This window comes from Acinonyx jubatus, chromosome B2, assembly GCF_027475565.1.
Source record: "Acinonyx jubatus isolate Ajub_Pintada_27869175 chromosome B2, VMU_Ajub_asm_v1.0, whole genome shotgun sequence".
NCBI lineage: Eukaryota > Metazoa > Chordata > Mammalia > Carnivora > Felidae > Acinonyx > Acinonyx jubatus.
The window spans coordinates 61,554,448-61,784,862 of record NC_069385.1 but is presented as its reverse complement, the minus strand read 5'-3'; the positions used below and the strand labels follow the sequence as shown (position 1 = coordinate 61,784,862).

General features: G+C 37.7%; 5 protein-coding genes across 29 annotated transcripts; 1 reads left to right on the top strand and 4 right to left on the bottom strand.

The window, feature by feature from the left end:
* Window positions 1–20,077: 20,077 nt before the first annotated feature.
* On the bottom strand, window positions 20,078–44,736 carry COQ3 (coenzyme Q3, methyltransferase). Of its 2 annotated transcripts, none has more exons than XM_027057218.2 (7): window positions 44,388–44,736; window positions 38,279–38,405; window positions 35,871–36,023; window positions 33,074–33,173; window positions 31,865–32,107; window positions 22,063–22,222; window positions 20,078–20,865 (listed from the first exon to the last, which is right to left on the bottom strand). In XM_027057218.2, exons 1-7 carry the CDS (start codon window positions 44,494–44,496, stop codon window positions 20,645–20,647), a joined length of 1,113 nt encoding a protein of 370 aa, XP_026913019.1. In that variant the 5' UTR covers window positions 44,497–44,736; the 3' UTR covers window positions 20,078–20,644. The 2 variants fall into 2 exon arrangements, with proteins under 2 accessions (XP_026913019.1, XP_026913021.1); XM_027057220.2 differs by lacking the exon at window positions 44,388–44,736 and adding an exon at window positions 44,187–44,339.
* Window positions 44,737–45,115: 379 nt separating this feature from the next.
* Window positions 45,116–72,997, bottom strand: PNISR (PNN interacting serine and arginine rich protein). Of its 12 annotated transcripts, XR_008298446.1 has the most exons (15): window positions 72,841–72,996; window positions 66,020–66,099; window positions 63,816–63,935; window positions 62,146–62,334; window positions 60,541–60,764; window positions 58,912–59,083; window positions 57,176–57,366; window positions 54,859–54,996; window positions 53,577–53,676; window positions 52,773–52,826; window positions 51,555–51,725; window positions 49,241–50,327; window positions 48,882–48,999; window positions 46,589–46,641; window positions 45,116–45,428 (listed from the first exon to the last, which is right to left on the bottom strand). XR_008298446.1 is itself a non-coding variant. In XM_015077780.3 (13 exons), the coding sequence occupies exons 3-13, from the start codon at window positions 63,901–63,903 to the stop codon at window positions 48,969–48,971; spliced, it is 2,445 nt and encodes an 814-aa protein (XP_014933266.1). In that variant the 5' UTR covers window positions 63,904–63,935; window positions 66,020–66,099; window positions 72,841–72,996; the 3' UTR covers window positions 48,651–48,968. The 12 variants fall into 12 exon arrangements, 9 of the variants coding, with proteins under 9 accessions (XP_014933266.1, XP_014933267.1, XP_053078412.1 ...); XR_003419460.2 differs by lacking the exon at window positions 46,589–46,641; XR_008298445.1 differs by lacking the exon at window positions 45,116–45,428 and having other exon boundaries at window positions 45,504–46,641.
* Window positions 72,998–79,139: 6,142 nt separating this feature from the next.
* On the bottom strand, window positions 79,140–152,975 carry USP45 (ubiquitin specific peptidase 45). Of its 11 annotated transcripts, XM_053222430.1 has the most exons (20): window positions 152,846–152,896; window positions 152,126–152,327; window positions 148,310–148,419; window positions 143,912–143,993; window positions 143,379–143,551; window positions 141,192–141,295; window positions 137,363–137,463; window positions 122,278–122,420; window positions 121,803–121,898; window positions 117,611–117,741; window positions 109,130–109,217; window positions 94,537–94,618; window positions 92,057–92,148; window positions 90,761–90,817; window positions 90,161–90,304; window positions 87,491–88,151; window positions 85,764–85,861; window positions 84,034–84,120; window positions 81,862–82,015; window positions 79,140–81,270 (listed from the first exon to the last, which is right to left on the bottom strand). In XM_053222430.1, the coding sequence occupies exons 3-20, from the start codon at window positions 148,334–148,336 to the stop codon at window positions 81,140–81,142; spliced, it is 2,451 nt and encodes an 816-aa protein (XP_053078405.1). In that variant the 5' UTR covers window positions 148,337–148,419; window positions 152,126–152,327; window positions 152,846–152,896; the 3' UTR covers window positions 79,140–81,139. The 11 variants fall into 11 exon arrangements, with proteins under 11 accessions (XP_053078405.1, XP_053078406.1, XP_053078404.1 ...); XM_053222431.1 differs by lacking the exon at window positions 152,126–152,327 and having other exon boundaries at window positions 152,846–152,975; XM_053222429.1 differs by lacking the exon at window positions 152,846–152,896 and having other exon boundaries at window positions 152,126–152,839.
* Window positions 152,976–153,444: 469 nt separating this feature from the next.
* TSTD3 (thiosulfate sulfurtransferase like domain containing 3) lies at window positions 153,445–169,345 on the top strand. Its single transcript, XM_027056369.2, has 5 exons — window positions 153,445–153,448; window positions 156,878–157,093; window positions 164,647–164,820; window positions 164,930–165,089; window positions 165,374–169,345. The coding sequence occupies exons 1-5, from the start codon at window positions 153,445–153,447 to the stop codon at window positions 165,444–165,446; spliced, it is 627 nt and encodes a 208-aa protein (XP_026912170.1). The 3' UTR covers window positions 165,447–169,345.
* Window positions 169,346–171,043: 1,698 nt separating this feature from the next.
* On the bottom strand, window positions 171,044–200,082 carry CCNC (cyclin C). Of its 3 annotated transcripts, none has more exons than XM_027057203.2 (12): window positions 199,766–200,077; window positions 192,612–192,718; window positions 191,395–191,479; window positions 190,943–191,012; window positions 187,079–187,130; window positions 180,699–180,754; window positions 179,784–179,819; window positions 179,018–179,109; window positions 178,354–178,421; window positions 174,705–174,784; window positions 173,693–173,811; window positions 171,044–172,277 (listed from the first exon to the last, which is right to left on the bottom strand). In XM_027057203.2, the coding sequence occupies exons 1-12, from the start codon at window positions 199,795–199,797 to the stop codon at window positions 172,223–172,225; spliced, it is 852 nt and encodes a 283-aa protein (XP_026913004.1). In that variant the 5' UTR covers window positions 199,798–200,077; the 3' UTR covers window positions 171,044–172,222. The 3 variants fall into 3 exon arrangements, with proteins under 3 accessions (XP_026913004.1, XP_053078411.1, XP_026913006.1); XM_027057205.2 differs by lacking the exon at window positions 171,044–172,277 and adding an exon at window positions 172,449–172,914 and having other exon boundaries at window positions 199,766–200,082; XM_053222436.1 differs by lacking the exons at window positions 192,612–192,718; window positions 199,766–200,077 and adding an exon at window positions 192,263–192,566.
* Between the last annotated feature and the right edge of the window lie 30,333 nt (window positions 200,083–230,415).

The following is a 230,415-nucleotide window of genomic DNA, read 5'->3' as shown; positions in this document are numbered from 1 at the left end:
TGTGTGTGTGTGTGTGTGTGTGTGTGTGTGTGTGTGTGTGTGTGTGTTTTCAATTTTCTTCCATTAACTTCATGGTTAATTTCATTTTTAAAAGTTCGTAAGTCTAGGGGCACCTGGGTGGCTCAGTCAATGCAGCATGGGACTCTTGGGCTCAGGTCAAGATCTCACAGTTTGCGGGTTTGAGCCCTGCATCAGGCTCTGAGTTGACAGCGTGGAGCCTGCTTGGGATTCTCTCTCTCCCTGTCTCTGTGCGCTTCCTCTCTCTCTCTCTCTTTTTCAAAATAAATAAACTTAAAAAGATCATAAGTCCAAACAATAGGGTCCTGTTTCATGGTTTTATGATATACACATGAATTTTAGCAAGAGCATGGATAGCTTAAAATTGTTTGGAGGAACTGAAAAAGAAATTCAAGTCGGGGATTTATCTATCACTCCCAAGGTGAAAGGATGGATGTGGGAACCCTCCAAGCTTTTTCCTGAGAGGGCGGACACTGGAGTGAAGGAAAGCTCCCCCTTCCCTTCTACTTCCGCTGCCACATTGGCCCTTTAGAAGAGCAGGGAATGCTGTCATATTCCTAAAACATGGACTTTTTGCCAGCCTGAAGGAGATATGGGAGGTACTAACCAGGATTGGGGAGGGGTCCCATACAGCAGTGTGTAGGTACCCCTGACCTCTCTGGAAGAAGGAGTGTGTGTACTCAGAAGTGGAACTCCTTTGAGCAGGTTGTGGGAGTGAAACCCAAGGGCCTGCTGGAGTGACACAGGTGGTCACCAGATTCCTCCAGGGAGAAGGACCAGAAGGCTTCAGGGCTTCGTTCACAAGAAGCAGAGTGGGCAGGTTCGGGATCAGAGCAGAAATGCTCTGTGCCCAGAAGAGACAAGGAGCTGACACCAGCCATTCTTCATTCTTCTTCTGTGACCTTCCACAGGGCACTCAGCCTTTGCTCCCATTAAATGTGGAGCCAATATTTAAAAAGTAACCGTTTGTTTTTCGGTACTGAGCTCTATGACTGAGTGTCTAGGTTCAGTCACGGGGATGAGCATAAGTTACCTTCAGTGAAGCCTTCATGGAAGGCAAAAGAGAGAATCAATACTGGCAAAATCTGTGTCTGGGAAACAAGTTAGAAACCAGACGAAGTTGAATGGTCTGATCCCAAGAGCCACTTACTGCATTTTACTGTCACAGCTCTTCTGGTAGGCCAACCTACCCCACTCACTCTTAGGGGCCTGTGGACATTCCTGGACTTGTCAGATCCTCTTTGAACATTATGTGGCCTTTGGTTCAAGTGTGGTTTACATTTTCAGAGACACCATGAGGTGAACTATTTTTAGATGCATGTGTAAATAAATTCTGTGAGAAAAACTAGAATATAATCTTAATCTGATGCAGATTAAAAGTTAGCTTTTAGACCTGTGACAGAGAAGAAAGATTATTAAAACTCAGCTTGTATAAAAGTGAAAGGAGGCAGGGGCGCCTGGGTGGCACAAAGTGGTGGGCTCTTGATCTTGGCTCAGGTCGTGATATCACAGTTCTTGAGTTCGAGCCCTGAATCAGGCTCTCCCACGATGGCGACTCAGAGCTTGCCTTGGATTCTGTCTCTCCTTCTCTCTGCCCCTGCCCCACATGTGTGTGTCTGTTTGTGTGTGGGGGTGTGTGCTTGCACACACGCATACACACGCACATGCTCTCTCTTTCTGTCTCAAAATAAATAAACTTTAAAAAAATTTTAAGGGGCGCCTGGGTGGCTCCGTCGGTTAAGCGTCCGACTTCAGCTCAGGTCATGATCTCAAGGCTTGTGGGTTTAAGCCCTGCATCGGGCTCTGTGCTGACAACTCGGAGCCTGGAGCCTGCTTCGGATTCTGTGTCTCCACTGTCTCTGCCCCTCCCCCATTCATGCTCTGTCCCTCTTTGTCTCTCGAAAATGAATAAACGTTAAAAAAATTTTTTTAATGTTTATTTATATTTGAGAGATAGAGCATAAGCAGGGGAAGAGGCAGAGACAGAGGGAGACACAATCCGAAGCAGGCTCCAGGCTCCGAGCTGTCAGCACGGAGCCCAACTCCGAGCTCGACGCGGGGCTCGAACTTGTGAACTGTGAGATATGACCTGAGCCGAAGTTGGACACTAAAACGACTGAGCCAGCCAGGCGCCCCTAAAAAAAATTTTTTTTTAATTCTCTAAGGTGAAAGGAGGCAGGAATCTCTGAGGAGTCAATAGATACAAGAGGTGGACAAAAGTTTGGTATGAGAACGTGAGAACAAGGCTCTGAGGAAAAGGAAAGCATCTATAGCTGTGAAGGCACAGCAGCCATGCAAGCCTTAGCCAAACTTTGTGCAAGATCAGACTGAGTCCTACATGGAAAAGCTGCTCCACAAAGGGGTGCAATCCAGCCACAAAGAGAAGGAAGGGAGGCAGGGACTCAGCCCCAGAGCAGTGGTGGTGGTGTAACTAACAGCCAGAGGGGAACTGAACAGAATTGGGTTAACAGAGGAGCTGAGGAGATGGACTCTTCAAAGAATGGCCGCTCAGAAGCCCCTTTGTAGAGCCAGATCCCAGGCTGAATCCCCAGGGGCTGTGTAGGAACTGTGCCCTACAGGGTGAAGGTATAGGGAACTAAGTATGTCTGCCTTCCAGCTCCCCTCCTAGGACTCCTTCAGCTACAGAAATGGTATGAAGACCGTGGGAGCCAGATGGACATCTTCACTCCACCCCTTCCGCAACCGCCATCAATTCTGACTGCCTTGGTGTCATGACCATGGATATAAGCTCCACGCTAGAGGGATCTTACTATTTTTCTTTCTCAAGGACTTTGTTTCACTAACTCTAATTGAGGTTTTACAAGACAGGAAAAGGGAAGGGACTAATATTTATTGAACACCCGTCTGTCGATATTTTTTTCAGTAACTTTTCAAAACAACCTGTATTAGATAAGTATTGCCATCTCCATTTACAAATGAGAAAAGTGGGGCAAAGAGACATAAATTAACAAGTTCAATTCCCACAGCTAGGTAATGATTCACAGCCAAGATTCAAACCCAGTGTCTCACACCAGGAGCTCTTTGAGCTTCCTACCACTTGGGGTATTTCTCAAGTGCCAGGGCTGGTGCCCTGTCCATGGCAATCCTTCTTTACACCATTCTGTTCTGAACTATGTCTAAATCCGATGGTTCTAAAGCCTCAATGCCTACCAGTTATACTGTCACCTTTTGAGAAAGGTGGATTCAGACAGTTCCTTATGCCAATATTGCTATGCCTATGTTATGCTTCGCCATGACAATATGACAAGGGACAAGTAAATCAGTGCTTCCCGAACTTGTATATGTATCAGCTGGAGCTCTGCCATTATGATCAAATAAGAAACAATTGATCGGTTCTTCTCCAACATTAGTGTGCAAACATTAGCTTGCATATGAAATACATGGCATCTTTTTAACATACAAATTATTTTTTTTAATGTTTATTTTATTTATTTTGAGAGAGAGAGAGGGAAAGAGAGGAAGCAGGGGAGGGGCAGATAAAGAGAGAGACTCCCAAGCAGGCTCCACACTTCATCAAAGAGCCCAACAGGGTCTCAATCTTATGAACCATGAAATCATGACCTGAGCTGAAATCAAGCCTCTGCCACTTAACCAACAAAGCCACCCAGGCGTCCCTTAACATACAAATTCTAACTCAGTAGTTCTGGTGTGAGGTCTGAAATTCTGTATTTTTAACAATCTTCCTGGTAAGACTAAACCATACTTTGATTAACAGTGGCCTAGACCAGGGGCGCCTGGGTGGCTCAGTGGGTTAAGCATCAGACTTCAGCGTCAGACTTCAGCTCAGGTCATGATCTTGGGCTCTGTGAGTTCAAGTCCCGTGTCTGGCTTGGTGCTGACAGCTCAGAGCCTGGGGCCTGCTTCGGATTCTGTGTCTCCCTCTCTCTCTCTCTGCCCCTCCCCCACTCATGCTTTGTCTCTCTCACTCTCAAAAATGAATAAATGTTAAAAAAAAAACAACAGTGGTCTAGACCACTGGCTTATGAGGAGGATCCAAGAGTCTGCCCAAAAGGGACCACCCCAACCCATGTTCTTTTTTTTTTTCAATTGGCAAGTGTTTATTTTTGGCTTTAATATTAGTTTAATAGGACTTCCAAAGCAGTTTAATAGGACTTCCAAAGCAAAAATATTGAATTTTATATCATTCCTTTGGATTTCATATCTTTTACGTGTTCTTTTTTTTTTTTTTCTGTGATTGGCTTTATTTCACTTTGCATAATGTCCTCAAGGTTCATCCATGTTGTAGCATGTGACAGGGTTTCTTTCTTTTTTTTTTTTAATATGTAATTTATTGTCAAATTGGTTAAAAACCAAGAACAAACTGAGGATTGATGGAGGGTGGTGGGAGGGAGTGGAGGGTGGGTGATGGGTATTGAGGAGGGCACCTGCTGGGATGACGCATGTTCTTAACCAACTCAATCAAGTCACAGTTCATGATGAGTTTGGACACCAGACATACATATAAAAGGGTGTATGCAGCAGAATCAGACATGGAGAGAAAATGAATCAAGACTCAAGAAGAGCAATTAGAAGAGAAAGTAATACATATCCCTTGTGAGAGGTCCTAGCCTAAGTGCTATGAGGTGACAGAAGAAGTCACGGGGCAGGAGAGTTGGGGGTGGGGGGGGTGGTAGGGGAGAAAAGGGGGAGAAGACAGGATCCTAGGAGATTAGCGTTAGCAGAGCACCTTTTTCAGGTGCCAACACAAAGAGCACAAACAAATGAATACAATGTTTTTATAAATTTCATTGACACTTGAAAAAATTTTCATTTAAGTATGATACTTTATGTTTCAAAATATAGTTTAAAAGATTTAAGGCCTTGCTGCTGGGGTAATAAGTGGATGTGATGTTGGTACTATTGCTGGTCTTACATAATAAAGTTTAAGATGCCACTTTATTAAAAGATCTCTAAAATATTAAAAATTAAAATGTTATTCAAAAAATAAACAATTGAATTGATAATGTTACCCTAGATTTTATTGTAAAGCTTCTGTTTTCTCGGCTTGACTTGTGGAGAAGAGATCTAATACCACCCTACCTAGATACTCTGAATCTTCACCGACATTAAAGCTGAAAGCCAGTATAACACCATAAGGTGACTTTGCCTGTCTACTTTCTGATTGGCTGGATGTGAGCATCTTCTAAATCTTTATGTAACTATTAGAAAACATTTTCTGCAAAATGGAGTTGATGCTGAGAAAAGATATGCAAATAATAACTAGGCTCAGATGAGTGATGGGCAATTGAGAAGGTGGGTCACAAGAAGGGTTTGGAGGGCCCCTGGGTGGCTCAGTTGGTTAAGCATCTGACTTTGGCTCAGGTCATGATCTCACAGTTCATTAGTTCAAGTCCCCCATCAGCTGAGCTCGAGCCCTGTTTCAGGCAAACACAAGCCCCACTTCAGATGAGCCCCACTTCTCTCTCTCTCTCCCTCTCTCTGCCTCTTGTGGGATTCTATCTCTCTCTCCCTCTCTCTCTCTGTTACTCACTTCCAGCACTTTCTCTCTCTCTCTCAAAAAAGATGAAAGAAAGAAGAAAAAAAGAAAGAAAAGAAAAAAGAAACAAAGGAGGAAACAAGGAAAGAAAGAAGGAAAGAGTTTAGAGATTTTGAGCTGGGGCAGTGCATTAGTTTGCTAGGTCTGTCATTACAAAGTACCATACCCTGGGTGGCTTAAACAACAGAAATTTATTTCCTCATAGTTCTAAAGGCTAGAAGTCCATGATCATGGTGTTGGTGGGGTTGATTTCTTCTGATGGCCATATTCTCCCTGTGTCTTTATATGGTCTTTCCTCTGTATGTCTGTATCCTAATTTCCTCTTCTTATAAAAACACTAGGCATATTGGATTAGGTCTACCCTAACAAACTCACGTTACTTTAATTACCTCTTTGAAGATCTGTCTCCAAATACAGCCACATTTTGAGGTACTTCAACATATGGATTTTATGGGAACACAATTCAGCCCATAACAACCCATAGAATGCTCAAATGGAGAGGTCTCCAACTGTGAGGTTTAGAAAAGAGATTTGGGCCCAAGATCGAAATGTCTGGGGGTCATTAAAGGCAAAAAGAGTAGATATGAGAATGTGAAGTTCAATGCTGTGTGAGAGGAGAGAGGGCCAAGGATAGAACCCTGAAAACAACACATCTAGTGATGGCCTAAGGAAGAGAGACCCATCCAGGACACTGAGAAGGAGAAAGGGCCAGGAAGGAAGCCAGATGGGTGTTGGGGCTGCAAAATCCAAGGTGTCTCAAGAAAGTATGAAGTGGGATCAATAGTGTTACATGTTCCCAAAAAATAGAGTAAAATAAATTTAGCCAGCAGCACAGACATTACTGACCTTGGTGGCCAAGCACATTCAAGTGTCAAGGGAATAGAAGCTAGGTTTGAAAAATGAAGGAATGATGGGGCGCCTGGGTGGCTCAGTCAGTTAAGCGTCCAACTTTGGTTCAGGTCATGATCTCACGGTTCATGGGTTTGAGCCCTGCACTGGGCTTGGTGCTGACAGCTCAGAGCCTGGAGCCTGCTTCAGATGCTGTGTCTCCCTCTCTCTCTGTGCCCCTCCCCCACCCACACTTGGTTCTCCCTCTGTCTCCCAAAAATGAATAAATGTTAAAAAAAATTAAAAAGAAAAAAGAAAAAGAAAAATGAAGGGACGCAGGTAAGTGTAGATAACACCCGTCATGAATTTGGCCGTGAAAGTGGAAAGCAAAGGTGAGGGGGAAATAAATATTTCTCCATTCTTTAAGAGATTATGTAATTTATTTTTAATATAAATACACAAACAGTGCAAAATTCAACAGCTACAAAGAAGAATGCAATGAAAGGTAGATCTCTCTGCCAGGACTCTCCCCTTGCCTCCAGATGTGCTCTCTTCTCCACCCTGCTCCTCGCCCCAGAGGCTGGACTTCATGAAGGACATCAATGATTTCCTTGCACTGTGGCTTTTGGTTGTATGCACAGAAACGTCCCTCATACGGTTTGCTCCATGACAGAGGTTGGAAGGCAGGAGGAGAGTAGGGAAGCTGTGAGTAAGCCATAGTGTCTTCTCCTGTAGTCACCATAGGGCCATGGCTCCTATCACGCAGGTCCCTCTACACTGCCACCTTCTGTGGGTTTCAGGAAACTCCACACACCTTCAGCAGGAGCCATGGTAATGACTTCTGCTGCTGCCTTCCCTGGGGTGCAGTTTTGTAAATAGTCTTTTTTTTGCCCCTCTTCAAAATACCCACTTTAAGTGTGCTTTCAGTTGTTTGCTAGGATTCTTTTCTTTTTTTTAATATTTATTTTTGAGAGAGAGAGAGAGAGAGAGTGTGAGGCAGAGCAAGGGCAGAGAGGGAGACAGAGGATCCCGAAGTGTGCTGGGGCTTGAACTGAGAGATGATGGAACTGAGAGATCATGAGCCGAAGTCAGACGCTTAATCAGCTGAGCCACTCAGGGGCCCCTCTTGCTGGGATTCTAAGACACACAGTCGCCCTCCTAACTTTGTTCTTGTTACCCAGTTCCCCTCCCCAGACACAAATACAGCCATCACCTTCTGTGTTTATTCCTAGAGATATTCCATGCATTACAAAAGCATTTTCTATACATACATGTACCTATATATATGCATATATTGTTTTAAATTATTTTTACACAAATTTGTATCATTAACTGCCTCTCCTCCACATTACTTTCTTTCCTTTTTATCTTAAATATGGAACTTCTAAGCTTCCTGATTCTTTTTTTTCTATAGTTGCACAGAATATAGTGGTTATACATGCACATACACACACACTTCTGCATACGTTTATATTTCTAGAAGTGGAATTTCTGGGTCAAAGGAGCCATGCATTGTAATTATGATATATATTGCCATATTGCCCTGCATAGAGGGCAATTTAAACTCTCAATAGTTTTGAAACTGTTTCCTCATATGTCCCCTTACCACACATTTTCTTAAATCCTTTGATCATTCCTAATTTGGTAGGTGAGAAAAGTGTCTCATTTGGTTTAAAAAAATTATTTTAATGTTTATTTATTTTTGAGAGAGACAGAGTGTGAGCAGGGGAGGGAGAGAGACAGAGGGAGACACAGAATCCAAAGCAGCTCCAGGCTCTGAGCTGTCAGCGCAGAGCCCAACGCAGGGCTTGAACTCACGGACCATGAGATCATGATCTGAGCTGAAGTCAGACACCTAACCGAGCCACCCAGGTGCCCCTCATTTTGGCTTTAAATTTACGTTTCTCTTGTTATGTGTGAGGTTGGGTGCATTTCTTTAAAATACATTTGTACTGACTTTTCAGTGAACTCTTCATTTTTTACTGGGTTGTAAGAACTTTTTAATTGATTTATATGAGCTTCTAATTGAAAAAAAAAAAACTCTGTGAATTGATTTGCAAATATTTTCCCAGCTTGTTATTTTTCCTTTTTTTTTTTTTTTTTCTTCTATGGCTTCTTGGTTTTCTATCATAGTTTTAGACAGGCTTCCTCCTCAGACTGGGATGTTTCAGTCCACAATTTCAGATACTATTAGGTGACTTCAAGTGCTGGGGGTGTCCATGAAGGTAGAAGCCTCTAGAGACAAGGTTCTGTTGCTGCTGAGGTAGGACACAAACCATCCACATAGACATTGAAGTTTCTCAGGAAAATGGAAGAACATGGGAAGGGGAAGGAAAAAAAAAAAAAAAAAGATGCTGTGATTGAAGGGAGTGACCAGAAGTGGGGAATGGCAGCAGAGTAGTGAGGACAGGACAGCTAGACTTGAGGCTTGGAGACACAAGAGCTTTGTGACACAGAGTAATGGCCATGAGTAAAGAGGACACAAACTCCCATCTCTCAACTCTGAGAATGGGAAACTTCCTCTCAAAATGGCTCCAGATGAAATCAAGTCCTCAGAGGTCAGTTAAAGTAGGAGGTAAAGAAAACTTCGATGAAGGCTTGAGAAGTAGGGTAATTGGTAAATCATGAAAGGTGGCTTAGAGGTTGCAGCAGGAAGTGTAGAAGAGGGGAGGTTAAGTCAGACAAGAAGAACTCAAGAAACAGTCTTGAGTAGAGATTATAGAAAAGATTCGGTATGGGGTGTCTAAATCCTGGGCAGTGACTGTGGTTAGCAGGGACCCTTACTGGGCTACAAGAATGAATGTTAAAAATGTCTGTCCCCAGCAGGTCCCTGGAGCAGTAACACCTGGGCTGGAACGGGTCAGTTTGTCATCTCGGGAGCAGAGAGATTTGCCTCTAGAAGGGTTAAGTTTCAGCCTCCTTTGGTTGGTTCTCAGGGAAAGTTCTGGATCCTAAACTGATGGGTCTGTGGGTGCTCAAGTAAATAAACAGTGGCCTGCAAGGGCAAAGGCCTGTCACTAGGAGGTGGGTCTGCGTGCCTCCTTGTGGTATGTGTGAGGGTGGGGTGGCTGAGGGCAGAGAGGTGAGCTGCTTAGGGGTCACACTGCATCAAAGCTCTTCCCTTAAGCTCTTTGATAATGTAGTTGAGTGTTTCTCATCCATTCATCCATCCACCTAGCCATCTACCTATTAATCTATTTATCTCTATTTAAAATCAGCAACCTTTTTTATGAGTCGGAATTCTTTAAATATTGCAGAAATCTGATTGTTCATTAATTCAGACTGGCCCTCCACCATGCCATCCAGACAAACTAAGTCTAAAAAACAGAATCCCAGAACATCTCTTTGATTCAATATCAAAGAATGACCAAAAATGGGGCACCTGGCTGGCTCAGTCAGTAGAGCACACGACTCTTGATCTAGGAGTTGTGAGTTCCAGACCCACATTGGGCATACAGCCTACTAAAAAAGCAAACAAACAAAAAGAGGCAATTTAAGTATCCCAGTTTTTGCCTTTCACAACTTTTGACAGGCTTCATGTTCACTTTTACAGGTACAGGCAAAAGATGGAGTGACCATATTTTTCTTTTCCTGACATACTCTGCCAAGTAAAGACTATGTTTCCCACTGCAGTATTTTACTACAGTAAATTTTAACCTTTTTGTGTGGCCATAAATTCTTTTGAGACTCTGATGAGGGCTATAGAAACATCCTCGGCAGAAAAATACATGCACACAAACACAAATGTTTGTCTGTTTTTTAAGTAGGCTCCATGCCCAACTGGGGTCGAACTCGTGACCCAAAGATCTAAACTTGTATGATCTACCAACTGAGCCAACCAGGTGCCACCCCCCTGCCCTCGTCACACACACAATTTTGTGCCCTGTTTCAGGTAGTTCCTGGAACCTCAGAAGCCTGTCTGTAGGCCTCAGACACCACAGAGACTGTCTTAGAGTTAGGAAAATAAATGGAGATCTCACATGATATCAGTGAGCTCTATGTCCATTAGGTTCTGTCAACAAGAAACGAAAACTCAAATCTAACAAAATGGAAACATCTGGTATCCATATTTACCTTGAAACTCTTCACCCGCACCACGCCCCCACCCCCTCAGCTCTGCCACATCATCTTGAGAACATATTTTCTTTCTTTGGGTCCAACTGGTACCTTTTAGCTCCTAAACAGTGGCTCATTTATAAGTGCTCATCCTTTTCTTGCTGGGACACAAAGGCTTTATTGATCTCACAATAAATTCTTTTGCTTGATTTTCATGCAAATCTTCAGTGTCAGGATTTTTTTTTTTTTTTTTTTTTGATACAGAGAAGGCTTGCATGGCATTTCCATCTCATTAATTATAATCAACTAAGAATCTTTCTAATAAAGTCACATTGTTAAGTTAATAAAAGCAATTACATGTTGGTTGTACTTCCTTCCATTTGGTCTTATTTCCATCTTTATTTCTACATCCATATTTTCTTAGGATTCTTAGATTTTGGACTTATTTCTGTAAGCCTATAATGATACAAATATGTTTTATGGAATTGCAGGGACCGCACCAGTCCAAGTTTGAAAAGTATTTCCAGTAAGCATAACTTGCCCCTGTGCCTGGTTACCAGCAGTCTCCCTAAATCTCTACCTGATGCCTCTCAATGTTGTTCCAGGTCAACAGTAGCATGGAAACCCTCTCGAGTGTCCCTAGTATACATCATAAAGACATTCCAAACAGTGTCCAACACTGTGACTTTTTGCTTGACTAAGATATTTTTGATATGTAGTATTTTAATACTTTTCTTCAATTTATCATTAATACAGTAGCAAAACCTGTAGCTATAATATAGAAAGTAAGGATATAATTTTATTCTGGGTCTTTAAAGCATTTTATCAAGTTGCAATTAGTAGCATGTTGTAGTTATAGTCACAGAAATGTAACAAAGCTCTAAGAGAACTAAGGCAAATAGCCCAGACTACAGACCTTGTGAAGCTCTGTTTTGACTGAAATGCTTGAAGATGTTACCTTGCCTACAGACAATTCAGATATGTGATAATAAGCCAGTTGTGTGTGGTCATACTACTACTATGACCATAGAATGTCACAGATATCAGGGACAAGTATAAAAGTAGTGAAGGTCACAGGCTCAGGAATCAGACTGCCTGGGTTCAGATCCTAGTTGCATCTTGATAGTTGTGTAATGCTGAACACAGTTTAATAGCCCTGTGAAACTGGAGTGGACAGCAGTCCCTACCTCACGGGACTGCTGTGAAGTTTAAATGAGATAATACACACAGAGGCCTTCACACAAGGTCTGGTGTTCCATAAAAGCAAAAGATTACAATAAATGGCCAATATTACTTATGGATCCTTTTTAAAAAACAGTATGAGACAGGATTCACATTAGTTGATGAAGAATTTCTTTGCTAGGCCAATTCAGTATCACAATATTCATTAACATTTTCTCTATTTTGAAACTTCCAAAATGACAGAAAAATTGATGGACTAGTACAATGACTATATGTACACCCTTCATCAAAATTCACCATTTGGTAATGTTACTACATATACTTTCTCTGTGTTTATACACAAGCACACACACTCCCAGAAACCTAAATAAATATAGCTTTTCCCAAACTCCTGAAAAGTATTTAACCTGTCTTTATCCACTGTTCTCATTTTCTCCTTATCCTTTTCTAACAATACGGCCTGTTTTCATTTTTAAACCCTTTGGGTTTTTTAAAATTTTTTTAATGTTTATTTATTTTTGAGAGAGAGAGAGAGAGAGAGAGAGAGAGGGAGAGATTGTGAGTGGGGGAGGGGCAGAGACAGAGGGAGACACAGAATCTGAAGAGGCTCCAGGCTCTGAGCTGTCAGCGTAGAGCCCAACATGGGGCTCAAACTCATGGGTTGTGAGATCACGACCTGAGCCGAAGTCAGACACTTAACTGACTGAGCCACCCAAGCACCCCTTCATTTTTAAATCCTTTGGATGAGAGTTGCAGATATCTTGTTTTTCAGAACCTACATATCCAACTACTATACGCAGTTCCTAAGAATAAGGACGTTGTCTTTCAAAAACACAATGTTATCACACATAAGAAAGTTCATAATGGGGGCACCTGGGTGGTTCAGTCGGTGTCCGACTGTTGATTTTGGCTCAGGTCATGATCCTAGGGTCCAGGGTCACAGGATCAAGCCCTGCATCAGACTCCACACTGAGCATGGAGCCTGCCTAAGATTCTCTCTCTGTCTCTCTCTCTCTCTCTCTCTCTCTCACTCTCTCTCTCTCCCCCTCTGCCCCTTCTCCTGTCCACACATGCTCTCTCTCTAAAAAAAAAAAAAAAAAGAAAAAAAAACAGTTCATAGCAATTCCATAAAGTTATCTCAGATCTAGTCTATGTTCAAATTTATGAAATTGTCTCAAAAATATTTTATAGGTGTTTTGTGATTGCTGTTCTATTCAAAATCCAATCAAAGTTCTTGCATTGCACTGATCACTTTCAATCTACACCCCAGTACAGGTCAGGTAACTTGTAGAATGTCTCACATTTTGGATTTGACTTTTCCCTTATGGACAGTTTCTTTTAGCTTGTTCCCAGTGCCCCTGTAGTCCTGATTCCCTGTGCCTAAAGTCAGCCACTCTTGTAAGGATCCCTAAATCACTGCTTTCCTTTGCATGGGATCTTCCCTTCAATAAATATCTGTTTAGGTTATTTACCCCCACCCACTAAATGGTAATATTGACTCTAGGTTCGGATGTTATGGTAAGGCAAACTATAATAAACTAAGATTTGATTTAGCTGTGATAGAAAACACAAGCAGTGGTAGTTTATTTTTTTTTTTTTAACGTTTATTTATTTTTGAGACAGAGACAGAGCATGAACAGGGGAGGGTCAGAGAGAGAGAGGGAGACACAGAATCTGAAACAGGCTCCAGGTTCTGAGCTGTCAGCACAGAGCCCGACACGGGGCTTGAACTCACGAACCGCGAGATCATGACCTGAGCCATCGGACGCTTAACCGACTGAGCCACCCAGGCGCCCCTTGCAGGGGTAGTTTAAACAAGCTGATATTCATTCATTCTCTCTCTCCCCTTTCCTCTCTTGTTCCCTTCCTCCCTACCTCCACTCTCTCTTTTCATCAAAGTCTGGAGGAGGACAGCCTCAGGCTGATACAGTAATGCACTTATCAGGCTCCTCTGACTTGGTGCTCCAGCTCTGGGTCTGAGCTGATTGTTCCAACTCAAGCCACCATGTCCCCTTTCAGCCAGCTGGAGGGAGGAAAGGCAAGAAAAAGTGCACTCTCCCTACTGACACTTCGTGGAAGTTACACATACCATTTCCACTCACATCTCATTGGCCATAATTAAGTTATATGGCCACATCTAGCTTCAGGGAAGGTCAAGAAATGTAGCTAAAATAAGGGGTCCTGTTGCTACAGAGGGAAGAAGAGATTTAGGGGACACTCACTAGCCTTGGCCAACTCTATTAACAGAGGCAGGTGGTCAAGAGGGTCACTGAGAGGGTGCCTGGTGGCTCAGTCGGTTAAGCATCCAACTTCAGATCAGGTCGTGATCTCACAGTTCATGGGTTCAAGCCCCATATCGGGCTCTGTGCTGACAGCTCAGATCCCGGATCCTGCTTCAGATTCTGTGTCTCCCTCTCTCTCTGCTCCTCTCCTGTTCGTGCTCTGTCTCTCTCTCTCTCTCAAAAATAAATAAACATCAAAAAAATTAAAATAAAAAAGAGGGTCACTGAGAAATCATCACAGGGAAGAAAAAAAGGGAGACTCTTCAGGCATTGGAAATGAAAACAGACCATATTCTTAGGAAAAGATAAGGGAAATTGAGACTAAAAAGAGAGGCAGATTAAATACAGAACCTCAAGAAAAACTGTATTTATTTATTTGGGTTTTTGTGAAGGTAGTAGCAGCCCCAAGGTAAAGTAAATGTGCACAGCTTATCATTTAAAAATAACCAGTAATAACCTGTTGGATTATCCAAATTATTTGACTTCATTGAAATTTCACTGAAATATATTACCAGCATTTCATTCACTCATTTTCCCATTCAACAAACAAATATCAAGGTCCAGGCACTGAGCTAGGTCAGGGCATATAACAGTGAAACAGGACAATGGTCCAGCCCACATAGTGTGTATATGAAACAGAATTTAATCAACTATTTACACAAATAAATCTAAGTCTATAATTATGTTAAGTGCTACAAAAAAAAAGGAAAATGGTATAATGTTAAAAGGGGTATCTGCCCTAGTCAGGAATGTTCCCAGAGGAGGTGATGCTTCCGAGAGGAGGTGATGCTTGGGCTGAGGCCTGAAGGAGAAGTACAATGAACTAAGTGGGGGAGGCAGGACGCTGGTTAGGGAGTTTGAATGTGCTTGAGCGGAGGGAGAACTGAGAGGAATGTAACCACACCGAGACTTGAGACAAAGAGTGAAACGCTACTCTGGCTGGCTACCTTTCTTATAAGCAAGACAGGAAGTAAGAAAATATGCATGTATCTGTTTATTTGTGTAAAACATGTATGTACACGCATATGTGACAGACCAAAAAAATAATGCACTTGGGTACCTGCCGTGAGTAAGTGGGACTGAAGTGGAAAGAATGAGATGTATGAGGTATGGGAGTAGAAAGGACAGGGGGGAGTAACAGTTCTCGGAGTAGAACTGCTTGTATAGTTCTGACTTTTAGAGACACGTTAATGGCACATACCCTAAAAGTAAATAATTTAAGTCAGCCAGGATGTTGGGGAGGGAGAACCCAAAAACTAATACAAATAGCAACACATGAACCTAACTGAATACATATGATTAGAAACTAATTACAATGAACAACATAACCAGACTGAGGTGGATGGGGAAGAAAAGAACTAACTCAATGTAACTTTAGAAAATAGTATTTTAACTATATATACTAAGGTTAAATTAAATTTGTTTCTTGGGGTGCCTGGGTGGCTCAGTTGGTTGAGCAGCCAACTCTTGATTTTGGCTCAGGTCATGATTCCAGGGTCATGGGATCAAGCCCTGTGTCAGACTCTGTGCTGAGATTCTCTCTCTCTCCCTCTACTTGAGATTCTTTCTGTCTTCCTCTACCTCTCTCCCCCACTTACAAGTACTCTCACTCTCTAAAATTAAAATAATAATAAATTGTTTCTCATAGGAGTATGAGTTAGCAATTGTGAAATGATGAGTATTCTAGGATTGAGAAAATAAGTAAAATAAAGAAAGAAGAAATTCTAGAATAAATCCTGTGATGTTGGACTGCCATCAGAGGTATCAGAATGTATTCACAGTCATACACACACGGGGGGCTCCTGGGAGTGGGGAGAGAAACAAGTATAGATGTGTGCAGGAATATATATTCATATACCTAGCTCTGTCTGCAGAGGGGATCTAGAAGCAATGACACCCAGTAATATAAGGACACTTAGTGCTCAGATCTTGGTTTCTAAATACTATTCTCCAGGAAAAGGAATTGGGACTCCTTGAATGCCAGGGCTAGATCAGGACAAATACAAGTTGAGCCTGGAGTACCTGTGACACCAGACGTGAGAAAGTACTTGAAAAATTGCAGGGACATGAAAGGACATGAGAAGGGTTTCCAATGGCCAAATCGGGGACAATTTAAGTAATGACAATGATAGCAATAGGTTATAACCCATATAAGACAATGTCCATGAGTCCATACTAATAAAAATAAATAATTAAATCAATGAGGAAATGGGGGAGAAGGGACAGTTCTTTCTTTCAGAATTCCATTAATAAGTGTAGATGATGAAAATTACCACTAAACAAACACCACAGTCATAAGTGTTTCAAGAATCATCAATGGACCATAAAACTAGCGGGCAGAAGCATGAAAAACAGAGTATGTACATATTCTCAAAGTATCTCACAATAAGGTGAGATACATCATACAGGGAAAAAATATAACTTATGGTGAAGAAATCTGCTAGACACCACCTTAGCTGAATGATCAAGCTTAACATCACCAGTAACAAGACATATTGACATCATGTGTCTCCTGACAGGACGCCCTGAGAAAGGCACATCATTTCGGTGATGTTCTTGCCAAAAACACATTACCTGAATTTAACTGTGAAGAAAAATCAGAAAAACAAACAAGTTGAGGTACATTTTAAACAAATGTCCAGTGCTATGTCAGTCTCAAAGTCATGAATGACAAAGACAGAAAGAGGAACTGTCCCAAATTAAAGAAGACTCAGACATGACAATTTAATGCAATGTGGGATCTTGTTTCCCCCTAAAAAAGACACTAATGGGACAATTAATAAAACTTCAATAAGATTTGTAGATTAGGTTGTAATCTACAAATTAGAAATGTGTCAAAGTTAATTTTCTGGGTTTATTGTATTGTGGTCAAAGATAACATTTGGGAAGCTGAATGAAGGGTATATCGGAACACTTTGAATTATTTTTGGAACTTTTTTTGTAAGTCTCAAATTATTTTATAATTATTTTTAAACTTTTTAAAAAAGTTTTATTTATTAAGAAAGAGAGAGAAAGAGAAAGCAGGGGAGGGACAGGGAGAGAGAGAGAGAATCCCAAGCAGGCTCTGCACTGTCAGCACAGAGCCTGATGCAGGGCTCAAACTCATGAACCGTGAGATCATGACCTGAGCTGAAGATGCCTAACCGACTCAACCACCCAGGCGCCCCTTTAATTATTTTTAAATGCAAAGTTTAAGATAATGCGAAAGAACTATAACGGACTCTTCTGTTACTGAAATCCAGCATATACTTGTCAAAAAATAAACAATGAAGCTTGAGAGGCAGGCAGGGCCAGATCATGTCTGGACTTGGTAGCCATGTTGAGGGATTTAGGTCTTTTACCTTAGGAGCAATGAAAAACCACTGAAGGGTTTTAAGAAGAGGCTGGCATTGAGTTCGTTCATCAGTGAGGCCAAACAGGAAACAGATGGCACATCTGAAATAAGATAATTTGAGGAAGATTTATTTACAGAAGACTATAAAAGTGTGGGTATAGGGAGCCATCCAACTAAAGCCAACAGGTGGGTAGAGCAAAAAAAGGGAACTCAAGCTGATAAGGAGCAGTTAGTCAAAGAAGGTGAAGTCCTGAAAATAAAGGAGAAAGGTAAAAGAAGGGAGGTAATCAACAAAGTCAATAAGTAAAAGCTGAAATGTGGTCTCTAGGTATAGTCACCTGGTCAATTTGTGACTGTGGTGAGAACAGTTTCAATAAAACAATAATGGAGGAAGGCAGACCAGAGTAAGCTGAGAAGTTACAGAATGAGGAAATGGAGACAACTCTTTTGATATGTGTGGCTGTGTTGGGGAGGGGAAGGAAACATAGGACAGACATCATTCCATAAGCTTTCCAATTATCCATTGTGAAATCAACTGGAACAGTGGGAACACCTTGAACAAATTTTCTAAAGCAAGATACCTACAAAGAATGGCTCTCTGTGGAGTCTGAAGCTTATCTACAAAATGACTCTGTTAACAAATCATAATCAAACAAAATGTTCAACCTTAGTACCCAAATGGCACCCCTCCCGTTTTCCAAATCCAAACACGTTCATCAAAAAATAGAAAGTCTCTTAAGATCACAGGTTGCAACGATATTGACGTTTTCATTTGAGAGCACTCAGGCATGATTTAGGGGACAAAGTGATAGCATTTCTAGCGCCTCAAGCAAACGTCCAGACATAAATTAAAAGATTTAAAGAAGATTCTTTTGTTATGTTTTGTCCTCAGGAAAAATATAGACCACACAAATACACCAGTGTTTTACATCCCTGCATAGCACCTATTTTCCCCAGAACATAGTAACTTTGGGAAAAATCAAAGCTTTAGTAACAACTGCCATTGCTTTTTATTCTAGTCTCTTAACTACGTTAGTTTCTAGAATCCTGACTCTAGAAGGCTCTTTCAGGTTCCAAAGGGGTTTAGCATGTATGTGCTGGGTGCTGGATCCCACTGCTCCTTGTGCAAGTTTTGGGAAAAGCGACACTACTTGACCTCTCTTTTGTCACCACCTGTCTTGCCATGTTCCTGCCATCATTCATAGCTACTTCTAAGTGCTGAAAGTTTCGTTCTCCTAGTGCTTGTAGCATTTTGAGCCAACCTTAAATGGTCTAATAGTTTTGATAATTGTAGTCTCACTGAGCAATCTGACTCCCTCCAGGACCACAGGTGGTCCATGGTCCAGGTGACTTCCTAGCTTCCCACAGTTGTTCCCTTCACCCCAAACTAAGACTGCCTGCCAATTCACCTTCTTACTCTCTCAGCCTTGTTCTTTTTCATTCTAAGACAGGTTTACAGTCTCTTTTGCTGGACTCTGAGTCGTAAAGTCTCCATCATTTTTTCTTGCAGGACATTCTCATGAAGCCAGAGTTCCTCAGGGAAGGTTTGCAGATTAAACTCCCCAGCATAGCCTAATTGCTAGATTACTGCTTTTCAAAAGGTGGTAGTTCTCAAAATTAAAAATTTGCAGCTGGGCAATCCTCACTCTACAAATATACATTTAAAAAAACTGTAGTATCTTTTTGAGCCCATTTCTCCTGAAATTTGGTTGAAATTGGCCTGAAAGATCAAATTAGGTTATACACGGAGGGCATGAAATTTTCATCGCTTCATTCCACTGGAAGTCAAGTGAAACACCGAAGTAGCTGATACTGAATCATCCTGAATTTCCAGCACTTAACAATGTATTTTTAATAACTGAAAGTTAGTGTTTTCTTTCCTCTAAAATAAATATATTTGTTTGGGGGACTGCTTTTTAATCAATTTCAGTGCATGGTTCTTAGATTAATCTTTTATACCAACACTTTTTTTTTTCTAAGAGAAAGAACAAGGAAGCTTTGTTTTTGTAATAAAACTACTAGAATTCAGACTAAGAATCTAACTTTAAATGGAGGTCAATGGAAGCTCCTACTTTTTAGCACCCTAGTTACACAATAGCATTTGTGTGGGGCACCTGGGTGGCTTAGTCGGTTAAGCATCTGACTTCGGCTCAGGTCACGATCTCGAGGTTTGTGAGTTCGAGCCCCATGTCAGACTCTGTGCTGACAGCTCAGAGCCTGAAGCCTGCTTCGGACTCTGTGTGTGTGTCTCTCTCTGCCGCTCCCCTACTCAATCTCTCCCCCTCTCTCTCAAAAATAAATATTAAATTTTTTTTAATTAAAAAAATCTTATGGTAAGTAAATAAATACCTGATTTCATTAAAAAAATTTCACAGTAGCAAGTGAAATTAAATTTCCTCTTTTAATTCTTTAAATTTCAGTTTTCTCCCCTAAAATACTTTTGAGAATAAGCAAATGATACGCCAAGATGGCTGCGAAGTGTTTGCCTGGAGAGCTCAATCTAACAGTGACAAAGGAAGATAGAAAACATGAGCTTAAAGGTAAAAATGCTAGGAAGTTAAAAGCTTACCTTCTACCTGGGTCACATGAATTCAGTCCATGTTTGTCACACTGGGTCAACAGCCTCTATGAATGTCCTTATATAGCATCAGGACTTTCAGAAAAAGCCAGAGACTCTCAAATTTCAAGAGGCATAAAAATATATTTCAAGTGTCCCTTTAATTATAAAAATGTTAGCCAAAGAAGAAAATATCCATGACTGAATTTTTAATTGAGTCTTAAAAAGTCCTTTCTACTTAAAAAAAAAAAGTCACAATAAAACATTTATGAAACTGTATAGAAGAAGTATGTCCAACATAATCCAAATTTCTTGATTTTAATGTTTGAATTCAAACCCAGCATACATTTAACTATCCATTTGCTTTCCAACAAACTAAAATTTAAAGGAAAAAATACATTTTCTCTTCCCAAATATAAGTGGCATAAAACTATATTTGGTTTCTTAAGTCAGAAGCATAAATGCCTTTAGCTAAAACCCAATAAAGAACACAGATAATGCAGACTCCTTTAAATTAAAACACATTACAGCATGTTTATATATATATATGTGCATATATGCTGGATGAGTATATATAATTTGTAAAATGAAGTAAAATATGCACATTCTATTTATATAACCAAGGCTGAGGAATTTAAACGCCTAGATTATACAATACCTTGACAAAACTTTTTTTTTTTTACCATATATCATAAAATAATCCCTTGAAAGTAGCTACTAGATGAAACAACAAAAACTTTTATCCAAGGTTTAGCCCTTTTTATGGACTTTCTTTTCTTCATGATCCTCTCACAAAAGGGAAATTATATATTTTTTCCAAATGTGAACACCAGACTTTCAAGCCATAGCATGCAGAACTTAGAAACCATTCATTTCTTCAACTCCTCCTGAGCACCTGCGTTGGTGGAGTCTTGGCCTCTAAGCTCTTCTGTTTCCCCCTTGAAAACAAACTCATCAGGCACTGGGTGATCCTGTACCCCGGATTTCACAGCATGAGCTGCATAGTTAAGACTGGTGTTTTCACTCCAATGCCAGTAACCTGAGAATGGGTTGTAGAGCATTCCTGCCACACTTTGAACTGACAGACCATCTGAAAATAAATAAATAAATAAATAAATAAATAAATAAATAAATAAATAAAATCAGAAAGAATAGATTTAATAAGTATTTATCTTCCAAATGCCAAGACTCTAATGCAACTCTGTATTTAAAAAGGATTCCTGACTCAACGGGAAAAAATACACACAGATCAGTCCTTACTGTAACACAGAACATAACTCTAAAGCAGACTGCTTGGGTTCAAATCCCAGCCTGGCACCTATTAGATGGTGATGCTGAGCAAGTCACTTAACCTTTCTGAATCTCGGTCTTCTCACATGGACAGAACATATATTCATAGAGCTGTTGGAATTAGATGAGGTATGTGTATAAAGTAGCACAGTGCTCGGAATTTGGTAAGTACTTAATAAACATAAGCTGTTATTAGAAAACATCTGCCAAAAGTGATTGTTCCTATAAAGCATCTTAAAATACTTTTTCCTCCTCTGTTTTCAACAATACACTTACAGAAATCTTTAGAACTTCCTACATCACAGTGGACTGATAATAATCCAAGTAAAATCGATTTTGATATACTGTTATGTGAAAACAAAACCCGAGACATACATGAGTTTAAGTACTCAAATGGGATACCAAATGCCAACTAAATATTCTTACTTGACAGGAATTCCACATGTAAATCACAAGCTCACAATATGCAAAGTAGAGCTAAGCACTGCAAGGCGTACAAAAAGGACAGTCTTGCCTTCATAGGCCACACAGGGGCTTAAAAATACCCAAAGAACCGTAATATAAGGCATGCTGTAAGTATCAAAAAATACTCAAAATGTGACCAAGAAGTTCAAAGTATATCTGGGTATGGAAGAACCAGAAAAAATAACATGTAAGATAAGCTGATACACAAGGGCCTCAACAAGACAAACTAAGGATGTGTAAGTAATAGACATTTGTACCTGATCCTTCAACAACTGAGGACTAAGCAAGCCAAAAAGTATTCATTGATCATCCGTGATTTGCTTGGCCCTCGGTTAGGTGTGCCCAGTAAGACAGAAGTGGTATCTAATACTTAATCCTAACTTCAAGGACTTTATGATCTGGTTAAGAGATGAAACCACCATCCAAGGAATAGTGGCCCATTTAATTAAGGGCTAGGTTGTGTGATTAATAATTATAGGGACATGAAAAGTTCAGTTAGGCCTTGAAAACTGGAAAAATTCTCAATACTTACTTGATTCCAGAATGCTCTCTAGCTTTTCAGGTGATACAAACTTCTCCCATGTATGAGTACCTTTTGGTACAATACCTGCAATTTGCTCTGCAAAAACAATTCCCAAGGCATAGGACAGCTGTGTTTTGTTGATTGTGGTAATGAATAAAGAACCACCAGGCTAAAAAAAAAAAGTATGGACAGAAGTAACATTTTAGATGTCAGGAGTATCATTTAGGTAAAGGCTTGGCTTCCTCCACCTCCTCCTTCCTTCCAAATAATTTAAGTGCAGTTAAGATACATAAGTATAAAGTGTAAGTTACCAAAATACTTTTCTTTTTTCTTTTGGGAAACTCATTATTAAAGGCCGTCTACTACAGATGTACTCACTGGGTTTATGCAACAGTGCTTACAACTTCTTAAAATCACACTCCTGTGACATGTTTATAGTATATACTTTCTTTTATACGTCTCAAATATATTTATAATAAAAATATAGAAATGAGATCAGGCTACTCTTCCTTGTTACATGTCCACATTTACGGACTAACATATGTCAACACTGTTTTCTCTTTGGGTCCTGAGTCCATCTGACTTGTTTGGTGCAGCATACAGCCCCGCTCTCGTGCAGGTAACGCCAAGGCCTCTGACAAAAATGTTAGCGATTAAGGTTTGAGAGTTTTTTGTTTTGTTTTGATTTTATTAGTGTAAAGAATACAAAGAGATCAATATAAGCACTTAGATGAATACAAACCATTTATGAGACTATTTAGTCTGCCATTTTTTAGCGGCTGTATATGGTGTTTCCTATATTTATTCCCACAAATGGCAAACAGTAATGTCTCCTTCCTATTTTACATATTCTCATTAGTCCGATGGGGATAAAGTCACAAAGGTTCCTTGCAAAATAATTATCTATACATATGTGTGCATACAGATATATAAGGAGAGAGAAAATATCTCAAATACCACCCCAAAACCAAAAAAAAGATGAGACCCTGAAATATTGCAATGTGCCTTTATATTAAAAACTGAAATGTAAGATATTATATAAGATACTATTGTAACTTTTCTATCTAAAACTCTAATATTCTAAAATATCTTATTAAGAATCACTCATATATGGGGCTCCTGGGTGGCTCAGTTGGTTGAGCGTCTGACTTTGGCTCAGGTCATGCTCTCATGGCTCATGAGTTTGAGCCCTGCATCTGGCTCTGTGCTGACAGCTTGGAGCCTGCTTCAGATTCTGTCTGTCTCTCTCTCTCCCTCTGCCCCTCCCCTGCTCGTGTTCTGTATCTCTCTCTCTCTCAAAATAAATAAACATTAAAAAAAACTTAAAAAAAAAAAAAGAATCACTTATATGTTAGGATGCCTGGGTGGCTCAGTTGGTTAAGCGTCCGACTCTTGATTTCACTTCAGATCATGATCTCGTGGTTCGTGGGATTGAGCCCCACATCTGTGCTTACAGCACAGAGCCTGCTTGAGATTCTCTTTCTCCCTCTCTCTCTGCCCCTCCCCCGTTTGCCCTCTCTCTCCAAAAATAAATAAATTTTAAACAACAACAACAAAGAATCACTTACATGTCAATTGTATCTCAGTAGAGCCATGGAAAAAAATCACTTATGAATATCTAGTCTGTGTCCTACAAAATCTTATTCTAAGGAAAAAAGGGTAAGCAATGGTCATTTTTTAAATAGGCTTTTTATTAATGCAAAAATTAGTTTTAAATTCCACAATGCCAGCATTCCTATTACGTGTCAAAGAATCTCCATTCACATATACTGACTGGTATATAACACAAAAAATAAGGAGTTTTGCTTGGAAGATAGAAGATAAGCCTAATAAAACTCATTCAAGAGGAAACACCAAGAAACTGTAACAGATTGAAGGAGACTATGGAGACGCAGCAACTAAATGCAATGCAGAATCCTGGATTGGATCCTGAAGAGAAAAATGGCATTACCAGAAACACTAATGAAATTTAACAAGGTATGGGGGTGCATGGGTGGCTTAGTGTGTTGAGTGTCAGACTTCGACTCAGGTCATGATATCACAGTTCAAGCGTTCGAGCCCCGTGTCAGGCTCTGTGCTGACAGCTCAGAACCTGGAGCCTGCTTCTGATCTGTGGCTCCCTCTCTCTGCCCCACCCTCGCTCGCGCTCTGTCTCTCGAAAATGAATAAACATTAAAAAAAAAATTTTTAACAAGGTCTGCAGTGCAGTTAATAGTATAATGTGAATGTTAATTCCTCAGCTTTGAGAAATAGGGCTAGGACTATGGTGAGTCAGGTGATGTGCCTAAGGAACAAAATCGAAGGAAGCACTCACTTTCTGGAGTGGGCAAGTGCAGGGCTGGCATATAGGCATGGATGTCTCCTTCAGCTTTGTGCCCCTAGTTCCTGTCCTTACTATGAAATGTTAACAGGAGAAACTGAGGGACAGATATATGGGAACATTCCGTACAATCTTTGTAATCTTCTCTAAAACCAAACTTATTTAAAAAGGAGTATTTCTAAAAAGCTCTAATTATGTAAGAGCTAAGCATTTCGTTCTTTTAGATCTTGACCTTTAGGGTGTTACCTCTACATTAACAACAGAGTTAGAATAACAACAACAGCGGCAATACTTTAGGAGATTTATTTTTAAAAAATTTGGAACCACCTCGAGAGGACTATGTCTGTGGCAAATTATGTAAATGTAACAATGTAATGAGAAGAACCAGACTTGGAATCAAAAAATTAAGTGACATTAAGCCCCACTTAAGTGCCTAGTGAACTTTGACATAAAGCCCAAGTGACCTCTGGATTCTTGAGGTAAGATGGTAGACTTGGAGGATCCTGAGCTCATCTCTTCCCACGAACACACCAAGGCAACAACTACATTAATGCACTTCATTCTGAAGCCTGGCAAAACAGCTCTTCCACAGCTAAAGCTATAGAGAAAAAGCCATATTGAGAAGGGTAGGAGGGGCAGAGATGTGGTAGGGAACGAAACCCTTGGCACGGTAACCTATAAATTGGAAGGGATATCACAGGCTCAGAGGTCTACCTTGAGAAGCAAGGGGATCAAGTCCCACCTTGGACACTCCTAGCCCCAGGGACCCACACTGACAAGATGAACCCCCATAATGTCTAGCTTTGAAATTCAGAGGGGTTTAACTCTGGGAGAGGCAAAAGTCTATAGGAAACCAAGACTCTATTCTTAAAGGGCTAGCACAATACCTCAGCCAGGCCAACATCCAGCACATAGACAGCAGTTTGAGAAGTACCAATGTTATACATGAAGGAGATTTATTGACTAATTTTAGGGTATGTGCTGGAAAGGCAGGAATCTGCAGGAGCTTTCTTCAGCAATGGAAGTACTGGTGGGTGCCATTTTTCTTACCTTCCTTCAGCCTAGCTGGCCTGCTACTTGTGGGAACCAGTTCTGACACTCTCCATCTATCTTGCTAACACCACTCACCCTGCCCTGGCATTCCCCTGTGGACCTATCTGCCCTGGAAGGTGACCCTCCAAAGTGACTCCCACCCTGCCACACCCAAAGCTACTGCCCCACCACACCTAGTGGCACCACTCCTACCCTGGGGAGTGGATGGGCAGCCCCACATACCAGCATGTGGGCAGAAACTGCAGCTGAGCCACTCAGCCAGCGTGGCTGAGAAACTGCCCTGTATGCCAGTGTGCCTACGGAAGCCACAGCTGATCACTGCAGACAGCTAGGCTGAGGATCAACCCTGCCTACCAGAACTTGCAGAGTTATAGCCTGGTAACAACACGAGGGCGCACAAAGCCCATACAGGGGACACCCAGACAGTCCCAAACAAGATAAACCCAAGGATATCCACACCAAGATACATAATAAATAAAATGTCAAAAAATGAAGACATACCAGAAGGGACTGGCATGATATATTCAAAGAAATGAAAAGAAAAAACCTACAATTAAGAATACTCTACCTGGCAAGGTTAATATTCAGAATTGAAAGACAGATAAATAGTTTCCCAAACAAAAGTTAAAAGAAGTTCATCATCCCTAAACTGGCCTTCTAAGACATGTTAAAGGGATATCTTTATGCAGAAAAGAAAAGGCCATAACTAGAAGTAAGAAAATTTTAAAAGGTAAAAAATTTCACTAGTAAAAGCAAATATATAGTAAAGGTAGTAGATTAAGCATTATAAAAGTTAGTATAAAGGTTAAAAGACAAAAGTAGTGGGGCGCCTGGGTGGCTTGGTCGGTTAAGCGTCGGACTTCGGCTCAGGTCATGATCTCACGGGCCGTGAGTTCGAGCCCCACGTTGGGCTCTGTGCTGACAGCTCAGAGCCTGGAGCCTGTTTCAGATTCTGTGTCTCCCTCTCTCTCTGCCCCTCCCCTGTTCATGCTCTGTCTCTTTCTGTCTCAAAAATAAATAAACGTTTAAAAAAAAAAAAGACAAAAGCAGTAAAATCAATTATATCTACAAAACTTAGTTAAGAAATACACAATATAAAAATATGTAAAATAAGGTGGCATAAAATGTAGAGGGGGTAGTAAAAATGTAGTGCTTTTAGAATGTGTTCAAACTTAAGTTACCATCAACTTAAAATAGACTTCTATATATGTAGAATGTTATATATGAACCTCCTAGTAATCAAAAACCAAAAACCTGTAAGAGACACATGAAAAATAAAGAGAAAGGAATCCAAGCATAGCACTAAAGACAGTCATCAACCACAAGGACAGAAAGCAAGAGAAGAACAGAGAACTAAAAAAAAAAAACCTCAGAATACAATTAACATAATGTCATACCTATCAGTAATTTAAATGTAAATGAACTAAATGTTCCAGTCAAAAGACACACAGTGATGAATGGATAAAAACACAAAACTTATCTATTTGCTGCTTCTAAGAGACTGGCTTCAGACCTAAAGAGCATAAAGGCCGAAAGTGAAGGGGTAGAAAAAGATAATCCATGCAAATGGAAGCAAAGAAAAAGAAAGCTGTAGCAATATATACATCAGACAATAGACTTTAGAACAAAGACTACAACAAGAGACAAAGGGCACTAATAATGATAAAGGAATCAATCTAACAAGAAAATATAACAATTGTAAATATATACCCAACCAACAAGAGAGGACCTAAACACATAAAGCAAATATTAACAGACATAAATGGAGAAATTGCCAGTAATAAAATAGTAAGAGACTTTAATACCCATCCCACATACATCAATAGATAAGAGCATCCAGACAGAAAATCAATAAAGAAACAGCTCTTTTGATTTATACATTAGACCAGATAGACTTAATAGGGAGATACAGAACATTCATGTAAAAATAGCAGAATAGGGGCACCTGGGGTGGCTCAGGCAGTTGAGCGTCGGACTTTGGTCCAGGTCACGATCTTGTGGTTCATGAGTTCGAGCCCCGCATCAAGCTCTGTGCTGACAGCTCAGAGCCTGGAGCCTGCTTTGGATTCTGTGTCTCCTTCTCTCTCCGCCCCTCCCCTGCCCGTGCTCGCTCTCTCTCTCTCTCTCTCTTTCTCTCTCTCAAAAATAAATTTAAAAAAACATTAAAAAAAATTTTAATAGGAGAATATACGTTCTTTTCAAGTGCACATGGAACATCCTCCAGGATAGATCTCCTCAGGCCACAAAACAAAAATCAATCAATTTAAGAAGACTGAAATCATATCATCTTTTTTGACCACAACAGAAATAAACTAAAAACACTGGAAAAAACACAAACACATAGAGGCTAAACAATATGCAACAAAACAACCCATGGGTCAATAAAAAAATCAGGGAGTAAACTTAAAAAAATACCTGGAGAGATATGAAAATGGAAACAAAATGGTTCAAAATCTTTGGGACACAGCAAAAGCTGTTCTAAGAGGGAAGTTTATGGCAATGACTGACTCTAAAGAAACAAGAAAAATCTTAAATAAAACAATCTAACCTTACACCTAAAGGAACCAGGAAAAGAATAAACAAAGCCCCAAGTTAATAGAAGGAAGAAAATAATAAAGATCAAAGCATAAAAACATGAAATAGAGACTAAAAAAAAAAAAAAGAAAAAGAAAATATCAATGAAACTTAAAGCTGGTTCTTTGAAAACACAAACAAAATTGATACACTTTTAGCCAGACTCATCAAGAAAAAAAGAGAGGATTCAAATAAATAAAATCAGAATGAAAGAAGAAAAGTTATAACTGGCACTACAGAAATGCAAAGGATTATACGAACAACTATGAAAAATTCAGTGCCAACTAACTGGACAACCTAGTAGAAATGGGTAAATACCTAGAAGCACACAATCTTCCCAGCCTGAATCAGGAAGAAATAGAAAATCTGAACTGATCAATTACCAGTAACAAAATTGAATCAGTAATTTAAAAACTCCCAAGATCAGATAGCTTCATAAGTGAATTTTACCAAATATTTAAAGAGTTAAAAGCCTATCCTTTTTAAAACTATTCCAAAAAATAGAAGAGGAATAAATGCTTCCAAATTTCTTGTATAAGGGCAACATGACCCTGATACCAAAATCAGACAAAAACACTGCAAGAAAATTACAGACCAACATCCTAATAACCAAATTCAATAATACTTTAAAAGGATCACTCACCATGATCAAGTGGCATTTATTTCAGAGATGCAAGAATGGTTCACTATGTGCAAATGAACAAACATGATACAAGACATTAACAAAATAAAGAATGAAAATCATACAACCATCTCAATAGATGCAGAAAAAGCATTTGACAAAACTTAACTTGTTTATGATAAAAATGTTCAACAAAGTGGGTATAGAGAAAACATATCTCAACAGAATAAATCCATATGTGAAAAACCCACAGCTAACATCACATTCAATGATGAAAAGCTGAAAGCTTTTCCTCTAACATAAGGAACAAGGCAAGGATGTCCACTCTTGTCACTTTTATCCAACGTAGTACTGGAAATCCTAGCTGTAGCAATCAGCCAAGGTAAAGAAATAAAAGGCATTCCAATTGGTAAGGAAGAAGTAAAACTGTTACTATTTGCAGATGACATGTTATATATAGAAAACCCTAGACTCCACCAAAAACTATTAGAGCTAACAAATGAATTCAGTAAAGTTACAGGATATAAAATTAATTTAGAGAAATTGGTTGCATTTCTATACACTAATAATGAACTAGCAGAAAGAGAAATCAACCTCATTTACAACGGGTTCAAAAAAGAATAAAATACCTAGGAATTAATTTAACCAAGGAAACGAAAGACCTAAACTCTGAAAATTATAAGACAATGATGAAAGAAACTGAAGACAACACAAATAAATGGAAAGATACACCATGCTTACGGATGGGAAGAATTAATATTGTTAAAATGTCTACATTACACAAAGCAATCTATAGATTCAATGCAATCTCTACCAAATTCCAAAAGTATTGGTTAAAGAACTAGAAGAAATAATCCTAAAATTTGTATGAAACCTCAAAAGACCCCAAATCTTGAGAAATAATGAAGCTGGAGGTACACAACCCAAGATGTCAAACTATACCACAAACTACAGTAATTAAAATAATATGGTACTGGCACAAAAATATATCAACAGAACAGAATGGAGAACTCAAAAATAAATCCAAGCTTATATGGTCAATTAACCTACAACAAAGGAGGCAAGAACATACAATGGGAAATGGTGCTAGGAAAACTTGACAGCTATATGCAAAAGAGTGAAACTAGACCACGTTCTTACACCATACATAAAAATAAACTCAAAATGGATTAAAGGCCTAAATCTAAGACCTGAAGCCATAAAACTCCTAAAAGAAAACATACGCAGCATGTTAAATAAAGCATCAGCTTTAGCAATATTTCTCTGGATTTGTTTTCTCAGGCAAGGGAAAGGAAAGCAAAAATAAACAATTGTGATTACATTAAACTAAAAAAAAAGAAAACCATCAACAAAATAAAAAGGCAACATACTAAATGGGAGATGTTTGCAAATGATATAATTGATAAGGAGTTAATATCCAAAATATATAAAGAACTGCTACAACTCAACACCAAAAAAATCAATCCGACTGAAAAACAGTAGAAGATGTGGATAGGCATTTTTCCAAAGAAATATAGATGACCAACATGAAAAAGTGCTCAACATCACTAATCATCAGGGAAACACAAATCAAAACTCTAATTAGATATCATCTCACACCTGTAGGAATGACTAGTACCAAAAAGACAAGAAATAACAAGTGTTGATGAGAATATGGAGAGAAAAGAAACACTGTGCACTGGTGGTGGGAATGTTAATTAGTACAGCCACTATGAAAAACAATATGGAGGTTCTTTCAAAAAATTAAAATAGAAATGCCATAGAATCTAGCAATTCCACTTCTGGATATTTACCTGAAGAAAACAAACACGAATTTGAAACACATATGCACCCCTATATTTACTGCAGCATTATTTACAATAGCCAAGATATGGAAGCAACATAGTGTCCATCAATACATGAATGGATAAAGAATACATTGTATACCATCAAGTATTACTCACGATAAAAAAAAAATAAGATCTTGCTATTTGCAACAACACGGATAGACATAGAGGGAATTATGCTAAGTAAAATAAGTCAGACAGATAAAGACAAACACCATATGATTTAACTTACCTGTGAAATCTAAAAAACAAAACAAATGAACAAACAAAAACTAGAAACATACGCATAAATACAGATAACTGGGGATTGCCAGAAGAGAGACGGGTGGGAGACAGGCAAAATAGGTGAAGGGGATTCAGAGATATAAATTTCCAGTCATAGAACAAGTAAGTCATGAAGATGAAAAGTACAGCATAGAGAAAACAGTAATACTATAATAACTTTTTATGGTGACAGATGGGAAGTACACTTATTGTGGTGAGCATTTCATAATGTATATAATTGCAAATCAATATGTTATATGCCTGAAACTAATACAATATTGTATGTCAACTATACCTAAATTAAAAAACCCAAAAGACCAAGTAAACTCTGATAGCTCTCAAATATTGATCTCCTTTGGTCCAAGTTGGTCACACCAGTACCAATACCAGTACCTGCTTAATGGTCACACCAGTACCAGTACCTGCTTACCTTCCTCACCTGGTTGTAGGGAAAATCAATGAAATCATATATATGAAGTATTCTTTTATAAGCTAAAAACTGTTATATATATCACATACAGAGATACTTAAGAAATGCTAAGTCAACTTACACTACTAATGGTTTTTATTGATTTTTAAGTATTAATCCAAATCAATTTCTTAATAATTGTCATTCAATATCTTATTTTTTTATTTTATTTTTTTTTTAAGTTTATTTATTTTTCACAGAGAGAGAGAGTGCAAGCATGAGCTAGGGAGGGGCAGAGAGAGAGGGAGACACAGAATCGGAAGCAGGCTCCAGGCTCTGAGCTGTCAGCACAGAGCCTGACGCGGGGCTCAAACTCACGAACCGTGAGATGATGACCTGAGCTGAAGTCGGACGCTTAACTGACTGAGCCACCCAGTCGCCCCTCATTCAATATCTATCAGGTATTTAATCCGGATTATACCAATGGAAAACTACCACTTTAAATCTATTGTTTATAATTATAATGTTCAGCACCAACACTTCCCAAGATTCTTGGATATCAAGATACTGTATCTGGAAAACCCTGGTATTGAGTGCAAGCTGAGAAGCAGAAGTAACTGCAGCAGAGATGCTATCCCCTAATCTTAGCTTCCTGGTTTCACGTATTATGAAATATTTACTGCTATGAATACATACACACACTCAAAAAAAACAAACAAACAAGTAAACCTAGTAAGTCTTACTTTTAACACTTGACAGCAGCACTGTATAAATGTTTCTAGATCAATCACATGCTCTACAACTTCAGAAGCTACAACAGCATCAAATGCTTCTGTTGTCTCTTCCACAATCTCTTCCAGGGAACATGCTCTGTACTCTATTCTCTTATCTAGGATTGGATCAAATGATTTATGGTGCTGTGCTGTCTTAATGTTCTCATCCACAGGATCGATTCCAGTAACTGAAGCTCCAAGCCGCCCTAGAGGCTAATTGGATAAAAAACTGTTATCCTCACGAAGAAAACAGAACACATGTTGGCAATAAAAAGCTTATCAAAAAGGAAACAAGATTAATCATGAGGGAATAATTATTGGAGACTGTTTATGGGTACATGGAAGTTCATTAGACCATTTTCTCTAGTTTGTATACATTTGACAATTACCATAATAAGAAGCTTAAAAGTGAAAAATAATCACAACAAAAAAACCTATGAAGAATTATTTGAGAATAGCGGGGAGCCGGGGAAAAGTTCTATTTTAACTCATTTTATTTTAGTAGGCTCCACACCCAATGTGGGGCTTGAACTCACAGCCCTGAGATTAAGAGTTGTATGCTCTATCGATTAAGCCAGCCAGGCACCCCTCTATAGATACAATTACAAGCACATAATACAGTATTAACATATTTAAAGTGCACAAAAAGTTATTGTGTTGATAGCAGACAACAAAATAGAGCTGCCTGGCATAAATATAAGTTAAAGCAAATATTTTTTAAAGGGAGTGAATGAGTATTCTTCCAAGTACTCTAAAGCACTTGAGAAGAGGAGAGAACCCCACAAGCAGGCAATACTCTTAGGTTTTGATACTGAAATAAATGCAAAGGAATAGCTTATCATTGCATTTAAACCAGTGGAAACTGCCTAATCTCTTAGAAGAGACAAAAAAATTATCAAAGCTATTTGAATGACCAGTGTCCAATTTTGTGCAAAAACAAACAACAAAAAAACAACCAAAAAAATCCTCACTATGATTTTCTGAAATTTTTATATATATTTGTTAAGAAAGTAAAAAGCATGTATTAATGTTACAATGGTAAAAATATTAAGAACATTATGCATTTTGTTTTTTTTTAACAAACAATACTATTTATTAAACAAATAAATGAGTCAGAAGCCTATTTTTTCTCAAAATCTTTCCCAGTTAAAAATGGCAGGAAAGTTGTAAATTACTTACTTCAGTTAATAATCCACCACCACAGCCAACATCAAGAATCTTCATCCCAGACAAAGGTTTGCCTGGCTGGTGATCAGCAACTGTTTTTAAAAGATTGTCTCTTTTTTTAAAATCCAAAACATATAAAAGAAAGTTATTAATTTTGTCAATAAAATCTTAAAAAAAATTTTTAATGTTTATTTATTTTTGAGAGAGGGACGCAGACAGAGTGCGAGCCGGGGAAGGGCAGAGAGCGGGAGACACAGAATTGGAAGCAGGCAGCACAGAGCCTGATACAGGGCTCAATTCATGAACTGTGAGATCATGACGCCCGCTGAAGTCTGACGCTTAACCCACTGAGCCACCTACGCAGCCCTGTCAATAAAATCCTAAAAGTGTACAATTTTCAAGGAAACATTAAACTCTTATTTTAAATGGATTATTGATTTTGGGGGGGTAAAAAGACCTTTTATTTTCAGCATTAAATTACTTTTTTAATTATCAAAAGCAGTAATAATTATGAGTTGTTACTTTAGTAGTAATCTAAAGGAAAACTAAAAACAATTTAGTTTTTATCTGCTTGAAATAGGTCAACTGGGGCATCGAGGACCTACACTGTCAGTACTAACTAGACCCATTTCATGTCAGCAACAAATAGGCTATTTTATAGGGCTTAGACGTAACATACTGGTGATCTATATTTTCAGATTTTACCTATAGTCCCTTCTAAATTGATTCTCTTTTGATCTTCTAAGTTAGTAATGTTTTCATGATCATGTAAATAGGCATCCAAATCAAGTTAACTTAATTCTAAGATAATCATAGTAATACTTTACCACATTCAAAAACAGAAGCACACACACATACACCCACAAATATATACCTAACATACTGTAAACTAGACTTTTAAGTTGGACTATATATGAATTTTATTTATACTTTAATGAGGATACCTTAGAATATCTTTTTTGTCTTTTTTTTTTTTTTTTTTTTTTTTTTAAGAAGGCTCAACATAGGGCTTAAATTTACAACTCTGATATTAAGAGTTGCATGCTCTACTGAGCCAGCCAGGTGCCCCAGGATCTTTTATTGCTATTAACATTGACTGACTTATAAGAATAACCTACATAGTGGTTAAGTAGATAATATCAGAATGTTATACAGAGAGGATCAATTTCAAATGAAGTCCAACCCATTCTTCACAGATGGGCTAAAATGACTCCTTTATATTATAATTTAGATCATATCACTCCCCTTCAATGGCTTCCAATTATGCTCAGAATAAAATCTACATTTCTAACCATAACTTATACTTCCTTGGATAATCTGTTTTAGTGTGATGTCTAAATACAGACAGAGAATAGAGTTATTCTCAAACGGAATGTGCATCAGAATCACCTGAAAGGGTTGCTAAAACACAGACTGCTAACCCCCCAGGGCAGGAGGGCCAGGGCAAGACCTGAGGATTTTGTATTCCTCACAAGTTCCCAGGTTATACTTATGTTGCTAGTCCAGGGCCCACACCTTTAGAACCGTGGATCTAGCCTAACAAAATGATATTTCTACCTTTTTCTTAGTGTTTCAGTGATGCACTAATTCAGGGGTAATAGAAAGGTGATAATATATCCCTTTTGCTTCACTGAGTCTGGATGAACCAGCAAAAAACAATGAAGAAGTTCCTTAACGGCAATCTGAGTCAGACATTCTGTGTCTATAACAGTGCCTTGCTCATACTGGGTGCTCAAAAAATTTCTTTAAAAATTTTTAAGTTTATTTATTTATTTTGAGAGAGAAAGAGAGGGTGGGAGGAGCAGGACAGAGAGAGAGGGAGAGAGATTGAGAATCCCAAGCAGGCTCTGCACTGTCGGCACAGAGCCCAATGCGGGGCTGGAGCCTGCAAATAGTGAGATCATGGCCTGAGCCAAAACCAAGAGTCTGACGATTAACTGACGGAGCCACCCAGGTGCCCCTAATAAATAAATAAATGGACAAAAAACCGAATTAACAATTCCTTGATAAATGGAGTCTGATTAACCCTTGTCTTTATCTCCCACAGAAAACTGTAAGTTTCTGAAGAACATGGATTATGTTTCAAATGATGAGTATCTTAGTAGAGTCCCCCAAGCTTTGTACAAGATAAGTTGTCAATAAATATTTGTTGAATTGAATTGTCACAGTAGTATATTCCCTTTATCAAGACTGCCTAGGGGCGCCTGGGTGGCTCATTCAGTTAAAAGTCTGACTTTGGCTCAGGTCATGATCTCGCCATCTGTGAGTTTGAGCCTGGCTTCAGGCTCTGTGCTGACAGCTCAGAGCCTTGAGACTGCTGCGGATTCTGTGTCTCCCCCACCCCCCCGGCCCCCGCCTTTGCCCCTCCACCAGTCATGCTCTGTTTCGCTCTGTCTCTCAAAAATAAATAAATGTTAAAAAAAAATTTTTTTTAAAAGACTGTCTAAACATCAAAGTCAGTATAAAATGACCTTGATACCACTGGATCCTAGTTCCTTTTCATAAGGATTTAATTCTAATTAACCTGAAATTGTCCAAAATGCTTCAAGTTAACTAATAAAAGCAGCCTAGATTTTAGGTAATGTTATTAGAAAATTAATGACTTCAAACAATGGACAATGAAAAGAATGTCTCCCTCCAATTTCCAAAGCAAACTTAAAATGGAGCATTTTGAACCTAAGTATAAACCAAGAGAAAAATAAACTAAGATACATATTTTAAAAATATGTATTTTATTTTAAAAATAAAATAAGATACATTATTGAAAAGAATTATATTTTAAAAGACTGAAGAGTTTCTGGAACATTACCTAATAAATGGCACCCTCAGGTCATTCATAGAATGAAGAGGTGCATATATTCCTTGTTCATCCCACCACCTGTGAGCCAGGGCCAGGAATGTTTTTACCTCACTGCTGTCTACAGTGGTCCGAGAAGTACTGTACAGTCTTGTCCAAGGGTACCTAAGAGGTCAAAATAAAGAGCCAGGCAAAAATAGACATTTAAAACAATGTAACAGGGGATATATTATGTAGGCAGATGTTCTAATTTATAATTTATTAGATTTTAAATACACGTATTGCTCATTTTTGATGCTTTAAAACCAAGTTTTCTTATAATCACACTACAAAAAATATATACATATTTATAAACACACACATATATACACATATATATTTATACACATATATATTCACAGATGAAACAAAGTTAATTTGCTTTCAAAGTAAATTACAACAAAAATGGAATGCTACAAAACTTGGCCTTCTAGGTCACATCTAACAGCAATGATGATAATAATAATATAAATAGGAATAGTAGTAATAGAAGTAGAAATAGTAATAACAGTCATTTATTGTGCACTTACTAAATGCCAGGTACTATTTAAGAACTCCACATATGTCATATGTCATCTTATTTAACTGTCCTGGTAACTCTGTAAGGTAGATACTATTATTACCCCTATTACACAGAAAAGAAAAGGGAGGCTCAGAGAGATTAAGTCAGAGTAGAGCCAGGATCTGAACCCAAGCGCCCCCATCTTTCTTCATTTCTAGTGCTATCACCCTAGTCCAAGCTACTATCGTCTCTTGCTTGAACTATTTATTGTCCTAGCTGTCTGCTAGGAAGCTGCCTGCTTCCTACCTCACCCCCCCCCCCACCCCCACCAATCTGTTCTCTACAATGCATCCAGAGTGTACTGAAATATAAATACAATCATGCTATTTTTCCACTTAAAATGCTTCCATGGTTTCCCAGTGACATGAGGAAAAAAACTCAAAATCCTTAGCACAGTCCACAATGCTCTCAATTATTTGGTCCCCAATTTCTTCCCTCCCCAAACCCACTTTCCACTACTCTACTCATCCTCCCCATTCCAGCTGCATGGGCCTTCTCTCATTTCCTTGCAGGGACCCTACTTGCTCCATCCTCAGATACTTTGTATATGTTGTTCTCTCTGCCTGGACCATTCTTCTCACATTCCCTTCCCTCCTCTGCATACCTAATTAATTCCTTTTCATCCTTCAGATCTTAGTTTAGATGTAATGCTATCTAAGAAGTCTTCCCTGACTCTCAAAACTGGGTCATATTTTAACCTCCATATAACTTTGTATTTCTTCATGGAGCTATGTGACAATTTGATTATGTCTCCTCACTAAGCACTACGAGGGCAAGACATGGACTGTCTCACTTACGATTTTATTCCTAGAGATTAGCACAGTTCCTAGAACACAGCTCGTACTCAGGAAACATCTGTCAAATGAATAATCTAATAAAAAAGGCCCAGGAAAGTATAGAATTCACCTAATTTTTTTTTAATAAAATGGGGTCACACAGGGACTAAATAGGGATCAGATACTCTACCATATTCCATGTCAAAGTATATAATAGGAAAACACTCCAGAAGTTCTTGGGTAAGAAAGAATAAGGTTGTTACATTAGAATAAGTAATGCCTTCCTTTCAAATTTTTACCATGTTTTTCTTCGCTACATAGAGAACATTCTATACTGATTACTTATGATCCTTTTAAGAGTTAAATATCATGCTTCTTTAATACTGTCTTATGAATATTACCCTCTTTTTTCCATGCTTCATGAAATAATCAATGTCTAATTTATAATAGGTAACAGCATGTGGTTGGTCAGTTGACTACCAATGATTTCACATACACCCAATTTCAAAGGAGCTAGCTTATTTACAAGTAGACCATGCACTTGGGAAACACAGTTCATATCTTAACTCTATGCAGTATTTTTCACAAGGTTAGAAATTGCTTTATAAAATACAAATACAGAAAGACATTCTTTGATTCAGTCTTACCACCTAGAAACTGTATAATTACCCACCTGATCATATTTATGTTGTACCCAAATCCTTCATGATTTGAAGCACTACATTATTTCTATCTTGTCACAAATGAGGAAGTAAAAAGTATGTCTCTAGGTAATACAGTCTTACATTAAAAATAAAAGCCATATTTAAATATGGATGAAAGGTATGCACTAGATGCATACTGTATTACAACTTTTCTATAGATTTGAAATTTTCCAAATTTAAAAGTTGTTGGAAAAATGAGAATATTTAAATAAATAAAAGATACCTTAATCGAACCATATACACTATTTCATACTAACAGTGTTTATTAAACACAATCAATACTAAACTATTATCGTACATAATTATGTAAATTTTTGCCACAGGAATGAATAAACTTACCTGTAAATTTTTATTCTATTCAAGCAGGCAAAAGTCATTCTATAGGATTTGAACCACATGATTCTGTATTCACTGAAAACCCATGGTTTAGTCTGTGGAGTCCAACTGAACTGATTCTCTGAATAAACTGAAAATAAAAATTATTAAATAAGCTCTATGCCCAACGGGGGCTCAAGCTCACAATCTCAAGATCAAGAGTCACAAGCTTTACCAACTCAGCCAGCCAGGCACCCCTGAAGATAAAAATTAAGTGTCTAGAGAAAGCATTTCACAGTATAAATCCCTGATGGGCAGGGATTACACAATTGATAAACACAACTGATTACAATTGATAAACAAAAGGGTTTTCCCCTTAATTTGGGGTTTTATTCTAAAACATAAAATAAAGTCTTGCATTCTGCCATCTAACTCTAATCAGAAATTTCTGAAATGTAAATTATCAAAAAAAAGTAATGCATATGTAAAAGTTTTTCATGCCATTCGTTTCTGCACCAGCATTATGCTGCACAATTATAAAAACTCATATTCAAAACAAAACTGTGACCTTTTAAAACAAGGATAATATGAATTCAGAGATTTGTCAAAACTAGCTCAAATTCTGTCATGTTAGCTACATGAAATGGATTCATACATAGGCTGAATACCCTTTACAAAGGAAACACTGTGTGTGTGTGTGTGTGTGTGTGTGTGTGTGTACACATATCATCCTAAAATAATCACTCATACAGTCTATATGTTCAAACTTACATAGAGACCTGCTTTATGAACTAGTTACTCTGCTGCGAACATAACAGTTGTTCAATAAACATTTAGACAAAATAGACCTTAGAGCAAATTACTAGGGACATTATAAAGTTCACTCAAACGATATTTTGACAATGGTGCAAAAGCAGTTCAATGGAGAAAATAGTCTTTTCAATAAATGGGATTGAAACAATTGGATATCATAGACCAAAAAAGAAAATTTAAACCTAAATCTCACTTCTTATACAAAAATGAACTTAAAATGGATCATTGATCTAAATGTAAAACCATAATACTTTTAAAAGAAACTATTGAAGATCTTCATGATTTAGGATTAGGCAGAGAGTTCTTACATCTGACACCAAAAGCCCAATCCATAATAGAAAATACTGATTATACTGGACTTAAAATTTAAAACTTTTGCCTTGCAAAAGACTCTGTTAAGAAAAACAAAAGACAAATCACAGACGGGGAGAAAATATTTGCAAAACACATACCCCACAAAGAACTTGTATCTGGAATATGTAAGGATATTCTCTAAACTCAACAGTAAAACCCAACTCTCATAAAACAAACAAGAACAACAACAAACGAAGGAATCCAATTATATAATGGGTGTGGGTATACAAAGTGGGTATAGAAAGACACGAAGAGACATTTCATCAAAGAGAAGATACAGATGCAAATAAGCACATGAAGAGACATGAAGTATCAATCGCCATTAGAGGAATACAAATGAAGGCTACTACATGCCTATCATGTTGGCTAAAACTTAATCACCCTCGTATAACCAAGGCTGCACTGGGATATGAAGCAACTAGATCTCTTACATATTGCTAGTGGGAATGTAAAATGATACAGATACTGTGGAAAGCAGTTTAGCACTTTAACCTATTCAAGTTAAACATACACTTGTCATACAAACCAACAATTCCATTCTTGGACATTTATCCTACAAACCAACAATTCCATTCTTGGACATTTATCCTGGAGAAGCGAAAACTTACGTCCACACAAAAACCTGTATGTAAATGTTCACGGCAGCTTTATTCATAATAGCTAAAAACTGGAAACACCAAAATATCCTATGATAGGTGAATTGCTAAACAAACCGTGTTATACCCAGATCATGAAATACAAATCAGAAATCAAATCTGATACAAGAACTTGGGATAGATTTCAAGGGTATTTATTCAATGGGTGGGTGGCAGGGCAATTTCAGAAGGTACATACTGTATGATTCTATTTATACAACACTCTTGAAATGGTAAAATTATAGTAATGGAGAACAGATTAATGATTGCCAAGGGTTAAGGTCAGGGTAGGGTCTGACTACAAAGGAGTAGTATTAGATTTCTTTGTGATTATGAACAGTTCCATATTCTGATTGTAGTGATTACACAAATCTATATATGTGGTAACACACACACACACACACACAAGTGCATGTAAATGTGGTAAAATCCAAATCAGGTCTATGGTTTAATAATAGTATCATACTAATGTCAATTTTATGGCTTTTACAATGTATTGTGGTTAGGTAAGATATTATGACTGAAGAATTGAATGAAGGGCATATTGAAATTCTCTGTACTATTTTTGCAACTTCTTGTCTTAGAATATTTCACAATAAAAAATAATTTTAGGGGCGCCTGGGTGGCACAGTCGGTTAAGCGTCCGACTTCAGCCAGGTCACGATCTCACGGTCTGTGGGTTCGAGCCCCGCGTCGGGCTCTGGGCTGATGGCTCGGAGCCTGGAGCCTGTTTCCGATTCTGTGTCTCCCTCTCTCTCTGCCCCTCACCCGTTCATGCTCTGTCTCTCTCTGTCCCAAAAAATAAATAAATGTTGAAAAAAAAATTTTTTTTTTAATTTTTTTTTAATTAAAAAGCACAAAAGGGTATACTACAAAGTATCTCGCCTACCTTGCTTTTTCCACCTATCATGGTATCTTGGAGATTTCATAACAGAGCATAAAGAACTTCCTTTCTTCTTTTTTTTTTTAAACATTTATTTTTGAGAGGGAGAGAGTGTGCATTAGTGGAGGAGGGGCAGAGAGATGGGAGGACAGAGGATGTGAAGTAAAGCAGGCTCTGTGCTGAAACAGAGAGCCTGATGTGGGGCTCAAACTCATGAACTGTAAGATCATGACCTGAGCCAAAGTCAGAGGCTTAACCAAGTGAGCCCCCCAGGCACCCCTCTCTTTCTTTTAGAGCTGCATAGTAATCCATTATATGGTTACCTCATAGTTTATTTAAGTAGTTCCCTATTAATGCATATTTATTCAGATTATTTACAAGTTTTTGCTATTTCCAAAACAGAAGACTGAATTCCACAGATGGGGCGCCTGGGTGGCTCAGTCGGTTGAGCATCCAACTTCGGCTCAGGTCATGATCTTGCGGTTTGTGGGTTCGAGCCCCGCGTTGGGCTCTGTGCTGACAGCTCAGAGCCTGGAGCCTGCTTCCGATTCTGTGTCTCCCTCTCTCTCTGCCCCCCCACCCCCGCCCCCACTCACACTCTGTCTCTCTCTCCTTCAAAAATAAACATTAAAAAAATTTTTTTAAAAAAAGATTAAATTCCACAGGTAATTTCATATATTTTAGAGAGTACGTGTAGGTAAAATCCCAAGAATCACTGTGTTAAATGGCATGTGCATTTATAAATTTGTAATTGCCACTCATAGATGTTGAACCAGTTTGCAACCCCATGGGTAATATCAGTTTCTAGCGCTGGCTTCCTTCCCCACACCAACAGCCCATGCAATGTATTATCAAATGTTTTCCTTTGTTAATCCAATAGGCGAAAAATGTATCCCAGTGTTATTCGAATTTATCATGAATGAGGTTTAATGTCCCTTCTTAATTTAACGGTGCTATATCTGAATGTTTGTGTTCTCCCCAAATTCATTTGTTGAAATCCTAACCGCTAAAGTGATATTAGGAGATGGGGCCTTTGGGAGGTGATGAGGGCTCATAATGGAGTCTTCATACAAGACCCCAGAAAGCAAGCTTGCCCCTCCTACCATGTGAGGACACAGGAAGAAGGCTCCATCTAAGCACCAGGAAATGAGCTTTTACCAGACACCAAATCTTGGAATTCCCAGTCTCCAGAACTGTGAGAAATAAATTTCTGTTGTTTATAAATCATCCAGTCTGTGGTATTTTGCTATAGTAATCAAATGGACGAAGACAAATGGTCATTTATATTTCACAGTTTGTCTTATCATAGTCTCTGAATATTTTTCTCCTGAGCTTTTATGTTTTTTTTAATTTTGTTTTTTAATAGGATCTTCACAGTCTGGAACAAGGTCATTTCACCATTGTCAAAAAAAAAAGTTTGTGCTTCTAGGCCTTTCCTCATGTTATTCTCTCCCACCATTTCTATCCGTACTACCTTTTAAGACCCAGTTCAAATACCACCTCCTTTATGACTTTGGGTAGATAAATGAAATACTGTATTAGAGAATTATGTAAACTGTGATATGCATATAAGAATATATAAGGTATGACTACGCAACTGAGCATCAGAGATTTTAACACAGTACCTGCTCTGTACTCAGTGATGACCCCTACCTCCCCTTCACCTCCCCTATTTCTGTAAAACTAGCCCCTTGGTCATCAGTATTGCCAGAATTCTCAAGAGCTATAAAAACCACCACATCACACCTGAAAGAAACTGAGTTTGTATTAATAATTAGAATCCTACCAATTCATTCTCTACTTTGAATCTGTGATCCTTCTGGTACTTGAGATTTTAAAGAAATGGAGGAAAACTTCATTTAATTCATTCAAAACATCATTTACCCAGAGCCTATAACATACTACACCGACAGAGTAAGACCTCTACTCTGCCAATATCTTAGTTCCAGTAATCATCACTTATTATCTGGATTACTCTTAAGGTCTCCTTGAGCATAGTCTTGTCTGCCACCATCTCACTTTCTACCCATCTGCCAAGTGTTCTTTCTTAAACACAAGTCTGATTATATTGCTCTTTCAGTAATTTCCCACTGTCCTCAAGATAAAGTCAATCTCAGGAGGTTTACATGGCCTTTCATTGACTTGTCATGGCCTGAAAAGTCTGTCTCATCCCTTGCCACTCTCCACCCTCACCTCCAGCCCTCCTTTTCAAGGAACACTGCAGTTTCCCAGAAATCTCAAGATACTCAAGATGGTCCTCTGCCACTCCAACGACTTCTAAAATTGCCCAATTCCCTCAAGATAGCTTCCTAAATACCTTATTTAAAAAGTTTCCCTGATCCCAAATATGTATTAGATGCTCCTTTTATGTTCAGTCCCCAAATCTCTGAAATTCTGATTATAAGATGTTTACTGAAAAAATATATTCTGACAACATATAATGATAAAATGATAGATTACCACTTCCACCACAGATCAATAATTTTGATGTAGCTCTATTCTCTCTCTATATAGTTCCATTTATATATCTCTAAGTTTATAATACATACTGATTTGTAACTTAACTTTCTTAACGCTATATCCTAATCATTTTTCCAAGTGGACACATATTGATTTACATCAATTTTATTGGCTGCACCATTTTTCATTGTATTGGAGCACCAACTTATCAGGTCTATTGGTGGGCCTGGAAGTTTCCCGTTTTGCCCATTATATCCTAATCTTAGTTTTATTCTAACATTACTTAAAGAGATATCAGAGGTATCATTCATTAAAAAAAAAAAATTCCTAGGGCATGGCACACAGTATGTGTTAAATGAGTTTCAGGTAAAGGGTAATAAACTTAACTCTCTGGTTAACACTGGAAGTTAAATAATCAAACGGTCTTCTACAATCATCAGTTTCAGTACGTTATTTTCTTGATCTTACTTGCCAATAGGTTTGCTGAATTAACCAAAAAAAGTAATATGGCTGCCTTAAATTCTTTCTAAAAAAAAGGCAAGATACGTGCAAACAAAACAAAATACAACGCTATCAAGAATATTGAGACACCAGAGCTGGTGTCTTCCCGCTGCGGCAAAGGAAGAAAACAAACGACCTTCAGACTCCAGCCAGCACGGAATGGTCGCCGGCTCTGGAGGCAAGGGCTCAACCAAAATGAAAACAAAGGTCACTGCCCACATGGCAGCGGCCCGGGGGCTGCGCCCTCTTCGGCCGGAACCACTAGTCCTCAGATAGTTTTCCCAACCTGTAGGAAGGGCAGGGCGAGAGCCCAGGCCGGACGTTCAACGGAGAGCGCAGGACCGCAAGTACCTTAGCGGTGTGACCCTGCACGGGGCTCAGCGACAACCCGCCGCCCTCTCCCGCGCCTGCGCAGAAGAGCCTGCCCCGCCGGTGGGTTATGTGTGAGGGACCTCCACCCGGCCGACGGGGTTAAAGTGACACTCACCTGCTGACGTGATTAAGCGAGTACTCTCAGTCTGTGTGCCCCGGTACCTGGATATAACCACTCCTAAAAAACGATTCCCCGAGCAGCTTAGCTTGCGGCCTCCCCACATCGTGCGTGAAAGGATCCACCTCTTTTCCGGTCCCTCCCGCAAAAGATCCCCAACAGAAAGGTTCCGACCCACTCTCGCACTGTCTGGTGCCACTCTAAAACCATGGTTGCATTAATGAGTGTTACATATACGTAGGACGATAGTTCCTCTTCACGCTCAACATCCAAATTGTGCACGCAATATAGTAAAACATTATGTAGTAATTACATAATAAAATAGTAAATGTTTCTATTATAAAAGAACTTCGTCTCTATTATGCCTATTTCTATATGACCACCTCAAACCTCATGGCCAAAGTAGTCATAGATGACACTACTTCGTACTATGTAAACTAGCTTTTATTCCCGTACAGCTTTATTTCATATTTAACAGAGGTCTCCCAAAGACATTTAGACGATTGTGTGCCACTGACCCTTAGAATCACAAAAGCATGGAAGCATTTCTTTCCTAACGGTGTAGAATTGCTTCCCCTTTCAAGGCCCTCAAATGTCACAGAGGGCTATAAGTCTAAATTGAAAATAGTTTCAAGTGACCTGACAATATTCTGGACAGGGCATACATTATATAGTAGGGCTATTAATCAGCCGAGCTAGGCAAACTTCATTGAAAGCTAAAACGGTGAGCAGTAACACTTTACTTCCAAATGTACAAAAGCTCTTCCTTGAGTAAGAGCAATGACACATTTCCAAGGCAAAAAAAAAAAAAAAAAAAAAATCATCGTACATTTTCAACAGGCAGGGTCAATTTGGTAAAGGATTCCTTGAATTAGTGAAATTTACTCAGAAATTTGCTCAGTAATAGTCTTTCACTTAAGGCTTCTTAATAAAATATTGACCTCCTCCTAAGAGTGGCTGCAGATTTCTCAGTTATGTCCTCTTCAGAGTTCCTCTCTCAGGACACATGACCATCTCTCCAAATGACAGCACAAAGCTCTGGCACAAAAGAACATTTAGCATGTGTTATACTTGTTGGAATGACAGATACAAGGAAAAAGCAAAGTGCAAGTATGATTTTAAAAGTTTTAAAAGCTTTATTTAAATATGCTTTATTTGAATGTACCACTTCCTTGGGCTTCAGGCCCTTCCCCACTACCTTTTCAATTCAACAACAAAGGCAATCAGTGATTTGCCTTTAATACTGACAGGAAACAAAAACCTCTTGAATACCCACCAGTTTGGTCCAGGTAAGCAAAACTAGCTCATAGTACTTTTCTCTGCAAATACCGAAAAGCCTTTTCCAATGACACTTCAACCAGAGTTGTGCTGGAAAGACTAGCAATTGTAATGTGGTGTGTGGCCATTGCTGGAGGTATTTCCCAGACCACTGATATGGTGTCTCACCCATGTGTTGTAAACCAGCATCTACAATTTATTTTACCATAAAAACTGAAAATTTACTTAATATTTTGAAATTCCATTTTATAAAAACTTCTCTCTTCCAAATTAAGTGTGAAGTACTACTCCTTTACATCTAATAACTTTATCCCTTTGAAATAATATGCATCAGCTCAAGAGTTTAACTGGTAAATATTCATATTTACACATAAATTGGTAACTCAGGATAATTTCCTCTTTACTTACATTACCATAATCAGAGTGTGGCAGATTTAATCTTTGTATATTTACAGGAAAACTCTAGAGCACATCTGGCAAATCTTCATGGTATAAAATGTAACTCCTCACACATGGGTTATAAGGGTTAATAAAAAGCCTATTTTCTCATTCAGGATTAGACATTACAGCCAAATTCCACTTAAAACTGAAAAACTTTTAAGAGCTAGAAGTATTCAAGACCTTAAAAATAATCTAATCCCCCCCTTCTACAGTTGAAGAAATTGAAGCCCATTGTGTTTAAATGATTTGTCCAAAATAAATTAAGCAGCAGAGTCAGAACAATTCAACGGATCTAATAATATTTCCATCAAACCATGATTAGTACATTTTAGAAACTTCAACAAATGAAAATAGACTTTAATGTATATAAGAGAAGAAAAATCCGTTAAAATGTAAACGTTTCCAAGACAATATTACAGGAACTTTGGACCTCATACAATTCCTTTTTAAAAATTCCCACATAAAAGAAGAAATCTCACCTACTGATTAATTATACTTCATTTGTTTCTTTGAAGAAACAATGACTTAGACACTAAACAAAAAAAAAAAAGAGACTATGTTTGGGAAGTTCACCTATTGTGTATCATACCATTAGAAACAGATGCTAAAACAAGACATTTTACAATGGCAGAAAACATATACACTGTGATTCCACACCAGTCTTTATTTATATTTTGGGGCCTTCATGAAACAAATCTTGTAATTACCTCTTCCAAGTTACATTTTATTCACTTGATGGTGTGGTTTACCCCGTTCCACAAAAACAAGTATGATTAATACACTAGAAATACTTTAAGAGAACCTCAAGACAGTTTTATTAACCAATTCAGACCAATGATTGTCTCAAAAATTGAAACTGATTTTGTGGTGGTGTCATTTTAGATTTCATAACCAAATTATGTATCTAGTTAACTTATGTGTGTTAGCATTCATATCCCAAATCACGGAAGCCCTATTTTATAAAATCTCACCACTAAGGTAAACATACTTCATTATGTGTCAGTGAAGTGATGAATTCCCTAAATTATCCATAAAAATCTGAAAAACCTAAGTATCTAATTATAACACTGATGTATCTACTAATAATCACATATATCATTAGTGTGTTTTAAAAAATATCTACAGATTTAAATAAGAAGCTTGCATATTATGGCAGAGTAATAAAACTGTCAAATACTATTTTTGGCTCTAATCATTTATCTTGCCCAAAAATGTGCATATCATAGCCAACAGAACTTTTCTGTAGAATTTTATTTTGAAAATATTATTTCACCTGAAGATTGATCTAAAAAACATTTTAAGATATGAAAATGTTATACAACTTATCTATTACAAATTAATCTGATAATTAATTCTGCAATTAGGTACACTGTGTTAGCTCACCTACATAAAAAATATTGCACATTTTCATTTTGTCTCCACATGTGACTGATGTCTAAACTATATAGAATTCCAAACTATTTAAAAGTTATTCTGTGAAATATCAACTTTATAAATGTCAGAACTAAATGCACTGTAAAACAACCATTTTGGTAAACATGCATTTATTCACAGTTGATTTATTTCCTCTAGATAAATGCATAACTGCTCAAAATTATTTAAGAACCTATGTAGAGGTACAAGAGCACACTTACAGATCTATTTCTACCTTCATTTTGAAGAAACACTGATCATGGCAAAACTCTGGCTTATTTTAAAATGAACTATTGCTGGTAAGAAGGCATACTTTAAAACTTTCCTGTGACCTGCACCTACTCTTTTCTTTTTAAATTAAAATTTAAAAGCATTTGTTTTCAGAGAAGTATCTGCCTATTGTTGCAAAACTGAATAATCACATAAAACAGACCCTGAAAGCAGTTGAGCATTTAAATGCCTGCAGAGCCTCATTTTACTTGTAAGTTATGACTGTCTTAAATAGCTAGACCACTCACTGATCATAATTGTTAAGAAATTGACAAAACCAGACCATTTTAATGTTATGAAATTGACACAAACCTGCATAATACAGCATTCCTCCACTGAGTTGAGGTCATATTTTAAAAATATAAATAAATATATTGGATTGTGAGTCTTATTTCTGTAGTAACCCAGTGTTTAAAATATGCTTCTAAAACAGAAGTGGATAACTGCAGAATAGAGTTCCAGACTTGACTATGAGGGTCAAACACAACTGTTTCTTATGTGCACTGGCTTGATTGATTCCAGCAATTTCACTGTACAGAAGTAAACCATACTTTATACACAGAGAATATATTACTCAAAAATCCTCAAAATAGGAAGAAAAGTTTAGAAACCTGTCAAATGTTTCCAAATGAAAAGTAAAGATCTATTTTTGGCCCTCTTCCACACCCTTAAAAGTTGGAATTTGACAAAAAAATCCATGGGTACAGTTTACAAACTTTGACAAACTATTAAGTTAAAACCATTTTCTTTGGGGGAGATGAGAGGAAGTACCTTTAAAACCTGTTATACAAAATTCCAGCTGCCTTTTTATAAAAGTACGTTCCTTAGATTAAAATCATAAAATTAAGGTGCAAGAGGTTAACAAAAATGAACTGAAGAGCTTTATTGACATCACAGTACATTCAAGAATAATTTTAAGAACATTACAGCTGAAAGAGAATGGCATGTTTATAGTCTTATTAAGCACTATTTTTTGAAAAAAATGTAATACAAAGAAATCCTATTAAGTAACTTGGAGCAGCATTTGGAAAAAGTACACCTATTTACAGATTAAAAAAAAAAAAAAAAAAAGATTCTGGTTTCACCTACACAGCCACAATGTGCCTCTATAATGAGACAAGCCCTTAAAACTCATGGAATTTTTTAAACATCATGGCATCCTTGCCACATCATTCCTCAGCGTTTACGACGGGGAGGGGTTGTTGATCTGGAAAAAAAAAAGGGAAAAGACAAATTTAAAAATAAAAATGTATTTTAAACTAAAGAATCTGCAATTTTTAAATAAATATTATTATATAGGATTTCTAAAGTTACTTAAGACTATGATCATTTATCAAGTACCAAACTGAGTTTATTAAAGAGAGAGAGAGAAAGAACACTTTCAACTTTGAATAAATTCAGTCAAATTTTTTTAAAAATCAGACAAAATACTTTAAAAAGTATACTACCTTGATCGGGACTTAGACTTGTGTTTGCGGCTTGCCTTCTTACCAGACCTTTGAGATTTCTCCATGGATCGCGATCGACTATGTTTAGGCTTCTTAGCCTTCTTTTCTTTGCTACTTCCTGGAGATTCAGAACTGCTCCTTCCACTAGAATCAGAGCCTGAATGTTTTTTACTATCTTTGGTAGTACTTTTCTTACTATCCTGTCTAGAATCATGTCGGATGATTTTAACAGATATAGAACCACTCCTAGAGAATGTTCTTTCGCTTTCTCGTTTCCTTTTTAACCTATCATCCTGACTACTGAACTTAAAATCTTTTTCTTCCCTTTTTTGTTTCTCTTTTCTCTTATCCTGTTCACGTTCCCTTTCTTTGTCTTTCTTTTTCCTATCTTTATCTATACTTCGGCTCCTCTCCTTTTTTCTCTCCTGTTCTTTAGCCTCACCTTTATGCTTATGACTGCTCCCACTAAGATTTCCACGTTGATCGTCAATTTTACGCCTATCTCGACTCCTACTGCGACTGGACCGATTAGTTCGCCTATCCCTTGAGCGACTTCTACTTCTACGTCTCTCTCGAGAAGGACTCCGATTTCTTCGTCTTTCTCTCTCAATGCTATTTCTATTAGATCTTCTCCTATCTCTAATCTTGACTCTAGCCCTATTGCTCTCTATTTTAATTCTGCGAGAGTAACTTCTACTTCTACTCCGTCTAGCTTTAATTGTTGGAGATCTACTCCTGCTATGTCTCTTTTTCCTTTTAGGAGAAGAAGACCGAGAAGAAGTGCGACTACTACCTGAGCTAGAACTGTATGAAGAGCTAGAGACAGTACTACTAGTACTACTAGTTCTGCTATTGCTACTGGAACTACCACTACTAGAACTTCCTGATCTACTCCTTCCTTGTTTCTCTTTTTCTTTATGCTCTTTTTTTGGTTCTAAAACTGACGTAGTTTCATTTGGAGTTCTTTTCTTTTCATTAACCACATCACCGTCTGCTTCTCTTGCTTCTAGTAGTGATAAACTATTTTGCTCTTTATGGATAAATTCATTCATCTCTTTTGTAACCCTTTCTGTTTGTTGCTTTTCTTCTGAAAGAGAAAAAGAAAAAATACTATGAAAAGTCAAATGTATGACCAAAAAATCCCTAAACTATCAAATTTCAAGCTATCAAATGGTAACAGTAGAACAGGATTGTTTAACAGAAACAGAATACAAGCCACGTTAAGTATTCAAACTTTTCTAGTGGCTACATTAAGAAAATAAAAACAGATGAACTTAATTTCAATAGTTTATTAACCCAAAATATTAAAAATATCATTTCAAATATATATACATACATATATATGTGTATATATATATGTATATAAAATCTTTCAAATCTAGTCTATTTTATACCTATAGCATACTTAAACTTGGTATATTTCAAGTGTTCAATAGCCACCTATAGGGTTATCTATGCTCCTGGACAATACAAGAAAAGAGTGTCAAAGTGGAAAGGTACATGTGAAGCAACTGGAAAAGATTTCCTTTTTGTCTCAAAAGGCAACTTAAAGGTTAAGTAATTTACAGGAAATTTTCGACTGCTAACTCTTAATAATTTCCTTGTCCAAGTATGATTTTTCCAAAAAATTCAAAACACTCTTTCAGTATTCCTAATACCATTATGTAAACTATAAAAAACTACAGTTATGGATAGTATTTTACATTTGAAAACTTCTATAAATGGGCGCCTGGGTGGTCAGTTGGTTGAGCTTCCGTCTTTGGCTCAGGTCAGGATCTTGCAGCTCGTGGGTTCGAGCCCCACGTCAGGCTCTGTGCTGACAGCTCAGAGCCTGGAGCCTGTTTCATATTCTGTGTCTCCCTCTCTGTCTGCCCCTCCCAGGCTCACGCTCTGTCTTTGAAAAATAAATAAATGTTTAAAAAAAAAACTTTCTGTAGAAAGTCCTCTATTTCCTTAAATATGCTAGCTACGCATTAAATATTCTAACTACAAATTACTTTTCAATAGTTTTACAAATACATTTCCGCCATTTCAAAAGTCTTCTTTTTCATTTTGAAAACTTTAGAAAGAAAAAATACATTAAATGACAACTTATAGCTATTGAAATTAATGTCTTACAAAACAAGACAAAGTTCACCTTTTACATATTTTGAATACCACGATTAATTTTAAGTTTCATAAAAACTGCAAATAAGCCAAAAACCTTAGTTTTAGTCACATCTCAAGTCTACCCTCAATATTGTTAGGTTGGTTAAAAAATAAAAAGAAATACAAATAAAACTGGACAAAAATTAAGTGAGTCTAAAAAATATACCTTCCATCTGTTTATCATGTAACAGCTGCTGTTCTTTTTCTTTTCTCCAAAAAGCTTCCTGTTTTTGCCGGATTCGGTGCCGTAACTCCTCATCATCAGTGTCAGATGACTCAGAGCCTCTGTCACTCCTCTCATCTTCACTGTCTCCTGATCCATAACCACCCAGTCCACCTGTGTACATAAAGTTCAGTCTATCATATGGAAAAATTATTCTAGACACTAAAAAATTTTTAAGGTCTGAGAAGAAAGCTAATTTTTTTCAATGCCTTTTCTTGGAAGAATATGCTTATTCGGGGTGGGGAGGAGTATAATTCCAATTCGTAAGGGAGTTCGTAGAACCCCCATGAAAATTGACAGTATCTCATTCTCTCTGAAATATTTGTATTTCTCACCATAAAGGAACCGTGATAACAGTTCTGTTTTACTGTCCATACTAACCAACAAAACCATTTAACAGGGCACTAATAGAGCCTCACTAAAGCACAGTCAATTCAACTACCAATGATCCTGAAAATATTTCTAAAATTCTTTCATTGTTCCAAGCTCAGAAATCCCAGGTAGTATGCAAAGTATTTTTTCCCTAAAGAAATTAGAATACTGTAATTCTCACTGGTACAGAAATGGTAATGTGCTAAAACTACTCCCCACCCTGAAGTGATCTAAATAGTAATTAATCATTAACAAAATCACATGGGCATTTGGCTCTACCCATTTCGTTGATCCCCACAAAGATTAATTTGAAATGATGTGGAAAAGGCAAGTTCAAGCTTTTATATACTTGAGAATATATCATACAAAGAGCAAATTATGAACACATCATTACTATTACACTATTATAAGATAAACTCTTTCCTCTATGTTAAAACTCAACTTGCTACAACACAATCTAAATGAAAGTCCCCTATTAACAGCATTAGTGGATAGGTTCTTCCCTAAGGCATGTATGCAATCATTTTGAAAGTGAGCTTAAATATAATCAGGGCTAAGTAATGAACTATTACAACTCGCCCCAATAAACTATGAATTAGTCACATTTATAATAATTCCTGTGAATGCTTTAGTCAAAAAAAAGGCAAACCTTTAGAGACCGAAATAACCCTAAAATCTAGGTTTATAAACTGAGTAGGAATAGTACAGTTTCAAAACAGAACATGTAGAGAGACATGGTAAGTGTGATTTTCCCTTTAAGGCCCTCTCACAAATAAGGAAAACACTTACCGAGTCCAGTGAGGGAAGCCAGTGCACTGGACTGTGCCAGCTGTTTTGCAGGAGCTTTGTATCACATCAACAACAGGAACAACATGTTAACACAAATAGCCACGATTTCATAGTCATGAGAGTCTATGGTATTGTTAAATCTACTACTATTGCTGCTTTTTGGGGAGAGAAGAAACATTAAAAACATAACATTCATTTTAAACCAGTAGCATGTCTGGCCTTGAAATTATAATGCTGAAGTGAGCTGAAATTGTTTTATAATGATGAAAAATACTGACCAGTACATCAGTATTTTTATTTTTGAGGTATGGTCCCTAATTTAAATTTTGCTTTCAGTATATTTTTTAAGTGTTACCAAGAATATGGGGGGTGGGGATGGGTGAATCTCTTGCTTCTGTAAGAATTTTAAGTGGTAAACTGTGAAAACTGAAGGGTCACAATTCAATTCATTAGTGAAACTAAACTACACTAAAAGTTATACACCAAATACTACGGTATCTATAAAAAAAAAAAAAAAATCAGGTGAAATAAATTGAACATCAAGAATTTTCCACTATACATTTCATCAAAAAATAGCATAATTGCTCATTTGTGCTCAAGCAAGTTGGATAAAAGGAAAAATACTTCTACAGTTTTAATATGATGTCCTACAAATCTAACCTTTCCCAGAGAGTTAAAAACATGCAAGAAGAAAATATTTCAAATATCTGCTAGAATTCAGCAGGGACAACCAAAAAAGTCCAAAATAGCCACCAAAACCAAAATATTCCCAGAAAAACAAAACCAAGAACACCCACAATATACCTTTCGTTGCTTTCCGGTGCGCATCTTTGGCTACGTAATAAATTTCTTCATCTGTGACATCCAGTAGAATTTCAGTCAGAAGCATTTTTGTCAGCAACATCTACAGAAGGATATTTTATATATTTATATATATTGTTCCTAATTTAATTTTTATAGTTACTAACACGGTTTGATATTTTCAAAAACAATTAACAGGCAAAGCCATTTTATAAAATATTTTTAAACAAGAGATCATATCATTCCAAGGAACTGAATATCTTGAAAATTACTCTAAAATACAAAAACTTTGAAAATTTCAAAATCATGAAATAAAGTATGAATTTCCCTGTATAATAAAAAAATTGAATTCTAATTCTATACACAAAATATTTTTAAAAGGCCCCTATCAACAAAAATTTCCATAGATGCTTTAAGTTGAAAGGAGGATGCCTTCATTTAATAACAGTATTAGTAAGCAGCACAACACTAGTTAAATTACCTAGGAACTTACGTTAACCCTCAGCTCAAGGTGAAATTTAAGGGGAAGGAAAAGATAGCTATTCCACTCTGTTAGATCAAGTCCTTTTTTTCTTGACTACTGAAATATAGAGTACAAGTGACTTGAAATAAAAGCTGGATTCTAGCACTAGTTTGGCTACCAGCAAGTGTTTGAAATGTACACCAACTATTAGTTCTTCAGCCTCTCAGGGCTCTAGATTACTCATCTGCTAATGAAAGTACACTATATCAGCATCTTCTACACACATTCCAAAGATCACTGGTCTTTAAATAGAAGAAATGCAACATATTATATTCCCAATCTCAGAAAATGACAGTACACATTACAGATATTTAAGGCTTTAAGTCTTTCAATGAAGAAATATGTTTAACTGTATTCAACTCAGTGCTTCCTAAACTTATTTTTCTATGAAGTCTTTTAATGTTTCTAAGTATTCAAAAGACATACCTTAGAAAATAATAAATCAATAAATGCTCTCTTGGGTCTCATATAGTAAAGCACTGTTTATTTACAACACCGGTATTAGGAAACATGCTTAATAACTGCTGCATAAGCAGCGATTTCCTATTATAAATTGTAGACATTATTACCTAGCATCTCTATATATCAATATACATTTTGCAATTGTTTCATGAGTTCACAGTTTAAATGTTTAAAACAGTCAACTAATAGTTTAGAAATTCTAAACAAAACAAATCCTGTAACAAAATGTTCTATATCAATTATACTTCAGTAAAAAATATTTTTTTAATCCTGTACATGGTAAGAAATTTAACATTCTACCATTTGATACTCTTTCTCTTCTTCAGTCATCTCTGGTTCACTGTGCTCTTCCTGAGGAACTGGAGATGGACTTCTGGTGACTTTTCCACTACTTGCAGCCTCAACATTTTCAGTATCTTCATCTTCCTCATCACTATCCTGGAAGAAGTAATAGTATGGGTAGCCCAAATTCATGCTTATAATGTAAAATCATTATCTTACACATTCTATTTTAAAACCATAAAGTCTATGAAACAGGTATATAAAAATAAAATCTCTCTCTAAATTACATTACAAATTTGTACTATAGATTTCATTTAGTAGTATAAAGTGTCACCTGAAAGGAAATATAAGATTACAAGATAGCTTAGGAATATCAATTATTTTTCAAAAATTTTTAAAAGCTTATTTATTTATTTTTGAAAGCAAGAGGGAGCAAGAGAGAGACGCACAGAGAGAGAGAGACAGGGAGGGAGGGATGGGGGAGGGAGAAGAAGGGGGCAGAGACAGCGAGAGAGCAACAGCGAGAGAGAGAGAGAGAGAGAGAGAGAGAGAGAGAGAATGAATCCCAAGCAGGCTCCACACCATTTGTGCAGAGCCCAACCCAGGGCTCAATCCCACAACCTGAGCCAAAATCAAGAATCGGATGCTTAACTGACTGAGCTACCCAGGCACCCCTCAATTTTTTTTGCCTTAGTCAATTTTGACTTATTTTATAAATAACCAAAATTAATATCATACCAAGACTGACCCAATTAATATCCATTATCTATCATGGTCTTGAAATAAGTAGCTTGTAGAACTTTGGATAAATAAACCACATTTATATTATTCAATGTTACTTTTATATAGCTACAAATTTAAGCTTGTTTACCTAAAATCATGTCACTTAAAATTAAAGATCTGTGTCAGTTTCCAGATCTTAGCTGGCCTTGAAACTTAGCAAAATGTGTTTTGCTACAAAATGGACAGATAAGAAATGAGATGTAGGAAATGCATCATTTCCTACTTCAGATGTAGGAAATGCCAGAGTTCGTCTCTGCTTCTGGCTATAGGTTTTCAGTATCCAGATGGCACACCTTAAAAAGGGGCTTCTTCAGGCAAAGAAGTATCCTAGAGTTACCCTTAAAAATCCTACTAAGTAAAAGATAAGGTGATCATTGAAACACTACTATGGAAAGACTATCTGAACCAGGGGAAGAATACATGTAACACAAGCCCAAAAGCATTTGGGAGAAGAGGGAAGATAATCTCAAACACTTTTTTTGACACCTAAACCTATCAAATCTGGAAATCCACTATTTCATGTTAAAAGTTAATAACTACATTTAAAAAAAAAAAGGCAAACTATTATGACAGTCTTTTGGTTCTTATCTTCATAATACCCACAACAAAAACACATCTTTGGCATGGTGCTTTTGTGAAACACTGAAAATATTATAGCATTTATGAAATTTAAGCTAAACCAATGTCTACTTGAATCTAGTTACCCTGCTGTCCCCTTGTGATTTATTTCTGAAGCATAAAATGGCCTTGGGAGACAGACCAATTTCCAGAGTTGCATACCAGCCAGTACTATGGCTATCATGTCAGCTGAGAGCACATTACTGCTAAATTAAAAAATTCCTAAGCCACTCACACCATCTAACTGATGAAGGTTTAAAGATTTAACTTAATTACTTTCAGCGTGCATGTCAGAAACTATGAAAGTTATTCCTCTTCTGGTATAAACATATACTTAAATATTCAAAAAAGGCAGATTTCCTTCTCCCTTGCCATTTTAACTTAGTTTCATTTTATAATCCACCACTAGGGAATCAGCTGCGCTGCAACAAGAGAATATGGATTTGTTTCTCAAGGTAAGACCTATCTAGCAGCCTAATGAGTAATTTCTCTCTGGAAAGAAATGTTTTATAAACCCCTTTTTCTCCTTACTCTACCCTCAATAACAACATCTATAAAAACATAATCCTCAGGGCACCTAGGTGGCTCAGTTGGTTAAGCGTCCGACTTCGGCTCAGGTCATGATCTCCTGGTCTGTGAGTGTGAGCCCCTTGTCAGGCTCTGTGCTGACAGCTCAAAGCCTGGAGCCTGTTTCTGATTCTGTGTCTCCCTCTCTCTCTGCCCCTACCCCGCTCATCCTGACTCTCTCTCTCTCTCAAAAATAAACATTAAAAAAAAGTTAAAAAACAAAAACCATAATCCTCAAAATATTTACTGAAAGTAATCTCAAGAATATTATTCTAATACTTTTTTATAACTAAATTACTTGTTTATTTCAATAATTTTCACATTCAAATCACATGGGAGTTCCATGTCAAGAGACTCTAACACTTACAAATTTACTTCTCTGAGGTAAACGAGGGCCATCTCCTCCTTCAGCATCTTCTGTGGCCTTCTTTTCTTTTTTGGACAATTGTGAACGTTGTTGTTCCATTCTTTCTTTCTCCAACTTCTTCTGCTTTTCACGTTCCATTTTTTCAAGACCTTCTCGAATCCAAGCTGGAAGAGTCCTGCGTTTTACTGCATCTGTTTCACATGGAAAACAATATTTATGAGTTAGTTTAATAAAAATCATAAATGTATGAGTTCCTTATTCTTGAATTTCTACCAACTTTGTGAGTAAATGAAATAAAAGAATTCTGGTGCCATTTGAGTGCTTATAACTATCATTCTTCAGTAAGACAGTGATAAGGCAACCCAGTAACCATTATGCTTCTCTTTAAGATCATTTTTAAGAGCAGCAGTGAATATAGTCTTTTTTGTTTTCTAAAGTAGGCTCCATGCCCCACGTGGGGCTTAAACTCACAACCGCGAGATCGAGAGTCACATAGTCTACCAACTGAGCCAGCCAGGCCCTTTGTGAACATTGTCTTAATGTTTATGACAAGCCAGGACACTACGAAAGCACATTAAACGATCATCTCACTTAATTCTAAAAAAAAAAAAAAAAAAAAAAAATCACTACTATTATTCAATCTCTTTTACAAATAAGAAACCTCAAGTTCAAAAAGCTTAATGATGTATTCAAAATTAAAAAGCCAGTAGTAGTGATGTGGGCTAATTCCAAGCCAAACTTTTATACTACACTGCTTCTTAAAATATAAAAACAGAACAGAGTCAAACAAAAGCACAAGTCTATTTTTCACAATGAGATTTCATGTGAAGAACTATGATTCCATAAGTTAAAAAAGAAGTTAGAATCTTCCTATCATGTCTACTTTGTGATAAAAAGGAAAGACTTAAATGTTCTGGTATATTAAGTATTGGATTTGGATTTCTAGATACAAAGTTTAAGTTTACAACATGTCATTAGACATAAATTAGTTATACTATATTAAAAATTTAAATCTTCAAGGGCGCCTGGATGGCTCATTCGGTAGAATGTACAACTCTTGATCTCGTGGTTGTGAGTTTAAGCCCCACGTTTAAGCACTAGGCGTCCAACTCCTGATTTCGGCTCAGATCACAATCTCATCTCATGGTTGTGGGATCAAGCCCCATGTCAGGCTCCGTGCTGGGCATGGAGCCTGGTTAAGATTCTCTCCGTCTCTCCCTCTCTCAGGCTCACATTCTCTCTCTCTCATAAAAAGAAAAAAAAAAGAAAAAGGAAAAAAATTATATCGTCTGCCAAAATATTTCTGGCAAGTGAAATAACCAAAGGAAAATTAATCTGGCAGCAGCACATCAGATTAACTGAGAGTGGAAAGAGACCAGAGACAGAGAACAATTAAGAGGTTTTAAAAGGGGGAACTGTTCATATACTGGCATAATGTACCAAATTGCCAACACCGAAGAAAATATCAAAATGCAACAGCTATGATAAATTTATTATTCATCACAAAATCTGTAGTTTCAGATAATGGTTTATTTTTAAAAAATTATTCAGAACTTTTCATATTTTAGACCATCAACTTTTTTGTAATGTTAAGGGTTATGACTATAAAATGATAGGATTTTAAACTATCAATTCCTAACACATCAGAAGTGTCAGAACAATTTAAGAAAACAAGATATCCTTTATACATGATCAAGAAATCATGCCAATTGTGGTCACTAAACTTAAATAGCTACCAATTTGTGGAGGCTCCTGCTTCACAGGAAGTGCAATAGGTGAACGCTGCCGATCCCTGAATGATGATGGCCTTTCTCTTCGATTCTGGGGAGGTGCTGGAGGTCCTGGAGGTCCTGGTTGCCAATAAGGAGGATGAAATCCACCTTGCGGTGGACCAAAAGCAGCCCCATGCTGAAAGAGTATTGCAGTTTATTTTTCTTCACATTAATACAATATACTCTCTGGGACACACGTGTGTTATGAACTGGGACAGTAGAAATCCATGTGTGCAGCAAATCCAAGAATTCCATGGTTCTAATATCCACCGATATTTCTGTAGCCCCAAGAACCTAGGCTTACTTTTCTTAAGAAAGATAAAGATGTTCTGCCTATGTAAATGCAAAGAGTCATCTAAAATTCAGCTAATACACTATTTTCAATAAATATAGAAAAAGATATATATATGACCTTTTATAAAATAATCCTTCTACTACATGAAATCAAATGTCAGTTTTTGTATAACTAGAAAATACAGGATTTTTTTTTAATCAATTCCAACTTATTTCTTATGAACTTTAGTTGTTTCTATAATCTTGCAAGAAATATTATCTATTTTAAACAAAATAAAAGTTATGGAATCATTAAATATTTTTTTGCAATTTTCCTATTTTCAGAGGCTTTTCTAATAAGCCCACTGCCAACAGAACTCTGTCTTGTTAGCATGGGGGTTTATCAAGATAATGGGGTGTTAAGTAGAAGCTCCCTGCCACTACATTTCTTCAAAACCAAAACCCAACAAACATTGTCATATCTGTATACCAAGTACGAGTATACACAGTAAGTATCTGAATACATATGAATGAGGATTACTGTCTCAAGGTGCATACTGTTTACAATTTATGTCCATTATTAATACAAGTAGTGAAATAATGTCTGAGTTTTTTCAAAATTTTAAATCATGATAGCTCAGTTTATAAGGTAACAACTACAATCAGTTATTTCAAAATGATTATCTAGCACTATAATTTGAGGGTGGACCCTTGGCAGAGTGATTAGAGAAAATAAAGCCCCACATAACGATACTATTTCCCATAGAGTTCTATGTCCCTAGGAATGAATTAGATGCTACAAAGGAAATTATGTACAATTTCATTAACATGTCATGTCAGAATGGAAAAAAAATGACAACACTAGAAAAAGTCATAATTCTATATAGCAGAAGGAACTGCATTTAGGAAGATGACCTATGTTCTTCATGTATTTCATTCATGTCTTATCCATGATCTATTATTGACAAATAATGTATTCAACTACTGTGCATTTTCTAAACTTTATTCAACATTTAAATATACCATTTTGAAATTATAAATTAGAAAACAAAACATCATATAGCTATTGCACTTAACATTTTTTATCCAAATTTTTCCCTAACGATCCTTTATATCATTCTCCTAAGCATATCAGACACCAGAAAAAAAAATCTAATGATTTTAATACTCAAAAATTGAGAATTTTTCTGAGACATAATATGTGCTTATCTGTACAAGACTGAAAAGTGAAACACAGATCTTAGGTACTCTTGATGAGACACTTCCAAAGAATGGATTACGTGCACATCTACAATATTAAAGCAACAAAATATCTTTCACCTGATAGTCAAACTGGTTCACTGGCCCCACTGCAAAATTATCGGGTGGTCCACCAAAGTTGTGATTGTTCTGGTTAAATATATGCCTGTTGTCAGGGGCAAATTCCCCACTGTCCTGACTGTTGCTGTCTTCGGAAGGAGGAACAATGTCCATTGGGCCTGGTGTTGGTGGCATCCATGGCTGATCTGGAGGGGGGTGTGGGGGCTGCTGATGCATTCCCCATTCTATTTAGGATTTAGGCATAAAAACATTCAACAGGGGGTTATAACAACATCACAAATTTTTAAGATCTCAAGAAAGATTTTTCAGCAAAGAAACAGATTTAAAAATTTATGACTTCTTGGGTCAAATTCCTCTTGTATATCTTAAAAATAAGCAATTAATTAAACTAGTAAATAATTCAAATGAACTAACTCCACTCTAATTCATATCCTAAACATATAGAAATCAAATGCCCAAAATTATTTTTAATAATGTAACAAAATCCAAAGCATTTTTTTGTTGTCGACTTTTTCTATTTCTGTCCAGTAACAATACCATAAAAAATAACACCTTGAGATTTTATATATAATATCTTTCTTGCATGAACACATTTATCCTCACAACATCCCTGTGAGGTAGGGAGAAATCAGGTATTATCTTTGCCAATTTCAGGAGGGAAAACTGAGGCACACAGAGGTTAATCACCTGCCCAGGTCACAAAGAAAACCAGTAGAATAAAGTTGGGGAGTGGGAATGCCAGGGTGAGTCATTTATGAACGAGAACTTGGGAACCAAAACATTTTCAAACTTGGGGAAATTTGGTGTAGCTTCAAGAAAACTAGAAATAAACTACCTCAGAGTATCAAAGATTAGAATATTCATTATTCTGTTAAAAGTGATGTTAGAGGATTACTTCCTGAGTTTTCCATTCTTACACTGAGAACAATAATAAGTATTAATAGGGAAAGGGAGATTAAAACTTTACCATCAGCATACTCAAATGTAAGATTCCTCTATAAATATTTTCAAGTGACTATTCAAAATAATAACACAAGACATGGAAAACTAAATTAGCATCAAGAAATCTAAATCATACTATGAAGTAAAAAAGCAAATGAACAAACAAAAAAATAAAACATAAAAACTTATGGAAGATCTTCACTATCTGGAAAAAAAAAAGGAAAGAAAAAGATGGGTGGATGGTAGGGGCAGAGTATATTTGACAGACTAATTTGTCACTTAGTGACACAATATTTCTTTAATTAGAGGCTAGACATGTTTTGCTCTGCCAGTGCTGCTTCTGAAAAGGCCAGAGGTTGCAACAGAGAGACATAGAATGCTCTCTTCCCTAGATGCCAAGTGAGGTTTCCAGTGTTCCCAGCCCCTGTCAGCCTAGGAATGAAGAACCAAGAAAAGAATCAAACTGAGTGCCACAATGCTAGCAGATTGAGTACAGAATAATTTTAACCACAAAATTTCAAGGTCAAATCTAAATGAAACTGCCTATTCTTTAAGGAGCATCAATTTCAAGAAGTCATAAAACTAAGCAAATTAAACAATTTATTTAATCCTCATTTTATTTTAAAAATAGTCCTAAAATCCAGATAACATGAAACAACAAACCTGGTTGCCACATTCTGTTAAAGTTTGAATCCCCTTGAAAACTCCCATGATTGTTTGGACCAGATTCCATTGTAGACATATCTTGTCCATTTGGCATCATTCCTGGTGGTTGTTCTACCATACTTTGCTGCCCTGAAGCTTCTCTTTGAGCAATCCAAGCTTGAGCCAATGCAGCCCAGTCAATCTGACCTAACATAATTGAACACAGAAGTTACCATTCAGAATGTAAGACCTAAAAGAATAGTGCCTCTATGTAAAACTAGCATCTCAGTTGTTCCTTACTAGAGTTTTTAAATATTACAGATTTTAAATATTAAATTGGTTATGGCTGAAAGGATGCTTAGAAAACAACCCACATTCAGGTTACAAAATAATAGAAGACTTCTGGAAAACAATGCCACAAAATCACTCTTAACTGGCTTCTAATATTAACTCATAAGAAATGTATCCCCTGTACCTTAGTTTACGGAGTCTTTTAAAAGTCTTCTTTCCTTCGTTTTGTTTTTTTTTTTTTTTAATTACTATAAAAACAAATGATCAAACTCACGAATTTCTTCCTCAAACATATCCTATCCAGGCCCACAATGGATCCTGTAGACTTAGGATGAATACAACTATCTATCTCTGCTCATCCTCACAGTCACCCTTTAGCTAAGGCTCCCTTCTCTAGTCAAAATACATCTTCTTAGCAACTTCTTAGCCATTCTTTACTCAAAATGTATTGCCTCACTATCTTAAAGGTCCTCTTCCTTCTCCAATATCTATGCTTAACATTTTAAGATCTAATATTATTAATAAAGGAAACAAAGTAGAATAAGACAGTTTTTCACATTGCAGTAAAGATTAAATAGGTATTCTCATACATTTTGGTGGAAACATAGGCTGGCATAAACCATGTGGAGCTGAACCTGGGCAGTGTGTATCCAAAACTTTTCAAATGTGCTGACAGTGGTATAACAAACCTAGTTCCTGGATTTTTTTTCTTCAGAAAATAACTGGACATGTAACAATGCAATGATATGTATACAAAATTATGATAATTATTTCAAAAAGTACAAAGCTACAATCAATCATCCAAAAGTGATTTACTAATTTACAGTACTATAACAGAATGTTATGTAGCTATTAAAAAAAGAAATAGAATCAGATTAACCCAGTAAAGGCAGGACAGTGGAAGAGGTCTTATCAATGAAGCAAAACTGGCCATGAGTTAACAACTATGAAAGCTAAGTAATAAAAAGGGGCTCCCTCACTCTTTTCCATACCCATATATGCTTGAAATATTCCATAATAAAAAGAAAAATTTAAATGACATATATAGCATACCTTCAGTTGACTATGAGCTACGTAATGAACAACAGAAGTATGCTTTACTTAAGCAACACATTTAAGGAAGATTTTCCTCTTTCTTTAGAAAAATAAGAACTACATCAGTTTTAAAAATGTAAAATCTTCATAAAGCTTTCTACTCTTTGAGGAAGTCTTCTAAAGAAAAATTCATTCCCTAATATGTATGCTATGGCAGTATTATTTATGAGACAAGATTATATTTTGGTCATAAAACGATCCAATAAACCAATTCCAATTCCATTTGCCTTAATCCCATCACCTATCTCCAACTCATCTCTATCTCCCCTTTCCCAATTTCCAAATTCAACTGATTTCCTTACTTGGATCTTGCTGGTGCTGGAACGACTGCATCCACTGTTGTTGGTTCAAGGGCCATTGCTGCCAAGGCTGTCCTCCTTGATCCCACATCCTGACTTTTTAAAATATATTTGATTTTCTATCTTCAACAAAATAAACAATTTAAAAATGAGAATCACAGTTAATTTTAAAAGCTCACACATCAGAAATTATTATATGATGATACATTTATGTGATCAGAGCTCTAAAATTCTGGTCAGTAGTTTACCAAAGGGAAGTGGAATTTTTAGATTGTCAAGCAAGAGTATAAACTTTAAATTTTTTTTTTAATTTTTTTTTTTTTAACATTTATTTATTTTTGAGACAGAGAGACAGAGAGCATGAACAGGGGAGGGTCAGAGGAAGAGGGAGACATAGAATCTGAAACAGGCTCCAGGCTATGAGCTGTCAGCACAGAGCTTGACACAGGGCTCGAACCCACAGACCGCGAGATCATGACCTGAGCCGAAGTCGGACGCTTAACCAACTGAGCCACCCAGGCGCCCCAAGAGTATAAAATTTAATGTTAATGGTGGCAAGCATGGCTCTAATCAACTCAGCTCAACAAGATGGGAAAAATATCTATTTTTTCCCAATACAGACCTCTGGAAATACAGTTATTTATTTTAAAGATTATACGAAGGGCCGCCTGGGTGGCTTAGTTGGTTAAGTGTCTGACTCTTGGTTTCGGCTCAGGTCATGATCTCAGTCTGTAGGATCAAGCCCTGCATATGGCGCTGCACTGACAGGGGGGGCCTGCTTGGGATTCTCTCTCCCCCACTCTGCCCTCCTCCACACACCCAGACTCTCTTTCTCTCAAAAAATAAATAAATAAAACATAAAAAAATAATAAAGATTATAAGAAAAAAAGTGATTTAATCTCTTCCCAACCAAAACTCCCTAAAATGGGTAACCAAACAGCTCTAGCTGTTGAAGGAAAACTCTTCCTTATAATTAGAGCTAATGAACACAGAAGTAGAATAAATTCAGAAAATTACTATATTGCCAAACCTAATGAAACAACTGATTCAGGACATCTGACAAGTTGATGGGAAGTCACAAATTCAAAGGTTGCTCAAATACCACCCCTACAGACTATTAGTTGCCTCTTCATGAGACACAATATTATATCCCCAAATCACTCTGAATATTTTCTCCAAAAATGTTTAACGGAGTCCAACTGAGCTTTTGGATCTAATTCTACTATAAAGAAATTAAAGGGAACAAAAGAATGACATAAACAGTATCAAAAGAAACAACTTGACAAATCCAGAAAGTCAGATAGGTCTACAAGAGCAGATTTCTTAACATTTAAATACCATGGAAAAGAAAGGGAGAGCACATATGTGTTAATAACTGTTAAATCTACGTGATGTGTGGGGCAGGGGGTGGGGGGCATCACACTAGTCTACTAGTCTACTTTTCTCTAAACTAATTTAAAAACTTTCATAATAAAAAGTTTAAAATTCCTACAAGTCTAATACAGCTGTATTTTATCCAACACTGACATACAACCCCTTTTAAGAACCACTGATATGCATGGCAAACAGGATGTGTTTCTTCATTTTTGTACCCTAAGGCTTAGCATAGAGGCATTAAATAAATTTTTACTAACTGAATTTTTCTAGAATGACCCTTTCCTCTATTCTAAAAACAAAACAAAAGCAAGCCTTAGCACTGCGGGATCAAAAAAAAACTACGAAAGCCAGATAAGAAGGAAGTAAGAGACACCCACTCAAATAGGACAACTAGCTGTTACAATTCAGTCTCTTAAAAGAGTTTGCAGCATTCCCACAATGTCATATAGTTCTATCAATGTCAGATCCTGACCTTTCAAGTAAAGAACACTGTAAATTAGAAGAGATGCATTCCTTTGTTACCTTGATTTCGTTACAGTCAAGTGCACTTGACTTCTAGTCACCGAATACAGTCTATAATAATGGCATCATTAGAATATGCTAAATAGCACCACACCTGAGGCCAACAACAGACTTGAGTATCAATTCCGAGCTGCATATGCTTCTTTTTCTAATCTCTTCAGATTTTCTTTCCTCTCTTTTTCAACTATACCTTTAAACATTTTAAAAGCTAAATGACTTATTAGAATCCTTTACAACTTTAATTAAAAGGTAACAAATAAATAAAGAGGAACCCCCCAGAAGAAATACCAACTGCTATTTTGACTAACCTCAGAGGTTCACCTTCTGTTTAAAATTTGGGTTGATTCAGACTACAGCTTGGAAGCATAGCAGCAAGATTACTTATGCCCTGAGGGGGGAAAAAAAGAGTATATGTTTACTCTTAGATTATGAAAAGTTACTAGAATTAATAAAATTCTAGAGCTGCAACATAAAAGTGTGATCATCTCTAAATTAATTTGGAACTTTTCCTCCCATTAACTTTATAATGAGAAAGTACCATTTTAAAGTTAAGGGAAATAGGTACATCACAAATGACAAAGCAAAGCTTTTTAAAATTTTTTCCCTTTCAAATAAATATCTTTTTATTTACTTGAACAATTCATTAGTATAAAATAATGTCAAACAATTTAGGGACTGTCATATATGTTGAGAAAAAAGGAAACATTTGAAAAGCTCTCATTCACCTGACATTAACTTAAATGGCACAAGTAACAAGATGCATTAATTTAGGTTTTTCTATAGAATTCTAAGTTTAAAATTAACACCAGCAAGGTGAAAACAATTTGTCCCTCAAATGTTTTCATTTTATTCCCATTAGATCAACAGCTTTTTAAAGTTGATAGAAAGTCAAATCTATTCACCTTTTTATCTCCCATAAGGGACAGGACAGCCTTTTGCATACATCAGTCTCTAAATACCAACTGCAAAAATGAATAGTCTCTAGCTCCTTCTAATACAGCAAAGCTGTTGTATTTATGAGAACCAAAAAGCTGTTGTAAGCATGGCTTGCTGTGTTTTCCAAAGCTGTAAATGGTATATCAAAACTCAATGCACAGATTTTTCTGTCATAGGTTATAAACTCATACAATGTAGGCATCATAACTAGCTCTATATACTCACTACTAGAGTTGCAAATAGATGTGCCCTTAAACCACTTTCATGATGAAAATGATCTGTACTGACTCCCAACCATCATTTCCAATACACAGATCTACTTCTCTAGAAATCAAAGTTGCTTTCACTTACTCATGTTTAATGGTTGTCATAAACAACTTTTCAGTTCCCTTTTAAGGCCAGTAACCTGGATTTCAGAGCACAAGCTCTTTTCATGATGCCCACCTAAACCACTCACCAGCTGTATGAACATGGGCAAATTAACCACTAATTCTTGGTTTTCACATCTGTAAAATGGAGGACATAAATAAGTGTTCACCTCATTGAGGATTAAATGAGAAACACATGAAAACTCAGCAAGGGTGCCTGGGTGGCTCAGTTGGTTAAGTGTCCAACTTTGGCTCAGGTCATGATCTTGCGGTTCAGGGGTTTGAGCCCCGCATCAGACTCTGCTGACAGCTCAGAGCCTGGAGCCTGCTTCAGATTGTGTCTCCCCCTCTCTCTGTCCCTCCCCACCTAGTGCTTGCTCGCTCGTGCTCTCTCTCTCTCTGTCTCAAAAATAAACAAATATTAAAGAAAACTCAGCAAAGCAGTCTTCAAAAAGTAGAGCTTAATACCACCATCAACACTTTCTCAGTATCTCAGTATCATTTCTGAGAGCACTCCTCAAGTTTACAATTGGGGGCAGGCAAAGGGGTTGGCAACCAAGCCAAGCCATTTCTACTCAACTCTTTTTTTCTTCTTTGAAAGTAACCTGAGGTATCTTCGGAAAAAAATTTTTTTTCAAAAAAAATCTTCTTGTCCCTCCCTCTCACAATATCATTGAGTGAAGCTTTAAAAAAGAAAAAAAGGAACTTCAGGAGTTTTCCCATGCACAAAAAGTTTTTACTTGCATATTTTCAAGAGTTTGATTTGTATTACTTGTAGCCATTTGTATTTGTTAAAACCAGCCACTTCTACTTTTACTATGTTTTCCAAAGCTTCTTGCCCCCAAAGATTTTATGGAAGCTACTATTCAAATACAGTGTTTGATACACTTAGGCTTAGAAAAATACAGAGATGTGAAATTGTGAGAAGCAGAACAGCATAAAAATACAGCAAAGAAAGTGACAATAAAAGTCAAGGAATTAAGAAGTTAGGAGGTATTTGATAAAATGCTTCAATGAAATCTGCAGTTGAAAAACTTGGCTACAGAAGATGAGTACTGAACGAGGGGGTGGGTAAAACACCAAAAGGTTAGTTGTTTTGGAAGACAATTTAGCATTACCGTATTTTATCAAAATACCAGCAATTCCACGACTTAAACCATGGATGAGTATACTCACCATGTAACCCCAGCCCCTGCAGCATGTTTGTAACAGTGAACATCTGCTTTTACTGTCACTCAAAGGGCAATGGGTGAAATACAAGAGAACCATACAGTGGACTGCTATTCAGCCATTACAATGAGTAAGATAGACTTTTATATGCTGACATATATTGATACACAAATTATATTAAGCAGTCAAACAAATTATGTGATACAACATGAATAATGATGCTGCTTGAGGTTTTTTCTTATTAAGAATGAAATTTAGTATAGAAAATCCCTAAATTACAAAAATGCTTAAAAACTAGTAGGCTCTGGGAAGTGAAAATAGATCAGGAAATTCTGATTGTCTTATATCTGTGTTCTTTGAATTATTTTACCATAGTGTGTATTTTTAAAAATACATATATAGATTTTTAAAAGATACAAAAAAAAAAAAAAAATCAAAGGAAGCTGATCAGCACAGTCCATAATGACAGCTATATATAGGCAATAAGCACTACACATGTAATAGAACTGTGAGACTTTGGGCAAATTACCTGACCTCTGTCTCATTTTCTTATGAAGGATTTGGGAGTAAATTTCTATAATCTAGTCCAAAAAGGGTTTCTCCAGTCATGAGAATAAAATTTAGAGTTACACTGAATTTTGTAAAGGGACAGATTTTAAGAAAAGACTTAGTATACTCAAATATCTAATATAAACTTTTATATATGTTTCAGCATCTGGCACAATGCTTGATAAAGGGTTTCATTAATTATCTGATTAAAGAACAAGATTATAAGTGATTTGATGGCAAGGATTTAGAAACCCCACACTTTCTTCATCTTCACCATAAAATCTTCTTTACTAACTAATCAACATAACAAATGAAAAATCTAGAAAACATAAAGAATATGAAGGCACATATGGCAATAATAAAAAAAGATGTCCTATACTTTCAGTATGGTTCAATGAAACAACACTGCCTTATACCATTAAAAATGACATTTACAGATTGGTTTAACAACGATTTGGAAAATACTGATAACTGTTAAAGATGAGTGATAAGTACACTAGAGTTCACTAGACTCTACTTTTGCACTGTTTGAAGATTTCCATGATGATAACCTAAAGATGATGCGGTGTACATGTTATAGAGACTTACAATGAATTTTCGCTTTTTTTTCATGGCTTGTACAAGATCTTTTGAGGGCAGTCTTACAATTACATGAATTCTCCATAGTGCTTTGCCCATATTAAGTTGTGAAATTATTTACTCATTCACTGAAATTCCTTATCAAGTAAAAACACTAATATTCAAGGATGAAAAGAACATTCTAACACTGCTACTCTGATCTGATAACATCAAAAGCCAATTCGAATTTATTTGCCCTTCCTTTAGCCTTAATTTTAAAGATCCTTAGGCTCAACTTCTCAGATTTGGAAAATATGATTATAGATCTCAGGCTGCAAGCCTTTCCCTTCATGGGGCTAAATTACCTGCTATTCCCTTGTCAACAATTGGGATTTAGGAAAAACAGAAAGATCAATAACAACGGTTTGCCATCAGAGCATCCAAGTTATCACATATGGCTGGAAAAATCTAGTTTATGACCATGACCAGTGTTACAGATTGAAAGATTATGTTTTAGTCCTATCCTCACTCCCATAAACTATCAATGTGACCTTATCTGGAAATAGGATAGCTGCAGATGTATTCAAGATGTGAGGTCATACTGGCTTAATGTAGGTCCTAATCCAATGACTGGTGTTTTTATTAGAGACACAGATACACACAGAGAACACCATGCGACCACAGAAGCGGAGACTGAAGTGATGTGTCTATAGCCAAGGAAAGCCTAGGATTGCTGAGAACCACTAGAAGCTAGGATGAGGCAAGGAAGGATCTTCCCCTAAAGCAGGGTTGGAGAGTTGAGGGTGGAGCGAGCAAGCAAGCATGGCCCTGTAGAAAACTTTATTTCAGACTTCCAGCCCAGAGAACTGTGAAAGAATAAATTTCTGTTGTTTTAGGTCACTCAGTTTATGATAATTTATTACAGTATCCCTAAGAAACTAATACAACCTGAAATGGCCATCGTTTATCTTTTCCATTTCTTAGATGACTCTATATTAGAACACTTGTTGCTCTGAGATTCTTAAAATTACTTGTTTAAGTGAGTCATTAATATTTTGCAAAAGTCCTCTCATAAACTAACAGATGAATGAGAATGAAAATGGAGTATCTGTTTTAAAGTACTTAAGCATCAATTGCAAAATCAAAGAGATATAGAAACACATCTATCCTTTAGTGCATATGGTAAAATGTTTCTCAGATCACACATACAGTTTAGAAACCACAAAATGCAACAATCCTTTTCTCCCCTGCCACGTCACTGCACATCAGATGACTGACCTCAATGCCAAAAAGAATTCATCTGTTCAATTCAGGTTAGGTGGAAATGGCCCTAGCAGAGGCTAACCTTGTAATCATTTGAAATTTAGTAAAACAAATTTTGCTATTTGATGGGACATGCATTTTAGGATATACTGAAATGCTCTGCCACTTGCAGATCAAAAGAGGCACTCAAAAAAATTGGAGAATTGGATAGTTTGGTTATAGATACCGAAAAAAAAAAAAAAAAAAGGATGGAGGCATGTCATAGTAGACAATTAAAAGAGCTCCCAATGTCCAAAACTGAAACAATCTGAGCAACAAAATAAAGTAACAATGGATTTTAAGACAACTTATGACACAAATATCTGTGTGTCCACACTGATATAAACAAATGATTAAATACGCAGGGACAGACAAATCTCTCATGCAGAAGCATTCCAACTAAATTATGTGGATACTACATCCTAAAAAGGAGGGAGAACATCGCTCTCCACTCCTCAAGTACAAATTGTGCAAAAGGACTTCCTTCCAATGAGTACAGTATGGAAAGGAGGGGGTTGTTAGGGAAGAGCAACTTTACAGTGGAGAAACTTGACAAACACCACCTCAAGCAGGTGACTGAGGTGATTTTTCACATTCATATTACATACCCTTGATAGGATGTGATGAAAAAGGCACTGCTCCTCTGTAATCTTCCTTTCCAAAACCCCTAACATCAGTCTGATCATGAGACTGATGATCAAATTCCAACCGCAGGAACTCTATTATATATACCTGACCAGTGAGCCTCAAAACTGCCCAAGTTACGGTACCAGTTTGCTAGGGCTGCCATAACAAAGTACCATAGACTGGGTAGCTTAAAGAACAGAAATTTATTTCCTCATCCTCCCGGAGACTAGAAATCCAAGATGGAAACGTCAGCAGGGTTGATTTATTTCGAAGGCCTCTCTCTCTGGCTCATAGTTGGCTGTCTTCTCTCTATGTCTTTATATGGTCTTCCCTCTGTGTCCTAACCTCGTCTTATAAGATCACCAGTCATAACAGATTAGGACCTACCCTAATGACTTCATTTTACTTTTTTAAAGACCCTATCTCCACAAATGGCTATATCTGAGATACTGAGGTTAGGACTTCAATATATGAACTTCGGAGGGACACAATTCAACCTGTTACAGTCATCAAAAACTAAGAAAGCCTGAGAAACTATCACAACTAAAAGATGGCTGAGGACACATGACAACTAAATGTCATATAGCATCCTAAATGGAATCATGAACCAGAAAAAAACATTAGGTTAAAACTTAGGAAATACAAAGAAACTACAATAATAATAATAATGTTAATAATAATGTGTCAATATTGGTCCATTAATTCTAACAAATGCATCATACTGATGCATATTAATAATAAAGAAACTGTATAAAGCGGGGGTGTTTTTATAGGAATTCAGTACTATCTGCTCAATTTTTCTGTAAATCAAAAACTTTTAAAAAATAAAATCTGTTCATTTTTTTAAAAAAATATGGTCTCATGAACATCTCCAAAGAACCGATTTACTATTACTATCCCTACAGCCCCACGACAGTCCTACAGGTGAATCTTTACTGTTCAAATTTATTTTTATTTTTGCTTTGCGACACTCAAGTCACACATTCCAAGTTTATTTTGCTCTTTTATAAATTAACCACCAACAACCAAACTCTCGAGTGCTCATGATGTTCACATGACAATAATATCAACCACAATACAACTGAAATGTTGGATACTACTCTTTCCCTCTTGAAGCTTAACACACAAAGTCCATAGCTGGATAAAAACAAGAAAAATACAAACTAGGGAACCTAACTGGAGTTAACAGGACGCATGTGCCCTGACCGCGCCTGCGTAGTCGGAACTGCACAGCGCAAAAGGTCCAGGTCCGGGCCCCAGCCTCCTCCGCCCCCTTGCACCCCCCTCCCCATAAGGGGGTTCCCACTGCGCACGCGCAGTGCTTAACGGCCGGTCAGGAGCCCAACAATTAGTCCCTCTGATCCGAGAGAAAACTCTCAGAGTTATAGGAAGAAGTCGTGAGCATTCTCTTTAATAACAACATTTCCTCTTCACTGAGGGCACCGATCCGATTCACCAAATCGGGCGGACACCGCCTCTTTAAGGAGATGAGGTTCCAGCAGTCGCGCCAAGCAGCGTACGCAGCTTACGTGTTTAAGTTAATCTACCTTCGCCACGGAAACCAAGAAGGCTGTGATGGCCTGGCAAGTCCCCACGCCTAATTGTTTCCCACCACTTACCCACTCTGGTTCCGGAACCCCGCTATCGCCACAGTTCCTGTAATACCTCTCCAAACCTTTCGATGCTTCTACTTCTTCACGAACAAGACAAGATGGCGCCTGATTGGTTGCACCCGGAAGTGAATAATAATAACATCCGCTTGTCATCTGAAGCCATGTTGTCCCCCATCCTGGTCTTTCAGCACGTGACTATACCCCGTTAATTTGTCTCGGTGCCATTTTTGTTTTGGGCAAAACCACCGGGACTTCTTAGTCAACGTCGTGCAAGTGTCTGAACAGTCCTGTAGGTTACCTCTTAATTGAGCCAGGCTCAACTCATTTTCATCTTTACCCTGGGCAGACAGCCAGGAGCTTACGTGTTCAGTACAGAACGCCCTCAATTTTTTTTTTTTTTTACTTTAGCAACGGATCCTCTTTCAAGGAGCAGTATATTCTCCCAGCAACGTTTTCGCTTCGGAAAAGGGAGGCTGAATTCGCTGCGCTACTTTCACACTACGGCGGGGCGTCAGGGTCAAACTGAACCAACTACGGTGTGTTGCTCGGCCGTAGAGAGCGGCACTTCAGGCTGGCCAGGCTGTGGTCGGAAGTTCTGGAGTTCTCCAGACTTCGGTATTTACAGAACGTCTCTGAGGGTTCCGCTTCGGACAGACCGGCCGTTAGTGAAGTGCCCAGTCTGGATGGTAGCGACTGCAGAGACCTTAACTGAACCCGCGGCGGCTGGTCTTTGTTAACCTCAAAACTTCGCGCCCCCTTCTGGCGACACTGGCTGAGCTATACGTCTCCCAGCTAGTCCCGATATTTTCCTTCTTTACCCGTGACCCTTAGGGAAAAGTGGGGCTATCCGTTTCTGTCCTGTTAGTCATTTCTCTGGACTACAAGATGGCCTCCCGTAAGGATTTCTGCAATGCATTTCCTCGAATAGAATACTTTGCACGATGTTTTAATACGAACGACGTTAAAGTATCAAAAGTATCAATTTCCAGGCTAGGAGCTACAAATCACAAGGAAAACGAAAGTATTACGAAGATACAGTATTTACTTCTCAACTAAATCTTGGAAAGTGCCTTTCTAGAGAGTAACTAGAAACTTTTGCTGGACTCAAGAGTGAACCAAGTTGTTTCATAGGGAATTGTGCAAGCAAAAAAAAAAAAAAAAAAAAGCAAATTGCAAGAGAAATAAAATTATGTACATATAGATGGGTAAAGAAGATAAATATAGATGCGAAATATACATACTATTTGTATGAAACTCAGTCTTCCTTAATAGAACACTTGAAACCTAGATACTCCTGGATCAGCAGAAGGAAGTCCTCAATAGCTAAAGATATGCTGGTCCTCGAATCCACGTGGCCTTTGAAATAAAATTTTATCTTGGAAGAAACGCTTACAAATAATTACTTGGCAACACCATGGTGTGAATGCATGAAGATACTACAGGAAGCAAAAGAAAAGCTCCATTCTTTTAGCCCTTTTCCCCAATTTCCACTTAGCACAAAAAAGACTACACACACTACGGATTTTTTAAATCTCTTAAGAAAAAAAGACATGATACTACATGTTACCAGTGGTTATCACTGCTTTTGCTCTGATTTTATTACCCAGATTTTTTGCATAGGGCCTGATACTCAAGTTTGTTTCTTTGAGAAACGTTCTAATCAGAGAAACTTCTCTCTGAAACCTCATTGCCCTACTTAAAGTTTCATATGTTCTTAACTTCCTGTAATCTATTTCTCTAGTTAAAAGTTGAAGCAATTTTCTGGTATGGTTCCTCCCACCCCCATCTCTGCTAATCAGCCAGTCAGCATACTGCTTATCATACAAGAATTCTTGCATTTGTCAAATGAGCGAATATTTTGAACAACCCCAATATAGGTCAATCATTTTGGAAACCCATTGCCAAATAAAGATAATTATTAAATATCTCATATTTTTTTCCTTGTGCCAACTTAAGACATTCTCGGCAATCACTTTTGGCCAAACCAGGAAAAGAGTTTCATAGTCCCATTTCCCTTTCCCTCACCACTATTTGGGATTTCCCTGTAATGTTATGACCTGTAGGAGATAACACACATATATATATATATGTATTCCAACACCAAACTTTCTCGGAATGTATTTTTGTGGTTAAAATGTCTGTCTGAGGGGCGCTTGGGTGGTTCAGTCGGTTGAGCATCTGACGACAGCTCAGGTCATGATCTCAAGGTACCGTTTGTGAGTTGGAGCACAGTGTCAGAATCAGTGCTGAGAGTTCACAGCCTGGAGTCTTCTTCAGATTCTGTGTCTCCCTCTCTCTGCCCATCCCCTGCTCATGCTCTGTGTCTCCCTCTCAAAAATAAACATTAAAAATTTTTTTATAAAAAAAAGTGTCTGAGCAGCTGTCATGTATATGATCTGCTTCAGTCTGGTCATTCTGCACCTTGATCAGAAAGTGCTGAAGCAGCCACCATCTTGCCAGTCCTGGCAATCTGCTATTTATGACTAACAGATTAGCAGACATTGTAAATTACTTTTTAAATTAATTTTCCCTGTTTGCACTATATGAAGTAGAAAATTCAAAGGGAGGATATGTTCACGTTAGTACTTTGTATTAGTACTTGTGGAATCAAGTTAGCCTTAAGGTTAAGTGGAAAAGTTAAATGAGATGTGGAAAAGATACAGAATTAGGAAGTATTCCTATCATTCAAGATATGAATCTTTAAGTTCTTTAAGATTCTTTAAGAATCTTTAACTTAACACTTTAAGTTCCATATAGCATCCATCTTAACATTTAAGAATAAAATTATTTAAAGCTATGGTATATACATATAATAGACTATTACTTAGCTTTAGAAAGGAATGGAACTCATACATATTACCACACTGGTGAACTCTGAAAAGATTATGCTAAGTGAAACAAGACAGCCCATGGGAGACTTACTCTTTCTTACTTATCCTACCCATCCCTCTTTGCAATTAGGCAGGGCCATGTGACTATTTCTGGCCAATGGGTTGTGAGTGACACATCCAAGATGAATTTAACGGCTGGTGCAAGAATTTTAATGCTCTCTTCCCCTGCTAGAGTGGAGAGACCTGGTGTTAAAATGATAGAACCACCTGATAAAAGCCTGATTTACAAAACCACCAGTTAGAGGGGAGCCTGGGTGGCTCAGTCAGTTAAGCGCCCAACTTCACTTCAGGTCATGATCTTGCAGCTTATGAGTTTGCTTTCCATTGGGCTCTGGCTGACAGCTTGGAGCCTGGAGCCTGCTTCTTGTTCTGTGTCTCCTTCTTTCTCTCTGCCCCTCCCCTGCCCACACTCTGTCTCTCTCTCAAAAATAAACATTAAAAAAGTTTTTTTTTTAATCACCAGTTGGAAAATAGTTGCCTGTGCAGATTGCCCAGATTCATGGAGGACTTTGGGCGAGGAAGAAATAAACTCTTCTTGTGTTAAGTCATTGGGATGTGGAGTTATTTGTTACTGCAGCAAAATCTACACTATCCTGATACATATTGGAACACAAACATTTTGGATAATTCTGCTTGAGTGCAACTTAAAAAATGTATGAAAATAGCTTCAGGGAGGTCCATGAAACTCCGAAATTACATACAAAAATCTTCAGTATGTATTTTTCTGAGATAACTGTCAAGATTTCCCTTCCTAGCCCCTACACTGCCATTAGCAAGAATGATGACAGGCCCCAGAATTAAAACCTTCCTTCTCCCCCTACTCATAGCTTCCCTTTGGGACTATCAGGACTAATATCATAACACATTTTATCCCTAGAACATCTTTCATCCACAGACCTTAACTTCCATATGACTCTGTAGGTAATGTTACTTTTCTCCATATCATTGATTATTTGATATATCTTTTCTTTATTCTTTTACTTCCTGGGGTACCTGGGTGGCTCAGTGGTTTAGCCACCAACTCTTGATTTGGGCTCAGATCATGATCTCATGGTTGTGGGATCGAGCCCCATTGGGCTCTGTGCTGACAGCACAGGGCCTGCTTGGGATCTCTCTGCCCTTCCCCGCCCCCTCAAAATAAACTTTAAAATGTCTATTTCCTTACTTCTTAGATTTCTGTCTCTTGTGTTCAGTGCTGTATTTCCAAATGCGTACCACACAGAAGGTATTCAAAAAATAATCAAATTATTGAACAAATGAAAGATGGTCTATTGCTTTCATCATAATCTCAAAGAGTTTCATAACCCAAAAATGTTTAAATTCAAAATAGGCAAACAAAATATATCCTAATAAATTTTCCTGTCTAAATAATCCAAACATTTTGAGAAACATATGAAAGGATCAAGACCCACCCTTGGTAAATATTGAAATTAGAGTGAAAGTGACCTATAATAAGATTTTGTTCTGAAATAATTTCTAAAATAGGAAGGATATATTTTTTTAATTTTAATATTTATTTATTTTTGACAGAGAGAGAGAGAGAGAGAGAGAGAGAGAGAGAGAGAGAGACAGAGCATGAGCGGGGGAGGGGCAGAGAGAGAGGGAGACACAGAATCCGAAACAGGCTCCAGGCTCTGAGCTGTCAGTACAGAGTCCAACGCGGGGCTCGAACTCACAGACCGCGAGATCATGACCTGAGCTGAAGTCGGACGCTCAACTGACTGAGCCACCCAGGCGTCCCGTAGGAAGGATATTTTGAATATAGCTAAGTTAGCAAATACACTGCTGATAAATAAAATATTATCGATAATGTGCACTGCAAAAACTCCAGGACCAATTGTGAAACATAAAGAATTTAATATTTATTATGCATTTTTATAAAGTAACATCAAAATAATGCTCAATAAGTTACATAGTTATTTTCTAAAAACACCGCAAAAAAAAGTATAGATAAAACACTAGGAATGCTATATAACCAGCATTATTCAAAATTAAAAATATAGCCAACTATCTTTTAAACAAATTTGAATTGATTTCTACATGAACCAAAATATTTTCATATCTAAAAATAGTCTTTCTTAATGCACTAGATAATATCTAAAGGCTCAATTTTATTGCACATAACGTAGTTTAGGCTTATTTGATCAGGTAACGTGCAGACAAGTCATGAATATGAATTTAGAAAAAGTAGGCAGAATGTTATTTTGTACTATAAAAATTAGATGAAGGTGATACATTCTACAGCTTAATCTTCAGGAAATTTTATTCAGCTATTGTTTAAAATTACTGGCTAACTTCATCACACACGTGAGCTAAGAGCTGTCATATTTGGTAAGTTTTGTTGGAACATTCAAAACAAGAAAACAGGAATCAACTACTCTTAGGACTGACACCAACTACTACTCTTCCTGCCACCCAGAAAGGTGGGTTTTCACATCTGTTTTAAAACATTAAATAACAAAATCTTAAATACAGACATATATTTGGTTATGTCAAAAATATTCACATAATTGGCACATAATCAAAATTTTACCATTTTAAGCAGGAAAAACCAGGGGAAACTGGGGTTAGACATACCCTGTAAACCATTTTCTAAATAGAGCTAATGAAATTTCTGTTTTACATCTGACACTCATTTGGCCAAACACTATGGTAGTTGTTTTGAGACTCTGTAAACATTTCTCACTTATTTGTATGGTGTCCTGAGGTCATCTAGAAACTATTGTTTCAGTAGCTTCAGTAGTTACAGTAGCTTTGCAATTCAGAAACCCTGCAGATGTGCATTCAGAATCTTTAGAATAAACATGTAGGCCCATGTGTAACTTAACATACTTTTCTCTATTACAAATCTGTCTTTAGGAAATTCTTAGGTATCAAAATAAAATTTATTTGGTTACCAGCAGACCCTGAAAAATATTCATGAACTCTAGGCCAGAAAAAAATAGGTTTCAGACTTAGCGCTTTTACCATGAAATGAAAATAAAGTATCGTCTTTGCATGTTACTTCTGGAATAATGTCTAAAACATACAGAGGCCTCTCCATTTTAAAACGTTAAAATAGTGTCAGCACAGTGCCTGATCCATAGCAGGTGTTCAAAAAATACCTACTTAATGATTAAATGTGAAGTTAAGCATAAAAACTACTACAGCACCTGAGTACCCAGGTAATATTCTGAAGCTACAATGTATCTCAATGAAAAGTCAGTCTTCACTGGTACTCAGAATAAAGCTCAATAGGTCTCCTCTTTGATAAATACAACACTGGTGCATTTCCTGGCATCCTATTAACGAAAAGAGGACAAGGCACTTTCCCTGATTCTTGCCCTCGGCTATCATTTACCATCTCTGACTCGGCTATGTAAGGGATGAAACCAACAAGCAACAAAAAAGAATGCTCTTGTTTCTTTCCTATCCTTTCTCTTCCTTTTTATCTTTCTTTCCTTCTTTCTTTCTCTCCTTTTCTCTTGTCTATCTCTCTGTCAATGAAACAAGAAGCTAGTGACCACCTAATGGAAAACATATGCCTCATAATGGTATCTTTACTTTTGGGGGAAGGGATAGTAATTGTCATTACCAGTATGGCTAACTTGAATAAAGAGATTTAACACATATTTTCCACAAAAAAATTCACTGCTCTGGTACTGAAAACTTCAATGTTAATGGATTACGATTAAACATAAAACTCTGTTTAATTTAGACAGTATAAACTGATTTTTACAGGACACAACATGAGTTTGCAGATTAATTCATAAAGCTATATTTCTCCATCATTTCAAGTTAAAAATCAAGAAAATACTACTACTGGAACTTCAATGCCCAAAAAATAGAATTTGTGCAATGACATTTTTAAGCTCTGAGTTTTGTATATTATTACCATCTTTAACACTAATCACAGTTCCACTCATTTACATATGAAAAGGCAGCACCGGTGAACTTGATAATGTTCTACATACTTAAATGTTAAGAAGGGGCAGAGGCTTGGTTAAATATTTCCACACATAATCTACAGCTACTATTCCTATCCTTCCTTCCCAAGAGGAGAGTGAACTAGAACTAGGCACTTAGCCAGTAGCTGCCTGTAGTATGATTTGTTGGCACTAATAATTAGGATGCTTGAACCATGCAGTTATGTATTTTGATTCAGTAATGTCAGACCCGAGTGGCCATTACTTTTTAAAATCTTAAGTCTAATAAGTAATAGTAATATTTTCATACCAAGTTTTGACAGCTTAATAACTTGTATTCTGGGGTGGAGGGTGAACTACCACATTTTTGCTATTATTTATTTAAAATCTGAAATGCCAACTTTATACCCCATTACAATAAAAGCTAACCTCACTTGAATTTATTAATGATGCTTGTTGAAGACAAAGAAAAGTGATCTCAAACCCAAAACCACGATTAATACTTACTGACCTACAGAACTAGAAAATGTATTATATTCCCGTCAAGTATAATGACAATATAATTCTCTATCATTTACAAATATAATTTGGTAATTTATATTTCAAAAGCATCCAATGATCCCATATGGATTAAAAACTTCTATTTACCAATTCTGCATGTTACAATGATCAATTACATTTTGACCTTGGCTAATTATATGCAAATTTTCCTTAACTCCATCATGAATAGGCTGCAAATAATATGTTGATATCTTTCAATATTTTCAATAAGCTAATCAAGAATTTATTTGTAAACCCCTATTACTGAAGCTACTGTGGGATCTTTAAATGGTTGAACCACACAAAATAAGACGAGGTCACTATGCCTACTGTGTAAGTGTATGTTATAGCAATGTTTCCCACATAGTGGTATACATACATGGCTAGACAGCCCTGAGGTGATTTTCAGTGGAGTGCTACATGAATGAACAATTTTTCTTCAGTAGTTATGTATTTATTTTAATGCTTATTAGAAAAAACAAAACTAGCACATAGAATGGGGAATACGCTCAAAACAAGGCTATGTTTAAAAATGTAACGCTAAATAATAAGGTTAAAAATAACCAGTAAACAGTACATACAGATGAAATGGTATGTGACTAACATTTGGTAAACACTGTTTTAAGGAACAATTTGATTGGCCAGCATTATTTCTGAATTCTCAGAGTAATAAGCCACATTATAAGGGGGTTTCCTCTAATACTGCAGATTCTGGTTTTTTTCCAGGACAAATTTTTCTTTAAAAACATGTGTTCACATTTATTTTAAGAATATACATATGAAAGCACTGAGTAAATTTAATTTACTTTAAAAGGATTTGCCAGAAATGGTAAAAATCTCCAAGGGCATTTGAGGGACATGCTAATCCTACAGAAAAGACTACAAAGGCACATTGCATATTATGTTATCATTGCAGCATTTGAACAAAAGTGATCTAAATAATCATTACCATTAATTATTAACAAATAATTATAATATTCTTTCATAAAAAAGAAGGTATGCTTGTGCACTAAGTGCTCTTGATTCTGGAACCACTTGCACATAAGTGTCACTAACATGGACCCACTGGTCTGCCGATTCACTGTCAGGTTCTTTCAAATCTAACGAAACAAAAAGAAGTATCATTTTACAATAAGTATGTTTTTGCTCTACATTCTAAACAACAACACATTCATCACACAAACTGTATTTACCTAACGCTAGATCTTATTGTGTACGTTTCTTCTTGTGTTAAACATCTTCCAAAATGAACTTTCAAAGCATTAATATAGTATCACTTCACTTTAAATATCTAGTGAAATATTAAACTTTTAGATATTTATTTGCTCAAGGAAAAGAATTATTCTCACTGAAATAGAAAGAAAGAAAAAACAAAACAAAACAAAGAAAGTTTGCTGATCCATAAGCAGAGCCTGCAAATTTTCAACCCCAACTCTATTCTGAGGACCTGGTAGGTCTTCAAAATCTTTTGGTGTTGTGTTGTGTTAAATAAAATGCCACTACACACAATGACTTAATACCCTGAAGAAGGGTACAGTCTTAGGATATTTAAAGTTCTGTAAGATTATCTAAGTACTGTTAAAGATATTCCTCACCTAACTTTAACAAAGCGAATCCACTGGAGGTAATCCATGAAACAAAGAATAAAATTCATTTGTTTTTAAGAACAATGTAAACTTAGGATGGCATACCAGGTACATTTTTCTTTCCAGTGATATGCTCCAATAATTTCCTGGAGGGTGCTCTCACTTTCACATAAGCCGTGTAGTGACCTCCTCTCATTGAGCCACTGTGTTCCACTACGCCATAGAGACCATAGAGAACTTTATCTCCCACATTTACATTCTTTTAGACAAAGAAAAAACTGAAATTAGTAATATCTAGTGAAATATTATAAAAAGGAAAATTAAGTCAAACGTATATCCTGCTTTAAACTAAGGAAAATGCATTGTTAAAACTACAAAGAGATATGTTTCCACATGTATTAGATTGGCAAAATGCAAAAGTCTGACAACATTCTCTGTTGGCTGGGCTGTGAGGAAAAGAGCTCTCATACACATTGCATGTGGAACGCAAAGGGGTACAACCTCTATGCAGATGTATTTCTTGTAATCTAGTGAAATCACAAAGGCATTACTCTTGGATTTATCAGTCCTCTTAAAGGTTTCTATCTCACAAGCAAGTAGGAAAAACATAAAAAGATATGTTACTGACTAATCATTACTTTGACTATTAACTGCAGGAATATTTGTAATACCAAAAAACTGGAAGAGCACCTGGATGGCTCAGTCGGTTAAGCACCCAACTTGATTTCAGCTCAGGTCATGATCTCACTGTTTTGGGATCAAGCCCCATGTTGGGCTCCCTGCTAGCTCAGCATGGAGGCTGCTTAAGATCCTCTCTCTCCCTCTGCCCCTCTCCCCTGCTCACTAGCTCTCTAAAAAGATATTTGCCTTTAAAACAAAACAAAACAAAACAAAACAAAACAAAACAAAACAAAACAAAACAAAACAAAACCGGAGACATGAGGATATAATGCACAGTACAGGGAATATAGTTAATAACACGATAACAACTTTGTACGGTGACAGAAGGTAGCTAGATTTATTGTGATCACTTTGTAAAGTTGAACCACTAAATTATATACCTGAAAATAATGTAATATTGTATGTCAACTACACTTTGATTAAAAATAAACTGGGGGACTCCTGGGTGGCTCAGTCAGTTAAGCATCGGACTCTTGATTTCACCTCAGGTCATGATCTCACAGTTGGTGAGATCGAGCCTGGCCTTGGGCTCGGGCTCACTGACAGTGTGAAGCCTGCTTGGGATTCTCTCCTCTCTTTCTGCCCCTCCCCTTGCTCTCTCTTTCAAACAAAGACTTAAAAAAATAAAAGTAAACTAGAATAAACCCAAATAAATGGGTCCCCATTAAATTGGGGACCGGCTGAATAAATTATGATGCGGTGACACAACAGAGTGCTACATTGCTTGAAAAATGCAATGCAGACTATCTCAAAAAACTGCTATGAAATAATCTCCAGGATATGTTAATAAGGTAGAAAAGGGCACTTGGGTGGGTCAGTTAAGCGTCTGACTTCGGCTCAGGTCATGATCTCACAGTTTCTGAGTTCGAGCCCCGCATCAGGCTCTGTACTGACAGCTCAGAGCCTGGAGCCTGCTTCAGATTATGTGTCTTCCTCTCTCTCTCTGCCCCTTTCCTGCTCATGCTGTATCTCTCTCTGTCTCTGTTTCTCTCTCAAAAAATAAATAAATGTTAAAGCTAGGCCCCAGACTATTTGGGAATACTCATTAAAAAAAATAATAATAAGGTAGAGAAAAGGACACATATCATAAGCTGTGATTATTTAAGACTGAAGGTGCACATATACATACCTATCTGCTTATATTTTTAAAAATTACGGAAGAATAAATAATTTTTAAATGGTTATCTATAAAGAGAGGGAAGAAACAAGTGGAATGAACATGGAGAAAAGCTATCCTTGTTTGAATTTACCTTGTTTTATACATTGATCTGACTTTGGAATTATGTATTTTATGTAATGATTAAAAAAAATTTTTTTAATTTAAGTTAAAATTTAAAAGCAATCCCTAAAATGAAAATTTAAAAATTCAACAAGTGAATAATATATTCCGGTTGGCAGCATAATCATTTAGAGAGAAACCACCAGAGTCACGTCAAACGAGGAGCCAACTTGAAGTGGCTTTCAGTAGCCAATTATGGAACAATTAAACTAATACATTAGGCCACGAATAAAAAGGGAGGAAGGGAGGAAAGAATGGCCTAATAATTTTAAGCATATTATGTGCAAGTCAATTAAACATCTTAATAACATACTAACCTTACAAGTAGCAGAACAGAATGGTGCCAAATCAAGAATAAGTGGAAAATCAACATGTCTGTTTACTTTTCGAAGATTCAAGCCAGCCTTAAAAAGACCAAAAGAACAATTTTTTAATGCAACAAACTTAATTCATCTACATCACTATTTGTTAATAAAACCAAAAGAGGAATTCTAGAAGTCAGTTTTTTTAATAGCTATGAAAACTTGACTAATGAATAGTCCAAGACCCATAGATCAGTTTTGGACTAGTCACTAGTCTATAAATACTTCCTTTTGAGGGCATGAATTCTTTCTGTAAGTTCCTAAATTGAGATGCAAATACCAAATATAAAACAACTGTGGTATATCATGAAATTAGCGTCTAAGATCTGACATGCCTCTATCTTGCTTACACAGAGTAACTGCACATAGATACTCTTCATTAAAGGCATTCTGATACAATGAGACATGATACACCTGCTTGTGTTCTCCATGGACATTTCATTTCCCCCGAGTTTCTACAATCCTGGCTGTAGAAAATAAAGAATTTAATCTTTCAGTGGATATAGATGGGGGTGTAGAGAAAAATTTCTTCCTGCCCACCTGTAGACCACCTGAAATGTTGCAGATACATAATCAAAGCTCCTAATCTTTTCCCTTGAGATTTTTTTCATGGGTTTCATACTTAGAAAATCGTCCACCCAGGGGTCAGGTTAATATTCATTTAAGTTTTCTTCTGGTCTTCTGATGATTTGTTTTATACAGTTAAATATTTATCTGAAAATAGTATTGATATATGGTATAGAGGGAAGCTTTATATTTTTATTTCAGCTATTTTCCCTAAATCCGTTATTGAATAATCCACCCCCCAGGGTGCCTGGCTGGCTCAGTCGGAAGAGCATGTGACTCTTAATTTCCGGGTCGTGAGTTCGAGCCCCATACTGGGTGTAGAGATTACTTACAAATAAACTTAAAAGAAATAATCCACCTGCTTCCCAACTGATTTGAGATTCTTCCTTTACCATAACAAAAAAGCTTTAAATAGTACTCATGTTTTATTTGACAATTTTGACCATACCATTTTAATTACCATAGTTTCATTTCTAAATTGATATCAAAAAAACTACCCATTCTAACTTTTCCTAAACTGTTTTGCATTTTAACTTATTTATTCTTTCAGAGAAACTTTAAAATCATTATATCAAATGCAAAACAAAACAAGACAAGGCATTGGATTAAAATTTACAGAGAAAAACCTGACACATTAAAACATTTGGGCTCCCTCTCACTATAGAGTCCCTACAGAGGTGAGATCTGCCTTGCAGTCCTTTTTGCATTTAGTCCAAGCCCACTCACCCCTACCATTAGGATCATGAGAGTTCAGAGAGCTATGTGTACGTGGCTATTTCCCTGCTTCTAATGATTCTTAATAAATCCTATTTTTTATTCTCTCCCTCTCTCTCTCTCTCTCTCTCTCTCTCTCTCTCACACACACACACACACACACACACACACACACTCCCTTAGCTTCCTACCACATAAACTGCCAAATACAGTATTATGAATTAAACAATTATAATTAGAAAAGTCTTGTAAACTATTATCACTGAAAAAGCAGGTAAATCCCATATGACAAATTTTGAACTAAATAAATTACTGTCTAATCCTTGATAACAATTTACATGATGTAGAAGGGCTCTGAGAAACATATGATAAAATTACTACAGTGCTACTATAGGGTCTTTTACCTGATGGAATCTTTTAAGATGGAGAATTAGGTTTGCTGGAATAGCAGAAATGAGCAATTGCTTCCTGGCATTAGTATAAACCCCTTCTGCTTTCTTTTCTGTATAAAATATAATAATTTATTTATAAAATTCCATTTTATACATCATGTACCATATAATATAGTAAACATTTATAAAGGAGCATCCTACCATAATTTTGAAAACATGAAAAAAGAAATTAGACTCTGGTTACAGCATAGCTCCATATTCCTTTCCAGAACTCCACTGAAACAAAAGGGATTTTTTTTTTTTTAAAGCACACACTTACAAGGACAAAAGATAGGGGAAGTGACACTTGCAACAAAATTTGGGGAGCTGGGAAGCAGATGGACTAGTAGTGACTTATGTCAAAGCCCTCCAGCCAAAGACCACCAAAAACACACCTAGAGTTAAAAAAAAAAAGGGGGGGGGTCATTACTCATTGCAGAAAAAGGAGATCACGTATCATGGGAACCACAGGGCATTTCAGTAAGAGGTTGTTAGACAGTACTTGGGATAGGATTTGAATACGGCCAACAGCATATTTAATCTGGATTAACGTAAATTGGTACTTCTTCCTTCTCCCATCTAGACATTTCTTTAATTATTAGTGTATTAAGCATGTCTTTATTCTGATACTTTGACACCTGGGGCCTTGCTGACACCAGAGGGAAGGAGTCCGACAGAGCTAGAGAATTCCTAGACATAATAAACAATGTAAGAGTACCTTTCATACAAACCAATCCAAAGCCCATACCCAACCACCTCCTTTATTGGGCTCTGATACTCTAGGCCACTATCCACCTGGCCTAATCACACTAGGGCCAAGTACTACATAAGTGGAGACAGCCCCAATGCCCCAGAGCCCACTGAAATTATTGAAAACTAGTCAATCAGTTCTAAGCCTGTAGATCCTACCTTGCTGATTCCAATACCCTCCCTGGAAACTACAATAAAGGCTGTTGTCCATGTCTTCTCTCGCTCCTTCTGCCTCCTGACCACCCTGCTACTTCCCCATGGGGCCTGCCTGCCACAGCTTAGTGTGCTGGCTCCTCTTCAGAACTGTACGTAACAAACTATCTCTTCAGTGCCAACTGTCTCCGGATCTGTTGGCCTCACCATCCCTGAGTAATTATAAAACCTGCATTTTGAAACAGACTAGTCACTAAGAATCAGAGTATTCTCTCCATTTAATCATGGCTAGAGATGCACTAAAAAATTATTTGACAAGTCTTTTTCCACTTTTCTCTCTTCAACTAAACACATCTATTGCTAGCTTTGTAACATACAATTACTTAAAATCATCAAATTCATATCTTATGATAGGACTCCATACTAGATTGGTGTGATTTGTAAAGCACATTAATCTCACTAGTGATACAACTGTCTGTTCTAGGGAAATTTTTTCCGGAAAGATTTCAGAGAGCCAGTCCCCTGAAATGAGATTCTATGGTTTTGCATTTTCAAGGCAGAGATGGGTACTTCCTGTCCAATTTATTTCAACAAAAATCTATTTAAAAGTTCAGTCACAGTCTTCAGTGCTGAGGTACGACTATGCAAAAGACAATCCCCGCCTCCAAGAAACTTAAGTATGGAGACAAGTTTCTTAGTTTCCTTTATTTGGGATCTATAACCCACCTTTATTTGGGATGATAGTCACTATCATATAACCCATGAATACTAAGAAAAACAAAAACCTAAATATTTACCTGCAGAAATGGTTTCCTTTTGGTACTTCTGTTTCTTTTCAGTACAATTCTCACATAGAAGCTTGTTATTCCCCATTAGTAATTCCATAGATGTAAACTGGTAGAGACAGGACTGAACTGAGCATTCTTTAGAAGTAGTTATATAGCTCTGAGAAAGGGAAAGAAAAGCCTTTTGGGGGCTAGGAGACAACACATACTTCTCCTGTGATGAACACAAATTATTTGGAACATCTGGTGGCTTATTTTCTCTGTCAAGATCTCTATCTCCAGTTACAGTGCTGCTCAAATACAGTTCAGAAATAGCTTCAGCCACTCCCTCGTCACCGCTGCCAGTCTCCTTGGTGAGTGGCCGCTGGGGAGGGGGTCCATTTTTGTGCGCACAGCATCCACTTCTAGACCTCAACAGGACAGCCTGCTGAGAAGTACTTTCCGATTCTGAAGCCTCACTGTCAGCATCAGCACTACTTTCGGAAGGGCTGGCTTCTTTTTCGCTGCCATCAGTAGGGCTTTCGGCCAGAGCTGCCTCAGTACTCACGACGCCTGCACACACTGAGGAATCTCCGCTCATCCCAGGGTTTTCATATTCTCGGCATATGACGGCCACTCTATCTTCTCCAGATGGTAATTTTCTTACACATTTTCTGCCGTGAACTAGTTGATTCTGTAAATTGACAGTGTTTTCAGAGAAAAGAACCTTGTGACCTTACTGAAAATAAATGCCAGTAAGTCTTATTTATGCCTTCCGCAATTATCAGATACTTTTTCTCGTACCTCTGAAATCCATTTCCTAAATCTACCTGAACTACAATCGACAAAAGATACAATAACAAATCGTTCCAATTTAGAAATGCATCCTTATACAAGAAGCCCACAATAGCAGTTACTTATCTGTGGAGAAAGAAACAGAACTTTTGTAGAACAGGGCTGTGAGGGAGGCTTTTTTATTATAAACCTTTGTATATACTCTCTGTAGTCTTGCCACTTCAAGAGTCTTCTAACAGAAAAACCTAAATGTGATAATATATCAATTTGCCGAGTCAGTACAAATCATATTGCATTAAAAAAAGTTTTTAAAAAAAATGAAGCGCAAATTTAGATTGATTTCTTTATATTTTTATGAGGTAGGGGAGCCTGAGTGGCTCAGTCAGTTAAACATCAAGACTTTGGCTCAAGTCATGACCTTGTAGGTTTGTGAGTTTAAGCCCCATGTCGGGCTCTCTACTGTCATCATGGAGCATGCTTCAGATCCTCTAACCCCCCTCTCTCTGTCCCTCCCCTGCTCACGCTATCTCAAAAATTAATAAAAAGCCTGTAATAATAAATAAATTTTTAGGAGATAATTCAACAACCAGATATGTTCCTGGTAAAATAGAGGATCTAGACAATGGTGATTGGTGACTGGTGACATCAAAGATTACACTTCAAACATAATGTGCATCTTCTTTTTTTTTAAATATATTTTTTAAGTTTTTTAATGTTTATTCATTTTCAAGAGAGAGAGCGTGAGCAGTGGAGGGGCAGGGAGAGAGGGAGACACAGAATCCAAAGCAGGCTCCAGGCTCTGAGCTGTCAGCACAGGGCCTGATGCAGGGCTTGAACACACGAACTGTGAGATCATGACAGCTGAGCTGAAGTTGGAGGCTTAACCAACTGAGCCACTCAGGCAACCTATATGTTCATCTTCTTGATGGAAGGATACACCACCAGTTAAATTTTTTCTTGCCAAAAATCAAAAAAACAATAAAACTTGAACCTAATTAGGCCTTTAGATAAAAATGCCTTAGAGAGGAAATAAAGGAAACAGAGGAACCTGTTAAAACCATGGGAATGCAATAGCAAAACAAATTACTATTGAATGTGGGAATGTGAGAAACTGCTAAAAAAGAAAAAAGAAAAAAAAAAATACCCGATTTCTTCCACAAATATATTGCAAAGCAAGGGAAAAAAGGAGGGGGAAATCTATAATTAAAAGGGACCTCAGAGACATGCGATTAAGAGATGGCAATCAACTGCAATCTATAGATATTTTTTTAGATCCTAAATTAAAGCACACCTTAGAAAGCAAAAACAAAATGAAGTATTTTATGAGACAACTGCAGACATTTAAATAATGACTGGATGCTGGTACTATTAAGAAATTACTAATATTTTTAGATACGATAATGTACTGCAAGTACATCTTTAAAAATAGTATTCATGTTTTTTTAAGTTTATTTATTTATTTTTGAGACAGATACAGAGAGAGTGAGCAGGGAAGGGGCAAAGAGAAAGGGAGAGAGAGAATCCCAAGCAGGCTCTGCACTGTCAGCATGGAACCCAATGTGGGGCTCAAACTCACAAACTGAGAGATCATGACCAGAGCCAAAACCATGAGTCAGATGCCTCCCCGACTGAGGCACCCAGGCGCCCCCCCCAAAATAGTATTCATCTTTTAGAGACATACATTGAAGTATACACTATATGGGTATTATTTCAAAATAATTGGAGATGGAGAGGGTGAGAATGTGGTATATATGCAGACATGATTAGCCATGATTTGAGAACTATGAATCTGGGAAATAGGTACATGGAAGTTTATTATACTATCTTGTCTACTTTTGTATATTTTTGAAACTGTTCTTATGGAAAAGTTTTAAAAAATAGATGTCTCATAAATGCATATAATCTTACCTTATCTTTAGATGAAGACTGGTTCTTGGTGGCTCTGGGTTGCTGAACATTTTCTATAGTAACAGTGTCACTGTACTGACCAGTATCTGTTGCCTGTAAACTTCTACATTTATTCATTCTTCCCAAAAGTACAGGTTTTGAAACCTATATAGATGCCATGTACATAACACAAAACTTCTTTAGCAAATAAAGTCTGGATATCAACTACTTTTTAAAGTTTCTAACTCATTTGAAATAATTTCCTTAACATTAATTCTCAAAATATAAAACATATTGGTTTGAATTCTTTGAGAATAAGAACTATATATCATATTTCATGCATAAATACACAAACCTTAGTATCAAATATACTATGTGAACTCCATTATTGTATATAAAAAAATGACTCTCAGATAATGTGATAATTTGCTCAACAAATGTCTTTTTTTTTTCTTTTAAAGATTTTATCTTTAAATAAACTCTACAACCAATGTGGGGCTTGAAGTCACAACCTCAAGATCGAGGGTCACATGCCAGCCACGTGCCCCAACAAATGTCTAAATATATGAATGAATACATGCTCTCTACCAAAGACTCATTAGTAAGTTGTTTTCTCCTTACCCTTTCTTCTATTATAGGAAGTGAAATATCAATAAAAGGATCTTTCACTGTGGAGATCTTAAAAAGAAAACATATTGAGACATTTGGTTAGAATTCTAATACAGACCATGTAGTTTTATAAAGTCTTTAAAGACTCAAACTTCCCAGGCAATATAATTTCAAGTTAAAAAACATCCCTGAAATAAACTGTGATTTAATTGGGTATAGCAGCACATATTGTTAGTCAAAACAAGATACCCCAACACTTCAATAAATGCAATTCAGTTGAATTTTATAATATTGCCAATATGACTAACCTATAATATTTAAAGTAACTTCAAAGTAAACTGTGTTTAATAAAACTGATTAACTAAAGATATACACATATTTTTGGTGAAATTGTGCCATAACACAAATCAAATACAAACATTTAAAAGAAAAAAAATTAAGCCATGAAGAAAAAAGCCAGAGAGCTTGACTGCATTTTGTAGATTTTTTAGGATAATTCTGTTTAAAAACACTCTCTAGTTTGTGATAGAGAAATTAACTTCTATGTTGAATATACTAGAAATGTAAGTAATATCATGTTGACAAATTCTGTGCTTCAATATGACAGGCTAGAAGGAGATGTAACATATAATACTGATTTTATAAGACTAGAGAGAAAAGAAAAGTACCCCATTATCTGAGACAGGAAAACTATTTTATGATCAAAATGTAACAAAAGTTTACACCTAACATACTCTAAACCATATGCTTTCAGAAATATTTGTTATCAAGTAATTGAAAACCCATAAAAACTTTTATGTGTTTAAAGTTGTTGTTAAAGTACAGATGGCATTCAAAATAAAAATGATCATTAAATTCAAATATGAGCGCTTACTTTAAAAAAAAACTTCAACAAGTTATATAAATGTAAATTTTAAATAAAATGTGGTACATCTCCCTGTTACGTTATTGCATTATTTCTATTAGAATTAGGGTTTAGGGTAATGCACAGTTATATAACATAGTTACTCCCTTCCCAGAAGTTTCTCTTTCATTGTAATGCAAACAAGTAGCTAACGTGTTCCAAGACATTCAAACAGGCTAAAAGAACTTCACAGGTTTTATCAAGAGGAAAAATAACACTTAAGAAAAATTATAAATTATGTTCCTTTGTGGGAGTGAAGGATATATTGTAAAGACTTTCAAAAACTGTTATGTAGTCATCTGTCACAAATAAAAATAAATGCTGATGATTATATGTGAAAGAGAACAATAAAAATTATATGATTGTAATCTATTCCATGTTGAAGTGAATTCCAAAGCACCTACATTTGCACATTCTTCACACATGACTGTGCTAGTTAATTCACCAATAAAGATCCGATCTATGAAGTTCATTTTCACACCTTCTCTTCCATATGCTGCAAAAATAATACTTTTTAATGCAAAAAATGTCAACCACCAACCTAACAATGTAACATGCTTTTTTTTCTGTTGATTCAAAAGACATCTGAATAAGACAGATGACCAGCATCACATTAGTAATATATTTACTGTATGATGTTATAATGTCTTTCTCCTTTACAATTCTATAGAGAAAAATTTGACTATCATAGAGTAGTCTCCAAGAAATAATAAACTATTGTTAAATTTGAGGCAAAACAAGTAAAGCAATAACCAGTGTTCATACCATACCTCAACTGTTCCCATTAAGCCCTTTAAAGCCTCTGCCTAACATAGAGGTAGACAGAGGATGAGAAAGAAGATTATGCATTCAGGGTTACAAACACCTGGACCATAACTATGGAAACGATACAGTAGACAAGTAAACACAGCATAGTGTAAAGAATTAACCTTGGCAATTAATAACTGTTATATATATAAACTGCTCAGTTATATATAAAAAAAAGATAAAATTATTCCGTTTGGGAAATATTCATAAATCAAAGAAAATTATGCCTATGATTTCCTTCAAAATAATCAGGGGTTGGGAGAACATAGATAAAACATAATATACCACACATTCAATATAGTTTAAGAGGGAGGGTGATGGGTATATGAGGTTTCATCATACTATTCTCTCTACTTTAATAGAAGTTTGAAACTCTCCATAGTTAATCATGATGAAAAAATACATTAACAAGCCTCACTCCTCTTTCAAACTTCTATCCTTTTTGGATGTCTAACTTCAAATTTCATACAAACGTTTAAAATCATTTTAAAACATTATTTGAAGCACTGAATGACAGAGTCAACTTATAGCTAGATATATCAATAAACATTTATTAATATGATAACCATTTAGAAGTTATGGTAAACTAAGATGATTCATTAAGAAAACTGTACAAAGGGGGCACCTGGGTGGCTTCGTCAGTTAAGTATCTGACTTCAGCTTAGGTCATGATCTCACAGTTCGTGAGCTAAGCCCTCAATCAGGCTCTCTGCTCTCAGCACAGAGCCTGCTTCAGATCTTCTGTCTCCCTCTCTCTACCCCTACCCTGCTCGGGCTCTCTTTCTCTCAAAAATAAATAAAACCATTTAAAAAAGAAAGAAAGAAAAAATTGTACAGGGGATTGAAAATGGAGGGGCGCCTGGGTGGCTTGGTCGGTTAAGCGTCCGACTTCGGCTCACGTCATGATCTCGAGGTCTGTGAGTTGGAGCCCCGCATTGGGCTCTGTGCTGACAGCTCAGAGCCTGGAGCCTGTTTCAGATTCTGTGTCTCCCTCTCTCTCTACCCCTCCCCTGTTCATGCTCTGTCTCTCTCTCAAAAATAAATAAATGTTAAAAAAAAAATTAAAAAAAAAAAAGAAAATGGAAAAGATTATACAAATGGAAAGAAAAACTGAGCAGTTATTCTCAACATGCACTAGATGGCACTATCTCAAACAAACAAACAAAACCAAAGCATACTTGAAAATCCACGTTAAAAAATCTTGAACCTTCCACGTGAAACTAATGTAACATTGTGTGTCAACTATACTTCAATTAAAAAACAAATCTTGAACCCTAACTGCACAGTTTGAGCATGTACAATCATAATGTGTGTATATTTATGAATTATAGACATGCACTATGTACAAATACTACTACAAAAAATAGAAGTTAGAATAGAGAATAAACAAAATACAAATAATATTTTTCAACATCTTCTAAAAATGATGACTTAATAATACCATTAGTTAATATCTGAAGGCAGAATATACAGTTAGGACAAATTGCTTGTAACATGACATATAAGCCCACACTTAAATACTGATAATTAAATGATTAGCTTTGGTTAGATAATCACTGGTTTTGCTAATACTTTGGCTGATGAAGAGTCGACACTAGAAGTAAAGTGGACTTGTATGCTTGAGTCAGTATTCTCTTCAATAAATGGATTCCTTGCAGGAATCTTTGGAACACTTATGCATTTTGACCAGTTAAAACTATGTAATATCTACAAATCCACTTAATGCAAGCATAGGTCAACTGCAAAATGATACAATATGATGAAAGTGAACTTCCAAGTGAGATTGCTACTTTCAACCACCTTTCAAGTCTCCCTTAGGATACCTCAAATAAGGTCATCAGTGCCAACCTATACATCTGATCATTAGTTTTAGTTTTTAAAGTTCACATGGATGCATTCTAACATTTTCTTTCTATGACCCACTAGGCTATCTCACAGACACTGGAGTGAGTACACTCTCTTTTAAGGCCACTACTTTATAGAATTACTTCACATAATGCTCAGTTCTCTTTCCCCTAAAAAGAAACTTAAATTTTTCTTCAGGGAGAAAGTTTTAACAGTAAAAAAATTGACATACCTTTGACCTTTTTTTTAGTATCATCATCAGCAGTTTTAGTAGTTGGGTTGTTAAATGCTTTTAGGATGCCAGCTTGTATTCTCTATAAAACAAATAAGAATTTAATAATCTATACTTAAACATACTCTTATAGGTTAGGAGTAAGTTTTCCCTCTTTTCCTTTCTTTTTCCCACTCCACCACTCCATACCTAAAATGATGTATCATTTTAATCAGGACAAAAGTAACAAAGAGACTACGTGAAATTTCTTATCTATTGAAGAAACTCTTAACATATAAGAAGCTATTAAACTGGTCACTATGACATTCATGTATATTATTTTATTTATATACATATATGAGCAAAGTCCAGAACATCGAATAATCTCCACAGCAAAATTACCTCAGATCTTGATTAGTTATCATTTTATTTGAATTCAGTTGTCAATAACGATTATTAGTATTAAAGTCTTTAGCAGCTCTTAGGAAATGGCGACATTTATGTTTCCGTATCTCTGTGTATGTTTAAGGAAAGATCCAATGTCACAGAGAACTCTCAGAATGAAATAAAACCAGATTCCAAGAATAAAGATTTATTTGAGCTAATAAATTATCTTTTACGCTAATTATGTCCCTACTCAGCATATGAATTTAATCTTCTCTAATTCACATTTTAAAAGTATGGGGAGGGGCGCGTGAGTGGCTCAGGTGGTTAAGTGTCCGACTTCGGCTCAGGTCATGATCTCATGGTTTGTGGGTTTGAGCCCTGCCTTGGACTCTGTGCTGACAGCTCGGAGCCTGGGGCCTGCTTTGGATTCTGTGTCTCCCTTTCTCTCTGCCCCTCCCCTGCTCACGCTCTGTTTCTTTCACTCTCTCAAAAATAAACATTAAAAAAAAAAATTAAAAGTACGATGAGAGGAAAGCTGGTTAATTATCCTTCAGAAGATTTTTTTTTTTTTTTAAGTAAAGTCTTAATCATAGGTTTTCATATTTGAAGCCACTGTTTGACCTGGACTTCCTGGCGTGAAAATGATACCTAATTCTGCTATTTAAAAAATCATTATATCAAAGAGAAACGAAATTGAAACTGCAGACTTACCAGAGAATAAAAATATTACATATCAGAATCCAGATACTTTCCACTGTTCAGAAGAAAATTCACAGACTTAAATACTTAAATCAATTAAAAAGAATAACAAATGGATTAAGCAGCCAACTCACAAATTTGGAAAAAACTGAACACCTTTTAAATACAGAAAGGAGAGTGGCACAGTCGGTTGAGCGTCAACTCTTGGCCTCGGCTCAGGTCATGATCTCATGGTTTGTGCTATTGAGCCCCACATCAGGCTCCACATTGACAGCATGAAGCTGCTTGGGATTCTCTCTTCCTCTGTCTCCACCCTTCCCCTGCTTGTGTGCGCACTCTCTCAGTCTCTGTCTCAAAGTAAATAAATAAACTTAAAAAAAAAAAAAGGAGAAAAACACACACACACCACCACCAAACGAGAGCATAAACAAGAAAGACAACAAACCTCACAGGCAACAACAGGGCCAACACATAAGAGAGGCAAGAGAGGGGTGCGTGGGGGACTCAGCTGGTTAAGCAGCAGACTCGTGATTTTGGCTCACATCATTATCTTACTGTTTGTAGGATGGAGCCCCATGACAGGCTCCGTGCTGATGGCTCTGAGACTGGGATTCTCTCTCTGCCATTCTACCCCGCTTGCACTCTCTCTCTCTCACCCAAAATAAATAAACAAACAAGAGAGGCAAGAGAATTCACAGGAGCACAGTTAGACAGAATTCTAGAATTATGCTTATACATCAAGTGTGGAAGACAACAAATCCAAACGGAAGCCATGAGACTTAGGAAGACAGACATATTGTCAACATCAAGATCCCCTCGGCTATTGCACCATGCTTCAAGTCTGAGAACAGAATACATGGGGAATGAGCTGCGAATGTCCTTATTCTCCACCCCGTGCTGTGCTGTGGATCAGCAGAGGATACACACTACCCCCAGAGTTGTTCTGCTCTGACCTATTCCTGAGAGCAAAGAGGTGGGCCATGACGAACTCAGACACAGAAAATACAGAGCAGCCTCTAACCTTTCTGGAAGACATCTAGCACCTGGTCTCTCCTATATCTCTGCCAGTTGCTTTGACTTTGACAAGCGTGGCTCAGAATACATTCATGATCTTGCCCATTGACTTCCCCAGAAAGAGCTCTTAGAAATTCTGGGAAGCCAAAGTCAAACTAAGTTCCAAACTCTCTCTCTCTCAATCCCACTTCTTTTGGCAGCCTTCATCCAATAATGGCAATAGGTTTGTGCTTGCTACCCAGTTATGCAAAGCTAAGCTATCTATTGTTCAAGCGTACATAGGTAGCTGTCAAAATTATAAGAAAAGGCAGTGAAATGATTACCATAAAAGTAAAAAAAGTGGTTACCTCTGATGAGGAAGCCATGTTTGAAAACAAGGAACAGGTAGCTTCTATGGTACTAAAAAACATTCTGGTTTTTAAAACTCTGGGTGTGGTGGTGAGGAGGAGTGCTAATGGTAAATGAATTTTCTTTCAATTATGTTTTAAACTGTATATACATCTGTGTACATTCTTCTGTATGTAGGATACATTTCATGGTAAGCTTTTAACACCTTCCCCCAATTATTGTGAAACTGAGTTTTGTTTATTAACTGGCCTATGAAGAGAATTTTGTATTCTCAAGTATATTTTAAAAGTTGATGAAAGATTCAAAAACTTAAATATATACAAAGTAGGGAATAAAAGTAAACATACAGCAATTCATACATCATACTGTCTTGAAATATACATGAAGAAAATCAAAATAAAACCTGTGTCCCAGAAGCTATAAATAGAGATAAGCTCCAATCCAGACTCAATACATTTGAAAATTGATGTAATTCAGATATTATCTGAGCTAACGTTGACTTTTATACCTTCAAAAAAGAATTTTTTGAACTAAAATAAGCAAATTGTGTGAATTCCATTCTCAGGAGGATGGACTTAAATAAATTTCAATAAATACCATGTTCACCTATAAAAAGCCTCTCTAGGGGCGCCTGGGTGGCTCAGTCGGTTAAGCGGCTGACTTCAGCTCAGGTCATGATCTCGCGGTCCATGAGTTCGAGCCCCGCGTCGGGCTCTGTGCTGACAGCTCAGAGCCTGGAGCCTGTTTCAGATTCTGTGTCTCCCTCTCTCTGACCCTCCCCTGTTCATGCTCTGTCTCTCTCTGTCTCAAAAATAAATAAATGTTAAAAAAAAAAAAATTAAAAAGCCTCTCTAGCTAGTAAAAATAAAGCTAACTCAAATTATGTCTATAAATTTATTTTATAATTTCAATATTTTAGTAATTCAAATATGACTTTCAATATGATTTAATGAGCCTTTACCATTTTCTAAAATGTAAGCTCTAACATCAAACTCTTAAAAAATAAAAACAATGAGGTTGTTTACATTATTAACTTTTAAATAATTAGACATTTGCTTTTTATTGTATCTTAGCCACAAATTTATATTCTCTAAACTGTTAAAGGAGTTAATTAATAAGTAATTCATCAAGTTGAATAAAACAAATGGGTTTAGGTCCATTTACAGCCTCTCATTGTTAAAAGTTGTGCTTTGAACCACTTAGGATTAAAAAAAAAAAAAAAAAAAGACTTTGGCCAGGGCACTGCTAACAACTGCAGCACAATAATCAATTAGCAATGTCAAGGTTCAACCATTTCAAATCTCCACCATAAACGTCTTTCAAAAATAAGAATGCAAAACACTCATAGTTTAAGTCAGCGGAGATATTCTGCCTTTAAAATAATCCTAGCCAATAATGTATTAGTGGTATATCTTTGAGAATAAAAACGTAATAGCATTAATTTGGTGATAGCTCAAATTCAAGCAAGTGAAGAAGCATGTATTTCTAAGTGGAAAAGACTGCCTATAAAAGAAGTTCTTGTAGTAAATTTGCTTTTATTTGTTTTGCCCATGAAAAATTTAAATTTTTGCACCAATGACCCCCTTTAGCACTCTATTTGGCAGGAGCATGTTATATCTCTCAACTTTAGAGTCATAAGAAAAAAAAAAACTTTAATGAAACATGCTGAAAGGAGGTCAGTAGTTTTTAATCATTACTAAAAGATTCTGGTGGCAGACATAATGCTGTAGCCTTTCTTCAATCAAAAAACACACGGCAGTGATGAACTACCACAGTGGCACGACAAACACCTGGGGGGTTCCCAGGCCAGACAATGCAGCTCCCGCTCGGGTACTCACTGTAAGCGACTGGCACGACTGTCCTTGCTTACAGGACTGAATAAATCCACAGACATGACATTTTAATTCTGTCACGCCATCTGAAACCCTCAAATAGAGGAAGGAAGATAAGAGCTTTCAAAAAGCAACGTTTCCCACTGTACTGCCAGTCTTTAAGATATTGTGAATCCCAATGCACCATTATGACAGAACAATAACTTAATTATAGCAAAGAATGCCATCAATAGAAGTGAAATAAAAAAAATAACAGGGATAGATTTTATACCTTTATTTGTAATATCAACAGACAAACAATGTAGAGAGCTGATTTTTAATTCCATTTACAATGATCCACGACCATGTAGTAAACATATCCTTGCAAATCATAGTGGAAAAAAAAAATCACTTTAGAAATTGATAGTCTGAATTAATGTTAAAGTAACTCCTATACATCTGTAGGTTCAGAAGCATCAATATGCATTTATCATTCATGATACAAATTTCTGTCTGTATCTCTCCCCACCTTGCTACCTTCTATCAACTCCTTCAACAAGAATGTCCATATACCATAGTTACTGAATCACATTTAATACTACTTCAAATGGTGAAATAATTATGGTTAAATTTTAAATAGCAAGCTTAGGAGTGCCTGGGTGGCTTAGTTAAGCGTCTGACTCTTGATTTTGGCTCAGGTCCTCACGGTTTGTGAGTTCAAGCCCCACACTGCGCTCTGTGCCGACAGCACAGAGCCTGCTTAAGATTCTCTTTCTCTCTCTCTCTCTCTCTCTCTCTGCCCCCTCCCTTACTCATGCACTGTCTCTCAAAAATAATAAACTTTAAAAAATTAAAAATAAATGAATAAATAGCAAGGTTAAAAATGTATTACTTATACTGGTCACTGATGATTAAGCATTACAACTATGCTTTAATAAGCAGTACTGTATAGAATTAGAATTTGTTTGGTAGTCAGAAAGACTTAAGTTCGAATCTGCCCATTCTTGGCATCAGTTTCTAAATCTAAGAAAATATGATGAAGTATCAGCTCAGGAGCATTGTGCTAATGTCCTCAACACTTAATTGTAAATCTCTTAATTGATTTTTTTAAAACAAATTATAGGTAAAACACAATGTATTATCCTATCAATTCATCAGTTCATTCAAATTATAACATATTCAAAATAACTGTAAATCTCCAAGAAACAAGGTAGTATAACTTATTTAAGAAACTGTTTTTTTCCCCCAATTCAAATTCTCAACAGAAATTATCCATTTCAAGGATAAGTACAGACAACTTATTTAACAAACAAATCACTGGGCACCTACTGTGTGCAAGGAACATGGGATACAGAGATATATACAGTATCATTCCTTGAGGAGATCACAATCTCAGAGAGGTGACAAAAAACATAACTCTAAATAGAAGACAATAGGGCTCATAACCAAAACACATAAAGTAGATCCAGGAGGGGGAGATGGTGTGGAGTAGGTGGACCCGAGGCTCACCTTAGCCCACGAATACAACTAGATAACTATCAAATCATCCTACATGCCCCAGAAATCAACCTGAAGACTGGCAGAACGAACTCCACAACTAAAGGTAGAGAAGAGGCCATAGTGAAGAAGGTAGAAGTGCAGAGACCTGGTTTAGGAGAGAAACAAATCATGGCCACTGCAGTGGGAAGGTAGCTGTAGTCCCAGAGAAGGGGGAGAGACTAGCACACAGGGGAGCACATGGGGAAAACGAATCCTCATAGCAAATGGCTTGGAAAGCATGAAAGCCCGAATTTTGTGAATTCTGGCAACAAGTGGGGCTTAAACCTAGAATTTTAAAGGTCAGAAGACTTGGTTGGGATAGAGCTGAGAGGTCACTAAGCTGCTCTTGGAGAGAAAGCAGGCAGACATCACATGGACATACAGCAAAACAGCGATCTGAAGAGCACCTGGGCACACAGTGGGGAGGTTATTTGCTCATCTCCAAATGCATCCTAGAGAGACAGCATTCACAGAGAGACCCCTCCAGGGACAAAGGAACTGGCAGGTACAATTTCCTCCCCCACTTCTCAGCAAAGGTTAAGGGCCACCTGCAGGAGCCAGGATAGCACTGACACTCACTACCTAACTTGCTCACACCAACCCCTGCTTCCCCATGCTCTGTTGGAACTGCCCTTCTCAGTCACATTTGCCTTACTCCCAGGGCCATGGGCCCCCTTTCCCAGAAGACCAGCCCAATCCCTGACCACACACAGTTCTCCATGTGGGATTTTTGCAGGGCCTCAATTCTGGCGGCGGTGGCAACAGGTCTCAGCCCTGGTCTCTGACCAGAGCACACCTAGTTAAAACTCACCACATTCGAAAGACACCTGGCTGGCTCAGTTGGAAGGGCATGTGACTCCTGATCTTGGGGTTTTAAGTTTGGGCCCCACATTGGGTGTAAAGATTACTAAAAAAATAAACTATTAAAAAAAGCTTGCCACATTTCAGATCAGAGACCAAACACTGCCCACAACAGACACAGAGCACCTCTGCAGATGACTGGCCTGAAGGATAAAGCGGCCAGGACCCAACAGTAGACTGCATGCAGCACACACTGGAGATGTTCACTAAAGTGTCAGGCCCTAGGGAACAGGGGACATTATGGGGCAGGGCACTGCCAGACTGCCTCTTCATTAGGCCATTGAACAGGGAATACAGCTTATTTTCTTAACACAGAGAAAACAGGCCCAGAGACTCAGACAAAATGAGAAGATAGAGAAATTTGTACCAATGAAAGAACAGGACAAGGCCATGGCCAGAGATCAAAGTAAAACAGACATAAGTAACATGCCTGATGGAGTATTTAAAGCAATGATCATAAGGATATTCACTGGACTTGAGTAAAGAGGGGAAGACATCAGTGAGACCCCTAACACAGAGATTAAAAAGAACCAATCAGAGATGAACAGTGCAATAAACGAGATTAGAAATAGACTTGATGCAAAGTACAGCAGGCTGGAAGAAGCAAAAGAATGAATTAATGACCTAGAAGACAGAGTAATGGAAAGTAATCAAGCTGAACAAAAGAGGAGAAAAAAAGAATTATGCAAAATAAGAGATTTGGGGAACTCAGTGACTCCATCTAATGTCATAATATTCATATTACAGGAGTCGCAGAAGGAGAGAGAGAAAAGAGGGCAGAATATTTATTTGAAGAAATAATAGCTAAAAACTTCCCTAATCTGGGGAATCCAGATACAAGAAGTAGAGAAGCTCCAAAAAACGAACAAAAGCAGGCCAACACCAAGACATACTGTAATTAAATTGGCAAAATATAGTGATAAAGAAAAAATTTTAAAAGCAGCAGGATGAAAAGAAGACCTTTACATACAAGGGAAACCCCACAAGGCCATCAGGAGATTTTTTTAGCAGACACTTTCCAAGCCAGAAGGGAGTAGTGTGATATATTCAAGATGCTGAATGGGACAAAATCTGCAGCCAAGTATACTATCCAGCAAGGCTATCATTCAGAATAGAAGAAGAGATAAAGAGCCTCCCAGACAAATAAAAACTAAAGGAGTTTGTGACCAATAAACCAGCTTTGCAAGAAATATTAAAGTGAGCTCTCTGAGTGGAAAGGAGAGACCAAAAGTGACACTATGAAGGTAGGAAACACAAAAGCAGTAAAAATGAGTATTTCTGTAAAAAGTCAGTCAAGGAACTCATAAAATAAAAGGATGTAAAATATGACATCATATACCTAAAATGTGGAGAGAAAAGGAGTAAAGAATGAGTTCAAACTTAAACTACCATGTATTTCATATAGACTGCTATACACAGAAGATATAATATACAAACCTAAGTGAATCAAAAACCACTAATAAATATGCAAAGAATAAAGAGAAAGAAATCATATCACTAAATCATATCACTAAATAAATACATCACTAAAGAAAACCAGCAAACCATAAAAACGAGAAAGACAAAGGATCAGAGAAAATCTTCACAAACAACCACAAAACAAGTAATACAATGGGAATAAATACATATCTATCAATAATTACTCTGAATGTAAGTGCACTAAACACTCCAATCAAAAGACGTAGGATGATAGGACGGATATAAAAAACAAGACCCATCTATACACTACCTATAGGAGACTCATTTCAGACCAAAAGACACCTACAGATTCAAAGTGAGGAGATGGAGAAACATTTATCATGCAAATGGATGTCAAAAGAAAGCCAGGGTAGCAATACTTAAATTGGACAAAATAGACTTTAAAACAGAGACTATGACAAGAGACAAAGAAGCACACTATCTAGTCATAAAGGGGACAATCCAATAAGAAAATATAACAATTATAAATACTTATGCACCCACATGAAAGCACCCACACACATAAAACAGTTAATAACAGGGATGCCTGGGTGGCTCAGTCACTTAAGGATCCAACTTCAGCTCAGGTCATGATCTCACAGTTCATGAGTTCAAGCCCTGCATCAGGCTTTGTGCTGAAAGCTCAGAGCTTGGAGCCTGCTTCAGATTCTATCTCACCCTCTCCCTCTGTCCCTCTCCTGCTCAGACTGTCTCTGTCTCTCAAAAAGAAGTAAAGGTTAAAAAATTAAAAACAAAAACAAAAACAACAGTTAATAACAAACATACAGGAACTAATTGGTAACAACACAATAATAGTAGGGGACTTTAACACCCCACTTATATCAACAGACAGATCATCAAAACAAAAAAATCAACAAGGAAACAATGGCTTTGAATGACACACTGAGCCAGATGGATTTAACCAACATATTCAGAACATTCCATCCTAAAACAGCAGAATACACATTCTTTTCAGGTGCTCGTGGAACACTCTCCAGAACAGATCATGTATTAGGCCAAAAAACAAGTCTCAACTAATTCAAGAGGATCAAAGTCATACCATGCATCTTTTCTAACCATAACACTATGAAACTAGAAATCAACCACAAGAAAAATCCGGAAAGACCACAAATACCTGAAGGTTAAATGCCCTGTTACTAAACTAAATCAGAAAATAAAAGAAGAAATAAAAAAGTATATAGAAACAAATAAAAAAGAAATCACAAGTCAAACTATTGGGATTCAGCAAAAGCAGTTCTAAGAGGGAAGTTTACAGCAATATAGGCTTACCTCAAGAAGCAAGAAAAATCTCAAATAAACAACCTAACCGTTTACCTAAAGGAGCTAGGAAAAGAACAACAAACTAAAACCACTAGAAGGAAAGAATAAGGATTAGAGCAGAAATAAAACTATAAAAACAAAAGAACAGATCAACGAAACCTAGAGCTAGATCTTCAAAAATAAAATAAAATAAAATTGACAAACCTCTAGCCAAACTCATCAAGAAAATAGAAAAGGACTCAAATAAATAAAATTATAAATGAGAGAGAAGTAACAACCAACACCATAGAAATACAATTATAAAAGATTATGTAAAACTAAATGCCAAAAAATTGGTCAACCTAGAAGAAATGAATAAATTCCTAGAAACATATGCTAAGTGAAATTAGTCAGAGAAAGACAAATATCATGACTTCACTCATATGAGGACTTTAAGGTAAAAAACAGGTGAACATAAGGGAAGGAAAGCAAAAAATAATATAAAAACAAGGAGGAGTACAAAACATAAGAGACTCTTAAATACAGAGAACAGAGAGTTACTGGAGGGGTTGTAGGAAGGGGGATGGGCTAAATGGGTAAGGGGCATTAAGAAATCTACTCCTGAAATCATTGCTGCACTATATGCTAACTAATTTGGATGTAAATTAAATAAAATGGTAAAAAAAAAAAAATTCCTAGAAACATATAAACTACCAAACTGAAACAGGGAGGAATAGAAAATTTAGACAGAAAACCAGCAAAGAAATTGAATCAGTAATCAAAAAATCCCAACAAACAAAAGTTCATGACCAGATGACTTCCCAGGCAAATTGTGCCAAACATTTAAAGAGTTAATACCTCTTTTTCTCAAACTATTCCAAAAGACAGAAAAGGAAGGAAAATTTCCAAATTCATTCTATGAAGCCAGCATTACCCTGATACCAAAACCAGACAAAGACACCACAAAAAAACAGAACTACAAGTCAATATCTCTGATGAACATACATGCAAAAATCCTCAACAAAATATTAGCAAACCGAATCTAACAATACATTAAAAAAAATCATTCATCATGATCAAGTGGGATTTATTCTGGGTTGCAAGGGTGGTTCAATATTCACAAATCAGTCAACATGATACATCAGATCAACAAGCAAAGGATAGGAACCATATAATCATTTCAATGGATGCAGAAAAAGCCTTTGACAAAATACAACATCCATTCATGACAAAAAACCCTCAACAAAGTAGGTTTAGAGGGAATATACCTCAACATCAAAAAGGCCATATATGAAAAACCCACAGCTAATATCATCCTTAATGGGGAAAAACTGAGAGCTTTTTCCCTAAGGTCGGGAACAAGACAAGGACGTCCACTTTCACCATTTTCATTCAACATGGTACTGGAAGTCCTAGTCACAGCAATCAGACAACAAAAAGAAATAAAGGGCATCCAAATTGGTAAGGCAGAAGTAAAACTCCATTTTCAGATGACACATTATATACAGAAAATCCTAAAGACTCAATCAAAAAAACTTGCTAGAACTGATAAATGAATTCAGTAAAGTCTCAGGATAAAAAATCAATATAGAGAAATCTATTACATTTCTATACATCAATAATGAGGCAGCAGAAACAGAAATTAAGCAAACAATCCCATTTACAATTGCACCAAAAATAAGATACCTAAAAATAAACCTAACCAAAGAGGTAAAAGACCTGTACTCTGAAAACTATAAAACACTAATGAAAGAAACTGACAATGACACAAAGAAATGGAAAAACGGGCACCTGGGTGGCTCAGTTGGTTGAGCATCTGACTTCAGCTCAGGTCATGATCTCACACAGTTTGTGACTTCGAGGCCCCACATTGGGCTTGCTGCTGTCAGCACAGAGCCGGCTTCAGATCCTCTGCCCTTCTCTTTCTCTGCCCCTCCCCCACTCACATTCTCTCTCAAAAATGAATAAGCATTTAAAAAAAAAAGAGAAAGAAATGGAAAGACATTCCATGCTCACGGATAGGAAGAGTAAATATTGTTAAAATGTCTACTCTACACAAAGCAGTCTACATATTTAATACAATCCCTATCAAAATACCAACATTATCACAGAACTACAACAAACAATGCTAAAATTTTTATGGAACTACAAAAGGCCCTGAAGAGCCAAAGCAATTTTAAAAAAGAAAACCGAAGCTGGAGGCATCACAATTCCAGACTTCAAGCTGTTTTACAAAGCTATAATCATTAAGACAGTATGGTACTGGCACAAAAAAATAGGCACACAGATCAGTGGAACAGAATAGAAAGCCCAGAAATGAACCCACAATTATACAGTCAATTAAACCTCAACAAAGCAGGAGAGAATATCCAATAGGAAAAAGACTGTCTCTTCAACAAATAGTGTTGGAAAAGTTGTTCAGTTATGTGCAAAAGAATGAAACTGGACCACTTTGTAACACCATACACAAAAATGAATTCAAAATGGATTAAAGACCTACATGTGAAATCTGAAACTACAAAAATCTCAGAAGAGAACACAGGTGGTAACTTTTTTGACACCGGCCATAGCAACTTCTTTCTAGATATATCTCCTGAGGCAAGAGAAACAAAAATAAACTATTGGAATTACATAAAAATAAACAGCTTCTGCACAGTAAAGGAAACAATCAACAAAACTAAAAGGTAACCTCCAGAATGGGAGATGGTATTTGGAAATGACATATCCCGTAAAGGATTAGTATCCAAAATGTATAAAGAACTGATATAACTCAACACCAAAAAACCCAAATAATCCAATTACCAAGTGGGCAAAAGACACAGACATTTCTCCAAAGACTTCATACACATGGCCAACAGACACATGAAAAGATGCTCATCAGCATTCATCATTAGGGAAACGCAAATCAAAACTACAATGAGATCACCTCACACTTGTCAGAATGGGTAAAATAAAAAATACAAGAAACAACAGCTATTAGCGAGAATGTGGAGAAAAAGGAACCCTTGTGTACTGTTGGGAATGCAAGCTGGTGCAGCCACTCTGGATGAGGTTCCTCAAAAAGTTAAAAATACCCTATGATCCAGCAATTGCACTGCTGGGTCTTTACCCAAAGAATACAAAATTCACACTAATTCAAATAGATACACATACCCCTATGTTTGCAGTATTATTTATAATAGCCAAATTACAGAAGCAGCCCAAGTGTCCATTAATGAATGAATGAATGAATGAATGAATAAAAATGTGGTACACTTCTAAAATGAAATACTATTCCACTATAGAAAAGAATGAAATCTTGTCACTTGTAACAACATGGATGGAACTAGAGAGGGAACTAAGCGAAGTAAGTCAGAGAAGGAAAAATACCATATGATTTTACTTACGTGTGAAATTCAAGAAACAAAATGAGCAAAGGGGAAATAAAAAGAGAGAAAACAAGAAACAGAGCCTTAACTACAGAGAACAAACTGATGATTACCAGAGGGGAAGTGAGTGGCGGGGTGGGTGAGACAGGTGATGGGGATTAGGGAGCACACTTGCTGTGTTGAGCACCAGATGATGTATGGAATTGTTGAATCACTGTATTGTACATCTGAAACTAATGTAACACTGTAGAACTAACTGGGATTAAAACACAAACTTAAATATATATAATGCAGATATATATAACTTAAATATATACATACATCAAGTAGAGAGATGGCAGAAAAGGACTGACACCTTCAAAAGCTGAATTTAACTAATGTAACATAGAAGTCAATAAATAGCCAATTAAGAACAGAACTATAATAAACACTGTAGCAGGAGGGAGTGATTAACTCATTAAGGTAAAAGAAAATAACAGAACCCTATTTATTTACTGAAAACTAGAATACCACAATACTACAAGTCGAGGTGAGATTTTATTTTTCATTCTTTTAAGTTTATTTATTTATTTTGAGAGAGTCAGAGACAACAAGTGGGAGAGAGGCAGAGAGAGAGGGAGGGGGATCTGAAGCAGGCTCTGTGCTGTCAGCATGGAGCCCAACTTGCGGCTCAATCCCACGAACCGTGAAATCATGACCTGAGCCAAAATAGAGAGTCCTATGCTTAACTGACTAAGCCACCCGGGCACCCCTCAAGATAAGATTTTACAAAACAAAAAGAGGAGGATCCACCTTGCCTAGTATCACAGTAACAGCTATCACAAGCATAGGAGTACTTCATTTTCACATGGTTGCTCTGCTACATATTAACATAAATTAAGAAGTATATTTACCTTGAATGGAAAACAGGATTTCACCTATTGTGACAATTATGATTGAGATAGCATGCCTGCAGCGGTAGGTTGAGAATGATTCCGAGCCTGAATCCAGACTCAGCAGAACCGTTATGAATGATTAATAATGTCCTGCTATGAGTGATAGAGGAAAAATGAAGGATATGTGCTGTGTACTTGACAGCTTTAATACCTTGCATTTTCTCTGAAAACTTGTATCCCATTCGTAGGTCCCCACCAAAAAAGTTGAATTTAACTCATTTAATATTACAGGCAACTACCACCCAATCGATAAAGGGACAGGATGACAATGAACACTGTTTGGGGAAATCTATCCAGGCCATGAGCCACTCTTTCTTTTCTCAGAAACATTCCCTGATCCAGGAGGCTTGGATCCCATTCCCCTAGTTACCAGTGACTCATCCCTGAGCGGATCCTAATCCAACATGAGGTAACAGAGTTTCTCTTCAGAGTTGGGATTCACAAACAGCCAGTTTTGGTTTTATATACGTGGAACTGCAACATGTGCAAAATATGAAGGTCATGTGCTATCATTCAGAGACAGAAGCTGAGAAACTACTCAGTTTGCAGGAAAATGAATAAAGAAAATCTACAGAGCCAGGGAAATGAGGAGAATATTCTCTGGATTCTTGAGAACCTTCCTGTCCCTATATCCCTACCCATACCTCCTGTCACCTAGATTCTTAGCTTCCCTTTTCCTTATTTAAACTAGCTTGAATTTATTTGTTATTTACAGTCAAAGGGTATCAACTAATAAAGGATAAGGGGGGTGCAAAAGGATAAAAGAAAATAATCTTTTAGAAGAACTGGCCAAAATAAATAAATAAAGGAATAGAATAGTTAGAAAAAATCAAATTACTTCTCAATCCATATTAAAATTATGGTAAAAATTAACTCCTTTAATTTTTTACCCTCTTCTTAAAGAGTATATGTAATCAATTTAAAGAAATCTGACCTTTGTTTCTTCTGTTCTCACTGCATCCAGCAGATAATGCAGTAGCTCCTGACTGTCCTGTTGCTGGAAACCTTTAAATCGAGGGGCCCTATGATTTAAAAACAAAACAGGAAAGAAAAAAGATAATTTCATCAACAATATATTACTATCATCAAAAATAATTTTTTTGAATGTTTACATGATTAATGTATTTGAGAGAGAGTGTGTGTGTGCGCATGTGTGTGCATGCAGGGCCCCTCTGGAGGGGCAGAGAGAAAGAAGGGAGAGAATCCCAAGCAGGCTCCATGCTGTCAGCCCAGAGCCCAACGTATGACTCAATCTCACAAACCTCAATTGCTTAACCAACTGAGCCTCCCAAGTGCCCCTCATCTAAAATCATTTTAAATAACATATATTCAAAGATTCAATATAGTCCTTTTACCACTAGGTAAAAAGAGCAGATATGATCACTGCTCCAATTAAGATGAGATCATCAGTACACAGAAAATAATATAGTTATCAGGGCATCTGGGTGGTTCAGCCAGTTAAGCATCTGACTCTTGATTTCGGCTCAGGTCATAATCTCATGGTTCTTGGGATCAAGCCCCACATGGCGCTCTGCACTGATAGCATGGAACCTGCTTGGGATTCTCTCTCTCCCTCTCTCTGCCTCTCTCTCTCTCTTGAAATAAATAAATAAAATAAAAAAGAATAATATGGCTGTCATTTATCAAGTGACTACTACATGCAAGCATAGTACATATGTTAAGCTTTACATAGATCAATCCTCAAACAAGCTTGGGATGCACTATTTTCTCCAGTTTATACATGGGGGCTCAGAGGGATTATTCAAATAATTTGCAAGGTCACACAGCAAGCAAAAATATAGTACTCAAACCCAAGCCACTGTGATCTATTATCTTCCTACCCTGAATAACCAAATGAAAAACAAGAAGTTATTTATATTTAAATAAAGAACAATAATCTGATATCTCTGTGAATGTATTTATTTTAAGGATTTAACAACTAAATTTCCTCGTATTAATTAAAGGTTCAGGTGCTGTACATGGAGACATCAACACAGCAAATATTTAGTTGATTTCATTAACTTTAAAAAACAGTATTTTCTGCAATAAATTCCAATACTAAAATGAAATGAAAATAAGTGCTAAATTTAGATAGTGCTCTGATCTAAGATGAAGAAAGAATTTTGTCAAAGTAATATAAAATAGTAAGAATATCTTATTGTAGTACAAGTTTACAATGTTCTCCTTGTGGTATGTCCAACATATCTCATTTGATATGCACAACAGTGCTGTTAAGAAATCAGTTAAGGTGAACTGTTTTACACTTGAGAAAACTGAAGAACAATCTGTGTGCCACTGACGTAAATCCAAGTCTTTTGATTCTTGAGTCCAGTACTTCAAGCATTATTCTTTATTATCTCATAATAAACATTCATTCTAGTAATGCACTAATGAGAGTCCCTGGTGCTAAAAAGCTATCTGAACTAGCAGTGAATCTAGCCTATAATAGGAACCGTAATTTCATTTAGTCACTCTTGTTAAGTAGTAGCAAAAGCAAAAGGATGCTGAGAACTTTGATTTACTGCCCTTGTGGGCTTCCCTTTCTGCATTTGGTGGATATAGATCACCTTCTAGATCAGAGAAGAGGACAGAAACCAAGATGGACACATTTCTCACCCCTATCTGGGCTTCCATGGCTGGAATCCATGTAAGGCAGAAACTGCATGACATGACATTTGTGCTGTAGGCATCAAGGAAGTTCAGTGAAGTGGAAGAAGATTGCAAGGGGCAAACGGGAATCCTTCAGGGATCCTCATCTGCCATGTTGCAGGCAGAAGGAACAGTCTGTGGCTTTCAAAGCAGATGCACAAGAAGGAAATTGTTCCTGAACAAAGGAGAAACTTTCTCTACCACGTCTCTGCCTACAGCTCCATCTCAACTATCCACAGACCAGTTACTGCCTTCTAAACCATTCAAGAAAATTAATGACGAATCACTAAATTCTACTCCTGGAACCAATACGACATATATGTTAACTAACTTGAAAATAAATAAACAAACAAACCTAGATTTTTTTTTCTTTCTTCTTCTACCTAGGACTGGGTCAAAAATTCTAAGAGGACTTAAAGAATCTGTAATACCCAAAGCAATCTATATATTCAATGAAATCCCTATCAAAATAACACCAACATTCTTCACAGAGCTAGAACAAACAATCCTAAAATTTGTATGGAACCACAAAAGACTCTGAATAGCCAAAGCAATCCTGAAAAAGAAAACCAAAGCTGGAGGTATCACAATTCCAGACTTCAAGCTGTATTCCAAAGTTGTAATCATCAAGACAGTATGATACTGACACAGGAACAGACACATAGATCAATGGAACAGAATAGAGAACCCAGAAATGAACCCACAAATATGTGGATGGTCAACCTTACCAAGAGCCTGAAAGGAAGCTCTTAGGCAAATACTAACTAAGGCTACAAGAGAACACATACTTAGCCTAGAGACCTGAAACCAGGCCAAACCTTCTATAGACTCTTCTCACCTCCCCCAGATGAGGGCAGCAGAGTAACTGTAAGCCAATACAAGACCTCAATCTCCAAGGCCAGCCCAGAGTTCAGAGGTAAGGCTATCTTAAAATTTGACATTTTTAAGCAGAGGAGAGGGATATGAGGAAAAGAGGCTATGGAAGGGAGAGGATGTGAAAAAGGCAGCAGGGGAAACAAGGAAGGGTGGAGGAAATGGAAGAAAGCAAAGGGGGAAAAATGGGAAAAAAACAAACAAAAAATTCTACTCCCAAGAAGCCTACAAACCAATATCATAAAACACAAAGAAATCTGATGTTAAAAAATCAACAACTGAAATGCATTTACTTCACTCCAAATAAATTTTATAAAACTGATCCAAAGATGTTACAATATGTCGAGAATGTACAAAAACATAAAGGCATGCCAATAAAAGTCTAGATATTAGGTAAAAAAGAAAAACTTTTTTTTTTTAAGTTTATTTATTTTTGAGAGAGAAAGAGAGCATGAGTGGGGCAGGGCAGAGAGAGAGGGAGACACAGAATCTGAAGTAGGCTCCAGGCTCTGAGCTGTCATCACAGAGCCTGATGTGGGGCTGGAACTCATGAACCATGAGATCATGACCTGAGCTGAAGTCAGACGCGTAACTGACTAAGCCACCCCAGCGCCCCAAAAAGAAAAACTTTTTTAAGGGATATGTAGATATTGATAAGATAGCCAATTGAAAATATTAGAAGAAAATAAAACTACAGATATAAAAATCAATAGATAGGATAAATTCTATACACAGTTGAAGGGCAAACCAGTAAATTAGAAGATAATAGTATTTTGAGAATTTGGTGGCACTCCTTAATGTACATGACATACCATAGAGTATCACAAAACTACAAATATGTATATGTATGTATATGTGTATACACATATATATTTGTAGTGTGTGTGTATATACATATATGTGTATACACATATACATACACATGCATATTTGTGTATATATATATATACACACACACACATATATACACACACACACACACATACATATATATTTCCTCATGGACAAAACCCAAAGAAAGCTCAGCACATCAATATTAGTTACCAACATAAAAGAGTGAAGGAGTAAACAAAGCAAAAGATGGGCATAAATGAGTATAAAGAAACGATCACTCTAGAGCATCTTTGAACCTTTTAAGGAAGAATGCATGTAGAAACTGGTGAAATCCAAGAAAGATTTGTAGGAGAGTTGACAGTATTGTGTTAATGTCAATTTCCTGGTTTTGAAAATGCACTGTTGTTTAAGTTATTATTGATAGTGGAAGCTAAATAAAGGGTACACAGTAACTCTGTACTCTTATTTCAACTTCTTATGATCCTTAAAATTACTGCAAAATAACAAGAATTGGGGTGGGTGGGGAATCCAGAAGAAAGTTGAAGAATTTGCTCCCAACATTCACAAGTGGTAGAAATGTCTGATAATCACTCTTACAATAGAAACTACAAGAGACGGTTCAACTTTCAAAAATCAAGTAATGTATACACACAATGTAGATGAATCTCAAAATAATTATAGCAAGAAGCCAGACAAAAAAGAGTACACACTATATATAGGAATCTAAAACATGCAAACGAATCTACAGTGACAAAAACAGGTAAGTGGTACAGAGGGGAGGGGTTTAGGGGAGACAGTACAGAGAGGGATCACAAAAGGGCCCAAGAAAACTTTTAGGGGTGATGCATACATTCATCACACTGATTGTGGCAATGGTGTCACAAGTATGTAGATATACATTATACGTGTATATATATAGTATCTCAAAACTTATCCAATGGTATGCTTTAAATATGTACAGCTTAATGTATGTTAAATATACAAACTATTCAGAACACCCATTAATACGATTCACTGTTTCAACAGATTTTTAAAAACCCATATGATTATTTCAATAGATGCAGGAAAAGCATTTAATAAAATCCAATACCCGTTCTTTTTTCTTAAAAGAAAAAAACATTTATTATCTCATGGTTTCTCTGGGCCAGGAATCAAAGCATACCAATGGTAATACATAATGTTTATTTATTTAAATAATAAAGTTTTGTTGTTTTTTAAGGAAAAATTGGGTATTGGGAGTTTATCAAATACTGTTATTCTTGATGAGAATCCTCAGAAAAAACTAGGAATGGGAATTTCCTTAACCTGATGAAAGGCATCTACGAAAAACCTACAGCTGCTATCACACTTATGTGTGAAAGACTGAATGTTCCTCCCCTAATATCAGAAACAAAGCAAAGATGCATATTTCACCACTCCAACATTGTACTGGAGGTCCTTGCCAGCTATATAAAGTAAGAAAAAGGTCTAAAAGGATACAAATTTTAAAGGAAGAAATAAAATGGTCTTTATTTACCAATGACATTATTGTCTACATAGGAAATCCCAAAAGATCTACATGAAGCTATTATAACCAGTAAATGAATTAAACAAAGCAGCAAGAAACAAGATCAATATACAAAAACCAAGTATATTTCTGTATATTAGAAACGTACAACTGGAAATTGAAATTTCTTTAAAGTACCAATTTACAATAAATAGTATTTAAAAACATGAAATTCTAAAGGTAAATCTAACAACATTGTGTAGCATTTGTAAGCTGAAAATCACAAAACTTGATGAGAAAAATCAAATACCTAAATAACTGAAAAGATATGTCATAATCATGCTTTGGAACACAACATGGTTAAGATGTCCATTCTAAACTGATCTCCAAATGCAATCCCAATTAACAAACTGATTGTAAAATTCATGTGAAAAAGCAAAGGACTTGAAATAGTTAAAAAAAAAAAAGTAAAGTTTGAACTCTCATTCTCCAATTCCAAGACTTACTATAAAGTTACAGTAATTGACACAGTGGAGGACTAGGGTAAGAATAGACATGCAGATCAATGGAACAGAACAAAGTCCCAAAACAGACTCAACATACATGGCTCAAATCTTCACCAGGTTTTTAAAAATTACTTTTCTTAATATGTATCTCTTAAAAAAAATTTTTTTTTACATTTATTGATTTTTGAGAGACACAGTGAGATAGAGTGTGAGCGGGGGAGGGGCAGAGAGAGAAGGAGACACAGAATCTGAAGCAGGCTCTGGGCTCTGAGCAAGTGTTCAGCACAGAGCCTGATGCAGGGCTCAAACCCACGAACCGCGAGATCATGACCTGAGCCGAAGTCGGATGCTCAACCAACTGAGCCACCCAATATACATCTCTTTTTAAAGTAAACATAAAAAACAAAAGGCAATTTTTAATATTTTCAAATGATGTTTGATCCAGTAATTCTATATATCCTACTGATGTACTCTCACAAGTGCAGCACACACACACGTAAAATCAAGTAAGTCATACCCACATGCACTAAAATGGAAAAATGTAAAAAATGTATTAAGCAAAACAAGTTGCAAACAATCTGTGTATATGTCTGTGTATGCATAATCACTTTTGAAAAAAATAAGATAAATACTACTTTGAATGTCTATCCATGAACACCTATTATTTAAACATTTTTTTTAATTTATAAATCTTTATAAAACAAAAAAAAATGCAAAACAGTTATTTTTGGAGATCCAAAAACAAATTTCTAATTGACATAAATTCCTAAAAACTTTTGAACTCTGTGAGGCACCAAAGTCTCTGAGACTTTTATGGGACTTTCTGTTCTTCAGGTTTTGAAAAACAGCATTTGCCTACTAAATTAAACACATAATAAACCCTCTATATTTTTGACCACATTCAAAATACCACGGCACAGTATGCTAAGTGAAATAAGCCAGTCACAGAAAGACAAATAGTGTGATTCCATTTATATGAAGAACCTAAAATAGTCAAATTCATAAAATAAAAGAGCACAATGTTGTCTACTAGGGCCTGGAGTGAAGGAAAAATAGGAATAATCAATAGGCATAAAGTTTTAGTCAAGCAAGATGGACAAGCTCTAGAGATCTCCTGTCCAGCATTGCACCTACAGTCAACAATATTTTGTACACTTAAATTTTTTTAATGTTTATTTATTTCTTAATATTTTTTATGTTTGTTTATTTTTTGAGAAAGAGAGACAGAGAGACAGACAGAGTGCAAGCAGGGGAGGGACAGAGAGAGGGAGACACAGAATCTGAAGCAGGCTCCAGGATCTAAGCTGTCAGCTGTCAGCACAGCCCCCAACATCGGGCTTGAACTCACAAACCACGAAATCATGACCTGAGCCGAAGTTGGATGCTTGATCGACTAAGTCACCCAGGTGCCCCTGTATACTTAAAAATTTTAAGATGGTAGGGGTGCCTGGGTAGTTCAGTAGGTTAAGTCTCCAACTCTTGGTTTCAAAGCAGGTCATGATCTCACAGTTGGTGGGATCAAACCCCAAGTTGGGCTCTGTGCTGTTGGCACCGAGCCTGCTTAAGATTCTCTCCCCCACACCTCTCTCTCTCTCTCTCTCTCTCAAAATAAATAACTTCAAGAGAAAAAAAGAAAAAATTTAAGAAGGTAGAGCTCATGGTAAGTGTTCTTTTCACAATTATTTTTGAAAAAATTAACCTTGGTACAATTCTATGAGCTAAAATACAATATAATGCCATGGCACAAGTAACTAGCTTAAATTAAAATGAAATTTTGAAGCCTAGAGATATAAAAAAAAATGTTAAGTTCCCATTTAAAGAATTTTGTTTCTACATATTTTAGTAATTGTGGACTGGACTAGCTCATGAACTCCATGACAGGATCTATTTTTAATATGTTATACACTGTGTATCCCTAGAATCTAGCAAGTAACTGACACAAATAAGTTCTCAATTTTTAAAAAAAAAATTTTTTTTAACGTTTTATTTATTTTTGAGACAGGGAGAGACAGAGCATGAATGGGGGAGGGTCAGAGAGAGAGGGAGACACAGAATCTGAAACAGGCTCCAGGTTCTGAGCAGTAAGCACAGAGCCCGACGCAGGGCTCGAACTCATGAACAGTGAGATCGTGACCTGAGCCGAAGTTGGACGCTTAACCGACTGAGCCACCCAGGCGCCCCAGTTCTCAATTTTTTCAAATGAAGGAATAAGTGAAAGCATTAAAGTTGCATCAGGTCCTTTATGGTATGTATGTATTTCCACATACCCAAGGATTTTGTTTTTGAACATACAGTACTATCTTGAGAAATTCACTTAAACTCTATTTGCCTTGAAGCTCATTTCTAAAACTAAGGAAAGGGGCACCTGGGTGGCTCAGTCAGTTAAGCGTCTGACTCTTGATTTTGGCTCAGGTAGTCATCTCACAGTTCATGAGATCAAGCCCTATTTCAGGCTCTGCGCTGACAGCCTGGAGCCTGCTTGGGATTCTCTCTCTCCCTCTCTCTGCCTCTCTCTCTCTCAAAATAATAAACATTTTTTAAAAAATGATAAAAATAAGGAAGGCACCTGGCTGGCTCAGTTGGTAGAGCATGCAAGTCCTGATCTTGGGGTCATGAGCTTGAGCCCCATATTGCAGGTTGAGTATACTTAAAAATGATAATAAAATAAAAGTAAAAATAAGAAAACTAGGTTCAGATGACCTATTATGGCACCTTTTAGATTTTACAATTCTATAGTTTTCTTACTCTTTGTTCTTACATCATGGGCTTCTGAATCAGGACAGACCTCTATTTGAATCCTGGCTTTGTCACTATACAACTAAGTAAGCTACTCAACTTCTGTGAGTCTCAGTTTCCTTATTTATAAAATGGGGATAAACAAGCACTTCTTCAGAGTATTATGAGATATAATTTACATAAAGCTGCAATTAAACAAATATTAGTTCTTAATCTCTTGAGAGTCTAGACAATAATAGTGTTATAGTAAGAGTGAAACTACCCATATTAAGTGATACATTAGAATTTTATAACTCATAATTATTTATATCAAAAATTTAGATGCACCCACTTCTGACAAAGCTGATTAAAAAGAACTTTAGGAGAAAGTGGTCCTTTTTCAGTCTCCTTCATGCTATGAAGAAACAGGAACAGGGCTGAGGTCAATGGTCCAGGGCTTGAAAGTTCCACCATTAATGGGTCCTTTAAAAACATGATCAACTCTTTGTCAGAAATATGCAATTTTAAACTTAAATATTATTAAAAACTAAGAGTTATACTTTGTTTAAAGATGACAACTAAATTGCCTCAAGTGCATTAAGAAACTTTATTCCCACACATATAAAATGAATATTTAAAAAAATGGGATAATGGAATTAAGTGTCTTACCTTGAAAAACACAGGTATTCTCATATCCTCTGCTCTTTACTTAATGAAAGTATTAGTTTAAGAGTTAAATCACCAATATTTAGTTGCTTATAAATGTCCCTTAATGTGCTTTCCTAAAAGTGAAATTACTTATCTACTTGATATGTATTTCCAATCATAAATTATATTTAATAAATATTTATCAAATATAATGATAAATTATATTTATTAGCAAACTTTTCCCAAAATATTTTATGAATAAAATAAGGAATGGGAAATTATGTCACAAAATTAGTACACCATTCCCTCTCTTTTAAAATGGAGAGAAAAAGCTTGACAAAAGCAGCTAAAATTGTGTGAGGGAGAAACCCATTTTATTCTAAAATTTTTCCCCCACCAAGTTTTGCTTTCTAAAATGTTATCTTCACCAGTAATCCTCTCTCCTTACAAACAATGAATTAAAAGCAAATGCCAAATATCATCTTGGGACATTATAGAAAGTGATCTTCTAATACAACTACCAAATATGTTGCCTCATTCGTGTATTTATGAAATACATGTTACATATATATTTCATACCAACTACCCTTAAAAAAAAATCTACCATCTGGGGCACCTGGGTGGCTCAGTGGGCTGAGCATCTGACTTCAGCTCAGGTCATGATCTCACGGTTCATAGGTTCGAGCCCTGTATCAGGCTCTGTGATGACAGCTTGGAGCTTAGATCCTGCTTCATATTCTGTGTCTCCCTCTCTTGCTGCCCCTCTCCCTCCCACCTCTCAAAAATAAACATTAAAAAAAAATTTTTTTTTTTAAATCTACCATCTGACTAAAACCACAGAAAGGATAGGCTATAATTTTTCCATAGTCTCTGAGTATCAAAAGTGCTCTCTGCCATGTTGAAGACATAAACAGACATTTCTCCAAAGAAGACATCCAGATGGCCAACAGACACATGAAAAGATGCTCAACATCATTCATCATCAGGGAAATGTAAATCAAAACTACAATGAGATATTACCTCACACATGTCAGAATGGCTAAAATCAAAAATAAAAGAAAAAACTGCTGGTGAGGATGTGGAGAAAAAGAAACCCTTGTGCACTGTTAGTGGAAATACAAACTAGTGCAGGCGCTCTGGAAGACAGTATGGAGGTTCCTCAAGAAGTTAAAAATAGAACTACCATATGATCCAGTAATCACTCAACTGGGTATTTACCTAAAGAATACAAAAACACTGGGATGCCAGGGTGGCTCAGTCTGTTAAGTATCTGACTTCAGCTCAGGCCTTGATCTCACTGTTGATGGGTTTGAGCCCTGCATCAGGCTCTGTGCTGACAGCTCGGAGCCTGAAGCCTGCTTTGGATTCTGTGCCTCCCTCTCTGCCCCTCTCCCTGCTCGTGCTCGCTCACTCTCTCTCTCTCTCTCTCAAAAATAAATAAAAACATTAAAAAAAAAATTTAGGGGCTCATGGGTGGCTCAGTTGGTTGAGGGTCCGACTTCAGCTCAGGTCATGATCTCATGGTCCGTGCGTTTGAGCCCCATGTCGGGCTCTGTGCTGACAGCTCAGAGCCTGGAGCCTGCTTCAGATTCTGTGTCCCCCTCTCTCTCCGCCTCACCCCTGCTTGTGCTCTCTGTCTTTCAAAAATGAACAAATATTTAAAAAAATTTTTTAAAAAGAATATAAAAACACTAATTCAAAGGGATACACACACCCCTATGTTTATTGCAGCATTATTTACAATAGTCAAATTATAGAAGCAGCCTAAGTATCCATCAACTGATGAATGGATAAAGAATATGTAGTATACTTATACAATGGAATGTTACTCTGCCATAAAAAAGAATGAAATCCTACCATTTGCAAACAACATGGATGGACCTTGTGGGCATACTAATTGAAATAGGTCACACAGAGAAAGACAAATACCATATGAACTTACTTACATGTAGAATTTAAAACAAAACACCCAAAAACAAACAAACAAACATGCTCATAGACACAAAGAAGAGATTGGTGGCTGCCAGAGCCAGGGAGTGAGGGGGTAGGTAAAATGGGTGAATGAGGTCAAAAGGTACAAACTTTCAGATATTAATAAACAAAAAAGAACACCTATGAAAAACCTACAGTTAACTTCATTCCTAATGTTATTGAAAGAATATTTTCCCCCTAATTTGGGGATTGTAGGCAGGGATGCCTGCTTTCATCATTTCTATTCCACATGTTATTAGAGGTTCAAGCCAGCACAGTAAGGTAAGGAAAAGAAACAAAAGGCATACAGTTTACAAAGGGCAAAGTAAAACTGGTGATTCAAAGAGCAGTGATCTACACTGACAGCCCTCCAGCTCAGGTCAACTGTATGTCCTATGTATCTAAGATCTAAGATTGAAACTCTCCTCTTAGAATAATGCAAACCTAAAGTGATCAGTTATAGTATCTAACTGCCCTATAATAATCTTGAGACACAGTTCTACATGTAAAATACTTAACATTCAATCACATTTAATAGGAAATCTTTTCAAGTGACTAAGTATCAACTTCCATTTAATGGTTTTCACTATCTCACTCAACTTTAGAAGAGTATAGGACCTACCATAAAGATTTTAAGGGGTTGAACAGGCAGTAAGTTTACAGGCTGCTCTTTCAACAAAGAAATACAATATCGTCTTTCAAATCTGCCTCCTTGGGGAAAAGAAAAATCTAAGATTACTACACTGAGCTAAGAATTTTTAGAACTCCCCTTTCTTAAGTGTTCTCAAAAGCCAGATCATGAGCTATATATACACTGTCTTCCTCCAACACACACACACACACACACACACACACACACACACACACAATTTCTAACTAAAAACATTATTACTAGTGTCAGCTCCCTCAAGCCAAAGACCACCAGGAACACACTGGTAGTTGAACAAGAGGGGTTTATTACTTGTTGCATTTGGGGACAACATACATGATGGGAAACCATGGGGTGTCTCAATAAAAGGGTGTTGGAAAGAACTGATAGAGGATTTGAGTTTTGGATAAGTAATTTAGGGGAGAGTCTAAGGAAGCAGAAGTCTGCTCTCAGTTGAATGCCGTCAGAAAGTGGGGGTAATTCTATCACTGGGTATCTTGATAAATCTTACCTTTGAGTTAGGATAACCTAAATTCTAGTCTCTTTGGGAGACAAAATCAAGGATAAAGCTATAACTAGTAAAGAAGTAGCAGTCTCTCACTTTGGTCAAAGAAGATGTTTGGGATTTTTCTCAGTGGTAGACGAACTTTGCTTTTGTCTATGTTTAGATAAAATTATGAAGTAGCCTTGCTTTGTCTTAGTTTGTCAGTCTCAGAGCAACCTAGCCTGAGGTTGGCATTCTGTGAGACTGTTTGAACAATATGGCCTAACTGTAGGTGCCACGCCAGCTTCTGAATGTTAAGTGCTGTTTTTTGTTTGTTTGTTTGTTTTTTCCTTTCTTACTAGCTTAAAAACCCACTTTCAGACTAGGCTCCTAAAAACCTTTAGATGTTCACCATTAAAACCAAATCTACTTTTAAAGAATTAAAATGCTATATTTAAGGAAATGTTACCAGTAATTACAAAACAGGAGTCCTAGACATTTTGCTCAACAAAACAAACGCCTTTTGTTTTTTCCAGTATGTTTGTTTGAAAGCTGCCTTAATATTTTTGTATTGTTTGACCCACGATATGTTTGAACCCTAACAGATCTTGAAGGTATAACTTTAGAATTTTAAAATCTGATTATTTCACAAAATGCTTTTGAATGATTTTTTCAAAATATTTTTTCAAAACATCATTTCAGTTAACATTCGGAGAAATACTAAAGGTAGATTTTGACACCATCAGTGGCTCATCTAAAAAGAGCTATTATCCAGGTAGTCATACTTCTTACCAGGTGAGAGTCTGAGGAAGGAAAAATCTTGAGTTTTGTACCATTTTCTTTGCTCTCATTCATCAGTTCTGAAAGAATATAAGATTGTGCCAAGTTCTAAAAGAAAACAAAAGTAAAGTCTTCTGATTCAGTTGTAATATGCCTCTGATTCTATGGAATAAATACTCTCTTAAGCTCTCAAACGTCATCTAACATAGCAAAAAAATGTTTAAGTTTACAAAAAAAATGTTCACATTTAGTAAATGTCAGTATTACTGATTAAATCACAGTAAAACACAGAGAAGGCCTTCCAGAAGCACTGTGTGAAAAGGGGGCATACATACGTTATGCAGCAATGGTTAACGATGGCCTAAAACAAAAAAGAAAACAGAAAAATCTCCAGGGGAACATTTAGCTGTCATTTGCTAGTTTACAGGTATGCCAATAAATATAAATTAATCTTTTACATTTTACAAAGTTTCCTGATGGCTCTTACCTGCATGACTGCATTGAAAAAGCAAGTATTTCCTAAATTTGTAATTCCTTTCACAGGTGTTACACTGTTGCCTTTTCTTCCTTTCTTTTTTTCACCTGCTTCATATTTTTCTTCACAAAGTTTTAAGATTCTAGAGAATGCACCTAAGTTAGAGAAAACATAACTGACATAAGATATAAAATTCAATAACCATCATTTAAAATAATTTAAATATATTACTTAAAATTAAGTAACATTTCCCCTTGAATCACTGTCCCTGAAGTGATGTCAGGGACAAATAAATGTCTCCAGTTGGTATCCTCCTACTAAATAATTTTTCATTTTGACATACACATCTGTACCTCATACCACAATGAAGAATGAATTCCAGATGAATTAAAAATTAAAAAAGAATAAAGTAACAAAAATAAGGAGAGAACATCCAGATCTTGGTTCCTAAATACCATTCCCCACAAAAAGAAATGAAGACTCCTTGGGGTGCCTGGGTGGATCAGTCAATTAAGTGTCTGACTTCAGCTCAGGTCATAATCTCAACAGCTTGTAGGTTTGAGCCCCACATCGGGCTCCGGGCTGACAGCTCAGAGACTGGAGCCTGCTTCAGATACTATGTCTCTCTCTGTTCTTCTCCCACTCATGCTCTGTCTCTATCTCTCTCTCTCAAAAATAAATAAACATTGAAAAAAATAATAAAGAAATCAAGACTCCTGATTCTAAACCTGGGGCAGCAAAGAAACAAAATAAACCTATAACATTTTTATTGTGCTAGAAAATAAGGAAGTGTTCAAAAAAACTGATGAGTATGTCAAAATACACACCATTTTGAGTAAGTTCCCACTGGTCCAATCTGGGAAAATTTGAATATCAAAATAAAGAAGGGTACTAATAGTTTATTATTCACTGAGCAAAATGAGAATGGATCTGAATGGATAATAGGTTTTTTAAACGGGAGGAAAAGAGAAAAACTTTTCCTTACAAGAGAATGCCAACTAATAAATAGAAGAAATGATGGAACTGGAAAATCACCAGCTGGTGGCATTTTTTTATATTCTTGCAACTTTTCTGTAAGTTTGAAATTGTCAAAATAAAAAGTTTAAAAAATTAATAACTATATTATAAAAAAGTAAAACACCAGGGACCAGGGCCCTGTGGCCAGTCCAAATGCCATGAGCAGGGTTCCTGTGCCCCTGGCCTATGGGCCTCTTCCCTGCCCCCTCAGTTTGCCATTTTTGGAGTTTTTCATTATTATTAAACTGATGGGACCTTTGTGTTTTTATAGTGACTCTGTGGTGCAGCTCTTTAAGAAAGCTAGGACATGCCTTAGATGCAAAAAAAAACAAAAAAAAAACAAAAAAAACAAAAAAAAACCACCTATATGTTTGGCATATAAGTGCATGTTTTGGGCTCACTGATTTGTATAATTAATACAGATTTGAGCATTATAATATCAATTCATCATGTTTAAAAACAATATGAAAATGAATAATTTCTAACATTAACTGACATGATTGAGCATACATATTAACAGCACATTATTTTCTGAATCAAAATATAATTTGAAGTTTGATGGGAAATTGCCAAGTTCTCCAATCTTTTGGTTTTAACTGAAATATTATTTTAAATTCCTTTCAACTTTCAGATTTTGTAGTTCTTCACAATTATACATTTTATTCATCTAATACTGATATAATGTCTTGCATTGCTAATTAACTTTTAAATATTTGGCTATCTCCCCAGATGGGTGGGGATCAGAAAACGTCTCTACTCTTTCTTCCACAGGGCTGTGATGTTGGCGAGAACATCCATAATAAAAATTTAATGTAAATGAAAAATGTACCAGATTAAACAGGAGATCCAGTAGAAACTTGGCCCTCTAAGCTTCTGATGAGTTTTTTTTTAATTTCCTTATTGTTTATTATTTTTGAGAGAGAGACAGAGAGACAGAGAGCAAGCAGAGAAGGGGCAGAGAGAGAGGGAGACACAGAATCGGAAGCGGGCTTCAGGCTCCTAGCTCTCAGCACAGAGCCCGACACGGGGCTTGAACTCACAGACTGCGAGATCATGACCTGAGCTGTAGTTGGCCGCCCAACCAACTGAGCCACCCTGGCACCCCAGCTTCTGATGAGTTCTTAAGAGTAAGTTAAGACATCCCCTCCCATCCTACCCTTCTATATGACAGCACTGAGGGAGATGAACAGATGCTGGAGGTAGCTCTGTGTTCAGGGACAGAAGCAGGCAGCAAACACCATAAAGAGAAACTTTAATCTTGGGTAAGGGCAGACTGATGTCATGCACACCCTGTTGGTTCAATAAGGTTTGACTTGGCACCTGTGACTTTTGCCAAAAAAAGGCATCAATCGAGGGGGGTTATTAACACATTTTCTTTCTTTTTTTTTTTAATATTTATCTTTTGAGAGAGAGAGACAGACAGGCAGAACATGAATTGGGGAGGGGCAGAGAGAGGGAGACACAGATTCCAAAACAGGCTCCAGGCTCTGAGCTGTCAGTACAGTCTGACACGGGGCTCAAACTCACGAACCGCAAGATCATGACTTGAGCCAAAGTCAGATGCTCAACCAGCTGAGCTACCCAGGTGCCCCAACACATTTTCTTATAATGTTTTCAGATTAAATGCAGAGCTGCTATCTGCAAAGTATCCAGCAAGGTAAGCACTATGTAAGTGTGTGAAGACAGACCAGAGAATTGTTATTTGTGCCAAAATCCAGATCTTCATAAGCTATTCTTCATGTCCGTTGTTTATACGTCCTTTTAATCATTTCCTATAACTTCCTGGTTTTTTCCCCCCTTCAAGTTTATCTCTTATTTCTAACTGGATTTTCTGAATTGCTAATATGAACTTGCCTTTTATGTTGACTGTGGTTCTCCTATCTTTTTGGCTTTTCTTAATTGTATTCTTTCAGCTAATTCTTTGCTTAAAATTTATTTATTTATTTTGAGAGAGAGAGAAAGCGAGAGTGGGGGAGGGGTACAGAGAGAGAGAGAGAGAGAGAGAGAGAGAGAGAGAGAGAGAATCCCAAGCAGGCTCCACACTGTCAGCACAGAGCCCAATGCAGTGCTTGAACCCACAAACCATGAGATCATGACCTGAGTCAAAGTCGGACACTTAACCAACTGAGTCACCCAGGCGCCACTGTGGCTTTTCTTTTTAACATGTGGTAACATCTTATCACAACCCTAGAGTTCTGGGTTAACACAGAAAAGAACTAGCAAGATAGATCTCTTCTCCTGTCTTCCATATATTAAAACATGTGATAAGAATTAAATCCCATACTAAAGCTTGGGGGCAAAGGCTGGTACAATCAATGGAGAAGTCACTGACATGCAGAGGCCAGCCAATGGAGAAAAGGAAAAGCAGGAAAAAAAGCAAAGACAATATTCCAACCTGCAAGCAAATGTGAAAGCAATGAAAAAAGCCAGTCAGTGGTTAAGAAGCACTACACAAGGGGTGCCTGGGTGGCTCAGTCAGCTAAGCATCTGACTTAGGCTCAGGTCATGATCTCACGGTCCGTGGGTTCGAGCCCTGCACTGGGGTGTATGCTGACAGCTCAGAGCCTGGAGCCTGCTTCAGATTCTGTGTCTCCCTCTCTCTCTCTGTCCCTCCCCTGCTCACGCGCGCTCTCTCAAAAATAAACATTTAAAAAAAAAAAAAAAAAAAAAGGAAGCACTACGCAAACAAGAGGAGGCCCCATATGGATCCCGGCTGGGTTTGGGAATAAGAGCAGTCTACCTCTTAATTATACTGAGATCCCAAGCAGAGCCTAAAGCAGGTTTCAGCTCTCATTAACAGCAATTGCCACTAGATGGCTTCATAGTGATTGTTAAGAGATTAAAGATGATAGAGTAATTAAATCCAAGCATTAGTCCATCTTTTTGGGCAAAGTTGTTACTCTGATTTTACATTTACAAAACTCAGTCTCCAACATGTTAAGTAATTTGCCCAAAGTCTTAAAGACAATCTTTTGACTATAAATCTATTGTCATTTTACCACCTAATTTCTCTTCAGTGATTCATGCACAACGAGAATTATAAAAGATTGGGAGGCAAGAGTCTTACATATTTAGGTGTATGTAACCCTGAAAAAATGACACCTCAAAAGTACTTCTTATACTTAACATTGCCATAATGTTTTTTTGCTAATTAACATGAAAAAATGTTGGAGAAAATAAACTATATAGATTATATTAACCATACAACATATATACATATACACATATATGTTTTTGTATTTTACAGTATTTATCATTCACTTGGAATAAATGTTTTATTTTTCCAGAAATAAATTTTATTCTTACAAGAACAAACAGCATTTTTTAAAACTGTAACATGCAAATCTCTGTACCACATTTACCCATCAGTTTTCAAAACATCTGGGATAGCATCCTAAAGTAAACAATGTTCATAAGACCATCTGGACAAAACTGCGGGCAAGAAAAAAAAGCATAAACATATGGAAAAACAGATTTTACCCTTCCCTTCAGCAGTAAGGGATGACAAATGTTGAACCTAGATATATCCACGCTTCACTGTGCGATGCTTTTCAGCACCACCTGGCTCTCCATGCACAGCCACCAAATATGGACAGCACTGCCAGAAAGAATATATCCACAGGGCAATGGCAATAAAAATAGTTTATTTCATGGTTAAATAGCCACTTCACACAAGTGGCAAGGGTCTGTTTATTGACTTTTACATCCAAGTCTGTGAGAACATACTCAAAATTAATTATGCTATTAGGCTTAAATATTAAATAGATCAGATCATTTAACTAGAAAATAAAATGACATATTCTAACAAGTATTTAAATGCGTTTTAAAGTACAAGTTTTTAATTTTACTAAGTAGTACATTTATAAAACTTAACAATTCAAATTCAATTGATTTATTAAATTTCCATTGTGTGTCAGGTACTATAGGAACCACTATCTGTAACTGTTTATATTTAATTGCTTACGATTTACGAGTAAAAAGACTGATACACAGTGAACAGCATAGGGATATTAAAACTTATATTCATAATAACATCTTAACAAAACTTTTAGAAACTAAGTATAATATATTACTTCCAATACATTGCTTTTTATTAAAACACACATACCTGTTTGTATGTCAAGTTATTGAGAGATTGATTCAGATACCATTTTTTTAAACTAGAATCTTAAACTCTCAGCTGACAGTTTCTTAGCAAATGTACATGTATATTTAGTTTCTAAAAGTTTTGCTAAGATGTTATCATGAACAACTTTGATTTCGGCTCAGGTCATGATCTCACGGTTCGAGGTCAAGCACGGAGACTGCTTGGGATTCTCACTCTCTCTCTGCCCCTCCCCCAATAATAAGTATCTTACCTTACTTATCTCCTTTATATTACCAGCACTGTCATCAGATACTGCATTTATGTAATAAAATATAGACCCCAGAATGCAAAGAAAATTCAGGGAAGGCTTCAGGCATTCTAGACAAAAATTTTAAAGCTCTTTTATATCTCGGTAGTCTATAACCTGAGTACTCAAAGAGTTGCTGGTTAACTAACTGAATAGACCTGGTAGGTTCTATACATATCTCAGGTCTTGCAAGATAGAAAACCAGCAAAGAAAGAAGATACATTTTTTCAACAACTTGGCTAAGGCTAAGAGTATCTAAAAAGTAATCCTAAGTACCTCAAATACTCCTACCATAAAAGTGACTCCAATACAAAGATACTATGATTATCTTTTTTAAAACCAAACTTAAAATATTAAATCAGACATATATAAAAAAGTAATGTATAAGAAATTGTAGGTGAATATCTTTATAATCTTGGAGTTCAGAAAACTTTCAAAGCATGGCCCAAAAGGCTAAAAAATCTTCACAGGAAAGACTGATGGAACTGGTAATGATGACATTAAAAACTTCACTACTGAAGAAAAAAGAAAAAAAGACACCTGAAAACTATAAACAAAGTTAAATACAGAAAGATGGGTATTCTTGTCAACTATACCCTTTGTATAATCTTTCTGTAGGGCAGTTTAGCAACAGTGACCAAAATTCAAGGTGTTTCTAAACTGGCCAGAAATTTCAACAAATTAACCTACAAAAATAAACAGGAAGTACACAGAGATGCAGCTTTCGTGGGAGAAAACTGAAAACAGTGAATAGTAAATGTGTTGCCAAGCAATATTAAACATCTACCTTTTCTCAAAGTTAAAAATACTTGTGAACTGCCTTGGTTAAACCAAAAGGGGAACACTGGCGATTCCCTAGTTTCCTGTGGGCACAGGGAAGGTAAACTTATTTTACAGTTTGCTTATTTAAAGACAGAGTCTGAGAGCATTATTTCCTCTAGTAATTGTCCCCACTGCAGAGATGAAGATGAAATTGAGGCACGCAGTTAGTGATAGAAGATTCAAACCCAGGTAGTCTGGCTTCAGAATCCACAAACTTAACCATTACGACCTACCGTCTAGATAATAACAGATGATAAGGTTAATAAGTGTGATAATTTAAGACACTACTGAAATGTTAGTGGTGATATGAAAGAAAAAGCCACTACTCTTAGCAAAAGCTGGATGTAATCAATTGCTGCATGTCTTTGGTGTGAATGTATATCTTTATTAAAGTTTACAGCAGCTTTTCTCAAAGGGTTCCTCGAAAGAATTAAGCCCTAATGCCCTAGGCACCCACTTCATGCAACTAACTTCTCCCTATGTATTTGCAAGGTTACAGTCAGCTAGTTAGTGCCATCTTTTGGGAGAACTGAGAAAACAGTCACTCAAACAATTTTCTGTGTTCTGTAGTTTGGATGGAGAACTGTGGATTCAAATCCCTATGGGCAGGGATGCCAAAGTGGCTCAGTGGGTTAAGCGTCCTACTCTTGATTTTGGCTCAGGTTATGATCTTACAGTTCGTGGGTTCAAGCCCTGCATCAGGCTCTGTGCTGACAGCTCAGAGCCTGGAGCCTGCTTCAGATTCTGTGTCTCCCTCTCTGCCCCTGCCTCACTCGTACTCTGTATCTCTCTCAAAAATAAATAAACATTTTTTAAAAAGTTAAAAAAAAATCCCTATGCCTAATGTTGTTTTTTAAACACCCAACATCTTTTTGTCCCTAACCCCTTTTACATGTGGAAATAACTATTTTTAGTACTTATTTTAGTACTTATTAGGTGTATGACTGTCACTTTATAGCAAAACAAAGTCTATTACTATTATATTCAAATTGTTAGGCACAAGCAGATACTTATTTCAGATCCCAAATATGCCATTTACTTTCTTATTTCAAAAAAAGATACAGCAAACTTATTCCTAGTAAAACCAAAAGAACCAACATAACTTGTGGCTTTTTATTCCAAAAGCCTAAGCTTAATTAATTTAATAGAATATATTTTAGGCTTTCTCTAGGCTCTCTAAAAATAGCATCTCAACAGTATTAAAAATTATGGGCCCAATTTATTAAGAATGTGCAATTGTCAATCATCCATCTAGTTCACAAAAAGCAAACCAATATTAAATACTATTTCACCAGGAATACATATATTCAGTAAGTGTTTGCAGTTTACATTACATTTACAAGACTATCAAAGTGACAAATTTCATCAGCCTTCGGAGAACAGTGGCCCACTTTTTAGTAATACATATTTCTCAGTGGGTCTCACATTAAAGCTTTCTTGCTTTTTTTTCAGTCTTGTGTTATACATGACCTTTTTATTATATGGGGATTTTATTTGTTGTTTTTAGTTTTCTGGTATGTGTTTGAGGGGAAATGTGGACGGATTTTTTTTAAGCAAATCCTAGCATCAGATGTGAAATCTACACAGCTGTAAGTATTCTTCTGGGAACCTGCACTGGGGTTTCCTCAGCTGCTTAATGCAATTACCTAAGCCAGTCATGTAGTATTAATATAATTTGCCTATTTCTGCAGCTGCAAAGTTTAATCTTTAAAGAGTAAAAAGAAAAAACTTGCTGCCCCACTATTCCCCTGCCTTGGAAGCGAATAATAATTACTTCACCTGTCTGTTCTCAAAATTCCACTAACTCCCAGTTAACCATTAGCCTTAAAAACCTTTAGTTGGGACACCTGGGTGGCTCAGTTGGTTAAGCACCCAACTTCAGTTCAGGCCATGATCTCATGGTTCATGGGTTTGAGCCCCACATTGGGCTGAGCTGACAGGATGGAACCTGCTTGGGATTCTCTCTCTTTCCCTCTCTCTAACCCTCCCCCAGCCCCATTTGTGCTTTCTCTCTCAAAAATAAATACATAAACCTTAAAAAGACAAAAAATCTTGGGACACCTGGGTGGCTCAGTTGGTTAAGCATCCAGCTCTTGATTTCAGCTCAGGTCATGACCTCACAGATTCATGGGGTCCTGCTCTGCGCTCACAGAACAGAACCTGCTTGGGATTCTCCCTCTCTCTCTGCCCCTCTCCCATTTCCACTCTCTCTGTCTCTCTCAAAATAAATAAATAAACTTTAAAAAAATCTTTAGTTCCATTATAATTTGGTACTGCCACATGTATAAGTAGGTATACATACAAAGGCATTCCTATCTGTCTCATTACAGTTAAGTGACTCTTCTAAAACACAAAACTTCTTCATTTAAAATCTATTAGTGGTTGCTCACTGCCTACAGGATAAACTCTAAACTTACACAGCCCTTCAATACCTGTTCCTGCTTACCTCTAGTCTCACCCTCTCATCATCCTCCAATATCACAAAATTCAACCTTGCAGCTCCACTGAATTCCCTGAACATATCAAGCTCCCTCACCAATGAGCTATTTCCTCTGCCTGGAACACACACTCCTTTCCGCTGTGCCTAGCTCATTTCTACATATCCTTTAGCTCTTGGCTTAGAAGGCTCTTCCTCTAAATAAAACCATCCTGGCTCCTACAGTCTACATTAGATACTACTCCAAAGTGTCCTCACACTTGCTCCATCACAGCCCTACTTAAACAAGCAATTATTAAGCAATTACACGTGATTTGTCAATATCTCTCACTTGACCAAAAAATCAATAATGGCAGAACAGAAATAAATCTGTTTTGGGGCACCTGGGTGCTCAGTCAGTGAAGTGCCCCACTCTTGGTTTTGGCTCAGGTCATGATCTCATAGTTCATGAGTTCAAGCCCTATGTCAGGCTCCATGCTGATGGTGCAGAGCCTGTTTGGGATTCTCTCTCTCCCTTTCCCTCTGCCTCTCTGCGGCTCACGTACACCTGCTCTCTCTTTCTCTCAAATAAACATTAAAAAAAAAAAGATTTGTAAAAATGTTAAATAATGCCACTTACTAAGTTTGTATCCTTTTATAAAATAATTATATTTCCTAAAAACATACAATTTGTGTTAACAGGTCATGGAAATTCTTGCTATTTTCAGTGATTTAATAAATACTGTAATTTTTTAATTTCCCATATGATATTGATAGATATAAACTATCTGATCAAAGCACTTTAATTTCTCAATGATTTTTAAGAGTCTAAAGGGCTACTGAGATCAAAAGCTAAGATTTACTGAAATAGCAGTGTTTAGAAATGGATGGGGCACTGGCTTTGATTCTCTGAGTAAAGAAGCTAAGTTAGATTTATTAGACATGAAATTGCTCAAGCTTTGCATAACTTAACAACATGTGTAAGTACAGGTACAGGCTTTTCTCTCGGCAGTTATTTTTCTCAGAGCAGAATATAAAAAGGACCTTTTTAAAGAAATTTTTTAATATTTATTTATTTTTGAGAGAGAGAGACAGAGCACAAGTGAGACACAGAATCTGAAGCAGGTTCCAGGCTCTGAGCTATCAGCACAGAACCCGATGCAGGCCTTGAACTCAAGAACCACGAGATCATGACCTGAGCCGAAGTTGGACGCTTAACAGATTGAGCCACCCAGGTGCCCCAAAAAGAATCTTTTAAAATCATTCTTATCCCCCCACCTAAAATACAATATAGTTTCATATTCTTTTAAAATTACTGTATGCAGACATTTTTATATTTCTACAGTCTTCACAATTATTTAAAATAGCTGCATAATCATATCTAGCATTCCTACAAACCTCAATAACAACTTTCATGTCTGATTTTTAATGTACTTTATAAAAACATACTTAAACTTTATGCAACGAAAAATACTGCAGATTACTATCCCAAATAAACTTACTTCCAGAATGCCAACGAATCTTATTTTAAATCAAACTTACCTGAGAGATACTGTAGCTTGAAACACAAAGATAATGACATTTTGACCTAGAACTTCTGGAAACCCTGACCTCAGAAGTATGTCTCTCCCTAACTGTGAAGGTTCCACACTCTCTCAAATTCCCTCAATAACCTGTTTCCATTATTCCAGTGCTACCCATGGTTCCATAAACACAATTAAAGGCTACACCTGTGCTTCCCACCACCGGTAATGATTGCTGCTCTCATCTCTACCTTGAAGGGTCAGCTTGAAAGCCAGCTCATTCATGATTCTTTCTCAGTTCCTTTCAATTGAACATTATAACCCTTTTGGAATATCTGAAAGCCTTTGCTTGAACTTCAGTCAAAATACAACTCTGTTCTGCTTATCTATATTCTTTAGGACAGGAACTGTCTTATCAATCTCTATTCCCTGAAACACCATGGAAAAGAGGCAGGTGCTGTTGAGGAAAATGAGGCTCAGATGAATAGTAACCTGCCAGTGACTGAAAGAGTCAAATCTGAATGCCAGATCCCCCACTCCTGACAAAGCCCATGTTCTTTCTACCATATCATTCCATGCTCCCTTCCTTATATCCTTTTTGATAATAAATATTCAAGAAATCTGTACAATTAAATGAAATTAGACTGGCTTTTTCTTCATCTCAAGGAAACTCTAAGGTTAAAAAAAAAAAAAATCCAGAGAAAATAATCCCTGCAATTGTACTTTGGCTGCCCCGGCATCATATCCCTACGTATCTTATGGCCAGAAAAAAACACATAAAATGTGTGGCTTTCAGGAGACAGCATTAAGACCCACATCTATTCCTGAAATGTTAAATGTCTATCATCATCATATTTTGCCGGTTCTTTATTTGAGCAGAATCACAGCTACCACTAGTATGCCTGGGACAGAGTAAGATTTCAATAAATGTCTGTTGAATAAATAAATGAGTGAAAAAAATAACCACTGCTTCAGCTGTCCAGGCACCTGTGTTTACCTCCTCCAGTTCCTTCACCAATTTCTCCACCATTGTTGTCTCAGAGCAATAGCTAACAAAAAAAATTACATATTGAGCTGCAGAACATAGAGCCGAACAACTAGTATATTTTAATACAAATTTTCAGTTTCTGAATGCCACCTACTAAGCAATTCAATTGTGGGCCAAAGGCATTTCAAAATTCTCATGTCCATTCACCCAGTCACCCAAAATCCTGAAGTGTGTACTGATTTTTCCCACTCTCCCTCACTCACATCAAATCCACCCACTTTCCATCAGTGCCTCTACCGGTTTCTCACCGGAGAAACCTCCTTGACCTTCGTAATGATCTCCTCACCTCCACTCTTAACTCCAACAGTCCATACAGCAATCAGAGTAATGTTATTAAAAGACGTTGAAATGACTGTTACTCCCCTGCTTAAAACACTTTAGTAGCTTCCATTACACTTCCAATAAAATAAAAATTCTTTACCATTGAATTCCTTACAGTATAAAGTATAAAACCCAACATGTAGTACCCTTAAGTACACTTAATATTTCTGAATGAAGGGGCACCTGGGTGGCTCAGTGGGTTAAACATCCAACTTTGGCTCAGGTCATGATCTTGCGGTTCATGAGTTTGAGCCCCACGTAGGGCTCTGTGCTGACGGCTCAGAGCCTGGAGCCTGCTTCAGATTCTGTGTCTCCCTCTCTCTCTCAAAAATAAATATTAAAATAAATGTTTTTTTAATTTCTGAAGACAGTTTCCCTATATACTCATTTATATTAACATGTGGGGTTTTTTTAGAAGAATGTGGAAGATTTTTTATTTTTACCAGAAAACTCTCCTCCTCTTCTTAACTGCATGTCAGGATTAGTACCAGAGAGCAGCACCTTGTAGGTTAACAGTAGTCATCAGACTGAGCTAATTCAGCTCCATGGAGTAGAAAACCATACTTAGAAAGCATGCCAATACATGTCTTAACTGGAGTAGCAAACTTTTATCTGTACATCACTTTAATTTTATTTTTTTAATTTACATCCAAATTAGTTAGCACATAGTGCAGCAATGATTTCAGGAGACTCCTTAATGCCCCTTACCCATTTAGCCCATCCCCCCTCCCAAAACCCCTCCAGTAACCCTCTGTTAGTTCTCCATATTTAAGAGTCTCTTATGTTTTGTCCCCCCCCCCGTATTTTTATATTATTTTTCCTTCTCTTCCCTTATGTTCATCTGTTCTGTGTCTTACAGTCCTCATATGAGTGAAGTCATATGATTTTTGTCTTTCTCTAATTTCACTTAGCATAATACCCTCCAGTTCCATCCACGCAGTTGCAAATGGCAAGATTTCATTCTTTTTGATTGCTGAGTAATACTCCATTGTATATATATACCCCATCTTCTTTATCCATTCATCCATCGATGGACATGTGGGCTCTTTCCATACTTTGGCTATTGTTGATAGTGCTGCTATAAACATGGGGATGCCTGTGTCCCTTCGAAACAGCACACCTGTATCCCTTGGATAAATGCCTAGTAGTGCAATTGCTAGGTCACAAGGTAGTTCTACTTTTAGTTTTTTGAGGAATCTCCATCCTGTTTTCCAGAGTGGCTGCACCAGCTTGCATTCCCACCAGCAATGCAAAAGCAATCCTCTTTCTCCGCATCCTCACTAACATCTTGTTGCCTGAGTTGTTTTAATGTTAGCCATTCTGCAGGTGTGAGGTGGTATCTCATTTTGGTTTTGATTTGTATTTCCCTGAAGATGAGTGATGTTGAGCATTTTTTCATGTGTTGGTTGGTCATCTGGATGTCTTCTTTGGAGAAGTGTCTATTCAATGTCTTTGCCCATATCTTCACTAGATTATTTGTTTCTTGGGTGTTGAGTTTGATAAGTTCTTTACAGATTTTGGATACTAACCCTTTATCTGATATGTCATTTGCAAATATCTTCTTCCATTCTGTTGGTTGCCATTTAGTCTTGTTGATGGTTTCCTTATATTAACATGTATTATATATTATTTGTATGTCAGGTAACAACATATGTAGTTAACAAAGTATATAATATATAATACATTACTACTGTATAATAAAGGATTTGTCTGCCTTTTGGCCTCCAGCTTCCTGAAAAGTACTCTCTAAATCCTTGGATTTCCAGAGGGACAGGAGTGTCTTTCTTATTCTTGGTGAGCTCCTAGACAGCTTATGCTAATAAGATTACTCAGGATGGCAGCTAGCCATGCCAGAAAGACCAATGTGTGATTAGAGGATAGGGGTACTGGAGACTGAGTTCAAGCATGTGGCCAATGATTCAATTGATGCCTAGTCCATGAAGCACCAATAAAAACTCTGGACCACCACAGCTCCAGATAATTTCCCTGGTTAACAATACTCCTGGTTACACATTGATGTGCCGAGAAGGTGATGTGTCCTGACTCCACAGGAAGAAGACACAAGAGATTCATGTTCGGGACTTTCCCAGTACTTGCTCTATGTGTCTCTTCTTTTAGCTGTCCTGATTTGTATCTCTTTTTTTTCTATCATAATAAAACTAACTTTAAGTATACACTTTCCTGAGTTCTCTGAGTCATTCTAGGAAATTACTGAGCCTCAGAGGGATCATGGGAACCCCTAAATTTATAGCCAGTTTGTCAGAAATGTGAATGGCCTGAGAACCTCTGGGCTTGAGGATGGTGTCTGAAGTGAGGGCAATCATGTTGGGGGACTAAGCCCTTAATCTGTAGGGTCAGCCAACTCCAGGGAGTTAGTGTCAGAACTACACTATGATTACATAACAAATGTCACCTCACAAATATGTGTTGGGCACTATGCTAGCATTTCTACACACATTATTCTAAATTTTTATAAAACATTATCTCTAAGCCTCACAATAACCCCACACAATAGAGTTACCATCCTAATTTTTTTAATGTTTATTTTTTGAGAGATACAGAGTGTGAGTGGAGAAGGGGCAGAGAGAGGGGAGAGACACAGAATCAGAAGCAGGCTCTGAGCTGTCAGCACAGGGCCTGATGTAGGGCTCGAACTCATGAGCTGTGAGATTATGACCCGAGCCGAAGTTGGACGCCCAACCAAATGAGCCACCCAGGCACCCAATCATCCTAATTTTTAAAAGTAAACTAAGCAGTAAAAGACACATGGACAATAAGTAACTTAAGTGGAGCCTGAATTCAAACTCAACACTGTTTCACTCAGAAGCCCACAATCTAGTCACTACCCTGTCTGGCCTCTCATATTAGTCATGTAAATATAACACAAGATAACATCACAAGAGTGCTACTTAGGAACGCATGGCACTTGTGCTATGAGGTCAAAGTAAAATCTAGGGTACTATTTATGAATTTATGAACTCTTTATATGAAAAGCTCACATAAAGTCAATATAAATATATATTTAAAAATTTTTATATTTATTTTTGGGAGAGTGCAAGTGGGGGAGGGGCAGAAAGAGGGAAACAGAGGATCCAAAGTGGGCTCTGTGCTAAAAGGTTGACAGCAGTGAGCCTGATGCAAGGCTCAAACTTACAAACCTCAAGATCATGACCTGAGACGAAGTCGGATGCTCAACCAACTAAGCCACCCAGGTGCCCTTAAATTATTTTATTATTTTTTTAATGTTTATTTATTTTGAGAGAGAGAGAAAGAGAGAGAGCGCACACACTTGTGCATGGGGGGGGGGGGGGGGGGGAAGGTATTTTCTTTCTTTATTTGAGAGAGGAAGAGAGAATCCCAAGCAGGTTCAGCACTGTCAGTGCGGAGCCTGATGCGGGGCTCAATCTCACAAACCATGAGATCATGACCTGAGCCAGAATCAAGAGTCAGACACTTAACCAACTGAACCACCCAGGCACCCCAAGTAAATCTATTTTAAAGTAAATATAAAATATCATACTTCAATAAAAATTTCTTTAGCAATTGCTTAACTTACTTGTTTGTGTTTTAGAAACATGTTTCTGGAGAAAATCAACTGTTTGAGCCAAAACCTTCTTATTACAGTGTGTTGATAATTTTTCATCACATTCGTAACACCTGAAAAAATATAAAATGTAAGCAAATATTATGAAAGCATCTTCAATAATGTTGCACACCAGGTAATAAAGTTGATATTTATCGAGTCTTATACTTAAATGAAGGAGGGGCAAAAAAGTATACCTAGGGTGAGACATTAGGGAAGTCTAGAGAAATAAACAGGAGACAGTTCAGGCACAGCCTTATTCAAATTAAAGTTCTGGTAGTTTATCCTAAGTGTAATGGAAAGTCATGAGGAGTTTTGTAAGCAGGGAAGTGACGTGATCCCATTCACATTTCACAAACAGCACTCTGACTAATGTCAGATGGAGGGAATAGGGAATAGAAGCAGGCCAAGGTAGAAGCAGTGGATTTGGATAAAAATGAACAGATTTAATTTACACATATTTCAGGAAGGAACAGAGAAGTATCCAAATAACTGCCATGGAAAGGGGGAAATGGATGAGGGCTTGTCAGTGATTCTCAAACAGAAGCAATTTTGCCCCCCTGCCCCCCAGCCCCCCAGAGGACATTTGGTAATATTCTGAGACATTTTTGGTTGTCACAACTGGGGAAGTGCTACTGGCATCCACTGGGTAGAGAATGCTAAACATTCTACGACATACAGGATGGTCCTGTCACAACAAAGAATTATCAGCCAAAATGACAACAGTATGGAGACTGAGAAATTCTGGTCGAGAGGAAACAAGACTTACTGTGAGTTGAGAATGTTTAAAGCTGGGTGATGGGTACAGAGGATTTCATTATACCATTTTGTCTACTTTTGTTAAAGAATTAAAAAAACAAAATAACATCGAAAAGAAAGTAACTGCTAGGCTTCTGGCTTGAATACTTAAGTGATGAAGTTTCCATTTACAGAGATGGGGAAGACTGGATAAGAGTTTTATTGTGTTTGGGCTTCGTTCAGAAGACAGGGCTCTCAAAGAGATTTTCTTTTTTTTTTATTTTTTTATACTTTTTTTTTTTTTTCAAAGAGATTTTCAAAAGCACATTCATTTTTAGAAAACTGTCCTCCACTAGGTTTACTCATTAGTGCATATAGTTTTAAGAAAGGTTTTTTCTATATACTATCATTACCTGCTTCCTTTATCTTCATAAGATCTAATGGTCAAACAAGAAAATATATTTGAACCTATTGAAAATGTTTTTTTTTAAGTGTTTTATAAACATGTTATACCAACACCACTTTACATATTCACAATATTCTTAAATTATTGGTGGTCCTGGGATCACGGCTATAAACTAGGTATGGGTTCCTTTTCCAAATAGCACTCAAAATGCAGTCAAATATTTACTCATACTCAAAATACAAACATTACTCTATCACTTGCATACAGATATACAGATAAATCTGTGAAAGAAACAAGTCACAGAAAACCTTCCCAAAATATCTTTTCTAATAGACCATGATGGAATCCAAACAATGTAGTTACAGTTACCAGGCTTACACTACAATATGTGCTCAAATTTTACTTATGTAACTATTGAGTAAAATAATAAAAATTGCTCATTTGCAAGGTGCCTGGATGGCTCAGTCAATTGAGCATCTGACTGACTCTTGATTTCAGCACAGGTCATGATCTGAGTGGTGGGATCGAGCCCTGTGTCAGTTCCATGCTGAGCATGGAGCCTGCTTAAGGTTCATTCTCTCTCTCTCTTTCTCTCTCTCTCTCTCTCTCTGCCCCACTCCCCTGCTCACTCTTTCTCTCTAAATTAAAAAAAAAAACTGAAATGTCAAGGAATTTTTACTGACATTGCTATTTAATTTTTACGTGTTATAAAATATATTGTAACTTTAAGGTACAAAAAGGAAATGTAAAGAAAAACCACATAATGGCAGTGAATTTGGAGTAAAGAGGACAGCTCACCATAAACTAGTTCTACTTGCTTCCATCAGAAATAACTAAAACCACTTACTTGAGCATCTACTACGTTGTAAATGCTTTACATGCATGTTCTAATTCCTCACAACAACCAAAATGTATTATCATTTTAAAAATAAATAGTTTTAGGGGCGCCTGGGTGGCTCACACAGTTAGGCATCTGACTTCGGCTTAGGTCATGATCTCATGGCTCATGCATTCAAGCCCCACGTCGGGATCTGTGGTGACAGCTCAGAACCTGGAGCCTGCTTCCAAGTCTATGTCTCCCTCTCTCTCTGCCCCTCCACTGCTTGCCCTCTGTCTCTCAAAAATGAATAAAAGTTAAAAAAAAATTTTTTTTTTTAAATAATTTTACAGACTCCCCAAATGTGACTTAAGTTATTTTCATTATAATATAAATCCAACATTCCACTCACAAAACCCAATAAATTGATCACCCTTATAACTCTATTTACCTATGAAAGCAAAATTACACAATTAAGCATAAAAAATTATAAAATCAATAAAGTTAAAACTAACAACATTATGCTAGGTAAGGTGTTTTTCCCCCCTGAAATTACATCACGATTCACACCATCTTTATGGTCCTAAGAGCTATAACACAAGTTCTGACATAGACTCACTTGAAATGAGCCTATTCTACCAGGTGCCACTCAATTCCCCCTCCACCTTCCTCTATTCCTATGGTCCTGGAACCGGGCTCCCCAGACCAGCAGCACTGGCAATACCTAGGAACTTGTTAGAAGTGTAAATTCTTAGGTGCTACCCAAGAACTACGAAAGCAGAATCTTTAGGCCTGGGACCCAGCAATCTATTTCAACAAGACCTTCCTGGTGATTCCGATGCACCCCATAGTTTGAGACCACTGCTCTGTTCAGATTACAGAGAAATATCTGCTGAGCTGCCACCTATGGCAGCCTCTTCCTCTCCCTTGGCTCCACTGCATCGTTTACATAGCACATCGCCTCTGTGCCTTCCTCATTCTCCCCAGTGTTGTTACTTGGGGCCAACAACAGCAAAAACACAGATGGGGCAAGCACCTGACCCGTGCCCTGGATTAAAAAAGGTGATTAACTCTTCTATAAGCCGAAACATCCTTGTATTACCTTTAGGTCCCTGAAATGAAAACACAAAGTTAAAAGTTTTGTGTTAAAGAAAACTTCAAAACTTCTGGAAATTCATTCAAGGAGAACTTGAAAACTTTTGTAGGAGTCTGAAGATTCCAATTAGAAGATTTTTGTTGCAAAACATATAAAAAGCTTTTCAATACAGTATCCATTTATGCCACTGTAGTAGTGTGTTATGCTGGTAAGAAACTAGGGAATCAAAACACTTGTTTTAGTGCCTGGATTTTTACTTTGTAACCAGAAAAAAGTAAATGATACTTGGTACAACATGAGTATCATTTTTATGCAACGTGGGGGAACTGGATTTGGTTCCCAGCAGGGTTAAGTAGTAAAATCACTGGAGTTTCTACAAACTACATATGCCCAGGCTTTCCCTTTCCCTTCAGGGAATCACCAAACCACTTGACCATCTGACGTACCTTCCTTCTCAAGAACTCTAGAATTCTGTATTAGCAAGTTCATTACGAAAAATCAGCTAGGAAGGATGTTTCTTTACCCTACCACGAAAATGCTAAAGAAGAGTAAAGGGATGACTAAATTTTTTCTTATTTAAATTTTATATTCATGGGTAATGTTAATTTTCTTACAGTATTCTAAAGATTGTGTTCAGGCTAAAAAGCATCAGCTGGTACAACAACTTTAAATATTTTACCTTGTAAAGCTTGGAGAGAAGATATTTTTTGTAGTGGACACAAGTAGTGACAAAAATCCAACTTACCATATAATCCATGTGCTCAGACTAATTGTAATACAATGAGATTCTGTTCTCTGATTCTTGTAGTGCTTCACTGAATGATGGCTTTCTGAGTTTCTACCGCATCCCTAAAGATGAACAGAATGCTATTTGTACAATTTACATTTACGTTTCTTTCAAATTAATCAAAACCTAAATCATACTCAAACGTATACTGAAAAAGTTTTGTTTTTAATTTCAAGCAGGAAGGACAAGTTTCAGAAAGGAATATAGATTCTCATTAAATTTAATTTCTTGCAAAGAGGCTAACTTGCTTTTTGTTATATAGTATTTACCGGAAACAATAATGATGCAAGTGAATTTCCCTATTATTTAAAAATGCATACACTCTCTGCTTTTTACACAGTGGGGCATCAAGCATCCCCGCAGACCAGTGCCCCCTCCTATACACACATTTTCTAGTACTGTCCACACCTCCACCCAAACCCACGACAACTCATGGGACTCAGGCCAAAATCATAGTAATTTCCCTCACCAGGCAAGTAAAGAAATAAGATCCAATTCTGGTCAATGAGACATGAGGGGCAGTCTGCTGGATGTTTCTGGCAAAGTTTTATATATTAAAAAACAAAACAAACAGGAAAGGGATATCTTTTTTGCCCTTTCTGGCCTTTGGGGATTGCTATGTGATACATAACACATGAAACATCTTTGGCCATAAAAAGTCATGAAATTGAGACTGACACAGAAGAAAAATGGAAGAAATCTCAGTTTTCAGTGCTCTTTCCATTGAATTAGCTAACCCTGAAGTGGTCCTCTTATGGACTGTCTATGAGAGATAATAAGGAATTCTCTTATTTTAGTAAAATTATATACATCTTAAATATGTTATTCAAAAATTATTAATGATAGGGGCACCTAGGTGACTTCAGCTTAAGTCATGATATCATGGTTTGTGAGTTTGAGCCCCACATTAGGCTCTCTGTTGTCAGCACGGAGCCTGCTTCAGATCCTCTGACTCTCTCTCTCTGCCCCTCCCCCACTTGTTCTCGTTTTCTCTCTCTCTCTCAAAAATAAACAAACATTTAAAAAATTATTACAGGGGCACCTGGGTGGCTCAGTCGGTTAAATGTCCGACTTCGGCTCAGGTCATGATCTCACGGTTTGTGGGTTTGAGCCCCGCGTCAGGCTCTGTGCGGACAGCTCAGAGCCTGGAGCCTGCTTTGGATTCTGTGTGTGTGTGTGTGTCTCTCTCTCTGCCCCTCACCTGCTTGCACTCTGTCTCTGTCTCTCAAAATAAGTAAATGTTAAAAAATAATAATAATAAATAAAAAATTATTACAGTATTTATTAATAGCTTCTAAGCTGTTAAGATAATCTGTTTTAATGGTTTATTTATTTATTTATTTTTGAGAGACACAGAGACAGAATGTGAGTGGGTTAGGGGCAGAGAGAGAGGGAGACACAGAATCCGAAGCAGGCTCCAGGCTCTGAGCTGTCAGCACAGAGCCTGACGCGGGGCTCGAACTCACGAGCTATGAGATCATGACCTGAGCCGAAGTCGGCCGCTCAACTGACTGAGCCACCTGGTTGCCCCAAGATAATCTGTTTTTTTTTTTTTTTTAAAGAATCATTTCAGGGGCGCCTGGGTGGCGCAGTCAGTTAAGCGTCCGACTTCAGCGAGGTCACGATCTCGCGGTCCGTGAGTTCGAGCCCTGCGTCGGGCTCTGGGCTGATGGCTCAGAGCCTGGAGCCTGTTTCCGATTCTGTGTCTCCCTCTCTCTCTGCCCCTCCCCCGTTCATGCTGTGTCTCTCTCTGTCCCAAAAATAAATAAACGTTGAAAAAAAAAATTAAAAAAAAAAAAAAGAATTATTTCATAGAAAAAAATTAATTTAGAAAGATGTAAAAAAAACTTGGATTCATTTCATAAGTAAATACAAACAGGTAAAGACAGGTCCAGGCCTGAGAACTACTGTGAGTAGGTTGGCTTCCCTTTCAAAGTATTTCTAAATCACACATGATCACTTTCTGAAGATAACATACCTTTTACTTTACCTTAACAAAGTTTCTAAGTTCAGCCTTGGAAAGGTCTATCCAAACATGGAATAAATTTATCTTAAGTTCTAAACATTACCAATAGTCCAACTCATAATAAGCATTGAATAAAAATATTTAAGACTAAAGTCACAGATAAAAATCACTTTTCTCACCTGAAAACCACACTTGAGGCACAACCAAATGTCAGAGGAAAGTACTGGCTGCCCATCACAGAATCTTCTTTCCCTTAAACAGTCGGAGCAAACTGACCACACATTCTCAGCTATTGCTTTCTTCACATGATTCACACTGATGGCAAGATTTACATGTGGGCAAGTGAAACCTACTGAATAAGACATAACAAAATCTGAACAGTTTCTTTGCTAAACCAAAGTGCTATCATCATTTAGCAAAAATCAATAGCATGAAAACGCTGTAACTAAAAAGCAAAGAGATTAAAAAAACCAAGTAACTTAAAAGGATACATACTGCATGGCTCCATTTATAAAGCACTTGTGAAATAACATAATTATAGAGTTGGAAAACAGATTTGTGGCTGCCAGGAACTATGGGTGGAGGACAGGTTTCCTATTATCAGGTAACACTTGGGATGGTGATGGTACAGCCAGGTATCTCAATTGTGGTAGTTACAAAACTACACATGTAATTAGACTGCGTATAGAGTTATACACACTCAAATACACACATATGAGGACTTGTAGATCTGGTGAAATCAGAAGAAGCTCTAAGGATTGTAGTGACGTCATCTTCCTGGTTTTAATATCATACTGTAGAAATAAGATTAAATCAGGAGAGGTTGGGTGAAGAATGAATGGGACCCCCTTGTGTATTTCTCTGTACCTTCCTATTAATTTAAAATCAGGTCAAAAATAGGGGCGCCCAGGTGGCTCAGTCAGTTAAGTGTCCAACTTCGGCTCAGGTCATGATCTCACAGTTTGTGAGTTCGAGCCCTGCATCGGGCTATGTGCTGACAGCTCACAGCCTGGAGCCTACTTTGGATTCTGTGTCTCCCTCTCTCTCTGCCCCTCCCCCTCTCACACTCTGTCTCTCCATCTCTCAAAAATAAATAAATGTTACAGTGCCTGGGTGGTTCAGTCAGTTGAGCATCCGACTTCGGCTCAGGTCATGATCTCATGGTCTGTGAGTTCGAGCCCTGCATCGGACTCTATGCTGACCGTTCAGAGCCTGGAGCCTGCTTTGGATTCTGTGTGTCCCTCTCTCTCTGTCCCTCCCCCATTCATGCTCTGTCTCTCTCTCTCTCTCTATCAAAAATAAACATTAAAAAAAATTTTTTAATAAATAAATGTTAAAAAAATAAAGTAAAATTAGGCCAAAAGTAAAAAGTTTAATAAATAAAGGAGATAATTTGCTGAGCAGCTGTGTTAATAAGGATTTTGAATATATTTTCTTCTCATTAAGATACACACATAAAATCTTTCCACAGAGCCTACCTCTGCTCTGATGCTATTTTCATCCCTATTGGGAGAAAGGAGAGAGAGAAGAACAAACAATGGAATCATTTACATGTACAAGAATTGTCCTTAATGAATTTAAAAAAAAATTTTTTTTAACGTTTATTTATTTTTGAGACAGATAGAGACAGAGAATGAACAGGGGAGGGGCAGAGAGAGAGGGAGACACAGAATCTGAAACAGGCTCCAGGCTCTGAGCTGCCAACACAAAGCCCAACGCGGGGCTTGAACTCACGGACCGTGAGATCATGACCTGAGCCGAAGTCGTACGCTTAACCGACCAAGCCACCCAGGCGCCCCTTAATGAATATTTTCAAATAGCAAATGACTTTTCATAGCCCTTAATTATCCTTTATGACAGAGTCCCACTGTGTGCACCGTGAGGAGACAAATGGCCAAAATGACCTAATATGTTTTTATTTCTTCAGATAACCATAGTCTTCTCGCAAGGACACAATGACACTTCCATTTCTCCAACTTCAACTATCCCAAACACCAAAACTACAACTATCTGCCAAAACCAAACAATCAAGGAAAGACTGTAACTTGAAGAGGGAAACAGGAGTATGTGCATTTCCACTTTCTCCACTTCCCTTCCTAAACGCCCAGCACTCCTTGCCCCTATTAGTTAACTAGAGAGAGGCTAAGCGTTAGTCCCATTCATCCTGAAGGCTAAGAATGTGACTCCTGACAAGTGATTTGTTGTAAAATATAATTTACTTTCAGCAAAAGTAATGTGTAAATCTGATAAAAGATTAAGCCTTCTCATTGTACACCAAGAGCAAGTTACAAGAATAGACACAAAAGGAGTAACTCTGAAGTCCTGTATTTGAAAAGGACACATGCCATTAACAAAAGAGGTGTTCTGGGGAAGACTGATAGATGACCACACAAGAACAGGACCTAGACAGGGTTTACCAAATATCACTGCTTTGAGTTTTTATATTTTAAAATTCTAAGTGGAAAAATCATTCCATACACTTTCTATATCATCTCTGGGGTGGCATCTGGCCAGGGGACAACTTAACTAGTCTCTGATTCTATAAATCAGACTTATAAAACTGAAATTGTTAATGAATTCAGAGATAAGTAAATTCATTATAAAAAGGTTCCAGGCCTCTAAATGAATTCTATTAGCTTTTAAATGCCTCAACCATAGGTACTTTTTATAAAGAAATCTGAAAGTTCAAAGTTTTTCTACAAGACTAACCAGTGTTTAAACAGTATTTATAGGGGCATCTGGTGGCTCAGTCAGAGAAGCAGCCAGCTCTTGATTTCCACTCGGGTCATAATCTCATGGTCATGGCTCTGCACGGACAGCATGGAGCCTGCTTCGGATTCTCTCCCTCTCTCTCTGTCCTCCTCCCACTCATACTCACCCTCTCTTTCTCTCTCAAAATAAATAAACATTTAATAAATAAGTAAATAGTATTCATAATCTCTTGTGGGGGGGAAACATAAAAATTTTTTTTTCTGTGCTAATAAGGAGATTTCCTCAGTTTTCTGTAATTTAATTATACAATTGTCTAAATTTGATTTGCCAAACAAGTCCTCTAGGGATTCCTGAAGAAAATCTACAAATGTATTGAAGTCTATCGTTGTTCCACATTAACAAATCAGAAACAACAAGTAAAATCTCCATGTTTTTCATCTTAAGTATTAATAAAAACTCCACAAGGAGGTCTTCCAGTTTGTAAATGATGGTCTAAAATCAACACTTTCCCATTCTCTTCCCAGAACCACCCAAGGTCAACAAGAACACGAAACAAAAAAACCAAGTTCATTTTCAGAAAAACCAGGAGACAACTGAGGCCCAGAAATCCCAAATAGGAGTGTATACAGAAGGAAGCAGAGAGAACACTGCAGCTGGTAGACTTCACAGAGAACGATGTGTGCTTCACAGACAAGAACAAAACCGAAATCTCTGTGCTGCAACCACACTGGCAGGAGCTCCCCTGTATCCAGTTTTGTTTTGAGAAGCAAAAGGCGGCAACGTCTCATTCACTAAGTGAGAAACAAAAGAACAAGCCATGTTTGCCAGAAATAGTCTTCTCTCTAAGGCAAGGGAGAAGGGATATTTTGGATTCTGAAATAACCCAGGGCGGCATAATCCTGTTGGGTGGGAAGAAGGTTCAATGTGCTCAGACTCAAAACTACAGTTGGTCTCGACAGTGCTTTGGCCTTCCTTCTTACACGAATATTCCAAAACTAAATGGCCCAAGAAAAGTGACCCTACTTCAAAGAATGAAAGAAATGAGAAATCAAAGCCACAAATTCTATGCCAATATAATAAAAAGGAAAAACAAGTGGCACAGAAATAATTGCCATGAAATAAAAATACAAAACAGAAGCAAAATGCTACAGCACAAGGTGGCAAAACAGTAGGAAGTGACCAGCAGGGTTCAGGAAAGAAATGGAAGAAAAAAAAATAAACCACAAAAATGACGGCAAAAGTAAAAAGGGCATAAGGTGAAACAGACACTGCAGAAAACACTGTAAAGATAAACATGAAAACAGCAAGCAAAATGAAAAGGAAACAGGAGTTTTAGAAGATTTGAGGAAAAAGAAACTAGAAGACAGGCAAGGAAGAGTTAACATAAGAATACTCAAAATCCCTGAAAAAAAATCATATCCACAGAATAAAACAAATGCTTAAAGATATAATTTAGTCTTCCCTCAATATAGCAATCTAGCTGTCCTCAAACACTTTCCAAGTTAAAACCACGTAAACAGGAAATAAAAGGGGTGTCTGGGGGGCTCAGTCAGATGAGCGTCTGACTTTGGCTCAGGTCATGATCTCACAGCTCGTGAGTTTGAGCCCCGCATCGGGCTCTGTGCTGACAGCTCAGAGCCTGGAGCCTGCTTCAGATTCTGTGTCTCCCTCTCTCTGCCCTCCCCTGCTTGTACTCTGTCTCTCTCTCTCTCTCTCTCTCTCTCTCTCTCTCTCTCAACCAAAAGTAAATAAACATTAAAAAAAAAAAGAAAGAAAAAAAATTTTAACAACTTTTTAAATGGAGAACTGAACTAGTAAGAAAGTATGAATCCCCAGAGGCCAAAACGGAGGTCATGAAGCTGAAGAGAAAACCAAGTCCAAGGCGAGCAACTCCCAGAGACGCCTCCCGGCCTTGAAGGCTTGGTTTTAACAGGCCATGAAGAACGGGAAACAAAAAGATGCCAATTCTAGGTTACTTTATAAACTAAACAAAAATGTCAATAAAAATATCAACAGGATGTTCTGGAACTAGACAAGCTGATTTTAAAGTTCATGTAGAAAATAGTGAAAATAGGGACCCCTGGGGGGCTCAGTCAGTTAAGCGTCTGACTTCAGCTCAGGTCATGATCTCACGACTCTTGAGTTTGAGCCCTGTGTCAGGCTCTGTGCTGACAGCTCGGTGCCTGGAGCCTGCTTCGGATTCTGTGTCTCCCTCCCTCTCTCTGCTCCTGCCCCACTCATGCTCTGCCTCTCAGTCTCTCAAAAATAAATACATGTTAAAAAAAAAGTTTTAAAAAAAAGAAAGAAAATAGTGAAAATAAAGGGCAAAGGATTTAATTAAAAACAAATATGGTTATTTTCCGCAACACTATTAAGGATGCCAGATATCACAATTTACCAGCAATGTCGTCTGAAGAGTCTTCATCACGAGGTATAGCAGGCCTTTTACTTCTTTTTGCTTTCTCGGGTAAAGCTTTGGAAGGTTCTTTCACCCGCATCTGTTAGTTACTGAAAAGATGGGGGGGGGGGGGGATGAACATACTTTATTCCTCAAAATGAAAATTTTAGCTACTGTACCTTACGTATATTAAAACTGAAATGACTTCTATTTTAGTTGGGCCTAGGAAATCAACAGAGGGAGAAGAAAATATCAGGTGAAACCAAAGAAATCTTTATTAAACCAATATACAAATGCACATGACATTTGACTTTTACCAACTACTCCCTGGAAAAATGATGCTCAGGTGAATGAAAAAACTAAAGTTCTGATCAAGGAAATAAGTGCTGCTTCTAGACCATGTGCTCCCCTTGCCATTTTCCCATCCCACTAGCTAGGAAATAGTAAAAGCTGGAAAAGCACAGACCAGGGATGGAAACCGTGTGCCAGCCCTACCTGCACTATATGACCTAGCACTGAAGTGAGAGAGAAATAAATTGTTTAACGCCACTGCATTTTTTTTCTCCACTTTTTTATCATGAAAAAATTTACACTTCCACAAAAGTTAAAAGAACAACATAATAAGCACCCATATATTTACTATCTAGATTCCACCCGGAGAACATTTTGCCATATTTGTTTTATCTAAACATCAGCGTGTATAGAGAGAGACATATATACACGTATGTGGTATGTTTGTTTTTGCTCAACTATTTTAAAGGAAGTCGCAAAGAACATGTCTCTTTTAAGAACATTTTTCCATATAATCTCATCATCATCACATCTAAGAAAATGAACAGTAATCCCCTATTCTGATATTCCACCATATTCTAACCTCTTCAGCTGAAGCATCTTCCATACTGTTTTTTTTTTAATCAATCAATATTCAGTCAAGATTTGCACTCTGTATTGGTTCTGTCCTGTTGATTGTTAGTATCTTTTAATCTACAACTGTTCTTCCCATCTTATACTTTCCTAAACACTAGCTTTTTTAAGAGATCAGGGCAGTGCATATGAGCCACCTTAAAGATGTTGTTAAAATGAGGATTTCGGTTCAGCAAGTCTGGTACAGGACCTGAGGTTTTGCCTAACAAACTCTCAGCTGGAAGGATTGCTGGGAGTCCATTGCTACACTTTCAATAGCAACATCGTATAAAGTACCACACTTAATTTGTCTCTTCATGGTGTCACTTACCTCTGTCCCTTACACTTCTTAAAACCCCAAAGTTAATTCTAAAAATTTTAGATAAAAAGAAGCATTTTTTAAAACCACTGTACTTGGAGTCTCTGTTAAAGTAGCTTAGCCTAAATGCTACCTAATATCTGTTCCATGGCTAAGCTATACTGTAATTTTCATAACTGTTTCCTTGCTTTTATTGATCAAGGTGGAAGAATCTTTCAACTCAATAATAAATTCTGAATCTTGATTCAGTTCTACCATATTCCACAAAAGGGAGTTTTGGGGTTTACCATTTTAAGAGCCATTTCTTCAACTCCAGGGGTCATCACTCTTGAAATGAGTTGCAACAAATCATGGCCTTCAGGGTTGGAGATCTACAAAGCCTCTGAGTTCCCTGACCATTTCTTTTCTTTTTCTTCCAACTAGTCTCCACACCCAACATGGGGCTTCATGATCGTGAGGTGAAGAGTCAGATGCTCTACTGACAGAGCAAGCCAGGAATCCCGACCATTTCATTTCTGACTGCCTTTTCCCTCCAAACTTCCTCATCCACTTACCCCTACAGTTCCACCTTGCAAAATCACTAATTCAGGTATTCCCTTCCCTAATCACAACTGAAGTTCCTCCAGCTTGCCTGATCAGCCACTCCTTATTCACTTTTAATGCGCAGGTTGACAAGAGGCTGCCTCTCACCAAGCACTTCCATGATCACTACAGCAAGGCACAGAGATGGTGAAGTGGCAAATGGAGTGCTGGCTCTTAAAGCTTCAGAGAGGGGCACCTGGGTGGCTGGATCGGTGGGTTAAACATCTGACTTCAGCTCAGGTCATGATCTCATGGCTCATGAGTTTGAGCCCCACGTAGGGCTCCGTGCTGGTAGCTCGGAGCCTGAAGCCTGCTTCAGATGTGTCTCCCTTTCTCTCTCTGCCCCTCCCCCACTTGTGCTATCTCTCTCTCTCTCTCTCTCTCTCAAAAATAAATAAACATTAAAAAAAAAAAGCTTCACTGGGAAATGACATATGTCGCATCTGGTCATATTTTACCAGCACAAGCAAGTCATAGGGCCACATTTAACTTCAAGTAGACATGGGGCATATGGGGGTGGGAGGTGGACGTGTACAAAGAGTGCAACCTTACTTACCATGTACATAGGAAGAACAAAGTATGAAAGCACAGCCTTAAGGACTACGGTATCACTCCTCTAACACAAATTCAAACCTAAATGAACCCAATTAACTACTTTCTCCACGTCTCCATCCAAACAGGCTGGAGAAAATCTTGTAAGAAAGCAGACTGGGTTGCTAAATTCATAACACAGTCTCAATCTCAAATGGATTAAGACATGCCATTAACCACTACACTTTCTGGAAAACTTACTTACCTACTCCTCACACAGTCATCTGAAACCTTTCTCACTCTCCCAAACCTCTCACTCCTCCATCTACTTACTTCTCAAAATAGTATCTAGTCTTCTACTTAACTGAGGGGGGGAAAAAAAGACAATCAGATGGCAAATCTGATCTTTCCACCCCCAAGCCTACAGTTACCTCCAAATATTTCAACTTGATGTCCTCAAAATATAGGCATAAGTAATAGAATCTAGGAAAAATGGCCATGAGAGACTTGTCACACCTTTTCCCCAACTGCACAGATAAACTCTAGATAGGCAATGGCACATAATGCTGGCAGAACAACAAAAAAATCAGGTGTTTGACCTATAATCTGCAAAAGGTCTGTAACAGACACTCAAACTTGGCAAGTAGAGTTAAGTTCCAGTGATTTTTCTGACATATGGAATATATCTAAACAGAATTACTTCTGGACAGCAACCCACTATTTAGCAATCACTTATCTGGATAGCTTTCCTTTTCAGTCCCCTTTAAGGCAAAAAGAAATAAAATTAAAGTTCAATTACTAGACCTTCAAGTTCTTTGTACCACCAATATTGGATCTGGGGAGTTCCAAGCCCACCCTCACATTTGGGGATTCACTTGAAGGCCTCACAGGACTCAGCATGTAGTTGTACTCATAACTAATTTTTATTACAGCAATGTCGTATGGACTACAGCCTGGATCATAATGCAAAAAGACACAAGTGAAGTTTGCAGGAATCCACGTGCAGGCTTATGTTCTCTCCCTCCCCGAAAGGGTCAAACACAGCACTCTTTACCCCATAAAGGAAAATCTAGCAAGGTCTGTGCAATGTTTCTGTCAGGGAACCCATAACAGACTCACAGGCCAGGGGGGTTTTATGGGGGCTGGTAACTCTGGCTTAACTACATAGTTCTCTCCCAGATGCCCAACAAGTTGTAGCCTTGCAAAGCGGACCTTTCTAAGGATAGCAGCCTCAGGGCCGGTGTGTTAACTCTTTTCAGCACAAATAAGCTCTGGCCATTTTTCTCACGTGGTTTCTCAAACAAAACTTTTCAGTTTTCAACTTCAGTATTACTCTAACATCTGTCTTTTCTCTGCTGTAGGCTGTGCAACTAAGTTATTTAGAGATGTTTGCATTTTTTTATAAAAAGATGATATACAAACAAAAGCCCATATTCTCAAAGAAAAAACAAGAGAAAAAGAAAAAAATCATTTTTCCCTACCCTTGGACTCTCTCTCGGGCAGTTGTTTTCAGCGTGGGAAGGACACACTGTCCTTTTAGTTATCAGGCTCCAAAACATGAACAGCACGTGCATACTTTTGCTGTGCATCAGGCTCGGCTCTAAGCACTTCAAAGATGCTATCACACTTGATTCTCAACAATCACCTTTTGAGAGAGGTTACTATTACTTCCCTCATTTTACCCTTGAGGAAACAGACACACAGAAGTTAAGTGACTTGCAGAGGTCCGGGAGCCAGCGAATGGTGGAGACTCGGACCCCAGCAGCTCGTCTCCAGGGCTCCTAATACTCTGCGATGCTTCCAAAACCCCGCGGTGAGCCTTGCTTCCTCCGGTTCCTACCCAAAGCATCCCAACTTTCTCAAGACAAAACGCGTAGTGAGGCGAGAGCGCGGGAGGGAGGCGGGAAAAGGGTGTCGGGCCGAGCCTCGGTCGCGATCCCGCGGAGACGCGGGCCCCTCCCCGCGGCCCCCCTCCCGCCCAAACAACCCCGGCTCCTCCAGCCGCCGCCCAGCCGGGCCGCACTCACGCGGCCCTCGGCGACCGCCTGGAACCCCCCCCCCCCCGCCCCGGGATCGCGAAGTGGGGAGGGGTGGAGGCGCAGGACGCCTCTCTCCCAGGCCCGTCCTGCCACAAGAGGCTGGAGGCGAGGAAGCGACGACCGAGATACTGCGGCAACCCCAGCGCCGCAGTCCGGACTCACCGCGCCGGGCCGAGACGCCGCGTCTACAACCTCAAGAGACTGCGCCTGCGCAGCCGACCTCCCCGCCGGCAGGGGCGTGGCCTCGTGCGCCCGCCCCACAGCCGGGCGGGTTCCAGGCCTCGCTTCTGGCGGTCGGGCATCGGGAGTGGGGCGTGGACAGGGCGGGGTCGGCTCGCGTCGCGCCTGCGTTCTCTAAGTCTGCAGAGTGCTACAGGCCAGGCTAATCTTAGAAGAATAGCAACTGGCTCCTTGTTGCGTCCCGAGTGTCCGGGAGTGCGCCCCTCAGGCCTTCCCCGAGTCGGGGACTTAGGTCCCACTTGTTGCTGAGGGCCTAACGGGATAACCTCCGACTTCCCTCCATCACCCTCTTCTGTACGATAAAGTCACATCTAACATTTGTCATATGTTACCTTGCATTTTTTCATTATTTTTGGCTTACCTGTCGTTACTTACTACACAGAAATTTTCTTGACCTACACCTATACTTCTTCGAAGCTCGATTATCCGTTAAAGTGGTCTGGACGTTGCATCTGTTTAGTTAAAAGTAGTTGGTTTGAAAATATTTTGTCCGAATGATAATGCAAACATCAACACTAGTTATGGGTAAGCTCTACAAGTTTTGTAATCTCCCACAACTCTTCAGCCAGGAGACAGGTGTGGCCTTAGGGATAGAACCTTGGATTAAGTGTCAAAAGATACCAGAGATAAGCCGAAAATTTTTTGATTTTCCCTTAAAAACTCTCATTCATTTCTTACGAAATAGCATTATTTCTATGTAAAGAACTTGGCAAGGAAAGTTACTAGATGTTTTACATTGTATGTATGGAAACCTCTCATTCAACAAATATAACTATAAATCTGCCGGTTACTGTGCTAGGTATAGGGATACATAATCATGTTTTGGAATAGGGGAAAAAATATTCTTTAGGGAATATTTGCTTTAGAGAAAAAAAATATTCCTCAAGTAAGAATAGGTCGTATTGTGGTGTAATTGTGAAGTCAAAATTGTCTACACTCAAACATTTTTATTTATTTTAACTTCATATTTAAAACAGAACATGGAGAGGGGCGCCTGGGTGGCTCAGTCGGTTAAGCCTTCCGACTTCGGCTCAGGTCAAGATCTCGTGGTCCGCGAGTTCGAGCCCCGCGTCGGGCTCTGGGCTGATGGCTCAGAGCCTGGAGCCTGCTTCCGATCCTGTGTTTCCCTCTCTCTCTGCCCCTCCCCCGTTCATGCTGTGTCTTTCTCTGTCTCAAAAATAAATAAACGTTAAAAAAAATAAATAAATAAATAGAACATGGAGGGAAAAAAGATATGCAAACTTGAGCAAATCTAATTTCCATATCACACTGCAGTAAATGGGATTTTTAAAAATGTATCATATACTGGAATCCAATTTACAGTTTAAAAGGGGGGGACTGAATTAGAACAAGAAATTTAAGAATTATGCAAACACTATGTAATTTTTCTCAGAAATGACAAAATTCCAAAGCTATCTTGATTTCTAACAGTCTATGTTCTATTTTACAACTTGATTTTTTTCACTTGACAGTATGTCTTGGGCATAACCCCACATTAGCCTCATTCTTTTGACTACTTGCTAACAACTCCTGTGAATGGATGTGTCATTTTATCCCCAGATTCCTGTTAATGTACCTTTATCTTTGCCTACTTGTGCAAATATCTCCAGTAAACTGTTAGCAGTGGAAATGCTGAGTCAACAGATACTCATTTTAAGTTTTGATAGAAACTCTTTCCAAAAAAAGTTGCATGAAAAACAATACATTTCCTAATTCTTCATTTGATTTGTCAAATATGTGGAGGCTTGATGTGGACTTAGAAAGAAATGGGGGAAATCCCCTCCTTTCCAAATGCCTTTCACTTGCATTATGCCAAGAAATAAAATGAGTTGAGAATTAATGATTCATATCAACTCAGCAGAACCAACTATTTTTTTCTCCCTTTCATCCCACTTTAAGCCTTCCTAACTCTGAAAGAAGAGCTTGGACACTTGTCCAAGGAATAATGATCAAGACTCTTTTGACAAGACTTTTTGCTATAAGAACTCTTAAATAAACTAAATTTGGCACTGTGCTGGTATTGGAGGAGCTATTCATCTTTTCAGAAAAAAAAAATCCTGCAGAAAAATATTTCTCAAATAATTAGTCATAAACATTGGAAAAAGAATTGTTTAGTAATATGTGCTCTTGCAAAAGCATAAATCAAATTGGATGTGATTTATTGAAACCAAGTACATTGTTTCATTGTTTCATTGTTTCCATACCTGTGTTCACAATACCTTTGGTTTATGAAGTATTCAGGACAGCTTAGGAATGTCATGGGGAGTGGGTGAATCTATGATATATAATGACATCTTAGTTCAAAGTTAATCCACAATATAGATTATATAGAAACTATGTCTAAACTCCAAATAATTTGGAAAAACATAATTGTATGTGATGGCACTGGTGTAGAAATTTGAAGTGCTTTTATTAATTATTAAATTATGGAAACTGAATAATTTTAAAGTGCTTAATGAAATTATTCTTAGATACTTTAGTAATACTATTTAGAAATTAATTTTTTAATTTTCCATTGTAAATTAATTTGCAGTTAAGTATAGCTTTCATTATGTTTGGGAACCAAATTGAGAATAAATTAAAAATGAGGTAATGAACCAAGTTGACAATAAATTTAAAAACACGGTCATAATAGGGGCCCCTGGGTGGCTCAGTAGGTTAAGCGTCTGACTTTGGCTCCGATCATCATCTCACAGTTCATGAGTTTGAGCCCCACATCCAGCTCTGTGCTGACAGCTCGGAGCCTGTAACCTGCTTCAGATTCTGTGTCTCCTTCTCTCTCTGCCCCTCCCCTGCTCACCCTCTCTCTCTCAAAAATGAATAAATGTTAAAAAAATTTTTTAAACACAGTGATGATAAATTCTATGTGGGAAGATGCATAACACCCCCTGCCCCCAAAGGTGTTCTAGTTCCTAGAACCTGTGATCATGTTACCTCACAGGGCAAGAGGACTTTGCAATGTGATTAAATTGAGGATCTTGAGATAGGGAAATTATCCTGGATCATGTGAGTAGCCCCAAAATCATCACAAACGTCTTTTAAAAAAGGGTAAGAGGAAGAGTAGTGGATGTGACAACACAAGCAGAGTCAGAGTTAGAGATTTGAAGATGCTAACCAGCTGGCTTTGAAGATGGGGAAGGGCACCACTAGCCCAGGAATGCATGCAGCTTCTAGTGGATGAAAAAGGCAAGAAAAGAAATTCTCCCCAAGAGCCTTTGGGAGCAACACAGGTTTGTGGACCTCAGTTTTAGCCAAGTAAGAGTACTGACATACAGAACTGTACACAAATTTATATTGTTTGAAGCCGGTAAATTTGTGGTAATTCGTTACAGTGGCAACTGAAAACACATATTACATATTAGTTGGACCTACCTCTGGCAAAGCTATCGTCAAATACAAATATCAAAGTTGTAGAGGAAAGATGACAGCATGCGATTATCTTAATATTGACATCAGTTGAACCGGCTATTGGATTTAAGAGCAATTCCTAGGAAGGCATCCATGTAGTTTACTTTAAATTAATCTGCAAGAATCCGGATATAAAGTAAGTTGGAAATTTTTACTTTAAATCTTTAAATTTTATCTTTGATGTATTTTCTACTTTCCACTTTTAAACGTTGTCTCTCCTTTAAAAAAATAATAATCAAGGGACGCCTGGGTGGCTCAGTCGGTTAAACCTCCGACTTGGGCTCAGGTCATGATCTCACGGCTTGGGTGAGCTCTGTGCTGACAGCTTAGAGCCTGGAACCCGCTTGGGATTCTGTGTCTCCCTCTCTCTCTCTCTCTCTCTCTCTCTCTCTGCCCCTCCTCTGCTCACAGTTGCTCTCTCTCTCTCTCAAAAATAAATAAACATTTTAAAAAGGTTTAAAAAATAAAAAAGTAAAAAATAATCATCAAAACAAACAAAAAAAAGCCCAGCTCTCAGTTTCTTGAGTTAGGGCCCGGTTCCCTCAGCGATCACTTCCCGTGGATCTCCTCGGCTCGGCCAGCGCCTGGCGGAGGGGGGCGCTCAAGAGCCCGGCGCGGTCGCCGGGAGGACCAGTGGGGGAGAAGCCGGAGGAGGAAGTGATCAGGGGCCCGGTGGGCGCGAGCGGGAGATGGTGCTGCCGGGGCCGCTGCTCGGGAGTGCACGCCGTGCGATCCTCGGGTCGGCGCAGTCTGTGCTCTGGGGTGAGCTCTGTGGTCCATGGGGAAAGGGACAGCGCCTAACCTCGGGCCCGGGGGGAGGAATGGCATTGGTGGGGGTGCTCGCTTCTTGAAGGAAGCACCCCCTGCTAGTTCTCGTTCCTTCAGATTCCGGGCTACTTGGGTCTGGGGCTGCTCTTGGGGGACGCAGGGAGGGAGGTCAGCGTTACTCCAGGAAGCTTGCGTGGGGAGGCGTTTTGAAAGATACTGGTGTTTGAGCAATGAAGGTCAGTGCGCGGCTCAGAGGAGCGAGCGAGGCCCGCTTCTGCCCCAGACAAACTAACCACGAGCCCAGCTTTGCGAGTTACACTTGTTACCCACTAGAAGCCGCGCCCATTGCTTGAATTAGAACGCGTTAGAGCCATTAAGGTACCACCAGGACAGAACAAGCCGGAGAAACGAAGGTGGTTATGGAGGTGTTGGGTGTACTCCTCAAAGCCAACTTCCTGTCCTTAAGCACAAACTTTTATTTGTGGACACAGCTACGGAGACTGTGGCATAACCCTGTGTCCCCAGTTCTCCCTCCCAGTTATTCCACTTTAACTGTTGGTATGTCCTCAGTAGCTTAAAATGTGCTTTTCTATGCAAATGTTTTATTTATTGAGCACCTACTAAGGCAGGCCTCCTGCGGGGGATATCGCCTCTTCAGTTCACTTCATTTTGTGGAGAGACAGACACAAGTAAACACCATATACAACCCGGTGAGACTGCAACGGCAAAAGCAATGATTCTACCCGAGTTGGAGAAGGTGTTACAGAAAAGGTGCCTTTTCGTCTAAAATTGTAGTAATACATAATTATATTCTCATTGTTTTCAAACAGACACAGCACCATGTAAGTTCTTCTTTGTGCACCCTCCCATATTCCATTCTCCTCTACAAGTGAGGCTTGGTACACATCCTTCTAAACACTTACTTTCCTGTAAGCCTACATAAATGTACACCTAAAAATACTACATATGTAATACACAGGTGTTGCTCTTTTTTAATTTATGTCCCAGAACTCCTCTTTCTGCAATCTCACTCCCCAGGAATAGTTTAGTATTTTCTTCCAGATGCTTTTCTGGACATTTATAAAACACAAGTATGTTATATGTATACAGATGTCAAAGGGGGAAGCTTTTTCATTTAACAGTATGGACATCTAAGTCACCGTTTCCTTGTAAGTGCTGCATGATAGGCTTCATAATTTAACCATTTCCTGAATGAACATTTAGGTTTCTTCCGATTTCAGGATGTGTTTCTAATCTTCCTTCCTTTTTTTTTGTTGTTGTTGTTGTTTAATGTTTATTTATTTTGAGAGAGAGGGAGAGGCTCTGCACTGACGGGGCTCTGTCCCACGAATTCTGAGATCGTGACCTGAGCCAAAATCAAAAGTGGGATGCTTAACCAACTGAGCCACCCAGGTGTCCCGTGTTTCTAATCTTTCAACCAAGACTTTCCCAAGAGAATGCTGTCAATCCTTGTCTTCTTAGTGATTTGAGGCTGCTAATATGAGTGCTTGTCACTTAATCAGTGACCCCCATTACACTGAAAATGACTTTTGTCTCCTACATTTCCATGAGATCAAAAACTTGCTGGCTACCTTTATTCTCTGAAGCCATCCCCTCCAGTATTATTCTGCTGGTTTTATTGTTCTTTTCTTCCTTTTTGCTTCTGTTTAGACTCAGGTTTGAAGCAGGATCCCAAATGGGACCTACTAAGTCATGTGTACTGCCACTGAGTACTGGGCTAACACACCTTTGTGGTGGCACAAAGTGAGTGAACTTTCACCTACGCAGTCTTGCCCTATCTATTCCCAGGGTGCTGACCTCTGGAAGATTCTAAGTAGCTTTCCTGGTAATAGCCAGGTTGCATAAACGCCTTTACTTGGTATCCTAGTCCTTGGGCTACAAAGAACAACAGAAAACACGGAGGTGCCCTAGTTAATACGAATCAGCTGCCAGCAGCAGATGTCTTAAATAAGGAGGGAGTTTGAGGAAGGTGACAGCTGAGAGGACTTGGCTCGCTGGCCTATTTAAGGGGGAAGTACTGTGATAGAGGAGTAAAAGGTTGAAAAGACAAGTACTTTAAGAAGCTGAAAGTCAGTACCTAGGGTGTTCCCTTTTCCTGTTAAAATCACTTCATGAAATAAAATGCATTGCCTTACCAGAAATTTCCATTGTACCATTTTACTCACTAGGATGGTTGTTCACTTGCTTTCAGCATTTTGCTGTGAGTGGTTCAAAAAACTGAAAATATTTATTAAAGTGATTACATTAGAAGTTATAAAATGTTCACACTAAATCCAAATACCTATTTGAAAAGGAAGCACACCAGATGTTCTTCCTAATGTTTTCTCTCTGAAGTAACAATCATCATTTCTTTCTTGGTTGCATGTTGTCTGTATTGTCCATTGCACAGTCCCTAGAAAAAATTGTCAATATTCAACAGATATTGACATTGGTTTTCTAAGGTGTCAAGATCCAGAAGAATATAGGTGAACTAGGGAATTTATTTTATGGCTGTGGCAAGAATGAATTGCTATTATCATGATTCTTATCATTATTAAGCAAAAGCTCTTATGTTTCCTTCTTTTTTTTAAGTTTATTTATTTATTAGAGAGAACAAATGGGGGAGGGGCAGAGAGAGGGAGAGACAGAGTCCCAAGCAGGCTCTTTGCTTGAACCCATGAACCATGATGGGAGATCGTGGCCTGAGCCAAGATTGAGTCAGATGCTTAACCAACTGAGCCACCTAGGTTCCCCTTTTATGTTTCAAATAGTTATATTTTTCACATCAAAACTTTATTTATTTGGAATTATAAAAAGACTGCCAAACTTAATTAGAAAGTAAGGGGTAATCGTAGACTTTTTTTTTTTTTTTTTGGCAGGGGTGGGGGATACAGAGAGAGAAAGAGAGAGAGAGAAGTAGGGAGAGAATCCCAAGTACTGTCCACACAGAGCCTGATTTAGGGCTCAATCCCACAAACTATGAGATCATGACCTGAGCTGAAATGAAGAGCCAGACACTTAACTGACTAAGCAGCCAGGCGCCCCAGTGGTAGACTGTTTCTTTTCTTTCTTTGTTTTTGTTTTTTTAAATGTTTGTTTAGTTTTAAGAGAGAGACAGAGCACAAGCAGGGAAGAGGCAGAGAGAGAGGGAGACACAGAATCCAAAGCAGACTCCAGGCTCTGAGCTGTCAGCACAGAGCCCGATGCAGGGCTCAAACCCACATACAGAAAGATCACGATCTGAGCCAAAGTCAGATACTTAACCAACTGAGCCACCTAGGTGCCCCAGTGGTAGACTCTTTCTAAGTGAAATTTATTATTTTAAAGTATAACATATAGTACACAACCATGCTACACTATAACATAGAAAAAAAGGTAAATTTATGAAAAAAATTATGAATTTATAAATTTAGAACCCAAATCATGGATATGATTTCTTTTTTTTAAATGTTTATTTATTAAAGTTTATTTATTTTGAGAGAGACAGCAGAGCGGCCGGGGTGGGGGGGGGGGAGGCAGAGAAAGAGGTAGAGAGAAGAGAGAGTCCCCAAGCGGGCTCCACTCTGTTAGTGCAGAGCCCGATGTGGGGCTGAACTCATGAAACTGTGAGATCATGACCTGAGCTGACCACTTAACCGAATGAGCCACCCAGATGCCCCTATGTATATTTTTTCTATGTATAATTTCTTTATTTTATTAAAAATTTTTTTTTAATGTTTATTTTTGAGAGACAGAGTGTGAGTGGGAGAGAGGCAGAGAGAGAGGGAGACACAGAATCTGAAGCAGGCTCCAGGCTCTGAGCTGTCAGCACAGACAGCCCAACACAGGGCTCAAACTCGCAAACTGAGAGATCATGACCTGAGCCGAAGTCGGACACTTAACCAGTTGAGCCACCCAGGCACTCCTATATATAATTTCTTTAACCATATAATTAAATCACATTAAGCTAATTGAAATTAAATAATTTAATGAATAATTCTAGAATTTAGAGATGTAAAGAAATAACTAAATTTCTTAAGCTTTTTATTTGGAAAAAAAAAAAAACTCATTCCTATAGGTTTCTCCTTACTAAAAAGACCTGACAATTGTATTATAAAAACTAACTTCTAAACATGTATACAGTATGAATTAGACCATTCTGAATTTTACTAGATCCTCAATTGGTATAGTGTAATATGATGTGATTTTAAATATTTTTAGGGCATCATATTTCAAACTGAAATTTGGGTTGGCAGGTTGATTTTTTTTTTTTTTTTTTGAGCTGTAAGCGTTTGAAAAACAGCAGATGCAGAGAGAGGCTTTCTCTGAACTCCCCTTACTTGTCTTTAGACAGATGCTTCAAAAGGAACTCAATTGTCGTAAGTCCTCTCCCCAGGAGTTTCATCAACCAGGGAAGATTGACTCATCACAGGAAAGGAGACTAGAACTCAACAGCACACCCAGGCAAGCATTATCACAAACTGTCTTACCTCCAATCTATTCTTCTAAGGGTCCATTCATCTTCCCTAAAAATCATTTACTTCCCCCTAAGAGGCCTACATTCCCTCTCCCTTTTCCCTATTAAGATGAGAATTCTTATTTTTTAATTTAAAAAATAATTTTTTAAATGTTTACCTTTTTTACCTGCACCCATTTCTCTCTCCACCGCACCCCCCCCCCCCCACCATTCCCTGCCTCAGGCGACCACCAATCTGTTCTCTGTATCTATGAGCTTGGGTTTTGAGGGTTTTTTGTTTCCACGTATGAGATCACATGGTATTTGTTTATCTTTCACTGTCTTAGTGTGTATCCTCAAGGTCCATCCATGTTGTCTCAAATGGCAAGAGTTCATTCTTTTCTATGGCTGAATAATATTCCTGTGTGTGTGTGTGTGTGTGTGTGTGTGTGTGTGTGTGTGTGTGCGCGCGCGCACGCCACAGTTTCTTTATTCATTTATCCATCAGTGGACACTTAGGTTATTTCTATAGTTTGGCTGTTGGAAATAATGCTGTAGTGAACATGGGGTGCAGATATCTTTACAAGGTAGCATCTTCATTTTCTTCAGATAAATACCCAGAAGTGGAATTGCTGGATCATATAGTAGCTCTATTTTTTATTTTTCTGAGGAAAGTCCATACTCTTTTCCAATTGACATTCCCACCAACAGTGCACAAGGGTTCCCTTTTCTCCACATCCTCTCCAACACTTATTTCTTGTCTTTTTGATAATAGCCATTCTAACAGGAGTGAGGTGATATCTCATTATGGTTTCAATTTGCATTTCCCTGATGATTAATGACGTTGAGCATCTTTTCATGTGTCTGTTGGCCATCTGTATGCTTTCTCTGAAAGAATGTTCAGATCTTCTATTCATTGTGTTTTGTATATCATATATCGAACTATAGTATAAATCATATGTATATAATGTGTTTCTATTAGTACTTCTAAGATATTACTTTTTAGGTTGAAATTTAAATTTACATATAAGAAATAAGGGAATAGCCTGCTTAAAATTCCTTCCTGATGTCTAGCTAGTTGCTGTACGTATTTATTGAATAAAATTTCCCCGTTAATCTGAAATATCACTGTTACCAAATACTGAATTCTTACAGATGGTATACTGTATGTCTCCTTCAAGACTTAGACCTTTAAACCTTTTCCTATGCCAGTGTATACTATTGAAACCAATTTTGGGGCACCTGCGTAGCTCAGTCGGTTAAGCATCTGACTTCGGCTCAGGTCATGATCTCACGGTTTGTTGGGCTCTGTGCTGACAGCTCAGAGCCTGGAGCCTGCTTTGAATTTTGTGTCTCCTCCTCTCTCTGCCCCTCCCCTGCTCACAATCATTCTCTCTCTCTCTCTCTCTCTCTCTCAAAAATAAATAATAAAATATGTAATTTATATATCTTTATAATATATTCAATGTTTAAAACAACATTTGAAGCATCATTATTTACCTTTCTTATAAGTGGTCATTTTGTTGTGTAAAATGATTATTAAAATTTTGTTTTTATTTATTGAAAAAATCTTTTGGGTTTTCTTTCATGTTTAAAAAAAACCAGTTTGGAACTATAGAAAAGTTGCAAAAGTAAAACAGAGTTCCCTTCATTCTTCAACTTCCCCTAATGTAAGCATTTTACGTGATACGATTATTGAAATCAGGAAAGGAATACTGACATAATACTATTAACTAATCCACAGACCTTATTTCACCAGTTTTGGGGCACCTGGATGGCTCAGTCCAACTCTTGATTTTGACTCAGGTAAAAAACTAACAGTTTGTGGGTTTGAGCCCCACACTGGGCTCCATGCTGATAGTGCAGAGCCTACTTGGATTCTCCCTCTGCCCCTCTCAACTCACATTCTCTCTCTCACTCTCTCAAAATAAATAAATTTTAAATTTCACCAGTTTCCCCACCGATGCCTTTTGTAGTCCAGATCCAATCCAGAATTCTACATTGTATTACATTGTCATGACTCCTTAGTTGGCTTCAGTTGGCTTCAGTTGGCTGACAGTTCCCCCACTCTTTGTTTTCATAACTTTGATACTTTTTAAGAGTACTAGTTACTTTGTAGATTGAATTTGTCTGAGATGGTCTTCTGATTTGATTCAGGGTGTGCATTTTTGGCAAAAATACTAAGGAAGTGATGTTGTGCTGTTCTTCGAGCAACCTTAGACACTGCATGCTGTCGATATTTATCACTAATGATCTTTGAATAATTGGTTAAAGTGGCATCTTTTAGGTGTCTCCTTTTGTAATTAGTATCTCCTGGAGGAGATACTATCCTGTTTCTCATACTTTCACCCCCTAACTCTAGCATCTATCAATGCCTCTTGCTGAAATAATTACTGGGGTGTTAACCTAATGGTGACTTTCTCTGTCATTCATTCTACATTTATCAATTGAAATAATCCCTTCTCCCCAATTATTTATTCAATTATATACTTATATCACTATGGACCCATAGATTTATTTTATGAGTTATTACTCAGTACCATATTATGTTACCAATTATTTTTTGTTTTTATTTAAGTAATCTTTACACCCAACATGGGGCTTGAACAAGAGTCACGTGCTTTTCTGAGCCAGCCAGACACCCTATCAATTATTTAACAGAAACAGTGCCTTTAAGTACTTACAAGTGTAATTTCAAATGTAACGTCCCCACATCTAACATATGGCTTGTTATTTTCACTTGTAAGGGGAAATTAAATTTTTCTTCACATTGTATTTTTGGATTATGGTTGACTTACAAACTATTTGCACACTTCTGTTACCAAATGCTGAATGTGTATTTACAAGCTCTACCTAATTAAGGGCTTGGAGAGAGTAGAATGTGGAGCTGGCACAAGGCCAGCCATTAAGCATGGAGGGCAAGAGGGTATGGCTACATCCTGTGGCTCCATCAGGCTGTGTGCAAAATACACTGAACGCAAAATTCAGCGAAGGAGAAACATCAACCATCGTTAGCTGACTGGAACCAGGGGGAAATTTTCCTTTGAACTGCTTTCCAGGTATTAATAGCAACGTTACTTTGAAGGTGCCTAAATTATTTTATTCTTTCCAGGTTTGAAGTCAATAAAAGGAAGCTGCCACAATTTTTGTACTGCTGTTTTCAAAGATATCACTTACAAGGAACTTAAAAGTCTCTTGAATTCCAGACAAATTACGTTAATTGATGTTAGAGAGAGATGGGAAATTGTTGAGTATGGGAAAATTCCCGGGTCTGTCAATATACCATGTAAGTGACCTGTTGATACCATGTAAGTTGATTCATTACAAAAGTATATATAGATTCGGTAATTTACTGTATCTGAAATTTAACTGAAATTCTTAACATTTTCTTCCAGTGGATGAGGTAGGTGAAGCTCTACAGATGAACCCAAAAGACTTCAAAGAGAAGTACAATGAAGTAAAACCATCCAAATCTGACAGCCTAGTGTTTTCTTGTTTAGCCGGAGTGAGAAGCAAGAAGGCTGTGGACACAGCAGTATCTCTGGGCTTTAACAGGTACATAGATGGAGTATAAAAATGTATTCAAGAATGTGTATTGCGATGTTTCATATGTATGACGTTTTTACTGGTCTACTGAAAAAATTTTTATAATCACTGTGTTAGTAGTAGCAGGATAGTGACTAAGAGCCTCTGCATTTTCATCCTACTCAGAAGTCTTTTAAATAGTTTTAAAGTCTAGAGTAGTCCTTGTATCTCTAAATCTCTAAAGTTCCTATCGACTTTGTGTTTATAAAGCAGGAGAAAATGTTTACAGCATTAACTTTGCTATGTGTTTTCAGTGTTCAACATTATGCTGGAGGATGGAAGGAATGGGTGACTTATGAATTTTCAGAAAAGAAAAAAGGAAATTGAATTCTGGAATACAAGCTGGCTCTTTCCTTTTGTACATGCAGCACAGGATAGTAGAATGAACAAAATAATAATCGAGTCCTGGCATCACTGGTTAATGGGAAGGGGATTTTGTGTAAGTCAATTCTGTGTTGAATCTTTTTCTTAACTGTAAACTGTAAATTGAGAATGCCTTGCCTATTTCCTTGAGGATTGAAATAATGTATGTAACTTGCCATAGAAATAGAAGGGTTGGATTCTAAAAAAAAAAAAAAAAAAAAAGTTTATTTATGAGAGAGGGAGAGAAACCAGAGCATGAGCAGGGGGCGGGGTTGCAGAGAGAGAGGGAGACACAGAATCAGAAGCAGGCTCCAGGCTCTGAGCTGTCAGCACAGAGCCTGACGTAGGGCTCAAACCCACGAGCTGTGAGATCATGACCTGAGCTGAAGTCAGACGCTTAACTGACTGAGCCACCCAGGTGCCCCTGGTATCCTAGAAATTAATTTGTAAATAGTTTAGTGAACTACTTTAGTTTACTATAGTACAATAGTACTCTCAAAGCCCAAGTTACTTGTAGTACTTAATCATAATGTAGGACCATTTGTGTTAGCATGGCTTCTATTCATTAAAAAGTCTATGAGCTAGACAGGTTTTTTTTTATGATTATAACATATTTTAGTTTGTAAATTTTCCCATTTTAGAAAATTCATAAAATTGTCTTAATATGATATACAAAATTTCTGATAGATAAACCTTTCACTCATGATGAATAGTTACTGAATATTGAATAATATAAAGCAGCTAGTAAGCATTTCTTGAACACCTTTTCTTGGTTGAGACCCTATGCTAAATATTCCAAATGCTAAAAAGATAATAAAATAGATGCGATTCTTCTCTGAAGATGTTTGATTTCTAGCAGAGATCTATAAAAGTAAAAACAAACAAACAGACTTTGTCTTAAAACACCAAGAATCTGAGCTCTAGAAAAGTAGGTGAAATATGAATACTGAAATACATTAACACCCCCCAAAGACTTACGGCAATGTTGTAACCAGTATGGTAGCAATATAACTTGCAACTTAAATTAATTAATATGACCTATAAAAATAGAAATCATAGCAATTGCTTCTGTAGAGGGAAGATTAACTGGAAAAAGCAAGGAGGGAAATTTCTAGGGTGATGGAAACGATTTGTATCTTGATTGAAGTGTTGGTACATAGAGTAATACATTTATCAAAACTCATTGAACACTTGAAAACATACATTTTCTGTAATTATATCTCAATTAAAAATAATGAAAATATGAAAAAAATTTAAATGTAAATAACTGTTACTAGCATGAATATATGCCTTTGGAATGTCAACTCCTATGTTTGTTAGTGCACTAGTGGTAAAACAACTTTGTGCTTTCTTCCATCTGTGCCTCTTCAGACCCAAATATGTTCAGTCTCATTTATGTAGTCATTGAGGTCATGTAAGGCCTAGGAAGCAACTATAAGGACTTGGTTTGATATTATTAAGCCATTGGAAAATCTGGGGTAGGAATGATGTGACCACCTCGAACTTCTATTTCTGATAATGTCAGTCTATTTCTAGCAGGAACTAGAAGAGGTGGAAAATAAACACACACACAGGCACGTTCCAATATTGGTTCATCCTCTATAGCTTTCCTTTTCCCTGGAGTATAGCTCTTCAAAGCCTCACTGCTTTAGTAGTTCCTTCATGCCTTTAAACAAATCTTATTTATTGATCTATATAAACAAATATTACTAGGACAAACATATGAAGGTGGGAAGATTTGAAGAGAGAGAGAATCTCTCGGGGAGAAGGGAAACTGCGGTTGAACTACTGGGCCCATCCAGGAATAAGAACCTGGGTATAGACCCTGGGTAAATACACCAGATGTTTAGTTGGAACCCCTGGGAAACTATACCTTAGGAGTAAAGGTGAACCAGAAATTGTCCAACCCTCATAAAAATGTAAGACCAGCTTCGAATCCACTAAACCACTGAATGAATTAAGGTGATCTTAGGAGCCTACCAGAAGTAAATCCCCTCTTAGAGAAAGACATCATTAGCTAGCTAGAGCAAAGGGTTGGCAGTAATGAATTTTTTAGGTTTGTGGGCCATAAGGTCTTTGTTGCAACTATTCAACTCTGCTACTGTAGCACAAAGCAACCACAGACAACACATAAAGGAATGAGTGTGGCTGTATCCTAACAAAACTATGGCCACTTGGGCTCAAATTTTCTATTTCACGTGTTGCCAAATATTCTTCTTTTCATTATTTTCAACCATTTAAAAATATGGCAAACATTCTTAGCTCAACGGCCAGACAAAACTAGATGGCAGGTGAGATTTGGCCCATGAAACATAGTTTATAGACCCCTGAGCCAGAGCCATAAATATTCTCTACATTTCTTTATATTCAATGTTCGGAATTCTATAACATTTATTAGAAATGGCAGTAAATAATACTCTGGTTTCTCTTCAGATCACATAAATCTTTCGCCTTTTACTAAAGAAATGGCAGTAAATAGGACCTCACAATTGAAAAATAAAAAAAATTTAAAACAAATCTACATATAATTGACATGTTGGCATTTTCAGACAGACTTTATATTGTTTTCAATGTTATTTTTGAGAGAGAGAGAGAGCAGAGGAGAGGCAGACACAGAATCTGAAGTAGACTCCAGGCTCTGAGCTGTCAGCCCAGGGCCCCACGTGGGGCTCGAACCCATGAACTGTGAAATCATGACCTGAGCCGAAGTCAGATGCTTAACCGACTGAGCCACCTGGGCACCCCCTGCCCCCAGACTTTAAAATACCTATGCTTTGTATTTTCAATAACTTAGATGACAAAAATTATTAATGGAAGTAATAAGTAGTTGGAAACTACAAAAAAGTATCAAACAAATTCTAGAATTTAAGAATAACTGAAATTAAAAACCCAGTAGATGGGCTTAACAGATTAGACACAGCTGACGAGGATTAATAAAAATGACAAAAAAAAACAACATTAAAACAAAGGCAAAGAAAAAGAAGTGTATTCCTCATATCTTGGATACCTAAACAAAGATAAAGGACTCAGGGAAGAATGTCTCCCTATGAGTGACTTAGGGAGTAAATGAATTATAAATGATTCTGGTGACAAATTAATAAAATGTACAAAGTAAATTGAGCAAATTACAACGAAGGCATTACTAACCTTTCAGAAAGCCAAAAATATTCTAAAAGAAATGTAACCATAGTACACTACAGAACACATTATACATATATACTTGATATACACTGAGTATGAATTTAACAAAAATTACACAATTGGGAAGACAATGGGAGTAGAAGTCTTAATGTAGAACCAGGTTGGTGAGGAAGTGGAAGCAAGAGAATAGAGGGAGGTGTGTGAGAAAGTGAAATCTTCATTTTCCATAGGAAAGTTAGGAAGTTAATAGATAATTTTACTATTGGGAAAAAAATCAAAATAAAAAGCTGGAGGGTAAACATAGGAAGCAGTAAGGTAATTAAGAACATGGGGGGGGGGGGGCGTTGGGCAGCTACCCAGGTTTTAAGAATTAGAACCTGGGGCACCTGGGTGGCTCAGTAGGTTAAGCACCAGACTTTGGCTTAAGTCATGATCTCATGGTTCACAGGTTCGAGCCCCACATTGGGCTCTCTGCTGTCAGCACAAAGCCCACTTTGGATCCTCTGCTCCCCACCCCTCTGCCCCTTCCCCAATTGTGTATGCTCTCTCTCTCTCAAAAAAAAAAAAGAGAGAGAGAGAGAGAACCTAATCTGGGGTGCTTGGGTAGCTCAGTTGGTTAAGCATCCAACTCTTGCTTTCAGCTCGTGAATTTGAGCCCTGCATCAGGCTCTGCACTAACAGTGTGGGGGCTACTTGGGATTCTCTCTCTCTCTCTCTCTCTCTCTCTCTCTCTCAAAATAAATAAACATTTTTAAAATTAAAAATAAAATAATTAGAACCTAATCCAAGCTCTTGTCACTCTTGACCTGTGACATTTCTCATCTCTACAATAATTGTTCTGAGAATTAAATGACTTCATCATGTAGAAACCCAAGAACATTCTTGTCACCTAAGTGCCCAATAAAAGCTATAAGCTTGTTACTTGTAAATGTGGAAGTTAACACAACAGCAAAGAAATAACTAAAAGTTGCTCTGGGGGGCAGGAATGCTCAAGCAGTAGGGAGAATGGGTCAGGAGTCTTAACATTTCCCTTGTCTTACAGTGCACAGTCCAACAGAATTAAAGCCATTATGTGATTCTGAATTGTCTTACATTTTAAAAAGAGGTGAATTTAATTTTAATCGTGTTTTATTTGGTCCTGTCATTTAAAATGTTAGATATTTTACATTCTTTTGTATTATGTATTGAATCTAACATGTATTTTTACATTTACAGCACATCTCAGTTCTGACTAGCCACATATTCAGTGTTCAACAGCCACATGTACCTAGTGGCTGTCACACTGGACAGTGCAGTCTACAGCTCTTTTTTTTTAACAACTTATCATCAGTAGGTGATAAGTCACAGAAAGCAACAACCAGCCATGATATGCTGTCTGTGGAAGACACCTTTAACAGTAGTCTACCCTCTTGAAAAAAAATTTTTTTGAACTTGATCAAGCCTTTACATTCAACTACCAATTTATAGAAAATACAGAAAAAGGAGCATGTTAAATGGCACTTCAAAGATACATTTAGTAAGATCCATATGGTGGGAAACCCTCAGTAGATAACCAAACCAAAAAGGGGAATTTAAAAAATAAGACAAGAGGAATCCATGAATTTTAAAAGACTTAAAGGATCTATCAATCAGTTGCAATGTCTGGTGCTGATCCTGACCAGAATTATTTATTTTTCATGGTATTTGTAAGTGAAAATATGAACAATGAATATTTGGTAGTACAATATTATTTTAACTAATTCTCTAGGTATAAAATTTTTTTCTAAGAGCCATTATCTTTAGGAATACACACTGAAATAATTATAGAGGAAATATGGTATCTTGCATTTGCTTCAAAATAATATGCATGTTGTGGGAAGTTGACGCAAATTTAGGTGAAATGAAATTGGCCATGAACTGGTCATTATGGAAACTGGGTAATAAATACATGGAGGTTCATTACAGAATTTTATTTACTCTTGTATATGTTGCTTTAAATTTTCTATAATAAGAGGGTGAAAACAAAACAAGTCATATGTACTAACTTTCAAAATAAAAATTTTAAAAGAATATAGGTAGGCTTAAAAAAAAACTTAAGGTTAAGTCAGTGGTTGTGATATATAATCACTACGCTCTTCCAACTCAAACCCAACCTTAATTCCTTCAGACCTGAGGAGAGCATTTTTCCTTATTTCTTATTCTGCCCGTAAGCCCGTAAGACCTACGTTTATCATTGGTACTGACTTTACAGTACCACTTTACCACTTTACCCCAACTTATCTGATCCTCTCCACAAGGAAGCAAAACTCTACAGTCTAAGAGCCATTTGAATTACCCACTTGACAAACTATAGAAGACTTTAAAACTCGTCTAAAGGAAGAAGGACACTCGGAAAACATAGGCAGATTCAAAATGATAAATTCAAGACATTAGTCATAAACTGGAGAACATTACTTTTATTCTTGAAGTTTCATACTAGGAAGTCAACACTTAATTTAATAATCCATTGTTCACAATTGATTTATAAAAAAACTTAATCCTTAAATTGTACATCAACATCCTATGACTTCAAATTTCATCACTCTCCTTCAAATCTGAAGAAAATGATTAAGTTCCACAGACAGCACAGTCCCACTGACATAACAATTTGTCCAAGTCCTACACTCATGAGAATTAAGAATGGCCAGTATCAAACTGGCCTGAAACCTGATTGTGTTCCTGGCTCAGGATACCTGTAGTAAATTTGTAAATCCACACTAAGACACAAAAATAAACTAGGGAGTGTATGTCATATAAAAACTTTTCACAGTAGAGTAAAAATTAACATTAAAATGTTACCAAATTTCAACCATATCATGGTGTTTTATCCAATTAACTTTCAAAATGCCTGATTAACGGTGAATCAAATGCAAATAAGGTCATGTAGGATTTTTTTTTTTTAAGTTTGCCCAGCATTTCAAAATGGTTATGGAATTAATATAACTTTTAAAATGTCAAAGTATGCTATACATATTGCACTTTTCTGCTAGGCTGGGCTAGTATCTTCCATGGCAAGATACTAAAACTACGAATAAAATACACTTTTAAATCAATAGGTACTTGATTAATTTCCCTGAAATTATCAATATCGTTACCAAAATCTTCCAGGATTTTGTAAGATTTGATTCCTTAAATACAGTTTTAAAGTTTAACTTAAGGAGGGAAAAAAACCCTCATATATTTGACTTTTTATGTCTTTTTTTGGTCCTTCAATGACCAAAGAGAATTTTAGACAAATTATGCTTAATGTTTCCTGGCTTAATAAAAAGCTATAATTTCTATTATCCAAATTAAGAAAAATTATACTAATCAAAAGTTATTAATTTTGAAATGTCTATGTATGTCTGTCTGTAGGTCCCCTTAGAACCTTTCCAAACTTTTATAATCAAGAGATTTCAATCAATTATGTACTAGAATCAAATCAGGTAAGGTAAAACTTATTTTGCAAAAATAAAATCACTTCCCAATATGCTTGACAGAAACAAGCTATTCATTTTCATTTGTGTTCCATTGAAGACATAACTGAAATCTGTCCAATGGTTTATTTCCAACTGGTCCACTACGGAATTCTTCGGAATGTTTTAAGATTGGCTGTAGCTAGAGTTCTGACTTCCATTTGGACCCTGCTCTCCTTCACTGTTCAAGTGGGGAAGAAAGAGATTTTATACCAATTAAAAGACTCATTTTCAACACCCTGATAAGCCAACTAATTTTTAAAGTTAGTTACTCTATGGTAAAACTCTACAAAACAAAGACACTCCTGATTGTCTGACACAGATTGCAAAATTAAAATACAGAAGACTAACATTTGGTTTTATGTTTTTATTCTTCCATAACTTGGTGCCCTCACACATTACAAGTATTCTGGAAGTTAGCGTCCACATACATTCAAAACATTTAAATAAGGGTATGGGATTTCACTGTCATTACAGGTATCACTCAACATAGAGATTAGAGCTTTTTCTGAACAAATTTCCTGTAAAATTAAATCTTATATATAAAATCTTATTCCTACCAAATATGAAAATCAAGAAGTGTTCTTCTGAAAAAATGACTGTCCAAAGGCGTAATAAAATCACATGTAAATACAGCAAACTTTTATTTATGAGTCAGAAAATAAAAATGGCAATTTCCTGGAAAATGCTGAATACTTAAAAATAACTAAAACTGAAAAATACCAGTAACTGTGGCAATAGGATTATTGCCTTATCTTGTCCATCATCATCTTGCAGCTTCAGGCCCTGCCACTAGTGGAGAATCACTCAGGGAATTTCTGCAAAAAATGCATCCAAAGGTAGCTGTTTGAATGAATGCCTTAAACAGCTCCTTGCGTAAGTTAATTTTTTCCAAAGGGTAACATTAACTTATCAGATCTACAAAACTATCTTGATACATTCTATAACTTATTTTTCTTGATAAATGATTAAGATGGGTAGCATTGCTTTATTTCCCTTCACCTTTTTTCCTACTCTCAATGATCTGAGAGCTGAGAACCACTGAATTAAATGAATAGATCCCATAAAAAACACCAACCAAAAAAAAAAGAAAAAAAACTCTTAGTACAAGTGATTCATATTTAGTAAAATTATGGTACTATATGCCACAGTTCTTCAAGTCCCTCAAAAGCCAAAATTCTTTATTTATCTTTACAATATCAGGTCACTATGGAAATTTATGAAACAGGGTAATAGCCAATAGTGGAGGGTGAGGGGGAAAGGCAGAGTTGAAATGACATGGGATACTACAGAATTCTTTATTCCTGAATTTCAGATGAACTAGTTCTGCTTGAATTTATGTGCAGTATATAGCAATATGTTGAGGGATACCTGTAAGAGACCTGCCATTGCATTAGGAAGTTAACAGAGGATCAGATTAATATATTTTTTTAAATGAGACACTGTCAATCAAGTCAGATTGAAAAAAAGTTATATGTATCATGAAGTTTTGGAAGAAATTTCATGAAAACAATACAACATAATCTATGGAAAAATATGAAAATGTGTATGAAATACATAATGAAATGAAATCCATAATTAAAGTCTATAAAGTACCTGTTTGGAGGAGGTTTTGGTTTCGGCATCTTACTAAGAATAGTTGCCATCTCTTTTCTCTCATCAAAATTCTTCCACTGCTCATACAGTTTCAAAATAACCCTGATTATTTCCAAAATCTAGAAGGAAATATTGAAAAGTTCTCAGTAGCAGTATCAAGCAACATGTACTATGTAAAGAACACACATCCTGAGGAAACAGTGAAGACAGAATCTCTGTCCTTAAGTATTCGGGTTAGATTAGACAATCCTGATAAATGTGAAAGCAGTATTTTTACCGCACTGCTCTGTAGGCTTCTCCTTCAACCCTCTCATCTTTTAATATGCATATCTTGTCCATCCTTATCCATCTCTGCAGTTGGTTTCCTTCTATCTGCTAATATCTTAAACCAAAACAAAACAGGAAACTGGAACAGAGGTCTAAATCATGATAGAGTATGCCACTACAGAGTACATTCCTGTAACACCAATTGTTTCAAACAATTCGGTGGGAGGTGGTGCACCAAAGTCATCGTTTTGTTTCTCCGTTAATTACATATGAGTTAAGGTGCTCAAAAACTGGCAGCTACAAAATCCATTGTATCCATTTCCCAATTAGCCCTTTCTTTCTCATCTGAGTAGACCTCACTTGGATTGATCTAATGCTATCAACATTGCAGCAGAAAAGGTAGAAAAAAAGGGCAAAACCCACTTTGTCAGGAGGCAGGCTGTGTTACAAAAGTTTACAGTGGTATTTAGCGGTCTCCAGGTAGCTTTTACAATGATCCTAGAAATGAGGGGTAGCTTTGCAACTAAGAAAACCAAAAGTTTACCATTCTGTTTAAGTGTAAACCCAAAAGACAAATATAACAGTCAATATCAATTCTTCTCACCAAACATGTTTCTTAATATTTTTACCAAAAATCATCTTAGCCTGGTGGACAGCATACGATTTTAGACTCATGTTAAGTAAATATCACATTAACTTTAAAATGTTCAAGCTTATATTCAATTAAGGGAATTTTAAAGACTACCTTCTCCATATCCACAGAAAGTTCAGCAAACCACTGTCTGGCATCTTTCTGCTGTACAACACAGGCTACATGTAGACAAGCTGGAAAGAAAATGAGAGAAAGGCCCATGTTTAACTGCAAACATGAAATGTAGGGACTTAGGGCTAAAGGTAAGATTTTCACTTAAAATATTCATCTGCATTTTCCAATATTCCTTATAAAAATGACATAAACTCATCTAAAAGTTACCAGTGACCATCCCATCAATTTAATATAACACAAACAGAAAAAATTAATAGACTGTACTAAGGTTCTTGATATCTCCTGCTCCTTACTGTGTGCCAGCCATGGTATACTTGTGAGTCAGGGCATGTTAGGAAAAAATCCAGTGAAGAAACTAGAGCAGGGAAATGATCCCTGAACAGTGGTGAGTGGTAAAAATACACCCAAAGTCAGTTTGACATGTTAAAGAGAAAAACAACAAAAACAACAATAATATGCTGATATATTTCAATAAATTATGCTTTAATATTTCAATTAAAAGCAGTGCTGCCTCTGTTTTAAGTTATTAGATAGGATCAAGTCAGGTGAACACCAGACACCCAGGTATAGAACTCAGTGTTATAATCAAATAGAGCCTAGAAAAAAATGTATTGCATCATATACAATATAATTACAGTTGATCTTCAAACAACATGGGGTTTAGGGGCACTAATCCCCTCTGCAGTTAAAAAATCTGCATGAAGGGGCACCTGGGTGGCTCAGTCGGTTGAGCATCTGACTTTGGTGCAGGTCATTATCTCACGGGTTTGGGAGTTTGAGCCCCATATGAGGTTCACTGCTGTCAACTTGTCAGTGAAGAACCCACTTAGGATCCTCTGTCCCCTTCTCACCAGCCCTCCGTGGCTTGCACTCTCCCCAAAATAAATAAATATTAAAAAAAAAAAATTGCATGTAACTTTTGACTCCCGCAAAACTTAACTACTAATAACCTACTATTGACTGGAAGCCTTACTGATAAATAGTCGATTAACACATATTTTGTACATGTATTATATACTTTGTTCTTAAATAAACTAAGCTAGAAAAAAAAATGTTAAGACAATTATAAGGAAAATAGATTTACAGTTCTATAAAAAAAACCACACCTGTGTATAAGTAGACCTATACAATTCAAATCCATGTTGTTCAAGGGTCAACTACATATACACATTACATACAATATAACCTAACAAAGAGAGTAAAAGAGCCCAACACAACAAGCTACATCACAATTTTTCCTGATATAATTCCTACCAGCAGCTTGGCTACCCTGAGACACCAGCTTCTTGAGTTATATTCCCTGGTTTAGTTACCCATATGATTTTGCTAAAGATGTCAAGTTAGGCAATCAGTGACTCAAATGGGAACTGACATAGTGGTTACCCCAAGTCAAACGAAGCTGTAAAGTGGGGTGTAGGTCCTGGAGAGACTGAGAGGCCAAGGGACTGAAATTACAGTAACAGGTAACTGAAATACAGTGGAAAATGCCATAACAGAGCATACACAGAGTAAATCAGAACCAGAGAAGACATTCTAAACCCGGACTGAGGTGATGTAGAGAGTTTGGGAATGGGGAGGTTGTCACTAAAGACATCTGAGCCAAGTCTTAAAAAAGGTGAGAGTGGGAGCAGAGAATGGTATGTATAGGTTAAAAGAAGCTATGTATTTTATCCAGAAACTGGGAGGAGAACTGAAAGATTTGAAAAGGCTCTTCCTGGGGCGCCTGGGTGGCTCAGTTGGTTAAATGTCTGACTTTGGCTTAGGTCATGATCTCACAGTTCACGAGTCCAAGTCCCATGTCTGGCTCTGTGCTGATAGCTCAGAGCCTGGAGCCTGCTTCAGATTCTGTGTCTCCCTTTCTCTCTGCCCTTCCCCCACTCATGCTCCCTCACATGCACACTCTTTCTCAAAAATAAATAAAACATTAAAAAATAATAAAAATAATAAAATAAAAAGCTCTTCCTAGCTCAGGGTTTCTCAACCTTGGTGCTACTGACACTGTGGGCTGGATACTTGAGACTGCCTGTACATTGTAGGATGCTTAGCAACATCTCTGGCTTCTACACACTAGATGCCAGTGGTATCCGCCCCAGTGGTTATTTTGTAATAACCAAAACCATCTCCAAACATTGCCATACATCCCCTGGGGAGCAAAATTATCTCTGGTTGAGAACCACCAGCCTATCTCAACTGTGGCAGACAGACTGGCTCTCTGAGAACAGGGATACTAGATGCCAATTAACCAGTAAGGAGACTGCTGTGGTCACCTGAACAGAAGTGAGAAGATGGCTATGAGATTACCCAAAGGACAACTGAGAGGAAGGCACAACGGGTATTGGTTACCAACTAGATGTAGTATCGAGGGAGATGAAAGAGTCTAACGGTCAGGTTTCCAATTAAGGTAACTAACTACTGCTATTTACCAAGCTAGCAAAGACATTAAAAGGAACATCTTCTTAGATAAAGTGATAGGTTCAGTCCTGGTCATGAGTCTGAGGTGCCAGTGAGATGCCAAGTGGAGCTATCTAAAAGGTAGATAGATATAAAGAACTGCTCAGGAGCAAGGCCTTGGTTAAATAAGGAGTTGAAACGTTTCAACCCATAAGAAATAGTAGAAACCATGGGGCCCAGTGAGACTACTCAGGAAGAACAAAGATAGCAGGGGTGCAAAATTGCAGGACATGGCCTGCTATTCCTTGCTTCTTACCCATGTGTTCCTTCCCAATGAACCCAGATTCCACTTCAGAATCCTTCCAAACACAATGGTTTCAGAGAACATCCAGGACTACAAAAGTATAATAACCTATTTGCCACCCCCAATGTAAGAAGGCTGAGAAATATTAACATTTAAGGAATAACCGAAAAAAGAGAAACTTATGAAAGTAAGGTGGTGAGAAAATAGGGGGAAAATCAAGAAGACAGAATCATGGAAATCAATAGGAAAAAGAAACTAGTAAGTGCTTAATACATGGCAGGCATTACAGGTGCTCTACAAGATATTTAGTTCTTGCAACTAATAGTTCATTTAGTTCGTGCAACAATTATGTATGCAGTTAGAATCCCCAACATTTTGCAATTAAGAAAACAAACTCAGGTTAAATACTTTTCCCACAATTGTAAAGTAAGCAAAGTTTAAATTTAGGACTATATAACTCCAAAGATTGTGTTCTATCCCATTACACTGCCTTCTACAGATAGATAAAATGGTAGCTAACTTATTCTTCCAGCAAAGCATTGACTACAGAGCTCCTTTACTGCACCTCTAAGGGCTTAGTTGGGCTTAGGAAATAAAAGGCCCAGTTATTCTATGTAAGTTACAAGTAATATTAATAGGCTTAATTCTGAACTTTTCTTCCTAAACAAACAAAAATGTTCTATTCAGACACTGGTCAAAATTATTTTAAATGATTAAAAAAAAAAAAAACTTACCAAAAGAGTGGGGTGAGAGGGACAATAATCCTGATTTATGAAAGTTGCATTTCATATTATTGAAAGTTCACATGCAAGGATTAGTCTATTACTTCATGAAATGTAACAACATAAAGTATAATAGCGTGAAATTTCTTTTGAGATGACCTAAATATGCTTGTAACAATTTAACTAATAAAGGTATACCATGCTTACATACCTAAAGCTATCATGAAAGGAGGATACAGTAGGCAAAGATCCGTTCTGTAGGTATCATTCACTATCCTCCTATAGAAATGTAAATCATATTATTACTGAAATCAGAACTATCTTATATGATTGCACATCTCCCCCCAGAGAGGACCAGATTTCCCATCTTTGTACATACTTATATCTTTAATAGTACTGAAGTACAAATACAAAGGTGAAAAATATCAAGGAAAATGACCATAAGCATATTTTAATGAATAAAATTACAGCTAAATAGATTCTAAAACTTAAAACCCTACAATAAATTACAATATAAGGATTTTTCCAATTTTTCAAAAATTAGAAAATCAAAGAGGAAACCAGAAATTATATAATTAATAATACGTATGTTGAATACCAACAGAAGTATTCTATTTGAAAAATAATGTCTTAATTTTTATGTACTGTTTTTCATAAGAATCAAATTTTAATGGAAATATTAATCAAATAAAGATCCTTACAAATTTAGCATTTATATCAATATAGTTAAAATTCAACAAGGAGATTATTTCATTTAACACACAACATCTTGGGACACCAGCTTAATTACTTTAAAAACACTAAACTTCATATTCAGTTGTCAACCTTCCTAGCTAATAACACATTACACTATGAATAACTTCTGTTCTAATTACCATGCAAGGGGAAGCAACATGTCTTCTTGGCCCATGTCCTGCACATACTGGAGCAAAGGTCTATAAGGATGATACACTATCAAGCAACAATCCTAGAAACAGTTTAAAAAATGTGTATGTATAAAAACAGATATATTACAACACAAAAACTTATCATTACCCAACTGATTTGTAATTGTGTATTTCAAAATGTATTTCTCTAACTCATGCTTGCTTCCCTCTTATTCTGTTAAGCAAGCAGTATGGCAGCCCTAAACTCTACTATAATAGTGAAGGCAGTGCTCTCTCTGGAATATACCTTGGTAAATCGGTTGGCAGTCAGTCAGCATCCATTCCCTTAGAGACTCAAAGTGTCACATCTGCAACACACTGAAACCTCTTATTAGCCTATAAATCCATAATTCCCAACTGGAGGAGAATTCTGCCAAAGACATAATCTATCTTTAAATAACACCACACACATACACAAATTGTGCAAATAATTTACAGTGGCTTAATGTCCTGACTAGTTTGCTTGTAATCCTTTTATTATAGTTACTATAGAACAGAAAAATTTTCCCATCCTAAGTGGGCTATACAAATTATTTTACAGGCTTCTGAGAGGATATAGGTGATGATGCTACTAGGTACTATGATTTTACCATCATGTATCACTTGGATGGTTTTAAAATGCACCTCCCTACAAATCATTTCTTTAAATAATTTCTGACTTCACTAAATTTGAACATGTTTTATTCTATTAATCACAAGGAAGTAATATACTTACCATTAGTTCTAAAAGATAGAATTCACATTCTAATATCTGTTTTAAAAATAAAAAGATTATAAATGTCAATGTGAAACAAATCAGTCTACTTAGTCTAACAATTTATATACATTACAGTTATACCACAAATTTTTACTAAAATTTTTTTAAATCAAGCACATAGCAGCTTATATGAAAATGAACATATGCAACAAAAATTACCTTTTTACTATACTACAATGAATGGAATTATGATTATATCCTTATAAGGAAAAGCCAGTTCCATATAAGGGTATCTATTTTTTTTAATTTAAAATATCCTGTGTAAACTTCAGATTTTCCAATACACTTCACAAATGCAAAATGCAAAAATGCAATGATCTCCACTTAAGTGTTACTTAATATATTACAAATCAATAAAAGGAAAGAATACTGAAAATGAAATAAAAAAATCTAATTTACATAGAATGAAGAAATCCCTTGCAAAGCAAAAAAGGACATGCCTCTTAAAAACGTTAATAGAAATTCATCTTCTAAACTAATGTAAAGTTTCAAATATAGTTTTCATACTGTTCCATTCTAGTAGTTCCCAGCCCTAGATGCACACTAGTATCACCTGAGAGATTTTAGAAAATACCAGTCCTCAGGCCTCAAGCATGAAAATTCTGTTTTAGTTGGTCTCTGGAGAGGCCCTGATATCAGCATTATGAAAAAGTTCCCAAAGCGATTTAATGAGCATCCAGGGTAGATAACCACTGCTATTACATACTTTTTTTTTTTTTGGTAGAAGTAATTTAGCTTTAATTTTAGATTTAAGGTTTATATTCTTGTAGTACTCGAGACTGCCACTTACAGGTTTCAGTTTATTCTAACATAAAATGGAGCTAGTTTATATACAGCTTTGACAAGTAGTTTTATTTTATATAATATACTTACATGGTTCATCCTATAAGGGAATTCCTTTGGAAAGGCATATGAAAATCTAGTTTTTACTGCAGAAAACAAAAAATGACTTAGAAAATGAAAGAGTAAATTAAACCAATATTTCTTTAACAAGTGTAGAATATTAGAAGAAGGGGTAAATCATTTTTAGTAAGAGCTCTTAGAGATGCTTAGGGACCCAGATATTTGTTTTGTTTTCAGGCGAGGGGAAGAACTAAGTGGCAGGAAGGCCTAGGCCCCCATCTATATTACAATTAGAGAACTTCAATTATATACCTAATGTATTACTCTCCTCCTCTCCTGCTCACGCTCTCTCAAAAATAAATAAACATTAAAAAATTTTTTTTAATCTTTTCAGCTCTAGAATGATATTGTTCTGTTTTTCAGTAATTCAGCTTAGAAGGGATACAAGTTATGTATGTGTTCAAATATATATGTATTTCTAAATATACATAAAAGTTAAAAGGATACCATAACCAAAGAATGTTAACAGTGGTCATCTGATTTAAGAATTTTTATTAATCTGTACTATCTGTAACAGACACTTCTTTATCAAAAGATATATTTTAATAAAACCATAAGTGTACGTGAAAAGTTCCTACAACTTTTTCATACCACACACAAACACACACATACAGTTACAACTCTCCTTTGTCACTAAGAAAATACAAATGAAGAAACTATTAACTATCAATCCTCTATCTCCTCAAAATGATATGAGTGTACACATTTAAGTACTACTATTTGAGAAAATTGTATCCAAGTCATTATGATGCAACATTTCATTAAATCAAGTGATTACCGACAGGCTCTAGACGATCTGTTCTGTGACCCCTTCCACTTGTACAAAGCCCAAGACCTCACAGAGATTTAAATTTTTTTTCATTTATTCTATGTACTTTATTTTCAAAAAGTTTTATTTTGTAAACTGGGTATCCTAACTAATTTAGATAGGTAACATCTGCCAAGATTTGAACCCTAAACCATTTAAAATTGATATTAGGAAATGTATACTCAAGCTTTCCTTTCCTTCCTCCTTTAATTTATTTGAAAACATACCAATTATTTATTTCTGAGTTTTACAAATCCTTCTGATGTAAACAAGATGTAAAGTGTACAAATAAAACAGGTATTTATTTACATAATGGTCACTAATCAACAAGGTAAAGTTATCTCTGTACATTAAATAAATCTACATCCCTAACTCATAGACCTTGACACCTAACTTACTAAGATTTACCTGATACTGTCAACTTCTCTCCTACTCCATGATAAAATTGCTCTGCATTTTGGTTTTCTACCTCCTAATCCTTTTCTAACTTGGAGGCAAATGCACTCCTTCTTTCTATCGCTACCCCTACCACTTGCACATTTGCTTCCCATCTACTCAGTTGACAGTTCACACTTTGTTTTGCACCTCTAACCAGTCCTCCTCCAATAAATCTGTCCTATCACTTACTAGTATGCTCAAATTTCTCTTAAAAACAAAAGTAGATACAACCTTTATCAAATTATATTCCTTTGCTTTCTTAAAGTAGACTATTTTTTGGAACATTTTTTAAGTTTACAGAACTGAAGAGATAATAGTTACCACATCATCCATGTTACAGGCTGAATGTTTGTCCCCCCCAAATTCATATCCTGAAGCCCTAACCCCCGTGTGATGGTATTTGGAGGTGGCACTTTAGGGAGTTAATTAGGTTTAGATGAGGTCATGAGGGTGGGGTCCCCATGAAAGGATTAGTATTTTTTTTTTTTTTTTTTTAGGATTAGTATTCTTATAAGAAGAACAGTAACCTCTCTGTCACGTGAGAACACAATGAGAAGGCAGTTGTCTGCTTGCCAGGAAACAAATGGCTGATCAAGGAAATGATCAAGGCAGACACTCTGTTTGATCTTGGACTCTCCAGCTTCCAGAACTGTGAGAAATAAACACCTACTGTTTAAGTGACCCAATCTATGCTATTTTGTTCGAGAAGCTTGAGCAGACTAAGACAACCGCTCACCCACCCAGTTTCCCTTGTTATTAACATTTTATATTATATTAGTATGGTATATTGTTATAAATAATGAATCAATAGATAATTATTAACTGAAGTCCATAGTTTATTCAGATCTCCTAGTTTTTTCCTAATGTCCTTTTGTCCGTTCCAGGCTCTCATCCAGGAGACAACTTTACATTTACTTGTCATGTCTCCTTAGATTCCATTTGGCTGTGGCAGTTTTCCAGACTTTCCCTGTTTTGATGACTTTAGCAGTTTTTGAGAGTACTGTATGTATGTACGTGTGTGTGTGTGTGTGTGTATATATATATATATATATATATATATATATATATATATATATATATTTCAAGTATTATTTTGTTGCTTGACCCTCTACTGGAATTTGTCTGATGTTTATTTGATGTTTAAACTGGTGTTGTGGGATTTTGGAAGGAAGGACAGAAAGTGCCATTTCATTCTATCACATCAAAGGTACATAATCCTAGTGATTTATCACTGCTGACACTAATCTCAATCACCTGGCAAAGGAAGTGTTTGTTGGGTTTCTCTTATTTCCCCCTGCCCTTTTCACAATGTACACATTAGAAGGAAGTCACTATCGGGATGCCTGGGTGGCTTAGTCAGTTAAGCGTCCTACTCCTGATCTCTGCTCAGGTCATGATCTCACAGTTTCATGAGAGGTTCGTGAGATCAAGTCCCACAACAGACTCTGCACTGACGATACAGAGCTGCCTGGGATTCTCTCTCCCTCTCTCTGTCCCTTCCCCACTTCCATGTGCTCTCTCAAAATAAATTTTAAAAACTTAAAAAAAAAAAGAAAAAGAAAAAGGAACTCTTTATGCACAACGAACAGCTAAGAAGTGGAAATTTATGCTTTCCCTATTTGAGGGTGTAGTTAGGTACATAAATTATATGAAATTCTTCCATATTAGAGATTTGTCTCTTCTCTTTTATCCAAGCATTTATTTATATCAGTATGGACCCACAGATATTTATTTTATACTTTGGGTTATAATCTAATACTACTTTTTAAAAAACATTTTCTGGCACAAATTCTTCTAGCTTCAGTTGGGTTCCATGTCCCTCTGACACATCCCCATTAAAGGTAGGTTTTGTTTTGGGGTTTTTTGCACTTCCTTACTTTTTGGCACTATAAGATGCTCCAGGTCTATCTTGTTTATTTCCTGTCCCAATCATTTCTCCTAGGAGCCCTAGTTCCTTTTAATGGAGAATAGTATTAGAAACAAAGATCTGGGCACTAGGTGAACTCCCTGAAACTGGGATGTCATTGCTTATAGACTCTCTTAACTGACAAAGCCTACACACACACACACAAGTCCACATATCTATAAATATTTATGTGTATTTATGTTAAGGTAAACATGAGTTCATACTGAGGTCTCTGATCACCACATGGATCATTCTAATCTCCTCTCTTTGCTTATATGTATATTCCCACTCCAGCAATGAGAAACCTGGCTCTAAATATCTGCCATCCATTTACCATGGATGTATCTATCTACTGGAATTGTTTAATTCCAGATGCAAGTAAAGCAGTATCAGAATTGTTAACTTTTACCCACCTTAAGTATCAAATCTATCAACTAGAGTACAGTGCTTACATGCAGTTCCTTTCGCCTTTAGTCTTACAGACTATACTTCTCCCCAAAGTTACTTTGGTCAGCATGTCCCCACACCCCCTTCACTGAGGTTGTTTCATGTATCTCTAATATAGATTCTCCTCTTCTCAGCACCTACTTGCTTAATTCTTTGCAATCTGGCGTCAACCCCCACCCCATAATGTCTAATGACAGCTACATTCTCTCTCAAAGATCACAAACCCAAAGGTCTGGTTCCAAAGGTGTGGTTTTTTTCTTTGGTACACAACTTCCATGCAGCACAAGACACTATGCAACTCTATCTTTCTTAAAATTTATCATCCCAGATTTCTATCACTGGCCTCACATTTCTAGAATGTTCCACTGATACATTTACATTTAGAATGTCCAAGATTAAAATTTAACTCTTTTCAGAATCCCCTTATTCTCCTCTTCTGGTAGCACCTTCACATTCCCAGTGACCAGGCATAATAATATCTCATCATTTTTTTTAACTTTATTTATTTAGAGAGAGACTGAGAGTGGGCTGGGGGGAAGGGGCAGAGAGAGAGAGAGGGAGAGAAAGAATCACAAGCAGCTCTATGCTGTCAGTTTGGAGCCCAAAGCAGGGCTTGATCTCCCCAACCATAAGATTATGACCTGAGCCAAAATCAAGAGTTGGACATTTAACCAAACGAGCCACCCAGGCACCCTTCAAAAGTCGTTTTTGACTCTTCTTAAATCCTTGCTTTTTAAAGTCCTGCTGACTCTGTAATGCAAATCTAGCTTGCTTGTTATCCTTGATGGGGGCTAAAACATCATTAAAAATTTTTTTTCTTAATGTTTATTTTTGAGAGAGAGAGAGAGAGAGAGAGAGAGAGCGCACAAGCACATGAGAGCAAGACGAGGGGAGGGACAGAGAGAGAAGGGGACAGAGGACCTGAAGTGGGCTCTGCACTGATGGCTCGAACTCACATGAGACCATGTGAGACCATGACCTGAGCTGAAGTTGGACACTTAACTGACTGAGCCACCCAGGCACCTCCCAAAACATCATTTTAGGCCTTCACTAGTACCTACCTGGATCACTTCAATAACTTCAAAATAATTTTTTTCTACTTTAATCTTGTTGGCTTTTATTTCTCACAGCACCCTGTGGTGATGGCACTCACTACAGTTTGCAGTTTTATATGTATTTTAAAGGGATATTTTTTGTTGTTTTAAAGTTGTGGTAAAATATACATTACATAAAATTTATCATCTTTAGCCATTTTTAAATATGCAGTCCAGTAATATTAAATACATTCACAATGTTGTGCAACCATCACCACAATCCAGCTCTAGAACTCTTTCATCTTGCAAAACTGAAAACTCCATACTCATTCAACAATAATTCCTCATTTCCCCCTCCCTCCAGCCCCAAAACAGCTACTATTCTACTTTCTATCTCTATTAATTATTCATAATATTAAATGGAATCATACAGTATTTATCTTTTTGTGACAGGTCTATTTCCCTTGTCATAATGTTCTCAAGGTTCATCTGTGTTTGTTTGTTTAAGATTTCATTTTTAAGTAATCTCTACACCAAATATGGGGCTCGAACTTATAACCCTGAGATAAAAAGCCACATGCTCTACCTACTGAGCCAGCCAAGTGCCCCAAGGCTCATCCATGTTGTGGCATGTGAAAAACCTCAAAATCTGACTACTTCAGCTCACATTCTCCTCCAGTTCATCTTACATTATTTTACCAGATTCACCTTCCTAACACACAATTCTGGCATCATCCTCATGTTGAGAAATAAAGCCTTCAATTTTACTTTCTGTTGACAGTATCGCCATCAATGCGATACATCTGGTAAATTAAATTCTATGCAAAATTGATTATTACTCTTCTCCCTTAAAAGAGTAAAATATGACATGGAAAAGACTGAATTAGATTATGACACTTTCTCAAAAAGGGAATGACCCAAAAATATGAAAATTAGTCTGGTTCACAAACTTAAAAACACAAAAAACCTTCTGCCTCTTCTGTGTAAGAGCACAGAAGTGAAAGAAAACTCTGTATTATCTTTTATTAGGTGGTGTCTTTGTGCTTAACCTATGAAGATGGAGCACAGCATAATGTTAATACCTTATGTACAATATTTTAAAATCACTGGTCTACAGTGTTATTTCCTTTAATGTCATGACTCAGAGGCAGCTAAACCCCATCTTTTTAGAAAAAGAACTAAGGCCAAAAGGTAAAGCAATTTGCTCAAGGTTATATAGCTGCTGTTTAGACAGAACTGGGGCTGGCTACTATAGTCAGAATTTTTTTTCCTATACCATGTTTTTCAAGATGGAGGGAAAATAAATAATTCCTATCAAAGACATACACTACTATTACTAAAGAGTTTACTTCACCCACAAGAATGACACAACAGCTAGTCATTACAAAGCAATAAAATATAATAAAACTGGAAAATAAGTTTTTTTCTTAACCCTTATTATTTAAAGAGTCATTGAGTTGATGTTTTTGGATCAATAGTTACTACCCATTTTTAGTATTAAAAGTAATGTCTTAGAAATAATACCGTAGATGGTTTTTAAAATGTTTGTATTTTCACTTTATTTTTAGCCAAATATACTAGCCATAAATGTGACTGCAGGAGATTTAACAAACCCAACCAATCTCTCACAGGTCTCATAAACTGAAAAACATTTTTGTTCTATGGAGCTTTTTTAAAGAAGTATATCCTTAAAGCAGGATATACTTTTTTCACTTACATACAGAAGTAGCAGCAGAAATCAATCTTGTATTTGAGACTACTCCAAATTCCTAGAGAAATAAAAGTGGATGAGATCAGGCATATAGTAACCCAATGAACCTAAGGGTATATGGGGTATATTAAAAACAAAGTATTTCCCACGTACCTCCCCCATGTCTATAGTCTGTTCACCTTGAGGCATGAAGTACTTAAATCTCTCAATGTATTACGTTTCCTTAATATTGCTGCAATAAGACCAATGTTTAAATAATTTTGTAACTTAACATCATTGAGAGGTACCAAATTAGAAACCAAGCCCTAAAGCAAGAATGCCAGCTTTCTGCACTCAAATTAGTTCCTAAAAACATTTTTTAGATTCTACACTTAATTGCAAGAAAAATATTAAGTATGCTTCCTATTCAATTGAACCTGGACTAACAAACAGGTACTTCATGCTATTTAGTAATAAAACAGTTGAATCTCTAAAGATAAACTTTAACATCATCAGATAATTCAAAAGACCACAGAAACCATTATTCTTTTTGGACAGGAAAACAAGAATGATGTAGTAGAATACTTCTAGTATCAGTTCCCATTTCCTCTTTGAATTTAATATGCCACCATTGTAAAAAGAACTGAAATTTATGAGGTGATCCACTTATATTGTCTCATTTAATTTGATTAACCTCATAAGATTACTGATTACTATAGCCTTCACTTCATTTCAAAACAAAAAAATTAAGAATCGGTTCCTTATTCAAGGAAGGGAACTAAACTCCAGGGGCCTGGGTGGCTCAGTCAGTTAAGCATCCAATAACACTTGATTTTGGCTCCGGTCATGATCTTGGGGTTCCTGAGATCCAGCTCTGCTTGGGATTCTCTCTCTCCGTCCCTCCCCTACTCATGCACACTCTCTCTGTCAAAATAAATAAATAAACTTTAAAAAGGGGGGTGGGGGGCTAAACTAAATGGAGTCTATTTAAATACCTTCAATGTACGTCTGTATCTGGGGGCAGGGGTGGGTGGGTATGTATAAGTGTGTGTGTGTGTGTGTGTGTGTTATGTGTGTATGTGTGTGTGTATTTGCATTTAAACCTCAAATCATAATCACCGAAAACTAAAAAGTAAATGCCTGAGGGGCGCCTGGGTGGCTCAGTCGGTTGAGCGTCCAACTTCGGCTCAGGTCATGATCTCGAAGTTCATTAGTTTGAGCCCCACGTCGGGCTCTGTGCTGACAGCTCAGAGCTAGGAGCCTGCTTCGGATTCTGTGTCTCCCCCTCTCTCTGCCCCTTGCCCACTCATACTCTGTCTCTCTCTGTCTCTCAAAAATGAATAAACGTTAAAAAAAAAAAAAAAGTAAATGCCTGAGACATCTCAAGAGTCATTTCTATACAATTCCCATACAACTGGACAAAACACAGAAAGATCTGGTCACAGTTAAAGATTAAAAAACATAATGCTATAACCAAATATGAAGTGATACATTTTTTCCCAGGAATAATTCTTTTTTTTTTTTTTTTTTAAGTAATCTCTACACCCAATGTAGGGGCTCGAACTCATGACCCCAAGATCAAGAGTCCTATACTCTCTCAATTGAGCTAGCCAGGTACCCTGATCAAGGAACAATTCTTCATCCAAAATTCTTAGAGTAAAAACTTTCATATAGTAAATCAAATAACAAAAGATATTTAATAAATAAAACAAATTAAAATTCCCACAATAATCTACAATAGAAGTTCATAAAGATTTTGCTTAGATTTTCCAGACTGGTTATGCTTCAGAGACATCAAATTACATGGTAATATTTGGAAAAACCACCCCATAATATGGGCTTTTTATAAACACTTCCTTTTCCACCAGGGGCACCTGGGTGGTTTAGTCAGTTGAGCGGCCAACTTCAGCTCTGGTCATGATCTCATAGTTTGTGAGTTCGAGCCCCACATCGGGCTCACTGTTGTCAGCAAAGAGCCAGCTTCGGATCCTCTATCCCCCTCTCTGCCCCTCCCCAACTTGTGTGCTCTCTCTCTCTCAAAAATAAATAAACATTATGGGCACCTGGGTAGCTGGGACAGTTCAGTGTCCAACTTCAGCTCAGGTCATGATCTCGCAGTTCTTGAATTTGAGCCCTGTGTCAGGTTTTGTGCTGACAGCTCAGAGCCTGGAGCCTGCTTTAGATTCTGTGTCTTCCTCTCTCTCTGCCCCTCCCCTGCTCACACTCTGTCTCTCTCTCTCTCTCTCTCTCTCTCTCTCTCAAAGATAAATAAACATTAAAAAAAGAAAAAAAATAGTTTATAAAAAAAAAACAACTTCCTTTTCCATTATAGAATTTAGTAATAACAACAGGACTAGTTCTGCCTCTTTAAACTACCACTTATAATTAGGAAACCATAAACCTCTAGAAGGTCTTTCTTAATATTATTTCTAATGGTGTCAACTTTCATTACTTTAGGTTAATAGTTGGGAAAGGTATCTTGAATAATCCTAAATAATGACCAAAACAAAACTAAATCAGCATGAGTACCAAAAGGAATATAAACCTACAAGGCTTAAATTACATTCAGTTTTCAAGAATACAGTTATGATTCTAAAGACATCTCAGAAACACAATACAAAGTTTCATAACATTAAAGATCACATGTATTATAATGATAATCAGTCGGTATCTCCTAGTACTGTTCAGATTTTAACTGTGCTCTCTCAAAAATACTGAAAAGGTAAATAAAATGAGCAGAGATTTGGTTTCAGCTCCAAGTTCCCATCTCTCTTCTCTCTCTCTCACCTAATTACCCTCAATGCCCTAACAATTCCTTACTGGAATCTGTATGACTAGAGCCACACCCAATCCTTACCTTTCCTCCTGCTTTCCCTGTGGCTTGGCAGGCAGTCACTATTAGGAGGCAGGGAGGGAAGACAGTAGGACAAAGGAAGCGTATGGAGGAGGGACACAGGAGAAGGTACTATAACTCAGGTAATAGTAGAGAAGCTGTCCCAGCTTGTCGCATGTATGGACTACTACTTAGTGCCAAAAGGTAAATGTCTTAGAAGATACAGAACAAAGCCATTAAAAGCATGGAATCAGTAGCCAGACTCCCAGGGTTCAATACTGGCAGGGCTGGGGCACCTGGGTGGCTCAGTCGGTTGAGCATCTGACTTCGGCTCAGGTCATGATCTCTCAGTTCATGAGTTTCAGCCCCGCGCTGGGCTCTGTGCTGACAGCTCAGAGCCTGGAGCCTGCTTCAGATTCTGTGTCTCCCTGTCTCTCTGCCCCTCTCCTGCTCATGCTCTGTCTCTCAAAAAATGAATAAACGTTAAAAAAAAAAAAAACAAATACTACTTCTCCCATGTATGACTTCTACAATCTTAGGCCAATTTCTTAATCTCTATGTACCTCAGTTTCCTCATTTATAAATTAAGGATATTACACTACCCCATTGTTTGTTATGAGGATTAAGTCAGTTATGGTTGTAAAAGAACTTAGAATAGCACTTGGTATATATAGTAAGTGCTACATAAGTGTTTGTTAAATGAATATATAAAGACATGTATATCTTGGGGCACCTGGGTGACTCAGTTAAGCCAGTTAAGCGTCTGACTCTTGGTTTTTGTCTCAGGTCATGATCTCAGTTTGTGAGTTCAAGCCCCACATTGGGCTCTGTGCTGACAGCGCAGAGCCTGCTTGGGATTCTCTCTCTCCTTCTCTCTACCCCTCCCTGCTCACCCTCTCCATCTCTCTCTCAAAAATAAATAAACTTAAAAAAAATAAAAATAAATAGTCATGTATCTTTGACTTTGTATGAATTTCAGTATTTTGCCATTATTTTGATATAGATTAACCAATGCACATGGACTATACTTTGATGAAGAACAGAAAACTATTTCATACCTCTACTTTGGATGCCAAAAACACACATGTAGGAGCCATTAATACAGGATCTATACTTTTCAGAGAATACCTAAAAATATGATAAGATAGAGTTAAATGTCATTCATATAAAAACACACTGGAGGGGCACCTGGGTGGCTCAGTTGGTTAAGCGTCTGACTTCAGCTCAGGTCATGATCTCACGGTTCATGAGTTTGAGCCCTGATTCAGGCTCCGTGCTGACAGCTCAGAGCCTGGAGCCTGCTTCAGATTCTGTCTCTCTCTGCCCCTCCCCCATTCGTACTCTCTCTCTCAAAAATAAACAAACATTTTTAAAAAATTAACAAAAAAACACACTGGAAAAAAATGAAGATAACTCTACGATAAACACATGATTTAGTTACACTAAGGTTCATCAACATTACATAAGAGTTTCAAATAGGTATAACATATTCCCAAAATAAAAGTCCTACCTGGCATAGAATCTCTTGAAATAGACTGTAGCAGTGGCAATAACTTGTTGTCTTAATTTAAGATGTTCACCTAATGCTTGAATAACTAGAAGAAAAATAAAGTTTTAAATGTATCTTCTGATATCATAATATTGACATTGAATAATAACTTCCATGTGATTAAATCATGACTATATTAATTTTTAACAAAAAGAAAAACCTACATATGCTATAAAACTCTATTTGGATCACAATGGACTAGTACTAGGATTTACAAATCTGTTAAAAAATATATAGGTATGCATAAAAACAATAAAAAATAGAAATTGCCCCAGAGCAAACACTATTCTTACATTAAGAAGGCTAAATGACAGGTATTTCCCTCTGAATGATAGGTATCTCAATGCTTTTCATAGTATCTTTAGAATATAAAAAGAAAACATTAAACAGCTATCAAACTCACTATAACTACCACTTTATAAAGTTTATTAAAAAGTCCATAATGAATCCTTAAAACAACAGAGACAGGTTTGCAGAACAGTGCACTGAGGGTTAGAAAAATCATGTAACAAAGCTACCGTGTGACAGAGCAAGGATCTTCTGACTCTAAATCCCCTTCCCTCCAAAGCAAACTTATAAGATAAGAATGACCAATATAGGATCTCAATCCAAAGACTCCATTTATCCCCAAAATATTTGCTTTAGCCAATCCTAAATTGGGCTTAATAATGCATTATAAAGACTTAGGGCAATCAATGAACACTTTCAAACTGTTTTGAGTATCTCTGATATGTAAGATTCACAAGACTTTATTTAGATCACTTAAAAAGAAAGATAAGTGAATATAAGTTATAAAAAGAATACATGTATAAATAAAAATTTTAAGTACGGGGTGCCTGGTGGCTCAGTGGGTTAAGCATCCGACCTCGGCTTGGGTCATGATCTCACTGTTCGTGAGTTCAGGCCCCACATCGGGCTCTGTGCTGACAGCTCGGAGCCTGGAGCCTGCTTCAGATTCTGTGTCTCCTTCTGTCTCTGTTCCTCCCCTGCTTGTACTCTTGTCTCTCTCTCTCTCTCTGTCTCTCAAAAATAAAGATTAAAAAAATGTTTTAAAAATTAAAAAAAAGTAGAAATGTTAAGTATGGACTAAAACAACTCATCACAAATTACTATACAAAAGTTTGAATTCAGAAGTGACCAACTATACTATTTCAGTCATTTTTTTTTTAAATGTTTACCATTTGTAAAAAATATTTGTAATTTCCAATACTCTTCTTCTGAGAGAAACTTTAAGTCCTTCTGGCGTTCCTTCAACAGATCTTGTTTATCCAAAATCCATTGCAAACTAAAAGAAACAAAGATGTTAAAACACGCTACAGAGAATCAACTAATAAAGTCACAAAAAAACATTCTAAGATTGAACAAGTTATAAACATTCTGAGAAATACAAAGTGCAAGAAGTAACTCAGAAGATAGTATTTTTCACATTTCTTGAAATTCCAACACTGAGAATTATCTCATTGGGGCACCTGGGTGGCTCAGTTGGTTAAGCATTTGACTCCTGATTTGGGCTCAGGTCATGAGCTCATGGTTTGTGGGTGAACCCTGAAACAGGCTCTGTGCTGACAGTTCGGAGCCTGCTTAAGATTCTCTCTCTCTCTCTCCCCCTCTCTCTCTGCCCCTCCCATAATCTCTAGCTTTCTCTCTTTCTCCCCCACTGAAAATAAATTAAAGAAAAGAGAATTATCTCACTAATGAATGTAAATATGTTCTGAAAAAAATTCCACTCTAATTTTCTCAATCTCTCTCGTTCTCTCTCTACAGTATACTACATTTCATTGGTTTTAAGACTCTGATATCAAAAGAGATCTTACAGTCAGTGATGCCTTAGGCTTTTAACTGCTAGTACATTTATTTTTTCTTAGTGATACATAAAATAATGGTCAAGTTATTTGACACCAAATGATGATACCTTAGATTTGAAGTATCTTTTCTCAGTTGTTCATGAGTAACTGGAGTATTTAATTTCCCTACTTCACAAATTCCAATCATGTTAAAAGCTGTTTCAGGATTTATTACACTAATAGCCTCCTCCATCTGCCTAGTCAAGTCTACTATTTTTAACCAGACATATGAAATTGATATGACCCATAAAACTATTCTGCAACTTGCTTTTGTCATTCAGTATGTACTGAAAGTCTTTTTATGTCAACAGATTTGTTATTCAGCATCCTTTTAAATTGCTGCACAACTTTATGGATGTATTATTATTTATTAATTCCTATTAATAGGCAGATAGGTTATAATTTTTCACTATTAAAAATAATGCTTTAATGACTAGCTTTGTAATTCACCCTGTATATTTAGTTAATATTTAAAATAGTTTCCTAGAAATAGAACTAATTGGTCAGTTTTACTGATAACTTTATTATACATTGGCAGTTTGCAGTCCATATGTGACACCAATTTCCATTCCCATGAAAAGTATATGACGGTGGGTGCCTGAGTGGGTCAGTTGGCTGATCATCTGACTTCAGCCTAGGTCAGGATCTCAGGACTCCTGAGTTCAAGCCCCATGTCGGCACAGAGCCTGCTTGGAATTCTCGGTCTTCTTCTCTCCCTGCCCCCCCCCAATAAATAAATAAACTTAAAATCTTAAAAAATAAAAAAAGTACGAGGGTGTCTTAAAATATTTACCCCCCCCCCCATGAGTTACTGCCAAGCTTTTAAATACTTTACAACTGAAAGAACTGAAAGGCAAAGTAGTATCTTACTGTTTGGCTGGGCGGGGGGGGGGGGGGGGGGGGGGGGGGGGGGGGGTCGGAATGGGGGTTGTTTGTTTTTAGTTTACTTCTGAGGTTAAACATTTTCCAGGGCCTATTGGCCAAATATAGTCCTTCTTTTGTATACTGTAATTCTTTTCTTTTTTTAAGTTTATTTTTTATTTATTTTGAAAGGGAGATAGAGAGCAAGCAGGGGAGGGGCAGAGAGACAGGGAGACAGAATCTCAAGGAGGCTCTAAGCTGCCAGCACAAAGCTTGACACAGGGACTGAAATCAGGAACTGTGAGGTCATGATCTGAGTCAAAGACAAGAGTTGGACTCTTAACCAACTGAGCCAGGTGCCCCTGTACATTGTAATCCTAATATGACAATTTTTCTAATGGGATGGTCTTTTTCACAATTTAGAGATTTTTCTCATATAATTTGCATATTATAGATAATAAATCATTTGTCAAATACACTAAACATTTCCCAAGTTTAGCATGATCTCTTAATATTTGTTTGTAATACAGAAATATGGATCACTTATTAAAACCAACCCATATTTTACTTTGATTTTATGTTTGTCACAAATGAAAAGGCCTCTCCTGACACAAATGATTTAAAAAAAAAAAAAAAATCACCCGTATTTTCTAATATGGCTTTTTTCTTTCAATTTGTGATCCACCTGGAATATATTTTGTACAAGGTAGAAAACAGGGATCCAGCTAAATGTTTTGTCAAATGGTTACTCAAATGTTGACTAAAGTATTTCTTGATGTATAATTCTATTATTGTATTTGGGATCATCTTTGTAATTTCCTTTTTTTCTTTTCTTATTCCTATGCCATGCTATTTTAAAACATAAAACTAAACAATTAAAATCTGGTACAGAAAATACTTCCCTGCTACTATTCTTCAGAAAATTGCTTGATATTCTATTACAATTATTATTCTGAGACCTGAACTTTTAAAAACATTGTTATCAAGTCCCAAAAGGAACTTTTAAAGGAAATCCATTCAAAATTGTTTGGGCTTGCATTAATGAGATCAATAGTAGAAGAAATGCTATTTTTACAAGGTTAGAATTCAAACTCCATTTATTAAAATCTTTGTTCCACTACAAAATTTAAAAATTTCTTCCTGGGGCGCCTGGGTGGCGCAGTCAGTTAAGCGTCCAACTTCAGCCAGGTCACGATCTCGCGGTCCGTGAGTTCGAGCCCCGCGTCAGGCTCTGGGCTGATGGCTCGGAGTCTGGAGCCTGTTTCCGATTCTGTGTCTCCCTCTCTCTCTGCCCCTCCCCCGTTCATGCTCTGTCTCTCTCTGTCCCAAAAATAAATAAACGTTGAAAAAAAAAATTTAAAAATTTCTTCCTATAAGTCCTGTACGTTTGTTTACTCCTGTGTATTTCATATTTTCTGTTGCTACTGTAATTATATTTTTATATCACTCATTTATTTTTAAAATATGTTTATTTTAATGTTTATTTCTGAGAATGCAAAGGGGAGGGGCAGAAAGAGGGGGACAGAGGATCTGAAGGCAACTCTCTGCAGAGAGCTGACAGGTTGACAGCAGTGAGTCTGATGTGGGGCTCGAACTCAGGAACCCCGAAATCATGACCTGAGCTGAAGTTGGGTGCTCTACCTACTGAGCCACGTTCCCCCATCATTTATTTAAAAGAAAGCTTTCCATTTTTACGTTATGTAACTGGTTACCTCATTAAACCTTTATTTATAATAATTTCTCAATTAACTGAATTTTCTTAAATTTTATTGCTATATACTGGTAATTTTGTCATTTTTTACATCTCATTCTATTAACTGCATTGAGTAGCATTTTCAGAACAATGTTAAACAGGCCCCCTAATTTTCCTGTTTTACCATTAAATATCTCTTGTTGATGCTTTGATGTTCTTACCCTGTTAAGAAATACTATTTGTTTTGGTCAAGAACAGATGTTGAATTTTAAAAGAGGTCTTGACGCTTTCACTGTTTATTAACAGATTTCCAAATGTTGACTATATTTCTATAGTAAAATCATTATCATTTTTTACATTTCTAATGTAATGTTAGACTCTACTTGGGAATACTTTATGATGTTCGCATCGATATTCAAAAGTCAGACTGTTTTTAGTGCTACCTTTGCTAGATTTTATCAGTGTTATTGTAACTTCACATAAAAAGAACTGGAAAGCTTTCTGTGTGAACTGGAATAATTTCAATAGCAGATCTTCTTGAAAATGGGAAAACATTTACCCATGAAATAATGTGGGCCTGGAGCATTTTTTAAGGAGTAGCTCTCTGGTAACTTTCTTAATTTGTTTTGGCTTTCAAACTTATTCCCATGGAGATAACCCAAAGGTACATCTGAATTTATTTACTTTTCTCATTCCTAATTTTGTATTTTTGTATCATATCTTTTTCCCTTGCTTCAACTAGTAGCAGTTTAGTCTACTGTTTTGATTTTCCCTTCTAAGGAACCAACTCTTATAATTTCTGACTACTTTTTTCCTTTCAAGATGTTAATATCGGGGGCGTCTGGACGGCTCAGTTGGCTAAGCATCTGACTTTGGTTCAGGTCATGATCTAGCAGTTTGTGGGTTTGAGCCTCGCATCAGGTTCACTGCTGTCAGCACAGAGCCTGCTTGGGATCCTCTGTCCCCTTCTCTCTCTGCCACTCCCCTGTGCGCTCTCTCTCAAAATTAAATAAATATAAAAAAAATAAAATGTTAATATCGGTATTACCTTTAAGTCTTTCCTTTTTTCCCCTCGGATTTATTTCACTGTTTCCTTTTTAATATTCTTAAGTAGAATATTTCGACTTATTTTTATTCTTTCTCAGTTTTTCAGGATGTTAGTTTATAACTTTGACTTTGGCTACATCCCAAAAGTATGGACATATATTGATCTCATTATTTCCTTGATATTATGTAACTGTATTTTCAGTTTCCTCTGATACAATAACATCCAGAATTGATTTTGTACTTTTGTATTTCTGTTATCTGTTCATTAATTCATTCAGTCAACCAGCTAATATTTAGTGCCATTCTCTCTCTTTTTTTTTTAATGTTTATTTTTGAGACAGAGACAGAGCATGAACGGGGGAGGGGCCGAGAGAGAGGGAGACACAGAATCCGAAACAGGCTCCAGGCTCTGAGCTGTCAGCACAGAGCCCGACGCGGGGCTCGAACTCACGGACTGCGAGATCGTGACCTGAGTTGAAGTTGGACGCTTAACCGACTGAGCCACCCAGGCGCCCCCATGCCATTCTCCTTTTAATGCAGTAAGGTCAAAGAATGTGTTGTGTTCAACTTCCTAGAAAATACTGTGATTCATCCTGTTCTAGCATTATTAATTTCATCCTCACAGTCAGTGTTTTTAGAAAGATAATCTTCACAATCAAATATCTTAAGTTTTCTTCACAGCACATTGTATGGAGGATAAACCACGAACACTTATAAATACCAACTTTCATAAAATGTAAGATTACATTGTTCATATGACTCACCATTATTTCATGTGCTACTAAGAAAAAAAAATTGCCATGCTCATTTTAGAAATGTTAAGATGTTCGTCTTCAAAAAATCACCTAAAACAATGGTTTTTGTAATCTTTTTGTTGGTTTGTTTTTCCAGAATTGATTGCCTTGTCTTTCTTCATTGTAACCTTTTGCAGACGAGGCACTTCATAATTCTCAAGAGATCTGAGTAGCCCTTTCCTGCAGGACTACTTGAATTGGGAGACAAGGACGTTTCCAAAAAAGCACACTTAACATTTTAACAATTTTATATTTCAAAAGTGAAGAAACAATTGTTATAGATCCTAACCCCTAAATGTTGTCATTATGCCAACAATAAGTGAAAGCATAATTAACACTTATCAAAAGGTGGGCAGGGGTGCCTGGGTGGCTCAGTCTGTTAAGCCTCTGACTTTGGCTCAGGTGATGATCTTGGGGTTCAGGAGTTCGAGCCCCGCATCAAGCTCTGTGCTGACAGCTCCAAGCCTGGAGCCTACTTCAGATTCTGTCTCCCTCTCTCTCGGCCCCTCCCCCTCTTGAGCTCTATCTCTCTCAAAAAACTAAATAAATATTCTTTTTAAAAAGGTGGGCAGGGGCACCTGGGTGGCTCAGTCGGTTGAGCATCCGACTTCGGCTCGGGTCACGATCTCGCGGTCGGTGAGTTCGAGCCCCACGTGAGGCTCTGTGCTGACAGCTAGGAGCCTGAAGCCTGTTTCGGATTCTCTGTCTCACTCTCTCTCTCTGACCCTCCCCTGTTCATGCTGTCTCTCCCTGTCTCAAAAATAAATAAACGTTAGAAAATTTTTAAAAAAATTAAAAAATTAAAAAAAAAAATAAAAAGGTGGGCAGATCTTTTTTTTTCAGTTGAGAAAAATGACTGTAGCTTTTGATAATCAACAGCTAGCTCCCTGTTAATTCTCTCTCACTTTCTTTCAAAGTTTATCAAAATACTACTCTTCTCCACTAATTAAATTTTCTGTATTTTAATTTTGCCCAAGCAAATATGGCAGTGAGCAAAACTGCAAAATACAAATATGATCAGAGGTAGAGCTTCCACACAATTTCATCTCCACAGAATCTCTTCATAGCAAGAGGATAACCTGCTTTCCTGAAAAAAGGTTTCCAAAACCATTTTTGTTTTCGCACAAAGGACTAAAAAAAGAATGAATAGGAATTCATCTTTTTTCACAGAATCAAAATTTAAATTACAATTACTAATGCTCTCTTAGCATTAATATATATATATATGTATGTACACACACACACACACACACACACACACATACTAAAATATAATAGCACCAGCTTCTGTTCATCTTTCAACCCTACAGTGGAAAACCTAATCAATTAGTCCCATCACTCACCTTTCTGCCTACTTAAATGTATTTAGGGGAAAATATTTTTAATATTACTCTAGTTCTTCCATGGTCACTAGCAAAAACAAACCCGAATTCATGAAATATGTTAAAGAAATCAGCAGTCACTGGGAAATACGTGTTTACAACAAAATATAAGGCACAGACTAATGGATACATCTTGAGAGCACCTGCCCTACACCTCACCAACATACAACTCCATCTAGGCATAAGGTAATGGCAGGAACTGGTTAGAGAGCAGAAACAAGCCTGACTCTCTCCACAGAATAATTAAATCCATTCAAGACAGAAGGTGAATGACAAAAGATTACAATGCCGATTCCCCGAAGAGAGTCCAGGCAAAACCGAACCATAACTGTCCTGAAGAGCCCGCCTCACAGTCCCGAACTATGCCACACTTCCCATACCTGTGCCCATCCCATCCCAACCCACCCCTCTTCCAGGCCTAGCTTATCCAAGAATCCGAAGTTACACTCCTTCCTTCCTCTGAGACCGAACCTCCTTAGCCCCCGCCCTTTCCCGCTCACAGACCACCGCCCCCCAACCAAATGCTGCCAGGGGGCGGGGAGAGGGGAGTCGCCAGAGAAAAGCGCGTCCCGCTTCCAGCCGCTGCCGCCTCCCGGGAGACCCCACGGCGCTCGGGACAGGGGCCGGGATCCAGGCCAAGGGGAGTCGCAGGCCCGGTCCTCACCGACTCCCAAGAAGAAGCCCCGGGCGAGAAGACGGAAGATCACTTACTAATGGGAGCTCTGCCAAAAGTTCCCTGCCATGGAACACAGCTTGCCCTGAAAAAAAAGCACCAGCCGGCGGAGCGGCCCGCGGAGCGACCATAGACCCAGCCCGCCCGGTAACTGCGCTCCTGGATCTGATCGGCTCGGCACCGCTCCGCGGCGGCTACGGTGAGAGGAAGAGGACGGCACTCTAATCTCCTTGAGGCCGGCCGGCAACACTCTACACTGTAAACCCGTTCCTATGGATAAAAGTTCCGGCTCGCTCCGCCGTAGCCGTAGCGGATGAAGCCGGTGGGGAGCAGACGGTCTGTGGGCGCAGAAGGGGCGGGAACTGGTGCTCACAGAAGACTCGCGGCGGTCGGAAGGCTCTCGCGAGAGCTTTCTACCAGTTCCGGCCTGGAACCCGCGAGCTGTTTTCTCTGAGCAACTTGCATTCACTGAGCGGGGATTAGAGAGGGCAAGTAGGCTGGTTTGGGATTTTGTTATTTCATTTTACAGGCCTCCACGATGGCACTTAATTAAGATATAAGATTTCCTGACTTCAGTTCTTTGACCTGCTGTTGGAAAGAGGAATAAAGATTATTTTGTCCTCAAGAAATAAATAATAAATAAATAAATAAATAAATAAATAAATAAAAATAAAGATTATCCTCAAGGACCCACCAAAATTTAATGGCATTAAGCCGAATACGTTCTGAATGGAGTCCTTTTGGACTGGATTGCAAACTTCTGGAGCAGCAGTGCTTTTCAAAGCCAGAGACTACCAGTTTTGCAGAACAGTGAAAAACATTTTTCCTTTATTATATATATGCATGTGGTGTATTCATATATATGTACCAAATAGAAACATACAGCCCAAAATGCAATAATTTAATTTTACGAGATTAAATAATCTGTATTTCTCATTCTTTATGTTGTGACATTGCATTTATTATTAAAGCTTATTTTTATAAATAATTGAATACACCTAAAAGTTGTTCACAGAAGACCAGTGTTGTGAGTAGCTTAAGACATTATTTTCCAACTAAGTGAAATAAGTCAGAGAAAGATACCATATGATTTCATTTCGTGTGAAACAGAAAAAAAGAGACAAAAAACCAGACTCTTAAATATAGAGAACTAACAGGTGATTCCAGAGAGGAGGTGAGTGGGGGAGGTTTAAGAGTACACATATCAGTGATGAGCACTGAGTAATGTACAGAATTGTTGAATCATTATATTGTAAATCTGAACTAACAGAATACTGTATGTTAATTATATTTGAACAAAAATAATCGTAAAGGTAAAATTAGAGAAAAACTACTCTTTAAGCTTATTTATTATTTATTTATTAATGGGGCGGGGGGTGTCCGCAAGAGAGGGAGAGAGAGAATCCCAAGCAGACTTGGCACTGGCAGCACAGAACCCCATGTATGGCTCAATACCACTAAACTGTGAGATGGCGACCTGAGCCGAAATCTAGAATTGGATGCCTAACCAACTGAGCCACCCAGGTGCCCCAAGAAAAACTATTTTTTAAAAAAGACATTATTTTTCACATTATGGGTGGAGACGAAATAGGGGGTGGTGACATTGTAAGTTAGATAAATATTTTCCTGAATGGAATAAAATATCAGGTATGTCAGAAATAGCAAGTAGTATTATAACAGAATTTTAAATTTTGATTAAATTATGTGTATGTGTATGGTCAGGATGTCAAACACATGTCAGTAGCTTAACATAAAAATATTTTATATGTCACATATCACTACCATAAAGTCTGATATGGATTATATTGACTTTGGTAGTTGTCCTCCAGATCTTCAAGGATCTGGCATATTTTCATCTTTCAACTACTCTATCTTGGTTCTTTGCTTCTGGGCTTCAAATCTTTCTAGAGAAAGTTCAGAGGACTCTCACTGACTGAATCAGTGTTAAGAGACTTGAACCAGAAACAATACAATCACTTCCTTTCGTGACCCATTGACCAGAATAGGCACACGCCTCTAACTTAACTGCAAGGGAGGCTGAAAAGTGTAGGGTATCATGTGGCATATTTGATGAACACTAACATGGACTACACTGCAGATCACAGTCAAAAAAGTTTATAAAGTGGTAGCTTAAGAAACACCAGGCCATAGGAGCACCTGGATGGCTCAGTTCGTTGAACGTTTGACTTCGGCTCAGGCCATGATCTCACAGTTCGTGAGTTTGAGCTCCACATTGGGCTCACTGCTGTCAGCCTGTTAGGACACAGTCTACTTCAGATCCTCTGTCCCCCTCTCTCTGCTCCTCCCCAACTTGTGCTCTCCCAAAAAATAAAGAAAAAAAATACCAGGCCATAGGCTACTTCACAAGGTTCAGAATTTCTTCAACTCTCTGAGAAGCTTTTGATAGTTTGATACCTTTCGGAAGATAAGGACACTGTGATAAATTAGTATTGTTAAATGTTTTGTTCTATGTGCCTCTGTTACACTTTGTTTCTACCACTAGACCAGTACTGTTTCATATCTAATTCTGCATTCTTCCTATAAAACTGTGAGCTCCTTCATCTTTGTATCCCTGTTAGTTCAAGGTATAACACAAGGTGGGCACAGCAGTACTGATATTTGAAACTGACATAACTGGGTGAGGGCAGGGAGGAGGCGTGCTTAAAGAAAAAGAATGTAACCTTATGGACACAAAATTAGGTTCTAAAGTGAGTATTTACAATGCAAAAGAGAAATCAAACAAATGAATAAGGCCTTGGACATTCAGGTCATTTCTTCTGTGAACTCGTAGGCAATTTACAAAACAACAACAACAACAACAACACCTAAATAGAAATGCTTTCTGTGTGCAATCTGGTTTCTGCCTCCCAACCAGAATAACACATTCCCAGCAGCTCCGGTGCTCCCAGTGGCTGTGCAAGTCAGGGACCCGAATAAAGCTCAGATTTCATTTGTTTCAGGGCAAATCATCTCTGAAGGTAGCCTGTAAATGGAGGTTGAATTGAATTGACTTGAACCAAATGCTAACTTATTTAATAGTATCTCTGGTGAAATAGAGCAATTTACAAAAGTTATTAAAATACCTAGCTGTCCCAGCTTACCTGGATGCAAAAGATGATGAGACACGTAGGTTTGCTTAATTTTACTGACAGGTTTTTTTTTTTTTAACTTTTCTTTATAATTTTGGTATTGTTTCTCAGTCCTCACTACTCACCTAATTTAATCACCTACTTAATTTGATCACTTACTGGAATCAATCAGTCTTGTCTCTTCTAATTTTTTATTTACCTTGTACTTTTCAAATAGGGATATGATCAATAGTCTTGATGGTAATATTGATTCTCCTGTGATAAAAAAAAGCATTTATCCTTTTTCCTACAATGCCTTTTCCGGAAGTATGAGTGGTATTTCTCAGAAACTTGAGCCTAGAAATGTAGTAGTTTTCTCAAGCTCACTTAGCTGGTTACTGGCAAAACAGCAGGAATCTAGTTCTTTTGATTCCCTGTGCAGTGAGCTTTTCACTCAACCATACAGTTCCAATAAAACTATAATAACTAAACTACTATAAACACAATATTCCAGGTTTGTAGTAGAAATTTCTCTTTCTAAACACTATTATTGGAGACCATCTTCTCACTTTTAATTAAACTTTTATTGTAAGTTGTCTTGATACTAATAGTCTTTATTGTGAAAATATGCTTTCCTCTATCTTGTCATTCACTGTGTTTCCCTTTATTTTAATTTCTGGAACCCATATTTGTGGAAGATGACTAAACCTCTAACTTATATAAAGCTTACCAGTTAAGAACTCAGTCTCTACGTCTGGGTGGCTCAGTTGGTTAAGTGTCTGACTCTTGATTTCAGCTCAGGTCATGATCTCATAGTTCGTGGGATCGAGCCCCAGGCTGGGCTCTGTGCTGATAATGCAGAGCCTGCTTGGGGTTCTTTCTCCCTCTCTCTCTGCCCCTCTCCCGCTTGCGCTTTCTCTCTCTCTCTCAAAATAAATAAAAAACAAACTTAAAAAAAAAAAAAAAAGAACTCAGTCCCTAAACTAGACTGATCAAGTTCCAGTAATAGCTCTGGCATTTACTAGTTGTGTAACTATCTTAGTCAGCTTAGACTGCTGTAACAGAATACCACACACTGGGTGGCTTAAGCAACAGATATTTATTTCTCACAGTCCAAGATCAAGGTGCCAGCAGATTTGGTTCCTGTAGAGAACTGTCTTTCTGACTTGCAGATGGGTACCCACTCATTGAGTCCTCACCTGGCAGAGAGAGAGAGAGAGAATAAGGATCATCCTATCATCAGGGCCTCACCCTTATGATCTCATCTAAACCTAATTAACTCCCAAAGGCCCCACCTCTAAATACCCCTGGGTATCAGAACTTCCACATATGAATTTACATTCAGTCTATGCCAATAACCTTGGTCAAACTACTTAATCACACTGAATCTCAGTTTCTTCTTCTGTAAAATAGGGATAATCAGAGTTACTAAATCATAGAGTTCTGGTGAGGTTTAAATGAACCCTAAGTGGGGGATGCCTGGGTGGCTCAGTAGGTTGAGTGGCCGACTTCAGCTCAGGTCATGATCTCACAGTTTGTAAGTTCAAGCCCCACATCGGGCTCTGTGCTGACAGCTCAAAGCCTGGAGCCTACTTCAGATTCTGTGTCTCCCTCTCTCTCTGACCCTCACCCACTCACACTTTGGGGTCTCTCTCTCTCTCTCTCAAAAATAAATAAACACTTAAAAAGAAATGAACCTTAAATGAAATTAGAATAGTGCCTAGTACATGGTATTAACAATAACTTTTACCATTTAGCTTTTATTATTTAAAAGAAGTTTAGATTCTACAATTTGGACTATAAAGAACTCTGTTTTCAGCTAGAATAAAAATAGTAATACCTTGATACAAAGAGGTACTCTATCTCTTAGTACTAGCCTTTGACATTTTAACCCCTCTGCACTCCACAGGTAACAATAATCAAATACGTTGATTTGCAAAGTGCCAGTTTATTTATGCCATGAGGCATTTTTCTTCCCTGTATACTTCTAGGTCTGGAGTTCCAAAATAGTTTAGGGATTCCAGAATTCACTTTCCTGTTTCTAGTTAGTCTAGAATGGCCTTTGAGAGAACACAGTGTATATCATTAAGAAACCGGGCAGCCTGAGCCTACTGTTCTTATTGTATGAAGATTCCCAGGACCCAAAGATGGCCCATTTCTTAAATTAATTTTGTAAATATTTATTTATTTATTTATTTATTTATTTATTTATTTATTGAGAAAGAGAGAGAGAGAGAGCGCACGACCAGGGGAGGGGCAGAGAGAGACGGAGGGAGACAAAGAATCCGAAGCAGCTCCAGGCCCTGTGCTGTCAGCACAGAGCCCATTGCAGGGCGGAGCTTGAATCCACAAACCACAAGATCATGACCTGAGCCGAAGATGGACACTTAACCAACTGAGCCAGCCAGGCACCCCAAGAATGGCCCATTTCTAAGAAGATTCCCCAGAAGAAAAAAATTCCAAATAATTGGTAAACACCTTAAATCCAGTCAAGGTGATCCACCTGGGAAATGTCTGAATAGTGATTGCAACTAAAGGTTAACACTAAGTAATTATGTGATTTTGCTTAAACAAGAAAGTAAGAAAGGAAAACATATAGAATATATAAATGGAAGTCAGAAAGGTCAGATTGACAGAGTGTCTATGTGAGTTTCCTATGGCTGCTGTAACAAATTACTATGAACTTAGTGGCTTAAAACGACACACACAATTTTTTTATCTTACATTTCTGGAGCTCAGAAGACCTAAATGTGCGTGTCTCACTGAGCTAAAATAAAGGTATCATCAAGGCTGTGTTCCTTTGTAAAAGCTCTAGAGGAGAATCTGTTTTTCTTGCCTTTTCCAGTTTCCAGAGGCTGCCCACATTCCTTAGTTAATGCCCCCTTTCATTTTCTCTTCTTTTCTTTTTTTTTAATTTTGAAGGTTTATTTATTTATTTTGAGAGAGAGACAGAGAGTGTCTCCACAGAGAGTGGAGGAGAGACAGAGAGACACAAAATCTGAAGTAGGCTCCATGCTCTGAGCTGTCAACACAGAGCCTAATTTGGGGCTTGAACCCTTGAACTGTAAGATTATATGACCTGAGCCAAAGTCAGACACTTAATTGACTGAGCCACCCATGCACCCCATCATTCTAAAAGCTAATAATGCCAATTAACTCTCACAAACCATCACCCTCACATTGACTCTTCTGCCTCCCTTTTCTGTACATAATGGAGGCCAGGTTTCTCACTGTGGGAGAAACAAGTTATAACTCATAGAGGAAAAAAATAATGAACTCTATGGTAATGATTAGAATGAGAGATTACAGAATTAGCTCTGCTTATATATATATACACACACACACACACACACACACACACACAGGTATGGAAGTAATTATACATAAGTTCGTATATATTTGTATACATATGCATAGCTCCACCTGCTGAGAGGAATTGGATGCACTGAAATCCAATTGCAAAGAGCATACTCACACCCAAATCCTGGTTTGTAAATACTGCTCTCTAACAAAAGGAACCTAGGATCCTTGGAGAAATGGCTAATTCTAAGACTAAGCAGAGAAAATACAAGATAGTCCTGACTCATACTACCAGCAAGGGAGGAAGGAAGTACTCAAAACATACAGAAATTTTAGGAATGTGTCAAAAAAACACAAGTCAGGGGCGCCTAGGTGGCTCAGTCAGTTAAGTGTCCAACTCTTTGTTTTGGCTCAGGTCATGATCTCATGGGTCCATGATATCAAGCCCTGCATCAGGCTCCACGATGATAGCACAGATCCTGCTTGGGATTCTCTCTCTCCCCCTCTCTCTGCCCCTCCCCTGCTTGTGCACATCTGTGCTCTCTAAATAAATAAATAAATAAATAAATAAATAAATAAACAAACAAACATTAAACAAAAAAACAGGAGTTGACCTGAAAGAGAGCCCAATAGCCTAAGCTGAAACAATGCGAGCAACAAAACAAAATAATGTAGTAACATAACCCACATAACAAAATATATATACCTGAATCCATACTGATAGAAACATATAATTGAATAAATAAATGGATAAAAAGAGATAAAATTTTTAACTGAAGAATCCCAAACAATATATGTAAATATTATCCCCATCATAAGATGGAACTTAGTCCCTGTCCCCTTGAATATGAGCTGAACGTAGTGGCTTGTTTCCAAAGTAACTTCCAAAGTTACTTATACAGTAACTTTATAATGGAAATACCTGGCAAACACTACTTTAACTAAATATTAAAATTAACAATAGCAGTGATCAATCACAATGATAGTATATATTCCTGACATAATGTTATGAGAAGAACACTTTACATCTGTGGACTTCCTTCCAATGGCCCATAACCCCATAACCAGAGAGAACTAAGGAGACTTGATGACTGAATGTGGTATCCTGGGTGGGAGTCTAGAACAGAAAAAGAGCATTGGTGGGAAAAATCTGAAGAAAGTGTGGAACTTAATTAATAGTAATAGTTAATAAACTAAGTAATGAACTTAGTTAATAGTAATATTACAATAGTAATAGCAATATTAACCTCTTAATTTTGACAAATGTACCACAGGCATATGAGAAGCTAATATGAGGGAGAATGGGGTAAAGGATATACAGGAACTTTCCGTACTCTCTTGGCAATTTTTCCATAAATTTAAATTATTTGAAAAAGGTTAATTGTAAAAATTATATATATTCTAAATTACAAGGCTGTGAGACATGGGCTGGAGCAGAATCTCACTCAACTGAATCTAAGGGCAGTGCTGGCTCCCATTTGCCTTGCATGTGGTTGGGTTAGGCATAGGAATGTGACAATCCTGGGCAACAGAGGAAAACTCCACTGAGAACTTCTGGGAAAGGACTTCCTTGGTCTTAAACTGTAGCATTTGGAGGGAAAAAAAATCAGTCCTTTTTCTGCTGCTGCTGATTGTTGTAGCTGTACGTCAATGGTTTGTAACTGGGGGTTATTTTGACCTTCGTGGAACCATTTGGGATTGTCTGGAGACATTTTTCTTGTCACAACTGTGGGGAGGGCATTCTAGGCATCTATCGGGTAGAGGCCACGGATGTAACTAAACATTCTACAATACAGAGGACAGCCCCCCACAACAATGAATTATCCAGCCCCAAACCCCCATAGTGCCAAGGTTGAGAAACATTATATTTTTCTTATCTTCTTTTCTCTCTTTCTGATGTGATAGGAGGAGGAATATCAAGGATTATAGCACATAATGAAAGGCTTTAAATGGTCTTATGGGACTATTTATTTAACAAGAGGTGATTAGTTGGCAACACTGGAGGCAAGAAAATCAGGTATCCATGGTCAGTAAGAGAATTGTCTTGGATTAGATGACTTACAAGTTTAATTTGAAAGTCATAGTTCAGTCAAATTGTAATAGAAAATACTTGATTTTGGTGGGTTAATGCTCTGCTACTATCTCTCCTTACAAATGACAAATTTAATAATGTTAGAAACCTTTTATTATGAGTTCTCTAAATTCACATTATCAACTACGGAAATCCTTATTCAGTTACTGGGTGATCAATTCCTGATTTTCTATCTATATGAAATCAAATTATCATAGTCAATAACAGTTACATGTACATATTTAATTTAGTCCTATTAACAAACCTATTAAGTAGATACTATGCTCTTTTTATGGACGACAAAATTTAGGCTGAAAGGTTAAGTAAGGAACCCAGGCCTACGTAGATAGCATGTGGAGCCAAGATGAAATACCAATCTGTGTATTTGGTCACACTGATACTGCCAAGAAGGAACAAACCAGCTTTGTGTCAATATCAAATAGATTGACTAGCAACTATCACACTCCCAAAATGCCCTCTCACTGTACTGAGCATTTAATTACTAGCAACCCCTCAATAAATATGTATTAATAACATTTTTAAAAATGTACTTGCTGAAATATAAATATATTGTTTAGCAATGGCACGCAAAGCACTGAGCTAAGCATCAGACCGAGATGCTAACAAGGGTTCTTCTTTACCTAACCACACAGCTTTGGACAAATCACTTAATTTATCTAAGCCTCAGCTTTAAAATCAGAATAAGAATACCTGCTGGGCCTACTTCCCAATGTTGGGACCATATACGGAGTTCTTTGGAAAATGTGATTTGTTGAATAAGTGAAAGGCTTTACAGTCTCAAATTCAAATTCAAAGAAGCCCCGCAGCACCTGGGTGGCGCTGTTGGTTAAGCTTCCAACTCTTGATCTCTGTTCAGGTCATGATCTCAGAGTTTGTGAGTTCAAGCCCCAAATGGGGCTCTGCACTGATGGTGTGGAGCCTGCTTGAGATTCTGTCTCTCCTTCTCTCTGCCCCTCCCCAGCTTGTGCTCTCTCTCAAAATAAACAAACTTAAAAACAAAAAAGAAGTCCATTAGATAGGGAACCACTCCTTTGGAAAAAACCAGCTCAACCCCACCATACAGACTTGATTATGGTGCAAATCTACCCCAACATTCCACCATAAGTTTGGCTAATAGCTTCATTCTTGCACTGTTTCACTCTGAACCTGTGACTTTTTCACTTGATTCCATCACCCCTTCACCCAAACTAATCAACTTCTTTTCCAAAGCCATCTTCTGGAGCTGAGGAGAAGAAAAGTATGTTGCCCAGAGGTTAGACTCTCGGGGACATTCTGTTTAAAGAACACAGGAAACTTCTGTCCCTTTTTGTTACCCCAGGCTGTATTAATCATATTTCTTATTTTCTCTATATTATCATGTTTTGATATCTTAAAAAATCTTTCTGGCTCGGGAGAGACTATCTTTACCAGAGCTAGCCCCAATTCTTAGAGATTGCAAAGGTTCCAGCTCACAGCATGTCTTTAAAATGCAAACTAGGGGCACCTGGGTGGCTTAGTCGGCTAGGTGTCCGACTCAGGTCATGATCTCTCGGTCCGTGAGTTCGAGCCCCCCATCAGGCTCTGTGCTGACCACTTGCTCAGAGCCTGGAGCCTGCTTCAGATTCTGTGTCTCCTTCTTTCTCTGCCCCTGCCCCGCTCATGCTTTGTCTCACTCTGTTTCTCAAAAATAAATAAATGTAAAAAAAAAAAATTTTTTTTTTAATGCAAACTAACCAATCCAAGGGCTGTCTGCTCAGATCATGATCTCCAAAGTCTATGAGTTCAAGCCCTGCATCAGGCTCTATGCTGACAGCTCAGAACCTGCTTCAGATTCTGTCTTCCACTTTCTCTGACCTTCCCCCATTCGCCCTCTGTCTCTCTCTCTCTCTCTCAAAAAATAAACATTAAAATATTTTTTTTTAAAGCAAACTAACCAATCCAGATCCACACCTAAGAATAGCTCAAAATACCCCAGGAGGCAATATTCCTCTGCCTTCATCATCCCAGGGCCAAGTGCCAGGCAACTAGAGACCACCCATATAGCCCCAAACCCAAGAAAATTATTCAAACTAGCCAGTCTTAAACTGTTCACCCTGCCCTGCCTTACCTTTCCCACAGGAACCCAAGTAAAGACTCTGACCTAAATATACTTCTTGCTCCAGCCTCTGCTTCCTGACCCAAACCTCGTGTTCCTCCTGTAGCTTTGTGTGGCGAGCTACGCCTCTTGTTTCTAGGGGAACTGCGAATAACATTTATTTTCTTTCAATGCCATTGACCTCTCTGTGTCATTACTCAGTCACCTTTTACAGTAAGATCTAGGCACAGAACACAGGCCCAGATCTTTTCAAAGCCAGAGGCTAAAGTAGTTTAAGAGGAAGTGGAGTAATTAGTATTATCACGACTTCCACTTCAGGGTGTGGTTGTCAGGGTGAGGATGTACTTATTTTGTGATTCTAATTCCTTTAATTATCAGTCCTTAATCTATGGTAAAATATTCATAAGACTTAAACTCACAGTGTTTTTTGGTAAGGGATAATGGGGCATAATGTTAATCCTACCATTCTTTTTGTTTTTTTAATATTAATTTTTGAGGCAGGGGAGGAGCAGAGAGAGAGGGAGACACAGAATCTGAAGCAGGCTCCAGGCTCCGAGCTGTCAGCACAGAGCCTGATGTGGGGCTCAAACTCATGAACCATGAGATCATGACCTGAGCTGAAGTCTGATGCTTAACCAACTGAGCCACCCAGGTGCCCCTCTTTTTGTTTTTAGTCATTAAACTGAACTCCTTTCTCCTCATTCCCCCTTTTCATCTAATTTATTGTCTTTGTCTTAATATGTCCTGGGAGTAGGATGGCAGATCACATTTAGACCTTAAAGACAGATGCTCCCTCCCTAGTATATATAATACACTGACCATTTTAGTCCATTCAGAATGTTTAACAAAATGCCATAAACTGGGGCGGCTTGATAACAGTAAACATATTTCTCACAGTTCTGGAGGCTGGGAAGTCCAAGATCGTGACACAGACTGATGTCTGGTGAGAGCCCACGTCCTGGTTCACAGCACAGTCTTTTCCTTGTGTCTTTATAACATGGCAGAAAGGGAAAGGATCTTTCCGGGGTCTCTTTTGAGAGCACTAATCCCATTTCTGAGACTGAGGGGGCTACTGTCATGACCCAAGCACCTCCTTAAGTCCCCACCTCCTAATACCATCACACTGGACGTTAGGTTTCAACATATTAATTTTGGGAGGACTCAAACATTCAGACCAGAGCACTTAATGCCATAAGAAAGTAGGTAGTTTGCCTGGAGAAGGCAGAGTCGATCTCTGCAGGAGATCCCTCCCATCACCACTTACCTTAGTCCTTTCTTTCTCCCTGGAGACACAAGAAAGAGGGAGGGGATGGTTCTAGTTCTATCTCCCGGACCCTGTTTTCCTTTCCTGTCCTTTCTGAGGTGACCTATGGAAAGGTGGCCCAGAGCTGCCATCTTTGCTACAGCTCTTCTTGATTCCTGATTCTTCATTCATTCAACTAACTGTGAATATAGGCGTGCTGAGTCCAGATGCCTTGTTTGTGTGGTTCAAGTAAGTCAGTATCGGTGCCCCGCACATGGTGGGCACTCAGCACTTGTTAAATGAATGAACCATTATTTTACTGAGCGCTTCTGTGCGCGGGTTACAGCTCTAGTTGCTGGGAATAGGAAGGTAACGAACACACCGCGCTTCCTTCGGAGGCCGACACTAGTGAACAAAACCAGATGCGAAGTGCTCTGCCTAACAGAGGGAACTCTGGACTGAGACTAGCGCAGGGCAGCGCTGGGTGGCGTGCGCGACTGCAGGGTCTGTCTCCGCCCGGTTCACTCTCCTCTGGTGCCCGCAGCGCGCACAGATCTGCAGTGCCAGGAACAGACCCAGGAGAGGCTTAAACGCCAGATGATTCCTCCCGAAGGACTAGCCCCGGGCGTTCCGCTCTGGCCTCCCGACGCCTTTCGGTGCTCCAGGGTTCGGCGGCACACACCTGTCGACCGCGTCGGCCCAGCTGAGGCTCAGGCCTCCAGGACTCCAGGGAGCGATGCCCTTCCCCCGCTTCCACCAGGCTGCGGACCAGAACAGCAGCGGGGCTTCAAAAAAACAAACAAACAAAAAATCCTCCAAACAAAAACAAAAACAGTTAAAAATATCCAAAGTTCTTCCTCGCGACCTCACCCACTCCGCTCTGGATGAGGCCAGAACTCGGCTTTGAAGCCGGGAAAGTGCCCGAAGCGCAGCCTAGAGGGCGGCTGGGGCACTGCGCAGCCCTGCGCCGCTTCCCGCGGGCGGTGCTGCAGCGTCCTCCCGGAGGTGCTTTCACCTCGGTCCGAAGGGGCGAACAGCCGCTGTGGTGCTTCCTCTCTAAGCCTCAGGTTTTAGCTGGAGCCAGAGAAACCCGCTGTGCCCGGGCGCCAGTCTCACGGACGGCATTCCAAAGAGAACTTGGAGTTCTTGTATCTTACACCCTGAATAGCGGCGAGAGACCCCGAAGAGGGGGCACGGCTGAAACACTGGTTCTGGCCGAGGAAGCAGCAGCCGACCAGCACGCAGGGCGGTGTGTGAGTCTCCTCCTCCCTGAGCCAGCCTTGCCAACCTGCCCGGCCTCGGAAGCCCAGGGAACACACTAGTTTTCACTGAAGCAAAGAGTTCTGAAGCCTATTACCTGTGCCTGACGTCTCCAAACACCGCCAGCACTAACATTGTGTGGCGAGTTCGGGGGGCGGGGGGGGGGGGGCTAGCAAAGGAAGAATTAATCTCTCACCAGGTTTTTTGCATCTGTACCCTCCTGTCACTTGTGTCTTACTTAAGGATGTTAGACTTCACCAGGTATTTCAACTGCCAATTTCAACATTTTCACCTGCCGAAGTTTCGTAAAGACAAAAGTCTTCCTTCTTGATAAGCATGCCTTCTTTGTGTTTCATAATATACAAAATCAAATGGCCCACCATGGACACAGGAAAACAATCACTACCGTTTACAGCCACAGTCATCGATTTTCTGTATTTAGCCTTAGGGTATGAATACTTACATTGAGTGCAGGTTACTCATCTGTGGTTGTAACTCTTTGACTAAGTGGAATTAATTTACACATTCAAACCTTTTTCTTAAAAAAGAAACAATAATTATGATGAAAATAGTCCTTGGAGTCTCTCTGGTATTGCTTGAGGAAGTTAACTGACGCGCACCAAGTCCTTGATCTTGGTCTATTTTTTTCCCCTAGCACCAAAACCTGCGTCTGACTCCAAATGAGCCTGGGACCGCGAAAGTGAACTGGCCAACTTTTTCCTGTGTGTGATCTTTATTTACAATGATCACCAAGCTTTGCGGACCTTTCAAACGCTGTCTACAGTTACCTTGCAGTGTTCCTGAAAACGCGGGGAGAGATCATATGTGAAGGGCCTGGAAGGGCCTAGAATAATGCTTCTCAAGCACTAGCACAGCTGCCCCATAATAAGCACTCATTACGTCTTCATGGAAAGCATGAATGATGCATGAACATAGGGTGCTCACGCTGAGAGGTCTGCTCCTCAAACTTTAACAAACGAATGTGACTTCTGGCTTCTCCTGTTATCATTTAAGCCTTTATCAGTAAAATGCATTTAATGAAATTATTTTAAAGGGCTTCTTGCCTTGGGAGTCTGACGCCAGCCTGGTACAGTGGTGAGGGCACTGGCTTGCTCAGGTTTCGGCACCCCGGATTCCCCCAACCCCGACTCAACGTTCGTGGAGATTTGGGAGCCGCGGGACCCAAGGGCCCGGCTCCACGCACTCTACCCTCTACAAGTGAGCGGCGCTCCAGCCAAGGGAGCGAGGAGGCGGGGGCGGGTACCGAGTGCGAGTAGCAAGTGGTAGTGCCGGGCAGGGGACGGGCGAGTCCACAGAGGACTCACTTCAGCGGAGGCTTCTGTGGCCGCGCGCGGCTTTCTATGAGTGCGTCCAGGCGACGCAAGCCGACCACTAAGTAGGCATTAGAGCAGCCTGAATGTCCACAGAGACGAGGCAAGGGTCTTGCGCGGAGGTCTGGGGCGAGCTTTTCCTCTCCACCTCCGTGGGAAATCAGACTGACCGCCGCGTGCGTCCAACCCTGGAAGGAAGGGAGAGGGATCCGAGAAGGCCCGGGCGTTCCTCCTCTCCGCTCGCCGGGCGTAGGGGCAGAGGCGAGGCCTCGAGCTCTACAGCTCCGGAGTTCGGCTGTCCCTGGGCGGGGGCTCTGGTCGCCGCAGCGGCTTCCCCGAGCCGGGTGTGGTACCGTCCTAATCCCCAGCCCAAGGGTTGGGACGTCCCTTTTAGGCGGCAGGGGGAGGGTCTTGGCCAGACCCGCAAAGATCCCTAGCGTTCCTCTCACTGCCAGGGCTTGCTCACCATCCACCTGCGTTTGTGCCAACGCCGGACGCCACGCAGTTTTGCGAACGGGCTGAAGAAGCAAATGGAACGCCCGGAGTCACACTTCATTCCTTTCTCACATCTGTGTGTGTCAAAGGGAGCTCTGTGTGCAACTTTTCTGCACCTGAGCGTCACTTGGAGGCAATGAAGTATAAACTTATGCCCTGGGCAATCATTTCTTGTAGATGACTCTTTTGATCATTGGAGAACTCGGCTACTTGCATTGCTCCAGAAAGAGGAATCTTTTTGAGATCCTAGCATTCATTGTAATGAATCGTATTGTATATCTAGAATGTACAATAGATTGTTGGAATTTATTTTCCAAAAAGGAGGTAGAGTTGTAATGTTATTACAAATTTCTAACCAGTTTTTAAAAGGCCAAACAATGCTGGGGCGCCTGGATGGCTCAGTGGGTTAAGCGTGTCACTCTTGATTTTGGCTCAGGTCATGATCTCACAGTTGGTGGGATCGAGCCCCATGTGGGGCTCTGTGCTGACAGTGTTGAGCCTGCTTGGGATTCTCTCTCTCTCTCCTTTTCTCTCTGCACCCCCCCCCCAATCTCTCAAAACAAATAGATACACCAAATAAACAAAAAGGCCAAACAATGCTGAAAGGTAAAGTTGCAAGCACAGGAGGGAAAATATTAGAAAAATTAGTGGAAACAACTATTGAAAACTGGTTCCTCTTTTTTATTCTCTTCCAGCAATTGTCTTCCTCTTATTTCAATGCCCAATTTTGCAAGAGGAGAAAGCAAAGCAAAATACCCATATCTCATACCTAGGTTACAAATATTGTTGTCGAATTATTCAAATGAACACCCAAAGTTTCTTTATTCTTTGAACTACCTAGGCTTAGAAAGTTGGGCAGAAACTTTCTTTGGGACAGGACTTTCCAATAGTTGAAACACTGGTTCCTTTATATATATAAATATATATATTTTGTTAGGAATAAGTTTGTAATGCTGAGCGTGAAAGGCCTTCTCTTCCAACTGATACCATTTTTATACAAATATCTTGTTTTAAAATGAATATTTCAGCTTACCAGATCTCAATATCCTTAGTCTTGGATTTATTTGGTAATATGAGAAAAGGACATATTCTTTTTTTAATGTTTATTTATTTTGAGAGAGAGAGAGCATGCATGCATACAAGCTCGAATGAGGGAGGGGCTGAGAGAGAGAGAAAGGGAGAGTGAGAGAGAGAATCTCAAGCAGGCTCTGCACTGTCAGTGCAGAGTCCCATGTGGGGCTTGATCCCACCACCTGTGAGCGCATGACCTGAGCCAAAGTCAAGAGTCAGATGCCTAATCAACTGAGCAACTCAGGCAACCCCAAAAAAGGGACATGATCTTAATTTTAATTTTCTCCCATGTTTATCGCCTTTAGTGCCAAGAATGAAAAGCCATAGGTTAGAGCCTTGAGGAAATTACAACCATCCTTAGTTCACAAGTTATTTCCAACTTGGAAGAGCATGTAACTTTCTTTCTGATATCAAACAATATTTACTTTTCTTTTCCAAGTGTTATCTGCCAGCCTTCCATTCTAATAATAGGAAGACTTGAGAATTAGTTCACCATTATATAGATAGTATGAAAACAAGTAGGATGGTTTTCGTGGCCAACACACCATTGAATTTATTTTATTTTCCTTTTTAATTATTAATTAATTATCAATTATTTAAAGTTTTTACTTAACATTTTAAAAAATTTATTTTTGAGAGACAGAGAATGAGCAGGGGAGGAGCAGAGAGAGAGGGAGACACAGAATCCCAAGCAGGCTCCAGGCTCTGAGTTGTCAGCACAGAGCCCAATGTGGGGCTCAAACCCACGAGACATGAGATCATGACCTGAGCTGAAGTCATACGCTTAACTGACTGAGCCACCCATGTGTCCCTGAATTTATTTCGTTTTCCTTGTGAATATTATGTGGAGTTTAGTTATTTCTCCATTGTCATCATCTTTATCATCTAAAGCAATCAAAATTAGAATTTTGATGGTAATGCCATCCAGCATTTAAACAATATCAATAATTTAAAAAATTGCTTTAGTGGCTTTCTGGGAGCTTAAGCCTTGAGTGAATAGCTATGGTTCCTTAAAATGGAATAAATTTCAAGAAAGTATAGCCTATGTCTTTAGTATTGTCATTATTATATAAAAATTTTGTCACTTTTTATAACTTTAAATATTTCAGTTGCCTTTAAATTGCTTTGTCCTTAAACATACCAAAGTTTTGAGAGTTTACCCATAGGCTATACCTACAGAGGGATATTATTGGGAAGAATAACTTGTCCTGAATTTATGCTTGTGTTTTGATGACTTTAAAGTGACTTTGTGGGATTTTCCCTATTTTTTGCTATAATTTATTTGTTATAATTAGACAGGAAGTATCTCTCTGTTTTTGGATCATAAAATATTGAGGCCAAGGAAGCTCAAATATGACCAGAGTAGAGAAATGAAGAGGGAAACTGAAATAAGAATGTATATCTCTTGATGTTCACCTGGTCCAGTATCAGTAAGTATCAAGTTAAGTTGTCCCATGGAATTTATTTTAATCTGAGCAACCTAGAAGAGTCATATTTACTTCATTTGATTTACACCTTACCTATATATGTTTGTATTTTTTCTGGAGCCTCTTGATGTCCCTTTGGTGCTGAGATACTTGGATCATGAAATACAATACAAATGACTTTTAGGAGTTGTCTAGTAACTAGGTTATGTTGGCATTTGGTAGGGCTGTGTTAAAAGCGTTCAGCCACGCTTGGGAGGGAAAAAAAATGGTTGTCCAGAGGAGGTGATCAATTCAGATTATAACTAATCTTGGTTTCAGACTAGTCTTGGTTTCAGACTCCAACATTGAGACTCTTTAGATGAATGCCACCTAAAAGCTCGTTAAGATCCTGCTCAATTATATTGACTGGGATTCCAGTGCTGCTCACATTAGAACTTCCACCATGCTGCGTGTGACACCTGCAGGTCAGTCTTCCTGCCTCTAATGGAGGAGTGCTAGACAGGCCAATCCCTCTGGCTTCCAAGAGGAGGCATTAGAAGACCAAGATGAGGAGCCCTTGGGTGGCTCAGTTGGTTATGCACCAGACTTCAGCTCAGGTCATGATCTCACCATCCGTGAGTTCAAGCCCTGCGTCAGGCTCTGTGCTGACAGCTTAGAGACTGGAGCCTGCTTTGGATCCTGTGTCTCCCTCTCTCTCTCTCTGTCCCTTCTGTCACACTCATACTCCGTCTCTCTCTCTCTCAAAAAAAAAAAAAAAAAAAAGAAAAGAAAAAATTAAAAACATAAGAAAATAAAAGTAAAGAAGACCAAGATGAAAAGGAGACATTGCTTCTCTCACCTCGCTTTTTAAGGACACTGGAGGATGCATGTGAGGTGGAAAGGCCAACTGCCCCTCTCACTGGTTGAATGGCTTTGGCAAGTGTGATTACCTTCCATGTCTCAGCTTCCTCTTATCAAATGGAGAGGTTTGGACTAGATGATTGTTAAGGCCTTTCAGTTTTGTGATTTGATGAGAGATGAGGGATAGGATTAGGGATTGAATTGTTGAGCTGGTCTCCCAATATGCCAGAAGTTTTCAGGGATATGTTGTTATCAAGCATACTGATTTAACTCTCAATTAACTCAGTAATTGTCCCTTTCTCTCCTTTGCACCATCAATATTTTCCTCTTGTGTGAATCATTACCATCATCAGACAAACCTGCTCTAATATCGACCAACCTTTGGGGCACCTGGGTGGCTCAGTTGGTTAAGTGTCTGACTTCAGCTCAGGTCATGATCTCACGGTTCATGGGTTCGAGCCCTGCATTGGGCTCTGTGCTGACAGCTCACAGACTGGAGCCTGTTTCGGATTCTGTGTCTCCCTCTCTCTCTGCCCCTCCCCTGCTCACGCTCTGTCTCCCTCTGTCTCAAAAATAAATAAATATTTAAAATAAAAATATTTTAAATAAAAATATTAAAAATAAAAAAAAAATATCGACCAACCTTTAAAACTCCAAATTTGACCTCATATCCTCCTAAAGTTACCACCCTTTATTATCTGGCTCCCTTTATAGCAAAACTCATTTAAAAGGTAGCTTATGGTCACTGTCCCTACTTCCTGTTTCCCATTCTCTTTTGAATCCCACTTATCAGATTTTCATCTCCTTCAGTCCCATGGAAACTTCTGCCAAAGTCAGCATTGACCACCATGTTACCACTTCTTAATGATCAACTCTTAAATCCTCATCTTACTTGACCTTTCAGCAGCATATGACAGAGATTGTCATTCCCTTTTTTTTTTTCCCCTAGAAACCTCACTTGACTTCCAGGATACTACTCCTTTAGTTCTCCTTTTACTTTACTGGTTGTTCCTTTTGTCCTCTCTGCCAGTTCCTCCTTACCTGTCTGACTTCTAAAAGCCGGAGTGCCTTAAGGCTCAGTCCTTGGATTTTTTCATCTCTATCTGCACTCATTCATTTAACAATCTCATCCATTATCATGACTTTGAGTATATACTTTATGCTAATGACTTCCTAATTTATATCTCCAGCCTGACTGCTCCTCTAAAGGCTAAATTTATATATTCTAACTTCCCACTTATGGTCTTCTCCACTTGAATGTCTAATGGACATCTCAAATTTAACACGAACTCTTGTGTTCCTCCCCAGATTTGCTGCTCCTTTAGTGTTTTTCATCTTAGCAAATGACAAATCCATACTAACAGTTGGCTTATTCCAAAAACCTAGACGCCGTCTTTGATTCCTCTCTCTCTCATACTCCAGTCCGATCCATCAGGAAATATTGGTGCCTCTGCTTTAGAAACATCTCCAGAAGTTTTGCCTCTTCTCATCAACACCACCACCTTGGTCCCCACTACTATCTCTCTCCTGGACATTGTTATAGTCTCCTAATTAGTCTTTGCTTCTATATTTGTCCCTTTTAACGTATAGTCCATATTGTACCCAGTATGATCCTTCTAAAGTAACATTCGAATTGTTACACATGTTCAAAACTCTGTAACGATTTCTCATGTTACTAAAGTAAAATCCATAGTTCTTAACATGCCTCAGAAAGCTCTATATGAACAGGCCCAATTATTTTCTCTCTAATCTCATTTCCTACCCCTCTTTCTCTCACACACTCTTTTCTAGTCATACTTGCTCTACCTGGAATTTACTAGGCACACTTCTACCTTGGGACCTTTGCGCCTGGCCCAGATACCTCATATGGACTTCTCCTACACTTCTTTTGAGTCTCAACATCATCTTATCAGAGACCCTTCCTAGCTGTCCCATATAAATTAACACCTTCCTTCATCTGTATCTTATTATTTACCTTGCTTTTTTCTTTTTGTAGCATTTTTCATCTCATATTTATGTATCTAAAGGAAGAATGTTCTAAAGTTGGTTAATTTCAATGGCTCAGAATGGCTCAAGGACAAATCTCTGGCCTCCTTAGCATTTTGGTTTCTATACTCAGGTTTATTCCCTCATGATTGGTTATTGCTATTCTAAGAGTGTCATCCTCACACAACATTCAAAGACAGAAATAATTGGGATTCTTTCCTTTTAGACACTTCTTTTGAAGATCAGGATAAGCCTTTCCTACGTATCTCCATAAAATTTACCCTCATGTCTTTTTGGCTGCTATTGTCTCGCATATCCATTCCTAAAGCAGTCACAAACAAGAAAGGAACTGCCATGATTGATGTAAACTAATTCACTTCCTGGGATTTAGAGGGTTTTAGCATTCCCTAAAACACTTAATTTTTTTTTTAAGTTTATTCATTTTGAGAGAAAGAGAGAGCATGGACATGTGCATGAGCAGGAGGTGGGGAGAGAAAGAGAGAGAGAGAGAGAGAGAGAGAGAGAGAGAGAGAGAGAATCCCAAAGAGGCTCTGTGCTCTCAGCTTAGAGCCCTACATGGGGTCTTGATTCCTTGAACCATGAGATCATGACCTGATCTGAAATCAAGAGTCAGATGCTTAACCGACTGAGGCACCCGGGCACACACTGCTACCTTTTTAAAGTTTATTAACCATTTTTATACACAAATAAAAATCAGGGTTCTATTAGCAAGAAAGAAGTTGGGACAATGGCTGTTGGGTAGACATCTTAATAGTGTTTTCCACACTTGTGATCAATCAAAACTCCCATTTTGTTGGCCATCTTCTATCTAAATAAGTTGCTCTCACATGTCTAGGCAGATGATCATTTGAATCAAGGCAGTTCCTTCCATTTATATCTGTTGTATTTAATTATATTCACTTATAGGAAGTATTATCTATTGTCTATTGCCAAATAATGAACTGCTCTGAAACTTAGTGGCATAGAATAACTATTTATTTGCTTACTATTCTGCATTTGGTCTGGGCTTACCTGTATGAATCTTTTGCTGGTATCACTTCTGTAATCTTTTGGTAAGCAGCTGGGGGCTGGGCCTCTCTCTCTCTCTCTCTCTCTCTCTCTCTCTCTCCCTCTCTCCATGTGATCTTTTACTTTTATGGAGATGAGATCAGGCTTCTTCACATGGTAATCGACAGTGTGTCAAAAAGGGCAAGCCCAAAGTGCAAATACTTATCAAGTTTCTGCTGGTGTTACATGTGCTGATGTCCCATTGAGCAGACCAAGTCACATAAGTCCAGAATCTATGTGAGAGGACACTACACACGAGCATGGATACCAGCAGGATGATTATGTAACAGTTTACCACAGGAGGAAACTTGAAAAGAAAAGTTACTGGAAGAATTGTGGAAAATCAAAAAGCTGTTCATTTTGGAATGTTACACAACTTCTCCAAGATGTGACTGAGTGAGATATTTAAAAACAAAACAAAACAAACAAAACAAACAAAAATCAAGTTGGCAGGATAAAATTTTTACTATGTACAATTTGTTATATATTTTAAAATTAATAAGTTACTTATCTAAAACTGAATTCAAGTATGGATGAAGGCAACAGAATCAGGTACAGGAAAGAAATGAAACATATTCCTAAATGTTTTTCTTGTACAAAGTAACAAAGCTTTGTCCTGATTTATTCTCTATTGATCTTATTTTACCCAGCATCACTGGGTTGTAAAAACAAAAGTCAAGTTGTTATTTAAAAAGAACCAGAAACTTGTCTTCAACGTGTCAACTTAATTAATTACTTGGCTACGTATCCTAAAAACACATGTCCTTCCTCCTCTGGGGTAAGAATGGAGTAAGTAGCTTCTAATTGCTGCTCATTTGTTAAACCACTCTTTTTTTGTGGCTAGTTGGCACTGAAATGTCTGTTAAGTCATCAGAGAAGAGAACACAGTTTGCTGAATTATATTTTTCCTTATGAAGTCTTGAATCCAGATACTGTCCCAGTAGTATCTGGATTCTCTCCCCAATGCTTGCAATCATGCTAATCCACAAATCATTCCATCTTTCTCTGTTGTTCAGTTGTAAAGAATTCTAACAGCATCTTACTTTTCTTCCCTTCTCTTCCTTTTGCTCTCTCCTGCCCCTGTTATTACCTCCTTCTCTCTACCCAGTTCGTTTTTATTATTCCTTTCTCTCAACTCCACTATCCACATGACTTAAAATTAAGCAGCTGAAATTAAATAAAGCCCTCTGTTGTCACCACCAGTGCTAAAATTGAAGACCATATTGTTATGGCCTTTGGTTTGATCTTGGAAACCAGTAAGAGTGTCTCCTTCATGTTTAGTGATGGGAACCTCCTTTTTCTTCCTGCACTTAACACAGTTTTGCATTTGTTACTTTTCCCTGAGAAGAATAAAATATGTCACATAGTTGTTTGATATTAGGAATACTAAGTTCATCAGTTATGAAAAATAAGAAATTGAAGAAGATAGATGCTATGTGAATAATTTAATGCCTTTTTATTAAGGGCTACTCTACTAAAATATACTTAAACCTTGGGTCAACTGATAATGTCTACAACTTAGACCACAGACCACAAATCCAAGAACACACAGCAGTGTTGTACTGGATTCAAAGAATGTCTTTCTTTTTTCTTTCTTTCTTTCTTTCTTTCTTTCTTTCTTTTACATAATTTATTGTCAAGTTAGCTAACATATAGTGTATACAGTGTACTCTTGGCTGCAGGAGTAGATTCCCATGATTCATCACTTACATACAACACCCAGTGCTCATCCCAATGCACATCACCCATTTTCCCCGCTCCCTGCCTCCCCTCAGTTTATTCTCTGTATTTAAGAGTCTCTTATGGTTTGCCTCCCTCTCTCTCTGTAATTGTTTTTTTTCCTTCACTTCCCCCCTGGTCTTCTGTTTTGTTTCTCAATGTGAATGAAATCATATGATATTTGTTGTTCTTTGACTGACTTATTTCACTTAGCATAATACTCTCCAGTTCCATCCATGTTGTTGCAAATGGCAAGATTTCATTCTTTTTCATCACTGAGTAGTATTCCATTGTATATGTAAACCACATCTTCTTTATCCATTCATCAGTTGATGGACATTTAGGCTCTTTCCATAATTTGGCTATTGTTGAAAGTGCTGCTATAAACATTGGGGTACATGTGACCCTATGACTCAGCACTCCTGTATCCTTTGGATAGATTCCTAGTAGTGCTATTGCTGGGTCATAGGGTAATTCTATTTTTAATTTTTTTGAGGACCCTCTTTACTGTTTTCCAGAGTGGCTATACCAGTTTACATTCCCACCAACAGTGCAAGAGGGTTACCTTTTCTACACATCCTTGCCAACATCTGTTGTTTCCTGAGTTGTTAATTTTAGCCACTCTGGCTGGTGTGAGATGGTATATCAATGTAGTTTTATCTGCTTTGTTATTTTTATTTATTTTTTTTAAATTTTTTTTCAACGTTTATTTATTTTTGGGACAGAGAGAGACAGAGCATGAACGGGGGAGGGGCAGAGAGAGAGGGAGACACAGAATCGGAAACAGGCTCCAGGCTCTGAGCCATCAGCCCAGAGCCCGGCGCGGGGCTCGAACTCACGGACGCGAGATTGTGACCTGGCTGAAGTCGGACGCTCAACCGACTGCGCCACCCAGGCGCCCCGATTTTTTAATTTTTAAAAATGTTTTATTTATTCTTGAGAGAGAGACAGATACAGCATGAGTGGGGGAGGGGCAGAGCGAGAGAGGGACACAGAATCTGAAGCAGGCTCCAGGCCCTGAGCTGTCAGCACAGAGCCCGACACAAGGCTCGAACTCACGAACTGTGAATTCATGACCTGAGCCCAAGTTGGACATTCAACCGACTGACCCACCCAGGTGCTCCTCAGTGTAGTTTTGATTTGTATTTACCTGATGATGAGCGATGTTGAACATCTTTTCATGTATCTGTTAGCCATTTGGATGTCTTCTTTGGAAAAGTGCCTATTCATGTTTACTTCCCGTTTCTTCACTGGATTATTTGTTTGGTAAGTTATTTATAGATTTTTGATACTAACCCTTTATCTGATATGTCATTTGCAAGGACATCTTTATTTATTTATTTTTAAATATTTATTCATTATTTTTGAGAGAGAGACAGACAGACAGACAGTGTGAGCAGGGAGGGGCAGAGAGAGAGGAAGACACAGAATTCGAAGAAGGCTCCAGGCTCTGAGCTGTTAGCACAGAGACCAATGTGGGGCTTGAGCTCACGGACCGTGAGACCATGACCTGAGCCAAAGTCGGACACTTAACTGATTGAGCCACCCAGACGCCCCCAAGGACATCTTTATTAAAAAAAAAAAAAAAAAAATCAGGGCTCCTAGGTGGCTCATTAGGTTAAGCATCCACTTTGGCTCAGGTCATGATCTGACAGTTCATGAGTTTGAGCTACAAATGGGCTTTCTGCTGTCAGCGCAGAGCCTGCTTCAAATCCTCTGTCCCCCTCTCTCTCTTCCCCTCCCCTGCTCGTGCTGTCTTTCACCCTCTCAAAATAAATAAATACAAATAAAAATTAAATTAAATGGTAGTTTTCAGGAGAATGGTTCCTGTTTTAGTAACAACTTGAAATTTTGTTTTAATTCTCCAAGTATTTTAGATAAAATAAAATTGGTGGTATCTCAATTTAAAAGGTTTATTTATTTATAAACCTCCCCAATATAAAAATTAACATAAATTGTAAGGAAATCTAAAAAGTCAATTTATTGATAACATACAAACAAAGCCAAAGCCCAAAAGGAAACAAAGCAATATCTTCCATCTGTTAGTAGTACTACTTAGGAATTGCTTTTAGCCGTGAGTAATAAGACCCTCATACTCAAAATAGCAGTCCAAAGACACCAGGTTTATTTTTACCTGAAAAAAGTCCAGACATAGGTAAGCCAGGGTTGGTGTGGTGGTTCCATGAAGTCATCTGGTATCCTGCTTCCTTGTATCTTTCTGTTTTTGCATCCTCAGCCCATGGCTTCCATATACAGGAAGTGTTTCATGGACCAAGATGGCTTCTGTAGTACCAGCCGTTGTGTCTGCATTCAGACATGATAAAAAGCAAAAAGGGCCTAAGTTGTCTTCTTAGCTTCAGAAAACATTCTGCTTAAATCACATTAACCAGAACTTACCCAACCACATCTAGTTACAAAGAGGCTGGAACACACAGTCTTTGTTCCAGAGCATTGTAAACAGCTGTAATGTAATGTAGTCAGGGTTCTGTTAGAGAATTGGGAGAATGGATATGCGGGAAGTAAACTGAAGACTTCGCTACAGTGACTAAGGCAATGTGGAGAAATTATATCGTGATTGGTTTGTTTGTTTTTGTTTTTGTTTTGTTTTTTTTTTGCCACAAGAATCTATGAAGACCCTTCAACTGACCACCTTATACCTTCAACTATTAACTACCTACCTTGTGGCTTTATCTTTCACCTGTTTGTAAGTCAGAAGCTCACTTTCTCATGTTTCTTTTTGCATCCAGGACATAGCAATGTGGCTTATGCTTTAAATCAGATGCTACAACTCAACACTTTGATTTGGAATTAAGTAATATGAAAAACAAATGCCTGTGTGGAATTCATTTTTATGATGGTAGTAGCAGAGATATCAAATTTCCTGAGCAGTGGCAGAGGTCCATGCTCAGAGTTGCAATGCAATCAGTGGAGTCTGTGTCCTGTGCAGTGGCTGTGGTATCTCCAGGGGAGCCACCTGTGGTCTAGTGTAGGCAGTTTTCTGGGAGGGTGTGTAGCCTCCAAGTCAGTCTTTCTGCCATTTGCTTAGAATCAGAACCACCTAATATCTTTTTCTGATTCAACCTTTAAAAGAGGGTTTCTGATGTTAGTACCTGGATTAGTTTGCTAGGGTGCCTTAACAAAGTACCACAAACTAGATGCTTAAGCAACAGAAATGTATTGTCTCACAAAGTGTTGGCAGAGTTGGTTTCTTCTGAACAACCTTGGATCTAAGGAAGGATCCATTGTAGGCCTCTCCTTGGCTTGTAGATGGCCATCCTCATGTTCATGTTTTCCCTACATTCATATCTATGTCCAAATTTTCTCTTCTTGTAACGATGCCAGTCATATTGGGTTAGGGCCCATCCTAATGACCTCATTTTAACTTGATTACCTCTTTGGTAGGGAAGTCTCTATCTCTAAATAAGGTCACATTCTGAGGTACTTGGGGTTAAGATTTCAACATATGAATTTGGGAGGTATGCAATTCAACCCATAATACATAAGAATTGCCACTGATGCACAAGTGTCTCGGGACATCAAATTAGGGGTGCAGTATCTCAAACTCAGTAGTAATGCAGAGGACTTACCCTGTCCCCACTGCCTTCTAGCTTTCCTTTTGGTTTCAAAAACAGAAATGCAAGACTGCAAGGGTAAAAAATGAATATAGAATAACTTCCACCACTGATTTTTTTAAAAAGAAGGTATTTGTCAGGAGTGCTGATGCATAGGGGCACTTGTACCCCAATGCTTATAGCAGCACTTTCAACAACAGCCAAATTATGGAAAGAGCCTAAATGTCCATCAACTGATGAATGGATAAAGAAATTGGAATTTCTTGGCTATTGGAATACTACCTGGCAATGAGAAAGAATGAAATATGGCCTTTTGTAGCAATGTGGATGGACTGGAGAGTGTTATGCTAAGTGAAATAAGTCATACGGAGAAAGACAGATACTGTATGTTTTCACTCTTATTTGGAAACTGAGAGACTTAACAGAAGACTGTGGGGGAGGGGAAGGAAAAAAAAAGTTAGAGAGTGAGAGAGCCAAACCATAAGAGACTCTTAAAAACTGAGAATAGGGGCGCCTGGGTGGCTCAGTCGGTTGGGCGTCCGACTTCGGCTCAGGTCATGATCTCACGGTCCGTGAGTTCGAGCCCCACGTCGGGCTCTGTGCTGTCAGTTCAGAGCCTGGAGCCTGCTTCAGATTCTGTGTCTCCCTCTCTCTCTGCCCCTCCCCCACTCACGATCTGTCTCTATCAAAAAAATGAATAAACGTTAAAAAAATTTTATTAAAAAAAAACAACTGAGAATAAACTGAGGGTTGATGGGGGGTGGGAGTGGAGGGTGGGTGATGGGCATTGAGGAGGGCACCTGTTGGGATGAGCACTGGGTGTTGTATGGAAACCAATTTAACAATAAATTTTATATAAAAAAAGAAATAAAAAAGGAAGGTATTTGTATAAATAAAATGAATTTAAGCTTTTTATACTTGACTTAAGCACAGACCACATTTGGTGGTTTCTGTTCCAATTAAGAAGAGGAAGAAGAGTTTTATTCAATGCCACAGGATTCATAGTTTTGATTGTGACAGCTTTGGACCTGCCTGTGGGTTCCTTGGGCCTGTTGGGGCATCCCTATGGATGTAAGAATTCCAGATGGCCGGGGCGCCTGGGTGGCTCAGTCGGTTAAGCGTCCGACTTCGGCTCAGGTCATGATCTCGTGGTCCGTGAGTTTGAGCCCCGCGTCAGGCTCTGGGCTGACGGCTCAGAGCCTGGAGCCTGTTTCCGATTCTGTGTCTCCCTCTCTCTCTGCCCCTCCCCCATTCATGCTCTGTCTCTCTCTGTCCCAAAAATAAATAAAAACGTTAAAAAAATTTTTTTTAGATTGAAAACTCTACAGCTCAGCACATTCTCTCTGGCTCCCCCCCTTTGTAACCCCCCCCTCACCTGCCTAACTGGACTCGGACCCTTCCTCAGGACCCTTCCCCAGCCAATCGGCTGAGGCCACAGCCATTACCTCACCAACTGCCCCTAGGCCCCAATAAAACCTTTGTCCTTTTGAAACTCGCTCTCTTTCCCTGGTATCTCACCGCTGCGTCGGTGCAGGTAGGGGATTGAGCTCCAGCTAGCTCGAATAAAGGCTCTTTGCTTTTGCATCGGACTCGGCTCCCTAGTGGTCTTTGGGGATCACGAATTCTGGGCATAACAGTCACTTCTATACTCTGTTACAAACAGCTCCCTAAATGTGACCCACACCCAGGTTCAAAGAATCTGTGGACATATTTTAAAACCACCACATCCTTTAAGTCTCTTTGAATCTTCTGGTTCCTCCTCCTTCTCTTCCCTGAACTTGCAACCTATTTGTTAGGTATAAAAACAGGTCATTTGTTCAGTAGAGGGTTCCACAGATATTTACTGTGTCATTCATTCATTCATTCTGGTTGTATGCCTATGGATTGTTTATCAAGTTCATCTGTCCTATTTCCTATTATCAGAGCAACAGATTGAGGTTTAATTTTGTTTGTTTGCTTGCTTGTTTTGGCACAACTATTTCATAGGCAGTGCTGCATACTTCATTCAGAGGCACAAAATATGTAGTTGACTTGCTCTTTGGGATGCTACCTATCAATGATGATTATTACCTGTATCGATTATTTCACTAAGTGCCGCCAAACAATAACATTTGTATTTTTAAACTCCTTCTTCGTTTATTAGCTGGATTATGTCTATCAAGCAAGGCTTGCCTCATCAATTATTTGTTGCCCTGAGGTACACACAAGTGTATCTTATGTGACTAAGTGGCTTCTGGTGTCAAGAAGTCCTGCTTCATTTACTATGTGATGTACAATTTCCAGACTTGGGATACATAGTGCCTTATAGGGCCCAGAAAGTGGTAGCATAAGTATTATCATAAAAATATTAATAACTATTATTAATAATTAATCACTAATATTAATAACTAAGAATTATTAATTATTACTGAGTGCATTTCTGAGTATATCCCATGCCCTAAGTGCTATGTCAAGCACTTTGCATCAACATCTCATAATTTTCTCAACAACTCTGTGATGTAGGTCTTCTTATTCCGCATTTTTACAGATGAGAATATTGAAGAATAAAAATGTTACCCTTGTTCAAGGTCATATGGCCAATAAGTCTCAGAGGCAAGATATGAATCCAGGCGGTCTGACTCCAGGGCCCACTCTCAACCACTGGGACATTCCGTGATCACTTAATGATCCTCATAGAGGACAACAGAGATGTTAAACCTTCTGAATGCAGCGTGGTCAAGTGAAAATGGCCTGGGCTTTGAATTCAGATGTGGGAAGAGGGGCTTCTGGATGGCTCAGTTGGTTAAGTGTCCGGCTTGGGCTCAGGTCATGGTCTCGTGGTTCACGGGTTTGAGCCCCACATCAGGCTCTGCACTGACAGTGTGGAGGCTGCTTGGGATTCTCTGTCTCTCTGCCCCTCCCCCACTTGAGCTTTCTCTCTCTCTCTCTCTCTCTCTCTCTCTCTCTCTCAAAATTAAATAAACAACAAAAAAAGAAGGGTGTGGGAATAATTTTATATCTATTATTTATCATGTGACCCTAAGCAAGCATCTTAACTTCTGAACATTTCTCATTGTAAAAGGTAATGAAATCTACTTCATAGTGTCATTATGATGATTAAACCTAACAATTTGTTTTCTGTTGGGTATTTAAAAAATGATAAAAAATGTATGCTGCTCAAAAATTAAAAGACAAATCACCCAATTAAAAACTGGACAAAGAATTTGAATAAATAGTTCTCCAAAGAAGATATACAAATGGCAAGATGCACATAAAAGGATGCTTGAGCAGTATTCAGTTAGTCCTTAGGGAAATGCAAATCAAAACTACAATGAGGTACCACTTGACCCCTGCCAGGCTGGACATAATTTAAAAAGACAAATAATGAAACATGTTGAAGGATATGGAGAAACTAGAACACGCATGTGCTGCTGGTAGGACTGTAAAATTGTGCAGCTGCTTTGGAAAACAGTTTGATAGTTACTCAAAAAAATTAAACATAGAGTTATATGATCCAGCAATCCCACTCATAGGTATATATGCAAAAGAACTAAAACATATACACACAAAAACTTGTATGCAAATGTTCATAATGGCATTATACATAGTAGCAAAGAAGAAGAAACAACCCAAAGGCCTATCTACTGATGAATGGGTAAGTAAAATGTGATGTGTCTCTACCATAGAATATTATTCATCCATGAAAAGGAACATACTGGTACATGCTATAACATGGCTGAACCTTAAAAAATTATGCTAAGAATCCAGTCATAATAGACCACATATTGTGTGGTTCCTTTTATATGGAATGTGCAAAATAAGCAAACCTTTGCAGACAGAAAGTACATTGGGGTTGCTTAGAAGCGAAAAGTTTGGGAACAGATGGAGAGTGATAGCTAATGGTTATGGGCTTTCTTTTGGGGAAAAGGGATGAAAATGCTCTAAGATTAGATTGTGTTGACTGTTGTACAACCCTGTGAATATAACTTAAAGAAACTGAACTGTACCTTTTAAATGATTGAATTGTATGGTATATGAATTATATTTCAATAAACCTGATTAAGAAAGAAAAATAGTGTGCATGCGCAAAAAGATTCATCTTTTGTAATCTTACCTAATTTTTATGGTTTGATTAATTTTTTTTAACGTTTATTTATTTTTGA

Excerpts from the sequence above, each read along its gene's own strand:
- COQ3 (XM_027057218.2), bottom strand. The coding sequence starts at position 44,496 with ATGTGGGGAGGCCGCAAGCTAAGCTGCTCGGGGAATCGTTTTTTAGGA. Across the intron at positions 33,174-35,870 it reads CTGAGGGTGCCATTTATTAG|AGACAATCTTTTAAAAACAG; the intron begins GTAATGTTCCAG and ends TTTTAAAAAAAG. Across the intron at positions 20,866-22,062 it reads AGAGAGCATTCTGGAATCAA|ATGGTCTGTCAGTTCAAAGT; the intron begins GTAAGTATTGAG and ends ATTTATTTTCAG.
- PNISR (XM_015077780.3), bottom strand. The coding sequence starts at position 63,903 with ATGTGGGATCAAGGAGGACAGCCTTGGCAGCAATGGCCCTTGAACCAA. Across the intron at positions 57,367-58,911 it reads GCAGGAGCCTCCACAAATTG|ATGCAGTAAAACGCAGGACT; the intron begins GTAGCTATTTAA and ends CATGTGAAACAG. Across the intron at positions 53,677-54,858 it reads AAGAGAAAGAGTATCAAATG|ATGTTGCTGACAAAAATGCT; the intron begins GTAGAATGTTAA and ends ATCCTTCTGTAG.
- USP45 (XM_053222431.1), bottom strand. The coding sequence starts at position 148,336 with ATGAAGACTCTTCAGACGACATTGCTG. Across the intron at positions 143,994-148,309 it reads CTCTTCAGACGACATTGCTG|TATGATATTAAAACCAGGAA; the intron begins GTAAATTGTGAT and ends TTATTTCTACAG. Across the intron at positions 81,271-81,861 it reads TGGAAAGAAAAATGTACCTG|ATTTGAAAGAACCTGACAGT; the intron begins GTATGCCATCCT and ends TTGTTTCGTTAG.
- TSTD3 (XM_027056369.2), top strand. Across the intron at positions 164,821-164,929 it reads CGGGTCTGTCAATATACCAT|TGGATGAGGTAGGTGAAGCT; the intron begins GTAAGTGACCTG and ends ATTTTCTTCCAG. Across the intron at positions 165,090-165,373 it reads GTATCTCTGGGCTTTAACAG|TGTTCAACATTATGCTGGAG; the intron begins GTACATAGATGG and ends ATGTGTTTTCAG.
- CCNC (XM_027057203.2), bottom strand. The coding sequence starts at position 199,797 with ATGGCAGGGAACTTTTGGCAGAGCTCCCATTA. Across the intron at positions 180,755-187,078 it reads TTCTGCTGCTACTTCTGTAT|TAAAAACTAGATTTTCATAT; the intron begins GTAAGTGAAAAA and ends TGTTTTCTGCAG. Across the intron at positions 174,785-178,353 it reads TCCTTTCATGATAGCTTTAG|CTTGTCTACATGTAGCCTGT; the intron begins GTATGTAAGCAT and ends TTTTCTTTCCAG.